Below are 288,358 nucleotides of genomic sequence, written 5' to 3'. Positions count from 1 at the left end.
TTTAAAATAAATTCTTTTTGGGTGAGAATCCTCATAAATGATGTTTTAGCCTTTAATATGCCTCATTTATCTAAATCAGCATTTTCTGCTCTGTTTCATCATCGCCCTCTGATTGCTTCCTATGATTTACCTTTCACTCTTCATACCTCTAATCTTAATCCACAATAACTCTACTCTGTTGGCCAAAGAGAATATATCATTGCCAAATTCAAAAGCAAAAAGAGCTCTCCCTTCCATTAAAAGACATAAACAGCTGTCATATAATGTATACGTCTATTCTCAAAGACATGTTGGACATTTTGCATATCTGGGAATTGTTTGAGGTTCCACTGGGGTGAATGAATTAAACCCTATAAATTTGCAACACATTAAATCAATCAGTCCCTAAAGATAAAGTTCTGGTCTAAGCTTTGCCTACTCTAATTGGAGCACACCCTTTCTCTCCCCTCTAATCAGCGTAGTCCTGTCTGAATCAACCTATCTGAATCAAACCGAGGTATTTTAGGACCAGATGTTGGTGAAATGATTTTGCAAAGGTATGATCTCATCAGGGATTCCATGTTCTAAGAGGCTCACACGAGCAGGAGATTATGACCAATGTATTTGTTACTCTTTGCGACCCAAATTCTAATTGGAATCATACAAATCTTGTCAAAATTCTGTTGCTGGTTTACTTCTCCATTGGGGAAAAAACAATCATTTTTCTTTACAAAACAAACCCTGCAAACCTTTAGATAATTAAAAAACTCCTCATAAGCCTGGTGTTTTCCTTCTTTTAATATCTAATCTAATCTTTTAATATCTAATCTGAGTATAGAGTTTTAGTATATTATATATTGTTTAAGATATTATTTACATGAGGGACATTGCTGTAATATATTGAGCTGAGAAAATACTTGGTATGATACATTTTGCAACCAGAGAGAGAAGGAATCTTTTAAGATTTTCCATAAATGTGATCAAAATTTCTTCATTGACTGGCCTCATGCAATCATTTTTAAAGAACTGAGAGAATATAATCTTTAATGATACCTATCCAGAAAGAACTAAAAAATGCATTACTTTCACTTGGGAAACTTGCTTATGTGATCTGAGGTGCTTTTTTTTTTAAAGGTTTTATACTGAAGAAGTCCCAGGAATTTTCTTTGGAACTTGGGAATTTATTCACAAATTAATGACTTTGACTACAAATTTCTATTCTCTCCCCTTCATTTTGAATCAAATAATATGCCAAAGATGTTTTAATAAAATTTGTTTTGTGGATCACACAGTTTTAAATTATAATAATCAACATAGAATGATGTGGTAAACATTCCTGAATTTTAGTCTTTAACTCACCATATAGTTGTTACGTGAAAATTGGCAGTTACCATTTTAAAAAGCTCTAGTATTCTCATTTGTAAAACCTATTGTGTGAGAACGAATGATAATGTATGTAAAATACCTTGAAAAGTGCCTAACAAAATAGAAGCTACTTAAGAGAAAAGAACCCTTTTAAAACAAAACATGTTTATTCATGAGAGACTTGTTATTTAGCCAATTACCCCTACCATTAAGGATTCCATCAAGTTTTATCTTCTCCAGAAGGATAGTCCCCCAAATTTGGCAACACCTAGATCTCACCACTTCTTCTTCATACTTAAGGTCTCTTCATACTTTGCTATCTGATTATATTTCATTTATCATTATAAAAATATTTTTCTCTATTTAATATTCTCATAGAATCATGTTATTTAACATTAGAGGAATGTTATAAAATGGTCTATTTCTATAGAGAAAGCTGTACTGTATGTGCATTTGTGCACATTTTGTTATATATTTTATTTATTCAAATATAACGGCTTTATTGACATATCATTGAAATATTATCTAGTTCACCCATTTAAAGCATACAATCCAATAATTTTTAGTATATTCAAAGAATTATGAACCCAGCACTGCAATAAATTTTGCAACATTTTCATTATCCTAAAAGGAAACCCAATAGGCATTACCTGTCTTACTCCCCATTTTACCCCAACTTTACCACCCCAGGTAATTATTAATCTAATTTCTGTTTCAGTAGTTTTGCCTATTCTAGACATTTCATATAAATGGGATCATATATCATATGAGACAAAGATACACACATATCACATTTTGTTTAGGGTTCATTAGATGATGGTTATTTGGGCTGTTTCTACTTTGGGGTTATTATGAATAAATGCTATGGATATTTGCGTAGAAGTTTCTGTGAGGACATATGTTTTCATTTCTCTTAGGTGTTTTCCTAGGAGTGGAATTTCTGGGTGATATGGTAACTCTATGTTTAACCTTTTGAAGAACTACCAGATGGTTTTCCATTATTTTACATTCCCACTAGCAATGGATGAGTGTTCTAACTTCTCCATATCCTCAACATCATATATTATTTTCTGACTTTTTAACTAAATCTATCCTAGTGGGTATGAAGTGGTATCTCATTGAGATTTTGACTGTATCCTGCATTTTCCTGATGAAGAATGATGTTGAATATCTTTTTATGTGCTTATTGGCTATTTGCATTTTTTCTTTGGAGAAATGTCTGTTGAATTCCTTTGTGAATTTTTGACTGGGTTGTATTTTATCATTTAGTTGAGAGAGTTCTTTATGTATTCTAAATACAAATTACCTCTCAATGCAATATTTTCTTGCATCATGTGGGTTGTCTTTTCATATACTTGTTGGTATTCAAAAAACAAAAGATTTCAATTTTGATGAAGTTCAATTTATTTAATTTTTTCCTTTTGTTGCATATACTTTTGGTGTTATATCTAAGAAGGCTTTGCCTAACCCAAATGCCAAAAATTTACTCATATTTAATTCCTTTAATGATATTTTCACAATTTTTTTAGTTATTTCTCAGTGGTTGCTTTAGGACTTGGTATATATACTTAAACTTATCAGAATCTACTTCAGGTTTTTACTAACTTTATTTAAATTAGATATAGAATTTATTACTCCTATATGACTTTTCCCTCTTCCCCTTTTTGTGCTATTATTCCCATATATCTTACATCTACATATGTTGCAAACCAGCAGCACATTTTTTTTTAATTTATTTATTTGGTTGCGTTGTGCATGCATTGCAGCATGCAGGATCTTTCATTGCAGTGTGTGGGCTTTTCATTGCAGTGCACTGGTTTCTCTCTAGTTGTGGAGCACAGGCTCCAGAGCGCATGGGCTCAGTAGTTGCAGCACATGGGCTCTCTAGTTGTGGTGCATGGGCTCTAGAGCACACGGGCTTACTTGCCCCACACCATGTTGGATCTTAGTTACCTGGCCAGGTATTGAACCCATGTCCCCTGCATTGGAAGGTGGATTCTTAACCACTGAACCACCAGGGAAGTCCCCAGTGATACATTTTTATATTTATTGTCTAATGTTATTTTCTGTACTCTAAAGAAACTGAGAGAAGAAAGAAGAGCTAGTATATATATTCATATAGTTTATTATAGTAATTTTCTTATTTAATATTTCTTGATCTCTTCCTTTCTTTCTTTGGATTCTAGTTACCATCTGGTGTTAGTTCCTTACTCTAATATAGCTTTGTTCCTACCCAATTTCTTGGTGCTGTTATTGTCAAATATATTACATTTACATATATTGTAGGCCAGTAACATAATTTTATACATTTTGTTTTATGTGATTGCTTTTTAGATTAGTTAAAAGAAGAAAGGAGACAATACATAATTTTTACTGTCTTTTATAATTATCTACATAATTACCTTTACTTATTTATTTATTTATTTACTTATGGCTGCATTGGGTCTTTGTTGCTGTGCGCAGGCTTTCTCTAGTTGTGGCGAGCATGGGCTATTCTTCACTGCGGTGTGTGGGCTTCTCATTGCAGTGGCTTCTCTTGTGGAGCATGGGCTCTAGGTACACGGGCTTCAGTAGTTGCAGCACGTGGGCTCAGTAGTTGTGGCTCACGGGCTCTAGAGTACAGGCTCAGTAGTTGTGGCGCACAGACCCAGCTGCTCCACGGCATGTGGGATCTTCCTGGACCAGGGCTCGAACCCGTGTCCCCTGTGGCAGGAGGATTCTTAACCACTGAGCCACCAGGGAAGTCCCCATAATTACCTTTATTGGAACTCTATTTTTTTTTCCTTCAGGTGGATTACTTACTGTCTGGCATCACTTACTTTTAGCTTGAAGAACTTCCTTTAGTATTTCTTGCAAGGAAGGTCTGTTAGCAATAATTTTTCTAAGTTTTGCTTGTCTTGGAATGTCTTTACTTTGCCCTCACCTTTTAAAGATAGTTTTGCTGAATATAAGATACTTACAGGCTTTTTTTCTTTCAGCAATTTTAATATCATCCTTCTTCTTCGGGCCTCCATTGTTTTTAATGAGAAGTCGTCTGTTAATATTATTGTTTTCTTGTTTATGATGAGTTGTTTTTATTTTAGCTTTCAAGATTTTATCTTTGGCTTTTACTGTTTTCTCTATGATATGTCTGTGTGTGGATCTCTTTCTGTTTATCTTATTAGGAATTCTTTAGATGTGTAGATAAAGTTTTTTTTATCATATTTGGGTAATTTTTTTTGACTATTTTTTCTAACCTTTCTCTTTTTCCTCTTCTTTTGACACTCCTGCTACATGTATGTTGGCAAGTTTAGTGATGTATCACATTTCTCTGAGGCTGTGTTCGTTTTTTCTTCGTCATTGTTTTTCCTCTGTTCTTCAGATTGCATAATCTCTATCCATTTATCATCAAGCTTACTGGTTCTTTCTTCTGCCAGTTCAGATCTACTATGAGCCCCTTATGAATTTTTCAGTTCAGCTGTTACACTTTTCAACTCCAAAACTTCCATTCATTTTTTAAAGAATTTTTATCTCTTTATTGATATGTTCTATTTCATGAGACATTGTCATATTTTTTCTTTACTTCTTTAATCATGGTTTACTCTAGTTCTTGAACATGTTTATAGTAGCTGTTTTGAAATTTGTTTCTGGTAAGTTTGGCATGCAGGCCTTCTTACATTACCTTCTATTTTTTTGTTTTTTTCCCTGTGTGCGAGAAATGCTTTTCTGTTTCTTTGCATGTTTCATAGTTTTTGTTGAAAACTGGCCATTTTAGAGCATATATTTTAATGGTTCTGGATATGACAACCACCGCATGTCTACCTCTTCCCCTGGGCTTATTATTGTTGTTTGCTTATTTGTTTAGTGGTCTGGCCGGACTCTTTTATGGAGTCTATATCCCTCGCAGTATGAAGTCTCTGATGTTGTTCCTCAGAGGGCATGGCCTTGGGCATGTGCACAGTCCCCCGCTATGACAGTAGATGTAGCCAGGTCTCTCTTTGACTGCTTTTTTCCCATGATCTGTGTTAAACTAGCTGCCTTTTTTTGGTATCACACGCCGTTGTTAGCTTCCAATCATTGCTGTTTTCTGTATTGTTTTCAATAATTCTCTGGATCAGAAACTACTCCACAGCATGATCCATTTAAATTCAGATGTCTTTGAAGAGGTACTTTTTGAAGCCAGGCTTTGAGGTTTGTTCTGGACACCAAGCGTATTCTTAGTTATCTCTTTTTCTGGTTCTCCCTGGTAACTAGCTGGCCTAGGATTTAGTTTGTTGCTCTTATGGAGCTACCAGCCCCCTCTTTATTTCTTATCACTAAAATCTTCATGGTTTTAAAGAGTGCCATTGGACTTAAAACTTCCCCGTGGTCTGTTCTGAACAAAGTTAATTCCATGGGAAAAACATTGGGACTCTTTGTTATTATGTCCTACCTCCCACCCTTGGTCAAAATCTTTGAGATCTGCCTCCAGAACTGGAGTTACAGTTCTGCTTTATGAGCAGATCATTCAGCAGTGGCAGTAGCATCTAGTCTTCTCAACTAGTCAACACTCTCAGAGTAGAAACTCTGCCAGAAAAGTGAGCTGGGGTGAGGTGGATTAGGGCCCCAGTTCCTGGGCTGCCACACCTAGAGTAGAGCCTCCACCCTATAAGAAGGAACTGGGTGGAGGAAGCCCCCCTGCCCCCAACTTCTTAGCCTTGCTCACCTAAAACATGACCTCTGCAACAGAAAGCTGAGGGGGATGAGAAGCACTAGTATCGTGCACAACTTGGGGAGATACCATAGCCTTCACTGAGAGCTGGGGGGTAGAAAGGGGGGAGCAGGAATCTTGTGTTCTTGGTTATATTGACCCAGAGTAGAGCTTCCATCATGCTGAGCTGGGGGCAGAGGGGGCAGAGAGTAGGTCATGCTCAAGCACCACAGTTTGCCACTGTTCTTACTGAGACTTAAGAGATGTTCTTGAATAAATGTTTGTGTTTTTTAAAAAAATTATTATTAGCTGTATGTCCCTAGGAAAACTTGCAGAGATTTTAAATGGTTGTTCTTTATAATTTTCATTAGTTATGGTTGTTTTGCTGGGGAGCAGGTCTACAGAGCTTCTCACACCATCAGTCTGGAGGTGGATCACCTATTCAACACATTTTCAACTATACAAGGGGAAGGCATGTTCTTCATCCTACCACAAGCAACTATTGCTAACATTTTGCTCTGTTTTCCTCCAGGACATTTTTTTTTTTTTTTTTTTTTTTGGTGGTACGCGGGCCTCTCACTGTTGTGGCCTCTCCTGTTGCAGAGCACAGGCTCCGGACGCGCAGGCTCAGCGGCCATGGCTCACGGGCCCAGCCGCTCCGTGGCATGTGGGATCTTCCCGGACCGGGGCATGAACCCGTGTTCCCTGCATCGGCAGGCGGACTCTCAACCACTGTTGAGAAGGGCCACCAGGGAAGCCCCAGGACATTTTTATAGACTTAATTTCATTCATTTGTCATTCTTTCTATCCATCCTTCCTTCCTTCCTTCCTTCCTGTTTTCTTCCTTCTTTCCTTTCTATTTAAATATTGAAAATTCCTGCTCCCCCTATCCCCACCCCGCAGTTCTCAGTTGAAGGCTGTGGTATTCTCCCCAAGTTGGGCAGGACACTAGCTCTTCTCATCACTTTCAGCTTTCTTGTTGCAGAGGCTGTATTCTAGGTGAGTGAAGCTAAGAAGTTGGCAGGGGGGCTTCCTCCACCCAGTCTCCTCTCATGGGGTGGAGGCTCTCCTCCAGGTGTGTCAGGCTAGGAATTGGGGCCCTAATCCACATTAGCATAGCTCACTTTTTTGGCAGTTTCTACTCCGAGAGAGTTGACTACTCTGTGCAGTTTTATATATTTAATATTCTAAGATAATAATTTTATACATTAATATTTTAATATTCTAGATATATATTAGTAATATTTCTGTCATTTATTGAGCATACATTGCTAAGCATTTTATGTATACCATCTCAACATTCATACTTATATGAGATGGAGGTTCTTACTGCCATCTTATCATGTTTTACAGATAATGAAACTAAAATTCACTCAGAGAGAATAGCCATCAAAGCCATAGAACTAGTTAGGGATGGAGCCAGGGCAATCACAGTTCTGTCAGGTTCTAATTAACATGGTTGTGCATAATTTTTTCTGCCTTTATTATTATTTCTTTTTAAAGGTAGATTGCTAGAAGTAAAACTACTAGGCCAAAGGAAATGAATATTTAAATTTTCTTGATAAGAATTGATGAATTGATTCCTAGAAAATTATTTTTTATTAATTATTTTTCTGTGCTGAAGTTAATGGGGACTAGAATATTCCTTTCAGTTTTTCACTAAAAATAGCATTACATTATCATTTTCTTTTATATTCTGTTATTACTGATATTGAAAATGTTTCAATTCTCTTAGTATAAATTATTTATTTATACATTGAGATTCTTGGGGCTTTTCTTAGTATTTTTATGAGCCCTTTATATAAAATAATATAGATAATAGCTATCAATATTTGCTGCAAGTGCTTTTGCTTAACTTTGTTTTCACTGTTTTATTTTGGCTAAATACATTTTTTATTATCTAAACAATTTATATGTAGTCATATTTCTGGGAAACTCCCTCTCAAGGAGCTATGCTCAAGATTCCAATTCCAGCAGACTGGGCAATAGATCAACTCTCTGCATTTTTTTAAACCCAGACACTTTGGGAGTTGTGATATTTTATATTATAGACTTCAGTTTTCCTTCATCTGGGAGGCACATCTTTCAACTTAGTTGTTGCATTAGCTGGGAGATGCTATCCAGGTAATGTAAGCAGAAACACATTTCTCAATTCTAATTCTCTCCCTCATTTACCTGTTTGAATGAGAACACCTCAGTTCATCTTGAGTAAGTTTATGGTAACTAATCTCCTGAATATTCCTTGGTAAGAGGGTAGCTCCATAGGCCTTCTAAAACACGTACTTCACTATCAATTAAGAATCTGAGGGTCTTCCCTGGTGGCGCAGCGGTTGAGAGTCCGCCTGCTGATGTAGGGGACACAGGTTCGTGCCCCGGTCTGGGAAGATCCCACATGCCGCGGAGCGGCTGGGCCCGTGAGCCATGGCCGCTGAGCCTGCGAGTCCGGAGCCTGTGCTCCACAATGGGAGAGGCCACAACAGTGAGAGGGCTGCGTACCGCAAAAAAAAAAAAAAAAAAAGAAAAAAAAGAATCTTAGTTGTTAAGTCTTTCTCAAACAGCATTCCGCAAGTCAGATGCCTCTTGTACATGTCTCCATCTCTTTCCTTCAAGGGGGCAGCCAGATTTAGTTAGTCCCTAGTGGTCATCTGTTTATACAGCTGAACCTAGGTGTTCTAATGACTGTATGCTCTTGGTAAGCTGTGTAGACAGATAACCATTAATGATTACCACTGCCCCCTCCACCCCAAATTCCAACTAACAAGTACATATTCTGCAACTTACCTGCTTTTTATCATTAATTTGAGGTAAGACTAGTGACAAACATGATTTTATTCTTTCCTTAAACTATCTGGCTGGTTGTGGTACTGATAGAAAATATTGATCAAAATAACTAACAGTCCAGTTCATTTGGGAGAAGAATCAACTTCTATGAGAGAATAGTTTTACTTTTGTGGTATGAAATACTATATAATCATATTAATTTAGTCCAGAAATATGTTGAAATTACGTGTTTTACCACCATTTTCCCTAAATACACATCATGGGCTATAATAACTTGCAGTTTTCCTCTGCCATGAAAGCAAAACTTTCTAACTGAAAACTTTAGAATCATATAACCTATATTTTATTGGCAGGGGCAAGGGGTGTCTTAAATAAGAAAATTCCCAACTGGCATTGTCTCAAGAATGCAAAGAAGGCTCCCTTTTAAGATGTGAAATCATCCTGAACTTCTCTGAAATAGCACAGTCAACTGTGCTGTGAATGTATTTGACCTTATCAGTTTACTGAAATTTAAAGCCATATCTGTATATCTGTATAGATATATATATCTATATATACAGATATATGTCAAGTTTTATTGGGGAAATGATAGTCCAAATCTTCAGATATTTAAAACCTCTTCATATGAAAACAGGAGTAATTGTTATTACTAATTGAAAATGCTCTACCTGTTATTATCAGTTCCTCTCTGGGTCTTCCCTTCATAAGCAAAAAGATTGAAGACTAAAAGATAAAAACCATAATAACTAATGTTAAAGTCCCTAGAGGATCAACCTTCAAGATGGCAGAGGAGTGAGACGTGGAGATCACCTTCCTCCCCACAAATACATCAAACATACATCTACATGTGGAACAACTCCTACAGAACACCTGTTGAATGCTGGCAGAAGACCTCAGAAGACCTCAGACTTCCCAAAAGGCAAGAAACCCCACCACGTACCTGGTTGTGTGGCTGACAGGGTCTTGGTGCTCCAGCCGGTTGTCAAGCCTGAGCCTCTGAAGTGGGAGAGCTGAGTTCAGGACACTGGACCAACAGAGACCTCCCGGCCCAATGTAATATCAATCAGCGAGAGCTCCCCCAGAGATCTCCGCCTCAACGCTAAGACCCAGCTCCATTCAACGACCAGCAAGCTCCAGTGCTGGACACCCCATGCCAAACAACTAGCAAGACAGGAACACAACCGCAGCCATTAGCAGAGAGGCTGCCTAAAGTCATAATAAGTTCACAGACACCCTAAAACACGCCACCAGATGTGGTGCTGCATGCCAAAAAGAAAACATTCCAGCCTCATCCACCAGAACACAGGCACCAGTCCCCTCCACCACAAAGCTTACACAACCCACTGAACCAACCTTATGCACTGGGGGCAGACACCAAAAACAACAGGAACTACGAACCTGCAGCCTGCGAAAAGGAGACCCCAAACACAGTAAGATAAGCAAAATGAGAAAACAGAGAAATATGCGGCAGATGAAGGAGCAAAGTAAAAACCCACCAGACCAAACAAATGAAGAGGCAGTCTGCTGAAAAATAATTCAGAGTAATGATAGTAAAGATGATCCAAAATCTTGGACATAGAATGGAGAAAATACAAGAAAGTTTTAACAAGGACCTAGAACTAAAGAGCAAACAAACAATGATGAACAACACAATAAATGAAATTAAAAGTTCTCGAGGAGGAATCAATGGCCGAAGAACAGATAAGTGACCTGGAAGACAAAATAGTGGAAATAACTACTACAGAGCAGAATAAAGAAAAAAGAATGAGAAGAATTGAGGAGTCTCAGAGACCTCTAGAACAATATGAAATACACCAACATTCAAATTATAGGGGCCCCAGAAGAAGAAGATAAAGAAAAAGGACTCAGAAAATATTTGAAGAGATAATAGTTGAAAACTTCCCTAATATGGGAAAAGAAATAGTCAATTAAGTCCAGGAAGTACAGAGAGTCCCATACAGGATAAAACCAAGGAGAAACACACCAAGACACATATGAATCAAACTGTCAAAAATTAAATACAAAGAAAAAATATTAAAAGCAACAAAGGAAAAACAACAAATAAAATACAATGGAATCCCCATAAGGTTAACAGCTGACCTTTCAGCAGAAACTCTGCAAGCCAGAATGGAGTGGCAGGACATATTTATGATGAAAGGGAAAAACCTACAACCAAAATTACTCTACCCAGCAAAGATCTCATTCAGATGCAGCAGAGAAATTAAAACCTATTCAGACAAGCAAAAGCTAAGAGAATTCAGCACCACCAAACCAGCTTTACAACAAATGCTAAAGGAACTTCTCTAGGCAAGAAACACAAGAGAAGGAAAAGACCTACAAAAACAAACCAAAAATAATTAAGAAAATGGTAATAGGAACATACATATCAATAATTACCTTAAATGTAAATGGATTGAATGCTCCAACTAAAAGACACAGACTGGCTGAATGGATACAAAAACAAGACCCATATATATGCTGTCTACAACAGACCCACTTCAGACCTAGGGACTCATACAGACTGAAAGTGAGGGGATGGAAAAAGATATTCCATGCAAATGGAAATCAAAAGAAAGCTGGAGTAGCAATTCTCATATCAGACAAAATAGACTTTAAAATAAAGACTATTACAAGAGACAAAGAAGGACACTACATAATGATCAAAGGGATCAATCCAAGAAGAAGATAGAACAATTGTAAATATTTATGCACCCAACAAAGGAGCACCTCAATACATAGGGCAAATGCCAATAGCCGTAAAAGGGGAAATCAACAGTAATGCAATCATAGTAGGGGAATTTAACACCGCACTTTCACCAATGGACAGATCATCCTAAACAAAAATAAATAAGGAAACACAAGCTTTAAATGATACATTAAACAAGACGGACTTAATTGATATTTATAGGACATTCCATCCAAAAACAACAGAATACACTTTCTTCTCAAGTGCTCATGGAATATTCTCCAGGATAGAGCATATCTTGGGTCACAAATCAAGCCATGGTAAATTTAAGAAAATTGAAATCATATCAAGTATCTTTTCTGACCATAATGCTATGAGACTAGATATCAATTACAGGGGAAAAAAATGTAAAATATACAAACACATAGAGGCTAAACAATACACTACTAAATAACTAAGAGATCACAAGGAAATCAAAAAATACCTAGAAACAAATGACAGTGAAAACACAATGACCCAAAACCTATGGATGCAGCAAAAGCAGTTCTAAGAGGGAAGTTTATAGCAATACAATCCTACGTCAAGAAGCAAGAAAAATCTCAAATAAACAACCTAACCTTACACCTCAAGCAATTAGAGAAAGAAGAACAAAAAAACCCCAAAGTTAGCAGAAGGAAAGAAATCATAAAGATCAGATCAGAAATAAATGAAAAAGAAATGAAGGAAACGATAGCAAAGATCAATAAAACTAAAAGGTTGTTCTTTGAGAAAATAAACAAAATTGATAAACCATTAGCCAGACTCATCAAGAAAAAAAGGGAGAAGACTCAAATCTATAGAATTAGAAATGAAAAAGGAGAAGTAACAACTGACACTGCAGAAATACAAAAGATCATGAGAGATTACTACAAGCAACTCTATGCCAATAAAATGGACAACCTGGAAGAAATGGAAAAATTCTTAGAAATGCACAACTTGCCAAGACTGAATCAGGAAGAAATAGAAAATATGAACAGACCAATCACAAGCACTGAAATTGAAACTGTGATTCAAAATCTTCCAACAAACAAAAGCCCAGGACCAGATGGCTTCACAGGCGAATTATCAAACATTTAGAGAAGAGCTAACACCTATCCTTCTCAAACTCTTCCAAAATATAGCAGGGGGAGGAACACTCCCAAACTCATTCTACGAGGCCACCATCACCTTGATACCAAAACCAGACAAGGTTGTCACAAAGAAAGAAAACTACAGGCCAATATCACTGATGAACATAGATGCAAAAATCCTCAACAAACTACTAGCAAACAGAATCCAACAGCACATTAAAAGGATCATACACCATGATCAAGTGGGGTTTATTCCAGGAATGTAAGGATTCTTCAATATACGCAAATCAATCAACGTGATACACCATATTAACAAATTGAAGGAGAAAAACCATATGATCATCTCAATAGATGCAGAGAAAGCTTTCGACAAAATTCAACACCCATTTATGATAAAAACACTCCAGAAAGTAGGCATACAGGGAACTTTCCTCAACATAATAAAGGCCATATATGACAAACCCACAGCCAACATCGTCCTCAATGGTGAAAAACTGAAAGCATTTCCACTAAGATCAGGAACAAGACAAGTTTGCCCACTCTCACCACTCCTATTCAACATAGTTTTGGAAGTTTTAGCCACAGCAATCAGAGAAGAATAGGAAATAAAAGGAATCCAAATCAGAAAAGAAGAAGTAAAGCTGTCACTGTTTGCAGATGACATGATACTATACATAGAGAATCCTAAAGATGCTACCAGAAAACTACTAGAGCTAATCAATGAATTTGGTAAAGTAGCAGGATACAAAATTAATGCACAGAAATCTCTGGCATTCCTATACACTAAAGATGAAAAATCTGAAAGTGAAATCAAGAAAACACTCCCATTTACCATTGCAACAAAGAGAATAAAATATCTAGGAATTAACCTACCTAAGGAGACAAAAGACCTGCATGCAGAAAATTATAAGACACTGATGAAAGAAATTAAAGATGATACAAATAGATGGAGAGATATACCATGTTCTTGGATTGGAAGAATCAACATTGTGAAAATAACTCTACTACCCAAAGCAATCTACAGATTCAATGAAATCCCTATCAAACTACCACTGGCATTTTTCACAGAACTAGAACAAAAAATTTCACAATTTGTATGGAAACACAAAAGACCCCGAATAGCCAAAGCAATCTTGAGAACAAAAAACGGAGCTGGAGAAATCAGGCTCCCTGACTTCAGACTATACTACAAAGCTACAGTAATCAAAACAGTATGGTACTGGCACGAAAACAGAAAGATAAATCAATGGAACAGGATAGAAAGCCCAGAGATAAACCCACACACATATGGTCACCTTATCTTTGATAAAGGAGGCAGGAATGTACAGTGGAGAAAGGGCAGCCTCTTCAATAAGTGGTGCTGGGAAAACTGGACAGGTACATGTCAAAGCATGAGATTAGATCACTCCCTAACACCATACACAAAAATAAGCTCAAAATGGATTAAAGACCTAAATGTAAGGCCAGAAACTATAAAACTCTTAGAGGAAAACATAGGCAGAACACTCTATTACGTAAATCACAGCAAGATCCTATTTGACCCACCTCCTAGAGAAATGGAAATAAAAACAAAAATAAGCAAATGGGACCTAATGAAACTTAAAAGCTTTTGCACAGCAGGGAAAACCACAAACAAGACGAAAACACAGCCCTCAGAATGAGAGAAAATATTTGCAAAGGAAGCAACAGACAAAGGAATAATTTCCAAAATATACAAGCAGCTTCTGCAGCTCAATATCAAGAAAACAAACAACCCAATCCAAAAATGGGCAGAAAAACTAAATAGACATTTCTCCAAAGAAGATATACAGATTGCCAACAAACACATGAAAGGATGCTCAACATCACTAATCATTAGAGAAATGCAAATCAAAACTACAATTAGGTATCACCTCACACTAGTCAGAATGGCCATCATAAAAAATCTACAAACAATAAATGCTGGAGAGGGTGTGGAGAAAAGGGTACCCTCTTGCACTGTTGGTGGGAATGTAAATTGATACAGCCACTATGGAGAACAGTATGGAGGTTCCTTTAAAAACTAAAAATAGAACCACCATACGACCCAGCAATCCCACTACTGGGCATATACCCTAAGAAAACCATAATTCAAAAAGAGTCATGGGGCTTCCCTGGTGGCGCGGCGGTTGGGAGTCCACCTGCCAATGCAGGGGACACGGGTTCGTGCCCCGGTCCGGGAAGATCCCACATGCCGTGGAGTGCCTAGGCCTGTGAGCCATGGCCGCTGAGCCTGCGCATCCGGAGCCTGTGCTCCTCAACGGGAGAGGCCACAACAGTGAGAGGCCCACATACCGCAAAAAAAAAAAAAAAAAAGAGTCATGTACCACAATGTTCATTGCAGCACAATTTACAATAGACAGGACATGGAAGCAACCTAAGTGTCCATCAACAGATGAATGGATAAAGAAGATGTGACACATATATACAATGAAATATTACTCAGCCATAGAAAGGAACGAAATTGAGTTATTTGTAGTGAGGTGGATGGACCTAGAGTCTGTCATACAGAGTGAAGTAAGTCAGAAAGAAAAAAATACCATATGCTAACACATATATGTGAAATTAAAAAAAAGGTTCTGAAGAACCTAGGGGCAGGACAGGAATAAAGACGCAGGCGTAGAGAATGGAGTTGAGGACACAGGGAGGGGGAAGGGTAAACTGGGACAAAGTGAGTGAGAGTGGCATGGACATATATACACTACCTAATGTAAAATAGATAGCTAGTGAGAAGCAGCCACATAGCACAGGGAGATCAGCTTGGTGCTTTGTGACTACCTAGAGGGGTGGGATAGGGAGGGTGGGAGGGAGGTGCAAGAGGTAGGAGATATGGGGATATATGTATACATATAGCTGATTCACTTTGTTATACAGCAGAAACTAACGCACCATTGTAAAGCAATTATACTCCAATTAAGATGATAAAAAATAGATGAATAAATAAAGTCCCTAGAAGTATACTGTTACACTTTGAGTAAAGAGAAGGAGGTCACCTACCGATTTTGTTTTAGGTAATTGCTATGGCCGCAGTTACCAGGAAAACAAATTCTTCAAAAGCAAACTCGCAGTAAAGACATTTTTCCTTCAAGTGAATTGCACAGAATAGGTATTTGTCAAAGGCCTCACCCAGTAGCTCCACAACATGCCAGGCTCTGCCAACACATCCTTGCTAGAGCCATTCTCAGTGGCTCAGAGAAAAAAAAAAAAATTCTTCTGAGCAAGAATATGAACCAACAGGTCCAACTTAGTGAAGAATGTTTGGTGATACCAACCTTTAAAGGGTTTAATGTTTTTATGAAAGTGGTTTCATAAGCTTTAATATACATTTGTCATACATTTTGCTAGTGATATTTTAAAATAAATAGTCCACCGATTTAGTTTATAAATCCAACTTTTAATAAGACTGAGAAGAAATAAAACCCTTCAAAGGGAAAACATGTCCACCTTTTGTTTTGAATACTCCTAAAAGCATCCTATAGAGAATACCTTTAGCAAGCACACTTGGCCCAAACATCTGTGCTCTATTGTGTTTTCCTGAACAAATCAACCCATTCAGGGACTATAAAACAAGAATTCATATAAAAATGCATGTAAGAAAGACACGTTTCTCTTCTTGAAAGCTCATTCATCCATGCTGAAGCTATTAAAAGAAGGTTCAAGTTAACAATAAAGAACAAGGGGTAATTGTGTGAATATCTGTGGTGGGAAGGTCCAGACGAATGGTCATGGGGTTAGAATGACGGAGACCTGGCGACCAGAGAGACCACAAGGATGTCCTCTGGGGGCTTATTTGAGTATAAATAAAGAGAAGGAGATCTACACAGATGTGCCAAAGATTCATGGTAAACAGCTGGCAGACATTCCAGTTAGTGAGGAGAGCGTGGTGGTGGGGCGTGCGGGGGTTAGGAGAGAAGAGGCCAAGCAGAGCACAGGAGTGGCAGTGGCCAGAGACGAGCAGCACACAGAAGCTGAGGAAGAAGAGCAGTCAGAATCTGGAGTACAGCTACAGTGCGCACCAGGGGCGGTGTGTTCAGGAATAAATCTCTGACACTGAAAGGGCCTTGGTTCTAGAGAGAACGGGGTAATGCAGAGACTCACAAAGCAAGGAGTAAAGCACAGGTGACTCTGCTTCTGCAATCGAAGGACCTTAAAAGGATTGTCAGAAATAGAAGGGGGCACGTCTCCCTAGGCAATCCATGTCAGAGCCTGCATGGAGCAAGGGCAAGCCGTCTTCAAATTACACAGTTGTTCTACTCCCTCCACCCTCCACTCTATCATAAGAAGCCACTGTCACCGATAGGAAAATTTCTTATTGCACACGTGTGTTGGGACAAATAAAAAAGGTGGAATGCTGAAAATCACTGAAATATGGGCTTGGTCATAAAAAAAAAAAAATCAAGCAAGGAGCTCAGTATGGTTCCAGCGTGCAATATTGGAAATACCGTTGCATTTAGGTCAATCTTGAGGCTGAGCTGGGAGCACCAGGCAGCTGGATATAACAGGAAGCTCATGCACCTTGGATTCAAGTTGGCCAGGGTTCAGTTCCCAATCTGCAACAGACCCTGGGCACTTTTTTTTTTTTTTCTTTTTGCCGTACGCGGGCCTCTCCCGTTGTGGAGCACGGGCTCCGGACGTGCAGGCTCAGCGGCCATGGCTCACAGGCCCAGCCGCTCCGTGGCATGTGGGATCCTCCCGGAACGGGGCATGAACCCGTGTCCCCTGCATTGGCAGGTGGACTCTCAACCACTGCGCCACCAGGGCAGCCCCCTGGGCACGTTTCTAAGCTCACTGACTCTTATATTTTACTACTACTTTAGATTCCCACTACCATGTATTTAGAGAAAAGTATATGTCTAGTGGTCTGACATGGAACTCCAGAAGCTCATTTTCAATACTTTAGCTTTTAAGTGGTTTATAACATGGCCCCTCCATAATCTGTCCCTTCTCAGCCAGCTGGAAATGTCCCTCCACTCGAATTCTCTGAGGGCGAGGCTCAGGCAGAGGATGCTACAGAGAGAGCAAAAGAAATTGATGAAGAATAAGCTGGGAGCTGGGTGGGAAAGTAATGATCATAAACCTGGGCTCTCGGCAAGTAGGGGAGCAAAGGGCTAGAGGATCTGGGGCCCATGTGGTGTAAACCCCAAAGTGCAGCTGTTCTGAAATGGTCAAATCACTTCCTTTGTGTTCTTCTCAGGTTCCTGCCACCACTTGCCATCTGTGACAAGGGTCTCTTTATCCCTCTCCTCCTTGGCTCTCTGAAGAATGAACTCTTGTTTCAGACATTTAAAAATCAGTATATAATTACAAATCAAGATAAGTGCTAAGTAAGGAAAGAAGAGGTTACAATGAGAGAGTATAATGGGGATCTGATTTAAGTTTGAGGGTTGGAGCTGAGAAGTCGGGGAGCAGAATCAGTAGAAGTTAAATGTGTAAAGAGTAGGAGGAAAGGGGTTTCTAGGCTGAGGGAACAGCAAGATTCTATGTTACCATCACTCGGATAATAACTCTGAGAAGCAGTGTCCGTGTCTGTCTGTTATCCAGGAACACGATGGGCTTTAGAGCCAATTGACCTGTGAACGACTTGCTGCTTACAAATTAAAAAAAAAAAATAGAACTGCCACATTTAAATTCTTAAAGAATGAGACTAAATCAGCAATACTATTTAAATAGTAATTGCATGGATGTAGTCATTTCCATTGTGATGCAACATGTTTCTATCACTTTTCCCAGGTCCCAACATAAGGAGAGAGAAAAAGGTAAAATGTTCCAAATTGTCTTCCCCCAAGTTCTCCAACCTGCCATTGGTGTTTAAGGAACGTAGGGCCCTCTTAATTCTTCCAGAACAGTGTCATCAATCCCGTGCAGACTGTCTTACACGTGCTCCATGGATGAGGACTCTCAGCCTCTTCCATCTTCTTCTTCGTTTTCTTCTCCTGGCCGATGAAGCCTGAAGCAGCAGCTCTCCTGTGTGCGCACCTTCATGCCTGCTGGGGTTGCCAAAGGCTGATGGGCGCCAGAGGAAGGCTGTGCCTGCCTGTGATATCTGTCTGGAGGCCATTATTTCTTATACTGAGGGCTCTACTGACTGCTCCTGAGTGCTTTCTGTCACTACAGAAGCTTCTGGCACTGTTTCTCATCATTGCAAGAAGCTGTTGAAAGTTACTGGTCTCACTGTTTCAGGGAGGTTACACTGACAAATAAACTGGGTTTTCCTCACTCATTTCCATAGAGCTCCTCACACGAGGGTAAACTCACAAGTCCTTTGGCTCTCTGGCAGTAAGACAAGCCCAAATGATCAGCCTTAAGTATTATCAATATGCTCTTCCTTTCACCTTTCTGAATATAAGATTCTTCACCCCCTGTTTCCCCAAAGCATCTGTTAGCCTCAGGGGACATTTGTATATTGTGAAGAAAAAGCAAGTTAATACTTGGCCTCTGAAATCAAAATAGACAGACTATGGTTATGAGACTAGAATTTTCAGGTCCCATTGAGCTGTTGCTGTCCTTTTAGGTTATGAAAATACACTCAGGGGACTCACTGTGCTGTGGAGGGTGTTCTCCATCTGGGTCAAGTGAGTGTGAAGCCAGGGCCAAACTCTTCAGGCCTAGGAACATTGTGGGAAGGAGAAGAGAACAGTGAGAGAGGATGACAGATAGGTATCTTCTGATGCCCTCTCTGTGGCGAAGAGGAGAGAACATTCCCGAGAGGTGAGGGAAACACTGAAGGCAGAGAAGGGATCTGCCCGCTCCACACTGTGGGCTCTAGAAAGAGGTCACCTCTGAAACATCACCACGCTGGGAGGCAGCCACAGCAACTTGGCAATGTGAGGTGGTCAGGCAAGGGAAGACCTCAAAGGTTCACTCTGTGGGGTCACCCGCTGTTTTGAAGCAACTGAGACTCTAGCTGGGGAGCTTATCACACTGGTTAGATCACATGGGTTACTGAGCAGCCTGCAAGGCTCAAGGCCGACTGAGTTAGACCCTGCAAGGTCTATACACAAGCAGCAGCCAATGTCAGGCTCTGTTGCCAGGGAGGCCTGCTCAGCCCTGACCAGGCTGGCAAAGACCAGCTGGTGAATCTGGCCAGCTGCACACTTCAGCTGCAAATGACAAGAGGACCAGCAGACCAGCTGGATGAGGGACATTGTCCTAGAGCCCATGTGACAGACAGCATGGAGCCCGAGGGCCCGGCCCTTCCCATTACCTTAAGGCTATGTGCTTGGCACCCCTTTCTCCATATGCTCAGACACTAACTTAGGGAGAGAAAGAGTGACAAGAGATGGTATTTGAATGACTACTTTATAACACTTAGATGGACTGTTTAGATTAGACTAATATTGATACCATGTGGTTTATTTAGTCTTATTGTTTTTGGAAGATTTTTTTTGAAAGATGGTAAATAGTGTGAGCACCTTAATGTCAAAGGTCATGCTTTTTTCATCTTTGCATCTCTTCTAGTACCTGACCATGATTCTGCAAGTAAAGGAAGCTCAAAAAAAAAAAAAAAATCCCTTATAAATGAGTAATGACTAAATAGATATTTTTAAATTTTAATGGTTCACAAAATCCTAGAAAGTAGCTTGCAGTATCTTCAAGTGTATCCCTGTTTCCACACTTCCCTAACTCAGTGCTCCAGAGAGGTAAATCACCTTGAGTGAGAAAAAACCACATCTATAAGACTGGACTTACTTTAAGAATTTTTCTGTTTCCCAGTCATTTTTGCATTAGAAGGAGGCAGTCACATCTAGTTTGTGAAACCCTGGCTACAAGAGACTTTCAGTCAACACACAAGGGTCCACAGAGGCTGTTCCTTCTAAGAATGATCTCCCAAGGCCCCATTCAGCAATGCATATTGCCCAGCTCCCCTGTGCGGAAGCCAGCGTAAGGCCGCAGACACTAAGGAAACTGCCTCTGCCTCCAGTCAGCTGATTCGGCAGGCCAGGAGCCAGCGCACAGAGAAGGTCTGCTTCTGTTTGCTTTCCTCATACCTTTCCTCCTCCCCCAGCAGTAAGCCATGGAAAGTTATGGAAAAGCCTGGGAAGGCTCTCTTTTTCCGCAGACCCACTACTCATGAAGAGCCAAAGTTTCTGCTTAAACTGTCTGGGCAATCGTGATTGCGGCCACTGCACATACTGCAAACATGGACTTCTGTAACCCTCACTCTAAACAGAGTCTGAGGAGAGAGGCCTCAGGGTCTTTACTCACTTTGTTTCAGTTTTGGGCTCCTTCTCACAGCAAAATTAAAATAAAGACAACAGCCATTTTATCATGCATTGCCCTTGTCACCCAGTAGAATCCTAAGGGACATTCTCCTTCTAGTGTCATAGAAAGAGCACCAAAATAACACGTTTGTTATCTTAAAAGGACAGACTTAGCTTGTGATTCCAGTATGAATAAAGTCACTGGATTTCCTGCATGACCCGGGCCAAGTCCCTTTACTTCTCTGGGTCTGAATTTCTATTCTGAAAAAAAAAGGAGACTTTGTAATAATGTTTGAAATTCTGTCATACAGGATAGTTTTTAAATTGTTAACAGGATGTAAATCTTGACACTTTGGCCTGAATTACACTTTTTTTTTTTCAAGAACATTTTAGGTGATTTTCTAAATTCCATTTCTTGAGTTGATTAGCTTGTATTATTCTATAAATAAAAACTTTCCTTCATAAGCTATTTGGATACCTTAAGATAAAATGTATACAGGAAATACAGGATAAATCTTTCTTTCCCATCATAGTACATTGTCTTATCAAAGCCAAGAGAGCTGATTTATGCCTGGAGTCATTCATTTGTGAGTTCCTCTTTGGCGGTCTGAGTAGCTGCCTCTTCTAGGTAACTGTGTTTTTATGCTAAAGGAAACTGGATGTACTTTGTTGGTGGTATTAGCTGAAATCAGGTATTTCCTGGAAGCTGACCTGGTCCATTTACTAATTTCTGAATTAAAAAAAAAAAGTACTAATAGCTTTATTAATCAAAGGCTCTCATACTGAATAATCTTCATTCCTGGCCTTAAAAATATATTTAAATAACCTAGGTAATTTCAATAAGAGAAATGACATATTTGTTAAAGAAGACATAACAATATCTTCTTTGTTGAGAAGTGAGATATTGAGATGCCAGCTCAAAAATAGTGACTTTGGTGGTAAGAAATGCCATGCAAAAGAGCTTTGCCATACACGTTCAGAAGTATATGTATAAAGTGATCAAACAAAATTGTACCACAATTTGCACTGAGTGCACAAAATGTATGTCAATTTTTTTGAAAACTGTATAAGTAATAGAGGTAGGACATATTTTTAGATATTTTAACAAAAGCATGCTATTTATATTTTTGGAAATACTATCTTCTATATACTCTAGACATACTGCTCTATTAGCAATAACCACTTGGTTTTATTAAGTTCTCAAGAATATATATTGGCAACATTCTACACCTACACTCAGGTTAAACAAGTGCAAATATCTTAACAGATCAATAAAGAACATGGCCTGGGCTTCCCTGGTGGCGCAGTGGTTGAGAGTCCGCCTGCCGATGCAGGGGACACGGGTTCGTGCCCCGGTCCGGCAAGATCCCACGTGCCGCGGAGCAGGTGGGCCCGTGAGCCATGGCCGCTGAGCCTGTGCATCCGGAGCCTGTGCTCCGCAACGGGAGAGGCCACAACAGTGAGAGGCCCGCGTACAGCAAAAAAAAAAACCAAAATAAAAAAGAACATGACCTGTAGAACTATTACTTTTCCAGTTACAGGTGATTATGTTCAGAAAAGAATGCAATAATTCCTTTAATGTTAACTCTACCTAAATGTCCATTTTCCACCTTTGTCCCTTGCCAGAAGCACAAGAATTATTCCAGACCTGAGCTATGCAATAAACGTCTGGGAATAGTTTACTTGCTTGAGCTGTTTCATACTAAGACGTAGAACATGTGGTATTCTGCCATCTGGGGTCTTTATATGTAACTTATCCTAGTTCTCCACCAGAGTTAGTCACATGTTCGGAAATACAATAATGCAAATAATGTCATTTCACCTTTGGCTCAACCTATTATTCAGAGTCTAAGAAAGTCAACTAAACTGTTCATTTGAAGCAGAATTGAAAAAATGGTATGTTGGAAAATAATGCAGAGAGTGCATTTGTATTTTAAGTTTCTAAAACTATTACCAAAATGTTAGGAGTTTACAGCTCGATGGTAATCCTCTGACAAAAACCAAATAGAAAAGGGGAATTTAGGAGTCAAATGATCACATTTTAACATGTAACCAGGGAGGGTGATGAAAGCATATTAAGAATAAAAAAAAAGCCAAATACTAACAGATGTGGAATATTGTACAAAGAACTAACCCAATAGGCATTCACATAGAAAGGAATCATGGGAATGGAAAGCTAAAAGGAGTTGGCATTTAGAGGTTGTTTTAGTCTGTTTTCAAGTAGACTGAGCTCAGCCAAACTCTCTGAGCAGTTTGCATTGGTGTGCCCAACTTAGATGCCTGGTAAATAAGTCCTGATGGGAGATAAGTGGTCGGCCCAGTGGGTGGAAGTAGGGACTGGAAATAACAGGGGAGACATTCCAAGTACTGGAATATACATCACTGTGTCCATTATATTACACAGTGGACTCTTGAAAATGAGAAGGCTGGTTCTTCTGGATACTTCTCTGTGGGTAGCAGTCCTGAGAATGGACTTTGTTGAGTTTCTCTCCCGACACTCACCCCAGGTCCCTGCTGAACATGTCTATACATAATCTAACAAGCACATGATTTCCTTGGACTTATAACCTGGTTTTACTGGTCAGTCACCAGAGCTCTCACAAGTTCATCCTCACAAAGAGCCTACCACTGTTCCTCTAGAGTTTGCTATGACCCACAGGGCTCTCAGGTGACCTGGCCCCAGCCTCACTCACCAAGCTCAATCACGGGCGCTCTGTGTCATCCTCCAGCTACACTGGATTTCTGCCAGTCTCTAAAATATAACAAGCTCTTTCCTGCTCCCTGCTTTTCCCTCTGCCTGCAATGTTTCTTCCCGGGTTCTTTGCACGTTTGAGTTGATCTCATTCTTCAGATCTCAGCTTAAATGTAACTCTTCAGAGAAGGTTCTCCTGAACACTAGGTGGGGTGTTTCTACTTTAAGTAGAAAGGAACTGTCTCTGTTAGTATCTATAAAGCAGCCCATTACTCTCCTGATGGTGAATTGGTTTACTTGTTGGCTGTTGGTTTTCCTCACTGAAATGCAAATTGGGCAGGGAAACATTCTGTCTTGTTCATTGCAACATCCCTAATGACTAGTCTAGCTTCTCAAACTCGGCATAATGTTGTTAAATAAGTGAATAAAGAGAAGAATGAATGGTTTTGTAGTGAAATGGAAAGATAAGAGGAGGTGAGAAACACATGCACACAGTGAAGGAGAGGAGAGAGAATACGGAGAAGAGGTGGTGTATTTCCTGTGGGTCATTTAAAACTCCTTCATTTCCCCACAAACCTAACTGACAAGATGAAGGTGTATGTTGTCATATCCTGGGATTCTTTGGGGATATAACTATGGGATTTGACCTTAGAAAGGAAGGGAAAATCAGAGGGGAATATCCAAATTGCCACAAAAACAAAAGTCTTTGAATATTCTATAGGAACTAACTGAGCCTCTAGACTCACTCATAGACTGGTTACCTTAACCATCTACCCTGTTTATAAATTAGGAAATTCAGCTTGAAGATTAAAACTTAAACATCTTAAGGGTATTAACTCAAATGATTAATGAAAATGACAGGCAACAATTGGAACATGGTTTGTTAGAAAAAAAGAAAAAAGACAGTAAAAAGAATGCTTACTGTAGCCATGTTCTTAAGCCTTTGGGAACAGGATAAAATTAGAGATGTACATGTGAGAAGATGAGTAAAAGTTAGAGCCAGGGCCAAATGTGGCTGAGGATAACCCTGTGGTGATGTGTACTCAGATCCCCTCAGTTACAGAACACCCACTGCCACCCTGTCGGTTGGTTCAAGAGTTCAGTGACCTTCAGTTGAGCTGTGTTAGTGCAAAGTACCAGTGAGAATGGATGTTTCCACTGCCACTGCTGACAGAGCAGGTTTTTCCTGATGTCTATTAAGTGGAACTTGAACTGTAAAACAATAGCCACAAGAAGAGAGTAGACAACTTAAGCATTTTCCCATAAGTACAAGGCTTTCATTTGCACTGGCCGAGGGCTCTATGTCAGTCTGCATCGAGCAGCTTGCTGAAAACCACCGAGCTGACAGCTGCTGCTGGCCTAGAGCCCACTGTGGACCTGAGGATAATATTGTTCCCCTGCTTCATGTGGAGCTTAAAATAAAGCTGAATCACCACTTTGGAGATACAGAATGTGTCAGCCTGGGGAGGGCTGAGGTCACTGCTTGCGATCTTCTTGGGTTGGACGATAATAGAGGCCTTCAGAAGATATGTGAGGGCTTCCCTGGTGGTTCAGTGGTTAAGAATCCACCTGCCAATGCAGGGGACATGGGTTCGAGCCCTGGTCCGGGAAGATCCCACATGTCGCGGAGCAACTAAGCCTGTGCGCCACAACTACAGAGCCTGTGCTCTAAAGCCCGTGAGGCACAACTACTGAACCTGCGTGCTGCAACTACTGAAGCCCGTGCGCCTAGAGTCTGTGCCCCACAACAAGAGAAGCCACCGCAATGAGAAGCCTGCGCACTGCAACAAAGAGTAGCCCCCGCTCACCTCAACGAGAGAAAGCCTGTGCGCAGCAATGGAGACCCAACGCAGCCAAAAATAAATAAATAAATAAATAAATTTATTTAAAAAAAGAAGATATGTGAACGGAGCCATATACTGTATTACTTCAGTTTACCAATTTGAATTATTTTCCTGTTTTCTATGCAGAAGATGGATAGATGGATTTTCCAAAGTCAGTTTTTCTTCTCCACTGATTTCAGAAAGTTAAGGATGACTTTCCAGACCTTGAAAAGTATTTCTAAAATAATGCTTTCTGAAAAGAGCCTAGAGATCTCCTAGACCAGCATATTTGTGGTCCTGAATATCTCGGGGCACACAGGCCTCGAGGATAATTAGCAGGAACCCCTCCATTTCCTTCCCCTATGCCCCAAGGTGGTGGCAGAATTTCAAGAAATAGATTCAACACTTATTTTCACAAATGAATTTTGTCAACCAGAGAAAGATGAGGCCATAGCTTTGTAGAATACCCAAATAACGTAATTACAAAGATTTTCTGGGATGTAACGCCCAGAGATTCATCTTCCTTTTTGACAAAGTATTCTTTTTTTTAATGTATGTATGTATGTATGTATTTATTTATAGCTGTGTTGGGTCTTCGTTTCTGGGCGAGGGCTTTCTCTAGTTGTGGCAAGCGGGGGCCACTCTTCATCGCGGTGCGCAGGCCTCTCACTATCGCGGCCTCTGTTGTTGCGGAGCACAGGCTGCAGATGAGCAGGCTCAGTAATTGTGGCTCACGGGCCCAGTTGCTCCGCAGCATGTGGGATCTTCCCAGACCAGGGCTCGAACCCGTGTCCCCTGCATTGGCAGGCAGATTCTGAACCACTGCGCCACCAGGGAAGCCCGACAAAGGATTCTTAAGCACATATAATAATTCACTATATATAAAAACTGTGTGTTATCAGAAACAATTTATGAAGCAGTAGGAGGTTGTATATTGTAGTATATTAAACACTTCTCAAATACATAAACAGCAGGTTGTTTTTTTTTCCACATGCAAGTAATTTAAGCTTTTTGTTAGTCATCGCATAAAATTTAGAGGAAAATGGATACCATAGAAGAGACTTGGGAGCACTGGAAGATAATAAAACACCTTATGGATACATCTGAGAGACTGGATGATATTTTAATGATGTCTATTTTGTTATAGACTGGTTATTTGAAAATTGACAAGGCTACTTCTGTTTTTAACAGAGGGTTATAGATGGACCAGAGTGTTCCGACCTCTTTCTATTTTTTTAATCATTCATTTATTAAATATTTGTTGACATCTACTCTACACCAGGCAGTGTGCTAGGCACTAGATGTATAAAAGTCAAGAAGGGACAGACAAAATCCATGCCCTCATGCAACTGGTTATCAGAGGAAGCAGATTAATTTGCATATTTAATTATGTAATTATGGCTGTGAAAGTCCCCCCAAAAAGAAATGAGTGGCACTAAAAGAACTTGTTACATGATATCCTGAGGGTTCTCTGATGAGGTAATATTAATCTGAGTTATGAAGGATGAATAGTATTAGATAAAGAAGGAGAGGAAGAACATTTCAGGCAAAGCAACAGCATGTGCCAAAGACTTGGGGTGGAAGGAAGCTTAGCAAATTTAATAACTGAAAGAGATCCAAACGGGCTGGAACATCAAAAGCCAGAAGGAGAGTTATGGGGGATGAAGGTATTAATGTAAGCAGTCTCTTGATGATTTTTTTCATGTTAAATATTTGGGATTTTATCTTAAAAGTCAATGAGAAGCTTTTGAAGTATTTGATACACTGGAATGCTATGATTAGAAATGCATTTTTAAAAATCCATTCTGTTGCTATTTTTAAAAATGAATTGAAAAGGAAGCAAGGATGTATGTAGAGAGATGCATTCAGCAGCTATTGCAGAAATTCAGGAGAGAGAGAATACTTGCATGAACTTGAGTGGTAGTAGCAGCAGAAGTGAAAAAAGTACATGGCTCTTTTAAAATGAAGAATATTTGACTTACCTGACACATAGTGGGCTTCAATAATATTTGTTGAAAAACTGACTGATTAGTTTTACATTTAGGAAGAGAAAAGAATCAAGGATACTACTTACATTGGTTTAATTGAGAACTTACTATACATAAAGCTGTTCTCTATTCAAAGTGTTGTCCGCAGAACCAGCAGCCTGAGCAACACCTGAGAGCTTGTGAGAAATACAGACTCTCCGGCCCACCCAGATCTACCAAGAACGGGGCTGCTAATGAGATCCCCAGGGGATCTGTATGCACACTGAAGTTTGAAGTTGGAGAAGAAGTGCTCCAAAGTAGGGCAACATTGGGGCTGAGACATACATGATCTTAAGAGAACAGGTTAGATTCAAAACTGAAAGAAGGAAATGCAGGGACATAATTAAATTATCAATAATAAGAACCTATTCAAGATGGGCTTGATTATATAATTAGGTGAACTTCTTATGGAAACTCATCACCAAATAAGCAAATTAAATTTTCAAATTCCAAAATGTGATAACACAATGATGACTAACAATAAAAATGATAAGTATAATAGAAATAGTACTTATGACAATGACTAAGACTTGTACAGTTACTCAGTTCTTGATTTTATATACTTTTTCTATTAGAGAAATTCAAGTTAAAGGGAAAACCCTTAAGAGTATGGGGGGAAATGGCATTGTATTTTACGGTGTGTGCAAGAAAATACTGAAATTCTTCTCTACTCCCATGTATTTTGACAGAGGTTAATTTAAAAAAAAAACAAAACTGAGATCAATACTAAAGCTCTGCATAATAACCTCATAAAATCTGTATGTCCTGTGTACAAGAAAAGTCGTATTGCGTTATTTCTATAGGGTAAACATAGAAATACTGGGACATAGAAAAGAACCCGGATTGCTATATCATTATGAATCTTGATAGAAACAAAATGCCAAAAATTGTTCTGAGCCACATTCTAACTTGAAGTACCATGCAACCAACTTTACTATGCTGCTTACCATTATGCGCTAGATCAGTTCCCTATACCCCAAAAGCACAGTGGGCAGGGGAGGGAAGCCACAGTATTTCATGTAGCCTTAATATATTGCCAAAACCAGACAAGGTTTAATTGTGCTCAGTGGCTCCTGAGATTACAGAACATCGTTCTTTTCTTAAGTTGCAGCTGGCAGTGACTTTCCTATCCTCTCATCTGCTCCCTTGTGTTTATTTTATATTCATGCTCATGACAGCAGAGTTACCGAATCAGCCTGTGCAATCTTGCAACTGTTTTCAGAAAAATGCACATCACAATTATTAGATCAACAATTGAATAATTCAAAGCAGTCACTTAATATTAATGTCATGTGTGCATAACTTGATGAGGGTACAGGGACGGGCAGCAAGAATGTTGCAAGGCCGAAAAATTTGACCTTCAGGAAAGAATGAAAAAGGTGGCTTGTTTGACCTTGGAAACAGGAGGCTGGGGGAGAAATTAGAAGCCTAAGAATACATGAGACCGGCTGTAAAGGGAGAGGGTCTATGACTTGTCAAGAGGGCAGCAGAGGAACGCGGTGGAAATGAACTCTAATGATCATAACAGAAGCTAAGGACAAATCTTCAAGGGATTAGAGGGCCCTAGCAAAGCAGTTGATAACACATGGCTTTGGACTCCAATATTCCTGGACTTAAGTCCTGCCACTGCCAGGTTAGAATAAATCTGACCAGAAAACTGTGTTTGGAAGGAGACTGTGGACTACTGTTTTTGTAATGGTTTAGAGAGCGTTAGAGCATAAAAGATGGGGATTAGATTATTTGACTGCTCTTGCAGTGGAAGGTTGGAACACATAATTTTAATCTCTGTTCTTTGTTTTATATTGATTGAATTTCTTGGTAAATTCATTTTTTCTGATTTAGTGTCTTTCTTTTTTTTTAGAACACTGTCTCTGAAGTCACACTGTCTGGGTTTGAGTACTGTGTTTGAATATTTACTCATTATTGATTCTCTTGAAGTCTCTGGTCTCACACTTATAAAAATAGAAATAATAATAGTATCTACCCTGCATGGTTTTTGAAGGATTAAATTACACCTTTCAGACTGATTGGCACATAGTAAACTCTCAATAAATGTAAGCGATCTTTATGATTATTCCTGACTGGTGTCCAGCACTACTTCAGACCCGTGAAGGATTCAAAGATGAATCAGATAATGGACCTGATGTGTAAGAACTCTTGAAATCAAGTAGGGTAAATAAGACAGGGATTCAAATGAACATAATAAAGAGGAATAAATCTGCCTCAAGAAAGATACAGGTAATAATAGGGGCATTTAAAGAAGAGAACTGACTTTAAAGGAGGGAGGTGGATATGGGGGGAGTTTGTGGAGAAGGTGGTATTAGAACTGAATTTAGAAACATATAAAGAGTATGACCCTCTGGAGATGGGGGCACCTGGAATTGTGGGAGAATAGTGAGGTATTGCATTCCTAGCTAAGAGGACAGAACACGCCTTCATTTTGCAAGGTTTTCAGATTCTAGTGCTGACTTTGAAGATTTGTTTCAACAGATTTACCCTCTTAAGATATTCTAACGGTCTGCTAAATTTTCAGCAGTCAGTCACACACCAGCCTCAAAAGCAGTGATACATGATTTGTTAAGAAGCAACAACCATTTCAATGAAATATCTCGCATAGCATCAGTACAACCCTCATGAGTTTCCATTGTTATTCCATCATTGAATTTACTTCCACGTTTTATCGTTTAATCATCCACATTGTGCAAGAACAGTAGTTTATTCATGATTGTTAAGAGGAAGAAAAACCTCAAATATTCAAAACACCCTTTTTAGATTCTAACTGGGTACAAAGCTCAAAGTGCGTCTTTTTGGAACTGATGTCCCATTTCACACTTTGATTCTAATTAAAATGTAGACAATCATGAACAGCAGCAAATTAAAGATGTTAGAAAAGAATGGATTCATTTTCTGAAACATACAGAATTTATTGGTATTAAAATACTAGAGGGAAACATTCTTGACAAAAATATATTCTTGATTTTCCTTCAGGCAGTTAGTTTGGGAACTTTTGCATAACTAGAAGGGACTGACTCCCAGACATAATTTTTTTCTCCCCTGTTGCTTCTACATACAATTTAAATATATATAATTTATATAAATATGAATCTGTTACATTTGTGCATTCTAGCAAAAATCCTATTTGTGTAGCATGGGAATGTAAATTCCTAACTCAACCAAGGGGGCTGTAGTTTCTGAAACTTTGCTGATTTTTAGCCAGTCAGAATTAGGTACAGGGAAGGAAGGATGGCATCACTTCACCAACCTGACCTAATCAATTCAGATAGGCTGAGAGAGAAAGAGAAGTAGGTACAGATTGAAGTAGCCCACCTGGGGAACATTCACATGCTCAGCTGAGGTGTCCTAATGAATCAGATATGCTTCCCTGATCAGCAAACAATTGTACTAAGTTTCTCAGTGAAACTTTGACTTTTGGCCATAAGCAGTGGTGTTCCCCCTTCTTTGGAATGGATTGAAGTTTCTTCTGATTTATGGTATCATAAATTACTCAAAATTAAATCTAATGCATAATCACATTTGCTATGACAAAAATCAAATTTACATTCCATATATATACGTTAGCATACGGTATTTGTTGTTCTCTTTCTGACTTACGTCACTCTGTATGACAGACTCTAGGTCATCCACCTCACTACAAATAACTTAATTTCATTTCTTTATATGGCTGAGTAATATTCCATTGTATATATGTGCCACGTCTTCTTTATCCATTCATCTGTCGATGGACATTTAGGTTGGTCCCGTGTCCTGGCTATTGTAAATAGTACTGCAATAAACATTGTGGTACATGTCTCTTTTTGAATTATGATTTTCTCAGGGTATATGCCCAGTAGCGGGATTGCTGGGTCATATGATAGTTCTATTTTTGTTTTTTTAAGGAACCTCCATACTGTTTTCCATAGTGGTTGTATCAATTTACATTCCCACCAACAGTGCAGGAGGGTTCCCTTTTCACCACACTCTGAAGTTGGGGTGAAGTGAGAGTAGCATCAACATATATACACTACCGAGTGTAAAATAGTTAGCTAGTGGGAAGCAGCAGCATAGAACAGGGAGATCAGCTCCGTGCTTTGTGATGACCTAGAGGGGTGAGGTAGGGAGGGTGGGAGAGAGGCTCAAGAGGGAGGGGATATGGGGACATATGTATGCATATGGTTGATTCACTTTGGTGTACAACAGAAACTAACACAGTATTGTGAAGCAGTTATACTCCAATAAAGATCTATTAAAAAAATCAAATTTGCAATTTCATCAAAATTGATATGAACTGAATCTAATTTAATGCAGAAGAATCCCCTGATTGGGTTATATTTCAATTGATGATATTGTAACACCCTCTTTCCTTCCTATTTGAGACACAATCTCATTTTTCTTTTTTTTTAGTAAGAGAAACGGTTCAGAGAATTTCTTAAATTTTCTTTCTTAAAAAGATAATGTGCAGAGTTTTGATGAATATAATGTCTTGGGAAACACATTTTGTTGTAAATATGAAAAAAAAAACTTACATGAGGCTGGACTGTGTATTGTGGGAAGTGGAGGGTCCTGCCTCATGTGTCTGCCATATGAAGTGATAGTGGACGGCTGTGGTCTCCATACGCACTTATCCACACATTAAAAGTGATAGCTATACTCTGCACTCACATTTTCTAAAGAAAACCACATTGAGAATCATCAGATTGTAGCAGCATTCTGAGGTTTATCTAACTTGGGTGAGGACAAAACTCTTCACTGGGGACTTCATTTTATGAAAATATCAATGAATTCTAATTTCTAGGTCATGAGAAATGCCAAGTACTGAGAAAGGAATGCTTCGCTTGTGTGTGTCAAACAGAAGACACCACAGTATTTTTTTTTTTCATTGTTACAGGAAGACAGCACAGTGGAGAGAATGTGAACCTCAGAAACCACTGGGTTTGAACCCCAGCTCTGCTACTTACAAGAATCCTGATCTTGAGTAAGTTATCTGAGTTCCAGTTTTTTAAACATCTAAGGTAGAAATAATTATGCATATCTTGAACGCTAATTATGGATTATAGATAAGATTATCTGTGTATCCAAAGTCGTTCTTGACTTTCCAAAGCCATAAGCACTGGGGAGTCTCGTTAATCATAACAATGAAGATTTCAGTGTCTCCTGCCCAGTCCTAGATACGGAGGACTTAAGTTTAGTTTATCCAAGTCTCACCTGGTTACTTCTTGGCATTTCCAGAGAGATCTCCCCAACAATATTTAACACCCAAGTGCTTTCCTCATCAATATCCTCTGAACCTGAAGCCTTTCCCGTGTCTATGCTCTTTATGCCCTTCATGAAAAGGCCAGCACATGTGCTAAGAATGTTGGCTTGCGGTGCTGCCCAAATGCACCCCTCTATGGTATTTGAGCCACTGCCTTCCCGTGAATCCTCACTGCACTGAAGCCAGGGTGAAATCCACTCAGAAGTGAGAAGAGTCTCTCTGTTACTCTGCCTCATTTCACCTGAGCCCCCAAAGCTGCTTGTGCCACCTTGGGTTTCATTGTCACTCACAAAACCAGTTTCTTCACCTTTTGCCTGCAGCGTCTCTCTCCATGAGGCTCAGAGGGATGCACCCAGGTGATAGAGGCCGGCTGTGTGATCTTGCGCAAGTTACTTAACCTCTCTGTACCTCAATATCTTGCTGTACTAAATAGGTCTTATAATAAGATCTACTTATAGGTTGTTGTCACAACCAAATGCATTAATGTACAGAAAATGCACATTGTAAGTACTACATACGTGCCAACAGTTATTAGAACTTTTACTGTTCTCAGAATTGTTCGACAGTGTAAGCTCTGGGAATATGAAGAAATTACTGAAAGAGGTTAAATGATGACTCAAGCTATTTAATTGAAATATTAAAAGAAGATGTGATTTATACTGTACCCCAAACTGGTACAGTTATCTCTAATCAGAAGATACAGCTTCAAGAAATAAAGTATTATGGGAACATAGGAGGAAAATTAATTTGTTCTGAAGATGCTTGAAGGAGAAGGGAGGGGATTCATGTTGTAGTTAGTATTTCCAAAAGACTTAGAAAAAATTAGTGTGATTAGAGAGGAGAGATGAGATGGTAAAGTCAGACTGACAACAAGTCATAAGTATAGAAAAGGCATGAAAACCAAGCACTGGAGAACGGTGAGTGGTACATGGGGAGATGCAAGTAAAAGAATAGTGAGAGCCCTAGCTTGAAAAGTCAGCAGGGATTGCAGGTGATATCGAATGACATGCTTGAAAGTTTAGATTTATTTTTAAAGAAATGAGGAAACACCCAAAGTTTTTGTAAATAGAGCCCTTGGCCATTTTAATATTTTCAAACAATGCTCACTTTCAGCCATTATGTTTGAAAGCCCTACAATTGCCTTTTAGGTTCTAAATTTACATGGTTATACCCCATTCTGTCAATTATCTTTTTGGTGGTAGTACTTGCCTTATAATTTATAAAGATGTCAGCATCTTAGCATAGAAATTTTTTAAAGAGTATGTTTTGTTGCATTTTACCCTTATTAGTTTACAAACATGATTACCCCCCCAAAAGTGCTGACATTAGTGATAGCAAGCAAAGATCTCATAAACTTAATAAACTTGAGCAAAAGATGAGAATCATTAGGCTAAACAGAGAGACTCATTGGACATAAACCTGTTCACTACATGAGTAATTAGGAAAGAAAAGAACAAAGTAAAAGAACATGTATGACATATTAGTTATAAATTTTTAAAGTCTGTGTCTAAAAGGTGAACTGCAATTAGGAATTTGGGATCAATTTTTAGTCTTCCAGAAAGAGAGTTTTTCTTATAATGCATAATTCCATTAGTGGCTTGCATATATTTGCCTTTGATAAGTTTTCAGGAATATTATTCTGTAAGAAAACAGGGGACTATCTGAGACTGATAATTTGGATAGCTACATGGGTAGGGGAGGAATCAATTTGGGTACAGGAGGAGACTTTGTTATAGCCCAAATTAAAGATAATGGAGATCTAAGGCAAAGGCAAAGAAAATGAAAAGAGATTCTATAGTAGCTGCTCAAAGAAAAAGAAAAGGCCAGAAAGAAAAGGAGTTGGGATGATAGATGTGGTCTAACTCTTTCCAAGATTTTTCATGATGTTTGCATAAGCTTGAAACTAATACCAGGTAAGGACAAACAGAAAAGCTCAAACTTGTGTGTATTATGCATATACACAAAAATCCTAAGAAAACATTGGCAAAATCAAAGATAACAGGGCATTAAAAATCATTACCATGTTGGATTTCTCCCAGGAGTGAAAGAATGGCTTTGTATTTTTGAAAAATTAATGTGTATCATCATATTATCAACTTTTTAAAAAGAGAGACATCATTATCTCAATTTGTGCGTAAAAGGCCTTTGATTACATTCAGTGCCCATTCAGAATGTTTATAATAAGAATTTTAGCAAAATAAGTATAGAAGAAAACATACTTACCCTGGCAAATCAATCAGGGTCCAATCAGGAGACAGAAACAACACAGGAATTTGAACAGGGAAAGCTTAAAGAATTTTAACTGTAACAAGCTATTGGAATAAGTGAGGGATTGGTTAGTGAAAAGTAAAGAGAACGCTAAGGAATATGGTAACAATAAGAGGCAGCACTACCCGTAGAGTTGAGATACAGTGCCCAAGGATGACCCTTCCACTTGTTCCCCTAGCTAAGGTCCTGACTTCCTTAGAGAAAAGGAGGGCAGAGAAGTTACTGTAGTGTCATACCAGTGGAATTTGCTGGAAATATACCCTCTAGAAGTTGCCAAAAACTTTAGAATTTTGGGGAAAGTCATTCATGGGAAGGTACCCTGTTGGAGGAACTGTGCAATGAAACAATACAAGGGGATGCCAGTGGAAGCTGCTAGCCACTAGGTGCTACTGACCTCCATGCACTGTAGGAGGCTAGTGCTGCAGGAGTAGCTTGTGCTGCAGGAGCTGCACATTGGGGAAGCTGCATGTACCACAGGAGCCTGATGTTGGAGAAGCTGCCTGTTCTCTAGATGCCTGGGCTTGGAGAAGCTGTGGTGCTTCAAGAGCCAGATGCTGGAAGAGCTGCCTGTACCTTAGGAGATAGGCACTGGAGAATCCCTGTGAGCTGCAGGAGCGTGTCCAGTGAGCACACAGCAATGCAACCAGGAAGGAGAACGCTTTCCTTCTGCAGCATCTCCCTACTGCCTCTACTGCCTAAGTTTAACGTCATGCCAGCTGTCAAAGGAATAATATTTAAAGGGCCCATCTCCATTTTCAAAGAGCAGGCAATAAAGTATATACTTGGAGCCAAGAGGAAATAGGTTGATAACTGGAATAATTACTAATGGAAATCTAACAAGAATATACAACTATTGTAATTTATTTTAAAGCATTCACTTTACGGTCAAGACTAGAATAGGGATTCTAGCTATTACTGCTTCTATTCAACATTCAAATGGAAGATCTAGCCAGTAAAAAGGATAGAAAATGAAACAAAATATATTAACATTGTAATCAAGAGAACGAAAATGCTAATATTGGCATGAGAAATATAAAGAGAATATAGTAAGTAATTAGAAAATTAGAATTTATAGGGATTTTAACCTAGGCTGCCAGACTAAGAGCTCATATTTTTAATCACTTTCATATGTTGTCCTTTTAAATAATTTTTAAAGGCAATTGGGGCTTTAAGTATTTGTCTATGGCATGTTTTCAAACTCCATGCTGCTGAGGCTGGAGAAGATACCCTGTGTTCCCCCAAAGACATGGAAATTTGTTAAATCTCCATTAGTATACAAACACGCACACAGGCACATATATACAAATACCCGCACACGTACAGATGAATTCAAAAAGGAAAGAACTGGGAAAGCAGATTACATCATCCATGGGGCCGGATTTTCATTTCATCTGGGTATCTGGTGCAGAGCTTATTTTTATGGCTGAAATTCAATATGCAATGTCAACATTCAGTGAGTATTCACTGAGCACACGCCATGGGTCAGTCAACCTTTTAAGATGCTCTGAAAACAGCAGTAAAAAGATAGGTGAAATCCTTGCTCTCTTCAACTCACATTCAAATTGGAGAAGTGCTGTGAACTAAGTACAACAGAAGATACACTACAAGAGTGTCTTGGTGAGCTTAGGAAAAGTACTTCTTCTGACAAATCAACTCAATACATTTTGGACTGCTATCATCAGTCTCATAAGTTTAAGTACTGGTTACAAAGCTAAATATGATAAAGCATCCCTTGCCCAGATGCTCCAGCCCATCACTTTCAGGATATAATGCCTCATGGGCTCTTGAATAAGCATACCTCGATTTGAAGTATGGCTTACTACTGATTAGCTGTTCGTAAGACCTGTAAAATGGGGATGATAATAGAAATGACAGTACATACCTCAACACATAACAATGTATAATCTCATAAGGTGGTTATCAGTATTGAATGAAACACTGCATTTAAAGTGCTGAGCATTGTTCCTGAAAGATAGTCAGCATTCAATAATTATTGAAGATAATAATGGTGATTGTTTTTAATTTTTATTAAAAGCCATACAACTTGAATCACAAGAAACCATACAACTTGAATGCTATCAAAAACTTGCAGCCAGTCCAATGATACACCTATCTAAGAGTTACATCCAACTGGGTGAATGAATTTGTTGGTCTTTCTTGGTAGAAGGATTTTTTTCCATTGTTAATCTTTAGAAAGAGGTCACTGTAATATTCCCCAATAGCACCTTAGTGATATCTAGGCAATATTTTATTTTGGTTTTTTTTTTTTTTGCGGTATGCGGGCCTCTCACTGTTGTGGCCTCTCCCGTTGCGGAGCACAGGCTCCGGACGCACAGGCTCAGCGGCCATGGCTCAATGGGCCCAGCCGTTCTGTGGCATGTGGGATCTTCCTAGACCGGGGCACAAACCCGTGTCCCCTGCATCGGCAGGCGGACTCTCAACCACTGCGCCACCAGGGAAGCCCTAGGCAATATTTTATATGAAATATAGAATCATAGAATTGGGGCAGTGGATCTAGTCATTTTTCCTGTCCAGGAGTTCTTCACCTTCCTAATCCTATCTTGATTTCTGTAAAGGGAGTTGTCCTTTCCCCATTGTGTGCAGTCTTGGTGGGAAGTAACTTCTGTTTCCTATTACAGCGTCATGGGGACCAGATAACCCCTCTCCATGGCCCATTGCATGCAGTGGGTGTAATGTGATCTTGGCCAATGAGATGCTCTCTTCCTGGACCTGAGTAAATGATGCAAGGACGTAGTCATGGTCAGAGGTTATTCTTTACCACTGTAGTGGTGACAGGCTTCCTAAATTCCTGCTGTATGTCATTCCAACTGTGAGCCCCAGATGTGATCCAAGTAAACCCCTCTTGCTTAAAATAGCCACAGTATATATTTGTTGCTTACAATCAAAAACTGAATTTTACAATTGCGCATTGGAAGAGCTCTTGGAAGTTCTATCTTGGGAAAAGATATAAACAAGGTGAGAGTGGTAACCTGGAAAACAAGATTTAGAAAACCTAACCATGTTAATGTACATCCCCCTCACTCTCCCAGAAAGACTGACAATGGATCTGGAGCACATAATTTTATCAACAGAGGGGAGTTCAGATATCAGCTAATGTGGACTGGACTCATACTAGAGAAGGGAAGTCACACTGAACAGAGAAAAGAAAAGTCAATTCTCAAAAAAAAAAAAAAGCGGCTTTTTAAATGCTAAGCAAAGGATATAGGATGTAATAAAGGATTTTTGAGTTTCCAAAGCCTGGCTTTTGATTACCAAAATTAAAATCATTGTGTGTAACCAATAGAGTTGAAAAGAATGCATATAACATAAGAGCCAGTTTTTCTACTCTATGTTGTTTTAAAAATTCAGGCTGAGGCAGGAGAAGAAGAGCCTGAGAAGGGGGCAGTAGGGACTGGGATTTGGTAGTTCCTGAAGGAGTGAGTCATGTCATCTTCTCCTGATCATCCCCATTCCAAAAGAGGTGTAGTAGGATCAGAGAGCAGATTTTATGTGCCCAGCCTCTGAGCAAGCCTAAGGAGGCAGGAAACCTTCTTGTGATCCTCACACCCAAGGAGGATCCTCACACAGAGGAAATGTAAACACAGGGAAGAGGGGCTGGATGTGCCTACCTCCTCAAGTTTTGATGGTATTGGAGAGAGTCAGAAAGTTTCTCTGGTCCTCAGAAGGATGCAGAAGTGCCCCAGAGAGGGTTTTCTAGGATCCAAGAGGATGCAGTGTGTGTGGACCAGTGCCTCCATGTCAGATGGGAACTTGCCTTCTCCACAGATACCAGTGGAGACAGATGCCAAAACACAAAGAAGGATGGAATTGAAATACATTTCAGTGGGCAGAGTAGACACATGAGGAACTTGGACCACAATCCTGGTGGTCCTCCAAACCCAACCTCATAAAGACATGATGTTATATAAGCCCACTGGCATGAGGATCATTTCAGCTGAAAAGAGAGGAATGAGGTGAACAGGGAAATTGCTAATTTGATTGAGTTTACTTGGCATTGAGAAGATTACATTTTCTGACACCAGGGAGAATAGCAGCTCAAGAGATAATTTATTTTAAATTGTAAAAAAATAAGAAAAATTGTTTTTGGATGGTCAAATTACAGATCAAAAATATTGTACCTAATAAATGTAACTAAGAGTATATCATTTACTTGGTTAAAACCCTTCAAATATCTGATAGAAATACTTTGTGCTTACCTGTCCAGAATCCATCACTTTTTGTTCTGCTAGGAGCACTTAAATTTTCATTTTGGAAAGCCCTCCAAGCCCATTCTCTCCATACTGCTCCTGTGAAGCTGACCCCACCCTCTGACACTAGATTATCCTCCCTCATCCTTCTGGCTCTCATCTCTGGGCCTCACATGGCTGGAACCTTCTCATCAAATACGAAATTTTAAAGAGAGCTTTTCTGACCAGTACCTGTTCCCCATCTCCACACCTCAAATCTTCTAATTTCATCATTTATTTTGAAGTTTATTTTCTTCACAGAAATTTTCAGCGTCTACCATAATCTTTTCTATTTGTTACTTTTTCATTGTCTCCCTTCTCCAACTAGAACGTAAGCTCCATGAGGGCAGGTACCTTATCAATCTTGAGCAACTCATGGCACCTGAGCTTTGGCAGGCACATAATAAATACTGCTGGAACAGATCAGTGAATTTCATTTTCCTACTCAGCAATTACATAGTGCTTACTACAGTGTCAGGCACTGTCCTGAAGGTTTTCTAATTACTAACGTTTTTAATTCTCATAACAGTCCTGTGAGGTTAGAATCAGCATTATCTCCATTTGACTGATTATGACTGAGTTACACAGTGGTTAAGCCGTATGCCCAAGTGGGAGAGCTAGATAAGATTCACACCTGGCCGCTGGCTCCTGACTCTTTTCTCTCATCCTCTGTGCCATGTTTCCTAAATGACTTATTGAATGATGTGATGAACAAGTTGGCTACTAAGAAACTGTTTATCTCTAGTGGGCTGAGAATGCCCACTTCTGATTTTAAAGAGCAGGGACTGACCATGAAATCTGTGGTTCAGCCCAGATATTAGTGCTTAGATGTACAACCAATGGCTGCAGGAGCTTCCCTCTCACTTATTTCTACTGCACCACGCATGCTTGGAAGAGCTGTTAATTGGCAGTGGTGGGTTATGTGTGCTCATAAAATATTTAACAGCTATTTAATATTGTTATGTAACTTTGGTCAGTGGAAAAATATACCAGTTCGTTCACTCATGGGGAAAGATTGCTAGGGGTCTCCATGAGGAAAGACCTCAGAGGCATATTTTTGCCATTCTTTATAAAGCAGCCATGTCATTTTACAAAGTTTGATCAACCGTTTTATAGTTACTGCTGTTGAATTTTTGTAGTGTACTCCAAATCCTACTCCCCCATTTTCTTTAGTAATTTTACAATCTTTATGGTCTGACACTACTAATCATCTGGAAATAAGATGAATCACAATAGAAAGGATGTTCTTCATTTAATCTTCAAAGCCATTTTTATGTTAGCCAACATTAAAAAGCTGTGGGTATATTCATTTCTTTCCATTGAGAACATTAATCTTCCCTTGTTACAGACAACTTTTTTTTTGTCCTTCTTTGGGTAAAACTTAATCTTACTGAACAAGTTGCAGCTGTTTGTACAAATTCATATTTTTTTATACTGATAGGAAGCAGTCAGACATTTCAACTATTCCGTTTTGTTTAAAAGTAAGTTAACAGTTCAGTTCACTCTTAAGAAGGCACCGATGAAGGAATTGTACAGGAATGTGTTTGTGGCCAACCGAATGTTTGTGATTAAAAATACTTGTGAAAGCAACCCTGCTAGACTTGAGAAGAGTTATATAGTCCTGCAGCCTGGGAGAAATTCATTGAGGGAGAATCCACTAATGCTTGAAGTGGTAGCTTTTGACCTCTGGCACTGGTAAATACCAGCCAAATGATACACAGACTTCGCTTCTAAATGACTAGCTCTTACATAATTTCCTTTCCCTTCACAATTCCATGAGTCTCCAGTTTTTAGAATTACAGAGATCTGACATAACAAGATACGTTTTGATAACAGGCTCCCTAATCACCCACCAGTCTCTCCTCTTATCTCTATTCCTACCCCAGAATTATATTGATTTTCTGGAAAATTGAAAAGTATTAGGAAAATCAGTATTTTGTACACTTTCTCTGTATCAGATTTCCCACTAGCAAATCATCTAACCTAACCTTATGAATTAGTGGCTAAAACCATATGCCTGAGGTTAAATGGATTAGTTAGCTAAGGGAAGTCTATTAGAAAGTGGCCTCACCACTAAATAGCTGTCTGATTCAGGATGAGTAACAAAAACAAACATCAGTCAGTTTATTCATCTGTACAAAGGGGATAATATTGGCCACTTCATAAAATGTAGGGGCATTAAAGAAAACAATCTATTTTTAATACTGAATATCTAATAATTCAACAAAAAAGCCCAGTAGTTACAGTAAATAGTAAAAGCTTAGCTTATGATCAAACGCGTGTTTGACTCCAGCTACCACCAGCTGGTAAGAGTTCGAATGAATTCAAATTAACTTAAGGAAAGAAATGATTGACTAATAATAATTTAAAATTATACTGGGGAGTCTTATAGAACCCCAGGACAGGAATGCCACTGGGTCTCAAGAAGAATTAGAAGAGGAATTTCACAACCAGCAGGGATTTTTCTCTCAACTATTCACATTTCTGAATATCCACTTGATCCTTCTCTCTTCCTTTCTGGTTTCTTGTTATCTTGACCATATGGTGGAAGTCATGACCATTAACATATTCCAAGGCTTATAAGGTCAGCCATGCAAAAGGGAAAAGTTGCTTATGCCATATTCAGATTTCTGAGGAAAGGCTTCACTAGTCCCCTTTGGCTCATGAGCCCACTACTGCTCTAGTAACTGAGGCCAGGTTGCTCCTTGCTACAATCGTGTTGCTGGATGGGGTTAGTTCTAGGAACAATTTAGTTTCTAGGAAAGGAGTTTCACGTGTGGCCATATCAATCGCCAGCCTTCTCCAGCTGTCCAACTCTCTTCTTATGTTGGACCATGTGCACTTGAGAGGGAGAGCTTACCTTCTCCCTGAGTCATTTTTTTTTCCTTCCAGTTTTATTGAAATATAATTGACACACAGCACCATATGAGTTTAAGGGGTACAGTATAATGGTTTGATTTACATATATCATGAAGTGATTATCACAATAAGTTTAGTGAACATCCATCATCTCATATAGGTACAAAATTAAAGAAAAACTTTTTTTTCCTTGTGATAAAAATTCTTGGGATTTACTCTCTTAATTTTCAAATACAACATAAAGCAGGGTTAATTATCATGTTGTACCTTACATCCCTAGTACTTATTTATCTTATAGCTGGAAGTTAGTATTGCTATCTTTTGACTGCCTTCATCCAATCCCCATTCCCCCATCCCTGCCTCTGGTAACCACTAATCTAATCTCTTTCTAATTGTTTGCTTACTTGTTTTTGATGTATAACTGACCTACAACCTATCTTAGTTCCTGTTGCACATCATAGTGATTCGATATTTCTATACATTTCAAAATGATCACCACAATAAGTCTAGTTACACTCTGTCACCATACAAAGATATTACATAATTACTGACTATATTCCTCACACTACATTTCATACCCATGATTCATTTATCTGACAATTGGAAGTTTGTACCTTTTAATCTCCCTCACTTATTCTTTTTTATCCCCACATCCCCCTCTCTTCTGGCAACTACCTGTTTGCTATCTGTATCTAAAACTCTATTTCTATTTCTTTATGTTTGTTCATTTGTTTTGTTTTTTAGATTCATATAAATGAAATCATACAGTATTTGACTTTCTCTGTCTCACTTATTTCGCTTAGCGTAATACCCTTTAGGTCCAACCATGTTGTTGCAAATAGCAATATTTCATTCTTTCTTGTGGCTGATATTCCATTGTTTGTATATACCACATCTTCTTTATCTGTGCATCTATTGATGAACACTTAGGTTGTTTCTGTACCTTGGCTGTTGTAAATAAATAATGGTGCAATGAACATAGAGGTGCATAAATCTTTTCTAATTAGTGTTTCAATTCTCTTTGGTTAAATACCCAGAGTAGAATTGCTGGATCAGATGGTAGTTCTATTTTTAATTTTTGAGGGATCTCCATACTGCTGTCCATAGTTGCTGTACCAATTTACATTTCCAGTAATAGTGCAGTAGGGTTCCCTTTACTCCACATCCTTTCCAATACTTGCCATTTCTTGTCTTTTTGATATGGTGGATTCTGATATGTGTGAGGTTTCTCATTATGGTTTTGATTTGCATTTCCCTAATGATTAGCGTCATTGAGCACCTTTTCATGCTCCTGTTGGCCATCTGTATATCTTCTACGGAAAAATGTCTATTCAGATCCTCTTCCCGTTTGTAATCAGGTTGTTTGTTGTTTTGATTTTGAGTTTTATGAGTTCTTTGTATATTTTGGATACTAATGCCTTGTCAGATATATCATTTGCAAATAACTTCTCCCGATCAATAGGTGGCCTTTTCATTTTGTTGATAGTTTAATTCACTATGCAAAAGTTTTTTAGTTTTTTGTAGTCCCATTTATTTATTTTTACTTTTGTTTCCTTTGCCTGAGGAGATATATCCAAAAAATAATTTACTAAGACCAATGCCAAAGAGCTTACTGCCTATGTTTCCTTCTAGAAGTTTTATGGATCCAGGTCTTATATTTAAGTCTTTAATTTATTTTTAATTTATTTTTTTTGCATGGTGTGAGAGAGTAATCCAGTTTGATTCTTTTGCATGTAGCTATCCCATTTTCGCAACACCATTTATTAAAGAGGCTGTATTTTCCCCATTGTATATTCTTGCCTCCTTGTTGTAGATTAATTGCCCATATAAGTGTGGGTTCATTTCTGGGCTCACTATTCTTTTCCATTGATCTGTGTGTTTGTTCTTGTGCCAGTACCATACTGTTTTGACTACTGTAGCTTTGTAGGATAGTTTCAAATCAGAGCATGTGATACCCTCAGCTTTGATCTTCACTCACAAGATTGTTTTGTCTATTCAGAGTCTTTTGTGTTTCCATACAAAGTTTAAATTATTTGTTCTAGTTCCATAAAAAATGCAATTGGTATTTTGATAGAAATTGCATTGAATTTGTAGATTACCTTTGGTAGTATGGTCATTTGAACAGTATTTATTCTTTCAGTCCATGAACATGGTATATTTTTCCATCTGTTTGTGTCATCTTCAATTTCTTTCATCAGTATCTTATAGTTTTCCAAGTACAGGTCTTTTACCTCATTAGTTAGGTTAACTCCTAGGTATTTTTAAATTTTTCATGTATTTATAAATGGGATTGTTTTCTTAACTTTGCTTTCTGATAGTTTGTTGTTAGTGTATAGGAATGCAACAGATCTCTATATTAATTTTGTATCCTGCAACTTTACAAATTTCATTGTTGAGTTCAGAGGGCTCAGAGGGCCTTAAGGCAGCTGGACTGCTGGTGGGTTGAGCCTGGTCCCTGAACTAATAAGCTAGAAGGGCAATTCCAAAGTGGCACTCACCAGCACCAGTGTCCTCATGGTAGAACAAGACTGCCAAAATGGCGACTGCCAGTGTCTATGTCCCCAGGATGAGCTCCAGTTGCCTCCTGCCTCTCTATGAGGTTCTCTAAGATCAGCAGGTGGTTCTGACCCAAGCTTCTTTCAAATTACTGCTTCTGCCGTGCGTCCTGGAATGTGTGAGATTTTGTGTGCCCCCTGTAGGAGTGGAGTCTCTATTTACCCCCTCGTGTGGGGCTCAGATCCCTTGCCCCTTGGTGAAAAACTTTGCAGTTGTAATTATCCTCCCATTTGTGGGTCACCCACTTAGGGGTATGGGTCTTGACTATACCTTGTCTCTACCCCCTCCTACCCATGTTGTTGTGGTTACTTCTTTACACCTTTAGATATAGAAGATCTTTTCTGCTAGTCTTCTGGTCTTTTATCATCAATATTTGCTCTACAAATAGTTGTAATTTTGGTGTGCCTGTGGGAGGAGGTGGGCTCAGGGCACTCTCCCCTCCCTGCATCATTTCTTGGTGATCCTGGCTGCCAGTGTTGTTGATGTCATTCTACTCCCAGGCATGGAACCCTTCTGCAGTATTTATTTTAGCAATACAGCAACTGCCATAATGCAATTGTACAGGTTCTCAAAATACTTTTCTTATCCATGTGTCTTTATCTCTCCTCATCCCACTGGATTATAGAATCTCAGTACTTGGAAGTGAACTTAGAAAACAGAAATCATATGCACACATGCACATGCAAACATTTTAAGGATGAGAAAACTGAAGCCCACAAAGGTAAAGTCCTTAAGCAATATCACATAGCAAATTAATAAATCAGGACCAGAAGCCAGGTCTCTGTATATGTAGACCAGTTGTTTTTCCTAAACAATGTTGGATATTTCTTGGTCACCAGTCATTATACATGATCCAATTATTTCTCCACAAGGTGCAGTTGTTTCTTGGTCTGGAGCACTTTTCTCAACATTAAGCATAGCTGCCTTTCTCAACCTACTCTAATTACAACTTTGCTGATTTTATCCATCTTCAGGAAAAGCAGCTTCTGCACAGGATTGTGAACTTTAATTGCTTTTGCCTATGGCCAACAAAGTACGCCTGAAAGAGATTTAAATTATAGATTGTAATACTCATTTTTGTTATCCATTTTTCTTTCATACATTTCTTGTTATTAGTACATATATTAAGAAGTTAAGTATTCCATTAATGACAGTTTTGAAAGATATTTACAGGTAAGGACAGAAAAAAATGTATAATAATGAAGAGTTTGGACATCATCCTGAGACTTTTTATGAATATGCCTGTTCCTTTGAGGTAATCTGCCTTTTTTGCCCATATCTAGAGGGAAAGGGATCACTGGTTCCTGAAAAAAATAATTGAATACTTCTTAGACAGGGCCTGATGGAAAATTCTTTCATCTACTTTTTGGTGACTCTCCAAATAACCCTAAATATTATGTATTTGAAAAAAATAAGGATTACTCTGTAATTACTGCCTAATGTCAAATATTTCTAAGACTATGTCATGATATACTGAGCTCCATGATTATTTGTGTATATTTTATATATTCTATTGATATAATATCTGTATGCTTTTCTTCCTCTCATATATAGTTTATTTCTACTGGTTTTGGTTTCTCTGAATAGTATTCTAATCTTTTAAAAGTCACCCCTTCTCCACTCTAGTCCATATGGTTCTATAGATGATGTCTCCACCCTTAGATGCAAGAGGTGGCATATAACAAAGATATGGCCCATTAGATCACTGAGGTCACCTGGTCATGGTGGTGAGCTCAGGAATAAGCATGTGTCCCAACCAGAGGCTATGAGACTCCATTTTAAGACATTTATTGGAATCATTGGGTAGAATCTTGAGAAGGTAAATTGTAAGTTGAAGTTGGTGGCAACCATGAGGAAAAGAAAATATTTGAGACTTGAGCCAACACAGAAAGAAGCAAAACTGAAAGATGGATAGAGTAAGTTGGAGTTCAGTTAATATTGTTTGAGCCTCTGGATAGCCATGCATAAAGTTTTATTTTTTTAACTTAAAACAGTTTCAATTATTTTTATCTGTCACTTGCAGTGGGAAGAATCCTGACCAATTCTGTGTAAAAACTTCTTTTATAAATCTATATCTCATATAAGCACTCTCTGCTGTATCCATCCTACTTTCAGAAAAGTGGAACTCATTGAAAAGTGTAATTGGAAACAGTGCGAGATACCAAAGTGGAGAATGTCATGTTTTCCAAAATGAAGAGAAAACACTGATAATTAATAATAATGGGTTGGTACCAGAATTTGAATTTTTTTAAAAGTAAACTACAGTGATCAAGATGGGATTTAAGCACACCTTAATTAATGAAGGTGGAGAGAAAGAAATGCAGTGTAGATGTGGGAGAGGAAAACCATCAGCACTTGGTAATAATAGACATTTACCCTCAGGTTTTTGTGCTTTTGGTGATAGGTAGATGATTCAGTGTGTTGGGAGACTAGGGAGTGGGGGCCATTATGAAAGAAAAGTTCACTGTTCTATCTCTGCTGAGTTTCCTTGACGTGGCCCCAAGACAGCTAGTTTGAGAACTCTGGGAACTGGATCATAGGTAGATGAGTCCACGTGCATGTCCTGTGTGTAAAGAAGGTGGCTTAATGAGTGTAGGAGGAATTGGTTACATCACAGCTTATAGAGATAAAACACAAGGTCCAGGCTGGGGTGGTGGGAGCTCACAGAAATTGTGAGAACTGAATAGAACCTGCCATGGAAAATCTTAAAAGGTAAGAGAGGTAACTGAAGAAGGATGTATATTTTTCTGTTTTACCCATATGATGAGGCTAAGGAAGCTTAGCTAAAAGTAATGTTCCAACTCACAGCCTGTGTTTTTTAAGAGGCTCCTTACATTATTATATAAATTGAGAGAAAGAAATCAGAATTCTTGAATTTTACTTTAATGTGAATTTAGCCATCGTATCAGTCAACTTTTTTCATAATTCCCTCCTAGTTTGGTTTGTTTGTATTAAAAAATAACGTGGCACTTGCAACAACATGGATGGACCTTGAGGGCATTATGCTAAGTGAAATAAGTCAGATGGAGAGAGACACATACTATATGGTCTCACTTATGTGTGGAATCTAAAAGAAAATAAACAAAAAATATAATGTGGCAGATTAAAATCCTCAGATATGTGTTCAGTGCAAAATATGATACCAAATAAAACATGGCTGTTGTTTTTTTCTTATAAGATACCACATGGTGACTATAGTTAACAATACCATATTGTATTCTTGGCGTTTCTAAGAGGGTAGATCTTACATGTTGAAAGGAAGGAAGGAAGGAAAGAAGGAAGGAAGAAGGAAGGAAGGGAGGGAGCAAGGGAGGGAGGGAGGAAGGAAGGAAGGAAGGAAGAAAGAAAGAAGGAGGGAGGGAGGGAGGGAGGGAAGAAGAAAAGTGGTAAAGATGTGAGGTGATGGTTATGTTAATTAGCTTGATTGTGGTGATAATTTCACAAAGCATACATATATCAAAACATCAAGTTGTACACCTTAAATTAATACCATTCTTATTTGTTCATTATACCTCAATAAAGCTTAAAAACTGCCATTTCTAAACAACTAGATTCATGGTGAAAAAAATCCTCCTTAAAACAATTAATGTTAATGTTAGTTTAATAATAACTGACAAAACTTTAATATGCTAGTGTCTATTTTTAAATACTTTTACTCTATAATAACTCTGTGCACATTTTACAAAATTGACAAAAGGCCCATAACAAAAAACAGAAATTTCTGATTTTCCAGTCCAAAAACCATTCCCCACAGGAAACAGCAATTAATTTTTCAAATTATTTCCTTGAGTATTTACTCTAATTTTTAAAAATATTATACTGTGCTATGTTTCCTTAATTTATTGATTTTATAAATTATCTGTTGATATTTTATGATGCTACATGAGCATTTAGCCTTTCCAGAGTTATCACCCTTTTTTAGTCAAATTGATAAATAGTATTTACATTATTATGATGATTATGTGAATATTGTTCAGTGCCATGTAGTGGCCTACTCTTTATTTTACATTTTCTTATTTTCCTTCAGTTATGATTTTTTTGATTTTTTTTGTTTGTTTGTTTGCTTTTTTGTTTCACTTATATGGCTGATGGTTACAGTGATAGTCCCAATGAAGCATGCCTCTCCTTTCCATGCCCTTTGCAATGTGACTTGGTTATCTATCTCATTAAAAAGCAGAGTTGGGCTCCCTGGTGGCGCAGTGGTTGAGAGTCCGCCTGCCGATGCAGGGGACACGGGTTCGTGCCCCGGTCCGGGAAGATCCCACATGCCGCGGAGCGGCTGGGCCCGTGAGCCATGGCCGCTGAGCCTGCGCATCCGGAGCCTGTGCTCCGCAGCGGGAGAGGCCACAACAGTGAGAGGCCCCCGTACCGCAAAAAAAAACCCCAGATAAACAAAAAAAAAAACCTCTTTAGTGATGCCCAACCACTGATATCATTTTAAAGCTCCCCAGACTATTCTAATGTGATAGATGATCATGGTTAATAACCATTGATCTGGTATAGTAAGGTTATTTTCTAAATTATATTGTATGTATTTATTAACTTACTGTTTTTCTGGACTTCTCCTGGAATCTTCTACCTCCAATCTGCTCTCACCGTGTAGATTTACAGCCCATACTGGGATTTCATGTTGCTACTCTCTTCAGTCACACTGTTTCTTGTATGTCAGCATTTTACCTTAATTGGTTTACCAACTTTTGTGAAGTACATTATTCAATATCTTAGTAATAAAGTATGCATGAGAGATTAAAAAATATGTTTAATGCATCACCTTAGCATAATTTAATTAACTAAACATATACAAATATTAATATTCTTACATAGAGTGCAAGAATCTGTCATTTAAAACAAAGAATAAACATGGCATAACATTTAAAAGCAACCAGGACATCATGCATGGGATTTTGTATGATTCAGGAAATAATTGCAGCAGTTATATTAATAAGATAACTCTAATAACATTTCCAATGATGCCCTCTTTACTTCACAGAGCCATGTGACAATTGGTTGTTTACTAATCCCTTTTCTTACAAAATCTAAAGGTACAGATATTTAAGAATAAACATCTGTAAATTTTACATGATAGGAATAAGCTCTTGTAAATCTGGACTTTTACAAGAGCACATCAACCAATAAGATGACACAGGACAACTGATGGATATGTTATAAACTAAGTGTTCTAATACTCAACGATTGCTAAGTAAAAAAGTACATTTATGTAATATTTATGCTTAAACCATTGGCTTTAAAACTTCTGTACCTACGTACCTAATTCAGAAGGACCAAAAAAGAAAAAAAAAAAAAAAAGAGAGAGAAAGAAAAAGTACATACTTGCCTTTCTCTTCACTTCTAAAGGCAAACCTAGTTCTGTTCTTTCTCTAGGATGAGAGAGAAATATACAGGGACACAAATATCCAGAATGAAATCAGAAAATGTAATCTAGCCTTGGCTGTCTACCAGTCTGGAAATCCTTAAGAAATTTGCAACAGGACCAGTCTTGTGACTTGAAGCAAATAGGACCTGTTTTTGAGGTGGGAAGAGTAAAACTGCATTTGCCAAACTATTTCCCCCTCTGTTTGACATCCTATTAGGATTCTCTACCATGCACTTCCAACAGCTCCCTTTAAAAGAATTCCCTGAGGTCTCATTTTATCCACAAATTCCGCCCTAACAATTCCTGCCCGTCTGCCCCAACTATTTTTAGACAACAGTCATAAAATGAGGAACAAAGTATAAATGACCAGAAGTGTTAAGCACCCTCTCTAAGACTAAAAATATGTTGCTAGTTGACGTTGTAAGGGTCATAGCTTCTCCTTGACCTGTAGCTTTTATGCAGGCTCCACAGTTTACCTAAGTCTATTTTGATCACTCAGACCATATAATCTTCTCATAGAAGAGCATTTTTCCCTTTTATACTTCTAAACTTTATTTTACGTGCTCAGTAGTTTGACTCACTGCCTCTAATAAATTCCAATATTTATTACTATCTTAAAAGTACTCTAGAGAACATTCTGATTAAAGAATCCAACTGTAAAATCATCTTTTATGATCCTGAAGATTTATATTTTGGTAAAGGCATGTATGTTATATATACACACATATATGCATACATATTATATTTGTGTGTGTGTGCATGTGTGTGTGTATGGAAGGGTTACTAACATAATTTCAGTGACATCATTTTAGTGATTCACTAGTCTAGGTAGACCAATTTCCATGCAGATGGAAAAGACCAAAAAAACAAAAAAGTCATGAATGGAAGTGAATTGTCAGTGGTAGTAATAACAGAAGTGTCCTATTTCACTGTTCCATAATTTTTCTACTTTCTATAACCACCCAGAAGCAACGAAAGCACATTCGTTTGTACTATTTTAGAAACTTTATTGCTTTTCCCTCTTATACTTTTAACAAGAAATACAACATGATTACTTCAAACATATCCACATAATTTAAAACACTAAAATTTAAAAAAATCTGTACTGTAATTTTGATCTCTGCCTCTCCAACCTTGTTCCTTCTTGTAGTATTCATCCTAGATTTATGTTTGAGAATCCAAATAGTCAAGGCTATAGGTTACCTAGGCCTAAACCCATCCACATATCCTGTTACTTTGGTTACTTCCATGATTGGTTTCCAGATGGACACCTCAATGAGAGGTGGCACGAGGCAATGGAATTTTTCTGCAAATGTTATGAAAGAGACTTCTCTTTCCCACTGACATGCAATCTGGGAGCATGTGAGGAGATGATTCATTCCCCTTGCCCCCGCAATGGGAAAATCCTATAGCTTCTGTGGTCATGTTAATGAGCCTCAGAATAAAACAAAAACAGGGACAGGAAGACTGATAGATGAAGAGAAACTGAGTCCTAATAACATTTGAACACCAAATCCATCCATGTTGGCAGCCACCCTTCTCAATGTTTCTGATACTGATACATGAATTTGAACTGGTAAAGTCTCTTTTACTGTTTTCTGTTGCTTACAGTCTGAGGACATAATCCTTGGTTAGAGTAGGCAGTATGTTTTCTGAAGATACTGCTCCCAGGAAATTTCTCAGCAAAATGTTTCCATGGTCAAATACAGTTGGGCAATGCTAAATGTAATACTGTATTTTTCTTCAGGAAAATGGTATTTTAACACCAGTCCCCTCATTAAAACCTGATTCACCTAAAATAAGAATCTTTCATATAGCCTAGAAGATTCTGCATGAATTTACCCTTCACTATTTCTTCTGCTTCTCCATGGGCCTCTTGTCTACTGTATCCTAGCCCCACTGGTCTTTTCTTCCTCCAGTATAGCAGACTCTCTCCTGCCTCAAGGCTTTGCTTTGCTGTTCGTTCCGCCTGGAATGCCCCTTTTTATCTGGCTCATTTCTACCTCTTTTTGCTTCAGCTTAAATCTCACTTCTTCCCAGAGTCTTTTCCTAAATCCTTCCTCCAATTAATTAGTACCTCTTGTTCATTCTTACAGCATCCTATTTCTTCTCTTTATAGCACCATACAATTTAAATATTTATGCAACCTAAATATTTACGTCATTATTTGTTTAATCTCTCCCTTCCCATTACTTCGTAAACCCTGTGAGGATAGAAACCATATCTGATTTGTTGACATTTGTTTGAGCAAAATATGATACTGTTCCTGGCACACAGTAGGGACTGGATAAATATTTATTGCCTGAATGCTGTCTAGAGCCATGAGGCATCTTAACATATCACACAGAATTTCAATAAAGAATCCTGCTTAAATTTGTTTAAACCAGAATTTCCCAAATTTATTTAAAAACTAAACTTTCTGTGAGTGATTAACATGAATGAATATTCCTGGATACTCTTCTATAGCTCACATGTTAAGAAACACATTTTACATTGTTTAGGTCCTTTATCATTTAAGTACTCAAGACTAATAAAAGCCTAAGCACATAGTTTTATGAGCATTGGATGGTTCTAAGCTTCAGAGGTTCAGATGAGACATAACAACAAGGATATTTGAGGACATTAACCCCGATCATTTTAGGGAGCATTCTATAACATGCATATGTTACCTTTTTCTATGCTGTTTTTCATGGGGGCCGGATTTTACAGTATTTATCTTAGAAAGCATCAGCATGGAGATCTGTATGATATTAGACTGTAAAGAATTAGTGTATCCTCCCTTAGATAAAGAACACCATCATTGTGCATTGAATTATATTGTTCTAGCTTTTCTTTTTTAGGCATCCCTTAAGTTAGGTAATGACAGTCAAATACATTGTTATAAGGATTAAATACTACCCCAGGGTGTGTTCTAAAGTTCATATGAAAATAGGTTCAAATCTCAATAAGCGGTGATGACTTTAACAATGTCCCTATTTACATTTGAAATGTATATTTTACCAATACGGAAAATTCCATACAAATGTCTTTTTTAAAAAAATCTCTCAAGAACGTTTAAAGCTGGCACTTGCATTGCTTTCCCTACAGAATTTTGAGCTTAACTTTGTACCTGCACTCTGCCAAAAACAGATGAGACAAGTCCAGGAGTATCTCAAATGACCACACGCATCAGCGATCAAATCTTCAAGCTCAGGTCCCTCACTCCAGAGTAGGGGTTAGGAAAGCACTGAAAATGTCCCTTATGCTGAGCAGGTGTAGAGTGAACTATATTATTTGCTCAACCAGCTGGAATCCTGCTCCAAATGCAGATACCTTTCGAAGGCCACCAGCTCCTCACTAAGCACACGCATGTGTGACTTGCTCAAGGAAGGGTTGAGAACATGTCATGGGCTGAACCTGACGCTCTCTTCTGCCCGTCTAGATCTACTTTCCCAACTTCACTGTAAGCCAATAGATTTCAAACCAAGACTTACCAAGAAATGTTACAGTTTTCCACTTATGTTTTGCCCAACACCATCTGTGATGGCTTTTTCAATGCGTTCAAATCCATTTTCAACAGATGTGAAATGTGAGAGGTTTTCTCTCCTTCTTGCACCCACTGGAACACAAAACACATCCATCACCCTTCTGGAACATGCACTTAGAAAATCTGGATGGCAAAAGAGAGCCCCTTTTCACTGCACAGGGGAGCAAGATAGTAGACAGAGGGTCTCTTCGATAAAACAGTGCACAGGTATCCCGCAAGAGACAGACCTTGGCTATGCCAAGATTTGTTTATCTTGTAGAGATATGGCACTGAGATCAGACCAGTGCAAGTTTTTCTAATTGGCTTCTTTCAATTTCCCCAAACCTCCCTGGATTTGAAGCCTTTCTTGTTTCATCCAGAAGAAAAGAAAAATAGTGGGGACTGCATGGCAGGTATCCCCAGTCAAAGGAGAAAGAGAAGGAATAAGACTGTAGGAAGAGGGAGGAGGTGGTGTGTGAAGGTGGACCTAGAAGGCCAGTGGTGAAGCGGTGGGAGAGAGGAACCCTTAAAAGTAATGGGCTCCCAGGGAGCAGGAGAGGGAAAGACTGTGCACAGGGGAGCATGAAATGGGTAGGAAATCTCCTCCATATTGGCTGCCAGGTGAGACACTCCTGGGAACAGACTGTTCTGTGACAAGGATTGTTCAGTACATTTCTATAGATGACTTGTGTGTGATCGACGAGCCAGCACTAATGCATTTTCAGTGATGATTGTACCATCCCTCTTGTCCAATGTTAAGGTCAGAGTAAGGAGGTTTTTGAAAAGGTTAAAAACAAACACCTCATGCAAACTGGCATACGCAGAAATAAATGTATTCAATTGTTGTTTGTAGAATATGCATATGTTTAAGATAAAATTCTAAATCACTTTACACAATATCAAACTTACATATACCAAGGTATATATAGAATTCCAGAAACATATAAGAAGCTCAATGCATGACAGAATTAAATAAAAAGTGGCTGAGATTCCATACACACACACACACATCGTTCCCTTTAATAGTGCTGATTTCACTGATTAAGCTTATTAGTATTTTATATTTGTTCTGATGGTGTTTTGAGTTCCTAAGATAAATGTGATCATTGAAGACAGAGAGTTTTACTATTGGACTCCGATATTAAAGTGAGAACAAAGAATAAAACATTTATATTTCTGGAAGTTCAAGCCAAGTTTTTTAATATATATTAAAGATTCCACTTCTTTGCTTTTCTCTAGGGTCAGTGATGGTCTCACTGGTTGTGGCCAACATGTCTTGAGACATGAGTTGAATATCATTTTACGAGGCTTTAGCTGCAATACAATGAACATGGTCGTTATGTTCATTTGAGAATACAGAACAGATTAAATAATATTTATAAAGCTTCACATTAAGTAAAAGTTGAAATAAAAATATGTCTAGAATAAGGCAGACTGAATTTCTTCTACAAAATCTTTATTCAGTTAATTTTAAAGTATATCAAAAGGGCCAAGGAGTAAATCACCAGAGAATGTCTTAACAACATTGGGAAAAGGATAAGAAATACAAATAAGCACAAAACATTCTCAGATGATGAAAACAAAGGAAAAAAGAAGACACAGACATCAAGAAATTCAACTTTCAAGACCTGAAAATACAATCAGCTAAAAAAAATACAAATAGAAAACAGGAAATTTAAAAAATGATAAAATAGTTTTTTAAATGTAGAAGAAACCACCAACAAATGGAAGAGGAGCTTAATTATATTTAAAGTATAGGAATGAAGGTTGAAGCCAGCTAAATAAATGATAAATGCTTCAATAGAGAAATTTTCAAAGAATAATACAAATCTTTGTATTTAAATGTAAAGCAAATTAAGAGAGATGCAGTAAAGAATGAGATAGAAAGTTATGGTAAAATAAGGGTATAAATATACTTATAAAACATCCAATTTATGCTGTTGGGCAGGCTCCAGCGTTAATTTATACACAGATCTTCAGCCTGGGATTCAGGTATGCTTGGGTATGAAGGGAGGGCTTACAGGATGGGTCCACCAGGAGGCTATTTGTCTGATGGAAGAAAGAGGAACCTGGGAAAGATCTCATTCTAAAGAAGAAAAAGACAGGCATTTGAGATTATCGTGTTAACAACACATCAGTCATCTGAGGACCAGGTCTCTCTGAAAAGAGCACGGTGTCTCTTACTTCACATCTGCCATATACGGAGTTCTCCCACCAACCCCCTGCAACTGAAGTGCATCCTGCATTCACCTCCCTGCCCTCTGCCCCTTCCTCTCCATGTGACACAGCCTGCCAAGAAGAAGCAACACCAGGGGCCTGGAGATGAGGGAACCCTGGCATGGCATGAACATCAGAACTGTGTGGTGGGAATATTCAGCAAAGGTACATCCTCTCATGTGGCTTCATAGATGGGTGAGGCCTGGAGGAGGCAGAGAACCTGGCAGAGAAAGTGATACCTGCTACCCATAGAGGAAGTGACTTGTTTGTGGGGAACTCCCAGGGACAGTATAGAGACTTTGAAGGAGAAGCTGGATTTCCATGAAGTTTGTTGGTGGGACTAGAGTCAAAGAAAAAAATGTATGTCACAGAAATGTGTGTCACCAAATTGTAATTCCACCTTGGTCTGAAACTAAAATGGTCTATAGAACTGGGGCCATGCTTCAGATTATAAAAGGCATAGAATGTGCAAATAACACAATCAAAGTGCAGAGAAAAAGAAGTAATGGCATTTAGAATATATGCCAGTTAGTATAGCCAATAAACCCATCTTTTAAGAAAAAGGTCAAAATAAAGGCAACTTCAGGTAAGCAAAACTGAGAGATTTATTACACAAATATCTTCATGAAAGTAACTTCTAAAGGATGTCCTTAAAGACAGAGATCTGAGACATGAGATGAATGGTGAGCTACGAAAATTTTAAGTATATGTTAATATACTTAAACAATACAATATACTTAAACAATACAATACATGTTCATTGTATTGCAGCTAAAGCCTCGTAAAATGATATTAAAAAATATAATTTAATAGAAATGTATGAAATTTTAACAGTAATGAATCCCATTGTGGGATTAAAAATTCAAGATTGAACTGAATGAAGCATTATCACTACCTTGATTGGATGACTGGAGTTAAGCGACTTTAAGATGCTTGTATTATTCAGAAGAATAAAGGTATGTATTTGCTTTAGAATTTAATAGGTTACTTTAGTATTTTTAAATGTGTAGTGTTAAAACTTTAAAAATAATTTATATTAAAACTATAAACTGTAGAAAACTATAGAGAAATAGTTTATACGTCCCAAACTATCAGAGAAAATATTCAATGGTGGAAGGAAAAAATATCAATCTAAAAGGGCAAGAAAGAAAAGAAATTAAAGAAGTGGGCAAATAGAAAGTAGAATATAAGGTGTTAGAGGTTAATCCAAATGTATCAGTAATTATAATATATGTAAAAAAATGATTTCTTCTTGAAAATCAATGACTGTTAGAATGAATAATAAAATTTAATTTTGTATTATTTACAGGAAACAAAAGTTTCAATTTAAAAATGAAGAAACATGCTATGTAAATATAATTCAAAACAAGTCTAGTTTAGCTATATTAATAACACAGAAAATGTATTTTAAGGCAAAAAGCAATATTAGTGATAAAGAGGATCATCACATGATAAATTTTTAATTCATAAGGATGATATAGCAATTCTAAACTTTAATGCACTTATGGTGAGACTTTCAAAATATAAAGAGAAAGTATTGGTATATCTACATAAGAAATTGACAAATCAACTGTGAATATTGAACATTGTAATACTTCTCTCAGTATTGATTTACAAGCAGATAAAAGATACCAATAAGACTATGCAAATAACACAACATGACTGAACACAATTAACAAGATTGATTTTATGGACATTTGCAGAACACTGGACCCCATCATTGCAAATACATATTCTTTGCCAGCATAAAGTATGTGTGTGTGTGTGTGTGTATATATATATATAAATTCATAGGGTATAAGCCCATATAGCATCTCAAAACAAATTTCAAACAGCTTTATATACAGACCTTTATCTATCCAAGTTCAGTTTTAGAAATTAAAACAAAGAAAATACACCTTTTAAAAAATCAATATTAATGTGTCAAAGAAGGCATAGTACCCCAAATTTTTAAATACTCAAAACTGGTTATTAGTTCATAATAATAAAGGTGGCATGATTAGAGATGAAACAAAGACATAAAAGATAAGATAATATTACAAACAACTTTTAGGAAAAATATTGAATATTTAGCGGAAATAAATAAATTCCTAGATTTAAAAGACCAAAATTGTACCTGAGTAATCCTACAACAGTGTAATAATTTTGTTTAGTGGTTTAAATTTTTCTTCCAAATACCATTTTATAGCCTTGATATTTTGGTTCACATTACTACCAAACAAACTCCAGAAACATGTCTTTTTATTAACAGAGAGGGATCATCTCTTAGACACACAAAAATATTTTTTAAAAAGTATAATAATTAGAAAGGAATAAATAATACTATTATTTTTTGCAGATTCTATGATTATATGCACACACAGAAAACCAAAATTATAAGTGAACAAACTATTATTAGAATTCACTAGAGATTTTAGCAAGGTTTGTATATAATTGATACACAAGAGTCCATTGTATTTCTGTATACTGGAGAGAAAATGTTAGACAAGAAATTAAAAAATAATAATTTGCAATAGCAACTGAAAATATAAAGCACCTAAGAATAAATCTAGTAAATGATGTACAAGACTATCTTGGAGAAATTTATCAAACCGTTAAAATAAATATTTTAAGGAAGGTCTATATAATGGAAAGATACAGCATGATCGTGGAATAGAACACAATAGCTTAAAGACATCAATCTGAATTCTATTTAAATATATCTATAAATTGATGTAAAATCCAATTAGAATTCAGTAGGATTTTTTTTATGTTAAATTTATATGAAAGATCAAAGGACCAAGAAGAGATAAACCATTCCTGAAGAGTTAGCTAGAGGGAGCTGACTTACTAGATACCAAAAAAATTTTAAAGCTATAGCGAACAAGAATGTGATAGTGGAAGGGCACTGGACAAAATTTTCCAATGAAATCAAATACAGGGCTTGGAAATAACACAAAATCCATGGAAACAGAAGCAGGGCAGAGATGTATTGGAGATAAGTAGGGAAAGGAAGGACTACTACTCAGTAAATGGTATTGAAAAAAATATCTGTGTGGGGAAAAATGGAACCTCACAATATACACAAAAACAATTCCTAAGTGATTAAGGACTTAAATCTCAGAGACAAAACTTTTAGAAAAATATGTAGGAGAAATTTGATAAGCCTATAGTTAGGAAAGAATTTCGTAAACAAGACTCTAAATATGTAAATTACAAAGTACTTCTCCAAGTCTATAAGAAAAAGACAACTCAAAAGAAAAACAAGCAAGGACATAAAGAGACATTTCACTGGAAACATAAGTGACCAATAAAAATGTGAAAAAATACTCAACTTTGCTAATAATGAAATAACATTTCAAACTAAACTGACGTGCAAAAATGTTAAATGTTAGACCAAGTGTTGATACGATTATACACCAAAAGGAATTCTCATTCATTATAGGTGAACATATATAGGGTCAACTTCTTTGGAAGACAACTGAACCTCACCTAGTAATGCTGAGCTGACTCTACAATAGCTATTTCACTCTTAAGGCATATACCTTAGAGAAACACTTACACATATTTACACAGAATTAAACAGAACATTGAATGTTCACAAGAGAACCATTCAGATTATTAAAAACACTACTGACAACCCAAAAGTCCATCAAGAGATGAAACAATTTTTAAAGTGGCAATCCAACAATAAAATGTTATACAGACAAGGAAAATGAATTCACCTCACAACAGTGTGAATGAATCACAAAAATAAATGATGAACACCTGTTAGAAAGGCCAGAATCCAGAACGCTGACAACACTGAATGCCAGCAAGGATACAGGGTGACAGGAATTCTCACTCCTGTGGGAATGCAAATGGGATAGCTACACTGGAAGACAGTTTGGCAGGTTTTTACAAAACTAAACGTATTCTTATCATATGATCCAGCAGTCACAGTCCTTGGTATTAATAGTTACCCAAAGGAGTTGAAAACTTATGTTCACATAAAAGCGCGCACACAGATATTTATGTCCTTCAGGATGTGAGTGGATAAACTGTGGTATATCCTGAAAATAGAATATTATTCAGCACTGAAAGGAAATGAATTATCAAGCCATGAAAAGATATGGAAGAACCTTAAATCCATATTACTAAGTGAACGAAGCCAATCAGAAAAGTCTCCATAGTGTACGATACCAGCTACATGACATTCTGGAAAAGGCAAAACTGTGGAGACAGAGAAAAGATCAGTGGTTGCCAGAGGTGGGGGGAGGGAATCTAATCAGTGAACATTTAGAACAAACAAGGATACAAACATGATTACCACAAAACTGAAAACGATGAACCCCTTAGCTACTCCTACATACATGGGAAAAACCAAACACTGCTTATACTGGAAGAAAATGTTTTAGACCACTCAGGTTTCGTTGATATTGCTGGAAAGGGGATATCATTGGAAACCATTATTTTGTTTATGATCTGGTGCACTACAGGCTGCAGTGGCGTAAAGAAATGTAAGATAAATGTGTAAATGTAATTCAGTGAAGATAAATATTTTCCACATTGAGTTACATAACTATTCCAAGTTTTCTTAATCACTAGGTTCTTCATCTTTTAAAGAAAACCACACAAGACAACCTGTATTTGCAAAAATGAAAGTCTATATTGGTCGCTTTGAATTCAGCTGTTCTTGTACAGAGCTAAAATTAACCATGAGCTGAAATTATTAACACATTCTCCAAGAAGCTAACCTTCTTCTAGGAAGACTCTTAATCTCAGAAGAGTAAACCCGTCCTGTTTCTGCTACAACAGCTGTAAACTGTAGCTAGTATTTCCTGTCTTTCTCAAGAAAAGGGTGGTAATTAATTGCTGAGATACTTAAAAAATATATGGTTCTGTGGATTAAAGGACAAGCAAAGTATTGTTATATTTGGGCAGTTTTTCCTCTAATGAACTCTTCAGAATTTTTTGGTTGGTATCATTCCAAAAATTATAAATTAGGAAGAAATGTGTGCTCTCTCCCAAAGGGCAGTTGAACTTTGTTCAGAATGCTTAAGAAAACATCCGATGGGATGTTTGCTGATGGAGCTATGTCAACTCATCTTCAAGATTCCCCTTCTAGAATAGTACAGCCGTTATGAGTCCAAATGCCATGAATATTTTAGCATCACTGAAATCTCATATCCTAGTAGCCACGGTACAGTCCTAACCAGCTACTGCTGGAGGCCTGGACATGGTGTCTATTCAAGAGGAAACTGAAGGTTAAAGGATAATGTAAAATTGTAAGAGTTATGGTTAGGCACAGGAACTAAACAAGAGAGACATCAGCAAATGAGAAGTGTGTGTGTGTGTGTGTGTGTGTGTGTGTGTGTGTGTGTGCGCGCGCGCGCGCGCACGCGCGCACATGCTCAGTTCTCTTCTATTAAGAATCATTTAAACATTGAACAGTTAATAAATAAAACTGTCTAAGAAGATCTTTCCAGACAAGACCTGAGCCATAGCATATTATGGTATTCGCCGGAAGAGATGAGGTTATTATTTGGCCCAGAGGTTCTGTCCCTTCTTTCTTGTGTCTCATCATCCCCCTCCAGGGTTGAAGCAGCAGGCATTTTTCTGACAGAGGGATTCAGAGACAGGAACAAAGGTCATGAATGTGTGACTCTACAAAGAGAGGAATTCAAAAGGAGATTACTTGGATATTTCTTCTGTGCTTTTGATCTCTTAATCAAATTATATGTAAAAAGTTACATGGCTCAGGCATTCTAAAAACAGCCTTGATTTATTTTTCTTCATTTAATTCCTTTCAGCAAATACAGTTGAGAGCCCATTTTGAGAGTCTTCAACTGCAGACCAACCACAATCACAGAATATCACCAGGTTTAAATATAAATCTGAAAAATTAAATATAAATCAGAAAAAATAAGGTTCATTTATTTGTAAACCGTTATTGATCACCTACTACGTGCTCAGCACTGGGGGATATCGTCGTTACACACATAGAACTTACAATCTATACCCTCATCTAGCATCACACAAATACGTATTTAGTAACTGTAAGTGCTATGCAAGAGAACTGTGGTAAAGTGTATGTAGCAGATAGATCTTGATCCAGACTGGGCATCAGGGAAGACTTTCAAAGGAAGTGATGCTTGAGCTTACATCAAGCATGAATAGATGTTATTTTGGCAAAGGATTGAAAATAAGGGATGCATAAAGATAGCTCTGGGCATTTTCAAATTTTTCAAACTTCAAAAGCAGTGCAGACTTTATGTTTCTTAGGAGTTTTAAAATATGCTCACCAGAGTCATTTATCCTTACAAACCAAATTAAATGTGCTCTAGGCTGAGAAATACTGAGGGCAGAACCCCTCAGCAATGACTGCTTCTGGTCTTAACATACCCCTGGGCAGGGTCAGCTGCCAGCTACATGGAGTGTTTGTGGAACTTTGTAAGACCCAGGTGCCCTTAAATAGCCTGACATCTTGTTGTCGTCCCATTCCACATTTCTAATAAAATTCCTGACATTAATTTCATTCCTTTGGATTACACAATGTCAATACAAGTAGGGCACTGTCTCTATAAAGACACATAGACTCGCCATGACTTCTCAAGACCCTGCGTGATCTGGCCCCTTGTCTCCCCCCACTGACTCCCAGCTCACGCTCTTGTTTCCTCTCTCCCGTGCTCAGTACGGCCCAGTCAGACTAGCCTCTTACATAATCTAAATCACCACGGTCCCGCCCACCTCAGAAAGTTCAAAGATTCTCTTCCCTCTCCCTGCTGTGCTCTTCATTTTCTTCTTTTGTAGGTCAATTACTACTTTTCATTTGAATCTCAATAAATATCTCAATCACATTTTCTCAAGAAAGCCTTCCCTGACTTTCTAGGCCAGGCTACTGCTTCACCATACACTGTGTTAACAACCTATGCTTCTGCTTCTTAATATTGATCACAGTTGAAGTTAATTAATAAACTGAATAATTAACTGGTCCTTTGATGCCTATCTTCCTTGATAGTAGACTAAGCTTCAGAGGTACAAGGTTATATATGTTTTCTTCCTGACTCTATCTGCATTAAGTAGAACATAGTAGATATACCATAACAATTCTTTTTTTTTTTTTTTTTGTGGTACGCGGGCCTCTCACTGTTGTGGCCTCTCCCATTGTGGAGCACAGGCTCGGGACATGCAGGCTCAGCGGCCATGGCTCATGGACCCAGCTGCTCCACGCATGTGGGATCTTCCTGGACTGGGGCATGAACCCATGTCCCCTGCATCAGCAGGCGGACTCTCAACCACTGCGCCTCCAGGGAAGCCCAACAATTCTTTTTTTAATTGGGGTATACTTGCTTTACAATGTTGTGTTAGTTTCTGCTGTACAACAAAGTGAATCAGCTATATGTATACATATATCCCCTCCCTCTTGGACCTCCCTCTCACTGCCCCGCATCCCACCCAGCTAGGTCACCACAGAGCACCGAGCTGAGCTCCCTGTGCTATAGAGCTGTTTCCCACTAGGTATCTATTTTACACATAGTAGTGTATATATGTCAATCCCAATCTCCCAATTCATCCCACCCCCCCTCCTCCACCAGTATCTACACATCCATTCTCTATGTCTGCATCTCTATTCCTGCCCTGTAAATAGGTTCATCTGTACCATTTTTCTAGATTCCACATATATGCATTAATATATGATATTTGTTTTTCTCTTTCTGACTTACTTCACTCTGTATGGCAGACTCTAGGTCCAACCATGTCGCTACAAATGACCCAATTTCGTTCCTTTTTATGGCTGAGTAATATTCCATTATATATATGTACCACATCTTCTTTATCCATTCATCTGTCAATGGACATTTAGGTTGCTTCCATGTCCTGGCTATTGTAAATTGTGCTGCAATGAACACTGGGGTGCATGTGCCTTTTTGAATTATGGTTTTCTCAGGGTATATGCCCAACAGTGGGATTGCTGGGTCATATGGTAGTTCTAATTTTAGTTTTTTAAGGAACCTCCATACTGTTCTCCATACAGTACAAGAGGGTTCCCTTTTCTCCACACCCTCCCCAGAATTTATTATTCATAGATGTTTTTGATGATGTTCATTCTGACCGGTGTAAGGTGATACCTCACTGTAGTTTTGATCTGCATTTCTCTAATAATTGGTGATGTTGAGCATCTTTTCATGTGCCTCTTGGCCATCAGTATGTCTTATATGCAGAAATGTCTATTTAGGTCTTCTGCACATTTGTGGATTGGGTTGTTTGTTTTTCTTTGATATTGAGCTGTGTGAGTTGTTTGTATATTTTGGAGATTAATCCCTTGTCAGTTGCTTCATTTGTAAATATTGAATATTTTCTCCCATTCTGAGGGTTGTCTTTCCATCTTGTTTATGGTTTTCTTTGCTGTGCAAAAGCTTTTAAGTTTAATTAGGTCCCACTTATTTATTTTTATTTTCATTACTCTAGGAGGTGGGTCAAAAAAGATCTTGCTGTGATTTATGTAAAAGAGTGTTCTTCCTATGTTTTCCTCTAAGAGTTTTATAGTGTCTGGCCTTACATTTAGGTCTTTAATCCATTTTGAATTTATTTTTGTGTATGGTGTTAGGGAGTGTTCTAATTTCATTATTTTACATGTAGCTGTCCAGTTTTCCCAGCACCACTTTTGGAAGAGCCTGTCTTTTCTCCATTGTATATTCTTGCCTTCTTTGTCATAGGTTAGGTGACCATACATGTGTGGGTTTATCTCTGGGCTTTCTATCCTGTTGCATTGATCTATATTTCTGTTTTTGTGCCAGTACCATACTTCCTTGATTACTGTAGCTTTGTAGGATAGTCTGAGTCAGGGAGCCTGATTCCTCCAGCTCCACTTTTCTTTCTCAAGATTGCTTTGGCTATGCGGGGTCTTTTGTGTTTCCATACAAATTGTAAAAATTTTTGTTCTAATTCTATGAAAAATGCCATTGGTAGTTTGATAGGGATTGCATTGAATCTGTAGATTGCTTTGGGTAGTAAAGTCATTTTCACAATATTGATTCTTCCAATCCAAGAACATGGTATATCTCTCCATCTGTGTCATCTTTAATTTCTTTCATCAGTGTCTTACAGTTTTCTGAGTACAGGTCTTTTGCCTCCTTAGGTAGGTTTATTCCTAGGTATTTTATTCTTTTTGATGCAATAGTAAATGAGATTGTTTCCTTAATTCCTCTTTCTGATATTTCATTGTTAGTGTATAGGAATGCAAGAGATTTCTGAGCATTAATTTTGTATCCTGCAACTAAGGAAGAAAAGAAGGGAAGGATGGAGATAGGGAGAGAGAGAATAATACACATGTGGCCCATGAGGTTTGTCTCCCATCATCTTTCCTTTACCATTCCAAGTGGCTTGGGTAGGAGTGGTTCCACTCCAGGGCATGTGGTCCAAGCCTCTCCAAACCCCTGGTTACCATGATTCATTCAGCGATGGGCATGTGGCTCAAAGAGATGGATCAATTAATGTTCTTTCCAATATTTCTTCTCCAATAACATGTAGAAGAGATGCTCTTATTTCTTTTTAAATCACAAGATGAAAGGAAAATGCACATGAAGAGATTTGAAGTCACTTTCACTTGCCAAGTGGAAGAAATTAGCAGCGGGAAAAAATCAGGCCAGAAATCAAAATTTAGCAAATTGAAATGTGGAGACAGAGAATGTGTGAAAACATCATAAGAGCCAGTGAGGTAGACTTTATAACATCTTTAGGCTTCTCATCCAGCCACACGTGAAGACTTGGCTTCCTACTCACAGAGTTTTCAGTTAAACAAATAAATCCACTTGATTTAAATTTAATTTAATTTAAGTTGGATTTCTGTTACTTTGGGGAAAAACCCCTGACAAATACAGGAGTGACGGGTCTGTTTAAAAACAGTCTAACACTTCTCTCAATATAAATTAATACTTTTTTCTCACATCTTAAGTGCCTAAAGCGGTGCCCAGCATTTGACAGCAGCCCAATAAATACTGTGACTGGCTGATGAAATAATGAATGACCTAATAGTAACTATGAATATTTTCAAAGGCACAGGCAGAAGAAAGAAGCTGAGGGAGTATAATTTCAACATGAGATACAGAGCTATTGCATGGCAAGTTTGATGTTTAACCTAAGCATTCACAACAGGTGGACTAGGAACCAGTTGTGGGCAAGTACTGGATTGAGATGTAGAAGACCTGGGCTTATATCTCAGCTCTACTGTTTAGCCCCTACTGGACCTGGGGCAAGTTAATTAATTCTCAAATCCTCAGCTTCCTTATTTGCAAACTGCTTATCATAATTTATCATTAGGAGGACTGTAGAATTGTTGCTGAAAGGAAAACATAAAAATCAATAAAATCAATGAGACTGTTAAAAAAAAAAAAACCTTTGTAAATCCAACCAAGCAGTCCTTAGACACACACACACACACACACACACACACACACACACACACACACACACACACACACACACACACACACACACACACACACACACACACACACACACACAGAGTAGAGTAGGTTATAATTTCAGAAGTAGGTTGCAATTTCAGTTGAACACAAGGCCCCATGGACAGTACTAAAATAAATGACCTACCATTCCCACTGTGATTCCAGAAGGGTCATCTGGAAGCTTTTTACTCCCAGGCCCCATGTTCTAGGTTCTGATTTCTGATTGAGAAGTAACTATGTTGTGGTCCTGAGTTTGTGGATTGTCTGAGATGGTAACTCTCCTTTATTTGGGTCTTTTAAACTCTAGGAACACTTAGAATTGAAAATCAAACTTAATCCTTAGTATTAAAAGGTGATGTTACATTCCAGTCTGCGTTTGCTATTTAAGGTATTTGTATGTTTGAGAGAATCTGACATATCAGTTTTGTAATTATTAATGAAGGTTATTAGGGAATTTGAGTTAGTCAAGAGTATTGGCATGACTAAGAGAATTTTATTTTACTGTTAAGTTTACTGTATCAAACTAATAAGAGCTTTGGCACTTATTATCTGTGTGACTTCTAGCAAGTTACTCAAGACTTCAATACCTCAGTTTCCTGAACTGTAAACTGGAAATCAGAATAGTTAGCTCCCTCATGGGACTGATGTGAGGATTAATTGAATGAATATCTGTAAAAAGCTTAGAACATTATCTGGCACAGAGTAAACACTATATAAATGTTAGCTGTAAGGACTTAGAAAGTTTTTGCAAGTTAAGCTCATAAGTGTATGCTGTCATATATTTTAGCCACTTAAAATCAAATGATTAAACGTAGAAATGCAGATAAAATATTTAGAGGAATTTAAATTTTACATGTAGTTGGTGGTTTAAGGTGATTTGGTGTGTTCAAATTGAGTTAATTGATTGGCATTTTGATTCAGGTGAAAGTGATTTTATTCTCATAGTATTAATCATAGATGTACAGAGAGAAGATCAAGAGCTATAGGTTGAATTGAAAAGCTAAAAGAAAGCTAAGTTTTTAAAATTTTTCAAACTTAACAAATTGAGTATTCACTTAGATCCCAAGTAACTACAAAGAGGCCTTTTTTTTTTTTTTTTTGCTCACCAAGAGTTGCTATTTCTGCCCCTAACCCCAAAAGAAAATTAACAAATAACAGTTTCTATTAGTCAGTGTGAAGGTAAAATAGAATGCTGCCTTTTAACATTTCTCAAACCATCTCCCAATATGTTAGGAAACTATACTGTATGCTCCTCTTAAAGAATCAAGTGCTTGTTAGCATATTGGTAAACATACTTAAATTTATTCATCCTAGTTTCTCAACCTTACTTTCCCATGAAACATTTTATTTGGGCACATCTACTATCCATTTAAGACAGCATTTTGTGAACCTTAAGCCCTAGACCAACAGAAAGTTTATAAATCAACAATGTCAGTGGGTCGAGATGGTAACTCTTCTCTCATCCAGAAGTGAAGAGGGCAGGTTCCTGAGAGCTGAAGGACAGATCTAGGGGGTAGAGAGACAGATCTAGGTGAGTAGAGAGATCTGCAGTTGAAGGAGAAAACCAAGGGGAGGGAAGAGCACTGAGGCACATTTTGTTTATGGACCCCATCTCCGGCTATGTCCCCCCGAATTTTCCTGTAAACACTCCCATGGACAAGATAACAGATTCATCCCTCTCCAGCCCTTCACCCCAATTTCTGTTGCTCCTGGGGAAAATATCTAAAATATTTTATTCATAGTTTTTTTTTAATTAATGGTTTTAATAATGTATCATTTCAGTGGTTGGTGTATGAAACTGGTAAAATCTTTTCTCCCGGTGTGTGTGAGTCCGGCTATGATGGTGGAATCTGAGGAAGTCTTTCTTGGGCGTCCTCCATGCTTTTCCGATATTCATTCTTTAGTCCCCAGGACCTTCATCTTTCGGAGTTCATTGGCTCCGTCTGCACTTTGTTGAGGCCCCTCATGTGCATGCTGTTATACTGGGAAGGAATCTAAAGCTCTTTGCTCCTCGGATCCTAAATATGTCCAGGGAAGAGGGGGCATCTTCCCATTCACTTGAAGTCCTCAACCCATCTCCTTTCCAAATGTCTTCCACTTTAACTTTGCCAAACCTGGAAGGTGTCTCTTTCATCTTCCTGTGGCGGCTCCCCGCTTCGCCCAGTCAACCTTTACTATCTTTCGTAAGGAGCCTCCATGATGCATAGCTGTGGGTATGCTATTTTTTGAAGCATTATACTTTACAGAACAATTTTGGCCATAGTCTGTGTTTGCCAAATAAAATTATGCCTCTTTTTTAGTTTGTGAGTATGTGTGTGTTCTTTGAAATTGCACTAACTGATGCTGATTTTGTATAGTTGAGGTTACCCAGGGGAAATTATGGCCAAAAAAAGGAGGACTGTCCATTTGAAGGATTTTTGATCTATGTCTATCTTTTAAATGATTACTCATGATACTGTGAAAACAAAAATGAGGTATTGTTAGAAAATCGGAGAAATAAGAGGCAGTCAAAATATTCATTGGAGAACTACACTTCAGAAATTGAGAATGATGTCATAAAGAATCTGAACAAGACTTCTTGCTTTGAATGTTTATTTGGGGTCACATTAAAGGATTTGAGAGCAGTCAATGTATGTCTTTCAATGTATAGGCTTGAGGCATGTAAACAACAAAATAAAATATAAGCCTCCTTAAAAATAATGTTGGGCTGCAAGCAATCTAAGAGACAGATTTTTGTGCTAACATCTTCACCTAAGTCACACATAGGCAAGGGGGGCAATATGAGCCCCGATGGGGCAAAAGTTGGCTCTTGCAGGGTAAAAGAAAATCTTAGTTGTTACAGTGGTCTGTAGTTGTGTATAAACAGATAAAGTATATCTGTGGTATTGAAATTTCATGGGAAGAAGAGGCAATTAGGAAAAAAAGTCTAAAAAGGCTCTTTGGCAGGGTAGTGGTAATGAAAATAAGGTAGAGAAACACTAATCTAAATTGAGCTTTGTGATGAATTGGTGAAATTATTGAAAGTTCATTTCTCCAACATTTATCAGTTCTTGTTCTGAAGTTTATGCTTCATAAACAGAATCCACTGCCTGTGTGCGTCTTATTTCTTTGATATTGAAGACTTGTATCATTTCCCACAGCTGTGAAACTTTTGGTGTTTCTTAGATGGCATGTGGGGAGAGGACTAAATATGTAAAATTCAAAATGACATTTTCCAATGGTTCAGTTCACTGAACCAAATTTGACCTTTGTGTTGGCCTAAGAAAACCCTAAATGATGGACTACATTGCCACATGTCACCACTCATAATTTGCAAGAACTCATAATTTTCATGCCTACTCAATCTTCAAGGTCCAAATCAAGCATCACCCTGGTTTTGAAAGCTAAATAGAGCTTCAAGGTCCAGAGAGTAATTTTTCCTTCTTCTGAGTTGGCAGTATGGAGTACATATGTCAATTATTATGCTAACTATATTGCATTATAATATTTGTTTCTCACTTTCTACATCGAGAGCTCCCGTGGGTGGACAGCAGTGCCTTATCCATCTCTATGTCCCTACACCCTGCATGCTAACCCGTAGATGCCCCGGTGATGGGCTGTGGTGTTGCAGCTCACTTGGAGTGTAACACGCAGAGATACCTGCAGTCCAGTGGAAGTGGCAAGAAGCCATGATCAAGAATTCCCTTTGGGGTTTTTTGCAGAACTTTTACAGGAAAGACCTCTCAATTAAACTGTTTCAGTGTCCAAACTGCAACAATCACAGCACGGTAACATTTACTGGCAAGTGGCACTGCTATTTTTTTCATGCTGTAAATGTTTAGATTCCAATTTGTTTTCTTCCTTATCCATCTCTGCCCCTCTTTCTTCCCCCTTATTTAGGATAATGGCACCACGATTAGCCCAGTTGCTCAAACCAGAAACCTGAAAGTCAAACTTGCCTCGTCCCAATCCCCACATACATTAATCTCTTTTCTACCTACTTAATATTTCTTTAATCCTTCCTCAACTTTCACTGTGACAGAAATAGCTTCATAAAACTATGCCCCGGGCTTCCCTGGTGGCGCAGTGGTTGAGAGTCCGCCTGCCGATGCAGGGGACAGGGGTTCGTGCCCCGGTCCGGGAAGATCCCACATGCCGCGGAGCGGCTGGGCCTGTGAGCCATGTCCGCTGAGCCTGTGCGTCCGGAGCCTGTGCTCCGCAACGGGAGAGGCCACAGCAGTGAGAGGCCCGCGTACCGCAAAAAAAAAAAAAAAAAAAAGTATGCCCCTTCACTGGTTGAAGTATTAAGTTTGCTGTGCATGCAGGGACATTGTTTATTTCAAGCTATGCAGCAGGAAGGGGTGGTGGCCATTGTAGTGTTGCTGTGCAGTAACGTTTGGAAAGGAGTGGACCATGATTTCGGAATCAAACTGCAGCCATTTTCAGTGCACACAGGAAGGGAGAAGGCAGGATAAGAGCGCATATTAGCTACGCTGCTTTTGTAGTAATAAAGGATTTTGTTTTTTTAATTGAAGACCCAGTCATTGCTTGTCTAGTCCTAAGACTTCTCCATAAAACACTGCTGCCCTTCGTAATTCCATATGAGGAGGGAAAATAGAACAACTATTGTTTACTTAATTATAATACCACTAATACATGGTGATTATTAGTTTTTTATGAAAATACCAAAAAGTACAAAAAAGAAAATTAAAAAATCCAGAGTTAATGATGATAAAAATGTATGATGATGATAATGTATAACATTATATACACACATTATGTAATATGACAATGCTCATTATTATATAGTTACCTCTGTTTTTTTACATAATGTAGTTTCAAAGTGATCATACTTTCCAAAACTACTTTTTCCATTTTTAAACAATTATAAACATTTCCTAATATCCATATCTGTCACACTAGTTTTTAGTGACTGCATGGTATCCTCAGCTATGAAATTTATTTAATTTTATTTTTCCTTTTTTATTTTTATTAAGGTATAGTTGATTTACAATACTATGGAATCTATATGAACAATTTTTCATTGTGCAGCATAAAACTTTTCAATTTTTACATTATACCTAACACTTTGAAGAACTATATGCATAAATCTTAACACACTGTTTTTTCTTCTTCTTATAAATTCCAGGAAGCCAAACTGCTGAGTCATGAATTGTAGGCATTTTTAAGCCTTTGAATGGATACTGCCGAATTTCGCTTCAGAAGAGTTGCATCAATTCACAGGCAAAATATATTAAAGGCAGTGTTTTAAAACCACAGTGTGACCTACCTTCACAATATGGCACAGATGTGGGCTTCTAGGGCAAACCACAGCAGATTGAATGGCTTGGTATGTGACAATGAGGAAGGTTCTCTTCATGGAAATGTTTGAGGCAAAGTTACAGAGTAGCTAAGAGCAACACCTTGGATTTAGAGTGCAAACCACAAGTATTCACTCCTACCTTGTGTGCTGGTTCCAGTTACATGCTCTTTTTGAAAAATTTTCCCAGCCAGGTTAGCACTGTCACTTTCAGGATCACATGTCAATCCTACAGGCCAAATTAGCAGAGCAGAGAAAGAAATACATAAAAATATACATAGAAAATATCCAATGAGTCTCTCAAATAAGATTCTGAAAGGTAACTTTGCAAAGTATTCCTGTCTGTGTAGATGTTCTCTGCACCTGCATGTCACAAAAATTGTAGTCTGGCACTGTGGAGAGATCTGGGATCTCATATTAGTCTTGGCAGTCATTCTTCCCCCTCAGAAATGATGAACTAAGAAAGTATAAGCCTTGGACACTATAAAGCCATTTCTTCCCAGTGCTCAGAGCATTTCTGCTAAGTAACAAGCACAATCATTTGTTAATGTTAACTAGGGCCTTCATCTCCATGTAACAGTTTTATCCTGATAGAAACATGTTTTCCAATTGTTGACAATGAGAGACTATCCAAATGGGGAAAATGTCCAAAAGCAGAGACCTGACTTACTGGAGAGTTAAGGTCACCATCAACTTACGGCCCATGGGTCCTTGTGCCAAAGAGGGTATTCTGGTAGAAGATGGGTAATTTGACACCACTGGACCTCAGTCTGTAGGATCCATCAGCCCAGTCATCCTGCACAACTCAATTTATAGACAAAACCCATAAAATTTTGCAGTCAGGAAAGAAAGCTTCAAAGAGTTTCATGTCTTCAAAGGATCAATTTTCACAATTAAGCCCCCAATTTAAGGCAGCAGAATATATTTAGTGGGAATGTGGCCTGGTGATTATCTGTACGAAATCAGCAGCTCTCAACACAAAAAGGAACTGTCACGTGCACACTGCTGTTTGTATAAGCAGCCTTCTGTTTTGCACTTGAGGCCATATACTGTGCAGACACAGCTCCTTAACGCTTTCTGGACCCACTGCGATTGAGCGGGTTGGTATTCACCTCATGTCAGCAGTTACAGTCCAACTGCTGACCTAGGGGCAAATTCAAGTTCTTTACTGTCTTAGAGCTAAATATGTGTATCTTAAAAAACAGAGTAATTGAAAAATGGATAGGTTTACAGTTACTCAAAAAATCCAGCCTCTGGAATAATAAGTTTTCCTGATTTGATTCTTTTCAAGTCCACAAGTGACATCCAATCCTCAAATGACCTAAATCTATAAACAATTGTCCCTTTACACCCTGCTTCTGAAATACTAAGCTAAGAGTCCCGCTGTGAACACCTAGACAATGCTTAAAGAAAATTCGTTGGTTCAAAACCGTAATAAGAGAATAAACTGTAAAGAGCAGAAATCACCAAGGGTGGATAATTTCAAAGACAACCATTGAGCAGAAGCGGCCTCCTTCGTGTATGCTGAACAGAGCCTTCCTAAGGCTACCCGGGCCACTGGATTTGTTTTCTCCCTTTATTTTGTCACATCGCTTTGCTTGTCAAAAATCAGGAATCTATTCTGTAAAGCATCTTCATAGTGCAGATAGCCCTGAGAATTTTCTTTCTTTAAAAACCTCCACAGTTCTTCTAGAACCACATAAGATAAAATCCATAAAAATGCATTTTAACCCTTGAGGCCCTTTATAAATAACCTCTACTATTGCCTAGCAAACCTAACTTGTTCATTAGCTTCTTTCTCATCATGTGAGAAGTCTGTGGTTTACACACAAAACTTTTTTTTAAGTTATCCAGATTTAAACAACTTTATTTCCCTGCTGGAAACTTGGCAACATATATGCCAAGTTTGCATACATAGGATGTATTCTTTAAAAAAATAATCTATGGAAATAATGACTGATTTAAAAGAAGTAATATATCCGTTGAAGCTTAGCTTAACAACACTGAAGCAGTGGTGGGTTAAGGGCGGGAGGATGGTGCAGGAATATTGTAAATCTTTTTTAAACAAAATGACTCTACAATAACGGAGACAGTATATTTTCTTAGAAAACAGTTTTATTAAATAGTTTCTTGAAATTCTAGTGACAGATCTGACTGTTCACAAAGTAGATTAAAAAGTGATAAATGAGAAAAAGCAAAGATAATAGCTAACAGAACAGGGCCCTAAAATTTATCATCAGCAATAAGTACAGCTCATGAATCAAGATGTTAATACTCTGTATCATAGAGAAAAAAATAGTGTGACTTATCTGTTAATTTCTACACAAAGCAAGATCATTTCATGCATCTTCCCGAGTATATTTCTAATATACTTTTCTTCTAAGTAGCTAGAACAAATCATTTGATGAATGGTGGGAGCAATGGGGATTTTTTTTTTCCCCTGGAGTAAAATAAGGGTCCAAGGGGTAACATGAGAATACCAAGAAAGGAAATAAACTTGTTCTTTATTAATTCAGAAGACAGAAAAGGGCAGAAAGTATAGAAAGACAGATTTCAGATCAACATAATCTAAGAAAGAATACTAAACAGCTAGAGTTGGCTAACAATGAAATTGACTGCTTATGAAGCTGTATGTTTTCTGTCACAGGTGATATTCTATGGAGTTCTAGCAGAGTCTAGATGACCATTTGGCAAGAAAGTTGTATGAAAGCATCTTGTATTTAACTTTCTGCGTATTTATTGATTGCCTACTAAATACCAAGCATGCTGAATTGTTAGTACCATGTGCTACTAGAAAGGCAAATCCATTCTGCATCACCACTTGTCACTGGTAAATACCACATCCTACAGTACTGGGGAAAGTGGTCAAGCTCAGGCTTGACCTCCAATAACCCTAAAACTCTTGCCAATGCTGGGAGTGTTGAGCTACCAATTCGATACAGAGCAGGTCAAGCCCTGCCTTTGGAGCCACAATATGTTATATGTCAAGCAATTGGCAATTTAATAGGCTAACAGTCAATAATCCTCTCAAGACCATGTCCTGTGTCTGGACAGAGCTCTTGGCACCACTGGTGTTGTCTACCACTTCTTTCCCATTCATCCTTGGTGTCACCTGGTTAGAAACCTAAGACCACAGTGACCATATATTTTGCTTGGAACAGTTCTGAGTTATGCCTGTCGTCCCAATGTGATAATTAATAGAGCCCACTTTCACTTTCAAACCCATCCCAGTTTGAATAACAAATTCTCACGTACCTGTGACCCGCTGTGTCCTGGAGTAACTACAGGTAGTCATCACTTTGCCTGGTATGATGTTAATGGAAACTCACGCACGTCAGAACTGTTTGCTGGCTTCGTACAGTGGAACCATACAAAACAATGAGCCCATTTTGGAAAGCGCAGGTGTCATTCAGCACAATGCCATGCAAAGTGAGGGCTGCCTGGACTTACTGTGCTTTCTGACAGACTACTTCTAAAGGAATCATATCTGGCCAATTGAGATTACAAGTCTACTCTATCCCTTACTTTAGATGTTGCCCAAATATATGCCTACCAAGGAGACTTTTCTCAGAAGCTAAATATTAGGTCTCACACAACTGTTATTTTGCAATTGACCTAATATCAACAACAACAACAAAAACCCCAGGAGCCTCTGGCCCTGGTCTTCTCTGGATTCTGTGTAGTTAACAATACAGTTTGGTTTACCTGTATTAGAGAATCCTGTGTCTACAAAAAACTGTCCTTCTAGGGTATACTCAAACTCCTCTGGGTAGGCACCTAAGCCAATTCAAACGTCTTGATGCCCATAGGCCATTGTAATGCTGTGTCCCATTAGTCAATGAAGGGTTTACTCCATGAATTCCTGCCCTGGGAAGGATTAGAGTTAGTATGTAATATATTTGGATGCTATTCTAATATACTGTTCAGACTTTGTTGCAGAAATTCTCAATCTACATACAGCTCAGACATCATCAATTTTAAGCTAACCCTAGGCAATATTTCCATCCAAGCAGTAGAGTTCCAGAGCATAGCGTGTCTTAGTCATTCATCAACATCTGCATCTACCCTCTTAGAACAGCAGACTGCTTAGGCTAATATATCTGAAGTTTCTATGGTTTCAGCAAAACACCATATGTTCCAAGTTCCATTTCTCCACCTTTTATGTTCCATTAATGAACTCATTTAATAGGGACCCCCAATAGAAACTTGGGTCTCTTACGATGACCCAAGTACCAACTACATTACAAGAAGTTGGTCCCAAATATGGTAATGCAAGTTCTCAGAGGGTCATTAATTTAATTCATCATGCTACATTCACAATTCAGTCATCCAGTGATGGAGGTTTGGAGCAGATCTGACTAATCCAGAAAATCTTTCTCTTATGGTGTGACATGGCAATCTTTTTGGATCAAGTAGATCTGGGTTTATGTACTTCAGTTTACTTTGTCTAAAGCCCCTTTGCCTAGAAGCAGTTTAATGAGAAATGTACCCAATGACCAAATCTCCTAAAACCCATTGTTTTTCTGAGTGCTTCATCATCTTCTTAGATGTCTTAATTTCTTCTGTCATTCTCACACAGGCTTTTCAAGATTTTTGAAAACTAACTTGCTTACATTTATATCCAACCTAATTTTTTATAAATATTTATATTTTTTACAGGATTTCAAAAATGAAAGCATTGTTTTGTCCCCTTGTAGGCATCCTTTCTTTTTTTTAACCTTTGGGAACTTAATAATACATTACCTAAACTAAGAAAGAGGATTTGCTCAATTTTTAAATACTTTATTTTACTTATCTTTTTATTGCTTTAATAAATCCTTAAATAATCACCAGAGACTTGTGGAGTTTCCGCCATCCACAGAAATCTACCCCCGAAACTTCCCCACAACAGATTAGCTGAACTTGGAATCACATAGTCTTTATCGGAACACAGTGGTATATCTATTCCAGTTGTGTATAACTGATTCATTTCCAAATTGAGCCAGTATCTGGTCTGATTAGTTGATACTTGTGTTATATTAAACTTCACTATACTTCTCTACTGAGCATATATCATTCTTAAAAATCTTAGCTTCCATGGCCACTGATTCATCCACAACACTATACACCATCACAAAATTGGATGTGAACTGGAAAAATGGCATGCCATGTAGGAAGATTAGAACACACAATCCAATGTACCAACAAGGTAATATAATCAACACAAACCATAGGTAGGTGGACAGGCATGGAATATCAGGAGAGACAGCGATTTTTGGAAACTTCATGTTATAGAGCTAACAGCAAGAACTCAATTTATATGATACTTTTCATTTGTTACATGAATATCTTTGGAAATGATATAATAATCCTGTGAGGTAGATACTTCTATTATCCCAGTTTTACTAATGAAGAAACTGAGATTCAGAGAAGTTAAGGCGTTTGCCTATAGATCTGTTTACTGATGTAACTTTTCTCAGCTTTACTCAACCCGCATGACTTCTAGTAATCACCATCACAGCATCTGCCATCCACTGCTTCTGCCACCCAACACACATTGCTCGAGCAGCTGCTTCCTTTTGCTTTTTAAAATGATTTTTCTAAACATCTCTGACTTAGCATCAGTAAGGTTTAGCTCTGACCACATGCTGATCCTTTCTTCTGGAAAGTAGGATAATCTCTTAGCCCATCTTATATCTTTCACTCAGCTCTTAAGAATTTCTCTAACTCTTCACTGAAGTCTGACTCCTTCCATCTTGATTCCTGGCTTTTCTGAAAGGTTTAAAGGTCCAAGAACAAGACGGTTGAATAATTAAGGCTTTACTTTAATGAAATGAGCAAAGTGTATTTCAATATCTTAAGGGTACAAACAGAAACTGACCTCATGTTCTCTAATGAAGTGTGTTGGTATATGTGTGTATAAATATACACTTATATTTGTATGTGTGTCTATACAAATATAAATATATCTATTTTTAGATAAGAAAACATTTTCAGAAAAATAAAATTTAAGGATCCATTGCTTTCCCATGTGTGGCTTGGGCCTCTGGGGAGAATAGCCATCTCTTTCATTGTTATCCTGGTTTATAGACCGCCTTGGTTAAAGACACTTCTTTCTTTTGGAATTTATTAGTTCATGTGTGTAATCAAATGTCCCAGGGCACATTATAGAATACTATTTTTTCTTAAGAAAAAACTAGAAGCAACTAAAGTAGCACAGTGATGACAATAAAACTCAATCTAGAGTGATCCCCAGTCAATTTAAATAAAACTTCCTGTCCAACAAACTTTCCTCAGGCAAAGGCTTGTCTAAACAGAAGATTTGACCTTTCCTTCTTCCTGTCGACTTTCCACTCACTATGATAGAGTTTAAGACAATTAGACTGACATTATAAATTATGTCCTCTAAGTTGCAGATAAAGCAAAAAAAAAAAAAAAAAAAAAGCAAAACACATGTACCCGTAAGAGTTCTTTCTGAAGAGAATTGATGGGATATCTCTCTACCCCAATCTAGTGATAACAGTAGGTAAGGCCAGATTAAAGTGTACATAAAATGTGCAACGTAATTGCCTCTATTTTATGGGTCAATGTGATTGAGCCTCAGCCACTCCCCTGTGGAAATGGTGAAAGTCAAGGTGAGACTCCTGTGGACATCTCTATGCCTGCATCTCGGGTGAGGTCTAGACAGCCAGTAGAAAATAAGAATCACTCAGTTTTCAGTCAGTTGTGTTTTCAGCACTACATAAAACTGATTTAACTGATTCTTGCTCAGAGAGTTGGCCAGGACATTTAGCTGATTTACCATGGGCTTTTGATTCTAAAGTGAAGTTTGAAAATCATTATTTAAACATATTAGGAAAAAAGAGAAACAAATGTTTATATAGTTTATTCTTGCTTGGGTAGTGGAGTAGGAATCACTGGCTGACCACGTGCACCCAGCTGAATGTTCGTAGGTACCAGAGAAGAAAAGTGGTATAAAAAAATGACAAAAATGTACCAAGAATGTTGAACACTAAGCATTTCACTTCATCAAAGTCTTTGAAAGCAAAAATATATTCTTGCTTTCTCAATCCTTTAAAAGAATTACAGATTTAAATAAATTAGGTACATTATTCACCAATAGTAATGTAATGACATCTATCAAGAGTAATGATTAACACCTTGTGAAGTATTTCCCAAGCATTCTGAAGAGTAGTCAGTCCTGGCATATAAATATTTTGAAAACATGTTAGGAAAAATTTAGTATTTTTTAAAGGAAAGAGAAATGACACTTTGACATAAGCTCCCGGGCAATTCACATCCTTTTCCTTCTTTTTTTCTTTTTTCAAGTGGTGGATTATATTCTGTGACATGAAATCTCTGTGGCCAAACCAGATTTTTTAATATTACTTATATGTGTCCATACAGAATTCTCACATCCTTTTAATCATTTGCTGGACAAATTAAGTATCGAGTACAAATTGATTTACATGAGCGTCATTACAAATTAATAACTTAAACGTTCCTTAGGTTACACACCCTTACCACATATATTTTCCTGAACATGTTACATTTATTATAGTACTTTCACATGTATAATTGTGATTTTAAAGATCAATGCAAGTCCTCAAATTTTCTCTATAACTTTCTATATTAATAATTATTATTATCACGTCCATGCAGCTTTTGTTGTTGTTGTTAACAATCTAATGTGACTTGGGCTCCTCATTGTTTGGGACTGGACAGGTCTAAATATCTGAATATGAATTCTTCCATCTTCAGTGCTCTTACCTTCCAAAGCTCTCACCTACGGTTCCCTGTTGGAAGTTTTCTCCTTGTATGTTAAATACAATGCTTCTCTGACTTTTCTGCATAGCCAATCTCATGTAGAATTATAGGAGCTCTCGGGTTGGATTCATGCCGTCATCTGTCTCCTGCATGTGACTACCTCAACAGAGCTGACTCTGAGACAGCTTTGCTAGCATCCTGATGACTGGCTTGTTCCAGAATTTTGTTTTTGGTAACCTCATCCTATTTATGTGAAATTGAGCTGAGAATATAGCTGATGCTGGTAAAATGCTTCAGGGATACTATCCACAAAGAATTTTCCACAGAGAGCCATGTAGCTCTCAAATCTTTTGGACTTTTGTTTTTTTTTTTAACATCTTTATTGGAGTATAATTGCTTTACAATGGTGTGTTAGTTTCTGCTTTATAACAAAGTGAATCAGTTATACATATATCCCCATATCTCTTCCCTCTTGGACTTGGATTTTGATACATCCTTAAGTTACTAATTAAAGGAAGAGTCAAGCAGATATGTGAATGCCTCTTCAATGCATTTGATAAATAATTACTGAGTAAGGATATTGCGCATGGTACAAGGGGGGAAGAACACTTATTGGGTACTAAGTGCTTTACCTGAGTATGACTATTGTCACTACAATCCTGTAAATTAGTTGTTTTATTCATTCTTAGAGATGGGCGAACTGAGCCTGGAAAGGTTATATAATGGCCCCGGCACAGCTAGTAACAGTGGTGTCAAGATTCAATCTTAGAATTGTCTATTTTAAAATCAATGCCTTTTCTGTGCTTAGTATTCTGAAGGTTAAAATACACAATGTCAGCCCTAACGGACTCTGAAAACATAGATAGTTAAATAACAGTCCAAAAACTAAACTATAGCACATTAAAAAGGCATAAGATATGCCAAAAAGTATCGTGAGATTAAGTGTAAGAGATTGATATAATGTGATAATTGCTTGGGATTAGAGGTTAGCGTAGTTTGAAATTATCAGAAAGGAGGTGGGAGTTGAATGGGACCTGGAAACAAAGGTGATTGGAAGGGTAACTGGAATGCAAGGTAATACGAATTGAGAAGAGGGACACAAGTTCTAATAAAGGTGTAATTGAGAAAAATGTTATAAAATCAACAATAAGTGTTTCTCCTTTAAGAGACAGCAAACAAGACACACTAGCTGAAGAAATACGTAAAAAAATAGTAATGTCAGATTCAGTTTCAAAGGTCATGATTTGTTTGGATATGTAAAGCTTTTAAGAGCTAATAATAGTTTGGACACTACTCCTTTAAAAATAAAGTGGTGGTGGGGAACCATTGAAGATCTATGAGTAAGAAAATGCTGAGAACAAAATTGAAATTAGTCTGGACTGTGTGTAAGATATGACCGAAGGAAAAGAAAACTGGAAGAAGTAAGGGAAATTAGAAAGCTGGGTGATGCTATATATGGTTGTTATGGGTCTGGATATAATGGTAGTAGCAGGTAGTAAAAACAAAAGGCTTAGGGAGCCCATGAAATGCTTTAGACAAGCACTCACTTTGGTTAAGATACATGGCCCATTCTGAAGGGTGAAGTTAAAATAAGCATTTTTATTAGTATATGTTTTACTTTTTAATTGACTGTTTCACATATATTAACTGTGTATTTCATTAACACACAATGCCATAATCCATTGTGTTAACCATGAGCTAATTACAAACTGAAATGTATTTTTAAGGCTTTATTACCCTTTTTTATGTAGTTTTAGCTGTCCTTGAAAAGGGTACTTTTTTTTTAACTGATTTTTTTTTTTGGAAGGAGGACACTAGAATTAAATGACATGTATCAATATTAAATTTGATGAAAAAATACATAGTATCATCAGACTTTAAAAATAAAACTTAATGCACATATTATTCTTATTTTTCCATTGTCACAGATATTTAATTTTCTAAAATATGATTCTATTTTTAAACTTCTAAAATGCCAACTAAATAATGTTGTAACAGAATTTGGGGGATGGAATAATAAGGGGTTCTTTGACTAGCAATGTTAAACTGTGGGTTCCCATTTACTTTACTACCACAAGACAAAGAATATTGATTTTTGAATGTAGTAATGATTTTTATTATCAAGAGAACCTTTCCATATGTAACTCACTTTGTAAAGATATGTTCCTGAGTCTGTTTTGTAAAATGTATTTCACGCTCTTATTTATGAGTTTCTTATCAGAGTGGCACTCACATCTTAAATAAGATTTGTAATTTAAACTTCTCTAATCTAAATGTGACTATGCAGACTTGAGGCTACATGATCAGAAACAGGCAAATGTTTGCTTCCTTAACATTTCATCTAACAGTAATAAGATGTGTGTCAGTTATGAAACTTAGCCAAATTTCTGGGTAATGTTAAGTTTCAATTTATGTAGAGCTACTTCATTAGATAAGCAGACTTCTTAGAAGCCAGACCTCCCAAACCAGCATTTCTAATAAAGAAAAAAGAGCTGTTAATAGTAATTCTCTCGCTGTTAGCGGTAGAATTTTCTGTTTATCTTAGTTTTGGTTTTTCTATTTTGAGGGGATCTTTTTCATGACCACCAGGGCTAGAAAATATTTCTTATATTGCAATGGAGATTAAAAAGGATTTTAAAAGTTAAGAAATAAGGAAGATCTTCTAATTTCCCTTCTCCAAAAGGTCTATCATCTTATATATAAGGCTGGGAGTTAAAAAAATATCCTTTCATTTATGAAATAAATATCATTTCATTTATTTTCTTGCCCATTATTATTCTGGATAAGAATGGCCAGTAATAATGTGATGGTGATGATGACGATCATGACGATGATGATGATGGTCTAATAACTAAACTTAAGAATTTATGTAAATGTTTATATATGTGTATGTTTATATATATATATGTGTGTGTGTGTGTGTGTGTGTGTATTCGCATATATATAAATTAAAAAGTAGGTATTGTCAGGGAGGTGAGGAGATGAATAATAGTGAAATAATCCACCAATAATAACACTTGAAGTGTTACATTTTGACTGAGGAGTGTGAGGGAGATTAAATCTGTATGTAAAGCAAGAGAAAAACCACTCACCAAGACATAATTTTATGTAAGTGATTTTAGTCCCTCCCATCAATAACTTCTAGAAAGCAGTTTCCTCCTATCATTTTTTTTATTAATCTTACCTACAGTTTCTGCAATTCTGATGCTTATCTTTACGCTGCTCTGTTCTAAAATACAATCATTTTTGGCCCAGATGTTACAGTTGATAAAATTAATTATACCATATTATATTATACTCTAATATATACTGTTAGATGTGAGGGAAGTGCATTCTCAGAGATCCTGGTAAGGAAACTCCCATACATTCTTCCTTCTCCACAAGCTTGATTCCATCAAACATACCCATGGATGTAGAGACAGCTGCCTGAACCTTTTTTTTAAAAGCTGGTTCTGCTGAGGTTCCTACATCTCAACAGACATCTTACTCTCACGCTAAAGAAGGGCTTGTGATTCTCCGTTCAAAGTCAAATGCTCCTGGAAATACAGAACACTGACTATTGGAATATCAAGATACCAAAACATAGAGACCAAAAAAAGCCTGGTGATCTGATAATAAAATTATATTTGACATTGAAAAATATTCTTTTTCCAAATATTGCCTGAAGGAACACTACATATTTGGTATTCTCAAATTTAAATTTGCCATGTTGAGTATTCCTGAATGACCCCACAGGTACGTGGTATCTGTGTCTGTGTATCTTGGCTGACCCTGAACCTATTACAAAGGATGTATGGTTGCTGTGCAGAGTGAGCGAGTGAGCCTAGCAACTATAAGCACACACACCTTCATGAAGCTTTGTGTTTGCACACTGAAGTGAGTTATTCCTGAATCTGGACACTGGAGAAAATTCCTATGGAATAATAATCGTCCATTCTACATGCAGTGATGGATAAGGCCAAGTTAGAGTGAGGAAATACACTGCAGAATCTTAACAGTCCTCCTTTGAAACACTTTGATCTTGACTCAATATTTACCAACAATATTCTTAAATCAAGAAGTCATTCAGGGCTTCCCTGGTGGTGCAGTTGTTGAGAGTCCGCCTGCTGATGCAGGGGACGCAGGTTCGTGCCCCGATCCGGGAAGATCCCACATGCCGCGGAGCGGCTGGGCCCGTGGGCCATGGCCAATGAGCCTGCGCATCCGGAGCCTGTGCTCCGCAACGGGAGAGACCACAGCAGTGAGAGGCCCACGTACCGCAAAAAAAAAAAACAACAAAAAAAGAAGGGATCCCTTAAATGCAGTATATCAGAATATATTGAAGTTAGAAATCTGATTCACAACAATTTTAAATTAGGGTGCCAGGTGACAAGAAAAAATGATTATGACATTCAACATAGTCTGCCTTCTTATAATAGACAGATGAATTAGCCTAAACTGTATCTCATAACCATTTCAGTTTTCAATGTAAACCACAATTAAAACCCCTAAAGCTTAATCACAACAACAAAAAGCAAATAGTAAAGTCTCTAATTAGGAGCATCCCTTACATCTATTTCATGAAATGTAAATTTACCTGTATATAATATTGTGCTCTGAATTAATTGCTTCAAAGTTTTTCATTTATCTCACTTGCAGATATTACAATTCTTCAGTGGAGGAATTATGTCTTCATTTATTCAACAAACACGTGCATTTCTAATTTTCCCCGTGCCAAAACGAACTTCAAATGAAATGAAGTTCAGTAAGTAATGATTAGCTAGGTTTTCCTACGTGACATTTTACTAGGCTCAGACAAAACTGTCAAGAATTGACAGGTGTCTTCAAGGCATGGTATCCCACTTAAAGAAATGCATGATTACTCTTAATAATACATTAACAAACCCAAGATAATGTATGTTTTCATTATTCTTCCATGCTAGGGCTATTGCTTCCACTCACCAAATGCAGCTAATTTTTGTAAATATATGTGTGAGTCATTCTCAGAGTTAGTGAGGACAACTTCTTTTCTTCAGGTTTCTTTCTAAGCCTCACACATTTCATACAAAGTTGCCTCTCACAGAAGGAAATTCCACTATGTCGTACAGAGAAAAAAATAACAGTGCCAACTCTCAGTGGCAAACAGTAGAGCATTCAACCAAAAATGAATTGGCCAAAGCTTAAACAATTTGAACAACATAAAAAACAATAAGATTGTTTTATAGCCCAAAGAATAAAATACATATGCATGAGTCCATACTGATACAAATATATGATGAAACAAACAAACAAACAAATGAACTGGGGAGCAGGGAGAGCTCTTTCTCACAGAGGAACTCTAATTAATAAATGTTGAATGAATGAGGGAAGCAGGAGATCACTACTAGATCACAGTAAGAAGACCACAGTAATAACTTCTACAAGCAAGATTCAGGGATGAAGGCTAAATTAAACAGAAACAGGAAATCTGCATAGCCTCAAAGTACCTCCCTCAACATGATTATTGATTACGGTGGTAGTTTTAACATACGGCCACAAATTCTTTTTTTTTTTAATAAATTTATTTATTTATTTTTGGCTGTGTTGGGTCTTCGTTGCTGCACGCGGGCTTTCTCTAGTTGCGGTGAGAGGGGGCTACTCTTCGTTGCGGTGCACGGGCTTGTCATTGCGGTGGCTTCTCTTGTTGTGGAGCACAGGCTCTAGGAGCACGGGCCTCAGTAGTAGTGGCACGTGGGCTCAGTAGTTGTGGCTCGTGGGTTCTAGAGCGCAGGCTCAGTAGTTGTGGCGCACAGGCTTAATTGCTCCGCGACGTTTGGGATCTTCCCAGCTCAGGGCTTGAACCTGTGTCCCCTGCATTGGCAGGCAGATTCTTAACCACTGCGCCACCAGGGAAGGCCCGGCCACAAATTCTTTGATGCTCCTCTCTAGGAGGTGAAACTAATTCCCCTTTCCCTTGAGTGTGGTTTGGACTTAGTGATTGGATTTTAAAGAATAGAGTTTGTGAAGGGAAAATTAGTTACAGTAGCAAATCCTTGACCACCTTGACCAAGTGATCAAGGTTAATATCACTCATAATAAAACATTGATAACATGAACCTTCCCAGATGATGATGAGAACACATCTCTATGTTTTCTTCCCCCAAATCCATAACTACAGTCTAATCATGAGAAAACATGGACAGACCCAAACTTAGGGATATATTACAAAACATGTGACCAAAACTCTTCAAAAGTATCAAGGTCATGAAAGAGAAGCCAAGACGGAGGGACTGTCACAGATGGGAGGAGACTAAGGAGATGTGACAACTGACTGCAATGTGATATCCAGGCTTAGACATGGAACAGCAAGAAGACGTTAGGGGAAAATGGGGAAATACGAATAAAATCTATAGTTTGGTAATTAGTATTGTACCAACGTTAATATCCTAGGTTTGGTTGTCTTACCAGGCAAGATGTAAGATGTTAACCTTAAGGGAATAAGAACTCTCTGGACCATCTTTGCAACTCTTATTAAGACTAAAATTGTTTCAAAATAAAAAGGTTTTAAAAGCTGGAAGAAATCTTCAGTGAAAAATTGATTCAACCTCCTGCCTTCATTTATCTATTCATTCAATCAATTATTGATTCTTAGAATGCAAGAAATTTATGTGTTGTGTTCACCACCGTAACCCCAACATCCCAGTATAATGTGTGACGAGAGGATTTTTTTTTTTTGATAATCGAACTAAAAGAAGATTTAATGATTTGGACTTATCTTTATATCTTAAAAGTAAAATAATGACCATAACAACAATAAAAACATGCCCTGGATATCGAGTGTTCTCATACTCTTCTTTTGAAAGCTATTAAATTCTCATAAGCCACTTCATATCTTCCTAGTTTGGGGGAGGTGAGGTGAGTTTGCTGACAAGGAATCACACTGTGCCTTGTTTCAAGATTCTTTAATCATGAAGCTAGATATCTCCTTCAGAAGATTTAAGGAAAAGCTACAGTGGCCTGAGCGATAGACGATCAGTCCTATGGAAGGTGATCTGGAAATCATTCCGGATCACCAGGAACTAGTTACATGATGTATTCTGTGACCTGGAGGTTTTTGAGTTAACACCCTGCAGGAAGTTGACAGGGCACAGGTTACACTCTGCTTTATCTTCAAACAGGTTTTAGGAGGAAGGAAAAATTGCAGGGAGATTACAAACACCTCTGGTGAGAATTCTTTCAATGTGAGAGAGTTTCACCCTGCTGTCAGAAAGCTTCATTCCTGACACTTTTCTCTATCTAAACAGAATCATCTTTGGAGTGTAAAAATGACAGGATATGGCTTTTCAGTCACAGAAACGGTAACTATTGGTGAAGCAATTCAACCCCTGTAATCTGACACAACAAGAAAAAAAAAAATTCTGATCCACATTCGAAATGTGCTACTTTTGAACCAGTACATAAATAATAAATCTGCTTAGCAACTGAATTGGCCAAAATAAATAATATTTTCTTTTCTGCTTCTTACCTCTCCATATATATAACTCTTGCTGAAAACCAAAGAGAACATACCATATGGATTTTTTGTGGGCTAATCTCATAAAATTACAAATAAAACTTTCACAGAATTGTAACATCTGCTTCAGCATTACCCTGGGGAAAAGTCGTCTTCGCAGCATCACATGAGGACGGAGAGTTTAATGTCCAAGTTGCTTTCCACATTTGGCATTCACGTCTTTGAGAGGGCTTGCGGAACATCAGCGATACATGCCAGATGAGCAAAACAAGCCTCTGGAGAGAAAAAGGCTTTTGCTTTATGTTACTGATAGTATGATCGAAATTGAAGTACAGTGTTATTAATTTGTTCAGAAGAACCTATGTAAGATTTTTAAATACACGTTTTCTTAAGAAACAAATGGCACGACTGAATGTAGAATGGAATGTCCGAAGAGTTTGACCTTTGCTTTCAAACTGGAACTACTTAAAGGGTGTCATGTTAGAAGTCCACTGATGCATTGGAAATGAGCCTGGTGCCTGCTATGCCTTTCTCTTACCTCCGTATCTACTTCCCCAAGGACAGACCATACCTAAATGTTTCTCAAAGGTAACCACGTATTTCCATTCCTACTCCTACCAGCCTGGTCCAGGCCATCACGCTTCCTCTTGTCTCCAGCCTTGCTTAGGTCTATCCAGTGGAGTGCTGGTAAACTAGCTTTCCAAAAAGAACAACAAAACCCAAAACCCTCACTTGTGGTGTTTGCCAATTTCCAACATGTAAATTTTCCCACCATGTTCTACGTCAAACGACCCACAGTTTAACCACCAGTTAACAAAATTCCTGAATATTTAACAACTGGCATTCTTGTGCCCACGTGAGCAGGCTCAAGCCCACCACGGCCTCCATGCATTTTTCCATGCAGCCAGTCATCTGTGGTCTCCTTGCTTACAACCCTCAGTAGCTCCCATTTCCCTGAGCACTAGGGGGCAAACACCTCACTGAATTGACAAGGCCATCCATTGTCTGGCCCATGCCCATCTCTCCAATCTCATTGGATGCCCCTCTTTAATCATACACCAGCCATATTGATTTTTTTTTTTTTTTAGTTCCTTTAACTTATCTGTCATGATATCTCTGGTCATTGGGCCATCAAATATGGGTTCCTTGCTCTCTTCATCTTGATAATTCCTACTTATCCAGGTATCAGTTTAAACATTTATTGTGCAGGAAAACTAACCAGGTAGGCATTTCTAACATATTCTCCTACAGCTTTTTCCTCACGTTGGAAAACTCCTGCAAGTCCATCAAGGTTAATTGTTTCATTATCTTTCTACTCTCAAAACCATAAGCTTTCTGAAGGCAGGAGCCATAGCTCTGAGACCATCCCTTTATTCCCAAGGCCTAGAAAAAGCACCTAGTACCTAGTAGGTCCTCAAATACTTGTTAAACAATAAGTAAATGGGGATTTTCATCTCACATAATCTGGCCTTAGGTATAGGTGCATATTTATAAATAAAAGAAATTCATAGTTGTATCCAGAGTTATAACTATTGCCATTTAGAGTCAAGTAATTCCAAAGAAGGAAAGTTCTCTGAATTCTTAAAAGAAAAATATGATTTAAAAAGTAATATATTCTGAAAGCTGAGGTCTTATGAAATCAAACGGCATGTAGCTTACGGTGATGACTGAGAAATGCCACCCTTGAAGGAGCGTTCTGAGTATAAAACAGAAACACATTCTTTCCTACTCCAGGGCACACACTTCTGAATCTTGATTCAGAGCCTGGAACTCAAAGACAAATTTTTATAAACTTGTCAGAGGTGATATACACTAGATTCTTGCATTAAGAAAGAAGTCAGACTAGGTGATCTTCAAGTCTGCTCCCAATTCAAGGTTTCTAAAATTCCATAAAAATATGAGGGGGTGGGTAGTGGTAGAATTATATAGGTTTCTTCTGTGTCAACTTAGGGTTTTTTGTCCTGGTGCCCTGGCAGTGACCTTGGAAGTTATGAGAAAATATTGTTGCAGATAGGGATACATGTGCACTGAGCAGTGCCCAGAAAAAGGCATAGGGTAGCACTGGGAGAATAATTTCGCTATGCAAGGCATCGACCTCTTGTCTAATGTTGGTGTTGGAAAAAATTATATTCAGAGATTCGATGGATTAAAGGTGTATGTACAAACAAAACATAAAATGCTTAAGATATTGTGTCTGTGTATTATTAACCCATATAGATTCCTAAATGTGGTTTTCCACATATGTCAACCAAAAACATTAGAGCAGTTTATGAAAAATGCCTTGTAAACATTAAAATGTATTTTTGAAAACTTAATTAAAATTGAAACCCCAGGAATAACAAACAGCCCTTCATTCTTTCAGGATATCAGCACTGAATACGTTCTATTAGGAGCCTAAAATTAGCTCTGCAGGTGGTGATGGGGGTGCCCATCTGCACATGACAGTCTGTGTCCTCAGAATACTCACAGTATAGTAGAAGAAACAGACATAGTGTAAATACTGGTAATTCTGAGTAATGAGTATTGTCATAAAGCTATGTATGAACTACTATTCAGGAGCACTGGGTAGATGGCATGTGTTCTCTTTTAATTAGTTCCTTAAAAGGCCACAAAATGTTTCCAAATAGATGTTGGGTTGTATTACACATTCATTCCCCGCCCCTCAAATTTTAACATACCTAAAACACTGTTACATTACATGTGCATATTGATTTTAAGTTGTAATCACATTTTCAAAAACGTTTAAAAGAGGAAAATACATTTGCATAGAAATAACGAGGTAATAAATTGAAGAAAACTGACAAATGACAGCCAAATCCCTCTTAGGTAGATAATTAAGTTAATGGGGAAACATAACTGCAGGTACATTTGATGAGTGATATGGATAGGAAGGTACACCCTCCACCAGTGATTGGGTTCTGGCTGGGCAAAATTTGGGGTGGGATGTGGGAATGGGGAGAGCACTGTACAATTTAAGGAAATACTGAAAAGATTTGGAAGTTTCCAAGGCAAACCCAAGAGTGAGGGAAGCAAAAATGAAAGAAGGAGAGAATAGAGCAAAGCAGGGAAAAACTGTTTGGGAAATACTGTGAATCTCACCCTTTACATGAGAGTCCAGGAAGTTTCATCTTGAATTCTGAAAGAAGGAGGGCACCTTAATGAAATGTAGGATATAAACAGGACTGGGCTCACGGGTATGCAACCTGTGACGTCACCCCATGCTTCGTTTAGTGCTCTGCTGTTGCTGCCTTGCCATTCTCAACCTTTGCGAGTGTATTTTTGAAGTGAAATCCAATGGGACGATGGAACGTGTGTGAGCAGAGGAGACGTGCAATATGCATGTTGCCATTTCTTGCTGCCTCATTTGCATATAGGGAGGGATCTCAATGTCCTGTGAGCATAGAAATCCAGTGGGTCTGCCACGTGTAGGACTTCGGCATGTCCTGTCTACTGCTGAGTAAGTAGGGACACTAACAGCCCCTAGAAGACTCGCTTTCAATTCAAACACAATTTTCAGAAAGTAGGCATTGGCACTCTAAGAAACAGAAATGTCCAAGAAATCCTATCACATACCTTATTTGTGTTGCTTCTCTGTATTAGCTGACCACTTTTTTTCTTTTCCAATATGATTTATTACAGGATATTGAATATAGTGCCCTGTATTATACAGTAGGAACTTGTTATTTATCCATTTTATATGTAATAGTTTGCATCTGCTAATCCCAAACTCCCAGTCCATCCCTCCCCCACCTTTTCCCTCCCCCTTGGCAACCACGTGTCTGTTCTCTATGTCTCTGAGTCTGTTTCTGTTTTTTAGGTAAGTTCATTTGTGTCATATTTTAGATTCCATATATAAGTGATATCATATGGTATTTGTCTTTCTCTTTCTGACTTACTTCACTTAGTATCATAATCTCTAGGTCCATCGATGCTGCTGCAAATGGCATTATTTCATTCTTTTTTATGGCTGAGTAATATTCCATTGCATATATGTATACGTCTTCTGTATCTGTTCATCTGTCAGTGGAAACATTTAGATTGTTTCCATGTGTTGGCTATTGTGAATAGTGCTGCTATGAACATAGGGGTGCATGTATCTTTTTGAATTACAGTTTTGTCCAAATATATGCCCAGGAGTGGAATTGCTGGGCAACTCTATTTTTAGTTTTTAAAGGAACCTTCATACTGTTTTCCATAGTGGCTGCACCAATTTACATTCTCACCAATAGTGCAGGAGGGTTCCCTTTTCTCCACACTGTCTCCAGCATCTGGTTTTTGTAGACTTTTTAATGATGGTGATTCTGACCAGTGTGAGGTGGTACCTCATTGTAGTTTTGATTTGCATTTGTACAATGCTGTATCTCCATGATTTAGGCCAGTAACAAGCACTTCATGGGAACTCATTATCTGTTGAAGAGAGGATTAAACGAACACTGGACAATTTATTAACATGCTGTAGGTGCTGGTGAGTCTCCAAGAAGACTGAGTTCTTGTGTTTTGTGACTTTGGGGAAACAAATTTTTAATCTTCTATACCACTGTAACCAGTCATTTTTCTCTATTATTTTTGTTGTTGTTAATTTTACTTTTTTTCCCCACCTCAGTTGTACTAAATCCCTTGTCACTGGAGAGTGGTGAGGTGTAGAGCACCACACTGCAGATACTTCAGGGATTCTAGAGGAGCTGTCAGGGGCATGTATCCAGCAGCTTAGTCAAGCACTTGCCCTGATTAACACCTTTGGGTATTCTCAGCATGTCTATGGTTTTGTTTTTGGTGATAATGTTGACTTTTCTTGGGGTTCTTAATCCAAGTGGCCTCTTCTGCTTCTGAGGTGCATTTGCATATGAGAATTAGTCACTTAGCTTCAATATTAATACTCTTCCTTTAATGCAAGAAAGTCTGATCTCACTCTATAAACTTTAGTCTAGCTATTAATACTAAGGACCTAAAAATTGGAAAATATCAAATATTTTTGTATATATCTTTTCCAACATAAAATTGTCTTTAGAAAATTATAAATGTGTAAAAGGGCTGATTGATATTTTTAATCTATTTAGTCAAAGTAACTTCTTCTGGAAGCCAAACTGTGTATTTTCAGAATTCTTCTAATTGCAAAACAACAGAAACCCATCTCAAACAGTGTAAGAATACAGTGAAGAAACATAAAGATGGCTTCCAGGATATCTGTTTTCAGGGATTCAACTAATACTATAAGATTCTCTCTCTCTCTTTCCTCTTTTTCCTTCTTCAGTCAGTTCTTCTTATGGTACACGAGATAGTTCAAGACAAACCCTGATTCATATCGTGTCAATTTATTGAGACCAGTGGAAAGAGATAGCCTCACTATTATTTATGGTGAAAAGCTAGGGAAGAATTGTCCTGACTGAGATCCCATGCCCATTTCTTAACCAATCTCTTTGGCTAAAGGAAGAAATACTTTGATTGGGGTTTATGACCACCAGGACCACCCCTGTGATAGATGAATGGAGTGACTAGGGTTATCTCAACCACAGAACCATGGGAAAGAGTGCTTCTTATACTGGAAATGTCTGCCATACCACTCAATGTAAGCAATCATAAAGAATTCATTGGACTATTATTTTCAATAACTATTTTAGGAAAGTTTTATGGTTTAGATCTCTAGAAAGAGAGTGGCTTCCAGAAGCCAGGAGGCATAATTTGGCAGCAGAATGGGTACCCAGGGTGTGTTGATGACTGCTGTTTACAACAGGCAATGCTCACTATGCTACGTGACCACGCCTGCCTTCTCTTTAACCTTCAAAACAATCCTTTGAGATATATGTTATTATTCCTCATTTGATGATTAAAAGAGTAAACTGACCTAGGTCACAAGCTTGGTCACCCAAGAATCAAAGCCTGGTTTTGAACCCAGATCTACTTCTGAAAACCATATGCTTTTCAACATATGGTAATGTTCTTACTTGGAGAATGTTGGTGCTTTGACAAAGCAAGCAGAGGTTTTCATTTTGTTTTGCTTTCCCTCTTCCTTTCCTCCAAGAAAAAAAGACATGTCACCTTTTAGATAGGAACTTTGAGAAAGTGATCCGTTATCAGAATCTAGGAACTGGAGGTCATTAGCATTGAAAGCAGTAAGAAGCAGTAAGAAGGCCTTCGGTGAGGCACTTATGATGGAAACTTTTCTTTTCCACTTATATCATAGCATTAAAAGAATGGAGATTTGATGAGATTTTCTACTTCTATATGTAATCAGCAAGTTTATTATTTGTCATGAATTTTATATTAATTAGTTGGTATGGAAAGTCAGACTGTATTATTCATTAATATAACAACCATTTACTGAATTTTTACTATAAGGTAACATTAAAAAAAGAAACCTAAGGGCATAAAATATCTAATAAAACAGTCAAGATATAAACCAGTTTTAAAGCTAAAGTACAAAAGGAAAGACCAAAATTCAAGATCAACATTCAAAATTCAGCTAAATCAACAAAATCTCACAGGCCACCTCATGTGCTTTGATGGTTCTCATCCTCCTAAATCTAGAGAAAGAATGTGTTACGGCCAAGTTTAGCTCTTGTTCTTCCTCCTACAAAATTACAGTAGACTATGAACTTGTGGTTTTTGTCCAAGTGAAAACTTCCCACGATTATGTTCCTGACGTTTTACTATATATAAAAAAAATCTAATTTTTCTGCAGAAAAACAGGATTTCAAAAGTAAACCTGGGAGAGTGAATAGTACAAAATACACAATCTCTCAGTTATTTGCGGTGACCTTTAACGACACTTAGTTGGAGCCACCAAAGAGCAAAGTTCTTCATTTTTCGTTTTTTATTTAAAAAAGGATCTATGTATAAAGATTCAAAAGCCCCAAAGGGAGCTTGACAGAGTTGTTCAATCCAGAATAGAAATCATCAGGATCCACAAATACTTATGCAGAGAAGCCTGCATAGTTACTCAATTTCTACAGGAGTAAGTCCCAAATCTTAGGATGGCACACTGCGTTTCTTCTTTTATTTTTTCAGTTTTTTTTTTTTAATTTTTATTGGAGTATAGTTGCTTTACAATGTTGTGTTTCTGCTGTAGAGACTGTCATACAGAGTGAAGTAAGTCAGAAAGAGAAAAACAAATATTGTATAATATTGCTTATATGTGGAATGTAGAAAAATGATACAGATGAACTTATCTGCAGAGCAGAAATAGAGACACAGACGTATAGAACAAACATATGGATACCAAGAGGGGAAGGGAGGGTGGGATGAACTGGGAGATTGGGATTGACATGTAGGCTCACTGAGTTTCCATATTCAGGTTCCTACTTACCTTTACATCTTATGCAAGTAATAATTTCTCACTTTTTCAGAACCTAAAGGCCTTGTTATTTCTGAATGTCATGCTGCTTTTTGCCTTTACTTACACTTATCCTTTTGGGCAAAAGTCTTTTTTACACTTTTAGAACAAGCAAACTCTAATACATTCTTCAAAATTTAATTCAAACAAAATTCAGGGTACTGTTACCAATGGAAAAAACTTAACCCAAGTGCCTGTTTTGCCAAAGTGTTTTTAAAAATTTGTTTGCATACCTCTATTACAGCTCTTTTATTACATTAATGTATACCAAATTAAATTAAATTAAGTATATTTAACTATATTTTACTTAGGGTCATTAGATTGCAAGTTTCTCAAGAGCCCTGTTTTATTCATATTTATTCTCTCAAACCCTAAGAATGCCTTTTTATCACAGCAGGTGCCCAATTAATAGGTAGTTAATTAATTAATTACTTTCTTGAATATCTTAATCTAATATCACATACAAAACACTATTGTAGTCACTCAAGATAAAAAGAGACATAAATAATGCCTCTGACTTCAGGAAATTTGCAATCTGCTTGCAAATGCAAGGTGCAGAAAATAATATTAATAATGACAAAATAATAGAAAGTATTTATATAACACATACTATATGCCAGAGGGTATTCTAAGTGTTTTATGTGTATTAATTCATTTAATCCTCATGATAGCCTCTCAGGTACGGTTAAACCTGTAGAAACTGTTACATCTTAACCACTATAGCTCTGCTTTTATTTCTTTTCTGTATTGAGGCTCCATGTAGAATTTTGTCCACTAGTAAAGTAAAGGTACTTTGAAAAACACTTATATGTGTAAGTAGATCAGATAAAAACAGAAAATAAAGTGGAATGTGCCTTCTGAGATCACATACCTCCCTCTTTCTCCTGTTCCCCATGTTAACACAGACATCCCCACAGCCACTGTCAAGCTCTGGTGTAGTTGAGCTAACCCTTCCCTGGACTAGTTAGGAGATGTTCCCAAACTGTGCCTTTATTGACTGTCTCTGTTCTGGACCTCTCATTTCGTCTCCCTGCCCTAGTCAACAGGATGCTCAAATTTGTACTTGATCGCTTCTATTTCTTTTCTACTAACCCTCATTTAACCTTGGATTTGACACTAAGCACATGTTTCCTAAATCAGTTCAGATAAAACTCCTGCTTTGGCCTTGGACATCACACTGGGGCCAGTCCAGATCACCAGTATTCAGCAGAGAATCAGACATCTGCAGGGCCTTGAGTGGACCTATGGCGTTAGCTTTTCATAGAGGTCCCAGCTTCTCTTTTATAAAGATTCTTGTAAGTTTTTAAAATGAACTGGTGGAAGTTTAAAATGCTGCTGGATGTTTGGGCTCCCGAGGCTTATCTGCCAGCACCATTGAAACTGAATTTTCTGACATGTCATCTCTTCCAAACTCATGAAAGAAACAAATACATTGTCACACACCTCTTCTATTTCATTATTCTTTTCCATTTTAGTATCTTAAATATAAGGCTCTATTTGTACATTGTATTGGTCTCAACTCCAGAAACCATGAAGCATGGGCTTTAAAATAGAGCCACATAAGTTAAAATACAGCCAGGAAGTAGAAAATCTAATCAACAAGATCTCGAGACCCTTAAATAAGGTTAAAAGACACAGTGTCATAATAACATGCCTATGCAGTTATCATAAGTAGCATCATATGTAGATTTTTTAATAACCCTTAACAATCTTAAGGTAGACTTAAGAATGCAGATATTCTAGTATTACTGAAATCAGGCTTGTGTCTTGTAGAAACACATTTCCACTAGGCTTGAAAACTGAGCAAGAGACCCAAGTACCGCTAGATGGTAGAGGAGATGGGCTGAACACAAAATGTGTAGAAAGGAGAAAGCTGGGAAAGAGACAAGAGAAAAATCGAGTCAACTTAGCATAAGCATCACATTCTGTGCAGTCAAACCCAGTTGGCAGTCTGTTGTACTCTAAGGATAGTGAAAACCTTTTTGAGACAAGAATCGTGTGGTCTCTAAGGCCACAGGTAAGGTGTAAAAACCTCTGTAAGTAATCCCAACATAGGATATCTCTGATATGCATTGGAGAAAGAACTATCAATCACATATGTAGCTTTAAAAAAAAAAGGTAAATTAGAGGAAATAATCTCAGAAAGATTATATCTTCCCATACAGAGAACACAAAGAACAACATGCCTAGTACCGATTCAATTCTTTTTAGGAAAAATTTGGGAGACTCTTAGTAGGGCTTGAACTCAGGTATCTAACCATATGTATCGTCTTACAGTTCTTTAAATATGCTTGTTTACTTTCTCCCTTTCTTCCTTCATCCCTTCATCCCTCTCTTTCACCCTCCCTCCTCTTCTACCTCCTTCAACAAATACTTATTAAATTCACATTCTGGGTTAGGAACTTTGATTGGCAGTTTATGTCTTTATGCACTATTTCCCCAAAAGTAACAGCCCAGCCCACACTCCTTGGTATATATGCTTATACTCAGTTGGTTTTGAAGTCATATAGCCTTGAGTTGAACTGAGTTGAATTGAATTGAATTGTGGAATTGAATTCAGCTGTGAATCCAACTTGGGAAAATTACTTAATCATTCACCTGCTATACCCTTCTCTGTAACCTGAGAATGATAGTTACATATCCATCTCCCAGGTGTGGGATAAATTTTAAATGAGAGAATCCATATAAAAAATTTAATATTATACATGACATATAGGAATTGCTCAATAAGTCTTAGCTATTATTATCATTATTGTTTTTAAGATTCATCATGGCCTCATTTTAAACCTCTATGAACTAGCCCCCAAGACTGAACTAACCTTCTTCCAGGGCCCCACAGCATCCTGTGTGTGGTCAACACAGAGATGTACCACTTAGATCTCCCCACAAAAAGGATTTGCTTCCCAGCTTACAGGGAGTGTGGCCATCAGACAGCCTTCAGCTGACAGCTTCAGGGTCTGCGTCATCCACAGAGAGCGACCTTCCCCAAGGTCATGCCCTTCCTAGGGCACCCCTACATCTGGCCACTGAGCAAAGTAAGAGATTTAAAGACCCAACCTGGCATGGAACAGTTCTGATGGGCTATTAATACTCGTTCCAGAATGTTTTGCTGTGCTGGCCAACACTTTGGCAGACTGACATCAGTTTGGTTTTCCCCCCTGCCCAATTCTGTTTCCTCCCCCATCCTTTCACAGGTGTTCACCCCTAATAACCATCTTGCACCCCAAAGTCCATCTCAGCACCTGCTTTTACAGAGCCTAACCTGAGACCACATAGTAGCTATGTTCTATTAGTTTACTTCTCTAACTCCCTGATGGACTGTATGATCCTTGAGGACAGAGAAAGTCTTATTTAGTTTTGTATCCCCAGCACCTAGCTAGTGGTGATTATATAGGAAACACTCAATTAGGAGTTGTACATTGAATGAATGAAAAAATAACCATGGAGTCAGCTTGAAAGGAAAACTATTCTAATTGTGTTCAGGAAAATTGAATCATCATAAAAATAATTATTCTGTTTCATGTTAATTTAAAATGCTTCCCATGAATGAGGTAGACATTCTTAATAAACTGCATGTACAAAGGTAAAGGAAGCAAATTTTATCTGTGAACTCAACACTGCTCTGGATAGAATCCTCTTACCCTTTTAACAACTGCAGAAACATTTTTTTTCTTTCCAGTGCTTACTACATATACTTGGAGGAATCAAATAACGAACAATGTATGGACGACATCTGGTGGCTCCCAGATAATGTTACATCTACCTTGCCTGGAGTCTGAGCCACAGGGCTTGATGATCATATTAGCCTGAACCTTTTCTTACATTGAAATCCTCCCCAAGATTAACATGGTCTGCCAGTGCTGGGAGGATGGGAATTATTAAATTTACCAAAGATGCCAATTGTGATGACCATTAACAGCCCCATTCTTTAAATCTTTTGATTTATATTGTCTTCAGAATTAATAATCATTCATCCAATTAAATGTTCTTGGTCTGGGCCTCTTGCCAATTTTATGTCATAGGAGGTGATAAGACCCATTAGCTATAAGCCTTAAATTAACCAGCATCAGACCCAAGGGAAGTGTGTTGCCCAAATGACCCACCTCCCTTCTAATTCCAAACCTTCATGACTGATGCTGGAAAATATCTTTATTACATTCCTGTTTCTCTGGTCAACAAGACAGACTTAAATGCTACAATGAATAAAGCTTAAGATCTCATGATACTATTTCAACTTTTGTAAAGTTAGATTTTGAAAATGTACATTTTAAAAATCAAATGTTATATAAACTTATACAAACAGAAAACATCTAGAGGTAGGAAGAGTAGAATAAAAATCATAGAATATGTGCTGTTGATGATACTGTTACAATAACACATTCTGGTGACCAACACATTGACCTGACTAAAAACTACTCTGAGAAAAGGAAGAGCAAATTTTTATGATTTATTAACAGGTAGCAGGACTAAAGGTGAGATTATGTTGATTTGCGTTATTTGGATAATTGACTTTATTTTTATCCTTGATTTTGCATGTATTCTTATAGCTTTTGTTGAAAAAATTTAAATAGCTTATGGACATGTGGCTCATACATCAGGGAAACTAAGAGAAGAATCAAATCAAAATTTCGGAAACATTTGCTAAATAGCTGCAGATTCTTTAGGAAACAAGAGAGACCCAGTAAAGCTAGAGTGATGTTTGGTGCAGTTCACATGGATTTGAGCATATGCTACTTTGTAATGGGCTAAACTGTGGACTTTTCTTTGAACTACAAATCTTCAAAAATAAGAACTGTTGAAAAGGGTCAGCAAAGTTAAATCACTATGGAAATCCAGGCAGTTTTACACTCTTCACTTTCAAAGTTGACAAGTGTCATTGGGTTGAGGTCAACATTGGTATTCCAATAAGAATGTAATCTGCATTCCTTATAAATAAAGCTTAACAAACATTTTTAGAATATTTTATTAATGAAAATTTCAACATAACCTCAATCTTTTGAATTTCCTTCTACTACCAATAAACATGAAGTCTTTTTCTCCAAAAATGATACTGCAAAAGATATCTTTATTGGTTTTCATCTTGGCACATGAATTGGCTAAATTAAAATTACCAGAATCGGGCTTCTCTGGTGGCGCAGTGGTTGAGAGTCCGCCTGCCGACGCAGGGGACACGGGTACATGCCCCGGTCCGGGAAGATCCCACATGCCGCGGAGAGGCTGGGTCCGTGAGCCATGGCCACTGAGCCTGCACGTCCGGAGCCTGTGCTCCGCAATGGGAGAGGCCACAACAGTGAGAGCCCCGCGTACCACAAAAAAAATAAAAATAAAATAAAATAAAATTACCAGAATTGCTTGAGCGTGGATCTAGAGAAAAGCCAGGAGATTTTCTGGATCAGGTTACCTCAAAGCCTATTTTATTCTACTTGATTTACAGTGACTTGTGTATAATCTCATGACTACAGAGGTGACTATTAAGAGTCTGATTAGTCAAGAGGCGATGGAACAGTTTTTGTGCTTATTGCCTACTTGAACCCATGCTAGAAGTTCAGGGACTAGTAAACTTGTCCAGATATGGGCATACATGTGTTGGTTTTTAATTCCCTTTTTATTTATCATGCTTATTTATCATGCTTAACATTATTAATGTTGAACTTTGAATTTTAAATCTTTTTCAGAAATTACCCTCATTGCTTCCCATTGTAAACATCTGCAGAACTGAAGTAGAATGAATTTGTATTTCATTCTTACATGCCAGAATTTTATCTCATTTAGAAAAATTTTAATAAATGCATGAAAGTGCAGTTTTAAACGTAGCTAATTGATGACCTCATGAAAAATCAAACCCTAATTCTAATTTTACCATCAAAATTATGCAAAATCAGAACTGAAAAAGAAAATATATGGACGATTATTTTTAAAAATAATACATACAAAAAAATCCCCACCTTGTTTCTATTTTTAATATATTGTCATTTTATAAAGTAGGTAAAAGAGATCCAGCACAGAAAATTAGCTAGGGAGAGTCTTGCTCTAAAGAGGAGGAACAAGGGCCTAGGCAGAGCAATCTGGGAGAGTCAAGTGCCAAATGAGAAATGTACCATCGTCTGGGAAACTGTGACAGTATCCACAGGGGATGGAATCCCCCTGTCAGCTGGGTCTCCCTTAAGGGTCTTTCTCTTCCACCTGTGAAACCACGTGATCTCAGACAAGTTCTTAAATATTTCTGTGCCTTTGTTTTCTGCTCTGTAAAATGGAGGTAAAAAGTCCCAGTGTCTTAGATTATTATATATGGCAGTTCTCATAAGGCATTTAACACTTTGGCCTGTAATTGGCACATGAGACCTGGTAGCTATTATCATTGCGAAAAGGGTTTTGGCAGGTCAAATACTGAACAAAGTAAAAAATAAATAAATAATCAGAAAAGACCTTCAGATAATAATTATGAGGTTGAATGAAATGAAATTTAAAGGAAGAGAGAGAGCTTTTACTTTGAAATTAGGGGGAAAATAATTTGTTCTTTTGCAGATTAAATGAACATATATATATCCTTACCCTAATGCTTGGCAAACAACATATAAACTAATGCTGTCTATCTTAATAGTGTTATTATTATAGAAGAACAGAAAACTAATAAAGATAAATGGAAAATAGGATGAAGGAAAGGTGTGGGGAGAGAAAAATAAGTACAGAATTAAATCACCTCAGATATCCTAAATTTGGTGCAGATTATATTGGTTTTGGAACTGGCTGAGTTTTCCAGACACTGCCTGGGTTGATCTCAGGGAAATAGTGTAGGCCCAGGAAGGCAGTTAGGAATTGCACCAAATGCACATGAGTGGTTAGCAGCAGACACAATGCCGTATGTTCCCTAAACCCCCATCTTTCTTTCCTCCTGACCACACAGCTAGATCCAATTTCCACCATGTCTGACAGTTAGGTGGGGCAAGGTGACTGAATTATGCCGAATGGGGTGTGGAAGTTTTATTGTCCATCATGTACATTGTTTCAGCACTATCTCCTTTGAAAAGAGCAAACTATGCACCCTTTTCTTCTCTTTTCTCTTTCCTCATCTGCTAGCTGTACACAGAGGATTCAGGGGAGGACTCTGGGGCTCAAGGGGATGACAGAATCATCATTTGGAAAGGACTTGGGTCATACAATGACTGTGTGGATCCCAGTCATCCCATATTAAAACCTTCATTTCACTGTGTTATGAGCAAAAAAATAAGCTTTCATTGTGCCAAGAGATTGAGGTTTCATGAATAGCAGTAAGCAACCCCTGATGAGAACAATGAATTAATCCCTGGGTTTGGCAGGCTGCAGGTAATTGATAACTTTGAAATAAGTTTCTAAAGAATAGTGAGAATGAAAGCATGATTGCAATACATCCAAGAGCAAATATAGAGACACAATTGCTTGGGGAGTTTTACTGTGAAAGCAGAAAAATTATATATTTATATAATATATACACACACATATAGACATACATATGTGTACAAAAATCAGTAGCCAATTGATACATATATGAAGGGCACAGTAGGTACAATAATAATTCCCCAAAGAAGTCTACATTCCGATCTCCAGAACCTGTGAATATAAGTAACATGGCAAGGGGGAATTAAGGTTGCAGGTGGAACAAGCTTGCTAATCCGCTGACCTTCAAGTAGGAGATTGCTCAGGTGGGCCCAATGGAAACACACGCACTTTAAATAGGAGAAGAAGGAAGCAGAAGAATCAGAAGCAGATGGCAGGCGTTGAGAGGAGGGCTCAGTTGGCAGTTGCTGGCTTTGGAGGTGGAAGGGGGCCAGTAGCCAAGGAATGGGTCGGCCTGCAGGAGCTGGAAAGGCAAGGCGATAGATCCTCCCCGTGAACCTCCAGAAGGAACACATCCCTGCTGACATCTTGATTTTAGCCCACTGAGATGCCTTTTGGACTCTGACCCCCAAAATGGTAAGATAATAAATTTGTGTTGTTTTAAGTTTGTAGTAATTAGTTACAGTGGCACTAGAAATCTAATACAAGGGGGAAGCTCATTATAACAAGTCAACCAAAAATAACATGTTTAGGAATATACCTTATAAGGAATATGCTGCTCCTATATGAAGAAACTTACAAAATTTTACTGCAGATTACAAGAGAAAATCCAAACAATTGGAGAAACATAAAATGCTTCCAAATAGGAAGGCTAAATACTGTAAAGGTATTCAATGTTCTCAGACTAAAATATAGTTTTAATGCAATTGCACTCATACCCTTCAAGGCCCTAGGTATTGCTCAGGACTGATAAATCCAGCTTGAACTAGATTTTTTTAAAGTGTTTTGGAAGAGTAAGTAAACTAGAAAACATTGAAAATATGGTTGCTCTCTGCCTCTCTGCTCTTTTCAGGTTAATTTCATTACTTCCTACAGCTGACTGGTTTCTTGCTACTCTTGGAAGGGGGAGGGGCATGGCTTCCCTGAAACATAGTCATTAAGTTGATTGGTCTAGCCTGAGTCACAGAACTGTCCCTGAATGGTCTGTGTGGTAGGAGGAATGGGCATCATAATCATCCTAGTCTAGGACACTTGCCAGTCCTGTAGCCGGAGAAGGTGGGTCTCTTACCAGAAGGAGAGACACAGACAAGAAGAATAGGTACTCAGCACAGTAACTCTACTTCTAGGAATCTACCATAGAAAAATAGAGATGCAGAAAAAATACTCATGGAAAATGTTTTTCATCATTGTTTCAATAACTTTTATAAATAATACAATCTAAATCTCCAACAGTAATGTGGTAAATTAAATTATGGTCTATCCACATGATGAAATGCTTTGCAGTCATTAAAACTATTTTCTATGAGTTTTAGGACTGATAGAATTCAAAATTCATAGGGAAAAACTCATAAAATATTAAGTTAACAAAAATGGAATAAAAAGTATGTACATTATGGCCCAATATTGCAAAAAAAAGCTATATTTATATAATTCACCAAATACTAACAATATGTATGCCTAGATGGTGAGATTACATTTTTCTTTAGCCTTTTCTGTGTTTTCTAATAAATAGCCTAAAGTAAGTAATTTATACAGCTTATAAGTTGACCTATAAAACTGCTTTTGTAAACTGTACAAATATGCAACTAGGGTAGGCAGACACATCTCTTGCTACTAGTACCCAAGGCCCTAGTCCAGTGGTTCTCAAATTTGACCAGGCATCAGAAGCACCTGGACAGCTTATTAGAACACAGATTGCTGGGCTCCATCCCCAGAATCTCTGATTCACTAGATCTGTGGTGTGAACTTAGAATTTGCATCCCTAACAAATTCCTGTGTGATGTTGATGTTAATGGTCTGGGGAATCACAGTTTGAGAACCACTGCTCTCATCATGCCTGACTACATGAAGTTCCTTGAACATCCTGTTTATAGGCACTTATGAGCCTTTGTCTAGCTTTTCCTTGTTCAAACACCAACCCCACCACCACACCTTCTTGCCTGTCTAAATCCTCCCTATTCGAGAATCAGCTTCTGAGAGGTTAATTCCTTAACTTCTTAATCAGGATCAGGTGCTTTCTCATCTGCTCTCAAAGCAAATCTAGAGCTGACTTCTCTCAGCCTCCCCAAGGATCTGCAACTCCCCAGTTGTAACCCCTAACATAGCATTGAGTGAATGAATGAACCTGTTTTTTGATCTACAGTTATGTAAGGTCCTTGTTGCTGTTATTCAATCAGATTGTACAAATCAGTAAAACTGAGGCTCACAGAGATTAGTTTACCTTTTCAAGGTCAACAAGATGGTTAATGGCAGGGTCAAGTCTCAGCTCCAGGTTTCCTTGTTGCAAGTCCCATATTTTCTGTATTCTTCCTTGCTGTTCCCCAATCATAGATGATGTAAGCTATGCTTCTAGAACTTTTATTTTTCCACTATCCATTGCTATGAGATCAACTTGGTTTAAAAAGAATGGGTCTGAAGCCTGCATCTTCACAAAGAGCCACCAGTAGCAGGAAAGGAAGAGACAAAAGGGAAGTTATTCTTTTTTTTAAAAAAAAATACTTCTTTGCCTCTGTTAGCTAAATTAGGTGGGTTTTTTTTTTTTCCTGGTAACAGGTTTATTGAGAGATAATTTACCTATCACACAATTCGCCCATTTAAGGTGTACAACTCAATGATTTTTCAGTAATTTGGAGTAATTTGTGCAACGTTCATCACAATTTTAGAACATTTTCATTATCCCCCAAAGAAACCCACTGCCTTTAGCTGTCACCCTCCAACCCCATCTCTCTAGCTCTAGGCAACCACTAGTAACTCTCTAGAGATTTGCCTGTTCTGGACACTTCAGGTAAACAGAGTCATGGAATATGTGGTGTTTTGTGACAGGCTTCTTTCACTTGGCATAAGGTGTTCAAGGTGCATCCGTGTTGTAGCATGTATCAGTAATTCATCCCTTTTCATTGTATAAGATACCATATTTCATCTGTTCATCAGGTGATGAACATTTGGGTTGTGTCCACATTTTGACTCTTATGAAAAATGCTGCTATGAATGTCTGTATAAATTTTTGTGTGGGCATATATTTTCATTTCTCTTGGGTATATAACTAAAGAGTACATTTGCTGGGTCATATGGTGACTCTAATCTTTTGAGGAACTGCAAGGCTGTTTCTCAAGGTGGTTTCATCATTTAAATTAGTGTTATTTATTTATTTCTGGCTGTGCTGGGTCCTTGTTTCTTTGCGAGGGCCTTCTCTAGTTGTGGCAAGCGGGGGCCACTCTTCATCGCGGTGCGTGGGCCTCTCACTGCCGCGGCCTCTCTTGTTGCGGAGCACAGGCTCCAGACACGCAGGCTCAGTAGTTGTGGCACACGGGCCCAGTTGCTCCGTGGCATGTGGGATCTTCCCAGACCAGGGCTCGAACCCGTGTCCCCTGCATTGGCAGGCAGATTCTCAACCACTGCGCCACAAGAGAAGCCCTAAATTAGTTTTTTTTTTTTAAGTGAACTTGTTCAAACATTTAATAAGTTTTATTTGGACTGTGCGAAACCAAAATTAACCAGATACTCACTTTTTGTTCAGTTGTGCATTGTCAAATTAATACAACTGTCAGTCTCCTGGGTCTCTCTAGGGTAGGACTTCTAAATCATTCCTGCCTCCCTTCTTCTTCATCCTATTTCCTGTGGTCCATCCATCACCTATGGCTGATTTATCATTTCACTCAATGCCTGTCACTAGCCTGACCATTTCTTAAAGCCTGGAATAAGGCCTAATTGAGCAGGTATAATAGTTCATATAAGAAATTGAAACTGCTTTTATATGAGTAATTTCATACAAGAAATTGAAAAAGCCTTAGTGAAAATATGTGAGTTTACTCAACCAGCAGACAATGTTTGACCCTAATTTTTCACTGGTAATCATGTGTAACCTCCTGACGCATTTCTGCTGAATTTATGGAAAGTATCACGCCATTAGAATGTGATTCCCACTGAAAAAAATATTTATGTGTTATCACATAAAGGTTGTTCTTTTATTCATGTTTCAATTAGGCTTTTAGGTCTCTTCTGAAAGAACAGAACTCTGGGATCTTGTATCCTACAGGAGTAACTCATCATTTCTTACCAGAACTGCTGGCCTTGGGTATCATCTGCTGGTTTTATTTGGTTTGGCCAAGAATCTTGCCAAGGTTTCAATCTAGGCCTCTTGTTCTTTGTGAATTCTTGGGAATACTCATGTTCAGTGGGAAGAATGAATTCTCAAGTGGTGTTTTTTTAGACATGGTATGATTCTTTCACAACAAGGGCTTCAGTTTTAAAGATGTGTTTCTTTAGGGCTTCCCTGGTGGCGCAGTGCTTGAGAGTCTGCCTGCCAATGCTGGGGACACGGGTTCATGCCCCGGTTCGGGAAGATCCCACATGCCGCAGAGCGGCTGGGCCCGTGAGCCATGGCCGCTGGACCTGCGTGTCCGGAGCTTGTGCTCCGCAGCGGGAAAGGCCACAACAGTGAGAGGCCCGCGTACCGCAAAAAAAAAAAAAGAAAAAAAAAAAAAAAAAGATGTGTTTCTTTAAAAGAAGCCTTGATAAACGAGTGGGAGTGAGGAGGAGGCTAACTGGACTTTGAAACTGGTGGCTCTGTGTTCTGGAGTAGGGGAGGGAAGGAGAAACATGGAAGTTTTCTGAACTATTCCAAGTTGTGCCCTTTGCCCTTTATCAGTATTCTTAATTTCTCTCCTTCCCTCCTCCCCCAAGACTTCCCACTAACATATCTTATCAGTTGTGAGTATATAGACAAAGCAATTTCCCCAATAAATGTATATTTATGAATGAATGAATAGAAAATCTAATTTGCAAAATGCTTCAGGTTAGGAAAAAAGTGGGGAGAGCAGCTTATGAACGTATTACACTGAGATTTAAGTTTAGAGTAAATCTAAAATAAGCCATTGAAATTATGATATTCAACTCGTGAGAAGTTGGTAATACTATTTAGGATTTTAATACTTCTCAAAGAAAATAAACATCCTGTGTTTTAGATCACAGGCTTTAGATTCAGATACTTTGGTCTGAGTCCTGATTCTGCAGCCTCCTAGCTATGTGATTATGTAATTATATCTCCTTTATCTAGTTCCCTTGTAAAATTGGCAAAATCGAAATAGCAATAAAACTTATATCTCCAAATAGGATTTTTGCAAGAATCAAACCTGGCTATATAGCCAAAGCTCTTTGCCTGGTACTTAGAAGATAGTACGTACTCAAATGATGCTAATTATAATCTTTATTATTTTATTATTGATTGATTGATTGATTGATTGCGGTATGCGGGTCTCTCACTGTTGTGGCCTCTCCCACTGTGGAGCACAGGCTCCGGACGCACAGGCTCAGCAGCCATGGCTCACGGGCCCAGCCGCTCCGCGGCACGTGGGATCTTCCCGAACCAGGGCACGAACCCGTGTCCCCAGCATCGGCAGGCGGACTCTCAACCACTGTGCCACCAGGGAAGCCCCTATTGTATTTTTTATACATCTTTATTGGAGTATAATTGCTTCACACTGCTGTGTTAGTTTCTGTTGTACAACAAAGTGAATCAGCCATATGCATACATATGTCCCCATATCCCCTCCCTCTTGAGCCTCCCTCCCACCCTCCCTATCCCACCCTTCTAGGTGGACACAAAGCACCGAGCTGATCTCCCTGTGCTATGCTGCTGCTTCCCACTAACTATCTATTTTACATCTGGTAGTATAAACATGTCAATGCTACTCTGACTTCGCCCCACTTCCCCCTCTCCCCACCCCGTGTCCTCGAGTCCATTCTCTGTCTGCATCTTTATTCCTGCCCTGCCACTAGGTTCATCAGTACCACTTTTTTTTTTTAATTCCATATATATGTGTTAGCATACAGTATTTGTTTTTCTCTTTCTGACTTACTTCACTCTGTATGACAGACTCTAGGTCCATCCACCATACTAAAAATAACTCAATTTCGTTTCTTTTTATGGCTGAGTAATATTCCATTGTATATATGTGCCACATCTTCTTTATTCATATGTCGATATACATTTAGGTTGCTTCCATGTCCTGGCTATTGTAAATAGAGCTGCAATGAACATTGTGGTACATGTCTTTTTTGAATTATGGTTTTCTCAGGGTTTATGCCCAGTAGTGGGATTGCTGAGTCATATGGTAGTTCTATTTTTGATTTTTTAAGGAACCTCCAGACTGTTCTCCATAGTGGCTGTATCAATTTACATTCCTACCAACAATGCAGGAGGGTTCCCTTTTCTCCACACCCTCTCCAGCATTTGTTTTTTCTAGATTTTTTGATAATGGCCATTCTGACAGGTGTGAGGTGATATCTCATTGTAGTTTTTATCTGCATTTCTCTAATAACTAGTGATGTTGAGCATCTTTTCATTATTATTACCATTAAGAAGCTGATAAAATCTTCTCTGAAAGAAATGGCTTCTTTTGAAAGAGTTGTATCAAATACGAACTAATGAACTCTGAAATGTTCTCAATTGAAATAAAAGTTCATCAAGGAAAAATTTCAACGGATTTTTGCCTTCAAAACTCTTTTGGTTAAAATAGTTTTCAGAGCAAGTTTTTGTACAGTCCTCCTTCAAAATATTCATCTGCTTTTAAGCAGTAACTACTCCTGGGCTTTGTAGCTAAACTTTTACAGCTGGTGTCCTTCTTTCCAAGTCTCCTTCCTTCACTAACATATCAATCTTCAGATGGTTTCCTACAAATGGTCCCTTCCCTTTAAACTGTTTCTCTTTCCTTCCTGTCAGAGACAAACATTCTTCCAAGAGCATCAATGGTGGCTAACTCTGACCAACACTACAATCCAATGCTGTCTTTCTTGCTTTTCACACCAATTTTTCTCTTTCACCAGTTCATTTTTTTCTATATCTACCTCTTTTTTTCCTTTTTTATTTTGAAAATTTCAAACTTGCAGAAAAAGTTGCAGGAATACTATACAGTAATGAATACTCACATACTTTTCATTTAGATTCACCAATTGTTAATAATTTGCCACATTTTCCTAATTTCACTCTTTCTACACCCCTCCTCCATACACATACACATTTATGGTGTATGTATATTTTTTCAGAATCATTTGAGGGTTAAATGCAAATATTTTGACATTTTACTCTGACTACTTTGGCATGTATCTCCTGAGAACAATTACACTTGAGAAATTTAACATTGTGTAATTTTATTATCTAATACATAATCCATATTTCAACTTGCCCAATTGCCCAGTAATGTCCTTTGTAGCTCCCCACCTTGCTCTGTGTAGGATCTATCAAGGATCACACGTTGCATTTAGCTGTTATGTCCATTTATCTCTTAAGTGTGTTCACCAAGGATTCCTTTTTTCTTATTTTATACTCTCCCAATAACCTACTAAATTGATATACCCAGCCCTAATCTCCAGGAGTGGGTTATAGAAGTTGTCTATTGAATGCTTCTTTTATTCCCTAAGTGAATGGAATATCTATCTATCTAGAGGAGAATATCTTTATCTATCTATGATTAGGTTAGAAAGATGGGGGTTAATTTCATTCATCTACTCTCCCTTGATCTCCACATCCAAGTATACACAAATCCTTAAATCTAGAATCCATCTACTTCAATGATTCAATAGCAACATTTTGCAAACTTTGCAAAAGATATCTTTTTTCCATCATAAATCCCATGTTTTGAAACATTTTGATTCCCTAAATGCATTAATTAATAGTGCCTTTTAAATAAAATCTCAGCACAAAGCTAAATGTTTTTATCTTGTGCAAATATCTATAGGATTTTGGAAGTATTGCCAATAGTATTTAGACTTCTTCCAAGGTCACTGGAAAGGATACATGAACCCCCAAATTGATAACTATTATCTTACTAAATTACTTAACCTGCCACATAAATCCCTTGACTCTCTGTCCCTTCGTACTTCTGGCCTAGTTATCTACTGCACCCCCTTACACGATACTCCAGCCGCTTTTACTGTTCCTCAAATTTTTCACACCTCTAGTCTTCTACCATTTTCCTGTCCTGTTCCCAAAGGTCAGAATCCTCTTGTGTTCGTTTTTACCTATCAAGATATAGGTCAATGTCATGTTCTCTGTGAGATCTCCACTCTTCAGCACGATCAACTCTGGTCTTGAATAGTTTCTCAGTATTTTGAAGATACCTCTATCATAGATTTTATCACATTCTGTAATAATTACTCTTCTGTCTCCTTTAAGAGCCTGTAAGCTATTAAAGTACAGAGTCTGTACTTAATCATTATTTTCCCCAGTGGTCTGCCATGTTCAATAAATATATGGTGGAGGTACACAGGCAATTGAATGGACGGTGCCTTGGTAATAAAGTGTGGTTGACTTGTTCTCAAGCATTTTGGGGTCTTGAGCTTTGTTGAGGGTTATATCAAAGCTCAGAACCCACTCCCCACAAAGATGGTCACAAGTATAGCCACGTAAAATTCCTTACAGTGTTAGGTCAACAGGCTGGGTCTCAGATAATAACTTCTGCTGTGGTCTATGATTTTTCTGTCAATAAAACTTAGCTGATCACAGGTTATGCCTATATGAGTAGCAAACCCATCTATTTGCAGAATCTACTATTTGTCTAGAAAATAACTTTCAATCTAGCAAAGCAATATCAAATTAAGAACAAAAAAGGGGCAAATAATCAAATGATTACTATAGAATGTTAACCTTAAAACACCACTGGGGCCAACTAAATCTACTAGTTCCATCCTAATTTGCATGATCAAACCAAATACAGTAGAAAAATTATTCCTTTTTTGTATCAGTGGTCAGGCTTTCAAAGCAGTTAATGCCTGCTTCTTTGTCTTCAGAAAAGATTTAAATGTAAGCCTTTCCAACATGGAGGTAATCAGCCACCGATAAATCAGTTTCTCTAAATTACATTATTCTATATCTATAATCAAAATCAATCACCAGTTTCCAGCTTCCAGTATAGTATGTTTTAAGAGTGCATCCAAAATATGTGGTCAAGAATAGTTTATAAAGTCAGTGGTGTAACATATTATCTTTTAAACTTGGTGGAATAAAGACATAAAGAGAAAATAGATTGTTTAAATCTACAGACTTTCCAGACATCCACGATGCAAAGGACTTTAAAATAGGAATTTAAAGCAGATGAACGCAACACCATTTTAGATGTAGTGAACATGTTTACATAGTAATAAAAACGTTTCTACTGAATTTTGTCCTTAGTGATTTTTCAAAATTTAAAGGGGATTTGCCAGGTAAAAACATTTCTTGTCCATTGAAATGTTAGCAGTTAACCAATGAGTACTTATATGGCTAAAATATATGGATATTTAAAAATCATACTTGTGTAGTTATGCTCCTTTAAGAATTTAAAGTGTAAGACAGCTTTATTACATTCAACCTTATAACTTACCCACAAATTAGATAAACAATGGAGCTGCCCTTGACGTTTTTGGAGGAAAAAGATAAAGAGAAGGTGAAGGAAAACATTCAGACTAATATTTGTGGTCTTAATCCCACAAAAATTAATATAATTTTTGTTTGCAATTAAATGATACAAATGTGATAAGAAGTGCTATGTAGAAGGAACCAAGCTAAAGGATGGGGAGAGAGCTGGTGGGGAAGGAGAAACCAGACCTTCACCAACACTGTTGTTTTGATGATTTTTATGAAAAATAGTGACATTGTAAGCCCCTAGAATGGGTTCTAACTTTTCTTCTCTTGGCACAGATTTCCAACGGGCATGTTATAAATGAGTCTGAACAATGCCTTTAATAACTATCAACTGAGTGTGTCATTGCAACAAAGAAAGGCAATGTTCTGGTTGGTTGGAATTCAATTGAGACTAAATTATGTAAAAGATAATAAAATATCTGCAGAATTTTTAACTGAATCAAATTATATCTGGCAAAATGAATAGATGAGGAAGCAGAAACAGGATTGATAGTAGTAATGTTTGAGTGTACTAGCAAATATAATTCTTACAGTGTTATTGAGTTGCTTCCATGAAATTATGGACATTTCCAATTTGGAGCTAATTTAAGTATTGCAATTCTTTTAAAAACAAATTTTAGAAGCCTCTTTGTATATTTGAATCTATTTGGTGATTGTAATAGTACATTCTTCAAATGTTATTGCATTAACAAAATAACTTGAAACAACAGCTGCCCACAGATGGTTCAAACATGTGGAGCTGTGATCAAGTAAACTGTTTTTTGCTCGATTTTGATAGCAACTGCCTCTACTAGATTGTAAAATTGCCTCTTCATATACCTTCTCTGAAATGGCTTTTTCTTTTATATTTATGTTAACTCTCATGGAGGTTAAATATATTTAAAGATATGCTGTTTTCTATTAAATAACATATACAACTTTCCACTAATCTGTCTCAATTCGCTAAAAAGGAAAAATAAAGAAGTTAAAATAAAAATATGAAAGGCCTATTCCTAACAGAATATAATACACCCTTCACTTATTTATTTGTAGTGGAAAATACTGAAAAGACAGGGAACATAAATTAGATGTAGGAGATAGATATATGGATTGGGAGAATTTGTTCATTCAGCTACCACTATTAATAGGAAAAATGTGTAATTGATTATCCAGGCTGAGATACTTTTGAGAGTGAAATGGAAATGCTATTAGTAATTATGTTGGGACTATAGGTATATGTTGGGCTTTTCCAAAGCAAACTGGGTCATATGCTTACCCTAATTATTAAGCATCTGGTAACATGCCAAGCATAGGGATATTTTTTAAGTAAAAGAAGAAGAATAATTGCTACCTTTGAGAATCTCGGAGTCTAGCATGTGAAAGGAATAAATCAGTCCTGCAAAACTGATGCCTAGAATGCAGGAACGCACTGCCTTGCCACCCAGTTGCCTTCAGTGATACCTTTTTCACTATCCCTTGTTCACGCTGAGATTAGCTTGGGGTCTGGGCATCCATTACCTCTATTTGGATATTTTTATGGTTTGACTCAGGTCCGAGTTAGAGCTCTCTTAATGGCTCTCTTTGGTGCCCCGTCTCCACGTGGTGGCCCAGGTTCTGTACACTCAAGTAGGACTACATGAACGCCTTCGTTATCAGAACTGCACATGCCCCAGAAATGCTTGTCTCACCTTTGTTTGCTTACTCCCTGAGGATTTATGATGTAAGCGGCATTGATTTTGATTTTCTACATTGGCACTTCCAAGTAGACAGTAATTTTTTAATTGTTTATAATATGCTGAGCACTGTTTTTATATATCAGTTTCCTTATATATATATATATATATATATATATGGACCCATGCAACCTTCAAAACAACCCTATGACATTGATTCTATCCTTACCTTTAATCTATAGATGAGGAAGCTGAGTTTCAGAGAGGTTAATTAACTTGTCCCAGGTACCCAGTTGATAAGCATGGGACAAGAATTCAAATCCAGAAATCTGCTTCTAAATTTCATGCTCATAACCACTTCATTTTACTGGATTTGACAGAATACCAGGCTCAACTTGGAACTGGCATGCATGAATTAATCCTTACCATCAACTCAACTGAAATATAAGAAGGTTAAGTATTGTTAATCTCTTACACAGCTAAATTTGCTTCCTTTATACATGTCTATCTTCTCAAAAAGTATGTACGCTTAAAGATGAAGGAATCTGAAACTGCTTAGAGGGTACATTGTCCTTTCACAAGATAAATATATACTAATGTTATTGGACAAAGGCAGGGGTCTATATTTTAAGGGTTGGAGAAAAGTTCACTATTTAAGCTCCAAAACCCACAGGAAATCTACAACCCTTTATCCAACAGTGCAATCAGTTGTGTGGTCCAAGTATCCATCATTCCAAATATACCTCCCCAAAGAGCAAATGCAAATGATTGGTTCAATCAAAATCTCCAATCTGGAATATTCTTTAACATGCTGGTCATATAAAGATGCCTGGCTTGTTACTATATTTTGAGTATATTAAACTATGCTCCAATTCCTCAACTCTAAATAGATGCAATTACTAGAATAGTATTAGATATCACAGAGACATGAAAAGCGTTCTCATGGCCTGCTATCTATATGAAGTTGAATTGCATGCCATCAGAATATGCCAAGTACTCTGCGTAACTGTGTTTGTTGCTATTGCACCTTTGCTAACAATTAGAGTCCTTTTGCTTTTGACATGAATTGTTGAAAAGCATTCTAAATTATTTGTTCATTCCTCTTGTCATAAATATAAACAAGAGATCTTAAGGTGACTCCACTAGTTTCTTAAGGATGGCATATAAGGCAGTAAACTTAAAATAAGAACTGAGTTCAATAGCTGTCTGTTCCTGTAACTTAATAGACATTGTTGAGCAAAACACTTAATCACTTATGTCCTGGTTTCCTAAACTGTAAAATGGGTGATGATTTCAGACTCATTTAAAATATTAGTTCAAAATTAAGATGGCACAATGTGTATAAATATACTTTATAACTTATAAAGCTCTATGTAAATATATACTCATATTAATATGAAATATGTGTAACTAGGTAGTGTGAACATACCCCCAGGTAAGACCTGAAAGTTGAATTTTCCATCTCTAATATTAGTATCTTTTTTTGTTACTGCATTTGAGTTCTTATAATTGAACATATTTGAATTCTGAGGCTGTGCTACACATTACTCTATCTGAACTAACCTGCAGTTCGTTAGGCTGTATGAGAAGCTGGTTGCTATCCATATTTACATACTGTTAAATAATAAAAATAGTTACACCCCTTAGTTTGAGCTGTTGGTGTGCATTCTTTGGATACTAGAATCCTGTATTATAAAGAGTTATACTAGTAACTTGGTTGTGTACCCAGGTGATGTTCCTTTGTTTAGATTACATCAAAATTCTTAGAATCACAGCAGTATTATATGAAATTACATGCGTTTTACTGGGACTATGTAGGGAATGTGATTTTTGTCACGATCATGTGATCCATGAGAAAATTAGTACTCTTATAGTTGTCACAGTAAAATGAAGCTTAGTCACATGTCAGAGAGAGAGAGAGGAAAATTGTTAAAATATCTAACTGAAAAAATAAGAGCAAAGAATAAAACTTTATTGAAACATTACTCCCTTTATAACTTTTTAAATTTTGAAATAAGTGAAAAAGAAAATCTGGAAGAATAATGAAAGGAACCCCTATACCCAGACTTACCAAATTTTAACATTGGTTAATGTTAAATCCTGACACTTGATTATTCTGTCTCTCTGTATCTACATGCACACACAGACTATTTATATTTTCTGAACCATTTGAAAGCATGCTGCATATATTAGACTATTTTAATCCTTAATGCTCAGTGTGAATTTCCTAAAAACAAGGACATTCTCTTAGATAAATTTTCTGAATTTGATTGTGGTGGTTAATATTAATAAGGTACTCTTACCTAACCTATAATCCACATTCCAACTTTGTGAATGGTATTATGTCCTTTATAATGTTTTTCCCTCCTTTCAATACAGGTTCTGGTCTGGAATCACATATTGTACTTAGCTGCCATATCTCTAAGTCTCTTTTTATCTAAAACATATTCCTTAGCTTTTAGCTTTCATGACATTAATTTTTTAATACAGAGCAGTCATTTTATACAGATGATATCCAGTTTGACTTTGTCTGATACTTCCTTGTGATTATAGTCTGTTTCCCCCTTGTGCCTAATCTTGCTCTTGTCTTGTGGGGAGACACTTTAAAAACAATGTAAACATCTTATTCCTCATCAGACAATCCACTACCCCTAAGATTTATCATCTGTTCATAATTATTAAGTTACTGCCTCAACCTAACTACTATGGCATTTGGTGGTTTTCAATCTCCACCACTCCCTAATTATGTATTTTTGTATGTACATAGGTATGTATATATCTTTTGGATTTTCAAACTTGAAAACATTTTTAACAGCAAAGTTCATCCAGTTTACACTTATTGATTGCACTGCTGTATATTTGCTCTCAACTGTATCATAATTTTATATAGTAATTACTATATTACATTTTATTTGCCATTTTTCTTTCTCTATTGGACATGCCTTCTTTAATTTTATAAAATTTTCTCGGAATTTGCGAAGATTTGTATTTTTGTTTTAGTGCTTACCTTTGTATTTATAGTTTTATAAAGCCCCTAATATTTTTCTTTCTTACCTTCTTATGCAGTCTTTTTAAATTGCATCCTTTGATTCCCACCTATCATGTTTTCAACAACAGCAGCCTATTCCACTTTTCCCTTTCTCTTTCTTATTTTTAGTTGCAGTCTTCTTACTCTATAAATGTCACATAACACAAATGTTCTTCCTTCTATCTTCCCACTTGTGTTTTTGTCTTGGCTTTATAATTAGATATATTGTTTGCTCACCATTTATAAATGTTTTATGCTCACCATCGGGTTATGTTGCTAAAGTTTCCCTAGTTATTACTAGGTTGGATGACACTTATTTACTAGTAAATTTCTCAAGAGGGATATTTCTGAACAATATTCCCTGATTACTTACATGTTTAGAACTATTTTTCTATAGTTCTGATAATTGAAGGACAGTTTGAACACAACATTCTTGGTTCACAAATCTTGGTTTCCTTGATTTCTTAAAAATACTGGTCTACTGTAACCTTGTATTTTCATTTGCTTGAGAAGTCTGATATCAAGTTAATTTTTAAAAATCTTATAAGTTAATCATCTGCATAGAAGCCCTGATAATATTTTTAATAGATATACAGTGGAAACTTTTGATTTATAGAATTTGTGTTTTCTCTTATATCCAGAAAGTTTTATTGGATTAGGAGTTTAAATATTCTGTTCCATAGATTTTTTTCCCCTAGAGACTCCAGTGATGTGTATATTAAACCCTCTTTGCTTGACTTCCTTTCAGCCACTTTCTCTTTGACCCTTTTTATTTCTTCCTTTATTTCATTCTCAGTTTCTTGGAAGTTATCATGCCTTTCTTCAGTATTCTTAAATTTTTACTTGAATCTCTTCTCTCTTGTGCATCTTATAATTTATTATTTACTTTGAAACGACATGAGTTTTCCTTCTATTCTGAAATTGATCAACTCTGGTTGCGCTTACTCCCTTTTTTCATTTTTAAGCTTTGCTTGACATATATTTGAGAAAAAATGGTAACATATTTAAAGTATATATCATGATTTGATATTCATATACATTGTGAAAGGATTTCTGTCATCTAGTCATACATAACCTCACATATTTACATTTTTTCTTCTCTTCACCAAACTTTTATTATACAATAGTGTTGTTAACTACAGGCACCATGTAATACATTAGATTCTCAGATCTTGTCATCTTACGGCTAAAAGCTTATACCCTTGTACCACCTCTCCCTCCTTCCCCCACCACCCAAACTCTGGCAACTACTTTTCAACTCAGTTTCTATGAGTTTGATTTTTCTTTTTGGATTCCATGTATAAGTGATACCATGCAGTATGTGTCTTTCTCTGTCGGGCTTATCTCACTCAGCATAACACCCCTCCAGGTCCATAATGTTGTGGCAGATGGCAGGATTTCCTTTTGTCTCATGGCTGCACAATTTATTATTTGTATGTACCACATCTTCTTTATTCATTGATCTGTTGACAGATGCTTAGGTTTTTTTCAATCATGGCAATTGTGAATAATGCTGCAATAAATATGGGAGTGAAGATATCTCTTCAATATATTGTTTTCATTTCCTTTGGATATATTCCCAGAGTGGATCATATGGTAGTTCTGCTTTTAATTTCATGAGGAAACTCTATACTGCTTTCCATAGTGGTTGAACCAATTTACATTCCTACCAACAATGCACAAGGGTTCCATTCACTCCACATCCTCACCAACATTTGTTATATCTAGTATTTTTGATGATAGTAATCCTAACAGGTGTGAGGTGACATCTCATTGTAGTTTTGATGGGCATTTCCCTAGTAATTAGTGATGTTGAGCATCTTTTCATGTACCTGTGGGTCATTTGGATGTCTCCTTTGGGAAAACGTCTATTCAGTTCCTCTGCCAATTTTTTATTCATATTTTTTTCTATTTGTTTTTATTGACTTGTATGAGTTCTTTACATATTTTGGATATTAACACTTTTTCTGATATGGTTTGCAAATACTTTCAATTTGTAGGTTGTCTTTAGCTTTGATCTGCTTTCTCAAGATTGCTTTGGCTATTTGGGGTCTTTTGTGATTACACACAAATTTTAAGATTGTTCTATTTCTGTGCAAAATGCCACGAAATTTTGATAAGTATTACACTGAACCTGTAGATTGTTTTGGGTAGTATGGACATTTTCACAATATTATTATTATTTTGTTTTTGGTACGCAGGCCTCTCACTGCTGTGGCCTCTCCCATTGCGGAGCACAGGCTCTGGACGCGCAGGCCCAGTGGCCATGGCTCACGAGCCCAGCCGCTCTGCGGCACGTGGGATCTTCCCGGACCGGGGCACGAACCCACGTCCCCTGCATTGGCAGGCGGACTCCCAACCACTGCGCCACAAGGGAAGCCCCACAATATTATTTTTAATCCATGAGCATGGAATATCTTCCCATTTGTTTATGTCACCTTCCATTTCTTTTATCAATGTCTCATGATTTTCAGTGTACAGGACTTTTACCTTCTTGGTTAAATTCATTCCTAGGTATTTTAATCTTTTTAATGTAATTACAAATGGAAATGTTTCCTTAATTTCTCTTAGAAATTGTTAAAGTATGAAAATACAACTAATTTTGGTACATTGATTTTTTTTTTTTTTTTTTTTTTTTTTTTTTCTGTACGCAGGCCTCTCACTGTTGCGGCCTCTCCCGTTGCAGAGCACAGGCTCCAGACGCGCAGGCTCAGCAGCCATGGCTCACGGGCCCAGCCGCTCCGCGGCATGTGGGATCTTCCCGGACCAGGGCACGAACCCGCGTCCCCTGCATCGGCAGGCGGACTCCCAACCACTGCGCCACCAGGGAAGCCCCAGGTACATTGATTTTTGTATCTTGCAAATCTACCAAATTGATTTATCTAACAATTTTTTGGTGGAATCTTTATGGTTTTCTATATATTATATCATTTCATCTGTAAATGGATGGTTTTAGTTCTTTTTTACTGGTATGGATATCTTTTCTTTCTTGTTTAATTGCAGTGGCTAGGACTTCTAGGACTATGTTGAATAAAAGTTTAGAGTGGGTACCCTTGCCTTGTTCTTGATCTTAGAGAAAAAGCTTTCAGCTTTTCACCATTGAGCATGACGTTAGCTGTAGGTTTGTCCTATATTGCCTTTATTATGTTGAGGAAGTTTTCCTCTCTACCCAGTTTTTTTGTTGAGAGTTTTTATTATGGATGGTGGTTGAATTTTGTCAAATGCTTTTTCTGTTGAGATGATCACATGATTTTTATCTTTCATTATGTTAATGTGATGCATCACATTGATTGATTTGTGACTGTTGAATCATCCTTGCATCCCTGGAAAAAATCCCACTTGATCATGGTGTATAACCCTTTCAGTGTATTGTTGAATTTGTTTGATATTTTGTTGAATAATTCTGCATCTGTGTTTATCAGAGGTATTGACCTGTAATTTTTTTTTTCTTTAGTGTCCTTGTCTGGTTTTAGTAACAGGGTAATGCTGGCCTCATAAATTGAGTTTAGAATTTTTCTTTCTCTTCACTTTTTTGAAGAGATTGAGAGGTAGTGTTATTAATCATTTTTTAAATGTTTGGTAGAATTCACCTGTGAAGCCATCTGGTCCTCGATTTTTGTTTGAGATATTTTTGATTACTGATTCAATTTCCTTGCTAGTAATTGGTCTATTCAGATGTTCTATTTCTTCCTGAATCAGTCCTGGGAGGTTGTGTGTTTCTAAGAATTTTATTCATTTCTTCTACTTTGTCTAATTTGTGGCATGCAATTGTTCATACCAGGCTTTTATGATACTTTGTTTGGTATCAGTTGTAATGTCTCCTCTTTCATTCAAATTTTACTTCAGTCCTCTCTTTATTCTTTCTTTCTCAGTAAGTCTAGCTAAAGGTTTTTCTGTTTTATTTATATTTTCAAAAAACAGCTTTTCATTTCATTTCTCTTTTCTATTGTGTTTTTAGTCTTTATTTCCTTCTTTCACTCTGATCTTTATTTTCATTCTTCTAACTTTGGGCTTAATTCCTTCTTTTCTAGTTCCTTAAAGTGTAAAGATGGGTTGTTTATTTGTGATATTTCTTCTTTTCCTAATGGAGGCATTTATTGCTATAATCTTCCCTCCCAGAATTCTTTAGTTGCATCCCATAAGTTTTATGTTCATTTTACTCAAGATAGTTTTTTATCTCTTTTGATTTCTTCTTTGACAAATTGGTTGTTCAGTAGCATGTTGTTTAATCTCCACATGTTTGTGCATTTTTCAATGTTCAGAAAAGATGCTTGATTATGACTTCAATCTTAAGATTTGTTTTGTGGCCTAACATATGATCTATTTAGAGAACTTTCCATGTGCACTTGAGAAGAATATATATTCTGCTGTGGTTGGATAGAATGTTCTGTAAATTTTTCAGTCCATGTGCCCTAATATGTTAAGTCCAATATTTCTGATTTTCTAACTGATTTTCTAATGATTTTCTAACTGATTTTCTAATGGATCAGATATTGATCCATTGTTGAAAGGAGGATATTGAGGTCCCCTACTATTCTTGTATTGCTGTCATTTTCTCCCTTCAGTTCTGTTAATATTTGCTTTTTATATTTAAGTGCACCTATGCTGGTGCATAAATATTTACAGTTGTTATATCCTCTTGTTGGATTGACCCCTTTCATTATGTAATGATTTTCTCTGTCTCTTATGACAAACTTTGGCTTAAAGTCTATTTTGTCTGATAAGTATAGCTACCCCAGATTTCTTTTGCTTTCCATTTGCATGGAATTATCTTTGTCTATCCCTTCATTTGCAGTCTATGTGTGTCCTTAAAGCTGAAGTGAGTCTTGATAGGCATCATATAGTTTTGTCTTATTTATTTTAATCCATTCAGCCACTCTTTTAATTGGAGAATTTAGTCCATTTACATTTAAAGTAATTATTGATAGTATTGACTTGCTATTGCCATTCTGTTCATTGTTTTCTGGCTCTTTTGTAATTCCTCTGTGCCTTTATTATGCTCTTTACTCTTTAATGATATTCTGTAGTAGTATACTTATATTCCTTTCTCTTTATTATTTTTGTATCTACTCTAGGGTTTTTTGTATGTGGTTACTACAAGGCTATGTAAAACATCTTATATTTATAATAGTCTATTATAGATTATATAACAACTTAAGATCGAAGGCATGCTAATGCTCTACATTTTTACTCTCCCCCTCCTTCAATTTATGCTTTAATGTCATAATTTACATCTTTTAGCATGTATATCCATTAAAAAATTATTGTAGGTATTGTTATTTTAACCTTCATACTAGAATTATAAGTGATATCCCTACCACCATGACAAAACATTGAATTTCAGTATATATTTACCTTTATCTGTGAGATTTATAATTTCAAACTTTTTTTTTGTTACTAATTGGCATCCTTTTATTTCAGTTTGAAGGGGCACCTTAAAATTTCTTGTAAGGTTGGTCTAATGGTAGTGAACTTCTTCAGCTTTTGCTTTTCTGGAAAACTCTTCCTCTCCTTCAATTCTGAAGGACAAACTTTACTGGCTATTGTATTTTTGGTTGGCAGCTTTTTTTTTTTTCTTTCACTTTAGCTCTTGGAATATATCATGCCACTCCCTTCTGGCCTGGAAAGTTTCTATTGAAAAATCTGTTGATAGTTTTATGGTGGTTCCCTTGTATGTAACAGGTTGCTTTTCCCTTGCTGCATTTAAGACTCTCTCCTTGTCTCTAACTTTTTACAGTTTAATTATAAGGTTTCTTGATGTCAGTCCCTTTAATTTCATCTTACTTGGAACTCTCTGGACTTCCAGGATTTAGATATCTGCTGTTCCTCAGGTTAGGATAGTTTTCAGCCATTATTTCTTTGAATAAGATTTTCCTCCCTTTTTCTCTCTCTTCTCCTTCTGGGACCCTATAATGTAGATACTCGTTCATTTTGTGTTGTTCCATAAATCCTTTAAGCTCTCTTCACTCTTCTTTATTCTTTTTCTTTTTTTCCTCTGATTAGATGAATTCTCTTGCCTTGTCTTTGAGTTTGCTGATTCTTTCTTTCTTCTACTCAATCTAGTCAACTCTTGAAGCACTGTATTGAATTTTTTTAGTTCTGTTACTATATTCTTCAACTCTGTGATTTCCATTTGGTACTTTAGGTACTTTTAAAAATATTTTCTCTTTGTTGAAATTCTCACTTTCTTCCTCCATTGTTCTTTCTGAGAAGGAAGGAAAGAGACAAGAAAAGGCAGAAACACAAAAGGTGAGAAGGGAACAATGAAGAAGAAAATACCAATATTGAGAGTGACCTAGGGATATGTATATAAACAGTAGAAATACAATTTTTTAACATGTTTACTGGAGTATAATCACTTTACAGTGTTGTGTTAGTTTCTCCTGTATAACAAAGTGAATCAGTTATATGCATACGTATATCCCCATATCCCCTCCCTCTTGCGTCTTTTCTCTTTCTGACGTACTTCACTCTGTATGACAGACTCTAGATCCATCCACCTCACTACAAATAACTCAATTTTGTTTCTTTTTATGGCTGAGTAATATTCCATTGTATATATGTGCCACATCTTCTTTATCTATTCATATGTCGATGGACACAGGTTGCTTCCCTGTCCTGGCTATTGTAAATAGTGCTGCAATGAACATTGTGGTACATGAAACTTTTTGAATTATGGTTTTGTCAGGGTATATGCCCAGTAGTTGGACTGCCACGTCATATGGTACTTCTATTTTTAATTTTTTAAGGAACTTCCATACTGTTCTCCATAGTGGCTGTACAAATTTACATTCCCACCAACAGTGCAAGAGGGTTCCCTTTTCTCCACACCCTCGCCAGCATTTATTGTTTGTAGATTTTTTGATGATGGCCATTCTGTCTGGTGTGAAGTGATACCTCATTGTAGTTTTGATTTGCATTTCTCTAATGATTAGTGATGTTGAGCATCCTTTCATGTGTTGTTTAGCAATCTGTATATCTTCTTTGGAGAAATGTCTATTTAGATCTTCTGCCCACTTTTGGATTGGGTTGTTTGTTTTTCTGATATTGAGCTGCTGAGCTGCTTGTATATTTTGGAGATTAATCCTTTGTCAGTTGCTTTGTTTGCAAATATTTTCTCCATTCTGAGGGTTGTCTTTTCATCTTCTTTATGGTTTCCTTTGCTGTGCAAAAGCTTTTAAGTTTCACTAGGTCCCATTTGTTTTTTTTGTTTTTATTTCCATTTCTCTAGGAGGTGGGTCAAAAAGGGTCTTGCTGTGATTTATGCCATAGAGTGTTCTGCCTAGGTTTTCCTCTAAGAGTTTTATAGTGTATGGCCTTACATTTAGGTCTTTAATCCATTTTGAGTTTATTTTTGTGTATGGTGTTAGGAAGTGTTCTAATTTCGTTCTTTTACATATAGCTTTCCAGTTATCCCAGCACCACTTATTGAAGAAGGTGTCTTTTCTCCATTGTCTACTCTGGCCTCCTTTATCAAAGATAAGGTGACCATATGTGCATGGTTTTATCTCTCAGCTTTCTATCCTGTTCCATTGATTTATATTTCTGTTTTTGTGCCAGTCCCATATTGTCTTGATTACTGTAGCTTTGTAGTATAGTCTGAAGTCAGGGAGCCTGATTCCTCAGCTCTGTTTTTCTTTCTCAAGATTGTTTTGGCTATTCAGGGTCTTTTGTTTTTCCCTACAAATTGTGAATTTTTTTGTTCTAGTTCTGTGAAAATTGCCATTGGTAGTTGATAGGGATTGCATTGAATCTGTAGATTGCTTTGGGTAGTAGAGTCATTTTCACAATGTTGATTCTTCCAATCCAAGAACACAGTATATCTCTCCATCTGTTTGTATTATCTTTAATTTCTCTCATCAGTGTCTTATAGTTTTCTGCATATAGGTCTTTTGTCTCCTTAGGTTGGTTTATTCCTAGGTATTTTATTCTTTTTGTTGCAATGGTAAATGAGAGTGTTTCCTTAATTTCTCTTTCAGATTTTTCATCATTGGTGTATAGGAATGCCAGAGATTTCTGTGCATTAATTTCATGTCCTGCTACTCTACAAAATTCATTGATTAGCTGTAGTAGTTTTCTGGTAGCATCTTTGGGATTCTCTTTGTATAGTATCACGTCATCTGAAAACAGTGACAGCTTTACTTCTTCTTTCCGATTTGGATTCCTTTTATTTCTTTTTCTTCGATGATTGCTGTGGCTCTAACTTCCAAAACTATGTTGAATAATAGTGGTGAGAGTGGGCAGCCTTGTCTTGTTCCTGATCTTAGTGGAAATGCTTTCAATTTTTCACCATTGAGAATGATATTGGCTGTGGGTTTGTCATAGATGGCCTTTATTATGTTGAGGTAGGTTCCCTCTATGCCTACTTTCTGGAGGGTTTTTATCATAAATGGGTGTTGAATTTTGTTGAAAGATTTTTCTGCATCTATTAAGATTATCATATGTTTTTTCTCCTTCAATTTCTTAATATGGTGTATCACATTGATTGATTTGCATATATTGAAGAATCCTTGCATTCTTGGAATAAATCACACTTGATCATGGTGTATGATCCTTTTAATGTGCTGTTGGATTCTGTTTGCTAGTATTTTGTTGAGGATTTTTGCATCTATGTTCATCAGTGATATTGGCCTTTAGTATTCTTTTTTTGTGACATCTTTCTCTGGTGTTGGTATCAGGATGATGGTGGCCTTGAAGAATGAATTTGGGGGTGTTCCTCCTTCTGCTGTATTTTGGAAGAGTTTGAGAAGGATAGGTGTAAACTCTTCTCTAAATGTTTGATAATTCGCCTGTGAAGCCATCTGGTCCTGGGCTGTTGTTTTTTGGAAGATTTTTGATCACAGTTTCAGTTTCAGTGCTTGTGATTGGTTTGTTTATATTTTCTATTTCTTCCTGGTTCAGTCTCAGATGGTTGTGCTTTTCTAAGAATTTGTCCATTTCTTCCAGGTTGTCCATTTTTTTGGCATAGAGTTGCTTACAGTAATCTCTCTTTGTATCTCTGCAGTGTCAGTTGTTACTTCTACTTTTTCATTTCTAATTCTGTTGATTTGAGTCTTCTTGCTTCTTTTCTTGATGAGTCTGGCTAATGGTTTATCAATTTTGTTTATCTTCTCGAAGAACCAGCTTTTAGTTTAATTGATCTTTGCTATTGTTTCCTTCATTTCTTTTTCATTTATTTCTGATCTGATCTTTATGATTTCTGTCCTTCTGGTAACTTTGCGTTTTTTTTTGTTGTTGTTCTTCTTCTTTCTCTAATTGCTTGAGGTGTAAGGTTAAGTTGTTTGAGATTTTTCTTGTTTCTTGATGTAGGATTGTATTGCTGTATACTTCCCTCTTAGAACTGTTTTGCTGTATCCCATAGGTTTTGGGTCGTGTGTTTTTGTTGTCATTTGTTTCTAGGTATTTTTTGATTTCCTCTTTGATTTCTTCAGTGATTGCTTGTTTATTTATTAGCATATTGTTTAGGCTCCATGTGTTTGTATTTTTTACATTTTTATTTCTGTAATTGATATCTAGTCTCATAGCATTGTGGGTGGAAAGGATACTTGATACAATTTCAATTTTCTTAAATTTACCAAGGCTTGATTTGTGACCCAAGATATGGTCTATCCTGGAGAATGTTCCATGAGCACTTGAGAAGAAAGTGTATTCTGTTGTTTTTGGATGGAATATTCTATAAATATCAATTAAGTCCATCTTGTTTAATGTATCACTTAAAGCTTGTGTTTCCTTATTTATTTTCATTTTGGATGATCTGTCCATTGGTGAAAGTGGGGTGCTAAAGTCCCCTGCTATAATTGTGTTACTGTTGATTTCCCCTTTAATGGCTGTTAGCATTTGCCTTAAGTACTGAGGTGCCCCTATGTTGGGTGCATAAATATTGACAGTTGTTATATCTTCTTCTTGGATTGATCCCCTGATAATATTATTATTATTATCCTTCTTGTCTGTTGTAATAGCCTTTATTTTGGAGTCTATTTTGATTGATATGAGTATTGCTACTCCAGCTTTCTTTTGATTTCCATTTGCTTGGAATATCTTTTTCCATCCTCTCACTTTCAGTCTGTATGTTCCCTAGGTCTGACGTGGGTCTCTTGTAGACAGCATATATTCAGGTCTTTTTTTGGTTTCTAGTCAGCCAGTCTATGTCTTTTGGCTGGAGCATTTAATCCATTTACATTCAAGGTAGTTATCAATATGTGTGTTCCTATTACCATTTTCTTAATCGTTTTGGGTTTGTTATTGTAGGTCTTTTCCTTCTCTTGTGTTTTCTGTCTAGAGAAGTTCCTAAAGGATTATTGTAAAGCTGGTTTGGTGGTGCTGAATTCTCTCAACTTTTGCTTGTCTGTAAAGGTTTTAATTTCTCCGTTGAATCTGAATGAGATCCTTGCTGGGTAGAATAATCTTGGTTGTAGGTTTTTCCCTTTCATCACTTTAAATATGTCCTGCCACTCCCTTCTGGCTTGCAGGGTTTCTGCTGAAAGATCAGCTGTTAACCTTATGGAGATTCCCCTGTATATTATTTGTTGCTTTTCCCTTGCTGCTTTTAATATTTTTTCCGTGTATTTAATTTTTGATAGTTTGATTAATATGTGTCTCAGCATGTTTCTCTTTGGGTTTATCCTGTATGGTACTCTCTGTGCTTCCTGGACTTGACTATTTCCTTTCCCATGTTAGGGAATTTTTGACTATAATCTCTTTAAATATTTTCTCAGACCCTTTCTTTTTCTCTTTTTCTTCTGGGACCCCTATAATTCGAATGTTGGTACATTTAATGTTGTCCCAGAGGCCTCTGAGACTGTCTTCAATTCTTTTCATTCTTTTTTCTTTTTTCTCTTCCCTGGCAGTTATTTCCACTATTTTATCCTCCAGCTCACTTATCGATTCTTCTGTCTCAGTTATTCTGTTATTGATTCCTTCTAGAGTATTCTTAATTTCAGTAATTGTGTTGTTCATCACTGTTTGTTTGCTCTTTCGTTCTTCTAGATCCTTGTTAAATGCTTCTTCTATTTTCTCCAGTCTGTTTCCAAGATTTTGGGTCATCTTTACTATCATTACTCTGAATTATTTTTCAGGTAGGTTGCCTATTTCGTCTTCATTTATTTGGTCTTGTAGGTTTTTACCTTGCTCCTTTGTCTGTAACAAATCTTTTTTTCATTTCATTTTTTTGCTTTTTGATGGGTGGTGCTGTATTCCTGTCTTACTGGTTGTTTGGCCTGAGATGTCAAGCACTGGAGTTTGCATACAGTTGGATAGAGCTGGGTCTTGGTGCTGAGATGTGGACCTCTGGGAAGATTTACTCCAATTGATACTCCCTGGTGTCTGAGGTTCTCTGTTAGTCCAGCTGTTTGGACTCGGAGCTCCCACCACAGTAGCTCGGACCCAACCTCTGGCCTGGGAACCAAGATCCCACAAGCTTCATGGCACAGTTATTAAAAAAAAAAAAAAAAAAGGAAAGAAAGAAAAAAAACGAGCAGTACAATATCAAAGAATAAAATTAGAAAGATAAAAAATATATTAGAAAAAATAAAATTATAATGAAATAGCAGCAACAAGGTAAAATAAAACCACAACAGAAAAAAAGAAGGGGGGGTGGGGTGGGGGAGTAGGCCAAAAGTAGTGATCACTAACATAGTATAAAACTAAAATAAAATTAGAAAAGTAAAAGACTTATTAGGAAAAATAAAAATATAAAAAAATCACCAACAATGAATCAACAAGTTAATACAGAATGCCAATATAAAAGAGGAAAAAAGAAAAGAAAAAAAAGCCTTGGCTACGGGGGCGGAGTTTCGGCAGGGGTGGAACTTAGGCAGGGGCAGGGTTTTGGGTATGGTGGGACCTAGGCAGGTGGGGGCAGTGACGTTTGAGCATGGGGCGTGACCTCTTCTTAGGACCTGTGCAGAAGAGGGGGACGCAGCATGTGGAAAGGAGGGCCTCTGGAGTGTGGAGTTCCCGAGTTGGAGGTAGGGCCCTGGGTGAGGGTGTGTGGGTGGTGTTTAGGCCCATCTCGTTGGAGAGGGTCTTGGAGTGTAGAGGTGGCGCCCTGGGTGTGGGTGTAGGGGCGGGGCTTGGGCTGTGAGCTTTAGGAGGGAGGCTCTGAAGGCAGAGGACCCAACAGGCTTCCTGGTGCGTAAGTGGACAGGGAAAGCACTGGCCTCGTTCCCTTCCATCCCTTCACGCCCCTCCTCCATAGTCTCCCCCATCACCGCTGGACTCCTAACTGTGAGTGGTCCCTCTGGGTATAGGAACTCCTTCCCTCCCCCAGCCACCCCTCAGGGTGCTGGTCCCATTGGTCTGGCCTTTACTTTTGCTCCCCCTTCCCTCCCTCCCACTCTTAGGACCCATGTGGCTGGAAGGGACCCTGGTGGGCAGAGGATCAGGCCCGAGATCTCAGCAGGTTCCTGGGGGTCCAAGTGAGCAGGGGAAACCTGGCCACACTCCTTTTTGATCCTCTGCCCTCCCAATGATTCTCCAATTTCCTGCTTCAGGCGTGGGATCCCTTCCCCTCCCCCAGCCACCCCTCAGGGGAGCCAGTCCTGTCCCGCCTCCACTTCTCTTCCTCCTTCACTCTCCCCACCCACCCCCCACGTCCTACTTGGTCACTGGGGGTTCCTCCCGTCCCTTTAGATGTCCGTGGTCCCCCACCGGTGCCTGGTAGGTGCCCTACTTGTCTAGAAATACGTCCTTTTTAAAAGCACAAAAGGCAGCTGAACTTGAGAAAAATTACACCAAATTCTCTCCTTAACCTTTTTGTTCTTGGTAAAATGTTTTTCCCTTTATAGCATTCTGTTTATTTTTCTCACTATTCCATATTTATTTTGGTCTTTTTACAAGGTGCACATATTTTTAAAGGGCCTTAACATAGGCTTATAAAAGGTTAGAGTTAAAAAGTACTTAGAGATAAGCTTGTCTTCTCTTCTTTTATGAACTGTGTAGTACTACTATGTGTAAATCTCTGTTCTAGGCCAAAAGATTAAGAAAATGTGTAAGATATAGCCCTAGCCCTAAATGAGCTATGATATGTACCCCATTGCTTAAGTAAAGTATTTTACACCAGGGACTATTGTCTTATCCATGTAGTGCCTAAGCTCTGAATCTATATTATGTTAATTTGGATTCCCTGTTGTAAATAAATAGCCTGATGCATTATCCCCATTACTTCTGTGAAACTGCTTAAGGTTACTAGACACCAACTTTTGCAAAAGCCAGCGTTCTTAGCAGCATTTGACTGTGTTTGCTGCTTCTGTCTTCACGAAATGCTGTTTATGCTAGGATTCCATGACCACACACTTGCCTCCTTTGCTCTTCCCTGAGTACTCTTCCCATCACTTTTTAAGATTCTTTTCCTCTGCAAGACCTTTAATTGTTGAAGTACCCTACAACTCTGTCCTCAGTAGCCCCTCTTCTTTATAGGAACAGTCTCCTTACAAAATGTCCCTGGTCCCATGATCCCATATCTATATCATCTGTATGCCAATGTCTCTTAAGTTTTATATCTCCAAACTGAACCAAATAGGCAATTAAACATATAAACTTGACATTCAAGAGGAGACGGCAATTTTAGGTCTAAGAGTAGAGCCATTGAATACAGTCTTGTTGTACATTGCACAACACTAGGGGGGATATCATTCAAATAGATTATATTATGAATGTCTTATATAACTCATTTAAATTATCTAATCAACTATTTTTTATATAGTAGTGTGTATATGTTAATCCCAAACTCCTAATTTGTCCCTCCCCCCAGCAACATTTCCCCTTTGGTAACCATAAATTTGTTTTCAAAGTCTGTGAGTCTGTTTCTGTTTTATAAATAAGTTCATTGGTATCTTGTTCTTAGATTCCACATGTAAGTGATATATGGTATTTGTCTTTCTCTTACTTCACTTAGTATGAGAATCTCTAGGTCCGTTCATGTTGCTACAGATGGCATTATTTCATTCTTTTCTATGGCTGAGGAATATTCCATTGTATATATGTACCACATCTTCTTTATCCATTCTTCTGTCGATGGACACATAGGTTGCTTCCATGCTTGGCTATTGTAAATAGTGCTTCAGTGAACATTGGGGTGCATGCATCTTTTCGAATTATGGTTTTCTCCAGATAATATATACACACTACTATATATAGGATAGATAATTAACAAGGACCTACTGTATAGCACAGGAAACGCTACTCAGTATTCTGTAATAATCTATATGGAAAAAGAATGGATATATGTATATGCATAACTGAATCACTTTGCTGTACACCTGAAACTAACACGACATTGTAAATCAACTATACTCCAATATAAAATAAAAAATTTGTTTTTACATGTTTTTATTTTTCATTTATCTCATTAATACAAACTCTGAAAAAAGCAGGTTTAATTAAATAAATTCTAAGGTTTCTCCTTATACTAAGCTTTTGGTAGCTTTCTGTTACACATTTATGGTAACATTTATGGTCTTTCTGTTACACATTTATGGTCTCCTGTTCATTTTAAGCAAAACTGAAGTTAGTTTCTTTAATACTCAAGCTATAAATGAGTCATATGTTTTAGAACTTGCTTATGTAACCTATTGTAAAAGTTTTAAAGATGCTTATGGAATTATTTCCTAATGAAGATAGTAAGGAAAATTTGGAAAACCATTCCTCAGTCACTCCTAAAAATCAAACATATACTGGGATCATGTTAATACATTTAAAACTACATTTTGCTAACTGGAAGTGTAAGGAGTCAGTGAGCAACTTGAAGGCATATGGCAGATATGAAAAAGATGCTCCCACTAAAGAGTAACTGTCATGAAACTAAAATGGTCTCAGATTCCCTGAAGCTGGTCTTGTAGGCAGCACATAGTTAATTGCACCTTATTTTTTTATCCATCCGGTGGCTGGATGGAAGCACGCCGTGCCTTTTGATGGTGATTTCAATTCATTTACACTTAGAGTAATTATTGATATGTAAGGGTTTATTAATGTCATCTTACTAGGCACTTTCTGGCTGCTTTATAGTTCCATTATTCCTTTTTTTCTCTTTCTGCCTATCTTTGTGAACTGGTGACTTTTTGTGGTGGTATGCTCTGATTTCCTTCTTTCTATCATTTGTGAATCTACTATCAGTTTAGCTTTGTGGTTACCATGAGGCTTACATAAAACATCTTTTAGATAAAACAGTCCATTATAAGCTGATAGCTATTTAACAGAACTATATATAAAAGCTCTACCCTTTTATTCCTCCCCTTCAATGTTTTTGATGTCACAGTTTACCTCTTTTATATATTTGTTAACAACCTATAGTAGCTATAGTTATTTTTAATATTCCTTTTCTTTAACCTTTATACTAAAATTAAGTCATTAACACACCATCATATTACAGAATTAGAGTTTTCTAATCTGACTGTATATTCACCCTTACCAGTGTTTTGTATATTTTCATATGCTTTCTTGTTACTAATTAGCATCTTTCATTTCAGCTTGAACTCCTTTCAGCATTTCTTCTAAGAAGTCTATTGGTGATGAATTCCCTCAGCTTCTGTTTGTCTGAAAAAGTATTTATTTTTCCTTCACTTCTGAATCATAACTTTGCTAGATAGTTATCTTGCTGGCAACTTTTTTCTTTCAACACTTTGAATATATCATTCCACTCTCTCCTGGTCTATAAAGTTTCTGCTATGTAACTTGCTAATAGCCTAATTGGGGTTCCTTTGTAGGTTACAATCTTTTTTTTTTTCTCTTGCTACTTTTCAGATTCTCTCTTTTTCTTTGATTTTTGACAGGTTAATATATCTTGGAGAAGTTTGTTTTGAATTGAGAAAATGGGGTGCACTGTTAGCTTTGTAAACTTGGATATCCAAGTCTTTCCCCAGGTTTGAGATGTTCTCAGTTATTATATCTTTAAAATTTCTATCCCCTTCTCCCTCTTTTCTCCTTCCGGATCTCCAATAATTGTGATATTTGATTTTTTAAATGGTGTCTCATAGATCATGTAGGCTTTCTTTACATTCTTTTTTCTTTGTTCTCCTCTGAGTTATTTCAAAGTTTCACTAACTCACTAATTCTATCTTCTGCTTGGTCTGTTCTGCTGGAGATGCTCTCTATTGAAAGTTTTTTTCCCCATTTCATCCATTGAATTCTTCTGCTCCAGAGTTTCTGTTTGGTTTTTATATGATTTCTACCTTTTTTGTTAAATTTTTCATTTTACCCATATATCCTTTGCCTGATTTTGTTGAATTGTCTTTGTTGTTTTATACCTCATTGAGTTTCCTCAAAACAGCTATTTTGAAATCTTTATTAGGTAAATTGCAGAATTCTGTGTCTTTGGGTTCAGTTACTAGATGATTATTGTGATCTTTTGATTATGTCATGTTTCCTTCATTCTTGATGTTTCTTTGAGTTTTCCATTGCTGTTTTTTGTATTTGAAGTAGCAAATACATCCTCTAATTTCTACTAATTGCCATCAGGGAGGAGATACTTTTCATTGATCTTGCTTATATCTGGAGCTTTCTCCAACCTTGTATGGGTACACCTGCTCCATGCTTCTTGCTGCCTCTTCTGGCAGAATTCTTTTTTTAAAAAATAAGGGCTTTTAAAATCTACTGACTTAACAACTTCCAAATATGCAATACAATATTAACTATAGTCACCATGCTGTACATTATATTCCATGACATTTATTTTTATAGCTGAAAGTTTGGTGTTTTGTTTTTCAGATTCCACACATAAGTGATACCATACAGTGTATGTCTTTCTCTGTCTGACTTATTTCACTTAGCATAATGACTGCAAGGTCCATCCATGTTGTCCCAAATGGCAGGATTTCCAGGATTTCCTTCTTTCTCATGGCTGAATAATATTCCTCTTTGTGTGTGGATGTATGTATTTATGTGTGTGTATATATGTATATATTATATATATGTGTATATATTATATGTACGTGTATATATTATATGTATATGTGTGTGTATATATGTATGTATATGTGTGTGTGTGTGTGTGTGTGTATATATATATATATATATATATCACATCTTCTTCATTCATCTGCTGATGGACAGTTAGGTTGTTTCCATCTTGGCTATGGTAAATAATGCTGCAGTAAACATGGGAGTGCATATGTCTTTTGAATTAGTGTTTTCATTTTCTTCAAATAAATACCCAGATGTAGAATTACTAGATCATATGGTAGTTCTACTTTTAATTTTTTGAGGAACCTCCATATTTTCCATATTGGCTATATCAATTTACATTCCCAACAACAGTGCACAAGGGTTCCCTTTCTCCATGTCCTTGCCAGCACCTGTTATCTCTTGTCTTTTTGATGATAGCTGTTCTGACAGGTGTGAAGTGATATTTCATTGTGGTTTTGATTTGCATTTCCCCAATTATTGATGTTGAGTATCTTTTCAAGTGCCAATTGGTCATGTGTATATCTTTGGGAAAATGTTTATTCTGACTCTCTGCCCATTTTTTAATAGGATACTTCTTTTTTGCTACTGAGTTGCATGAGTTCTTTATATATTTTTGATATTAACCCTTTGTTGGATATATCATTTGCAAATATCTTGTCCCATTCAGTAGATGGCCTTTTCATTTTGTTGATGATTTCCTTTGCTGTGCAGAAGCTTTTTAGTTTGATGAGGTTACACTTACTTGTTTTTGCTTTTGTTGCCTTTGCTTTTGGAGTCAGATCCACAAAATCGTTGCCAAGACCAATGCCCAGGAGCTTACTGCCTATGTTTTCTTCTAGGAGTTTTATGGTTTCAGGTCTTAAATTTAAGTCTTTAACCCATTTTGAATTAAATTTTATGTATGATGTAAGATAGTGGTCCACTTTCCTGTGCATGTGGCTGTTCGGTTTTCCCAACACCATTTTTTGAAAAGTCTTTTCTTTCCTCCCATTATATACTCTTATTTACTTTTTCATAAATTAATTGACTCTTTATATGTGGGTTTATTTCTGGGCTTTCTATTCTATTCCATTGATCTATGGCTTTATTTTTATGCCAATACCTTGCTGTTTTGGTAACTATAGCTTTGTAATATAATTTGAAATCAGAAAGCGTGATGCCTCCAGCTTTGTTATTTGTTCTCAATATTGCTTTGACTATTCGGAGTCTTTTATGGTTTCATGAAAATTTTAGAATTATGTGCTCTATTTCTGTTTAAAATGTATCAGAATTTTGATAGGGATTGCATTGAAGCTGTAGACTGGTTTGGGTAGTATGGATATTTTAACAATATTCTTCCAATCCATGAGCACAAAATCTTTCCATTTATTTGTGTCTTCAATTCCTTTCATCAGTGTTTTAGAATTTTTGGTGTATGTGTCTGTCACCTCCTTGGTCAAATTTATTCCTAGATATTTTATTGTTTTAGATGCAATTGCAAATGGAATTGTTTTCTTAATTTCCATGTCTGATAGTTTGCTGGTTAGTGCATAGAAATGCAACTGATTTTTGTGTATTGATTTTTGTATCCTGCAACTTTAATGAATTTATTAGTTCTAACTTTTTTTGGTAGAGTCTTTTAGGATTTTCTGTATATAGTATCATGTTATCTGAAAATAGTGACAGTTTTACTTCTTTTCTAATTTGGATGCCTTTTATTTCTTTTTATTGCCTAATTGCTCTGGCTAAGACTTCCAGTAATATTTTGAATAAAAGTGTTGAGAGTGGGCAAGCTTTTCTTGTTCCCGATCTTACTGGCAAAGCTTTCAGCTTTTTACCATTGAGTATCATGCTATCTGTGGGCTTGTCCTGCATGGCCTTTGGTATATTGAGGCATGTTACCTCTATACCTACTTTGTTGAGAGTTTTCAGCGTAAATGGGTATTGACTGTGGCAGAATTCTTAAGCTTGTATGTCTTCTCTCAATCTTACAACTCATCAAGCCAGATGATGGAAATCTCTTGTTCCCAAAGGTGGTGCTACAGCTCAAATCTGTGGTTTCTCTCTTGCCTATAGATTCTGAACTGCTTTCCATGCTCATTCCCTGTCTACCAGAGCTTGCTCTCGCTGCTGCCCCTGGAGCCTCACAGGGAGCCAGAGCTCACATAAGGAGATAGCCTCAGAGTGGAGAGGATGTGGGTTTGGCACCTGGAGCTTTGGGAGTATCCATGGGCCAGGTGGGGTGATTCTCAGGTGAGGTTTTTCCAGCAGCTCATAGGCAGGCTTCCCGTCTGAAGTTTAGAATGTGGTCGGCAGGAACCACTTCCCTTTTATGCTCTCTGATATATTATCTGCCTTTTCCCTAGTCTCCTCCCTCCTCCAGTCATGAAGGTTATACCTCAATACTCTGAGGTTTCACAGGGGACAAATGGGTTTCTTCCATGGTGTCAGCACAGTTGGAATAGCCAGGCACTAGCTCACTGCTCTCCTTTTCCCCACAGGAAAGGTTGCCACCAGCTTCTTTAGCCTATGCCATGCTACTTAGGAGGAGGCACAGCACTGGCAAAGTTCTTTTTACCTTTTCTAAAACATCCAAACTTGTGTTTTTTTCTCCAGTGGAGTGCTGGCATTTCTACTCTGGAAACATGGAGTTCTACAAAGGGTCTCTCATGTGTGGGTGTCTTCCCTAGTCATCACTCTCCAGGTGTACCCCAAACACAGCCAAGAGAGGCTGAGGCCAGTTCATAGGCTCCTGTTGGTTCCATAGCCTATACCAAGTTCTATCTGCCTATTACTCAGTGCCCAGATGGGCAAGACTTTTCCCAGGTCCTTTGGTGTGTGGTGATAGATCCCACAACTCTAACAGAGGCACATTTGTTCGTGTATAAATGTTGAGTTTTAATTGTTAAAATGGGGCACAAAAACGAGGGACATCTTATGCCACCATGACACTAATGTCACTCTTTCAATCCAGCCAGACATCTTAAAAGACAAATTCTCATGTCTGCTTTTATTCCTTTATAGTTCATCCCCTCTAAATATTAGAGAACTTGGTTTCCAACATTATTTCTGCCAAACTGCTTGACTGATAGTCACTGATGACTTCATAATCATCTATTTGTAGGCATTCTCTCATCCCTTATCCTATTTTATATCTGCTTATTTGATATTTCCAGATATTCTCTTCTTTGTTTCTTCTTCCACACTATGCAGATATTCTCCAAAGATATATCTTTGACTTTTACTGCACTTGTTCCTTGGAAAATCATATTCAATAAATATAATAATCATTTCTAAATAAATAGCTCTTAAATCTGCATGTCCAACCTGACTTCTTTATAAAGCTGTAATACTTAATATTTAACTACTTACTAGCTTTCTTTACCTGTTTGGTCTGAAGGCAAATCCAACTCATCATGTTCAAAATTTAAACCTCCTCAGCCTCTGTTTTGTCACTTTTCTCCTAATGACCCAAGTTTTAAATCTAAATGACATCTCTCTACCATTCTTTGATCCTCACACCTCATCAAACACTGAGTTGTTAATTGAGCTTCCCTATTTCTCTCAAATCAAGATTTCCCTCCTCTTCTCACATTCAACAGCTCCTTCTTCAATCTAGTTTACAGGTGGCAGATTAATCTTCAAGCATAGCTCTAAGCATTCACTTCCTATTCTAAAACCTAACATGGCTGTATACTACTCATAGAATAATGTTTGGACTCCAAGTTTGTTATTCATCAATGGTCTGGCTTCAAAAAATTTTATAATGCTATTTTCCATAATTGTTCTGTAACACAGAACTATTTGCTCCAAGTACCTATCCTGCACTTCCTCTCTCAGTGTATTGCAAAATGTTGTTCACTCTGCCTAGAATTCCCTATGCCTGCCAACTCCTCCATCCAAGCAGGTCTAGATTCTATTCATTCTTCAAGAGATTAGCTTAAATTCCATCTTTACTGTGAAATATTTCTTAGTCCTCCAGCTGGAAGTGAACTCTCTCTTTTATGAAGTCTTAGATTATTTTTACCTTTTTTCATCTATGGCATCAGTCACTTTTGGCTTTGTACTAGTATAATTTTAATGCAATTTAACAAATACTTATGAAACACATGTACAGGGCACATTGGTAGACACTATGGATGCAAAATTGTATTAAACAGTGTTCAAATTCTCAAGCAGTCTCCATCTGGTAGGTTTATGAATATTTCTTGTCTTCCTTGCCAAATGAAAACAAAAAAGGCATTTTGGACAGAACAGTTACTTCCCAGAAGATGTTTAAAAAATCAGCTGAGGAAAAAATAATAGGAACAAGAACATTATGATCAGGAGAAACCAAAAAATGTTCTTACCTTCAAGTCATTATCACATAAAAATTCTCAGAATATTCTGTTACTTTATATGTCAATCTATACAAAATTTTACCAGTTGAACTTTTTTTCCTCTTCTTCCCTAGTGGCTAAAGTAATTCTTTAATAAATGAAAAGGAAAATTGCTATAATGAATGGCTTTGAAAGTTTCCATGTAAGAGTAAATTGGGGTATACTGCTAAATACAGACTTAGTAATAAAGAAGTGTTTTGTAAAAGATTGGTCACAACTGACTTGTCTAATGAGACATGATATTGATGTCAGTATTCTCCATAACAGTGGTTCTCAAATGTTATCATGCTTTAGAAACACCTGAAGACTTTATTACAGCACAGATCAGTGGGCACCACTCCCAGAATTTCTGATTCCAAACATCTGGAATGGGGCCCTAAGTTTGCATTTTGATCAAGTTCTCAGATGATGCTAATGCATTTGTTCCAAGAACCACACTCTGAGAATCACTGCTCTACAGAATTACTCTGCTCCATGAATATTTTGAAAATCTTCCTAAGAGCATCCAATTACTTTTCATTCCTCATGGGATTTTAGAGAAGAAAAAATTGCTCTATATCATGATCATCTCCTGGCTACTTTGAGAGAAGGAGCCAGGAGATGATCATGAAATAGGTCTCTGCGCAGTTAGTTACTACTAATACTGATCAAATTAATAAGCGATAGTTTTTGAAGGCTTATGTTATCACACCATTATGTAATAGCTAATCTCATTAATATAATAAATTTGAACAAATATGTAATATTATCCCCACCTTACAGATATGTAAAAATGTCACACAACATTTAGAGCCAAGAGTCACACAGAGGCCTCCTGACACCAGATTATGAGGCTATACTCCCTCCTTACTGTTTCCTTTGAGATAATAACTTTTATTCTGGTATGTATCACACAATTTAATTGAACAGAGATCATCAATTAATACATTTCTTGGAGATAATCTTCACTGCAATTTTTCAGAGACAAAATTATTTTGCCACTATGACTCCTTTCTTTAATAGTCTCCCTCCTGTTTTGCCAGTGCTCTATTTCACCATTAATAGATAGTGAACTCTTGAAGGGGGCATGTGTTAGTCATTTTCATATTCTCAATGGTAAGCAAGCACATTTTCTGCTACACTGTAGGCACCTAAGAATCATTGATTGAGCTGAACTAAACTTGAGTTATCTCACATTTTATTTTCTAAATGCCAAGTCTTACCATGTAATATCAGCAATGATTAGGTTTAAACACTCTTAGCAAAATGTAAGCAATTTTCTGGAAAAGACTGAAAAAATACATGACTTTATAGGGCATGTATGTTTCTAATCACTTCTTAGATCTCAATCAATAACACCATTTCCTGAAATAATATAACAAAATAAAAACAGATACTAGAGTAAATAAGGGTCTAACCCTCTTACAACAGTGCTTACTTTATGCCCTGACTCTGAGGAAAATTTATTAGTAAGCATTAAATAAAACACTTCATATAAAAGTGTGATTTCCTCCCCCCATACCTGAAGAGCAATCACCATCTTATTCTAAGGGGCCAAAATGTCTATATTATTCATATATTGTCTATATTATTCAATATACTATAGTAATTATATTTCTATTAATGAGGAATTAAAAAATTCCCTTCATGTCTCCTTTTCAAAGGGATGCCCAGAGAAAGTAGTAAATTTACTATCGGAAGTCACTGGGAAAACAAAGTTAAAATCTTGATTAAAACCCAGATGTTAAAATCTATGGACAAACTCCAAGGCAAAAAAAAAATTGTATATACATATATAAAAATTTCAGGGGCATGGCTGCCAAAGGAATTCAATTTAAAAACTGGTGTTGACAGGAGACCAGCAGTGAAAGATCATAGGAGGCAAGAAAGCATATAATTAGATACTTGATCTGTGACATATTAAAGTTAAGATGATGTGAACAAAGTTATGGCACAGTTTGAAAGACCTACCATGAAACCGAGGGTAAAAACAAAAGGATCACACAGCCAAAGATCCAAAGCAGCTAATAAACTAAGACATACTCTTGGAGCAGAAATCTCCACTGGTGAGGGACTTGGGGTGTGGGGTCATCATGTCAAGAACAACCACATCTGAACACAAATAACCTTTGCCAATTTACCTGTACACACATACATATGTACATTATGAAAAATGTGGGTTTTTTCCTTTTTACCTCTTATTTAACATACCCAGAAGTCTGAAAAATTGTAAATCCACCAAACGAAAGCTGCCCTGTACTTGGAACCTGAAGACTTCTGTAGTCATAATGCCTGTATTCACCAGGCGTACTAAATATCAAACTCCAGGCTGGAGGCAAAAGTCAATAACCTGAGCCGACACTCATCAAAGCACAGAAAAAATCATGGTGCTCTGTGTGTCTACAAGACAGAGCCGGAGCTCAGGTGAATGACAAACAAGTCTGAAGCCAATATTTACACCAGTTCTTTGTCCCACAATATATAATTCAAGGACGAATTTTAAAAAAACATTTAAAAAAAAAAAAAACATTTTAAGAACATTCAGTTTTCAGCAAATCATTGAGTGGAATGTTGTCGTTCACGTAACTATTGATAGAACTACTGGGGTTTTAAAATGCTGTGCCTGAATATTACTCAGCCATAAAAAGAAACAAAATTGAGTTATTTGTAGTGAAGTGGATGGACCTAGAGACTGTCATACAGAGTGAAGTAAGTCAGAAAGAGAAAAACAAATACCATATGCTAACACATATATATGGAATCTAAAAAAAAAAAAAAAAAATGGTTCTGAAGAACCTAGGGGCAGGACAGGAATAAAGACGCAGACATAGAGAATGAACTTGAGGACATGGGGAGGGGGAAGGGTAAGCTGGGAACATATATACACTACCAAATGTAAAATAAATAGCTAGTGGGAAGCAGCCGCATAGCACAGGGAGATCAGCTCCGTGCTTTGTGTCTACCTAGAGGGGTGGGATAGGGAGGGTGGGAGGGAGACGCAAGAGGGAGGAGATACGGGGATATATGTGTATGTATAGCTGATTCACTTTGTTATACAGCAGAAACTAACACACCATTGTAAAGCAATTATACTCCAATAAAGATGTTAAAAATAAATAAAATGCTGTGCCTAACCTGATTTTTACCCAGAACCTACTCCAAAACATAATTGTTCCCAGAATCCAGGTACAAGTCTAGTGTTTGTCAAAGAATTGGCTTTTAAAACGTATATCTATGGTCTAGATTTAATTTATATGTAAAATAAATTGTAAGGATGGGTGAAGAAGGAAGGAAATATTTCTGCCTCTTCATGTTTAACTGCAACTTATACGACATTAAGTAATGTTTTAAATTATGTAATAAAATTTTTTAAAAGTATTATAAAAAGGAAATGAGGGATTTGGAACAAATCAGACTTGAATTATTAGATTTTTTTTCTCAGTTATTAGCTGTGTGACCTTAGGCAAGTTTCTTACCTTCTCTAAGCTCCCCCTTCCTAACTTCTAAATAGGATGATAATATGAAATATAACAGATGAGATAATAAAGTGTGTAATTCAATATCTAGCATGTAGTAAATGCCCAATAAATTGTGCTCAGAGTGGGATTTACCGTGCATCTTATAAAGTATGTTTCTGGTCACTTCATTTGTTTGGGATATCTTCTAAGACTCTGGAGGAAGCCCTAGCAATGTGTAGCTTTGTGTGTATGTCAACTTTTAATATATAAAAACAATTTTTAAAATTATCTCATTGTAAGCAAATTTAACTTTATTAACTAACTTTGTCTTTGTAATATTGTATATATCTTTTTTTCTTAGAAAGCTTCCTAAATTAAAATTTAAGTCCCACAAAATCCTCTATCTGCCTGTAATTGTGCCTGTAGCTATTACAGTCATTACTAATAATGAGAATCAGTAACACTAAAATTCAGTATAATTTGATTACCTTTCCTAGCTCAAAATAATAATTGAGAAATATGAGCTCGCAATTAAGGATGTATAACTAGTTCTGTTTTTAAAGTGTTTACCATCAACAATAGATTCGTATTTAAGACACTGACTCAGTGCCCATGGGAAGGTAGAAGCCAGGTATTCTTCAAGTCTGTTGTTACAAGTAGGCACTTGTTTTATTGAATTGTCAAGTGTAGTTTTGAAAACGTCAGCACACTGTCAAAAACTGTGTATCTGGTGAAGAAAGGAGCCCATATTATTTTAACCTTTTGAAATGGAGAACAGACACAACACTGGGAGGGAAGAGGCTGAGTTTAAATGATATTGGATCCAGCCCAAAATTATCAAGCCAGGTAGGATGTTTACAGAGGCCACCTGCCCAGAGCCATAACTTGAACATCAAAACTTCAAGAATTAACATAAGAATCCAGTTGCCTGTGTACACTTTATTCAAATATACAAGAGTGAGGTGAGGGAGAAAGAGAGGGAGAGTGTAAGTCAAAGCCCATGTGTGGGAGAGAGAATTAATGTGGGGAAAGGTGCAGTTAATGTGGTGCAAGGTGCCTGCCTTTTGCTAGATGAGCCAATGCCTCAGAATGGCAGGTGGGAGGAGTGAATCTGTCCTCCCTTGATGTTCAACCCCATGACCCTCTCATATTGAGGGCATCTTCTGCCCTAGTGTCTGGAAATCTAAAGCATACAACTTAATCCAGTGTCACATGAAGAAACAGCTATACTCCAGTCCTAAAGGAAAACCTGCCTGTGTGGGATTTATTGAATGAGAGCATGCCTGTGTACTGTCTTTTATGCTTGACTTAAGGGATTTTGAGTGATTTTCATTATAAACAATTTTGCTTTACACTCTTGTTTAAGAAACAAATCTTTAAGAAGTGATTCTACTGTACCCCGAGATAGGATCACTTCCAATCAGTATTCTACAACAGAAATAGGAGGAAGTCAAGTATATGTAGCAAGTATAAATTATCAGGTCATAACAACCAAATATGCAAAAATAGCATGCCTCCATAGTTTTCTATAAATCAACTCAAACCCCCATCCTACCTGATTTTAGTTAATTCTGATTAAAATTAGTTCATTCCAAATTTAAGTTAGCCACCCAAGGGGTTCCTCTTCCTGTCCTCCTTTCCCAGGTTCCTGGATTCTTATATAACTTTGCGGGGATTGGTGAGTGGTGGTGGTAGGGATGGGGGAAGGTTGATTATTGTCATCATCTGGTCACTCATGGACAATTTCACCCTCCCTGGTCCCTGGCATCTCATCCTCCCAGGCTGGCATCCACGGAGATGCACTATCCCATTGGCCATAGTCATTGTTCTGCAAAGTTTATGTTCCTCTCTCCATATAGAGAAGACTTTTCTAATCTTTTATCCTGCTTTCATCCACTTCTCTTCCACTCTTGAGGCCATGGGATATGTTAATACTTCCCCTGAACCTTTCTGGGGCCACAGGAAAATATCTTGGAGAGCTGTCTCAAGTCTGATCTGCCTATTCACATCATACCACCACTTCTACTTCACTGCTATTGCACCAAGTTGATGTGATATAAGGGCAATCTCAAATTTTTCTGGCTTCTTGAATTCCACCTTAGAAGCAAGCATAGTTCCTTCTTCCCACTCAGTAACAAACTTAAGTGGAAGGTATAAAATGTTCTGTCATCTGCCTCCACTTGAAACTAACCAGAGGGATAATAGCATAACCCACTTGTATCTCAGACACTTGCATCCAAGCTTCACTACGTGTACTTTTTTTCTTGACTATTAACTCCCTAAGTCCAACTCAAAGGATCTTTGTCAAGATTGAGAAAAATGTCCCAATTTTTTTATCATGAACTTTATGCTCTGAACTCTTCAGTTTCTGCTTCTGAAAAAGATAAAAGCCCACCCCCTGCAATTCAAAAGTCATTATTACTATTACCTTTGTCTTGAAGTTCAAAAGTCTATTTCAAAATGCAAAAGCTAAGCATCCTTCATTTCTTTTACTCTGCACTTCTGCAGTAACATCTCTACCATGAGGGTAATAAGCCCAGGATGACTTAGCGGATGACCTAGCTGCTAAGACAGGGAAGATATTTGATGTTGTTCTGAGTGAGGAAACATACTGCTAATGTAATACAATATCACCTCAACAACAGTTCATCAAGAAAAATGCTACTTGAAAGAGAATGTCTTCTCAGATACATGCTGAGAGGGAATTCTGCCTAATGGAAGACATTTTTATAAGTTGCTTAATTGCACTTCTCCAGCAACCCTAGAGGAGATAGAACTTAGAACTATGATCATAGCAGAGACCTCTGATGTGGCAAGGAAAACTGAATGAACCTCACTGGATGTTTTTTCTTAAAGTTGCTCAAATGTCAAAGTAATTGGAAGTCAGGGAATTCTTTACAGAATGATGTAAATTTTTTTATGGAATTCAACTATTAAAAATATCTTGTTTTGAACCTATCTGTGTAAATTAAGATCATGTTTATGAGCAGGATCTCTCTCTTTCCCACCCTCCCTCCCCTCAAGTCTCTCAGTCTCTCCACAAATGTATAAAATACAAGTAGGCATAGATACACAAGTGCATAAGAATGCAAATGACTAAAATAGATATGATCAGTTTTATCCCATTCATGTTGATTTGAAATTTCTTCATTCATTGTATCTCTATTTTGTAGTCCTGTATTCCATAACAGTAGCAAACACCACAGATTTAAAAAAACAACAAATGCAAGTAACTTGAAATTGGGAAAATTATGTCTGTGGATTCTTTCCTAGAATCTGGAAAAGGCTGCTGTTAATTGTTTCTTGTTTTCTTGGTTTTCTTTTGGAATCTATTCAGCTAAGAAACACCAGTGGTTTACAGGATTACAGTTTGAGAACTACCATGAAACCATCTGATAATACTATATTAACTTCTTCCATCTTTCAAAGATTTGGAAACAACTGTTTTCTACATGTGTTGCAAACAGCTAAAAGTCACAAGTGATTGTGAGACCCCAATATAGTTCATATGTTATTATAAGCAAAATTCTATGGGCTTTTGCAGATACAGTGCCACGGGGAAGTTTTTTGTGTGCATGTGTGTGCTTTTAAATGCATGTTTATTTTGTTTGTTTGTATTGGTTTTAAGTGAAAGACTGCCAACAACTATGAAGGAAATAGGATTTAGAAAGGATTTCCATCATAAAAGAATGTCTCCCAGCAGCTCTTCGTACAGGCAATATATTTCTTGCCAAAACTCATTCAAAAAGTATTTCAGTCATTCTTGTTACTTGAGAGTATTTGAAAGGAGTTTCAAAGGAGAACTGTACTTCCTGCAACACCCTTTCTTTTTATCAATTTGAGCAATAGTAGATAGAAACAGAAGAGACAGTAAAATTACACTTGAGAGGATCCATGGAGTTCAGAAAGAAAGCATCTGTCCCTTACAAGCTGAGCTTTGAACAGTTGCAGGCAAACATTTGCTGCTCTCAACGAGCCCCAGATGTAGGATATAGGAGCAAACAATATGAGTCACAGGCAGAAAGAGAACTAAGAAAAAAGAAGATGTAGAACAGACCAAGAATCAGATAGATACATGATTCTAAATAAGCCCAGTTAGGGGCTTCACCAGTAACAAGAAAAGGGTTGATAATCAGTGGCTGTCCATAGGTAGAAGAGCCATACAGAGTGGCACTTGTGCCATGGATTTGCAATCTGAAGCTTGGAAAAATGCAGGCAATCTGCAAGCAATAATTGTCTTAAACCTCTGTCAACTGTAAATTGAATATTTTAAAGAGTAGATTTTAAGTTTCAAATAATTCTTTTGTTGATCTTACAAAATATCAGGTAAAATAACCTGTTCAGACATTATTAAGGAAGGGCACGTAAATGAGAAGGATCCACATAAGACTGCAGTTACTATTGTGGATCACTGATAGATCTACAGAAATGGAACTGTAACGGGGAACACTTCTGTTGGAACAAGTCAACAAGCAGTCTCTTTAAATTGTGTCTGAACAGAGCCTAAATGTATAAAAGCCAACAAGTACCTGCCAAAAAGTTTACAAAATTATATCTTTGAATCTAAGGTATACAATTACTTTTTTTGTGTGTGGTACGCGGGCCTCTCACCGCTGTGGCCTCCCCCGCTGCGGAGCACAGGCTTCGGACCCGCAGGCCCAGCGGCCATGGCTCACAGGCCCAGCCGCTCCGCGGAGTGTGGGATCCTCCCGGACTGGGGCACGAACCTGCGTCCCCTGCATCGGCAGGCGGACTCCTAACCACTGCGCCAACAGGGAAGCCCTACAATTACTATTTCTAAAATCAATAATGTTAGAACCTTCATGTAGTAGTGGGTTTTTTTTTCCTGAACTACTGTAATTAGACTACATTAACTAAATGATGGCATCTTAAAACTGGGAAAACATGACAGTAGTTTGATAATATCATCAAAAATAGCCTTAAATTTCTCAAAGGACCTTCCCCCCCATTTTATTAAGATATAATTAATATAGAGAACAGTATAAATGTGAGGTGTAGAGCATAATGATTTGACTTACATATATTGTGAAGTGATTAATTACCACAATAAGTTTATTTAACATACATCATCTCATACAGGTAATTAAAGAAGAAAAAATTTGTTCTTGTGGTAAGAACCCTGTAGGATTTACTTTCAACAACTTTTGAATATACCATACAACTGTGTTAACTGAAGTTGTCATGTTGTACATTACACCTCTAGTATTTATTTATCTTACAAATGGAAGTTTGTACCTTTTGACCACCTTCATCCAACTCCCTCCCCCCACCCCCAGCTCTGGAAACTGCAAATCTGATCTCTTTTTCTATGAGTTGTTTTTTTGGTTTTTCTGTTTTTGTTTTTGATTTGATTCCACATATAAGTGAGATCGTATAGTATTTGTCTTTCTCTCTCTGACTTTATGTCACTTAGCATAATGCCTTCAGTGTCTCTCCATGTTGTTGCAAATGGCAAAATTTTTTTCTCTTTTACTGCTGTATAATATTCTGTTGTATATATGTATCACATCTTCTTTATCCATTCATCCATTGATGGACACTTAGATTGTTTCGAAGTCTTAGCTATTGTAAATAATGCTGCAGTAAACATGGAGGTGCAGATATCTTTTTGAGTAAGTGTATTCATTTCCTTTGGATAAATACCCAGAAGTGTAATTGCTGGATCATATGGTAGTTTTAACATTTTGAGGAACCTCCATACTGTTCCCAACAGTGGCTGCACCAATTTACATTCCCATCAACAGTGCACAGGGGTTCCCTTTTCTCTACATCCTCCAGAACAGTTGTTATTTCTTGTCTTTTTGATAATATCCATTCTAACAGGTGTGAGGTGGTATCTCATTGTGGTTTTGATGTGTATTTCTCTGATTAGTGATGTTGATTACCCTTTATTTACCTGTTGACCATTCATATGCCTTCTTTGGAAGAATATTCCAGGTATTCTGTTCAGGTCCTTTGCCCATTTTTAAATTCTATATATATGTAATTTTGTTGTTGCTGTTACTGAGTTGTATGAATTCTTTACATATTTTGGATATTAACACCTTATCAGATACATAGTTTGCAAATGTTTTTTCCCATTCACTACTTTGTCTTTTCATTTTGTTGATCTTTCTTTGTGTGTGAAGAAGCTTTTTAGTTTGATGTAGTTTCACTTTTTTTTTAGTTTGTTGCTTGTGCTTTAGGTGTCAAGTCCAAAAATTCATTGCCAAGACTCATGTCAAGGAGTTTTTTTCTGTGTTTTCTTTTAGGATTTTTAAGGTTTCTAGTTTTATATCTAAGTCTTTCATCCATTTTGAGTTAAAGATAGGGGTCTAGTTTTATTCTTTTATATATAAATATCCAATTTTCCCAGCACAACTTATTGAAAAGATTCATTTCTCCATTGAGTATTGTAGGCTCCTTTCATCAAATATTAGTTGACTGTCTATGAATGGGTTTTTTTTCTGGATTCTCAATTCTGTTCTATTGGTAAATATGTCTGTTTTATGTCAGTAACATACTACTTGGGTTACTATAGCTTTATAATATAGCTTGAAATCAGAAAGTATGATACTTCCTGCTTTGTGCTTCTTAAGATTTCTTTGACTATGGGGGTCTTTTGTGATTCCATAAAAATTTTATAATTGCTTTTTCTACTTCTGTAAAACATCTCTTTAAAATACCGATAGAGATTGCATTGTATCTATAGATGGTTTTTGGTAGTACTGATATATTAATTCTAACCCATGAACACAAATACCTTTCCATTTATTTGTGTCTTCTTCAGTTTTTTTCATGAATGTCTTATAGTTTTCAGTATACGGATATTTCACCTTTTGGTCAAATTTATTCCTAAGTATTATTTTTGTTTTTATGCCATTGTGAATGGAATCTTTTTTAAAATTTCTTTTCAGAATGTTTATTAGTGTATAAAAACACCACTGAGTTTTCTGTGCTCATTTTGTATTCTGCAACTTTACTGAATTCCTTGATTAGACTGATATTTTTTTTGGCAAAGTCCTTATGATTTTCTACATATAAAATCATGTCATCTGCCAGCAGAGACCATTTTACTTCTTCCTTTTCAATTCTGATGAGTTTTATTTCTTTTTCTTGACTGATTGCTCTGGCAAGGATTTCAGTACTATGTTGAATAAGAGTGGTAAGAGTGGGCACCCTTGTCTTGTTCCTGATCCTGGAAGAAAAACTTTCAACCTTTCATTATTGAGTATGATGTTAGCTGTGGCTTGTCATATATGGCCTTTATTATTTTGAGGTATGTTCATTCTGTGCCTAATTTGTTTAGAGGGTTTATCATGAACAGAGTTGAAATTTATCTAACGCTTTTTTGTGTGTCTATTGATGATCATATGATATTTTCTCTTCTATTAATGTGTGTATCACTTTTATTGATTGGAATATGATAACTATCCTTGTATACCAAGGGTAAATCCCACTTGATCATGGTGAATGATATTTTTAATGTGCTGCTGAATTCATTTTGCTAGTATTTTATTTTTTTGTATCTATCTTCAGTATGGATATTGGCCTGTAATTTTCTTTTCTTCTAGTGTCCTTTTCTGGCTTTCATACAAGGGTAGCTCTGGCTGCCTAAAATGAGTTTGGGTCATGGGCTTTTCCTCACTGGGAGATTTTTTATTACTGATTCAATCTCCTTGCTAGTAATTAGTCAGCTCAGATTTTTTATTTCCTCCTGATTCAGTCTTGGTAGGTTGTTTGTTTCAAAGAATCTTCCAAAAAAAAACCAAAGAATCTTCCATTTCTTCTAGGTTGTTTAGTTTGTGGATGTAAGTTGTTCACAGTACCTTGTTATGCTCCTGTATATTTCTGTGGTGTCAGGTTGTAATGTCTCCTCTTTCATTTACAGTTTTTTTAACTTGAGTCCTCTGTTTTTCCTTTGTTAGTCTTGCTAAAAGTTTATTAATTTGTTAATCTGTTTAAAGAACCAACTCATTTTTGTTTTTATTTTCTATCATTTTCCTGTTCTCTAGTTCATTTGTTTCTGCTCTAATCTGTATTATTTCCTTCCTTCTGCTCACTTTGGGCTCTGTTTGTTCTTTGTTTTCCAGTTCCTTGAAGTGTAGGGTTAGATTGTTTGAAATCTTTGTTTCTTAATGTAGGTGTTTATTGCTGTGATTTCCATCTTAGAACTGCTTTTGCTTCATCCCATAGGTTTTTCCATACTGTTTTCCCATTTTCATTTGTCTCAAGATATTTTTTAATTTTCTCTTTAATTTTTTCTTTGATCCATTGATTGTTTAATTTTCATGTATTTGTGACTTTTCTGATTTTCCTCCTGTTACTGATTTCCAGTTTCAAATGATTGTGGTCAGAGAAGATATTTGGTAGGATTTCAGTCTTCTTGAATTTGCTAAGAGTTGTTTTGTGGCCTAATATATGGTCTCTCCTAAAAAATGTTCTATGTGCACTTGAGAAGAAAAGTGTATTCTGATGTTGTCATATAGAAGGTTCTGTATATGTCTGTTAGGTCCATTTGTATAGTGTTGTTCAAATCTGATGTTTCCTTACTGATCCTCTGTCTCAGTGATCTGTTGTTGAGAGTGGCATATTGACGTCCCCAACTATTATTGTATTGCTGTTTATTTCTCAGTTTAGCTCTTTTATTGTTTGCTTTATATATTTATGTACTCCAATGTTGCATGTGGAAATATTTACAATTGTTATATTTTCTTAATGAATTGACCCCTTTATCACTATGAAGAGAGGGAAGATTGCTTGTTTTAGTGCTTTTAAAGTCTACTTTGTATGATAAGTATAGCTACCTCTGCAATTTATTGTTGTTTTTTGGTTACCATTTGCTTGAAATATCTTTTTCTTTTTTTATTTTATTTATTTATTTATTTATTTTATTTATTTTAACCTCTTTATTGGAGTATAATTGCTTTACAATGGTGTATTAGTTTCTGCTTTATAACAAAGTGAATCAATTATACATATACATATGTTCCTATATCTCTTCCCTCTTGAGTCTCCCTCCCTCCCACCCTCCCTATCCCACTCCTCTAGGTGGTCGCAAATCACCTAGCTGATCTCCCTGTGCTATGCGGCTGCTTCCCACTAGCTATCTATTTTACGTTTGGTAGTGTATATATGTCCATGCCACTCTCTCACTTTGTCACAGCTTACCCTTTCCCCTCCCCATATCCTCAAGTCCATGCTCTAGTAGGTCTGTGTCTTTATTCCCATCTTATCCCTAGGTTCTTCATGACATTTTTTTTCTTAGATTCCATATATATGTATTAGCATATGGTATTAGTTTTTCTCCTCCTGACTTACTTCACTCTGTATGACAGACTCTGTGTCTATCCACCTCACTACAAATAACTCAATTTCGTTTCTTTTTATGGCTGAGTAATATTCCATTGTATATATGTGTCACATCTTCTTTATCCATTCATCTGTTGATGGACACTTAGGTTGCTTCCATGTCCTGGCTATTGTAAATAGAACTGCAATGAACATTTTGGTACATGACTCTTTTTGAATTATGGTTTTCTCAGGGTATATGCCCAGTAGTGGGATTGCTGGGTTGTATGGTAGTTCTATTTGTAGTTTTTTTTTTTTTTTTTTTTTGTAGTTTTTTAAGGAACCTCCATACTTTTCTCCATAGTGGCTGTACCAATTTACATTCCCACCAACAATGCAAGGGTGTTCCCTTTTCTCCACACCCTCTCCAGCATTTATTGCTTGTAGATTTTTTGAGGATGGCCATTCTGACTGGTGTGAGATGATATCTCATTGTAGTTTTGATTTGCATTTCTCCAGTGATTAATGATGTTGAGCATTCTTTCATGTGTTTGTTGGCAATCTGTATATCTTCTTTGGAAAAATGTCTATTTAGGTCTTCTGCCCATTTGGGGATTGGGTTGTTTGTTTTTCTGTTATTGAGCTGCATGAGCTGCTTATAAGTTTTGGAGATTAAGCCTTTGTCAGTTGCTTCATTTGCAAATATTTTCTCCCATTTTGAGGGTTGTCTTTTGGTCTTGTTTATGGTTTCCTTTGCTGTGCGAAAGCTTTTACGTTTCATTACGTCCCATTTGTTTATTTTTTGTTTTTATTTCCATTTCTCTAGGAGGTGGGTCAAAAAGGATCTTGTTGTGACATATATCATAGAGCATTCTGCCTATGTTTTCCTCTAAGAGTTTGATAGTGTCTGACCTTACATTTAGGTCTTTAATCCATTTTGAGTTTATTTTTGTATATGGTGTTAGGGAGTGTTCTAATTTCATACTTTTACATGTACCTGTCCAGTTTTCCCAGCACCACTTATTGAAGAGGCTATCCTTTCTCCACTGTACATTCCTGCCTCCTTTATCAAAGATAAGGTGACCATATGTGTATGGGTTTATCTCTGGGCTTTCTATCCTGTTCCATTGATCTATATTGAAATATCTTTTTCCATCGCTTCACTCTGTCTTTGTGTGTCTAAGGCTAAAGTGAGTTTTGTATTCAGCATATCACTGGATCTTTTTTTTTTAATTCATTTAGCCATTCTATGTCTTTTGATTGGAGAATTTAATCCATTCACATTTAAAATAATTATTACTAGGTAACAGGACTTCTCTGGTGGTCCGGGGTTAAGACTTTGCCTTCCAATGCAGGGGGTGCAGGTTCAATCCCTTAGCTCTCAGGGAGCTAAGATCCCACATGCCTCGGGGCCAAAAAAATCAAACAGAAGCAATTTTGTAACAAATTCAATAAAGACTTAAAAAATAATAAGATAATTATTGATAGGTAAGGACTTACTATTGCCACTTCATAAATTTCTGGCTATATCCATCGTTCCTTGCTTCTTATCCTGCTGTCTTTTTTGTGTGTTTTGATGTCTTTCGGTATCAGTTTGCTTTTACTTATTTATTATGTTCTTTTGTGTAATTACTACAGGTTTTTCCCTTGTGGTTACTATGAGGATTGCATAAAAATATTTTAAAATTATAACCCCCCCAAAAAAAAATTATAACCCCCTATATTAACTTTGATATCATTCCTAAACTTTTCACTTTCACTTCTCTTCCCTCTCACTTTTTAGGTTATTGATTACCAGTTTTTTATTGTGTATCCAATAAGAGATTATTGTAGTTATGGTTATTTTTACTAGTTCCTTTAATTTTGAAACTAGCATTGTAAGTGAATTACATGCCACCATTACCATATTACTAACTTTGACTATATATTTACCATTACCATTGAGTTTTAAGCTACCTTCTTATGTTTTTATGATGTTAATTAGTATCCTTTCACTTACACCTAAAGAACTCCCTTTAGCATGTCTTGTAAGACAGGCCTAGTGGTGATGAACTCACACAGCTTTTGTTTTTCTGGAAAGTATTTCTCTGTCCTTTATTTCTGAAGAACAGTTTTGCCAGGTATAGAATTCTGGTTGATAGGTTTATTTTCTTTCAATACTTTGAATAGATCATTCCATTCTCTCCTGGCCTGAACTGTTTCTGTTGAGAAATCCACTGATAGTCTTATGGGGGTTCCCTTGTAGTAACTTATCTCTTCTTTCTTGATGCTTTTAAAATTCTTTTTTTTTTTTGTCTTTGACTTTTAACAATTTAATATATCTTCTACACGCCTATTTGGGCTCAACCTATTTGGGGTCCTTTGGGCCTCGTTGATCTGGGTGTTTATTTCTCTCCCCAGGTTTGGGAAGTTTTCAGCCATTATTGCTTTAAATATACTTTCTGTCCCTTTCTCTTTTCTCCTTCTGGAATTTTCATAATGTGACTTGTTTTGTTTTGTTGTGTCCTATGAGTCCCATTGGCTTTGTTCACTCTTTTTCATTCTTTTTTTCTTTTTGCTCCTCTGATTGAATAATTTCAAATGTTCTATCTCAAGGTCACTGATTCTTGCTTATAAGTGGTTGAGTCTGATTTCCAAGCTTTGTATTAAGTTTCTCAGTTCATTCAATATATTTTTCAGCTCTAGGATTTTTTACTGATGGTTTCTACTTTGAACATTTTTTGTTCATGCATTGCTTTTCTAATTTTAGTTGTCCATCTGTGTGTTCTTGTAGTTCTCTAAACATCAAGATTATTCTGAATTCTCTGACAGTTCTTAGATTTCCATTTCTTTAGGGTCGGTTACTGGAACTTTATTAGTTTTCTTTAGTGTTGTGTTTACTTAATTTTTCATGATTCTTAATTCCTTTTGTTGGTACTTGTACATTTGAGCAAGCAGTCTCCTCTTCCATACTTTATAGGTTCACTTTCGCAGAGATAACTCCTCAGCAGTCAATTCAGTTTGGGTTTCTGCTAATGCCCTTATGCAGGTGGGGCTTGCTATCAGGGTCTATTTTGGGGCAAGTTCCCTATCAAGCTCTGAGGTGAGGAGGGGGATTTGTGCTGCTGGTGGAGAATAGTTGGATAGGACTGATAGCTTGGTTTCCTGCCCAAGCAAGACTGTAGGATGGATTTTGCAGTTCCCTGGGTCATCAGTTTAGGTTTTCTAAATATTGAGACTAGACACTATTCTCAGCAGTAGGCAAGGCTACAGATTAGTTTTCCTGTCCTGGCAGGGCAGAAAAATGGGCCCCAGGGCTCACACAGCTCATAGTTTGGAGACCCAAATCAGGAAAGATCATGTGCTGAATTCTCTGGCCTCAGATGAGGCCACTGATTTCGCTTGGCAGATGGAGGGAGCAATGACTTATGCTCGCTGTTCAAGTTCCACTGTACAGAGGGCTGCTGGATGGGCTATGCAGCTTTCTGTGTACTCTAAATAGGTTCAGTGGTTGGGTAGGCTGAAGGCTGTGTTTAGCAATGGGCAGGACTACAAACTAGTTTCCCTGTCTGGGAAAAGCTGGAGAACTGGCTTCAAAGCCAAAAAGTCTCTTTGTGGTCCTGACCAAATTCTAAGGCTGGCAATACTCTTTAAGACCTGAAGCAGACAAACCTTTACCCTGCCAAGTTTCCTGGTCATCCTGCTCCACTGTTTTGGCTCCACTGATGAGCGAAGATGTCGAGTTTGACACTTACTTGGGCACTGCAGGTAGGAACTCAGTCTACAGAGATGTGAGTGCTGATTGTTGCAAGCCCCTACCCACTTCTCCATCACAGTCAGATTTCCAGGGGTGAAGCCTCACAGATTGCCCTGCAATCCCATGAAATAAAACCAGAGTGGGAGTTTCCCTGGAGTGACCCACAATGCTGGGGAGGCAGGATGTCTACCCTGGGCTCTCATGTCCCTCTGGAGGAACCATAGGCTTAGGGGAGACTTCTTAGTGTGGTGCTATACCAGCCTGGAGAAGGGGCAATGTCATTAGTGTGGAGTTACTCCTTTTACACTTCTAATACAGTGTCTTGGTTGCTGTGGTACAAGGGGCGCTTCAGCCTCACCCCTGTGTTCTAGAATTTTCTCAGGTTATCTTGTCTGTGAACAGTTGTTAGTTACTGTCCTTGTGAGAAGGAAGCAAAGTCAGGAATGAGTTGTGTTGCCATATTGGTAATGTCACTCCTCTCTCAGGATCGTTGGACATGAGGCTTAGTCACCTAGCATTAAGTCACATTTACAAGCTGATGCCTCATAAAGAAGAGTGATTGACGTCCTATTGTGGAAAAAAGTCCATGAATGAGAGGTCAGACAACCTGGGGCTTATTTAGGGCTCTGTATTATTTGAATTTATTTGGCTCCAGTCTTCTAGCAAGTTTTTATTAGATTAAGTTTATAGGTGTTCCAACTCTAATATTCTTGGGTTTTTCTTAGTAAACATCAAAATGTCCACAATACAAGAGCAGTTGATATTTTCATGCAAATCTTTTATAATTCGAAAAATAAATGTACAAATTATCAGATTAAATTTTATTCAGCATGATCTTAATTCTACGTATGTATTATTTTCATATTTAACTTTTAAAATTGGCCATCTACTTATATAGAAGTTTTTCTTAAATATAATTTGTTATTGACTAGCTCTTTATTCAACCTGGTTTATTTTTTGGATATTACAGACTTGACCTGAGCATGAGCTACCACAAATACTTCATGAAAATTGGTGAAATTTACATTTATTTCTCGGTAAAAATAAAGTAGACAAATAGTATCACCATAGATTCATCACGACGTTGTCCAAGTCACTTTATATTCCAATCAGGAGTCTGTCCAAGAATAAACAGGGATCAGTATTAGAGTATATTCATTCTACCTAAGGAAATACACAATATTTCCAGAGCACTTAGAAAATTTAATCCCCAAAGCTTGAAATTTACAAATATATCCTGATGTGCTTATCATAGATTGCACCATTAATCTAGCTTTAATCCCTGAAAAATATTAAACACTTAAACACCACTTAGTGGAAAAAAATCATTAAAATGGAATTGAAGTTCACATTGTTATTTGGAGAGTCTTGTATTTATCATGTCCTAAAAAAGTTTCAAGAAGACTATAACAAAAATACAAATATTGGCATGGGGCACACCACTTCTTTGCCTGCTTTTAAACAGATGTCTGTGACGAAGTTAATTGACATGAAAGAGAACATTAATAATACCAAATTCTCAAAGAGCATAAAACATAGATCTCTAGTGAAGTGATTTATCAGTTGACGAGCTTTCTCGCTTACCAGTGACCACTCCAGGGAAGACAGCAACACTGGCACATCACTGACTGCACCGCCTCCATAATACGTTTTCATTCCAAACACGAACAGTTGTATCTGGGAAATATTCATAACATGCCCAAGAAGTCTTTTTTTTAAACAGATATTACAAATTTATGGGTCAGTTCCATAGCAGGGAAATGCTTAAAAGAATTATGAATAGATATTATATTTATAAAGAATTTAATAACATGGGGGGAGAGTTCCCTGGTGGCCTAGTGGTTAGGATTTGGTGCTTTCACTGCCATGGCCCAGGTTTAATCCCTGCTCGGGGAACTGACATCCCACAAGCCACGTGACGTAGCAAAAAAAAAAAAAAAGGGAAAATGTCATGATATCATGTCAGTGAAAAAGCATAATACAAAGCTGTATATATAGTGTAATGTCCACCATATATAACATCTATAAATATGAATACTAAAAGTACTAAAGGGAAGTTTATTAAAAGGAAATGTACTAAAAGATCATTCACAGTTACATCTTAGTGTGACCTTTATTAGGTTCTTAATACTTCGCTATACTTTTCAAAGTATCTTTAATATTCATAGAAAGGAAAGGTGGGTAAGTATACAATACCAAATTTAAAAGTCTTTATCATGCTGAAAATTTCTAGCCATGATGATTAAAAGTAAAAGCAAAACCATTTAAAGGAGGAAAAAGAGTACTTCCATGCTCAATTTAGATAAATGAGACAGAATCAAATTCAAGTTAGAAAAATAATTTTTTTTAATTCAACCTTTAGCTAACCAGAGAAAAGTCTCTTTACTCAAAATGCTTTTCTTCACTAATAATAATCAACAAAAGACAAGAGTCATTGTCTATGCTCAGAATTGGAGTTTCAGTTTTTTCCTTTTTCTGTACCTCATGTTTCTTCCTACAGATTCCTACAACTCAGTGTTTTTCATGTTATTGAAGCTTGTGTCATCCTGCTGAGAAGCATTTGAGGCTATGTTGTAACCAGGTTTATTATGAGACACCAAAACATTGTTGTTAGGTAGAGTCAGGCACCTATGTTCACATCCTCCATTCAGCACTGAGTGCTACCCAGTTTCTTAACTTTTCCTATCTCAGTTTCCTCACCTATGGAATGGGCATTATAACCTCAGAGGGTTTTAAGATGACTAAAGTGATAATTCTCATAAAGCTGCTAATACCCCTCGCATTTCCCCAAACCTTAGTCTTCCCCATCTTATCTCATGCCAGTTCAGTCCTTTCATTGGCTTGGCCCAAGTCCTTGAAGTCATCCTAATCCCTCCTTTCTCCACACCCCACATTCAATCTGTCAGCAAATTCTGCTGTCTCTACCTTCAGAATAAATTCAGGCTCTGACCACTTCTCACCATCTGCACTACCACCAGCTTGGTGCCAGCCGTCATCTCGCTCCTGCACCAATGCAATGGTCTCCTAACTTTCACCCTTGCTCCCCACAATCTGTTCTATGGAAATCACGCTGTAAGCCGCACCATGTCACGCCTTTCCCAAAACCCTTCACTGGCTGTTCATCTTGCTCAGAGGAAAAAGTAAATTCTCAACCAAGACCTGGAAGGTCTAACAAAAGCTGGTCCTTAACCCCTACTGCTCTCCCCTGTGCCACTCATCTCCAGAACAAAAGGCAAGGCTTGCTTTAGGACATCTGCACCTGCCGTTCCTTCTGCATGGCTCATTCCTCCCCTAGGCATTTATATTGTTTGCTCCCATACCCTCTTCAAACCTTCATTCACATATAATCTTTTCAACAAGGCTTTTCATATTCAAAATTGTAAATCCTCCCTTAGGACTCCCCATCCCATTTCCTGACTCTTTCTCTCTTCAACTTGTATCATTTTCTCATTTACTGTATAAATTGTTGCTTATGCTATTTAGAATATCACTCTATGAAGGCAAGAATTTGATATATAAATGGGCCTTTAACAATGCCTCATACCTAGTAGTTAAACTTTTATGAATGAATGAATACGTGGATGAATGAATGAGTACATGCCCTTAGGACAATGCCTAGAGATAGCAAGTACTCTATACATTTTAACTATTCTCATGTTCTGTGAGAATATCTTAGAATTGTGAAATCATAAAGTTAGAAAGAACTTAAACCATTTATTTAATCTACATTTTTGAAAGGTGATCATTTGATCTTTAAGTAATCTCTTTCTCAATAAGCCATTTGCTACCAAAGAGCACCCAGTTTCTTTTTTTCTATTTGTTAGCCAGTGACAGGCTGTAATGTGTCTCCTGGTTATATTCTGGTTATATTTATCTGGTTATCTGGTTATATATACTCTGGTTATATTCTGCAGCTACTCTAAGCGTGCCCATCTTCTACATGAGGGAGCATTCTGAATATCTGAAAGTAGTTAGAATGTCCCATTTAAGTCTTTTTCTCATAAATATTGTAAGCTCGTACACATCTTCCATTACACCCAGAAGTGAGCACAGAGGTGGCTACACCAGTATATTTCCATTATTGCAAACCAACCATTAATATTTTATCCAGTGTCATCACACCATTAGCTTATGTTGAACTGGTTGTGGTTTAAGATGGCCAGATGATGTTTATAATTTGTGTATTTTTCCCGACATTAGCTCCGTTTAAAGTTCTCTTCCATTCCATTCTATACATTTCCCACAAATACAGAACAATCTTCATTGAGATCCTGTCCTCTTAAGTTTAGAAATTAAATAGCGTAGTATTACAGTGGTAATGCTATAAACTCTCAGGCTATGAAAGAAAAATAATAAATTTTACCATCTATAATCAGAAACACTTGTTATATATTTAAAACATCACACAGGTAACTTCCATAAATTATCTTTTTCCACCACACTGTCTTCTGCTAAAATTTTCAGAATTTGTGGTAAAAAGGATCCCATCTTCCGTGAAACATCTTCCCACACCCTCTCAGGAACTCTACACTCTAAACACACCTCATCGGTCTCACTGTGGTAAACCTGTCCTTCTGTCTACCACCAAAGCAGGATCTCAAGAACACATACAACTACAAAAAGACTCCTCACAAAGATTGTGTGATTAAATGATTCTCATGATGTGAACTGAAAATGTTGAGTAGAAACCTTGATTTCATAAATTGCTTTCTTGTGCTATGATTTCTGTAACCTCATTGTTCAACTCCTTTGTTTATCATTAAAAGCATGCTCATAGCATGATATCTAATAATACCAACAGTGGAATTAGATAACTTTAGTAGGATGCATTTTGAACTCCTTACAAGACACATTATAAATGTATTTATGAGTTGAAGAATAAATAGATAAATTCAAGCAGTTAAAAAGTGTTTAATAGCAGAACAAACAGCTTATTCCCTGTACTAAAATGCTTTTCATTTTATCATAACCCTCCCAAAGTCAGCTCTCAACATAGCTAAGGAGAAACAGACTTTATTCTACTCTGAAGATTCAATACACATGTTTAGGTACAAGACAAATTAGTAGCCAGGAAGATGACAAAGCTTACACACCCAGAAGCAGAACCATGTATGTTGCCATCAAAAGAGATTTGCTGAATAGATTTTACGCCTCTCACAGAGTTTACACCTAATTATCCAAACCGGATATGAGAGACATGCATACATGCATATGGCCCAGCAGATAATGAAATGTTAATCAAAATATTTTTCATTTTCATTTAAAGGATTTTGGCTAAGAGAAGTTCCCTAGATTTAGCAAGTAAATATAGGATGACCAGTTAAATATGAATTTCAGATAAACAATGAATAATTTTTTAGTTTACATGTCTCCAATAGTGCATAAGACATACACACACCAAAAAATTATTCATTATTTATCTGAAATTCAAATTTAAATGTGTGTCCTCTATTTTATCTGTCAGCCTTAGGCTAAGATCAAAGTAACATGACTGTGATTGGAGTCACATCAATGTAAAGGTGTGTAAATAAAGTTTCGGTCCAGGCAACAAAATACAAAATGGGCTGCATGCCAAAGCTAGGGGCCAGACAGAGGGCAGAACTCACAAATTAAAAAATCACAAAAACTGGTTCCACTCTTCTTGGGCCATTCAGTGAGATCAAGAATATAAAAAGGGGGCTTCCCTGGTAGCGCAGTGGTTGAGAATCCGCCTGCCGATGCAGGGGACACGGGTTCGTGCCCCGGTCCGGGAAGATCCCACATGCCGCGGAGCGGCTGGGCCCGTGAGCCATGGCCGCTGAGCCTGCGCGTCCGGAGCCTGTGCGTCCGGAGCCTGTGCTCCGCAACGGGAGAGGCCACAACAGTGAGAGGCCCGTGTACCGCAAAAAAAAAAAAAAAAGAATATAAAAAGGGGTCACAGCGTTCAGAGAAAGAGATATTGTGGGGGACTTTTCTATGGAAAAAGTTGGGCTTGAGCCCTACCTCCACTTCCCCAGGGGAAAGGAGAGGAGTTTGTAGCCCCTCATCTCAGTGCAAGTAAGGGGTTCAGCCAGAGCCCTTGGAGGGCCTAATTCTCTCCATAGTTGGGGGATTCCATGGACTAATAAAGTGGCCTATTTCAGGACAATAAAGAGAGGACATGGCTAGGTTGGCAAAGGAATTATACTTCTACTAGCAAAAGTCAAGGAATGTTTGATTCCCATGGACCAAATTGTGGGCCTGTGGGGAAAGAGGTGCTCTGGAGCACAAGAGAACTTGGGTGCAGCACCAAGTTGGAAGATCACTGAACACTAGGGCTGAGGGCAGAAGGAAGACATTATTCACGCCATGACAGCTGCCACTACAAAGGGCTACTCAGTGGTCTTTAAAGCACCCACAGGAGAAAGTATCAGCTACAACCACCTGCCAAATTAGAGAAGCCAGCGTATGAAGATCTCAGTCCCCAGCCAGGAAAGAACTTCCCTTTTCTATTTCCCTTTCTTCCCTACTCCCTTTTCAACCACGGCATGGTCAAAAACTATAGTTTGATGAGTCCGAGTTCAGGAAAGTTACCGATAAGTTTCTCTTTCTTCTCTCCAAATGCCCAGCCTACCATCTACAGGTCTCAGCCTCTTACTCTGGATTAAAAATCAAAATGCTAATTAATATCTTGGATATTGATTATCCAAGATATTAATGGATTATTTGAAAACTTCTGCACCGTGACTGTGTCATATCTCTTAAAGTAATTGCATACTGTAATAATGGGCATAAACACTTTGAGGTCTGCTAAGTTTTAATCTGATAGAGAAAAGTTTTCTCCAACTAAGTAAATTATAAAGGAGCAGTGGGAGACAAAACTAAAACTGCTTAGATTATATCCAGTGATTCAGGTGGTTCATATGGTAATATTGGGACAGAGATGAAAATGCCCTTTCTATGAGAACCAGGTCGGCTGAAACAGCTTTCAGGATAACTCCATCTGTGTCTACCTGTCCACCACGTTGAGTCACCAAGAAAAACACTACCAGCTACTGTACTGGCGGCTTTTGCCAGGCTGCCCTTCTTTTGCTGGCCAAACATAGAGCTGGCGTCAATTTCAGAAGCACCATTTTATGCATTTAAAAGCATATCAATGAACACTTATTTTTACTCCTGATACTCAGCAACAATGTGAAGAGACTGTACATAAGAATATTTCTAAATTTGTCTGAGATTTTTCAGAACTAAAGGTTTGCCTTTGAGTCACTTTTCTCTCCAAAGACTTCATTTAGGTTTTTCCCCCCTACTTTTTTATGCCAGTTTCACCCAACTCTTGAGGATTCCTAGATTCCTTTCTTCAAGAAAAGGAACAAATGTTCGACAGATTAACCTCCAAACACTGAGAACAAGAAAGACATATAAACGTATCTGGAATCAGTAACAAAATCTATTGCAATCATGTATAACACACGAAAGTCCTGACACAGCCAAAACACGATGCTAGCCAAACACCGCACAATGCTGAAGGCAGCAGTCGAGTTTGAAAATAAAAATAGTAGGTACTATCAGCATAGACAGAATACACAAATTCCTGTAATATAATTATCTTACTGGGAATGCAAGAAAAAGCCAAAAGTAGTGACCTGATCTATTACATGCATCTATCTTCTACAATTTGCAAATGTCCAAAATGGATAGAAGCAGCTATTCTGTTGTATTTTCTTTGTTATTTTCTTTTATAATAAAAAGAATAATGTCACATTTGGGGGAAAAAAGGGCAAGAGGTACTTTTTAACAAAAGTAAAATTATATATAATATCTTGTGAGTCCCTCAGTGTAATTCAGATTGATATATCTAGAAGTATTACTTTGGTTTTTCTAATTTTTCATCTTTTACTGAGATATAATTGACATACAACATTGTACTAGTTTTAGGTGTACAACAATGTTTTTTTGTTTGTTTTGTTGTTGTTGTTGTTGGGGGTAGGAGTTTATTAATTAATTTATTTTTGCTGTGTTGGATCTTCGTTTCTGTGCCTTGTTCCAACAACCCAGTAACCCATAAGAACAATGATCGGGCCAATCGTCCTTGCTTAGCTCTGCTCGTGGAGCTGATTTTTATCATCTTCAACAGTCCAGATGCATTCAGTTAGTTGAATTACTGCTGCCTTCTCTCAAGAAAACCTTGTAGGTATTGGTCCTCTCCATCGCTTACCTTTGTTCTTCCAGAGTGAAGTACTCAAATAGCACACATCACAATGAGAAAATGCCAGAGGCTGGGGCGGGATGGGAATTCTGACCTCTATTATTCTCTGGTGTGACCTTACTGTCACTTTCTGATGTAACTCTGGGCAAGGTCCCTAATCTCCCTGTGGTTGAATTTTCTTGCGTGAAAAATGGGAATAATAATAGTATCTACCTCACAGGGCTATTGTAATGATTAAATGAGCTGCTATGTATGTGTAACACTTAGAATATGAGTGTCTCCCACATAAAGCACCATATATTTGCAAGCTATAACTACAATTTCATTCCATTTAATTCCTGCCCCCTGAAATGATTCCTAGTTTATAGTTTCTTGCTGTATATGTTTTGTATAACTTAACTCTATATTACCTTCAAGGGTGGCATAGAACCTGGTTATTAAATTTCCTTCTAATGTAACACAGCGGTAAAAGAAGTTTTTTCTCATTGAGCCTGGTAGAGTGGTAAGGGTTTCGTGTGGTGGTCAGCTATTGCAGTCTAAGTACATGGGCTCTGAGACCATATAGATATGAGCTCAACTCCCAGTTCCAAGTTACTAGCCCACTGACTTTGACCCAGTCACTAGATCTCTCTGATTCTAGTTATTTTCATCCTTTCTCAGAGGTTACTCTAAGAGTTGAATAAAACAAAGAAGATAATATAACTGAAGTGATTCTAACATATATTACTTGTTAAATAGATGTTAGGTGTCTCTTTTCCATTTCCCTTCATCTTTAAAACATCACTCTTGAATCTTCACATTTATTTGTTTGAAATATATATAAAATGTATTAAATGATAGCCATTAATCCAGGCACTGAGATAGAAGTTCTCACAGTCTGATAAGAGATTAAACAACTAATTATAGTGTAGTGTAAAATGTGCCTTAGAGTTCAACTAATTCTTAGTGAAAAAATGAACAAATGGTTAAGTGAAAAGCTTAACCTATATTGTGTAACTCTTTCTGGAGATTTCAACTTAAAGTTATCACTTATCCTATATTGGCAAAGACTAAAAATTCTAGTTCATATATATGTTAGCACAATATGCCTAATGTATGTCTGTGGCTAGAATAGAGAAGAGTAAGATCTGGGAGATAGAAAATGGAGTATGTAGACCTTGAAGAGTAGAATGACATCATGGTTTTTGTGCCTCAAAAAAAAAGTGTTTCAAAGTAGAAAAATCTTCAGTAATTTGTTTTTATAAACACCCAGTTCCACATTGGCAGTGTATTCAAACAGTTCCATGAGAAAATGCCATTAGCACAAAATATAAGACTTCTAAATATCCTTTGACTGTTTCCTTTTCCAAGTTTCCAATAAGAACTTAATTGTGAGATAAGGCAAAAGCACAAAATTTTTCCAATTTCAGAAAAATAAATAGACATCATTGAAGTTAAATCTAAAAATATATTCACCTATCATCATCCATCTTTACTTAGAAAACAATAGTTGCCTATCCAAACAGAGAACTTGATTGATCCTAGGTTCTCAAAACACACATGAATGGTTTTGGACAGATGTTTCATCAATGACAAATTGGCCGTGAGGGAAATACGACCACCTTGGAAAAAAGCCACATATCCAAATTCTTTTAGTTTCAGCAGCACTCGTTTCAAACTATTTTCTAATCTTAAATTTCTAAGTAAACTTCTGTAAAAATAAATATTAAAGAACTCTTTTAAAATCAGATTTAAATAAATCCTATAAAGGCTAAGATTACGGTTTTAAGTGACCCACTAATCAACTCTCCAATTTTTATGGCAATAATATTATTGGCAAGAGTTTGCAAAGTGGTTGATGGCATCAACCACAGAGCTCTGTTTATAAATACATATTATCACATTAGGGGCACACTGTTTTGATTTTTAGAGCATTCCATTTACGTTCCAACCTTGAACTGATCTGATTAATACTTTTTCTTCTAATCTGATCTACAATACTTAATGATTGTATTTCATTTATGACAACATTCAGTGGGAACAGAGAAAGTATTTCATTTAAAATTAAAGACTAAATATCTAAGATTAGCACTGTTAACACCAAAAGCTGTGAAATTATCTCTTAGACATTCTCCAGAAGTACTGTGGAGGAAAGATCTGTAGTAGCTTTATATAGTGTTTTCAAGAGGCAGCAAGACGAATCCAGGAATTTCATAGCGAGGTAAATCAATAATTACTGAGATGTTTCTCCTGAATTAATGTTAAATGTGTTCTCGTATCATGGTATTAGACCCTCACAAATACATTCACATGCAAACACCACCACCACATATAATGAGGGCTCATTACACTATGAACTTGTTCTCAATCTACCATCATCTTTTTTGGTGTTGCTTTATTATTTCTTTTTATTGTATATTTTACAGCTCCATTATTATTATCTTGAGATCTGTTTTAATGGCATGTTCAAGAAATCACTGGACCAAAGCTTAAATGCAAAGGGCAAATGCAGAAACAACAAAATATGTGTAAGATTCTCTTGACCTCATAAAAGTGGATCTATGGATGTGTTTTCACATACAGACATAAACGCACATATGCACACACACACACACACATTGTTTTCTTGGGTCAACAGTTCATAATTCAAATACTAAGGAAGATCTAGCAATTCCTGGAGAGTCAGCCATTGTTTGACTTTAAAATTTGTATATTTAATACTTCTTATAGAATATTCTTATGGGGGAGAGGGGATGAGTTGTGATAATCAGGTTTCAGCCTCCCTACTACCATCACTGTTTCAGCAACCTCAGAGCACTGCAGAAATGACTCCCCTTACTAAATTCTGGCCCAGGCCACCCAAGCTCTCTCTCCACCTGCTGCAGGAGATCAGAATGCCTAAGACCTTATATCTAAGAACACTAAAAGAGTCAAAGCTAGCAAGATCCATAGACATAATCAAGTCCAACGCTTCTCACTATTTTCTAGAAAGTGACCCTGAGCTTCCCTCCTCTTCACCAGGCTAACACCTGCTCATCCTTCACATCTTTCTCTGGCGTCTCCTCCTCCAGAAATCCTTCCCTGATTGGCAAGTACTTTTCCTGTGAGATCACTTTGAATTCTTGGTACATCTCTGTCCCTTCCTCAGGGAAATAATATTGAGTAGTCCAGATTTCAACTGCTCCCTCATCCCCATAGTTGAATCACATTTCATCAAAAAAAAAAAAAAATCACTGTGCAAATTGGTTTATATCACACACTCCACCATTAACAACTTAAAAATTGTGCTTGGGCATCTATCTTCTTCAAAGTCACCTTTTTTTTTTTTTTTTTTTACCAGTCTCCTGGTAGCACCCTTGCCTCCAGGATTCTTTAGTATCCCTTATGCAGAACAATTGCACTGTCAAGCATACCAGAAGCATTTCAGTGTTGAAGAAAACAAGACCATGGAAATAACAGTATCTGCCTCCTCCAGAGGCAGTTTATCCAGTCTGGTGTTTCCCGATTTTGCTCTTTGAAATCTTTCCCTATCTGACGAAATAAAAGTAACATCAGGATGTTTCAGTTCTTTGCTCTGGAGCTCTACCAATGTGATTTAGCTACCCTTTATGTTTCTACTTTGTCTTCCATCCTGCGTTTCTCCAGCAAATGGTTTCTTCACCGATACTGTCTATATGACTTGTCTCTGCCTCATGCTTGCTTGCTTATTTGTAGTTTCTTCTGCCCTCATAACTTCAGCCTCTACGTTAGATAATCATGACCTCTCTGACTTTTCAATTTATGCTCCCAATACTGCCTACTTCAAATATTTAAACTAAAAAAGCTGGTCTCCCAGGTCATCTTTTAAATCTGGTCCTATCGTAGCTCATTGGACAATGGATTGTCCATTATGGATTGGACAGATGGATTGATTGCCTCATATGGATTGACTGCCCTTTGTTCAAGGCCTAGCCCTGGTTGTCCAATCATGTGTCGCTTTGATTATCCCATGGTACAAAGATGATCATCCAGACTCACTCCTTCTGCAGCCATTGCTGCTAGCTTAGTTGTCCTTAAATTGGGCCAGAGGGAAGCAACTATTATGACTGTTGTGAATTATGCCAATTGCAGTTCCTTCTTTCCTATTGCAATAGGTAGGTGGTGCCCAACCCATATCCCCCTTTATGATCCAGTGCACCCACCTCCCTGGTCCCATGAGTGTGGCTGTTAAAGGCTTACAGCAGCCTCTGCCTTTTCCAAGAAACTGTCCTCAGCTGACGGGAGCTGCCTCACCCCACAGATTACTGCCTTTTCCCCGCTTGTTCACCTTTCTTATCCTGCTTTACTTTACTTCCACTCTTACAGATTTTTTCTGAAGAGCACTCCCTGAAAAAAATCTGCATTTGAATTCTTGTCTCAGGCTCTGCGTCTAAGGAACGTAACCTCAAACCTGTTACATAAATTAAGATCCCTTTGTATTGGAAATAAATAATTCTGCCCACAACTTATGATAGTAATAACTTTGCATTTATGCCTTGAAATCCAGGATTCAGATTCTACTTTGATTTCAGACATGCTGTCATTTAAATGGAGATATAAAGCTGCATAATAAACCTGCTAAAATGATGTGCATGAGGTTGTGGTGAAATAAAATAAAATGAACTATGACAGGCTTCAGTTGTATTTGTATGGATCATACTTTTTTTAAGAATCAGATTTCAAGGACTCAAATTCCTTTTTATTCCGATATAATTGATATATAACATTATATTAGTTTCAGGTATACAACATAATGATTCTATAGTTGTGTATATTGTGATATGATCACCACAATAAGTCTAGTTAACATTCCTCATCACACAGTTACAAATTTTTTTCTTGTGATGAGAACTAAAGATTTATTCTCTTATCAACTTTCAAATATATAATATAATTTTATTAACTATAGTCACCATGCTGTACATTACATCCACAAATTAATTTTTATTATAAATGGAAGTTTGTACCTTTTGACTGTCTTCATCTATTTCACCCACCACCCAAACCCCCCACCTCTGGCAACCAGCAACAATCTGTTCTCTGTATCTGAGGTTTATTGTTTTGTTTTTTTTTTGACTCCACAAATAAGTGAGAACATATGGTATTTGTCTTTCTCTGACTTATTTCACCTGGCAGAATGCACTCAAGCTTCATCCGTGATGTTGTAAATAGCAAGATTTCCTTCTTTTAATGGGTAAATAACATTCCACTCAATTCCACATTTCCTTCATTTATTCATCCATTGATGGACACTTATATTGCATCCATGTCTTGGCTATTGTAAATAATGTTGCAGTGAATATGGGTGTGCACATATCTTTTTGAGTTAGTAGTATTTTTGATTCCTGTAGATAAATACCCAGAAGTTAATTGTTGGATGACATGGTAGTTTAATTTTTAATTTTTTGAGGAACCACTATACTGTTTTACATAGTGGCTACACCAAATTAACCTTCCCACCAAAAGTACACACCACCTCCTTGGCAACGCTTGTTATTTCTTGTCTTTTTCATAATCTTCAAACAGGTATAAGGTGATGCCCATTGTGGTTTTGATTTGCATTTCCCTGTTTATAAGTAACGTTGAGCACTGTTTCATGTACCTGTTGGCCATTTGTATGTCTTCTTTGGAAAAATGTCTAGTCAGATCCTCTGCCCATTTTTTAATTGGATTGTTATTTTGCCATTGAGTTGTGTATGTTTTTATATATTTTGAACATTAATCCATTATCAGATATATGGTTTGCAAGTATTTTCTCGCATTCAGTTGGTTGCCTTTCCATTTTGTTGATGGTTTCCATTGCTGTGCAGAGGTTTTTAGTTGGATGTAGTCCCACTTGTTTTTGTTTTTATTTCTTTGCATTTGATGTCAAATCCATAAATCATTGCTAAGACCTATGTCAGGGAGCTTACCATCTATGTTTTCTTCTAGAAGTTTTATGGTTTCAGGTATAACATTCAAATATTTAATCCATTTTGAGTTAAATTTTGTGTGTGGTATAAGATAGTGGTCCACTGTCATTCTTTTGCATGTGTTCCAGATTCCCCAACACCAGTTACTGAAAACTGTCATTTGTCCATTGTATAGTCTTGGCTCCTTTAAAGAAATTAATTGACCATATATACATCGGTTTATTTCTGGGCTCTCTTCTGTTCCATTAATCTATCTCTCTGTTTTTATGCCAATACCATACTGTTTTCATGATTATAGCTCTTGTAATATAGTTTGAAATTAGGTACTTTGTTGCCTCCAATTTGTTCTTCTTTCTCAAGATTGCTTTCAATTTGTCTTCCGTGGTTCCATACAAATTTTAGGATTGTTTGTTCTATTTCTGTGAAAAATTCCATTGGAATTTTGATAGAGATTGCATTGAATCTGTAGATTATTTTGGGTAGTATGCACATTTAATAATATTAATTCTTCCAATCCATGAATAAGGAATATATTTCAATTTATTTGTGTCTTCTTCAGTTCCTTTCAGTAAGGTCATATAGTTTTCAGTATACAGGTCTTTCACCTCCTTGGTTAAATTTATTTTTGTTTCAATTATAAATGAGATTGTTTTCTTAATTTCTGATAATTTATTATTGGTGTATAGAAACACAACAGTTTTTATATTGATTTTGTATCCTGAAACTTTACTAAATTTATTAATTCCAACAGTTTTTTTTGGTGGAGTCTTTTGGATTTTTGATATATATATAATAATATGTCATCTGCAACTAGTGAGTTTTATTTCTTCCTTTCCAATTTGGATTCCTTTTATACCTTTTCTTGCCTAATTGCTCTAAGACCTCCAATACTATGTTGAATAAAAATGGTGAGAGTGGGCATTCTTGTCTTGTCCCTGACCCTAAAGCTTTTAGCTTTATACCACTGAGTATGATGTTAGATGTGGGCTTGTCCCGTATGGCCTTTATTATGTTGAGGTATGTTCCCTCTATATCTACTTTGTTAGGAGTTATTATTATAAATCGATGTTGAATTTTGTCAAGTGCTTTTTCTGCATCTATTGAGATGATCATATGGTTTTAATCCTTCGTTTTGTTAATGTAATATATCACATTGACTTATTTGCAGATGTTGAACCATCCTTGTTTCCCTGGATAAAACCCATTTGATCATGATGTATGAGTCTTTTAATGTATTGTTGAATTTGGTTTGCTAATATTTTCTTGAAGATTTCTGCATCTATGTTCATCAGGGATATTGGACTGTACTTTTCTTTTCTGGTAGTGTCCTTGTCTAATTTTGGCATCAGGGTAATGCCAGCCTCATAAAATGAGTTTTGAAGTACTCCCTCTTATATTTTTTGGAATAGTTGGAGAGGATTGGTATTAATTTTTCTTTAAATGTTTTATAGAATTGACTAGTGAAGCCATCTGGTCTTGGACTTTTTGTTTGTTAGAGGTTTTGATTACTGATTGAATCTCCTTACTAGTAATCAGTCTGTTCTTTTTTTTTTTTTTCCCATGATTCAGTCTTGGTAGATTGTATGTTTCTAGGAATTTATCCACTTCTTCTTGGTTGTCCAACTTGTTGATGTGTAATTGTTCACAGTAGTCTCTTGTGATCCTTTGTATTTATCTGGTGTAGTAAGGTCTCCTCTTTCATTTCTAATTTTACATATTTGAGTCCTCTCTCTTATTCTTGGTGAGTCTAGCTAAAGGTTTGTCAATTTTGCTTACTTTTTCAAAATACCAGCTCAGTTTCATCTTTTCTTTTGTCTTTTTAGTCTCTTTCATTTATTTCTGCTCAGATCTTTATTTCCTTCCTTCTAATAATTTTGTAATTTGTTGTTCTTTTTCTAATTCCTTGAAGTGTAAAGTTAGGTTGTTTCATTTTTCTTAATCTTGATGTAGACATTAATCACTATAAATTTTCTGCTTAGAACTGCTTTTGCTGCATCCCATAAGCTTTGGTATGTTATTTTTTAAATTTCTCTTTTGATATTTTTTCATTGACCCATTTTACAGCATAACATATGATCTATCCTGTAGAATTCTTCATATGCACTTGAGAAGAATGTGTATGCTTTTGGATGAAATGTTCTGTGTATGTCTGTTAAGTCCATCCAGTCTTAAACATGTTAAGGCCAATCTTTACTTATTGATTCTCTCTCTGGATGATCTATTCATTGATGAAAGTGAGGTATTAAAGTCCCCTACTATTATCATATTGCCATCTATTTCTCCCTTTAGGCTGTTAATAGTTGGTTTATATATTTAGGTGCTTTTATATTGGATGCACAAATATTTACAAATGTTGTATCTTCTTGTTGGATTGACCTCTTTATCACTATATAATGACCTTCTTTGTTTCTTATTACAGTCTTTGTCTTAAAGTCTATTGCTTGATATAAGTACAGGCATACCTCATTTTATTGCACTTCACAGGTACTGTGGTGGGTTTTGTTGTTGTTGTTGTTGTTGTTTAACAAATTGAAGGTTTTTGTCAACCCTGCATCAAGCAAGTCTATCTGTGCCATTTTTCCAACAGCATTTTCTCACTTCATGTCTCTGTCACATTTTGGTAATTCTCAAAATATTTCAAACTATTATTATTATTATATTTGTTATGGTGATCTGTGATCAGTGGTCTTTGATGTTACTGTTGCAAAAAGATTATGACTTGCTGAAGGTTCAGATGATTAGAATTTTTATCAATAAAGTATTTTAAAATTAAGGTATGTACATTATTTAAATATAAGGAGATATATATATATATATATATAGCAAATTTAATAGACTATGGTATAGTGGGAACATAACCTTTAATATGCACTGGGAAACAAAAAAAATTGTGACTCACTTTATTGAGATAGTCATTTTACTGTAGTAGTCTGGAATCAAACCCACAGTATCTCCAAGGTATGCTTATATAGCTACTTCAGATTTTTAAAATTTCCATTTGCATGGAATATCTTTTTCATCCCTTCACTTTCAGTCTGTGTGTGGTGTGTCCTTTGATCTGAAACAAGTCTCTAGTAGGCAGCATATAGATGGGTCTTGTTGTTTTATCCATTTAGCCACTCTGTATCTTATAATTGAAGGATTTATTCCATTTACATTTAAAGTAATTATTGATAAGTATGTACTTATTGCCATTTTGTTAATTGATTTCTGGTTATTTTGTAATTTCTTTGCTCCTTTCTCCTTCTTTTGCTTGTTTTGTTTGTGATTTGATGTTCTATAGTGGTATGCTTAGATTTTTTTTTTCTCTTGTGTATATACTATAGGTTTTTGCATCGTGGTTACCATGAAGTTTACATAGAACAACTTATATCTATAACAATCTATTTTAAGTTGACAACAAATTTAATTTGAACATTTTTTAAAGCTCTGCATATTCTTCCCCCATAATTTATTTTTGATGTCACAATTTCCATTTTTAGCTTGTATATATATTAACAAATTATTGTGGTTTATGCTTATTTTTACTACTTTTGCCTTTTAACCTTCATACTAGCTTTATAAATAATTAACCCATCACCTTACAATATTAGACTATTCTGAATTACTACATATTTACCTTTACCAGTGAGATTAATACTTCCATATGTTTTCCTATTACCATCAGTGCCCTTTTACTTCAGCTTAAAGAATTTCCTTTAACATTTCTTGTAAAGGACAGTCTAGTGGTGATGAACTCCTTTAGCTTTTGTTTGTCTGGAAAACTTTCCTTCAATTCAGAAGGAAAAGTTTGCTGGATAAAGTATTCTTGGTTAGCAGCTTTTTTTTCTTTCAGTAGGTTGAATATATCATGCCAGTCCCTTCTAGCCTACAAAGTTCCTGATGAAAATTTTGCTGCTAGTCCTATAAAGCTTCCCTTATATGTGGCAAGTTGTTTTTCTCTTGTTGCTTTTATGATTCTCTTTGTCTTTAACTTTTTCCACTTTAATTATAATGTGTCTTGGTGTGGGTCTCTTTGGATTCATCTTTTTTTGGAACCTTTTTTCCTTCCCCAGTTTAGGATAGTTTTCAGCTATTGTTTCCTCAAAAATATTTTCTGTCCCTTTCTTCTCTCTCTTATACTTTGGGATCCCTATAATATGAATGTTGGTCCACTTGATGTTGTCCCATAAGTCCCTTAAGCAATTTTCCCTTTTTTAATCCATTTTTGTTGCTCTGATTATGTGATTTCCACTGCAGTATCTTTGAGTTCATTGATCCTTTCTTCTGCATCATCTACTTTGTTATTGAGCCCCTCTATTATATTTTCAGTTCAATCATTGTATTCTTCAGCTCTGTGACTTGACTTCTATTTAATATTTTCTTTTATTTTCTATCTCTCTGTAAAATTTATTTTATTTATTCAGTCTTCTGAGCTCAGTGAGTATCTTTATGACCATTATTTTGAACTCTGTCAGGTAAATCTCTTATCTCCATTTTATTAAGTTCTTTTACTGAGGTTCCATCTTTTTTTATTTGAACCATATTCCTCTGTTTCTTTATTTTCCTTGACCCTGTATGGGTTATGCATTTCTATGCATTAGATAAAATTGCCACCTCCCCCTGTCTTGAAGGAGTGGTCTCCTGTAGGAGATGAATATTATCATTCAACTCTGCCCTAGCTCTTAGGTCTCTCAAATCTTTGTGATTGTCCAAGCAGCCTATTTTATTTTTAGTGGATCCCAGTATTTGAGGTATGCCCAAATCCTGTCAGTGTCCAAAGGGCAGCATCTTAGTCAGCACCTAGATTCAGGCTGATTAGAAGCCAGGTCCTCAGGCAGCAACTTTTAAAATACAAAAATATACACCTTTCAAGGGAAGACTGGGATATGGACATTTCTGTCTCCTCTCTCTGTGCTGAGACCTGGGGTGATAGCCAGTTAAGAATTCCTTCTTACTTTGCCACCATAAACATTGAACCCATAAACATAAGCACGGCTGGCTACTAATGTCAGGCTTTCAAGGGATTATCCTCTGGGTGGCAGACACAAAAGCTGGGACACCAGACTTATACACAAGTTCCTTTCTTAAAGACACCAATGACCTGGGGTGGAGCAGAAGGGGAGTGCTAATATGGTGCCTGCCATCCTCCTCACTCTCTGAGGGGGTTATAATCAGACCCTAGATGTGTGTCTACTTAGAAGCCTACCCTTCAGGCCACAGCTATAAAGATAAGCTAGTAGGCCTCTTTCACAGAAAGACTGGACACCTTACTATATTGCTTCTCTGCTGTGCCCTGTGGGTGGTAGCTGGTTAAGATCTCTTTCTCCATTTGTTAGAGTCCTGTGGGACCCATAAGCCTAACCCCTACTAGTCACCAGAGCCAGATGATCTAGAGGTGTCCCCTGGGTGGCAGATGTTAAAATTCGGATGACAGATGAGTGTACAAGCTGCTTTCCAGGAGATAACAGCAACCTGACATAGGGCAGAAGGAGACCACAAAGATGGCATCTCTTGGCCTCTATTTTAGGAGAGTATTTAAGTAGGTCACTAGATGTTCGTTAAATTGGATGCTTGGTCCTCAGGCTGATGCTTTGAGATAAGCAAATAAGCCTTATTCACAGAAAGTCTGGGTGCTTTTCAGTTGGCTATCATCTCTGTGCTGGGCCTTGGGATGGATGAATCTATGCACGGGAGCCCTTTACGAACCGTTTCTCAGTTCTCTATAGCCTTGTGGTTCTCTTGGACCCATGACCCATTGGTTTTCAAAGCTAGAAGTTTTGGGGCTCATCTCTCAGGTGCAGATCTTAAAAGTTAGGGTGCCTGATGTGGGGTTCAAAACCTTTGTTCATCAGGGAGAAGCTCAGGGTTTTGAGTATCCTCCTGATTGTGGATCACTGTACCAGGGATGTGGTTTATGGTAAGATTGTGGCTCAGCCTGTCCTACCCACTTCAATATGGATTTGTTGGGGTTTTTTTCTCACTTCTTCAATTTATAGGAGTCACTCAGTTAGCTTTGGGGTTTTTAAAAAAATTTTATTTTATTTTGGACCACAGTTGATTTACAATGTTGTGTTAATTTCAGGTGTACAGCAAAGTAATTCAGTTATACACATATATATATATATATATATATATATATATATTCTTTTTCAAATTCTTTTCCATTTTAGGTTATTACACAATTTGAGCAGAGTTCCCTGTGCTATACAGTAGGTCCTTGTTTGTTATCTATTTTTTTCCAGGGGTGTGTATATTTTTATTAAATTGCCAATATCATTTTGAATATTTCTCAAAGAAATTCTCATTACTGTTTTACATCATTATTATTTGTGAATTTCCTCCCCTTTCCCATCAATTCTTTCCTTTTTATTTAAAAAATTTTTTTATTTTATATTGGAGTATAGTTGATTAACAATGTTGTGTTCGTTTCAGGCATACAGCAAAGTGATTCAGTTATACATATCCATGTATCTATTTTTTATCAAATTCTTTTCTCATTTAGGTTATTACAGAGTATTGAGCAGAGTTCCCTGTGCTATACAGTAGGTCCCTGTTGATAATCTATTTTAAATATAGCAGTGTGTACATGTCAATCCCAAACTCCCAATCTATCCCTCCCCGCCATCCTTGCCCTGGTAACCATAAGTTTGTTTTCTAAGTCTGTGAGTCTGTTTCTGTTTTGTAAATAAGTTCGTTTGTATCGTTTTTTAAAGATTATGCATGTAAGCAATATCATATAATATTTTTCTTTCTCTGTCTGGCTTACTACACTTAGTATGATCATCTTCAGGTCCATCCATGTTGCTGCAAATAGCATTATTGCATTCTTTTTTATGGCTGAGTAATATTCCATTGTATATATGTACTTTATCTGTTCATCAGTCAATGGACATTTAGATTGCTTCTGTGTCTTGACTATTGTAAACAGCACTGCAATGAACATTGGGGTGGATGTATCCTTTTGAACCATGTTATTCTCTGAATATATGCCCAGTAGTGGGATTGCTGGATCATATGGTAGCTCTATTTTTAGTTCTTTCAGGAACCTCCATACTGTTCTCTAACTTACATTCCCACCAACATTGTGGGAGGGTTCCCTTTACTCCACAGCCTCTCCAGCATTTATTGTTTGTAGGCTTTTTGATGATCGCCATTGTGACTGGTGTGAGGTGATATATCATTGTAGCTTTGACTTGCATTTCTCTAATAATTAGTGATGTTGAGCTTCTTTTCATGTGCCTCTTGGCCACCTGTATGTCTTCTTTGGAGGAATGTCTTTTTAGGTCTTCTGCCCATTTTTTGATTCGATTGTTTGGTTTTGTTTTTGTGTTTGTAATATTGATCTTCATGAGCTGTTTATAAATTTTGGAGATGAATCCCTTGTCAGTTGCATTGTTGCAAATATTTTCTCCCATTCTGTGGGTTGTCTTTTTACTTTGTTTATGTTTTCCTTTCCTGTGCAAAAGCTTTTGAGTTTAGTTAGGTCCCATTTGTTTGCTTTTATTTCCATTACTCTAGGAGATGGAGTGAAAAAGATATTGCTGCTATTTATGTCAAAGTGTGCTCTGCCTATGTTTTCCTCTAGGTGTTTTATAGTATCCAGTCTTACATTTAGGTCTTTAAACAATTTTAAGTTGGGTAGTTTGCTTTGAATTGGTTAAAGATTCCCTGTAATACTGAATTTCTTTTAGCTTAATCTGAAATATAAGAGGTCTAGCTTTTCCCAAGAAGATACCTTCCATTCTCTTCCAGTCTTTCTATACCCTAAGGATTATAGAGCTTACATTCTACATTTTGAGTCTCTCTACCTGGAGTCAGTCTTTAAGACAGATCTCCTCCACTTAAGAGATCACTTATGCATTTTATAAAGGAAAACCCTTTGTCAAATATTGTCATCAATGAAGTATAAATACACATCCAGTAAGGCAACACACCAGTCATCCAGATAAATGAGATACTCACATGGTGTGCTCTGATGTTGTTTACCTTATTATAGCTATTTGCCAAAAATTCTCCATCTCATTTCAATACAAAACAAAGAAAACTGTTTACCAAATACTCCTCTGTTGAATAAGAATAATTGGTTTACTGGCTCTCTATTCCATCTGCTTTCTAAAACGTTTCTGTGTGGCAGAGACTGAAAAACTAAAAATTGCTTTTCAAACTCCCTTGCAGTGAGGGTTCTAGACACCAGGCAGGGTTTACAAATGAGATCCACTCATGATGGAAGTGAAGTAGAGGCCGGTGATTTGCTGTAGTGCTGTCTTCTGTGGGCAACCACAGCCAAAGACTTTGGGTCTTTCTAAATTGGCACTCTAGTGCCTGGTTGCTGCCATAGAGATGCCCAGCAGCAGTTGTAAAGGTGTTGTGGTAGCCTTGTGATTCCTACCCCTTGATTGGGGTAGAAGGAACGGCTCCTCTGATTGGCAAGTTCCTCATTGTTACTGTGAGGGTCATTCCTGGAGGACCTGCCTAGAGTCTACTCCTTCCTTGTTTTGAATCCTTTTCTGATTCAAATAGCTAAAGTTTTGTTTCTTATAACTGTATTGTGACTGACAGTGTCTCAGAAAGAACAGTTTAGAAAAGTGTAGCTGAGGTGTATTTAAGTCAGAAAATTCCAATTATATGTTTGAAAGCATTTCCAAGAAACTCAGCCATTGAAGTTTAAATTTTGTTGTAGCTTCCAGCACTTGGTGGATGGGTGATAACTGATCAATCATGCTTGATAGGAAGTGTAGCAAGATGCAAAGAGCAGAGCCTTTGAAGTCAGACAGGAGTGCACAGTCTAATGAGTTTCCAGTTAGAGCTATAGTTTCTAGACAGGCCGGCAAAAGAAATGTCACAAAATTAAAGAAGAAACCTAATCCTTTGATAAAGATAAAAGTTCTATGGTCATCAATGACAGTTTAGTATTCCATGCCTGGGAAGGTAACCCATGCTAAGCTAGACCAAGTGAATAGACTCTGAGGATAGGAAAGAGAGTGCAACCTCTGGAAGGCAACAGTCCTGAGGTCTTCCATTAGTTTTGTTACTTATCAGCCGCATGATCAAGATTTCCCTTAGTCTCTAAGCTTTACTTTCCACAGCTGTAAAATGTGAATATGAACCTTGCTTATAGGGTTGTTTTATTAGAAATAAGGTATGCAGAGCACCTATAGCACCTGGCATGCAACAGGTATTCACAAGTGGTAATGAACTATTATTCCTTCAGCTTTTAATTTAGCCGCGAGTCTAGTCTTATTCACAGAGAAGCAAAAATAATAAAATACGAAAATCGAAACAGAAGAAAGCCAAGAAGATAAATAGCAAGATATAGAGCCAGAAGGGCTAATGATGGCTCATAGGCCCTGAGACACAGGGAAAAGGAAACATTCTCCTACAGTGAGAAGAAAGGAAATAAAGGAGTCTGGAGCCACAAAGAGTCTAGGACAGAGCCCTCCTGCTGCGTTAGCGCTGGGTGACTATAAAAACATGAGGTCTGCTCTCAGTAGTAGAGGTATGCATAGTGGATTCTATTATAATTCTGTTTTCACTGAAAACTTGCCCCAAATTTTCTTTTGAGGTGAAACTCTCCAGTATTTTCTATAGCTCAAATTGATTATTTGAAGTAGCATCAAAAGAAAGTAAAGATACTTGTTACTGCAAGGCAAGGAGATGGGAGAAGAGACACGAAATTATAAGATGCCTCTTGTATAAAGTGAACCATGTTAATTGAAATTCAGCATGAGCGATTCTGTGCTCCTTTAAAGCACAGAATATGGACAATACTGACTAAAACACGTATAAGGTGAACTCCGTATTCTCTGCTTCTTTGTGCCAGCATGGCTTCATGCCTACAGCCTACATGCATGGCTTCATGTCTACAGCCTACATGCATGGCTTCATGTCTACAGCCTACATGCATGGCTTCATGCCTACAGCCTACATGCATGGCTTCATGCCTACAGCCTACATGCATGGCTTCATGTCTACAGCCTACATGCATGGCTTCATGTCTACAGCCTACATGCATGGCTTCATGTCTACAGCCTACATGCATGGCTTCATGTCTACAGCCTACATGCATGGCTTCATGTCTACAGCCTACATGCATGGCTTCATGTCTACAGCCTACATGCATGGCTTCATGTCTACAGCCTACATGCATGGCTTCATGTCTACAGCCTACATGCATGGCTTCATGTCTACAGCCTACATGCATGGCTTCATGTCTACAGCCTACATGCATGGCTTCTACAGTCGGCTCAGCACAAAAAATAACTGGCTCATTCAGTTAAATCAATCAAACTGTTGGTCAGTTTAGTTAAACAAAAGCATGACCATTGTTTTTTTTTTTTTTTTTTTTTTTAATGACCATTGTTTTACCATGCAAATCAAACTCCTGTGTAGAGACAGATCTACAATCTTTTGGGTAATTTAATTTTCATTATTTTAAAAATCATGTTGAACTAGCATAGTGTATGCATAATTATTATAAACTCTGAGTGTGGATTCAGCTATACTTTTAGAAATGACTAACCATGTTTCATGTAGTTCAATCTCCACCTGGCATCATTTTTCTCAAGTTCAGTCTTCATCTGGTACCATTTTTCTGTAGGAAAGTTTCCCTTGGTCAGTCAGAAGCAGGCAGGAAAAGAACAACTGTCTTGAGTTTGGCTCAGAAATATGACGTTCCCTGGGGAGGCCATGAGCTCCAGACACTTCAGGAGACATCAGCAAGTTATACAGGTGATACGGATACAACTTGGAGGTCCAGCTTCATTCAGAATGTGGTCCCATGCAGGTGTTTGAACAGATTAGGAATCTGGGAATGAGGCACTAATGCAGAACCATAATGGCATTAAGTACCTACCTGGTTACTGGCACTCTTGAGATCAGCAATCTCACTGAGACAACAGGGAGGGGCTATGACATCTTTACTCTTGGAGACCAACCTCATGCAGAACCATGTGTTGCTTACTGACATCAAGTTCAAGTCCTCAGAAGGATTTCCTGCCATTGATTTCAACTTTTCCCAGGTAGAAACATGAGTCCTCTCCCTTTCACAAGCTAAGGTTTCTTTCCAGCATGTTGGCAGCTCCAGTCCATGGTTTTCCCCAAGCTACTCCCTGATTCATAGACCCCTGTGCTATGGAGCACATTAGTAAGACTCTCACAGAATCTGGTGTAGCCATTTTATGCAAGAATCTCTACCATTTTATTCCCAGGGCTTCTACCCTGGCCTCTTCCCAGGGTACTTGTGGCCAACAAATCTTATGTGCAATTCACACTATCCCCTCAATCAATCTGCACAATAAGATGGTTGGCCTACAGACTATCCTGGTTGTAGTACAATCATATGCTGTCTGTGGTATAGACTCCATGCCTGCAGATAGGTCTGCTGCAGCCATTGCTTTCCCAATTCATTAGGGGAAGATGGCAAAACGCTAGCATGATGATGTTCCTTTTCTGGTCCTTCCCTCCCTCCACCTATTCTCTTTTCAGTGTCCTTAGCACTTTTATCTTTTAACTCTCCAATCCATCTTAAAACCCATTTTATATCTTAATATTCTATTAGCACTTTAAAATCAGTTGCTTTCATCTGATTCTACCCTGCTTGACATTTTTTACTTAAACTTTAGTTCTATTAAACATTAAATAGTTTGTGGAGTACATATATTATACCATTGAAGTTGTAATTTGATTTGAGACTAAAGAGAGTAATAACCATCACAGCAATATTACATATTTGGTCCTTACTGCATCTGGATGCTGTTAAGTACTTTACATGTACAATGATGGTACAGAATAATTTAAAAGCAGCAATATAATATCAGCCAACAGAGATTTAAATCCTCATTTGGCACTTTACTGGCATTGCAATCTAGTCAAATCAGTGTTTCAAAGGCCTTCAATTTTTTCATGTATAAAATGGAAATCCTGCTGGTACCTACTCCAGGGCTATTCTGAGAATGAACTGAGATATTGCATGTAAAACTCTTAGTGATTGTTTGGTACTTAGCATATTAGCTGTTACTGATACTAGCATTTTTTTTCCATTTAATGAGATTGATCACTATAACCCCATTATATAGATAAGGGAAATTAAGGTCCAGAGAAGCTAGGTAATTTGCCCAAGATCATGCAACTGGCAATTGCCTGAAAAGGTACTTATGCCCAGATCTGACTGCGGAACCTGGGCTCTGACACAGCACACTGGTAGTTCTTGCCTCATGTTCTTTAAAACTACAGATGTCCCCAGGTATGCCCATGGGGCTGCAGCTGCTCATAGGTGGCTTTTTATTATTTCCAGTTTCACAGATAACTTTAATAACAGCTAAACAACGTACACTGCTTCCCACATACGAATGAGTCTCAAAGCCTTTCTCATGGCGCTGTGATCAGGATAAAATGAGGAGTATATGAAACTCACTTATAAGATTATAACAACTGTCATGTGTCAAGAGCTATTATTTCCCTAATTGATAAAAGAAAGGATAAATGATTCTTAAGGGTAGAATTTCAAAGGAAATTCTTGGTTGTTGGGCAAAAAACCTTGCACCTGACAAAAGGAAAGCTCATAGAAGACCCCTGAGTGGGTAAAGCAGTTTTTTGTGAGTTATGTTCTAACTCTGAGAGAAAATTTGGAAATTTTTTAGGCAAAAATATTAAAGAAAGAAAAAGAAACACACACACAAAACAAGAACAACAACAACCCAAAAGCTCTTGTTCCTTGGGGCAGAACAAGAATTTGAATCTCTGGGGTGAGTCATGCTATGATGTCAACTGATCTTTTCATCAGAAACTGGCAGTTTCTTTGACTCTGCTCTCTCCTCACATCCAGCATCATCAGTCACTGTACCTCTTTCAATCCAGTTCATCTTTCTTCTGTCCTTTTCCACTGCTTCTACTCTAAATCTCATTAACTTCTTTCCTAGAATATTTAAATATGCTCCTGATCCCATCATTTCTACATGCAGACCACAGCCCAGCTTAAAATTGTTTTTCTAGCTGAAGTCAAGTTTCCTTACTTTGCCAGTCAAGGATATCCATAATCTGTCTCTAGCACTAATTTTCCAGGTCTTTCTTCCCCCCAGTCATGTATTATTCTCCCTGCTGTGTCTTTGTATTATTACATTCAGTTGATCTTCTCTGCTACCTTTCCACATGTTCAAGCTTTGTCCTACTTTCAATGTGAACTTCCAAGACCATTTTCTCCATAATTGTCCTGGTTCCTTCAAGTAAATGTGATCTTGCCATCCCATGAACTCATGTCACATGTTATTTATACATTTCTACAAATTGTGGCATTGTGGGGAGGAAAAAAATTTTCCTCTACCCAACTTAGATTCTCCAGCATGGGACCTGGTAAATTAGACTGGCCAGAGACAGATTAACAGGAGAAAAACAAACATGTTTATTAATATTTGTATCATGAGTGTACACATGGGAGCACCTAACGAGTAACTCAGAGGGGTGATTAGAACTTTGGTTTATCTCAAGCTAAACGGAGGTAAAGGAGTTTGCAGCTTCTGAGCAAGGGAGGCAGTTAAGGGAATGTGACCAGGGAAAGCATGGTAAACAAGAATTGCTTATTAAGGTTTGTTATGCGTATTTAAGAAGTGCTTTCTCCATTGATAATGATGTCAAAAACTTGGCTTCTGTGCACTGGTGCCGAATTGAATCTTGGAGACAGAGTTCTGGGTGAAGTAGGAAAGAATAGCTTTATTGCTTTGCCAGACAAAGGGGGACACAGTGGGCTCATGCTCCTCAAAACTATGTGTCCCAACCTGGGAGGATTTCATGGGGAGCTTTATAGCAATGCCTCAAGAGCAGGGTTGCTGATAAGATTAGGGTGTGTGCAGGGCCAGCACTCCTTTAATCTGGTAATCTCTTGGTGAGTTTCTCTGGTTCCTTTAATCTGGCCTCAGGTGGTCTTCTCTGGAATAAAGAATGCTGACATCTTCCTCTGGAATAAAGAACGCTGACATCTTCCATTTGTTGGGGGTTTTAGTTCTGTAAATAGCTCAAAGATATTGTTATCCCTTAAGATGGAACCAAAACCCTGCCCCAAGGCTGCACTATTGTTTCTTGGTGCTCCTCCCTTGTCTCTGCATCCCCTCCTGATTAGCAGCTGTTCAAATCGGCTCTTTGGAACTCAGGGAAGGTCATGGAGGCTAGAGTCTATTCCCTACAAACAAGAAACAGGAGACACAGACAGGCTTCTGTGCCCAGGAGACAACAGGGTCCTGCTCAGTTTCACTCTCCCTTTTTCTTTGATACTCCTCAATCTTGAGGAGAACAGATGTTGGACAAGAAAATGAATAATCATTTTGGATAGAGATGTTAATCATAAACTTGGCAGAGGAACTCTGTTTTAGGGAGACTTGGTTTTAATCCCCACTTAGATTTTATCTTTCCCCAAATCTTTCAGGGACAGGGCAATGATTGCTCTGGCTACTTCCTGCTGAAATAGGGTGTAGTCTGCCTAAATTTGGGGGAATGGATACTGAATTAGAAATATTTGAGGTCCAAGTCCTAGATCTGAGTTTTGTATGATTAAGATCTCAATTTCTTTGTCTGCCATTTTTGGCACAACAGACCCAGTTAGAGGTAGGAGAAGTGACAATTGGAACTTTAGTAGACAAAAATATGTCTCATTCTCTTAGGAATTCAGGAAAATAAGTCTGAAACCCAGTCTGGAACTGGTTTGGGGAGACTTGTTGCCAGTTATTTCCACACCATTCCCTGTAAGGGGGCAAACCCACCAAGGCAATCCTGAAGACCCAGAAATAGGAAGCTGACCACATATCCAGCAGTTAGAATTACTGAAAGAATCAGCATATGAATCTATAGTTTTGTGGGGAAAGGTAAAAGGTATGAGAAAGGATAAGAAAACAGAACTTTCATTTCACTTGCCAGAACAAATACTTAAGGTTTCCCAAAAGGTGAGATGTCCACTTCTTGGGAATCTGCTCACTGGCTATAGGCAGGCCTGGCTGGTCAGTCTCTGATAATCTTTTTACTCTAGTGTGATGTACCCATGGTTTTATTCCATACAATTTGAGAGGCATGAGTAGTAAGAAGAATGTCATAGGGTCCCTTCCATTTCTCTTCAAGCTGCTGCTCAGGTCCTTGCTCTTTCCACATTTCCAGCGGCACCCAGTATTCTGCTTTGAAGGGATGCAAGGGAACTTCCAGGTGAGGGGGAGACCTCTGGGACACAAACTCATGAGTAGCAGTTAACAGTTGGTCAATCTGTTGTACATACTGTTTAATTTTTACCTCCTGCATGAGAAACGTTTCTCTTTCTTTACTCTTAGAAGCTAAGAATTGTCTCCCATATATAATTTTGTAAGGGCTCAATCCTAGCCTGCTTCTAGGGGCCAACTGTATATGGAGGAGAGCAATTGGCAAGACCTTGTCCCATTTTAGATGAGTTTCCTCCATAGCTTGGTGAGAGTTTTCTTCAGGGTGTGATTCATCTTCTCGGCCTTTCCTGTAGATTGGGGTCTCCATGATGAATGAAGTTTCCATTTTATACCTAAAGCTTTATTTACTGTTTGTGTTATTTCTGTGACAAAAGCAGATCCATTGTCACTCTGAATAGTAGAGGGAAGGCCGTACCTAGGAATAATGTCCTTAAGAAGGGCTGTTGTCACTTCTGATGCTTTTTCCATTCTGGCTGGGAAGGCCTCTACTCAACCTTGATCCACGTATAATCCTCATAAATCTTTAGCCAAAGTCTCGTTGAAGAGGGTGAGGGAATTTTTAAATCCTTGTGGCAGCACCATCCAGCAGTATTGACTTCTTGTTTTGGAATTGGAGTCTTGCCATTCAAAGGCAAATAGCAACCGAAATTTCTTTTCTACTGGAATACAGAAAAAGACATCTTTCAAATCTAATACAGCGAAGCAATCATAATCTCCAGGTATGGTTCTTAAGTAAGGTATATGGGTTTGGAACTGTAGGATGAATGTCCTAAATTATTTCATTTATGGCTCACAGATCCTGAACGAGTAAGTATTCATTGGTATGAGGTTTCTTGACCAGAAGAATAGGAGTATTACAAGGAGACCTGCAGGGTCTACTTAGTCCATACTTTAGAAATCCGTTTAAAACCAGCTGGATTCCTTGTATGGCCTCTTTCTTAAGAGGGTATTGCTTTTTTCCTTGGATATGAGGCTCCCATTTTTACAGTGATAGAGACTGGGGAGGCAAATCTGGCCTGTCTGCATGCCCCATCAGCACAGATAGCCTTACTCACTTTTTCTGTGATCTTCTCCAGAATCAGAAGAAGATTGGTGTGACTGGGTGGCCCCACTGTCCTTGGAAAGAAAACAGAACAAAGCCTTTTATGTTTCTTAGTTTAAACTAAGAGCAGCCCCAGGATTGGGAGAGTTAGCCGATGCTCATCCCGATCGTGACCCACCCTCTGAAGCTACTGAAGAGCAGCAGAATATGCCACTCCAAAACATACCTCTTTAGCATAAGGATTAGTTTTAGCCCATTATATTTGAGGAAGAGCAGACACAGGGGAATCTCTGAAAACAGAATAGAAATTGCGCTTTGGTAAGGGACATTTACATTTATAAAGGCAATCTCCATTTGTAAGGGTGTCTGCCTCTCTGTCCCAGGAAGAGGAGGGGGACTTTCAATCTCCAGAAATTCTTATCAGTGGAGAAGGCAACAACTTAAATCTGCATAGCAACCCTTACTCTTGTTACCAAGCTTTTCCTGGTAACCTCCCATAACTGGCCTCCCCTTCAAAATGTCTTTCTTTTGTCTTTTGCTGGAGATGGTATTTAAGATGGCAGCTTTGGCCATTTCTGGTAGTTTTACTCAGTTTTTTTGGGTAACTCCCATGTATACAGGAGGTATACATGTTGACGAAATAAAATTCCTATTTTATGGCAGGATGAAAACATTTTAAATATAACTTATTTCTTTGCCAATTTGGGCCTCATGTGCATCTGCATTAACCAGACCTGCTTAGGAGATAACATTCCTTGCTTCTTAATCACATCAAGGGTTACAACTCCTTAGGAGATAACCTTCCTTCTTAATCTTTTAATGGGCCAGGATGACACATGACCCACTATGTGCTTCTTTGTACATGTAGATCTGGATTGTGTAAAGTGTCAATACATCATTTGAAATATAACCCTTTGTCTCAAAAATGTATACAACTGCTTTGACCTCTAATGGGCAAAACAGTCCTCAGAGCTTTCTGAAATACTGTTTTCCAGGTTATAATCCTCAGGTTGTCTCATATAAAATTTTCCATTTCTTTCTTGATTAACTATTAATTTTTCCATCAAGAATGTTACTAAACTTCTGTTGGTTTTTCTCCAGTTAATCTGTCTTTTATTATGGGGGCAGGGTCTCAGTCAGGAACCTAGAAGGGTGGAAGAAAAATTATGTTTCTTCCCTTACCCTGTCCTGTGGCCTGTGAAGTACAAGAATGGTTTTAAAGAGGCATCATCCCAGTGCACCTGCCAGTGCCCTTAACAGAGCACCCTGCTTAGCCCCTGGGCTCACACGTCCCTGGTGACCCTGCCCAGGAGCTTCAGGAGAGAATGGATCTTAGCATACCTGGGGATCTTAGGGTCTGCACGTTAGATTGCTGATCTAAGGCACTTACTCATTCATTAGGGCAGCACTGGGAGTCTGGTTCTGAGTGTTTAACCCCATAGGACCTCCGGGAAGGGAGTTATTTTGGATTTGCTGCTACTCCTAATAGGTAAGGAGAACATTGTCAAACCCATTTTCCCATGATGGATTGGAACCCAACAGTAACAACCCTGAAATGTTGAGGCAAGGGCCACCCCAGTTACAATAATAAAACCGCTTGAGTAGATGGTTTCTGTCTTGTTCAGAGAGGCCAATAGCACCTTGTACACCAGGTGTTAATACTTACTGAACAAAAGTTATACAGTTAGATTTTGGTAATTGATGTTTTACTGTCTTTGATATGCAATTCATCTTGAATTTTTTTTCTAATATAGAGTATAGATGACAACCTTTATATAATAAGACATCAAGTTCTTTGGATGACTCTAAAACATTATTTATATACATTTAATAAAAAATGAACATATATATATATATATAAAGAAGTATGCTAGATATAGAATAAGAGTGATGAAAAGCCACAGCCCCTGTGCCTAAGAAACTGAAAAAGTATATTTACAGCTTTACCAAATTCATGTATGTAACTTCTATTCATTCAGAAAAAAAAAAAAAAAGCATCTTGCTGTCTAGTCAACACCTGGCTAAATACTGGATAACACAGTCCAGCCCTTGACGTAGCCATTGAACAAGAAAAAATTTACTATATAACTATAAATTCTGATGAGCACCATGAAGAAAACAAGTAAGGTAGAAATTAACCCACTCAGTTAGATTGGTGAGGGAAGATCTTCATGAAAAAGTGAGGTTTCAGCTGAGACCTGAAGGTCACGATGTAATCATTTATGAGAAAGTTGGTCCAGACAGAGGGACCAGTGTGTTGAAGCCTCTAAGGTAACACATACCTTTTAGATAGATCAGGCAAGGTATTATTAGAGCATGAAATATTACAGTGATAGTAGTAGCAGGACAGATGAGGAGAAGTCAATTGATTTGAAATATGTTTTGAGATATAGCTTGCATAATTCAGTGGTGGGATAATTAGAAGGAACTGGAAAGAGGATAATCAAAATGACCAACACTTACCACTTGAGCAGCTGAGTGGTACCATTTACTGAATGAGTAGCTTAAGTAAGAACAAATTGAGATTGGGGTGAGGACCAAAGAGCTCCTTTGTGACATAACTTCATCACATTAAATGCTCAATCTTTTTCAATATTAAAGCAAAAAAATTAAATATTACATTCAAAGATTTTGAATGTTTTCTTTTCAGCAGGTATCTACTGCATGAATGCAGTGAGCTGAAAATACAACGATGGATATAAATACAAAAAGTTCCTGCTCTCCTGGAACTTACAATCAGGTGAGAAAGACAGACACTCAGCATGCAAACAGATGTGATGAAGATCATGTGATATGGTTATGTGGGCATATGCGGTGGTGAATGGATCTTAGCAAGCCTAGAACGACTGGGGAAGTCCTTTCTGGGGAACTGATATTTAAAACCAGGTTGTGAAAGATAAGTAGGCATTTGCTGGGTGAAGAGCTGAAAGCTCAGGAGACTGTCCAAGAAGAGGGAACAGCCCAGGTCTATTGATATAGGTTCTCTGGTATATTTGTCAAAGTGGACAATATTTGTTAATTCAGAGGAAGAATGTACAGGAGTAAATGGGGAGTTCAGGTTTGATGGGTGATAGAGAAAGAGGTACTGAGACACTGAATACAGAAAAAAAGCAAGAAATTGCTAGTCATAGCTGGGTAAGGAAAGGAGTTGAAGTACATTTGAGCCTGATGGGACATTAATCTTTACTGAAAACGTTTGTGTAAGAATTAGGTAGCCTTTTTTATTCCTGTCATCAGGCTAATATTTTATACTTAATCCCTCTCTACCTCTGAAAGCATAACAATGCATTTTAATTCTTTACAAAATTGCTGTCAATAGGGCATTTGGGTTATTCTTCTCAGGGTACACATTTTGTTTCTTTTCACCCAGAGTTGATATTTCCTTGGGGGGAAAAATGGAGCAGGTTTTATGAGAACTCAAGTATGTCACAAAACAACTACTACACCTTTCCCCAAAAAAACTTCTAAAGAAATTTTGAAATCAGAACATTTCTGATTTTCTTTTTCTGTCCATAACACTGGGCATGCATTAGAGTAAGAAAAAGATTGCAAAAGGCAAAGGCATTCTTTCACTTAAAAGCACAATTTGTGGGAAAGAAAGATTAAAATATTTATTGTTTTTCTAAAAGCTTTACCAAATGATGGGAAGTCAACATGATTAATCATCATGATTTTACCACTGTGACACTGGATTATCAAAATAGTTGTCCAATTTCAGAAATCGCTGCTTTTAATGTATTTTTATGACACATAAATGGCCCCATGATCTAATGGAACATACAAATATATGGAAGCTGAATTATATTAGCACAGCTAAATGCAGCTGATAGAGGTAATGCATAGAAATCTTGAGCCCAGTGCTTCCTTCTCTTTGAAACTATCCTATCTTCCTTGGAAGACCTGCTTACTTTCTGAACTCAGTCCTTCAATACAGCAATTGTAATTGATTCTAATTACTGCTCACATGCCTGACTCCTTCACTAAACTGAGTGACTCAAAGGCAGGGAATGTTTATTATTTATCTTTCTAACCACAGGACTTTAGATGCTCAAAAATATATTTCTGCAGGAATAAATATGAGTGAAGCTATTATGACATACTATTGAGGTTATCAAAGATCGGGCCTTTGTCTTAATAACATGCATAAAACTTTAAAGGGGATGTTCATTTAGAAAGACCCCCCCCCACCCCGGCAATGAAGCCAACACCCAAAAACCCCTCTTGGCCACTTTGACACCTAGTTCTTATAAATGTTTCCCTTCCTTCCATGTATTCACTGTCATAATCTAGTGAGTGTAAGAAACACAGCCATGTTTAAACATCTGGGATTCATCAGGCTGGTTCTCTTAATCAAAGTTAGGAAATCAGCTCCAGATGTTGCCTAACTAAAGTTACATAAGCATTGTTCATATTTTTAAGTACAATCAGAGTTAAGTTCCCATTATTTGTATAGGTAGGAGTTAGACTCTGCTCTATTTTTTAAAAATTAACTCTCAACTTAAATACAGAGATAAGGCTGATAGATCTCTCTAGAAGTGAATGAGTATCAATGAGAATTCAAGATATATATTTTGAAATCATACATTTAACCATATTAGCTCAAAGATGCCATGAGAAGGAAAGACAAAATAATACTGTCCAAGTGCCCACTATGTGTAGGGGAGGGAAAAGAATTTTCCCTCTGCCCTTCTAGGTCTTTGGCTGAGACACCCCTGTAATGAAAGACAGATTAATAGGAGAAAACTAGAAGTTTAATAACATGTATACCTGGGAGAGACCCATGGAAATCTGAGTATACATGGAAGATATACCTAGGAAATACCCAGAAACACTGAGTAACTCCCCCAAATGGCCTAAGTCACCACCTTAAATACCATCTCCAGTTAAAGACAAAAGAAGATGTTGGGAGTAGGGCAAAGAAGCCAGTTATGTGGTTACCAGGCAAAGCACAGTAAACAAGGGTATGGTTATCATGTGAATTTAAGTTGTTACCGTCTCCATTGATCAGAATTTCTAGAGATTTAGTCATTCTTCCTGGTACAGAGGAAGAGACTTCCCTTATAAAAGAAGGCTTACCTTATTAATGTGAATGTCTCTTACAAAAGCATAACTTCTACTGGTTTTCAGAGCTTCTCCTGTGTCTGCTGTTTCTTAAAAGTAACCAGCTCAAGAAAATCCATATGCCAAAGAGGCATATTTCAGGGTGGCGTATTCTGTTCACCTCCAGCCCAGCTGTTGAAATTTCTTCAAGGAATTTCATAGTACAGAAGTTGAGTTGAAAGACTTCTCCTCCATATCTATCTCATTGAACCAGTATTAGTCTTGAAGTAGGTCAGTTCAGTTAAACAGTTGTGTCTCATTTCAGGAGGCAGTCTTGCAGGTGGGCTCCCAAAGTTAGACCTATATGGTACAAGCAATTAGGTATTTAATAAAGATATCCTGAGGTTCCTGCACCTGCAGGTTTACCCAACTGGTAAGAAAATTTTGTCCTTTTAGCAGATGAAAGAAAATTAAGTTTTACATAAGTATAATATTGATATTAAAGCTTATTTTAAAAATCCTTATAACAATTCAATTTTATCCAGCTTAACAACACAAGATTCTCTCTTCAGAACTTTTAATATCCATTTAGATTGTTATTTATTCTCATCTTTTCCATTCTGAAGTAGCTGGCTGTTCTTGAAGACAAAATTCTTTCATTTCCCTTAACAAAAATGCATCTCCATATCTCATACTTTGTTACCCAATAACATACCCTACTTTCCTTGCATACAAAGATGGAATAGTTTCTCTTACTATTGCTAGTAGTTTTAATTACATTAGAACTCTTAACCTGCAGAAACCTTAATTTCTAGTGAAAACTCAGAAGTAAGCAATTGTGAATGACTTGTTACAACAGTGTTCTTTAGATTGGTAAATTTATGAAGACATTTCATAATTTCTAGAAGTATATGCCTTTTTTATAGTACAGTTTTTCAATGTGGCATGAGACATGTTTACTAATAGACCCAAACATTTTTGGTTTATCTACTTTTTTTATTACAGAGGTACTAATGTTAAATTTTCTTATTTAGAAATGATGTAGATTTCAATGAATTTATATCCTTTAATTTAGCAAAATTTTAAGTTTCAAGTTACTAAAAAGATTTTGGAAGCTTTAAAAGATTTTAAAGGAGACATATCTTATAAAACCTCATCATTGTTGAAAAGTTTATTTATAAACTTCTAGTCTACCTTCAACTATTTCATTTGTTATTAATAATCATATTTTGATTCTTTATGAAAGTTTCATAATTTTCTCTTGCTGACAATTTTTGTAACAGATATAACATGAGCTTAGCTGAGTAGTAAACCCAGGTAGAATAAAAGTTGCACCTCTGCATTGTATTTAATGCTAATAATACTGAAGACATTTCTGTTTTAATTAAACCAACACACTTCAACTAGCTTTCATTTACCAAATATTATTCCAGATCACATATACTTGAAAAACATTAGTTTCTGTATTTCTGTGAGTTTTGGAATACCCAATCCATACAGCGTTTTCCTTCAAGCCAACCCAATAGAGTTTTTACAAATTTTGACAGTACCATCTAGAGATAGCAAAATAACACATCTACAACATACATATGTAGACACACATGATCATATAGAGAGATACAAAGAGAAATAGTATAGCTTTTATTCTAAAATTTTAGCCATCAGTCAGGTACAAAACTAATTTATTTTAAAACAAAAACAAAAAACAATTGGATTCAAATTGTGTTTCTGGCAGATGGAATAAGTTTACCTGCTCAGATGGCTGAAGCTTTTTTACTAATATTTGTGGAGAAGACACTTAAGATTTCTTATCTGCCCAATTTCTAAATAGCTTTTTTTTTTTTTCCTCTAGATGAGAATAATTTACCTACAGTTTGCATTTCAAAGAAATGGCTGTCAGCTCCTACAGAAGACAAGGTAGGCACAGAGAAAGTGTACAAGTTTTCTCCAAGACGAAGTTTTTGGGATACTATTAGAGGTCTAGGGAAATTACTACTTAAAAATGTTTCCTTTTTCTCAAGTGCAGGACAAGTCTGCTTCCAGTGTCCTAATCTTTTACAATATCTGCAGGCATCTGGAGATCAATAGGGAAGATTTGGGGATTGGTAAGGATAGGTGGACTTTGAATTGCTTCTAGAGCTACATTTCTGGTTTCGTAAAGATTTTAAAGACAAAGACAGTTGTTTTTAATTCCTCAAGGAATTGGATTGTGGTCTGAATTATATCAAGGTCTGCCCATCCAAATACATTATCTTCAATTTCCTTCTTTTATATCAACAAGATTTCCAACCAAGATGGAAATCAAAAGAATCCTATGTTTTGGAACTTCAGGGTTTAATGTGGTATGCTTTTGTAAAGTCTGTATAAATGCTTACCTTTTTTTCTGCATGTTCAATTCAACCTCAACCAGTTCACCTTAGGATGAAAAGCTCTGCTATTGCTTCTGTCAGCTTCTTAACATCAACCTCCAGCTGAGCCATTTCCTGATCATGTGTAAGAGGGCCTGGGAGAAATTCTGTTCATCTGTTACCTCTGTAAGAGGTGTTTTCCCCAGGCGGCCATCTGGCTTTTCTGTTAACTACAGTAATATAATGAAAGAACACCCCTTAGCAGCCAATCAAGGTCCCCTGTAAGTAGAAATGTGAATGTCCACTGATCTTTTCAACTCTTCTATAAATTTGGTAGGATCTTTTGAAACTGGAAGTAAGAAAAAGGGGGGTTTATATAATTTTGTCTTGTTAAGGAAACCCCTAAGGCTAGATGCCATACTCTTTTTGTGTCTTCTTTTCAATGTTATCTTTCCATAGGTATGAATAAGACAGTTGTTTACAACTTTTTTCAAATATAGAAGTTTTTCCAATTCAAAAGATCCCTCATCTGGCCATTGACAAGTAGAATCCTCAATATATTTATCTCAGTAGTGACTCAAACCAATAAGCCTTTAATTGACTTAACTATGGACACAAAAGGCATTGCAAAAGATAGTGCAGAAGATAAAGCCCCCATAATCCAAAATGTTCACTCCCAGAGTTGGCCTAAGAAAGCAAAGAGACCTTCACTGTCTCAGGTGCTAAGAAAGGCGGGAGGGAAAACGGCATCTTTGGTCTCCCAGAACATGAAATGCCTCTACTTATAGTCCTGCTAATCTGTGACACTGGGCATGTACAATTGGAATGGGACTTTTCAGCACTAACGAGACAATAAAGGCTGAGATGACAAAGGCCCTTTATGGACCAGGACCCCTTAAGACAAATCCCCTGTGAGCCAGCTCTAGTGGACAAAGAGAATGCGGCTTGTCAGTTCATGTCATGGACCCTCAGACTGTTTTAGCTGGCAGAGAGAATATCCTCATTTGCCACAAAGCCAAGCTCTCAAAACGTTAAATAAGACAAAAGGAAAATTTCATCTTGCCCATGGTTCTCCTCCTTATAACAAAGGACACAAAAGACAGAGACAAAACAATGACCAATTCTGGGAGGAAAGAGAAAACAAGAGCAATAACAAAAATCTTTACCAGTTGCTATATGCAAGAAACTAGTTCACACAAATATTTTTTCCTGCTAATCTAAATTTAGAAAGGAAGGGACAAGAAATTTTTACCTTCTCCTTTAAACTGGGCATAGAGAGAGAGATTTGGGAGAGCTGACTTTGGTAAGAATTTTTACTTTTTGCCAGCTTCTACCAGTCTTCCAGGATCCCATCTGCAGGCTCTGGAGTGAGTATGGTGTCTCAGCAGGTCCCATCATGGGTCACCAAACTGGTGGGGAGGAAAAATAATTTTCCCTCTACACTTCTAGGTTCTTGGTTGAGACCCCCTGTACTAAAAGACAGATTAACAGGAGAAAAACAGAAGTCTAATAACGTGGAAAACTGATCCCCAAAATGGTCCAAACCACACCTTTACATACCAGCTCAAGACAAAGGAAGATGTTGGGAAAGGAAGGAATAAGCCAGTTATGGAAGGGTATCAAGCAAAGCGAAATAAACAGGGGTATAGTTGCCTTTTCCATTGAATAAGAGTGTCTGTCTAGAGATTTAGTGATCCTTCTCCGCCTGGTATAGAAAGGGAGACACACTTATAAATGGACATTTCCCTTATAAATGTGCATGTTGCTTATAAAACGGACAATTTCTACTCAATTTTCAGAGCTTCTCCTGTGTCTTAAAAATAACCAGGTCAAGATAATTTTTATGTCAAAGAGAAATATTTGGGGGTGGCATATTCTGCTCTCCTCACTGGAAATTGTCATATGTAATTCCACATGTACTATTTTGTTGGCCTTAATTCTTATAATAACTGTGTGAAATAGAAATTATCTCCATTTTACAAATGAGGAAATACAGGTACATAGAAGTTAATTACATCATTGAAAATCATATGCATAGTGTCTAACCTGAGATTACAGTGAGATTACTCTGACCCCAAATTTAGTACTCTTTCCATGTGTTGTCTTTCTCTGTAATCTTAGACAACATGGGCCAGAAGGATAACATTGAAAAATATTTTAAAAGTATATCTACAACCTTCTTGGAAACTGTTTTCCCAAGGAAGACCGTAAGTGTGAAACCTATGTCTGCTTTTCATATATAATTTAGTATTTTGTTCATATTTTAGTAAAATAATCAGTTTAATGATTTGATAACATAATTGGATTTTTATGAAGCTCAAAAAAGTCTGGAATAGAGGGAAAATAAAGTGAATCAATTTAATCCCACTGCTAGGAGCTCTATAATAAGCACTCTCTAATCCAGAAATGCTGTAGGGCTCTAGAAGAAGCCTATTTGCTATCAAATAAAGGCCATGCACTGACTTTTGATGTTAGCAGAAGGATAGGATAGATGTTCCAAATGGTCCTCCTATGGCAATGCAAGTTGATCCTGCATAAGTGGTTGTAGGTATACATACCTTTGGCTCAGTGAAGCAAATCTTCTGTGGAAGAAAGCCACCCTACATTAGACCTTCAGAATTCTCAAAAGTTGTGTAATTAAAATAAAACTTACAGTTTTTTAAAAAAATCACTTAACAATAAATAGAATAGGCTGCATGAGTGAGTCATGAGAAACAACAAAGAATAAAACTGTCAAAACCTGGAGATATTAAAATTGGCTGATAGAAAATATAAAATGATGTTATAAAAGTCTAAAAAATTTAAGAAACACAGTAAAAATTAGTAAGAAACAAGTTATTAAAAATGACCAAGCAGACTGTAATTAAGAATCAAATAGAAGCTTTCTAAATAAAAAATATTTATTGAAATTAAAAGCTCAACTGCTATATTAAATCACATGTTAGACACAGCTAAAGAGACAATGAACTAGAAGCAAGAACTAAAGAATTTGCAGTTGAGAGATGAGGGTATGAAAATATAAAAGAAAGGTTAAGAATCACTGAAGACAGAATAAACACAAGAAGGTCAAACTGCATTTAATTGTAGTCCTTGAGAAAATAATAGAGAGAGGCAATAGTGGAATAATTGAAAATCGGGCTGAGAATTGCTGAGTCTTATGAACATGAGAGCCTTATGAGAATTATGATAGACAGAACCATAATAATCACAGGAAAATCTATATGTAAAACTTCAGAACACCCACAATAAAGGAAGTATTTGAAAGTCACCCAGAGGAAAAAAACAGAACTATAATAAAGAAAATTTAGTCTAACAAACAGTATACTTCTGAACAGCTTCAATGGAAGTCAAAAGTCCTTAGAGCAATATCTTCAAAATATTGGGAGACATAATTATGAACTAATTGTGTTACAAAAATTCTTTTTCAAGGTCATTATTTTAATAAAGACATTTACAAAAAGAAAAACTGAGTTTACCACCAACAAACATTTACTAATGTACATTCTAAAGGATGTACTTAAATAAGGAAAGGAAGATTATAGATATAAGTTATGAAATGGAAGAAGAAATTTTGATCAAAGAAATTGTTAAACATGTAAATTAATCTAAAAAATGTAAAAATAATAAACGGTTAACTTCTTTGTTAAATGATGAACAACTTTTTGTTAAAAAAAGACAATAAAAATACTACTGATAGACCACACAGTCCAATACAGTATCTATTAGCCACAAATTACTATTTAAACTTAATAAAATTAAGTTAAAAATTCAGTTGCTCACTCATACTACCTACATTTCTGGTGCTTAGTAGCCATATGTACTGGAGGTCCTATATAGTTTGTAAGACAAGAGTTACAACAAATATGGAAAAAAACTAAAATGTCACTATTAACAAATGATATGATTGTCTACATGGAAACCCAAAGAATATACCAACAAAATATTAGAATGCTTATCAAAGTGCCTGAATATAATATTTAAAAATTCATGTGTTAATATACACCAGCTACAAATTTAAAGCATAACTTAAAATATATATTATTAATAATATAAAAAATACAATGAAATAGATATTTTAAAAGATGATTTGCAAAAAGCTAAGGAACAAAGACTTAATTTTATTGAAAGCTATTTTTAGAACACAGAAATATAAAAAGAAATATACCATGTTCATAGATGGGAGGAGGGGATAACTCAATATAATAAAAAAAGTTCTTAAATTTCACCACATATTTAATCAAAATTTAATTTAATTTTGAGGAAATGAGTTAATTCTAAAACTTACTTGAAAAAGCAAAGTCCCAATAACAGGTAAAGCATAACTGAAGAAGAATAAGGTGGGAAAAATTGTGCTGCCAGATACCAAGCTTTATTATAAAGCTATGCCAATGAATAAAATGTGATATTTATTCAGGGAGAGACCAACTGGCCACTGGTATAGAATATGCAATAGATTAGAAAGCCCCAAAACAGCTTAATAGTACTTGGTAATGGCAAAGGTGATATCACTGGAGAAAGGAGCTATGTTAAAAAATAAAATTAATTTTTTGTTTATATAGTACATATATATAAATTACAGGTTGACTAAAAAGTTTCCCTTTGGAATTATTTAAACTTTCAGAAGAAAATTTAGAAGATAATTTTTATGATCACAGAATAGGGTAAATGTCAACCTTAAATGAAAAAATATTGCTGAACTCAATTATATTAATAGAATATTAATAGAAAAACTTGTTTATCAAAAGCCACCATAAAGAAAAGAGTCCAAACCACAAATTATTTGCAGCATATAGATTCAACAAAGGATCAGTATACGTTAAGTATAGTTATGCTTATGAAGCAACATGAAAAAGAACTACCCTTTCTCCCATAAGCAAAACAAAACACACACACACACACACAAACCAACAACCTCATAAATGACCAAACAGGCATTTCAAATGAGAGAAAATACTAATGATTCAGCCTCATTAGTAATCAGAGAAGTGCAAATTAGTGTCACAATGAAATACATTTTATTTCTATTAAAAAAATTGAATTCTGATATCAATTGCTGGCAAGGAAGCAGAGTGATAAAAAAATATAAACAGCTTTAGGGGACATATAATTGAAACATCTAATTTGAAAAACAATCATTTTGTAAATCTAAACATGAACGTATCTATAACTGAGGAATTTTACTCCCAGAAACAAAAACCTAGAGAATTGCACGTGAGTCCCAGAAGATAAGATTAAGAATTGTATAAATGACAATAATAATTAAAACAATAAAAAAATCAGGTAACGGAAGCATTGACCAAAAAGAAACTGTATACATTGATTATGGCATACTCACTTATAATAGAATGTTATATAGCTGTGAAAATGAGTGAACTATACCTATTGGAACACAATAGATGAATCGTAGAAACAATGTTGAGTGCAAAAAACCAAGTTGACGAAAATTACACGTTATGAAATTATATAAAGCATATACATGCATAATTATATAATTACCTAAGTTATATGCTATAAATTTTACAATAAGCTTCTGATTTTACTTAGGGATTGCTACATATGCGAAGATTTTATTTAAGAGGGAAAGGGACGCGGGTTGGAGACAAGATGGGGAAGTAGAAGGACTTGAGCTCAACTCCTCTCACGAGAACACCAAAATCACAACTATCTGCTGAACAACCATCAACAAAAAAGACTGGAACCTACCAAAAAAGATATTCTACATCCAAAGACAAAAAAGCACCCACAACAAGATGATAGGAGGGGTGCATCTGTGATAAAATAAAATCCCATACATGCCAGGTGGATGACCCACAAACTGAAGAATAATTATATTGCAGAGGTTCCTCACAGGAGTGAGAGTTCTGAGCCCCACGTCAGAATCCCCAACCTGGGGGTCTGATATCAGGAGGAGGAGCCCGCGGAGCATGTGGCTTTTGAAGGCCAGTGGTGCTTGATCGCAAGAACTCCAAGGACTGGGGAAAGTAGAAACACCACTCTTGGAGGGTGCACACAAGGCCTCATGTGCAGCAGGTCCCAGGGAAAAAGCAGTGACTTCATAGGAGTCTGGGCCAGACCTAACTACTGGTCTTGGAGGGTCAACTGGGAAGGTGGGGGGTGGCTGTGGTTATTATCTCTTTGAACATAAAAGCTGGTAGCGAACATATCTGGAAATACTCATCTGAAGGCTGACATCTTGCTTGGGACATTAGCACCAAGACCTGGACCCACCTAACAGCTTATAGGCTCCAGTGCTGGGATGCCTCAGGCCAAACAATCAACAGGGCAGGAACACAGCCCACCTATCAGCAGACAGGCTTCCTAAAATCGTCCTTAGCCCACAACCTGCCTCTAAGCACACCTGCTGACAAGGCCCTGCCCACCAGAGGGACAAGACCCAGCTCCACCCACCAGTGGGCAGGCACCAGTCCCTCCCACCAGGAGGCCTGCACAAGTCTCTAGACCAGCTTCATCCACCAAGGGGTAGACATCAGAAGCATGAGGAACCACACCATTGCACCCTATGAAATGGAAACTGTAATCACAGAAAGTTAGACAAAATGAGATGGCAAAAAAATATAATCCAGATGAAGGAACAAGATAAAACCTCAAAGAACAACTAAGTGAAGTGGAGAGAGGCAATCTACGCAAAACAAAATTCAGAGTAATGACAGTAAAGATGATCCAAGATCTCAGAAAGACAAGGCACAGATTGAGAAGATACAAGAAATGTTTACCAAAGACCTAGAAAAAATAAAAAACATACAAAGAGAGATGCACAATACAATAACTGAAATGAAAAATACACCAGAAGCAATCAAGAGCAGCATAAATGAGGCAGAAGAATGGGTAAGTGAGCTAGAAGACAGAATGGTAAAAATCACTGCCACGGAATAGAATACAGAAATAAGAATGAAAAGAATGGGGGACAGTTTAAGAGACCTCTGGGACAACATTAAATGCGCCAACATTTGCATTATAAGGGTCCCAGAAGCAGAGAGCAAGAAAGGACCTGAGAAAAGATTTGAAGAGAGAATAGCTGAAAACTTCCCTAACATGGGAAAGGAAACAGTCACCCAAGTCCAGGAAGTGCAGAAAGTCCCAGACAGAATAACCCCAAGGAGGAACATGCTGAGACACATAATAATCAAATTGACAAAAATTAAAGACCAAAAAATATTAAAAGCAACAAGGGAAAAGCAACAAATAACATACAAGGGAACTCCCATAAGGTGGTCAGCTGACTCCTAGGCAGAAACTCTACAGGCCAGAAGGGAATAGCATGATATATTTAAAGTGATGAAAGGGAAGAACCAAGAATACTCTATCCAGGAAGGCTCTCATTCATATCTGACAGAAAAATCAAAAGCTTTACAGGCAAGTGAAAGCTAAGAGGATTCAGCACCACAAGATGAGCTTTGCAACAAATGGTAAAGGAACTTCTCTAGGCAGAAAAGAAAAGGCCACAACTAGAAACAATAAAGTTACAAATGGAAAAGCTCATCAGTAAAGGCAAACATACAGTAAAGGTAGGAAATCATCCACATACAAATATGATATCAAAACCAGCAACTGTGAGGAGAGAACAAATGCAGGATATTGGATATGAATTTAAAAGACCAACAACTTAAAATAATCTTGTCTGTATACAGGCTGCTATATCAACACCTCATGGTAACTGCAAACTGAAAATCTACAATAGATACACAAAAAAGGAAAAAGAATCAAAATACAACACCAAAGATAGTCATAAAATCACAAGAGAACAAAAGAAGATGGGAATAAAAAAGACCTACAAAAACAAATCCAAAACAATTAACAAAATGGCAATAAGAACATACATATTGATAATTACCTTAAATGCAAATGGATAAAATGCTCCAACCAAAAGACACAGACTGGCTGAATGGATACAAAAACAAGACCTGTATATATGCTGCCTACAAGAGACCCACTTCAGATCTAGGGACACATAGAGACTGAAAGTGAGGGGATAGAAAAAGGTATTCCACACAAATGGAAAAAAGCTGGAATAGCAATACTCATATCAGACAAAATAAACTTTAAAGACTGTTATAAGAGACAAAGAAGGATACTACATAATGATCAAGGGAATCAATCCAAGAAGAAGATATAACAATTGTAAATATATATACACCTCAATATATAAGGCAACTACTAACAGCCATAAAAGGAGAAATCGACAGGAACATAATAATAGTGGGGAACTTTAACATCCCACTTTCTCCATACAGAAAATCAAGAAGAAAACACAGGCCTTAAATGACAAAATAGACCAGATGGATATAATTTGTATTTATAGAGCATTCCATCCAAAAGCAGCAGAATACACAGCTTTCTCAAGTGCATATGGAACATTCTCCAGGATTGATCACATGCTGGGCCACAAAAGTGAGCCTTGGTAAATTTAAGAAAATCAAATCATAGCAAGCATCTTTTCTGACCACAACACCACAGGATTAGAAATCAATTACAGGAAAAAATACTGTAAAAAACACAAACATGTGGAGGCTAAACAATATGCTACTAAACAACCAATGGATCACTGAAGAAATCAAAGAGGAAATCAAAAAATACCTAGAGAGAAATGAAAAAAAAATGAAAGCACAATGATCCAAAACCTATGGGACGCAGCAAAAGCAGTTCCAAGATGGAAGTTTATAGCAATACAGTATTACCTCAGGAAACAAGAAAAATCTCAAACAACCTAGCCTTACCCGTAAAGCAACTAGAGAAAGAAGAACAAACAAAACCCAAAGTTAGTAGAAGGAAAGTAATCATAAGGTTCAGAGCAGAAATAAATGAAATAGAGATGAAGCTAGAAAAGATCAATGAAACTAAAAGCTGGTTCTTTGAAAATATAAATAAAATTGGGAAAGCTTTAGCCAGACTCATCAAGAACAAAAGAGGGCTCAAGTCAATAAATTAGAAAGAAAAAAAGCTGTTACAACTTACACCATAGAAATATGTGTTTCTATGCCTATAAAATGGACAACCTAGAAGAAATGGACAAATTCTTAGGAAGGTACAATCTCCCAAGACTGAACCAGGAAGAAACAGAAAAAATAAACAGACCAATCGGAAGCACTGAAACTGAAACTGTGATTTAAAAATTCCCAGCAAACAAAAGTTCAGGACCAGATGGCTTCACAGGCAAATTCTATCAAACATTAGAGAAGGGTTAACACCTATAACATTTCTGAAACTATTCCAAAAAATTGCAGAGGAAGGAACACTCCCAAACTCATTCTATGAGGTCACCATCACCCTGATACCAAAATCAGACATAGATACCACAAAAAAAGAAAATTACAGGCCAGTTATCACTGATGAACACACAAAAATCCTCAACAAAATACATACAGCATGATCAATTATCCCAGGGATAATTATCACCATTATCCCAGGGATGTAAGAAGTTTTCAATATCCACAAATCAATCAGTGTGATACACCACATCAACAAATTGAAAAATAAAAACCATATGTTCATCTCAATAGATGCAGAAAAAGCTTTTGACAAAATTCAACAATTTATGCTAAAAACTCTCCAGAAAGTGGGCATAGAGGGAACATACTACAACATAATAAAGGCCATATACCACAAACCTACACCTAACATTATACTCAACAGTGAAAAGCTGAAAGCATTTCCTCCAAGATCAGGAGCAAGATAAGGATGTCCACTCTCTCCACTTTTATTCAACATAGTTTTGGAAGTCCTAGCCACAGCAATCAGAGAAGAAAAAAATAAAGGGAATCCAAACTGGAAAAGAAGTAAAACTGTCATTGTTTACAGATGATATACTTATACATAGAAAATCCTAAAGATGCTACCAGAAAACTACTAGAGCTCATCAATGAATTCAGTAAAGTTGTAGGATACAAAATTAATACACAGAAATCTGCATTTCTATACACTAACAATTAAAGATCAGAAAGAGAAATTAAAGAAACAATCCAATTCACCATCACATCAAAAAGAATAAAATACCTAGGAATAAACCTACCTAAGGGGGCAAAAGACATGTACTCTGAAACTATAAGATGCTGTTGAAAGCAACTGAAGATGACACAAACAAATGGAAAGATATACCATGTTCCTGGATTTGAAGAATCAATACTGTCAAAATGACTATACTACCCAAGGCAATCTACAGATTCAATGCAATCCCTATCAAATTACCAATTACATTTTTCACAGAACTAGAACAAAAAAATCTTAAAATTTGAATAGAGACACAAAAGACCCTGAATAGCAAAAGCAATCTTGAGAAAGAAAAAGGGAGCTGGAGGAATCAGGCTCCCTGACTTCAGACTACTACAAAGCCACCGTCATCAAAACAGTATGGTATTGGCACAAAAACAGAAATATAGATCAATGGAAAAGGATGAAAAGCCCAGAAGTAAACCCATGCACTTATAGCCAATTAATCTATGACAAAGGAGGCAAGACTGTACAATGGAGGAAAGACAGTCTCTTCAATAAATGGTGCTGGGAAAACTGGACAGCTAAATGTAAAAAATGAAATTAGAACATTCTTTAACACTATATGCAAACTCAAAATGGATTAAAGACCTACATGTAAGACTGGATACTATAAAACTCCTAGAGGAAAGCATAGGCAGAACACTCTTAGACATAAATTGCAGCAATATCTTTTCTGAACTGTCTCCTAGAGTAATGGAAATAAAAACAAAAATAAATGGACCTAATTAGACTCAAAACCTTCTGTACAGCAAAGGAAACCATAAACAAAATGAAAAGACAACCCAAAGAATGGGAGAAAATATTTGCAAATGATGCAACAAGGGATTAATCTCCAAAATTTACAAAGAGCACATGCAGCTCAATATCAAAAAAAACAAACAACCCAATAAAAAAAATGGCCAGAAGACCTAAACAGACATTTCTCCAAAGAAGACATACAGATGACCAAAAAGCACATGAAAAGATTGTCAACATCACTAAGTATTAGAGAAATGCAAATCAAAACTATAATGAGGTATCACCTCATACCAGTCAGAATGGTTATCATCAAAATTCTCCAAACAGTAAATGTTGGAGAGGGTGTGGAGAAAAGGGAACCCTCCTACACTGTTGATGGGAATGTAAATTGCTACAGCTACTATGGAGAACAGTATGGAAGTTCCTTAAAAAACTAAAACTAAAAATAGAGCTACTGTATGATCCCACAATCCCACTCCTGGGCATATATCCAGAGAAAACCATAATTAGAAAAGATACATGCACCCCAATGTTCATTGCAGCACTATTTACCATAGCCAAGACATGGAAGCAACCTAAATGTCCATCAGCAGATGAATGGATAAAGAAGATATGGTACACATATTATAATGGAATATTACTCAGCCATAAAAAAGAATGAAATAATGCCATTTACAGCAACATGGTTGGAACTAGAGATTATCATACTAAATGAAGTAAGTTAGAGAAAGACAAATATCATATGATATCACTTATATGTGGAACCTAAAAAGAAAGAAGATACAAATGAACTTATTCACAAAATAGAAACAGACTCACAGACTTCAAAAACAAACTTATGGTTACCAAAGGTGAAAGGTGGTGGGGGGGGGGAAGGGATGAATTAGGAGGTTGGGTAACATATACACACTACTATACATAAAATACATAACCAGCAAGGACCTACTATATAGCACAAGGAACTCTACTCAATATTTTGTAATAATCTAAATGGGGAAAGAATCTGAAAAAGCGTGTGTGTGTGTGTGTGTGTGTGTGTGTGTGTGTGTGTGTGTGTGTGTGTGTGTGTGTGTGTGTGTGTGTGTGTGTGTGTGTGTGTGTGTGTGTGTGTGTGTGTGTGTGTGTGTGTGTGTGTATAACTGAATCACTTTGCTGTAGACCTGAAACACAACATTGTAAATCAACTATACTCCGGTATAAAATTTAAAAAAAAATTTTTTAATAAAAAAAAAACCCCAGAACTTGAAATAATAATTACCACTATATAGGTTGTAGGTCACAATTCTAATAAAATGATCATATTTACAAAATAAAAAATGCATAGGGAATAATATATTAGTTATCTGGAATGGTGGTAGAAGAATGGAATTTTGGAGGAATACACACATAACTCACTGATGTCAATAACATTCTAGTTTTTAATCTAAACAGTGAGTTCACCATGTTGGTAGTATTACACTTCATAAAGTCACATCAATTATTTATATGTATTGAATATTACATGACATTTTAATCAGAGCTTTTGTGTACTGTTTGATGTACTGCATAATTGGCTTGCTAAAAATGGTAAGAAGGGTACATTAATTGAATTACCTTATGCATGAGTGAACGTAAAATGCGTGAATTTGGAGCCAGACAGATCTGGATTGGAATTTTTGTTTTGATGATTGCTAGATTGAGCTGTATAATCTTGAGTGAGATACTTAAGATCTCTGAATATCGGTCTCTTTCAACAATATTTATCGCGGGACTGATATGTGCTAAGTACCGTTCAGGACACTAGAGGTATAGTGGTAAACAAAACAGGCAGCACGTCCAGGTGCTACAGAAGTATATGTAGAAGAGGTTACACAGAAGCCTGGAATGGCTTACCACCAATAAGGTGAAATTCTTGGTGTAAGATCCATGTCAGTGCCCTCTGAGATGAATTTCTGTGGAAATTATTTCATAGACCTTTTCTAAATTGGCTGTTCTTCCAACACTCCTGGGAATATATGAAATGTAGACCAGGATATTTTGTATACTAATATGAACATAAGTAGTTTGTATAAGAAGCTGGCAATCTGCCTTTTTGTCAGTCTATCAGATTCCTCATGGTGTGAGGCCAGGTCAACTAGGGTACAAGGGACTGATTCTGTAGAGAAGGCTTTATTATAACTTTATCATATGCTAATAATCCCTGACTCCCTTGCTGTGTGCTCTTCCCATTTATACTCTCACTCCCTAGTTGTCACCAGAAAGAGAATTCATTTCTCCCATCTTGCTTTTGCAGACATCAGAACCAGAGTTCACCCCCTTCCTATCTGCCTATCTCACTTTCTCTGTGGGTCTCATTTTCCTATTATTGTCATGCTCCCACTGAGCTCTTAGATATTCAAGCAGTCCCGGGGCTACCATCATTGATGCTGGTTTATCAATAACCATCAATCCTGAAGTAACACTTGCTCCAAAGGGCCACATGGCCAGTTTGAGAGCAGAAAAGCTTTCTATCCTCATGTAAGAAGAACCTTAGAGAAAAATAAAGTGAAAATCTGATAACAGTATGGTTACTATAAAAATAGGAATTGCATGTATGATATTTATAAGAATGTAATAAAAAACCCTCATATTTAGCAGAAAGGTAGCTTATGGGTCACACAAAGAACCGTCCTGAAACCAACAGTAAATTCTCACATTCATTTGAAATACAGATATAAAAGGACTGGGAGTTTGGCGTTAGCAGATGTAAACTAGCATATATAGGATGGATAAACAACAAGGTCCTACTTTATAGCACAGGGAACTATATTTAATATCCTGTCATAAACCATCATGGAAAAGAATACAAAAAAAAGGAATGTCTACATGTGTATAACTGAGTCACTGCTATACAGCAGAGATTGGCACATTGTAAATCAACTATACTTTAATAAAAAATTTAAAAAACAAACAAAGACAATGATCATTAAATTCTCAGCATCTGAAAAGCAGGGGAAAAAAGAGTAATAAAAAATAAGTCAAAGACATTTGTACAAGTCATAACTGGGAAATTTCCTACAACTGTGAGCAAAACAACAAAATGAGACTTGAATATGTATTCAGATAGTTACTGATGGAAAAGTGTGGGCAAAAAACAAGAGATGAGATCACAATCATTTAATTTCCTAAGAAAAGGACATAAGAGAATACACCGTAGAGCTCTTTCAACCCAAAACTCTGGTGGTGACATTGACCTTCCTGAAAGGGCATTCCTCACTCTCAGACACCCTAAAGGGAAATGAACCACAGGGAATGAATCTGTAATCAGGCCACAGGGGAGATTTTAAATATTAAAATTTGCTTTTCATTGTTTGTTTGTTTTTGCCTCTGGCAATATCTGTATCTAACAAGAAGTCTTGCCCCATTCACTATCAAAACAAAATACAAAAGCAAAAAACCCCCACCACTCTGAGTCTATCTCATTCCATTTTTCCTAAGTAGTTAATGATTTCCAATGCATGGGATTAGGAGATCTTAGAACTATTGGGCTACTAGCTCTACCTTCTTTGAGATAGCTCTACCTTCTTTGAGATACCTCTACAAAGCAGATCACTGAACATTCATCTACCTTAACTGGTGCCTTAGATTTCTTTCTCCGATTGGAATAAATGGGGTTCTGAGCACAAGCAAGAGTCGAAATTCTGGAAAGCAGAGGCTCCAGACACCATACACAGCTCTATCAAGAAACTGAGATGATTTTGAAACTGAGATGGATTGTAGCCTATATGAAATTTATTTTATGAACTACTTATTCTAGCACTAAATAATATCTTCATGCAAATTATGCTTTGCTCTAACCTCTGCATTCTTTATTCTCTGCATAATGAAAACAAATCCCTGAAAATATTCGTTTAATTGGTATAGTACTTCATTCCTTTCGCTGTTTTCACATGTCCCAATGGTGCCTTGTATAGACACACTAAAACTTTATCTGCAAAGTATAATTTTCCATCGCGATGAATGAGAGACTATTTACATCTGGGTAGTATGTGGTTGCAATAGCACTGGAAAACAAAAGTCAGATCACAAATCCCTTTCTCAAAGGCAAATACAGATCAGTTTCTACTTTTGATCCAGGCAGAAAGCCAAACCTAGAATAAGAGAAGCCATATGTATGTCTGAGAGAAAGTTGCCTACATAAGTAGGGATTTCCCCCAAATAATGAAGTTAACTTTATGATGGCTTTTGGAGGATGATGAAAATGTAATGGTCAGACTACAAGACTTTAAAAATGTTTTCCAAGTACTTGGAGGTAATTTTTTAAAAAGAAGAAACAGCGTGATAAAAGGGCCACAGCCTTCGTCAAGACTGATTAATACAAAAAGGGCAGCTATGGTATTTAAAGGTTCACCAGTTTCCCTACACTCAAATGCAGATGAAACTTGTTCCCAGATATTTATATCCATGTCCAAAAGAAGAAATATCTCTGACTAAATAGGAGAGAGTCTGTAAAACTGCCCACCCTCATGCCCTTTCTGATTTTCATTTATGCTTAAAGATCATAAAAACAAGTGAGTAATTCTAGAATTACTATCAGAAACCCTCTTTTAGATACATCAGGTCAGTTCAAGAAGATTGATCCTAACGTCCCCAGTCTGGGAAGAGTCTAAAGGTCTTCTAAACAAGTGGTTCTCAACTGAGAGCAATTTGGTCCCTAAGGAACATCTGGCATGTCTGGAGACATTTTTGATGGTCACAGTTGGAGTGGGGGGGGAAGTGCTACTGGCATCTAATAAGTAGAGGCCTGGAATGCTGCAAAACATCATACATTGCACAGGACAGTCCTTGACAAGAAAGAATTAGGGCCCAAAATATTAAGTGCAGAGAATAAGAAACACTGTTTTTAGATCAGTGTCCCCTGGATCAGTCCAATCTGTGAGGAAGAACGATCTTACTGATTTCTGACCTTGGAAGTCCTCGTTGTAAGCAGACATTTAGAGCCATGTTCCCCCTGGTTTTGGATGTATTCAACTGGTGGCGTTTCTGTCCCTATTTCTAAGCTGTGTGGTCTTTCTTGTAAGCAACTATTTGGAGACTATTACCCTACTCCTTCCTTGTAGCAGACCTGTCAGATCCTGACCTGTTGTGGCCTAAAAAGAAAGGCACAAAAGGGAGGCTAGAACTATATTAGCTGATTTATTTGGCTTTTCTCAGCCCACGTAGAATATTCTAAATTAAGAGAAATAACACTTGGAATTTACTTCCACCTCGAGGCCAAGCAGTATGTTTGACCATGACTATAAACAAAAATAAATTTGAAGAATAGTTTGGGTATTTAAATTCCACTTCATAGTATGCAATTATATGTATGAATTCCCAAACTGATTTATTTAATCAACGAAATGATTACATAGCATATAACAAAACCCAAAAATATGTCTATATTTTCCTCTATTTGAAAACATTTAAATATGTATTTTTTTAAAATAGTGCAAAGTGGCCAATGTTTTTTTCTTGAGAAGAAAACAAAATATTCTGGGAGAATGTACTGCATTAATTTTGGTGTTAAAGTAATGGTGAAAATAACATCTGTGTATACTTTTTGTCTGTCTGTAACTATCTTGCTTAACAAAATAGTAGATTGGAAACTTTTTGTTGGTTCGCCAATTATTCATTTGAAGTTTGGTCCATGAAACTCCAAATTCTGGAATCACTGTTCTAGTCCAGCCAGCAACAAACACTTCACAACCAAATAATCAGAGTCTTTGCTTAAGCAATTCTAATGGTGAGGAATGTCATATTTGGCCAGTCCTACTGGAAAGTTCTTTATGGTGAGGTGAAACATAATGTTTGTAATCATCTCCTTGCAATTTCTTGGCTATTGTTCTACCCTTCAGGCCCCAGAAAACTATATCCAAATCCTACTTCTATAAGACAGCAATAGGCAATGATGAGGAAGAGTTCATGCCCATCTTGAACTCTGTCTTCTCTGAGCCAGGCACATGACACAACTCAAGAGTTCCTCTCATCATTCTGGTCCTTGTCCTCTAAACAGCTTCCAGTTTCTATAAAATTGACCAGCATAAGCTTTGACTGAAGCAAAGTTGAATAGTACTACCATTGTTCTGTTTCTGACATTTCACTCATACCATTCAGCTTTAGGACAAATTAGGTTTGTTGGCAAGTTTTAGTAGTATTGATACACGAAATTATAGTCAAATCAAATCAGAGATTTAAATAAATTCTTCTTTTAACCCACATGCCCCCTACTGTGTATATATCCAATTATTGTGGTTTCTATTTGATTTAAGGTTAGGATTTTTAAAAATTTACCTCTCCTATTTTTATCTTGTCATTGTCAGCACATTATTCCACCCTGCTGAGATTTTAAAAAATATTTTTACTATAAACTATTTCAAACATATGAAAAATTAGACTAGTGTAATGAAAACCCATGTGCCCAAACTCAGATATAATAAATATTAACATTATTCCATATTTTCTTTTGGTTATTATATTTTTTAGAAAACCAAACATTAAATATAGTTATAGCCCATCTGATGGCTCTGAAAATCCCATCCCCTTCCCTCTCTCCTCAGTAAAACCACTATCCTGAAGGTGCTCTGTATCCTTCTCAACACAGATTTATATACCTAATCCTATAGAGAGAGATAGCTATAGACCATATGTATAGATAAATTTTAAATATATGTTATCATAGAATATAAATCACTCTCTAACTTGGTTTTTTAAATTCAACTCTTGCTTCTGGTACTTATCGTTGTTGAAACATGAAGTACCAGCTCTTTCGTTTTCAATTGTCCATTTATCCAGTCTCTTATTTTTTCTATTTCAAACAATGCTAGTGTGAGCATCCCTAAACACATCACCTTCTGTCTCTGTATAACAGTTGCTCTAGGACAGACATCCAGAAGTAAAATTTCTGAGTTGCAGTTATGTATCATCACTGTTAATAGATATTTTCAAATTGCTTTTTAAATCAATAGTACTAATTTATGTTTCCACTAATAGTGACTGAGAATTTGTGTTACTCCACATCCTTGGCAATACTTGATATTATGGATTCAACTGTGTCCTCCTCCAAAATTCATTTAAAAAATCATGTTGAAAATTTATGTTACAGTCTTAACCACCAGTGCCTCAAATGTGACCTTATTTGGAAATAGGCTCATTGCAGATGAATCTAATTAAGATAAGATCATATTAGAGTAGGCTAGGCTCCTAATCCAATGACTGATGTCCTTATAAAAAGAGGAAAGTTGGATACAGAGACATACATACAGGGAGAAAGCCATGTAAAGATAAAGGCAGACAGAGATTGGGGTGATGTAACAGATACCGAGGAACACCAAAGATTGCTAGAGAACCACCAGAAGCTAGGAGAAATCATAGAACCAATTCTCCCTCATAGCTCCCTGAAAGAGCCAAACCTACCAACTTGATCTGAGACTTCTAGGCTGCAGAACTATGAACAATAAATTTCTATTGTCCAAACCATGCAGTTGTGATACTTTGTTACACCAGCTCTAGCAAACCAATACACTTGCTATCGCATGACTTTTTAAATGTAATAGATATAAAAGAGAATCTTATTTTAATTTTCTTTCACTAATGATACTGAGCATATATATATTGCTAATTTGGATTCCCTTTTCAGAAAATTATCTTTTTAATCTCCTTTGTCTACTTTTTAACTGACTTTCAATTTTGATGATATTTTTACACAAATATTTTAAATTATTCAACAATACTTTTACGAAACAGGTTCTTGGTGTCATAGTTAAAAATGTTTCCTATTCTGAGGCTTTAATATCTTCTATAATTTCTTCTAACAATTTAAAGTTTTGATTTTTACAATTTGTTCTTTAATCTACCTGAACTTGGATTTTATATATGAAATAAGGTAGCAATTTATTGTTTTTTACATTTAGATCATCAATTTCCCAAGAACCATTTATAATTCTCAGTTCTTTTTCATTAATTTGTATTAACACTTTTGTCATAGTACGTATTCTTACGTATATATGACCTTGTTTCTGGGCTCTCTATTCTATTTGTCTGTTCATCTAATTCTATTCTAATACTGTGCTATCTTAACTATTATAGCCATGTAGAAAGTTTTCACTGATGTTAAAGAAAAATTATACTATCATTTTCTTCTCAATTTCTAATTTCATTGCATTGTCATTAGAAAACATAACTAGCATCATATTGAATATACAGTAGAATATTAAAATGGGTCTCTTTCTATCTATTTTAAAAGAGTCCCCGAGGCCAAGAACAAAATGAAGTACCTATTCTGAAGTGAAGGAGTAAATACCTTTGAAACAGTTGTGAAGTAGCTGGTAACACTCAGCCCAAAACCACATCAGGGACAATTATCTTCAGGTTAAAAAGGTAAGGAGAGAAAACTTTCATGGTAAAAATTTTAGAATAGCAATTTTTTCCTCTCCCCAAATAGGTTAAAAAAAAAAAGAGATGTCCCTTTATGCCTAATGAGGAATTTTAAGGAGCACTGGAGAGCTTGATGCCAGTCTTCTGGAGCTCGAAGAGCAATGCTGCAGAAGGAAGGGAACATTGACCACTAGAGGCAGAAGCTAAGTGTGGAGGGAAGAGGTAATAAGCAGCCAGCCAACGAGTCACTGCCTATACCAGAGAGTCATAGCCAAGTGAGGAACCCCTTGGAACTATTCTCAAGAGAAACGTTCAACTTTGAGCATCCACTGACCATCAATATGGATGTGGAAAATAGGCATAGGAGGCTTTGAAAAGTTCGCACCTATTCCTGGGTATCTAGAAGGCTGCACATATGTTGAGGGTTGTGCGCATGCTCAGGGCTGTCTACGTGCTCCAGAAAGACCTGAGAAAGCCCTCTGCAGTTACCTCTGGCTGACCTTGACTTCAGGAAATAAAGGGTAAGGCAGAGTTGTAAAGTGCCTGGCTGACTGTGGAAAGCTTGTATGAACATGCACACACAGACCCTTGGCAAAGACTGGGAGACTTATTGGTTCCAGGCATTTAAGGAAATCATTGTCCAATCATAATCTGAGCTTCAACTGAGTAGAGACTTCAGTGATTCCACACAACAAAGATCACAGAATTTACAGAAATAGTTCAGGAACGTCACTAAGCAAACAAACACCAACAATGACAAAAAATAGTAACAACAAAGTCTGAGGAAGCAGAAGATTAGATTTTCAAAGTTGCCACATTATGCAAAATGTCCAGTTTTCAACAAAAAATAACTATGGGACATGGAACAAACAAGGAAGTGTTGGTCCATACACAGAAAAATCATCAGTCAATAGAAACTGTTCCTGAAGAAACACAGTTGTTGTACTTAATAGACAAGATTTAATCAACTATTTTAAATATGTTTAAAATACATATGTTTAAAATAAGAACTAAAGGAATTCATGCCTCAAGAACTAAAGGAAAGTATGAGAACAACTTCTCACCAGGTAGAGATTATCAATAGAGACAGAATAAAGAGAAATTCTGGGGTTGAAAAGTACAATATTTGAAATGAAAATTTCACCATAGGGACTCAAAAGGAGATTTGAGCTGGAAGAAAAAAGAATCAATGAACTTGAAGATAGCTCAAGAATAGAACTGAGGAACAGAGGGAAGAAAATGAATACAGCCTCAGAGACCTGTGGGATGCATTCAAGTGTTCCAACATACAAATAATAAAAGGAAAGAGAGAGAAGGGCAAAAGAATATTTGAAGAAATAATGGCTGAACACCCCCTGATTTATGAGAAACATAAATTTACACATCCAAGAAGCTCAACAAACTTCAGGTAGGAGAAACTCAAATACATTCACACCTAGACACATCATGATCAAACTGCTGAAAACCAAAGATAAAGAAGGATTCTTGACATTGAGTAATTATTGAGAAAACTGACACTTTTGCTTTAAATTTTTTCCAAAAGTACTAAACATTGAAAATTCAAATATTCTACAAAAGGCATTATATACAAATGTCAAATTATTATGAATGTATTAATAATAGGAAACATTCTGTGTCTCACCCAGTCTGACTTTGGACACCCTACAAATACTGATTGAATCTACCTCACTTGACCTTGATAATAAATAGAATCATCTGGAATAGAATCATGTTGATTGCAGAATCTTTTTATCCTCTGTGACAAACGATTCCTACCCAGACCGGTCTTAGTCACAGTGCCAATACTCAGTCATAGATGTCTTCAGAGTATGCATATCCTAGAGTACAAACAAGTCCCAGTCTTACAAACAACCCTCCGCCCTACTGCCAGTGATACAATGAACTTTAAAGGGCCCATAGCAAAAAGGACACAGAGGAGGAGCCAGATACACTGAGAAAAAAATTACAACATAATTTTACAGTTGGTTCTACCCACTAGAAACAGCCACAGAAAAAGTGATAAATTATAAAGAAGGGAAAATCAGCCCATCCATAAGCCCCGCCCCCACCAAAAAAACCCTCCTGTCATATATTTAGTTAAAAATTAAGCAAAAATTATTCTGTGTATTACTTCCTTTATAGGTCCCTTTATAGGTCTTCAATGTCATGTTTCCTTTGTTTTTCTGAACAAATACCATGGATCCCCCTCTATTCAAATATATATTTGACTTTCTTGCGAATATATTGTATTAGAACTCTCTTTTCAAATAGCATCTTTATCTTTTGTTAACTTTTCATAAGGACTACCTTCCCCACCCTTGATGAGCATCAGGACATTTTATCTTTATCTATCTGAGTGTCAAGAGACTCTCCACCCTTGCTCCAAAGGCAAAGCTTGCAGAGAGTTTGGGGTATAGTCAGATATAGTAGCAAGCCTGTAATTCTGAATTGTTAAGAAGGATTTGGGGGTTATTATCTCTCATTATTCTATTGGCTAGCATATATCAGCTGGGTGTTTTTTCTGTTCCACTTGGCATTGTCTGGGATCACTTATTTGGGGCTAGAGTTTCCAAGTTGACCTTATTCGCATGTTTGGTATCTTATGCAAGCTGGGCCTCTCTATCTGGAAGGTCAGACTCTTTTAGCTGGTGCCTTAGGCTGTAAGAGAGTGAGTGCAGAAGCTTCCAAGACTCTTAAGGGCTAAGCCTAAATTGGTATAACATTTCTTCTGTTATATGCTATTAATCAAAGGAAGTTATAGTTCAGTTCATTCCAGGAATATAAGGTTGGCTCAGTATATGAACATTAATCAATATAATACACCATATTAACAGAATAAAGGATTAAAAACCCATTATCATCTCAATAGATGTAGAAAAAGCATTTGACAAAACCCAACACCCTTTATTATAAAAACACTCAATAAACTAGGAATAGAAGGGAACTTCCTCAACCAGGTAAAGGACATCTATGAAAAATTCACTGCTAACTTCATACTTAGAGATACCAAAAGTCTTTCTCCTAAAATTTTCTCCTAAAATTAGGAAAAAGACAAGGATGTCTGCTCTTGCTACACCTATTCAACATTGTGCTGGAGGCTATAGCAAGAGCAATTAGACAAGAAGAAAAAATAAAAGGCATCCAGATTGGCAGAAATTCTTGAAATTCAACAACAAAAGGACAAATAACCCAATGAAAATATGGGCAAAGAAATATTTCTCCAAAGAAGATATACAAAAAACTATTAGGGAAAAGCAAGTCAAAACCACAATGAGATACCACTTCCCACCTACTAGGACGACCGTTATAAAAAAGACGAACAAATAAGTGAAGGTGAAGATGTGCAAACTCTCATGTATTGCTGATGAGAATGAAAACAATGCAGCTGCTTTCAAAAACAGTTTGACAATTCTTCAAGAAGTTCAACATAGTTAACTTATAACTCTGCAATTCTACTCCTAGGTATATAGCTAAGAAAGATGAAAGCATATATCCTTACAAAAACTTGTATCCAGATGTTTATAGTAGCCAAATATTTCATTAAAGCCAAAAATGTAGAAACAACCCAAATGTTCAACTGATGAATAAACAAAATATGGTATATCCATACAATGGAATATTATTCAGCTCTAAAAAGAATGAAGTACTGATACATGTTACAACACGGAAGAACCTGGAAGATACTATGCTACGTGAAAGAAGCCAGACATGAAAAACAACATATTGTATGATTTCATTTATATGAAATGTTTAGAATGGGCAAACCCATAGAGGTGGAGAAAGCAGCTTGGTGGTTGCCAGGGGCTGGGGGTACAGGGCAATGAGTAACTGCTTAATGGGTACAGAGTTTCCTTTGGGGGTGATTAAGATGTTTTAGAACTAGATTGAAGTAGTAGTTTCACAGATATATAGATATACTAAAAAACACCCAACTGTACACTTTAAAAGTGATTTTTATGAAATGTGAATAATATCTCATAAAAAAATGACAGTGTAAGTTGCCACAAAAAAAGGCGGGAGTAATGTGATTGCCTCAATAAAGACAAAAATTTTTTGAAAAACTTCCAAATTAGAAAAAAAAATCACAAACTAGGATGGAAGGAGACCACCTTAACTTGTTAAAGTTTATATTCACACCCACACACAGAAAACCCAACTATGATAAACAGAACATTTACAGGAAAACTTAAAAGTTACTCCATTTTAAAGAACAAGGATGTCCACCGACAACAGTGTCATTTAACATAGTACCAGAACTCCTGGCCAATACTATAAAGTATTATAATAATAGCAGCAACAACAATGATGAGGAGGAGGAACTAAAGTGTAAGGCAAGATATAAAAATGTTGTTTGCAGATAATCTCATCATCTACCTAGACAAACCAACTAAATTAAAAAACAGGAAGAGTAAGAGAGTTCAGCAAGGTTGACAGAGACAAACTCAATATACAAAAACCAATGGCATTCTCTATAACAGCAAAAACAAACTATAAAATACAGTACGTATATATCTTTCCAATAGCAACAAAAACTTAAGGTACCTAGGCATTTTCTTTATCAAGAATACACAAGGGCTTCCCTGGTGGCACAGTGGTTGAGAGTCCGCCTGCCGATGCATGGGACACGGGTTCGTGCCCCAGTCTGGGAAGATCCCACATGCCGCGGAGCGGCTGGGCCCGTGAGCCATGGCCGCTGAGCCTGCGCTCCACAACGGGAGAGGCCACAACAGTGAGAGGCCCGCGTACCGGAAGGAAAAAAAAAAAAAAGAAGACACAAAACTTCACTGAAGTATGTAGATAATTACCTGAATAAATGGAGTATATTCTGTTCTATGGATAAGTCCACTTAGCATTATAAAAATATCAGTTCTCCACAATTTCATCTATAAACTCAACTGAATCCAAAAAAAATCCATGTGGAATATTTAAAGAAAAAGCCAAAAATATTCTAAAATTTACATGAACAAATACAAGTTTGCAAATAACTAAGTTGACCTACATTAAAAAAAGCAAAGATGAACACTTGCTTTTCCAGTTATTATATAATAACCAGAAAATAGACAAATGGACAGATGGATCAAAAGAGAAAGCTTGGAGACAGACCCATGAACATATAGGAACTTAACACATGATAAAGATGGCATCATACATTAATGTACTAAACGGAAGGAACAGATAATTTATTAGATGCTTTGGGGAAAGTTGGTTCACTATACAGAGAAAAATTCAAATAAGTTCATTTGTTAATATAATTTGCAAAGATGGAATCATGGTTTATAAAATACCTATATGTAAAAGTTAAATTATAAAACTAATTATCGATGATGTGAGAAACTATCTTTGTGACAGTGGAGTGGAAATGAACTTTTTAAACAATCTTTTTTTTTTTTTTTTTCGGTACACGGGCCTCTCACTGTTGTGGCCTCTCCCGCTGTGGAGCACAGGCTCCGGACGCGCAGGCTCAGCGGCCATGGCTCACGGGCCCAGCCACTCCGCGGCATGTGGGATCTTCCCGGACCGGGGCACGAACCCGTGTCCCCTGCATCGGCAGGCAGACTCTCAACCACTGCGCCACCAGGGAAGCCCCTAAACAATCTCAAAGCATGGAATATCAGACAAAAATTTTTTAATTGCTTAACCTGATTATATCAAAATAATGGCTATTGATTAGGGAACATGATGGCAAAATTAACAATGTCTGAAATCAATCAGAGACTCTTTCAGATGAGAAGTCAGTGAACTTTTTCCATAAAGGGATAGCTAGTAAATATTTTAGGCTTTGTGAGTCATATAATCTCTGTTGGAACTAAACTCTAAACTCCCGTCATTGTAGCATAAAGCCAGCAACATACAATACGTTAATGAATGAGCATGGCTACGTTCAATACAACTTTATTTATGGACACTAAAATTTGATTTTATATAATTTTCATGGGTCACAAAGTATTATTATTCTCTTCATTTTTTACCCTATCATTTAAAAATGTAAACTTCATTCTTAGCCTGTTGGCTGTATGAAAAGAGATAGCAAGTCAGTTTTGGGCCAGAGACCAAGATTTGCTGACCCTTGGTCTAGACTGTAAATGAAGCTTTGCAAATGAACAAGACAAAAGAAGAATAGCAATTCCAAAAAGGCAAAAGGTAAAAGCAAGCAAAATATAAAAAGTGAAATTTAAAAGGCCTCAACCTTTAAATATACACTCAGACTAACTAATAATCAGAAAAATAAAATGAGATATCATTTTATACCCTTCAGACTGTCAAAAATTAGAAAGCTGGATAAGGCCAAATGTTGGCTGGAATTAGAGACATAGGGATCTTCATGCCTTGCTGGTGGAAGTGCAGACTGTGTAATGCTTCTGAGAAATCTGTTAAGTATATTGATATCCTTCCATCTGGGTATCCTTCTCTTGCCTCTATAAGAAGTAAGTCTGTAAGGTCTGTAAGGGGAAATATATAAGGAAATTTATGCAGATTTGTTGCAGGGAGTTGAACATGATCTGGGTGCCCATTGTTGATAGAATAAATGGATAAACATGGTAGATACATACATACTACTAATGAGAACCAAGCCAATTTTGAACAACAAAATTGATAGTCATATAAGCACAGTATTTTGTGAAAAAGTGAGAAACAGGTGAAGATGTAATTTATGTTACCATTTATGAAAATTAAAAAATAACAATGTACATAAAACAATTCATGTTTCACAGGCATATATACAAACCAAAGGACACCTGCCAAACTAGTTAGAATTGAGCTTGGGATGTGGGAGGGGAACAGGTGGAATAGAAAATGAGGATTAAAAGGAATAAATATATAAATCAAACAAAGAGAGTAGGGCCTTACAGGACCATCAGTGATCCTGCACTGTGTATTGAGGTGTGTGATTCACTCAGTCCTTTGCCTCTGAGGTTGATAGACATACACAAACAAATAAAAAGCACAAATTACTGAAAACATTATAGTGGGGGATATAACAGATAACTTTCAATCTTTAACAGATGAAGCACACAAACAAGAAGAGGAAGAAATAAAAGGTTTTTGCGTAAATAAATAAAGTTAAATAAAACGATATAACTAACTTCCTATCCTACAAAGGAAAGAAAGACTTTCATATTTTGTCAAGGGACATTTGCTAAAATCAATCATCTCTTCAACCTTAAATAAAACCTTAAAATCTATAATTCTCCATAATGTAAAAAAGTTAAACATTAAAACACAATAAAATAAAGCAAATCCCAACCATGGGAACTAAAACTTAATTTTCTAACCATAAGAACAAAGAGAAAATCTAAAACAACAGCAGTGACAATTTATACAATAATAAAAATGATACTACCATATCAAAAGGTATAGAATGACAAAGGTATAGTAAAAGTAACTTTATATCCCAAATTAACTACTAAAAAGAAATGAAACAAAAAAAGACTTACACCTAACTACCTATAAAAAGAATAAAATTTGTCATTAATAATTGAAGGAGAGTTTTCCAGACAAGCAAAAGCTAAAGGAGTTCATCACCACTAGACCAGCCTTACAAAGCATGTTAAAGGGACTTTTTAAAGCTGAAATGAAAGGTGCTTGGTAAAGAGTAACAGGAAAATATATGAAAATACAAATCTCACTGGTAAAGGTAAATATATAGTAAAATTCAGAATAATCTAATGTTGTAAAGTAGTACATTAATCATTTATAAGTCTAGTATGAAGGTTAAAAGACAAAAGTAGTATATATAACTATAACTACAATGATTAGTTAATGATATACTATATAAAATGATGTAAATTAAGACATTAAAAACATAAAATGTGTGTGGGGGTACATATATAGAGCTTTGGGATGCATTCCAACTTAAGTTGTTATTAACTTAAAATAGACTCTTATAAGTTGTTTTACATGAGCCCCATGTTAACCACAAGGCAAAAATCTATAGTAGATACACAAAGAAAGGAAGCTAAGCATAGCACTACAGAACATCACCATCAAAAGGAATACAGCAAGAGGAGAAAGGACAGAGAAACTACAAAACAGCCAGAAAGCAATTAACAAAATGGCAATAAGTATATACCTATCAATAATTACTAAATGTGAATGAACTGAATTTTCAAATCAAAGGACATAGAGTAGCTACATGGATAAAAATCAAGACCCATCTTTATGTCGCCTACAGAAGACATATTTCAGATATAGGGACACACAGACTGAAAATAAAGGTATGAAAAAAGATATTCCATGCAAATGGAAACCAACAGAAATCTGGGGCAGCATACTGGTATTAGACAAAATAGACTTTAAGACAAAGACTTTAAAAAGATACAAGGAAGGTCATTACATGATAATAAAGGGCTCAATTCAAGAAGAGGATATAACATTTATAAATATCTATGCACCCAACATAAGAGCATCTAAGTATATAAAGCAAATATTAACAGACCTAAATGGAAAAATAGATAGTACAATAATAGTAAGGGACTTTAATACCCCACTTTCACCAATGGATAGATGATCCTGTTAGAAAATCAATGAGGAAACATTGGCCTTAAACAACATGTTAGATCTAATGGACTTAACAGATATTTTCAGAACATTCCATACAAAAGCAACAGAATACACATTTTTCTCAAGGGCACATGGAACTTTCTCCAGGAGAGATCATAAGTTAGGCCACAATACAAGTCTTAATAAATTTAAGAAGACTGAAATCCTATCAAGCATCTTTTCTGACCTCATTGGTATGAAAGTAGAAGTCAATTACAAGAATAAAAGTGGTACCAAATGTCAAATAGATAGCTAGTGGGAAGCAGCTGCATAGCACAGGGAGATCAGCTCAGTGCTTTGTGACCACCTAGAGGGGTGGGATAGGGAGGGTGGGAGGGAGATGCAAGAGGGAGGAGATATAGGGATATAGGTATATGTATAGCTGATTCACTTCGTTATACAGCAGAAACTAACACACCATTGTAAAGCAATTATACTCCAATAAAGATGTTAAAAAATTTTTTTAAAATAAAAGTGGAGTATTTACAAATATGTAGAAATTAAACAACATGCTGCTGAGTAGAAGGTCAAAGAAGAAATCAAAAGAGAAATTTTTTAAATCTTGAGACAAATGAAAATATAAAAGCAACATACCAAAACTTATGGGATGCAGCAGAGCCATTCTAAGATGAAAGTTCCTAGTGATAAATGCCTAGACCAAGAAATAAGAAAAATCTCAAATAAACAACTTAACTTTATACTTCAAGGAACTAGAAAAAGAACAATTGAAGCCCAAAGGTAGTACAGGCACAGCTCATTTTATTGAGCTTCACTTTATTGAACTTCATGGATATTGCATTTTTTACAAATTAAAGGTTTGTGGCAATGTTGCACTAAACAAATCTATCTGTGCCATTTTTCCAAAAGCATTTGTTCACTTTGTGTCTCTGTGTCAGATTTTGGTAATTCTCACAATATTTTAAATCCCCACCAGCAAAAGATTATAACCTGCTGAAGGCTCAGATGATGTTTAGCATTTTTTAGCAATAAAGTATATTTTAATTAAGATATATACTTTGTTTTTTAAGACACAATTCTATTGTACACTTAATAGACTAAGATAGAGTGTAAACATAACTTCCATATGCCCTGGGAAACCCCAAAGTCCATGTGACTCACTTTATTGTGATATTCTCTTTATTGCAGTGATCTGGAACCAAAGTCACAAAATCTCCTGAGGTATGCCTGTAGAAGAAAGGAAATAACAAAGTTCAGAAAGGAAATATATGAAATAATAGAGACTAGAAAAAAAAGCAGTGCTATTAGCTGATTTTTTGAAAAGTTAAACAAAATTGAAAAAACTTCAGCTAAACTCCCCAAGGAAAAAAGAAAGGACTGAAATAAATAAAATCAGAAATGAAATAGGAGATGTTGCAACTGATACAAAGGATCATAAAAGACTACTATGAACAACTGTATACCAACAAATTGGACAAAGTAGAAGAAATGGATAAATTCCTAGAAACACACAATCCACTGACTGAAGCATGTAGAAATAGAAAATCTGAACACATTTATTACTACTAAGGAGACTGAATCAGTAATAAAAAGCACCCAACAAACAAAAGTCCAGGAGCAGATGGCTTTACTGGTGAATTCTACCAAACATTTAAAGAAGAATTATTACCAGCCTTTCTCAACAGAACAGGAGGGAACCCTTTGAAACTCATTTTACAAAGCCAATGTTACCCTGATACCAAAACCAGACAAGGATGCCACAAGAAAATTACAGACCAATATCCCTGATGAACATAGATGCAAAACTCCTCAACAAAGTATTAACAAACTGAATTGAACAACATGTTAAAAGCATCCTACGCCATGATCAAGTGGGATTTATTCAAAGGATACAAGGATGGTTCAACATCTGCAAATCAGTTAATGCGATATACCACTTTAACAAATGAAGGATAAAAATCATATGCTTGTCTAATAGATGCAGAAAAAGTATTTGACAAAATTCAACATCCATTTATAATAATAGCTCTCAACTAAGTGGGTATAGAGGTAGCACACCTCAACATAATAAAGCCGTATAAAACAAGCCCACAGCTAACATACTCCATGGTGAAAAGCTGAAAGCTTTTCCTCTAAGATCAGGAATGAGACAGGGATGCCCACTCTTGCCACTTATTCAACATAGTATTGGGGACTTCCCTGGTGGTGCAGTGGTTAAGAATCCATCTGCCAAAGCAGGGGACACAGGTTTGAGCCCTGACCTGGGAAGATCCCACATGCCATGGAGCAACTAAGCCCGTGCACCACAGCTGAGCACTGAGCCTGTGCTCTAGAGCCCACAAGCCACAACTGCTGAGCCTGCGTGCCACAACTACTGAAGCCCATGCACCTAGAGCCCGTGCTCTGCAACAAGAGAAGCCACCGCAATGAGAAGCCCATGCACCACAAAGAGTAGTCCCCACTTGCTGCAACTAGAGAAAGCCCACGCAAAACAACAAAGACCCCAAACGGCCAAATATAAATAAATTTATTAAAAAAAAAAACAAAAAAATAGTACTGGAAGTCCTAGACAGAGCAATTAGATAAATAAATAAGTGAAATAAAAGGTATCCCAATTGAAAAGGAAGAAGTAAAACTGTCGCTATTTGCAGATGATATATAAAAATCCTAAAGACTCTACCAACAACACTATATTAGAATAAATGAATTCAGTAAAGTTGCTGGATACAAAATCTTTATACAAAAACCTGTTGTACTTCTCTATACTAATAACAAACTATGAAAAAGAGAAATTAAGAAAACAATCCCATTTACAATTGCATCCAAAGAACCCCCAAAATACCTAGGAAGAAATGTAACCAAGATGGTGACAGACCTGTACACAGAAAACTTTAAGGCCTTGATGAAAGAAATTGAAGAAGAGAAACAAAAAGATATTTCATGCTAATGGATTAGAAGAACTAATACTGTTAAAACCTTCATATTGCTCAACTAATCTACAGATTCAATGCAATTCCCATCAAAACTCCAATGACATTTTCACAAAAATAGAACAAACCAACCTAAAATTTATATGGAACCACAAAGACCCTGATTAGCAAAAACAATCTTGAGAAAGAAGAACAAAGCTGGGGGCATCACACGTCCTGATTTCAAACTATATTACAGAGCTATAGTAATCAAAACAGTATGGTATTGCCTTTATACAGACACATAGATCAATGGAACTGAATAGAGAGCCCAGAAATAAACTCACATATATATAATGAATTAATTTATGACAAAATAACCAAGAATATACAATGGTAAAATGACAGTCTCTTCAATAAATGTTGTTGGGAAACTGGACAGTCACACACAAAAGAATGAAACTAGACCATTATCTTACACCACACATAAAAACTAGCTCAAAATGGATTAAAGACTTGAACAAAGACCTGAAACCATAAAACTAGAAGAAAACATAGGTGATGAGCTATTTGACTTTGGTTTTGGCAACAACTTTTTGCATTTGACACCAAAAGCAAAGGCAACAAAAGCAAACAACAACAACAGGTGGGGCTACATCAAATTAAAAAGCTTCTACACAGCAAAAGAAACCATGAACTAAGTGAAAAGGCAACCTACTGAAAGGGAGAAAAATATTTGCAAATCATATATTTGATAACAGGTTAATATCCAAAATGTATTTTTAAAAACTCAATAGTAAAACAAAACAAAACAACACTAGAAAATGATTTAAAAATGGGTAGAGGATATAATTAAGACATTTCTCCAAAGAAGATATACAGAAGGCCAACAGGTACATGAAAAGGTATTCAACATTGTTAATCATTAGAGAAATGCAAATCAAAACCACAATGAGTTAGTATCTTGTACCTGTTAGAATGGCTATTATTGAAAAGATGAGAAATAACAAGTGTTGGCAAGGATGCAGAGAAAGGGGAACACTTGTGTACTGTTGGTGGGAATGTAAATTGGTGTAGCTACTATGGAAAACAGTATGGACTTTCCTCAAAAATTGAAAATAGAATTACCATATGATCCACTTCTGAGTACTTAACTGAAAGGAACAGAAATACTAACTGGAAGAGATATCTGTTCCTCCATGTTCATTGCAGCATTATTTGCAATAGCCAATCATGGAAGTAACCTAAGTGTCCAATGATAGATGAATGGATAAGGAGGTTGTGTATGTATATACAATGGAATATTATTCAGCTATAGAAAAGAAGGAAATCTTGCCATTTGTGACAACATGGATGGACTTTGAGGGCATTGTGTTAAGTGAAATAAGTGAGAAAAAATACAAATACCATATGATCTCACTTATATGTGGAATCTAAAAAACAAATAAAATTGGAACTCACAGATACAGAGAAAAGATTGGTGTGTCAGAGGTTGGGAGGGTGGCCAAAGCATACAAACTTCAGTTATAAAGTAAATAAGTCATGAGTATGTAATGTACAGTATGATGACTATAGTTAATAATAATGTATATATGAAAGTTGCTAAGAGTAGATCTTAAAAGTTTTCATCACAAGGAAAAAATTATAACTATGATGATGCATGTTATCTGGACTTATTGTGTTCATCATTTTGCGATATATACAAATATAGATCATTTTGTTGTACTGAAATTAATACATTGTTACATGTGAATTATATCTCAATGAAAAAAGTCTTAAAATAAATAATAATGAAGAATGCATAGAATTCAGAAAGAAAAAAGTATAAGGATAAAAACAGAAATCTATTAAGTAACAGAAATAGTAAATATATATAAATATTTATTTATAGAATTTTAGATATATAGAAACATATCTAGAAACAAATTTCTATTCAATTAAGGAGAAAGAAAACATGATTAAAATTAGAAATTATAGCGAGAATAGAAAAACTGATTTGCTAATATAAATTACCAAAATTGACCCAAATGTGAAAGCCAAAAGAACTTGAAAGAAAAATGACTTCATAGTCATCTCATGAAACACTGAAAAAGACGATTGATAAAAATCTCACACTTACTGGTGCTTAATACAACAGTTAAAATAAATTTCCATTCAAATAGGAATTAGTAAGGATTCCTATTCTGATCCTTATTTCCTTTTTTTATGTTCTAGTGAATTACAATAAGAAATCAGAAAACATAGATGTAACAAAATATAAAAGTGAGAAAAGCCACTTTTATTTCAACAGTTCTCTACTTAGAAACTCAAGGGAATTGGCTGAAAGTTTACTAGAATTGAAATATTACTTGAGTTAAGAATCTGAATAAAAATGTAATATTCACAAGTGAATAATCATTCTTCTAATTTAATGGGAGGAAAATAAGAAAATAAAGGTAACTATAAATGACCTCAATAAGAAACATATTAGGCGTATACAAAATTACAAAATTTTGCTAAAGAATAAAAATTCACATTACATGATAATGCTAATTACTATAAAGATGATATTTTTCTGAAATAAATTTTTAGGTTATACTCAGAGATAAAAATATATTGAAATTTATCTGGAGTAACAAACATCTAGTTAATATGTGTTTTACAAACAAACAAAAATATTAAAGGGATGTGCCTTGTATAAAATTCAAATTTATTATGGAGTTACAATAATTAAAGTAATATAAACTTAACCCCAAAATCAATCAACAGAAGAATCACTGCACAATAAAATAGAATTGGGTCATTCTATTTGAGTGGAGCTGGAAAAACTTGACTTGTAGACAATTAGATCACACTGCACCCCCAAAGAAATTTCATATTAAAGGCTAAGTATTAAAGTGAACTAGGATAAACATAGGAGAACATTTTTGCATTGGTTTTGCTACCTGGGCAGAGCCAGGATAAGCAGAATAAAGAAGAAACTTTCCTAGGGCCTCTGGGGTAATATCCAGAAATGGAGCTTGGTTTAGATATGGAGAACTTTCCCACTCATTTCACCATAAATGTGGACTTCTTACCACCTGCACCTGTATATATCAGTTTCCACATGAATATCTCATGTCTTCTTCCAATAACTCATTTCACAAACTTTCCCAGAATACATTGGCCCTGGATATCTACTATGGTGATAGAAAGAATCTCTAGCTAGCCCTTTGGGATTAAGCAAAGGATCTTGCAACAGGACATCAGGGAGAAAACACACCTAATTTTATGAGAAGTTTACTGTTTATGAAATTTTCATAAACAATCTGGCATTTGAGAAACAGGACCTTAAAAGGTAAAATTTGAGTATATTGATATGAGAGAAGGATAGCCCATGATGAATAGCAACGAAAAAAAGCAAAGAATTGGGAAAGTTTGGGAACATAGGAGAGGACATGAAGTAATAGAATGGGCGACAAGATTAGTAAATATTAAGTTTACTAGGTCTGCCATAGTAAAGCACTACTTACTGAGTAACAGAAATTTATTCTCACTGTTTTGGAGGCTAGAAATCTGTGATCAAGTAGATCAAGCAGGGCCATGCTCCCTTTCCAGGCACTAAGGAAAAATCTGTTTCAGGCCTTTCTCCTAGCCTCTGGAGATTTTTTTTTTTTTTTTTTTTTTTTTTTTTTTTTTGCCTCTGGAGATTTGATTGCCTATGTAAAGACCCTATCTCCAAATAAGGTCACATTCTGAGACATTGGGAGTTAAGATTCCAGTATGCCTTTTTTGAGCGGTAGCAGAGGAGACACAATCAACACATTACAATAAGCAACAGATCAGGAAGGACTTTATTTAATGGGCTAATGGAGTAAAGTACTGCTTAACAATACCTTAGGTAACAACCAAAGTTAAATGATTTTAGTCCAAGGAAGAAGCAAAAATGAGAGGAAGGGAAATGAATCTAGTTATCAAAAGCAAAAAAGTTAAATGTAGTTAATAATGTCAGAATAATTTAAGATATGACAATTTACATATGCTTTGTTATTTCTTCTAGAAATTAGTAATTTGTAATTCAGGTCATGGAAGAACTATACCCAAACACAGATTTTAGCAAAAAGAATACTGGAGCTACCAAGAAAAGTTGAACCAACAGCCTACAAAAATGGACAATAACAAAGAAATCTGCTGGAGGATATATAATCCCAGGAACTTTGCATGCCCCAACAATGAACAGCAGATGGTACTAAGTCCAAAGAATATTGGTAAATAAAATCGCCAACGGTTTCAATCAGATGAAAAACTGGAATGTTAACTCCAAATCCTATGTAAACCAGTTTCCAGAGAGAAATTTTTTTCTTTTTAAGTGAAAACATATTTGCATTTTGATTGCACATTTCTTCCAAGGCTTTCAAAGCATTTCTATGCATAAGTTTTTCTGCTTTATGAGTAATCCAGGGCAATTCACTTTTAAGCTTGTATTGTGTTATTGTTTTCATTATAAATGTTGAATGCATATTTCAGGTACATTGCAGTTTCTGGGGTTGGGGGAGCAGTAACTACCACTGAAAACAGTGTCTCTATATGCACATGAATATAAAATATGAATACATTCTAAGCTATATAAATATGAACAAACTAGGAAATAATAGACATACAAGCATATCACCATAAAAAAAATATCCAGTTCTATACTACTTAATCTTTTTTTTTTTTTTTTTTTTTTTTGCGGTACGTGGGCTTCTCACTGTTGTGGCCTCTCTCGTTGCGGAGCACAGGCTCCAGACGCTCAGGCTCAGTGGCCATGGCTCACGGGCCCAGCCGCTCCGCGGCATGTGGGATTTTCCCAGACCAGGGCACAAACCCGCATCCCCTGCATCAGCAGGCGGACTCTCAACCACTGCGCCACCAGGGAAGCCCTACTTAAATCTTTTTGCAGTATGTAAAGGGTTGGTACAAACCTATGAATTATAGTAATTATGCAAAAATATAACTCATAGAAAACCATTTATATTAACACCACAGTAAAATCATCTCTAACATGGGTTGTTTTAAAATAAGTGCATAAAGAGAAAACTGCATGTTGTAAAAATTATGCTTAATAGCCCATTAAATAACCATAAACTACACTATGTGATTTTGTGCATTCTGTCTCTACAACATGGGATTGAATTGGTTTTGTTTTTGGCTTTTGGTTTTTTGGTGGGCACCAAATAAAGTAACTAACATATAAAGTTCATTCTGTAATAGGTGATTATAGATGATTTTCTTATACTGAGCACATGTAGTTGAATTTGGATAAGTAAAATGTGAATATGACAGTTCCACTTTCATGATTGGAATTTACTGCATTTTTACTCAAATCAATAAACTATCTTTAGACTCCAAAGTAAAAGCAACAAAAGCCAAAAATAAACAAGTGGGACTACACCAAACTAAAAAGCTTCTGCACAGCAAAGGAAATCATCAACAAAATGGAAAGATAAGTTATCAAATGGGAGAAAATACTTGCAAATCATGTATCTGATAAGGGTTTAATACCCAAAATATATAAAGAACTCATACAACTCAACAGAAAAACAAACAACCCAATTTAAAAATGAGCAGAGGAACTGAATAGACATATAAGAGGACATATAGATGGCTAACAGATACATGAAAAGGTATTCAACATCACTGTTTATCAGGGAAATGCCAATCAAAACCACAATGAAATACCATCTCATGATCGTTAGAATGACTACTATCAAAATGACAAGAAATAACAAGTGTTGATGAGGATATAGAGAAAATAGAACCCTTGTTCACTGTTGGTGGGAATGTAAACTGGTGCAATCATTATGGAAAACAGTAATTTTTTCATTACTAAAAAAATTAAAACTAGAATTACCCTTGATCCAGCAATTCTACTTCTGTGTACTTATCTCAAAAAAATGAAAACACTAACTTGAAAAGATATCTATACCCCCATGTTCATTGCAGCATTATTTACAATAGCCACCACACAGAAGCAGCCAATGGATAAATGGATAAAGAAGTTGTGGTGTGTGTGGGGGGGTGTGTGGAATGGAATACACACAATAGAATATTACACAGCCATAAAAAAAGAAGGAAATCTTGCAATTTGCAACACCATGGATGCACCTTCAGGGCATTTTGCTAAGTGAAGTAGGATGGAAAAAGACAAACACCACAAGATTTCACTTATATATGGAATCTAAAAATCAAACCAAAAAACAAACAAAAAAAATGGAGCTCATAGATACGGAGAACACAGATTGGTTGTTGTCAGAGGTGGGAGGTGGGTGAAATGGGAGAAGGTGTTCAAAAGCCACAGACTTCCAGTTATAAAATAAGTCCTGGGGATGTAATGTCCAACATGGTAATTATAATTAATAGTGCTGTATTGTACATTTGAAAGTTGCTAAGAGCATAGATCTTAAAAGTTCTCATCACAAGGAAAAGAAAAATATCTGTATGTGTGGTGATGGATGTTAACTATACTTAACTGTGGTGATCATTTCACAATATATACAAATATTGAATCATGTTGTATACCTGAAACTAATACATTGTTGTATGTCAGTTACTTCTCAATGAAAAAAATTGTAATAAAAGAAAACTCTTTAAACCCTGACTGACCTATCCCTTCTCTCTCATTTGCTCTGCCACTAATTTTCATTGTCTCTTGGTCTCTCATTAATTCCAACTCTTTGTTTTTCTATCTCTTGGATGCCACAGGTCCTATAAGGCTAATAATTCCTATGGGCCATAATGAGAAGAAAGCAGTATTGGAAGCTGTCTCAGGCTTACCCAGACTCTACCAGTTATTAGTTATGAGGTCTTAGGTCACTAGACCTCCCTGATCAATACCATAAAGTCAGAGTCAGTGCCTAATTCATATGGTTTGGGAAGACTAAAGATATAGACCTTATAAACAGACAAACAAGTAAGTATTATAAATGTATAACATAAATGGTGAAACTGAGGCTTAGAGAAATTGAGCCCAACATTATAATGATACGAAATTGTGATTGACTTTTATGACTTCAAAGCCAGAGTTCTTCATTGTTCTATATCTATAATAAAAAAAGCCATAAATACAACAGTATCTTCCTCAAGCTTTTACTACTATATTCAGAACTAAACACATTTATCTAACAACTGAGAGATCCAAGCTGTTTTCTTTTCTGCTTCCTGCCATGTATTTGTGAAGATTCTATGCCTACATTATCACATTCTACAAATTCCCCCAGTTACTTCAATGGGATGTGGGTCATAGAAAATATGTATGAGAAAGCTAAAATATACCATATGGTGAATGGAGATAAAAATTCAACTTAAATGCAGCAAATAGAAGAAATGAGCCATTTGCTCCACATATATCTCATAAAACTGTTAAGACAATGTTTATAAATCACCTTAGTGTCCCTTCTAAAGGGGCTTCATATTAATTATTATGTGCTATCTTAAATATTCTATTGGTTTCATAAAATATAGTAAAATAAAGCCCCCAAAATCAGAACAAACCTTAAGCACTGTTCTAACATTACATACAGATAAAATAAAATAAATGCATGCCAAAATTATCTTAGATAGAAAAACAACAAAAGTTCTGAATTAAGTAAAAAGGAATAAAAGTTTAAGTGTGCCGTTTCCTTTTCATTCCAACTAGCTTACTTTTGCTTATAATAATATGTTAGGATATATACAGAATTTTCCTAGATGCTTTCTGAATTTAGCAATTTCACTCTTTGGCCCTGGTAAATACATAGCAAGGAAGCATGCCATTATGAAAAATATTGAGATTCTAGATGACTGAATTAGTAACAATGGATGTCCCGTTTGTTAACAGCCTTCAGGATTTGTCCTTATTCCAGATAGCACAAATTCCAAACATTAAGGATAATCACTAAAATACATATTCATGGATTTTTTTTCTAATCAAAAAATGAATATGAATGTTCTTTAGGAAAAATTTCATGTTAAAAAATATAACAAGAGTAGTAAAATCCTCCATAACCTCCCCTGAGTAACCTCTATTTCATCTTAAACAATGAAAAGTACTATGATAAAAAACAGCTAAGCAAAAAACTGACTTAATTTGTTTTTAAGTAGCTCACAACTCTCAAATCTTAGAAACATCTGCTTTGGAAAATATTTGTTTAGATTATCAGTTAAAATGGCGGTACACATTCTTTACCATTCAACAAATGGTGAGTCTTCATTTAACTACTATCCATTCAAAATATACAGATTGAAGACCTACTAAATTTAAGGCACTCTTCTAGGTCATGGGAATGAACCAAACAAATGTAAATTTGTGTCCTCATAGAAATTACATTCTAGTTAAGACTAGAATGGGGGGCAAATAATAAACAGCAACAAAAATTTTTTTTCATATGGTACTATTTTAAAAGGTGATAATTGCTTTGAAGGAAAAATAGAGCAGAGAAGGGAACAAGAGACTGCCGAGGAGTAAACAGTGTTGTGATTTTAAAGAGGCTGGTCAGAGAAGGCTCCACTGATAGTATTTGAGCAGAGCTGCAGGAGATGAAGAATAGAGCCATGCCTATGTCTGGGAAATCGGGTTTCAGACATTTCTCACATGTTCTTAGTCCCTGTCCCATCAAAGAAAAAAATCAAAAGACATTTTAGCAATAATTATTGATTTTCACTGTTGCAGTTTAGAGTTAAAATCACTGCTTTACTGTTTTTTGGTCAATGAGTACCTCATTGCCCTGTTAAAGTATAAACAATAAGGCTTAACTTCACCTGTTCATTCTCTGCCCATACTGAATCAATTCTTTACCAATCATTTTATTCCTTATGGAAATTCAACAGAACATGGGATGCAATCATAAACATTTCAGCTTTATTGAAATTACAGCTAAAATGTTAGATTCTCATACTTTTAGACTATGAGAAGAATCTCAGGGTGTGTGTGTGGTGATATATGGCAATTGGCACTCAGTACCATGCCCAAGGGACAAGAGAAAATAGGGGGGACTAGATTGAGCTGAAGAGGACATGTTCCATCAAGTGTTGGAAACCACTCAGGATTTTTTAAAGAAAAAATACACACACAAATAGACACTTTAACTTATGTATGAGCTATTCTCATTTTTGAATAATGGCAAATTTAAATTTAAAAAATTAATCATCAAAAAATCTACAAACAATAAATGCTGGAGAGGGTGTGGAGAAAAGGGAACCCTCGTACACTGTTGGTGGGAATGTAAACTGATACAGCCACTGTGGAGAACAGTATGGAGGTTCCTTAAAAAACTCAAAATAGGGCTTCCCTGGTGGCGCAGTGGTTGAGTCTGCCTGCCGATGCAGAGGACACGGGTTCGTGCCCCGGTCCGGGAAGATCCCACATGCCGTGGAGCGGCTGGGCCCATGAACCATGGCCGCTGAGCCTGAGTGTCCGGAGCCTGTGCCCCACAACGGGAGAGGCCACAACAGTGAGAGGCCCGCGTATCGCAAAAAAAAAACAACAACAAAACTCAAAATAGAATTACCATATGATCCAGCAATCTCACTGCTGGGCATATACCCAGAGAAAACCATAATTCAAAAAGCTCCGTGAATCCTAATGTTCATTGCAGCACTATTTACAATAGCCAGGACATGGAAGCAACTTAAATGTCCATCAACAAGGGAATGGATAAAGAAGATGTGGTACAATAAATATATACAGTGGAATATTAGCCATAAAAAGCCATATTAGCCATAAAAAAAAAGTGGAATATTAGCCATCTCTGCAAATGACACAACAATATTGTGTCATTTGCAGAGATGTGGATGGACCTAGAGACTGTCATACAGAGTGAAGTAAGTCAGAAAGAGAAAAACAAATATCGTATAATAATGCATATATGTGGAATCTAGAAAAATGGTACAGATGATCTTAGTTGCAAAGCAGAAATAGGGACACAGATGTGGAGAACAAATGTATGGTTACCAAGGGGGACGGGGGGGTGGAATGAATTGGGAGATTGGGATTGACATATATACACTACTATGTATAAAATAGATAACTAATGAGAACCTACTGTATAGCACAGGGAACTGTACTCGGTGCTCTGTGGTGACTTAAATGGGAAGTAAATCAAAAAGAGAGGGGATATATATACGTATGGCTGATTCACTTTGCTGTACAGCACAGCAATGTAAAGCAACTATACTCCAATTAAAAAAAATAACTAAAAAGAAAAATTAATCACCATATGTTGGTCATAATAGGCCAGACTTAGCGCTCATGTTTCCACTTGAGAAACTCTAGTATGGATTTGGAACATGTGTCATGAGTAAAAACACATCATCCTTGAAACGTGTCATGAGTAAAAACACATCTTCCTTGACTCCCAGTGCCTTGACCTCCACCTAGCCAGACCATATAATGACTCTTTGTATTTTATGGAGATAGATCTGGGTAAAGATGAGCTCAATGTGGAGAATTTCAAAGAACCCCAGACAAACTTGTGGGATCAGAAACTAAAAATGGTATATTTCTCACATTCTAGATAGAGAATGATATCAAGACCATCATTCACCAAACAAGGGGTGAGGGCAAACGCTATAAAATCTTAAAGTCATAGGACTAAGCCTGTATTATCCCACTGTCCCCACTCATGGAGAGGTGTGCTAGAATCAGTCATGAATAGACACATTGTGGACAGACACATTCCCTCCTGGAAAGGGACCTAGATTCCAGCCACCTCATGCGTTTATAAAGGAGTTAGACAAGAGCTGAGATCACCATTTTATCTGGTCTTACTGGCAAGCGAAACATTCTATTCTCTGACACCAATGGCCTGCAGAGGTTGCGTATGAGAGACCTGTTGAGGAACCGCTGCTAGCTTGTGAGTAAGATTATCTGGAAGACATGCGGGTTTGTCTCAGGTGACACCCCGTTTCCAGAGGCTTATTAAATTTACATCCTCCCATCAAGGGCATGTACAATATTTTTGTCAACTTTTTTTGACAAGTTTTCACTCTGGGCTACTTCCTGGGACAGTTCTAAGAAGCAGTATGGGGCTATCTATCCATATATACATTGCAGAGGGAGAAGAAGTTACACATCCTTTAACTCCTCACCCTTCCTGGGGTCATCAGGCCTTCAGCCTTGAGGACGAGCCAGATTGTTTGTCTTTTTTTTTTTGGCCACGCCATGCGGCGTGAGGAACCTTAGTTCCCCGACCAGGGATTGAACTCACACCCCCTGCAGTGGAAGTGCGGAGCCTTAACCGCTGGACTGCCAGGGAAGTCCCAATTGTTTGTCTTTTTTTCTGGAGCACTGAACTCTCCAGGAATTGGGTCATTATCATTTCACACCAAAAGTAACCCCAGAAGCAGAGAAGCATGTCTTCAAAGCAAAGATGAGGTTAGAGCTGCTCTTGTAATCAGTGACTATCAGGTACCATCTAATGGAAAAGAGCATCCAAATTTATGTCCATCTAATTGCATTCAATCAAGGTCTAGGTAATGCCAATTTGTTTCCATAGGGGATCTCCTTATGAGTATGCCCTTATAATCTGATCTTAATGACCCCCTACCTGACCATACAACTTAGTCATCATCAATGGCTCATGAGTATGCAAAAACAACACAGTTTAGCTTTCAGCCCATTGGGAAAGAACAGGAAATAGTGGGAGCTCAGGAATATTTGGTCAGCTGAATAGGATGCAAGTACTCTAGGTCGGTAGCAGGGAAACAGAGCAGCATCTACCAGTGCCCACCATGAGTACTTTTAAGTTTTATTCAACTTAAATTGTCCTTTCCCCTCTTAGCTTTTTCCCACTCTTCTACTTCATTTCTTTTTTTCACCTCTTCATTTATCTTTCTTTCTTTTTTTTTTTTTCTCCTGCTGATACCTAAGACTTACCATCCTTGAACTGGGTATCAGAGAACCTAGACTCTTAGGTTCTAGCTCTGTCAAAAATTGGATGGCCTTGGGAAAGTCTCTTGAGCTCCCCATACCTTGATGTTTTTATCTGTATGGTTGTAGGGTGGATAAAGTGGGGAGGAGGGCAATTAGTGGGGGGTTTGAAATGTATTTTAGGGTATAATTGAACTACACGGGTTTAAATCCAAATGCCTCTACCTACAACTGGTGTGATTCTGGAAGACTCACATAATCTGGCTAACTGTCAGTCTCCCAGTTACAAGGGGGAATAATGATAATACCTAAGCTGTCAGGATAATTATTATGATTGTATACATAGGGCATTTAATGCAACACCTGTCACGTACTAAGTTTCCAATAAATGATAGCCAGTATTTTCATTTTTTACTAGCCATATAAATATATATTATTAATTTGTCTGACCCTCCTGATTTTATTCATAACTAAAATTATTAATTATATTGTTGTTGGTTCCTTAATTGACTAGCTTTGGGAAAAATCACATAATGCCAGAGTATCATTTTTCTTTCACTTTCAAGTTACCACTTTTCCTCGTCACCATACAACCAGTGTCTCCTTCCTTTCCCAATAAGAATGTTCCCTTTAAAATTAGCTTTCTCTTATTATCTCTTTATCTCATTAGCTTTCTGCTCCTTTAGAAGTCTCAGCAACTTGCAAGAATATACACTCTCAAGATCTATTTGATATGTAATTTTCACCTACAAGTCCATCTAATAAATACTTAGTAAGCTCCTGTAGTATCAGTAGAGTGGCAGAGTAGACTAAATAAAGCAATAGAAAATCATTTTTTGTCTGTGTAGGCTGCAGGTGACCAACTAAAGAAAAGTAGCCATGAAGAGAGGAAGGAGAAAGAAGAAACATTAAGCACAGGGTCAAGTACAACATATACAGAGAAGTCAGGAAAAATGTAGACAAATGAAAGTTGTGGTAGGCAGAATAATGGTTCCACAAAGATATCTGCATTCCAGTTCTCTGAATCTGTGATTCTGTTTGTTACCTTACATAAAAAAAAAAAAAAAAAAGCTTTGCAGATGTGATTAAGTTAAGGATCTTGAGATGGGGTGATTATTCTGTGTGTTGCAGGTGGATCCAATGTAATCACAAAGGTCCTTATAAGTGAAAGAGGGAGGCAAGACAGTGAGTGTCAAAGTGATGCAGACTGAAAGGGACTCAACAAGCTATTTCTGTCTTTGAAGATGAAAGGGGGCAATGAACTAAGGAATGTGGGCAGCCTCTAAACATCGGAAATGGCAAGGAAACTGATTCTCCCCTAGAACCTCCAGAAGGAATACATCCATGCAAATACCTTGATTTTAGTCCAGTGAGTCCCATTTCAGACTTCTGACCTACAGAACTGCAAGGTAATAAATTTTTGTTGTTTTAAGCAACGAGGTTTGTTGTAATTTGTTACAGCCGCCATGGAAACTAATATTGAAAAGGTATTCAGTAATTACAGTGACAGTTAGATGGCAGCCAATTCAACAAGAAAAATCATCATAGATGTTACAGTGGCCAGCTTTAGTGTATTTGCTGTTCACCAACCCCAGTCCAGAATGTTGGGCTCCTGGTAGCAACTATGTTTCTATTATTTTACTACTATCCCTCTTTATGGGAACAAGAAATGAACACTTGACCAAAGATGGGCCAATCAGGATCCATTTTCTAGAAATAAGAGATATCTTTCTTTGCAACTAGGATTATCGCATATGAACTTGAGCACCATTATTTCTTCCCACTATGTTGCTGATAACAAAGCCAGCCAGCCTGTCTGCAGAGAAAGAGAGAAAAAATTCATATACACACACACACATATGGGGGTGTGTGTGTGTGTGTGTGTGTGTGTGTGTGTGTGTATAAATAGAATAGAATGAGACTATTCCCTAGGCTCTCTATTACCTTCTTCCTGGCTCAAGCTACCCTAAGGCCAAGCTGCCTTCATGCCTTTCACCTCCATGGAAGAGCTGTCATCATAAAGTGTTGCATAAGCCAACTTTAGGTGTTTTTTTTTAGTTAGAAAGCAAAGCGTCCTAAATAATGCAGGTAAATGAAAACAGGATGAGATGAATTGAGACTTGTATCTAAAAACTACAAGCTAGTGAACTATAATCAACTCACTGTGTAAGAAAGGATTGGTGACCTGAATGAAAAAAGTATGTGACGATGTGTTATTTTTACATTTTTAAATAGATTACAAAGATAAAAATAAAATTTACAAAGGTGAAATGCCAGATAAAAATACAGAACTTACAAAACCGGAGTCAAAACCTTGTCCATGACTCTTTGAACACCATGGCCAGATGAAGAACATCAAGGAGGCCAGAGTAGAAAGGAGATATGATGTGAGGAGATCATCATGTGAAGAGGAGTTTTGGAGACCGCCACATAGCGCTGCAAGACCTGTTCCCTAAGGTGGAGGACTTGCAGAGGTGGCCCCTCACCTCAAGCTCTGGTGGGGAGGGATTCCTTTTAGGCTCTGCAGAGAGCTTAATCTGTGACCCCTGAAGTTGGAAGCATAGTGAACCAGGGTGCTGGTGGGGATAGAAGATGGAGGAATGTTTGGCAGTAGGCTGGAGAATGTTCTATTTGGAGAGAAAACTAGAAGATGCAAGAAGTTAGAGATGGAAGCAAGTTCCTAGAGACTGTAGAAAGAGACTCAAGTCACTACTCAGAGTAGACAATCAGTCTGCTGGGTCAGAGGAAACAGCAGGTAAGTGGTCTCCCACTTGGGATTCTCAAAAGAGCCAAAGAAAGGAACCACAGAGAAAGAGGAGGCTTTAACCATGCCAAGTTCAGAGGACACAAAGCCATCCAGACAACATCTGGGTCCTGTTAGCTCTCCTCTCTTCCCATGCCTTGTCACTGATGGGGTAAAGAACATCCTGTGGAGGATAGAATAAGAAAGACTGTAGATATCATTACACCCTGGGTCTTAGCTGGGAGAAGGTGAGAAGATATGTCTTTGAATAAAGACTCAAGTGTTAATAGCTTGGGCAACATGCTTTTAGCTTTTAAAATGTGATTGTTTTCTGACATAAATTGACTCCAGGACGCTCTATTACTTCAATAGCTCTGTTGAGTAGCTGAGGAAAGTTTTCCCTCTACTGAATAAAGTCAAAAGGGGCATTGAGAGACAAAGCTTTGATCCCGTCCCATGAGTAATGCATTCAATTTATCAGTAACACATACCGATTATAGATAGGTAATCTTCATTATAAATGTTGTGGTTTTGACATTTTAAGACATCTGCAAACACTTGGACATGCTTAATTCAAATGCTAGAGTAAATTTAATCATAACCATACATTTAGCATGTAATGAGTTCTCAAAAAGAAATAGATGGTTCTAAGTCTTCATAGAGACAGTGTAACAGGTACAAGTGATGCATCAGCCCATAACCCCTGGACTCAACTCTAAGCTCACCTCCAGGTGGAGTGGAGGAGTTCCGTGCAGGCTGACGGCTTCCTTCCTCACAATGATACTGTACTATCTAGTGATATAGAAATAATGATCAGAAAAATGTAAACAGAATTATATAAAAAGATAAAAATGTTTCCCTCTGGGGAACAGGACAGTGGGTAGGGAAAAGAAAGGCCAGTAACTACCACTTTACTTATGGAGTCTTGTCTCCTTTTTAAAAAATTCTTTAAAGTGTGTAAGTACACATACTTCCCCCAAAGAACCGTGTGCATGATATGTTATTAAGTTACAACTACAAGGTGCAGAAAAATATTATGTATGTATCCAATTACAATAGAACTAAATGCACACATACACATGGAATTTTACATTCCATAAAATTTTTGGAACTTCTCTTAAAATAAGCCAGTCTCTTTATTTTTTAACAGTTTGATCAACCATTACGGCCCAGAGAAGGTGACAGGACAGATGTCATCTTGGGAAAGAGAAAGAAGTTTCTTCCAAGCCTAGAAGATTACGGAAAGAGGAAAAGATTTAGAGGTAAGGAGGGGTCAAGACCTCCTCCCCACTTTAAGCCAAAATCTTAGGTTGGGGCTGGAGGCATATTTGATAGGTTGAGGGGAAAACTGTAAGTGGAAGGGCTTTTGCCTTGTTTCCCATCTTGGCCTGTGGAAGCCGACCCGCAGGGAGCGGCCACCCGACAGTATATACAATGGAATGGTGCAATGGAGGAGAACCAGAGCCTGGGTTTAATCCAGCCACGGGCTTTAGAAGCAGAGCCAGCAGGTTAAGCAGCGATCTCATGGACAACAGTTACCATGAAGCAGAGCCCAACAAGGACCTGAAAATAACTCTGGGACTTTGATGATGATCTGAAACCTTCCCTCATCCCCACCACCTCGGACCACCCCAAGGGCTAAGTAGTCAATTTGGGAAGGAGAAGGGTGAAGGACAGAATCTGAAAAACTATTTACTCAAGAAGGGCTCTGGTACATAAAAAAGAGACATAACAACCATCGGAATTTCACAAAATACACCCTGCGAAGCTAAAAAAAAAAAAAAAACCCAAAAAGAACAGATCATATATTGTAACTGTCAGAAATGAGCTCAGACATGAACCTGATACATCATGAAATCACCACGGGGGCTGCGAAACACAAATTTTTCCTCTGAGACTGTAAAATGTACTCAGGTTTTTGTTTGCATTTAATTGGGAACAAAGAGAACGCAGTGCCACCTCACGGCAAGACCTCCCACCCGCTCCTTCCTCAGACCCGCCAGCCCTCCTCCCTCCACCAGTCTAGGTCATCCCATTTCCGTGTCAGCATTAGATCATGCATGCATATCAGGGCCCACCAGTGTGAAGCCCATTAATCAAAAGTACATGAGGTTTACATTGGGCTAATTAACTTCAAAACAAACATAAATCTTGAGAGCGTGTTCTACATAACAGCAGGAGTGTGTGGAACGAGCCAATGTTACCGCCGTCCACTTCAAACAGCCTTGCCCTCTCTGACAGAAGATGACCAGGTTTTACTTTAAAAGTGCTATTTTATACTTAATAGCAAAACAAAGACCTGAAAACTAAAATATGCAATAAGTCAACTTAGCCACTTCCACAATGCAGAGCTTTATTTGTACAGTCATATTTTGTACTGTTTTTCCTACTAAATTGAATGAATTGAAGATTGTTTCAGCACCACAGACAAAACCCAGGTTAAGACGATAAAGCCTATTCCTGCCCTCTTTAGAGGTGCCATTGCAGAAGGGCATATAAGCTATAATAAGCCTTGAGTGATTTTCCAGCAGGTTGGAAAATTGGACACAGAAGCAGCTTTTCTGGCAAGAGAAGCCACCTCTGCAGCATGACATATTAACAAGAGCATGGGCTTTGCAGACAAACAGATCTTAGTCATATTTTTAGATTTTGTCTCTTCCTTGGTAAAATAAGATTAATAATGTTAAATGACTTAGATTCTTAGATGCAAGCAACAGACACTGACTCTAGCTGATTTTAGCCAAAAACAGAAACAAAACCCATAAGACTTTAGTTAAAGGCTATTATAATGTGGTTCACAGGATCTCAGGGAAGACCAGAGAACCATGCTCAGAGGCTGACCACCTCCACAGTAGCCACCACTGGCAGACACCTCAGCTTACCTCTAGGATGCCATGCCACATCAGGAAAATGGATTTCCCCTTCTATCCCCGCTGCTTCCACCAGTCACAAGTACAGATTTTTTTCTTATGGGCTCTGCTTCTTCAGGACCTGCTCTTCCCATTCAAAGCCTGGGGTCAAAGTGCCCACGTCTTAGCTATGAGGAGGCTGAGAAAATGAAGTGGAGGATAGCCCTGCCCATCAGTCAACTACAGATACTTCTTTTGAAGACTTGTAATAAGGCTGAAATTAGGGACTTCCCTGGTGGCTCAGTGGTTAAGAATCCTGCCAATGCAGGGGACACGGGTCCGAGCCCTGGTCCGGGAAGATCCCATATGCCGCAGAGCAACTAAGCCTGTGCACCGCAACTACTGAGCCTGCGCTCTAGAGCTCACGAGCCACAACTACTGAGCCTGCATGCCACAACTACTGAAGCCCACGCACCTAGAGCTCATGCTCTGCAACAAGAGAAGCCACTGCAATGAGAAGCCCGTGCACCACAACGAAGAGTAGCCCCCACTCGCCGCAACTAGAGAAAGCCCGCGTACAGCAACGAAGACCCAACGCAGCCAAAAATAAAATAAAATAATTATTTTAAAAAGGCTGAAATTATATAAACAGGTATAAATTTCATCAAAGAAGATACTTTGACCCCCAACTCAAGGCTGGAACGTAATAGCTGTTCAATAAGAGTTATTAGAGGAATGAATTTTTAAAAGCAATGGATAGACGAACAATATGGGTGAAGACTCAGGCCGTGTAGCACAGCCAAGTAATAGCCAAGTAATGCATGTCCTTTCTTCTCCCAGTCTTACAACACTCACCTCTCCGGAAACTATATTATACAAATTCTTTATATTTGGCAATTGGAGAATACGTTTTCTGATTTATGGATTAGTATGTTTAAATGGTAAATATACATTATGTACATTATCAATTTTAAAATAATTAGAATGTAATACGTGTAATTATTGCCAACAGTTTTGAATTCAATGAACCCTCTTTTTTTTCAGGTTTAGAAGGCTCTACAGTATTACCCACTGACACTGTTATATATTTAACTAATATTCTGATAAAGTAAAACCACATAATAAAGACTTCTTGATTTTAGATGGTCTACTAAAACAACTTTTAAACATATTCTTTTTTTTTCAGTACTTACGATGAAGCATTAACAAATGTTTATTGATCTTTTATGTTTTAACATACTAATTCATTTTCAAGAGAAAGCAATGCTCTTTTCAAACATGCAGTCTGGATAGTTTTTAGGACAGTTTTTAATTATCCTCATTTGTTAGCCTTCATTCGTGCTATGAAATGTTCATGTCCTTTACAGATTATGCTCTTTACTAACAAGTAGTATCATGGACCAAATTTTCACTCTACTCAATCATCAGAATTCAATAACTTTATTATAAAGATGTTACCATTTCTAGGCAAGGCACTGAAAAGTGGAGGGGAAAGTAATTTACCATAGTAATTCTGAATAATCTTATCTTTCTACCTCTGAAGTTTGGTGGGTTTACAAAATAAATACAAAAGTAATTCAAGATGTTCTGAACCATGGTAAATCAGAATTAAGCAGACCATGTAGCAAAGCTATTTACACAACATAGCATTTTTGGCCACCTGGATCATCTTTAAACTAGACAAACAAAATGGTGAAACACACAGGCAGAAGGACCCAATCCACATGCAGCAAAGCCAACTCTCACCTCAACTCTACCTGTGGCCTCATGGCTCGAAATGACATTAAACCAAAGTTTTCAAGAAAAAACCGCTTGTCCCACACCCTCCCCAAAAATCCCTTATTTAAAAAAAGTATTACACACTTTTTTTTTTTTGCAGTACGCGGGCCTCTCACTGCTGTGGCCTCTCCCGTTGCGGAGCACAGGCTCCGGACGCGCAGGCTCAGCAGCCGTGGCTCACGGGCCCAGCCGCTCCGCGGCACGCGGGATCCTCCCGGACCGGGGCACGAACCCGCGTCCCCTGCATCGGCAGGCGGACTCTCAACCACTGCACCACCAGGGAAGCCCCACACTTTTTTTTAATATTCCTTTAATATAAATTAAAGGAAAAGGCAAATAAAATCAGAATGAAAACCATTGTAATCCTACATAAGTAAATACTGTTAACATTTCGGTGTATTTACCTCTAATTATATGTGTGTGTATATGTGTGTATGCATGTTTAGATGTATGTTTGGATATACACTAAAATAGAATCATACAGCATAACTTAATTTCCTCACCTAACAATATTTCTAGCCTCACAATATTCCATTGCATGGATCTACAAATTATTTACCCAACGCTCTTCTTGAGTATTCAGGTTAGACCTAATTCTTTCAATAGAAACAGAACTATGTTGTACGTATTATAATAAAGAGTCTGACTTTATTCTTGCTGTTGGCCGCTGACTGCTTTCAAATCCCATCCCCCCTCTCCTCCCTCTCGCCCCGTATCTGGGCAAAGCCCGTAAGAAAACCTCTGGCACAAGCGGGGGAATTCAAACCACACAAACCCCTCATCCCAGCCCCAACCCCCAACCACAGTAAAAACCAAAGCCACTTGTCCCTCTTTGGTTTAAGCCATTCTGAATGATCCCACCATCTGAGTAATAACGCTTATCTTATCCTCTTGGTGCATGTATGACAACACCCTTCTCAACATGTGAACCACATTTGAGTGAGGTTGATCCCGCCTGCCACGAGGCCACCACAATACAACTGGTGCTGTAAAGATGACCCTCTAGGGATTAGATGACCGCCACCTGGCGGTCTTTGTTCTCTTGCATTTGGTTTGCTTACTGGATCATCTGCCTGTGGTAAACATGCACTCTGAGCAGCTGCCTGCCAACTAGCACGAGCTTTGAGTTCTGCTGCTGCCCCCTGGCAAGCTGGCATTTTGAGCTGTCCTGCACGCTGTTGCATTTGTAGAGTCCTACCAAGCCTGATATAGATATAACCTACCTAAGTCACAAGTTTCAATAACTGACATTAGGGGCAAGAATATGGGAATGAGGGCTTCCCTGGTGGCGCAGTGGTTGAGAGTCCGCCTGCCGATTCAGGGACACGGGTTCGTGCCCCGGTCTGGGAAGATCCCACATGCCGCGGAGCGGCTGGGCCCGTGAGCCATGGCCGCTGAGCCTGAGCGTCCAGAGCCTGTGCTCCGCAACGGGAGAGGCCACAGCAGTGAGAGGCCCACGTACCGCAAAAAAAAAAAAAAAAATTCTTGTTAAGAATATGGGAATGGGGCTCCCCTTAAAGTGGGCCTGGGTTGTGTGTCTTGGCCAAGACTATCTGAGTGACTCAGATTGAATCAGATGTCTCAATTCCAGCATAACCTGTAACTGATGGTAGGCTTATTCATGCTGTTACCTACAAATTGTTTCATTCTAAATGCTGTCCTCCAACAAAAAAGACGCTAGAATCTATGCAAATTGCTATATGACAGGCACTCTCACTGGCGTCCACAGAGACTTTGCCACTTTTGAGACTTTGGCAACCTCCTCTCATGCTGCCTAGAGTTTCTAGGTTATCCAAGATGGCCACAGTTGCCCATATGCTTCTGGTACAAGAAACTGCCCTCCTCAGCCCCATACTACACTCCATTACAGCAGCAAATGCTGTCCACATACTGAACCCTTCTGGAGAGGGAGGCTCTCACAAGCCCTGAGCCTGTGACTCCCCATGCCCAACTGACTGTTCTGCCTTGGGTCATGGGGGCAGAATGCTGAAGGCTCGGTATAGCCAGAGAATTCCTTATTCAAATGGAAACAGTACTTACAGATAGAGCCAAACCCGGACCATCTCTTACATTCCACCTATAGGAGGAAGTGGCTTCCCCACTGTCATTCCCTTGGCAGGAGCAACGGCACCACAGATGGTCACCCCTCTTCAGACCCACTAGCCACTTGGGAAGCCCACAGGAATCAAGTGAGTGATCAAGAAGGGAAGTTCATCCACCTTATGGATGGCACAGGTGATGGGGCTCCCTGCAGAGCTGCTACTATCTATCCCCTAACTTGGACATCCCTGATCAAAGATGGCGCCAAGGGTCAGCATGACTGACCTATTTGAGGCAGTTGTCTTAGTAGTGGAGGATGACCTAGACAATAATCAGCCCGCTCTGAACATTTTTTACAGGCTCTTGCGTCACTGACAGTATCCGACTGTATGTTCTAATCAATGGCAATAGCAATTCCTTATTCATGGTTGCTCCCATTGGGACAAAAACTCTGGGAATTTCTTGCCTCACAGACACCCAAAACATAGGTCAAGGTCACACATGTCTCAACACATACTAAAGCCATAAAACAAGACCTCACCAAGACACTCCTTATTCCCTTCAGAGCTCCCTACATTCAGCTCCAAGAGAACAGAGATTTTTGTCTTTGTTTTGTTCACATTAGGTGTTATTTTTTATTTTTTCCACTGCTGAATGCCCAGTACCTAGAACACTGCCTGGTCCATAGAGGTAGTCAGAAAATTGTTGAATGAATAAATGAATGGAGAGGGGGAAGATGGCGGAAGAGTAAGACGCGGAGATCACCTTCCTCCCCACAGATACATCAGAAATACATCTACACGTGGAACAACTCCTACAGAACACCTACTGAATGCTGGCAGAAGAACTCAGACCTCGCAAAAGGCAAGAAACCCCCCCACGTACCTGGGTAGGGCAAAAGTAAAAAGAATAAACAGAGACAAAAGGATAGGGACGGGACCTGCACCAGTGGGAGGGAGCTGTGAAGGGGGAAAGGTTTCCACACACTATGAAGCCCCTTCGTGGGCAGAGACTGCAGGTGGCGGAGGGGGAAGCTTCGGAGCCACGGAGGAGAGCACAGCAACAGGGGTGCGGAGGGCAAAGCAGAGAGATTCCCGCACAGAGGATTGGTGCTGACCGGCACTCACCGGCCCAAGAAGCTTGCCTGCTCACCTGCCGGGGCGGGCGGGGCTGGGAGCTGAGGCTCGGGCTTCGATCGGAGCGCAGGGAGAGGACTGGGGTTGGCGGCCTGAACACAGCCTGCAGGGGTTAGTGCACCACAGCTAGCCGGGAGGGAGTCCAGGGAAAAGCCTGGACCTGCCGAAAAGGCAAGAGACTTTCTCTTCCCTCTTTGTTTCCTGGTGCGCGAGGAGAGGGGATTAAGAGCGCTGCTTAAAGGAGCTCCAGAGACAGGCATGAGCCGCATTTAACAGCGCGGACCCCAGTGACAGGCATGGGACGCTACGGCTGCTGCTGCCACCACCAAGAAGCCGGTGTGCAAGCACAGGTCACTCTCCACACCTCCCTTCCGGGGAGCCTGTGCAGCCCACCATGCCAGGGTCCCGGGATCCAGGGACAACTTCCCCGGGAAAACGCAAGGCGCGCCTCACGCTGGTGCAACGTCACGCCGGCCTCTGCAGCCGCAGGCTCGCCCCACAATCTGTACCCCTCCCTCCCGCCGGCCTGTGTGAGCCAGAGTCCCCGAATCAGCGGCTCCTTTAACCCCGTCCTGTCTGAGCGAAGAACAGACGACCTCCGCCGACCTACACGCAGAGGCGGGGTCAAATCCAAAGCTGAACCCCGGGAGCTGTGCGAACAAAGAGGAGAAAGGGAAATCTCTCCCAGCAGCCTCAGGAGCACCAGATTAAAGCTCCACAATCAACTTGATGTACCCTGCATCTGTGGAATACGTGAATAGACAACAAATCATCCCAAATTGAGAAGGTGGACTTTGAGAGCAAGATTTATTATTTTTTCCCCTTCTCCTCTTTTTGTGAGTGTGTATGTGTATGCTTCTGTGTGAGATTTTGTCTGTATAGTTTTGCTTTCACCATTTGTCCTAGGATTCTATCCATCCATTTTTTTTTGTTTTTACTTTAAAAAACTCTTTTCTTAATAATTATTTTTTTATTTTAATAATTTATTTTATTTTACCTTACTTTATTTTCTTTTCTTTTATCCTCTTTCTTTCTTTCTACTTTTTCTCCCTTTTATTCTGAGCTGTGTGGATGAAAGGCTGTTGGTGCTGCAGCCAGGAGTCAGTGCTGTGCCTCTGAGTTGGGAGAGCCAACTTCAGGACACTGGTCCACAAGAGACCTCCCAGCTCCACGTAATATCAAACGGCGAAAATCTCGCAGAGATCTCCATCTCAACGTCAGCACCCAGCTTCACTTAACGACGAGCAAGCTACAGTGCTGGACACCCTATGCCAAACAACTAGCAAGACAGGAACACAACCCCACCCATTAGCACAGAGGCTGCCTAAAATCATAATAAGGTTACAGGCACCACAAAACACACCACCAGACGTGGACCTGCCCACCAGAAAGACAAGATCCAGCCTCATCCACCAGAACACAGGCACTAGTCCCCTCCACCAGGAAGCCTACACAACCAGCTGAACCAACTTTAGCCACTGGGTACAGACACCAAAAACAATGGGAACGACGAACCTGCAGCCTGCAAAAAGGAGACCCCAAACTCAGTAAGATAAGCAAAATGAGAAGATAGAAAAACACACAGCAGATGAAGGAGCAAGATAAAAACCCACCAGATCTAACAAATGAAGAGGAAATATGCAGTCTACCTGAAAAAGAATTCAGAATGATAGTAAAGATGATCCAAAATATTAAAATGGAATAGAGAAAATGCAAGAAACATTTAACAAGGACCTAGAAGAACTAAAGATGAAACAAGCAATGATGAACAACACAATAAATGAAATTAAAAATACTCTAGAAGGGATCAATAGTAGAATAACTGAGGCAGAAGAACAGATAAGGGAACTGGAAGATAAAAGAGTGGAAATAACTACCACAGAGCAGAATAAAGAAAAAAGAATGAAAAGAATTGAGGACAGTCTCAGAGACCGCTGGGACAACATTAAACGCACCAACATTCGAATGATAGGGGTTCCAGAAGAAGAAGAGAAAAAGGGACTGAGAAAATATTTGAAGAGATTATAGATTATAAACTTCCCTAATATGGGAAAGGAAATAGTTAATCAAGTCCAGGAAGCACAGAGAGTCCCATACAGGATAAATCCAAGGAGAAATACGCCAAGACACATATTAATCAAACTGTCAAAAATTAAATACAAAGAAAACATATTAAAAGCAGCAAGGGAAAAACAACAAATAACACACAAGGGAATCCCCATAAGGTTAACAGCTGATCTTTCAGTAGAAACTCTGCAAGCCAGAAGGGAGTGGCAGGACATATTGAAAGTGATGAAGGAAAAAAACCTACAACCAAGATTACTCTACCCAGCAAGGATCTCATTCAGATTTGATGGAGAAATTAAAAGCTTTACAGACAAGAAAAAGCTGAGAGAATTCAGCACCACCAAACCAGCTTTACAACAAATGCTAAAGGACCTTCTCTAGGCAAGAAGCACAAGACAAGGAAAAGACCTATAATAACAAACCCAAAACAAATAAGAAAATGGGAATAGGAACATACATATCGATAATTACCTTAAATGTAAATGGACTAAATGCTCCCACCAAAAGACACAGACTGCCTGAATGGATACAGAAACAAAACCCATATATATGCTGTCTACAAGAGACCCACTTCAAACCTAGAGACACATACAGACTAAAAGTAAGGGGATGGAAAAAGATATTCCATGCAAATGGAAACCAAAAGAAAGCTGGAGTAGCAATTCTCATATCAGACAAAATAGACTTTAAAATAAAGACTATTAGAAGAGACAAAAAGGACACTACATAATGATCAAGGGATCCACCCAAGAAGAAGATATAACAATTGTAAATATTTATGCACCCAACATAGGAGCACCTCAATACATAAGGCAAATACTAACAGCCATAAAAGGGGAAATCGACTAACACATTCATAGTAGGGGACTTTAACACCCCACTTTCACCAATGGACAGATCATCCAAAATGAAAATAAATAAGGAAACACAAGCTTTACATGATACATTAAACAAGATGGACTTAATTGATATTTATAGGACATTCCATCCTAAAACAACAGAACACATATTTTTCTCAAATGCTCATGGAACATTCTCCAGGATAGATCATATCTTGGGTCACAAATCAAGCCTTGGTAAATTTAAGAAAATTGAAATTGTATCAAGTATCTTCTCTGACCACAAAGCTATGAGACTAGATATCAATTACAGGAAAAGATCTGTAAAATATAGAAACACACGGTGGCTAAACAATACACTACTTAATAACAAAGTGATCACTGAAGAAATCAAAGAGAGGAAATCAAAAAATACCTAGAAACAAATGACAATAGAGATACAATGACCCAAAACCTATGGGATGCAGCAAAAGCAATTCTAAGAGGGAAGTTTATAGCAATACAATCCTACGTCAAGAAACAAGGAAAATCTCAAATAAACAACCTAACCTTACACCTCAAGCAATTAGAGGAAGAAGAACAAAAAAAACCCCAAAGTTAGCAGAAGGAAAGAAACCATAAAGATCAGATCAGAAATAAATGAAAAAGAAATGAAGGAAATGATAGCAAAGATCAATAAAACTAAAAGCTGGTTCTTTGAGAAGATAAACAAAATTGATAAACCATTAGCCAGACTCATCAAGAAAAAAAGGGAGAAGACTCAATAGAATTAGAAATGAAAAAGGAGAAGAAACAACTGACACTGCAGAAATACAAAAGATCATGAGAGATTACTACAAGCAACTCTATGCCAATAAAATGGACAACCTGGAAGAAATGGACAAATTCTTAGAAAAGCACAATGTGCCAAGACTGAATCAGGAAGAAATAGAAAATATGAACAGACCAATCACAAGCACTTAATTTGAAACTGTGATTAAAAATCTTCCAACAAACAAAAGCCCAGGACCAGATGGCTTCACAGGCGAATTCTATCAAACATTTAGAGAACAACTAACACCTATCCTTCTCAAACTCTTCCAAAATATAGCAGAGGGAGGAACACGCCCAAACTCATTCTACAAGGCCACCATTGTCCTGATACCAAAATCAGACAAGGATATCACAAAGAAAGAAAACTACAGGCCAATATCACTGATGAACATAGATGCAAAAATCCTCAACAAACTACTAGCAAACAGAATCCAACAGCACATTAAAAGGATCATACACCATGATCAAGTGGAGTTTATTCCAGAAATGCAAGGATACTTCAATATATGCAAATCAATCAATGTGATACACCATATTAACAAACTGAAGGAGAAAAACAATATGGTCACCTCAATAGATGCAGAGAAAGCTTTTGACAAAATTCCGAACCCATTTATCATAAAAACCCTCCAGAAAGTAGGCATAGAGGGAACTTTCCTCAACATAATAAAGGCCATATATGGCAAACCCACAGCCAACATCATCCTCAATGGCGAAAAACTGAAAGCATTTCCTCTAAGATCAGGAACAAGCCAAGGTTGCCCACTTTCACCACTATTATTCAACATAGTTTTGGAAGTTTTAACCACAGCAATCAGAGAAGAAAAGGAAATAAAAGGAATCCAAATCGGAAAAGAAGAAGTAAAGCTGTCACCGTTTGCTGATGACATGATACTATACATAGAGAATCCTAAAGATGCTACCAGAAAACTACTAGAGCTAATCAATGAATTTGGTAAAGTAGCAGGATAAAAAATTAATGCACAGATATCTCAGGCATTCCTATACACTAATGATGAAAAATCTGAAAGTGAAATCAAGAAAACACTCCCATTTACCACTGCAACAAAAAGAATAAAATATCTAGGAATAAACCTACCTAAGGAGACAAAAGACCTGTATGCAGAAAATTATAAGACACTGAGGAAAGAAATTAAAGATGATACAAATAGATGGAGAGATATACCATGTTCTTGGTTGGAAGAATCAACATTGTGAAAATGACTCTACTACCCAAAGCTATCTACAGATTCAATGCAATCCCTATCAAACTACCACTGGCATTTTACACAGAACTAGAACAAAAAATTTCACAATTTGTATGGAAACACAAAAGACTCCGAATAGCCAAAGCAATCTTGAGAATGAAAAACGGAGCTGGAGGAATCAGGCTCCCTGACTTCAGACTATACTACAAAGCTACAGTAATCAAGACAGTATGGTACTGGCACAAAAACAGAAAGATAGATCAATGGAACAGGATAGAAAGCCCAGAGATAAACCCATGCACATATGGTCACCTTATCTTTGATAAAGGAGGCAGGAATGTACAGTGGAGAAAGGACAGCCTCTTCAATAAGTGGTGCTGGGAAAACTGGACAGGTACATGTAAAAGTAGATTAAATCACTCCCTAACACCATACACAAAAATAAGCTCAAAATGGATTAAAGACCTAAATGTAAGGCCAGAAACTATCAAACTCTTAGAGGAAAACATAGGCAGAACACTCTATGACACAAATCACAGCAAGATCCTTTTTGACCCACCTCCTAGAGAAATGGAAATAAAAACAAAAATAAACAAATGGGACCTAATGAAACTGCAAAGCTTTTGCACAGCAAAGGAAACCATAAACAAAACCAAAAGACAACCCTCAGAATGTGAGAAAATATTTGCAAACAAAGCAACTGACAAAGGATTAATCTCCAAAATTTATAAGCAGCTCATGCAGCTCAATAACAAAAAACCAAGCAACCCAATCCAAAAATGGGCAGAAGACCTAAATAGACATTTCTCAAAAGTAGACTGCCAACAAACACATGAAAGAATGCTCAACATCATTAATCATTAGAGAAATGCAAATCAAAACTACGATGAGATATCATCTCACACCAGTCAGAATGGCCATCATCAAAAAATCTAGAAACAATAAATGCTAGAGAGGGTGTGGAGAAAAGGGAACACTCTTGCACTGCTGGTGGGAATGTGAATTGGTACAGCTACTATGGAGAACAGTATGGAAGTTCCTTAAAAAACTAAAAATAGAACTACCATATGACCCAGCAATCCCACTACTGGGCATATACCATGAGAAAACCATAATTCAAAAAGAGTCATGTACCAAAATGTTCATTGCAGCTCTATTTACAATAGCCAGGAGATGGAAACAACCTAAGTGTCCATCATCGGATGAATGGATAAAGAAGATGTGGCACATATATACAATGGAATATTACTCAGCCATAAAAAGAAACGAAATTGAGCTATTTGTAATGAGGTGGATAGCCCTAGAGTCTGTCATACAGAGTGAAGTAAGTCAGAAAGAGAAAGACAAATACCATATGCTAACACATATATATGGAAGCCAAGAAAAAAAACATGCCATGAAGAACCTAGGGGTAAGACAGGAATAAAGACACAGACCTACTAGAGAATGGACTTGAGGATATGGGGAGGGGGAAGGGTAAGCTGTGACAAAGCAAGAGAGAGGCATGGACATACATACACTACCAAACGTAAGGTAGATAACTAGTGGGAAGCAGCCGCATAGCACAGGGAGATCAGCTCGGTGCTTTGTGACCGCCTGGAGGGGTAGGATAGGGAGGGTGGGAGGGAGGGAAACGAAAGAGGGAAGAGATATGGGAACATATGTATAACTGATTCACTTTGTTATAAAGCAGAAACGAACACACTATTGTAAAGCAATTATACTCCAATAAAGATGTAAAAATAAATGAATATCCAAAATCTTTGACATTGTATATTTTTTGTATCCCAGAGACTCTATGCCATCCCCAATACACAACTGAGTGCTCTTTCTTCAATGTTAGTTTCAGTGACAAGAGAGATTTAAGGAAATATTTGAATAATTTAATTAAAGATCCTCATTTGGCTTCAATTATTTGTCTATATCAGATAAAATCTTTTTTGGCTCATTTCTTCAGAAATTACAAATTTAGTCCTGGCTCTAGAGGACTAGAGTCAGGAAATTTGTAGAAAAAAGAAAAAAAAAAACAACCCAAATTGATGCCTTTCCTAAATCTTCCCTAAGAAAATTTGAGTTTTCTAGTCATTTCCTGAGAAGACAATTTCTTTTACACTTTCATAGATCTGAGGATAGAGTAATTGTTTTATTTTAGAGAAAGTCTAATAATTATACCACTTCAATCCTTGAGACTAAGTTTTTACTGCTCTATTCAACTTCTGAGATACTTACTTCAGTATTCTGCTAAATTTACCTTCTAAAAGAATTCAGTCCCTACAGACGTGAAAAAAGAGTGCTATGAAAGTATAAATTATTTGTATAATACTTCAAATCTGTACTTATATTCCTAGGTCTAAAGTAGAATACAATCTACATGAACAAATGAAGCAGGAGCTACAATCAACCAATACTCATACGCTGATCTGAATAAATTGAGTTCTCCCTGGGCCAAATCAATAGATGAATATTACAGACCACATGCAGCTCAGAGAGTTTATGTCTATCAAGGGTCTCCCTCCCTGTCAACCTGTCATAGAATGGATTGAATAGACCACTCCAGAATCTACTCATGTGGGAAATTTGAGAGTGAAAAAAAATATTCTCTAGACTTAAAAAAAGTTGATTGAAAGCAAAATGTGAATTTGAATCGCATTAACTTAATTCTCTGCCTTCACCAGCCAACAGATCAAATTAAGTATATTCCATGCCTCCTTCTCTGATTTTAGGTCACTGTTTTCTACACAGGTAGAAATTATACATGGCTCAGTAAATTGTATAGATTTGTTTTAAAAACAAGAAGGTTATTGTTTCATTTTGGCAGTAAGACTGAGTATCAGGTGAAATACTAATCTCAATCCCAAAGACCAAATGGATACATGTGAAGGGAATTTTACAGAATCAAACTGAGCCCTCAAAGATACTTGTCAAGTATGCTAAGTCCACAAAGTTGTTTGTGCCTTCCCCCAAATACAAACTTTTGTCCACATTCCACTAGTGCTATCTCATCGTTTTGCTTAATTGTTGGGGGTGGGTGGGGAGAGGAATGGACAAAACAGAAAAGAGCTGGGAAGCCAACCCTTCGTACCACAAAAAGGAAGGTTTCAGTTCAAGCCTGTGACCCAGAGAGAGCAACTTAGTGTCTTTTCCTGGAAGCAGGATTGATCAGTGGTGACCGGGAAGAGAGCTTCACTGGGAGAGTTCGGCTAAGGGTCCAGGCATCTTGACCATTTATTTACATATGCTCTAAGTTGTGGGGAGACTGTGGAGTCAGACAGACATGGGTTTGAACCCTGGTCCTGCCAGCTACTAGCTATTTTTTTAACCTTGCTGCATCATCTGTAAATGAGGATAATGTTCCCTACGTCAAAGTATCCTTGTGAACATTAAATTAAATAATATTCATAAAATGATTTACACCAAATAAGCACTCAAGAAATGATAGCCATTACTTTAGAATGATAAAGATACACACACACACACTTTTTTTCCAAAAAGGAAAATACGATGTTTTAAAAACTGCTTGTTTAACAGTAATATAAATTTATAAAAACAAAAGTAAAAAAAAAAAATTGGGGTAAGGGCAAACTATAGTAAGATAATAAGAGGAAGACAGGTATGACATAAGTTCTCAAAATATGTACAAAAGATTTTAATTTCACTAAATTTGGGCCAGAAATTTTACTTTAAATCTTGCCGGTAGGATGAAGAGGAAACCTGATCATTTTAAAGATTCTCAGGGCCCTAAACGTAAAAATTATTTGTTCAGATGAAGCAAAACTGTTTATTGTTTTTGTTTTTTACTTAGCATGATAAACATTCATCTCATCAACAAAACAATGAGCTTCACACAAGTTTGTTTCTTAAAATACCCTTCAAAATCATCCAGTGCCACCACGCTAATACATTTGTAGTATGGAGAGTGACATATACCAAAATATACATCACTCTTTTCAAGGAAAAAAATTACTCATATTCTAAAGAAGAATGTAGAGAGACAAATATAAACATGTCACTGTGGTGGTCTGAAATAAATCTTCACAAATTCTTTGCTTCTCTTCCCCTTCTTTGACTCCCTTCTCCTTGAGGGGAAGATGGACTTAGTGATTCATTTCTAATAAATGGAATACAATGAAAGCAGTGGTGTACAATTTCAGGGACTAGGTCATAAAAAGGCAGGCTTTTATCTCGTTTTTCTTTTTCTTGTATTACTCGTTCTGAAGGAAGCCAGCTAGCTTGTCTTGAGCTGCCCTATGTAGAGGTTCATGTGGCAGGAAACTGAGGTCTCCAACCAACAACCAGTGATAAACTGAAGCTTCCTATCGACACAGGATAGAGCTTAGGAGTAAATCCTCCAGCTCCATACAAGCTTTCAGATGACTGCAGCCCAGGCCGGCATCTTGACTGCAATGTCATGAGAGATGCTGACACAAAACCACTCCGCTGGGCTGTTGTTCTCAAATTCCTGACCCACAGAAACTGAGATAATGAATGTTTGTTGTTTTAAGCTGGTAAGTTTTGGGGTGATTTATTTTACCAAAATAGATAAGCATTGCAACTGCCTTGGGAGGGAAAGACTAGAAGATTGAAGCTATTAGTAATTAATAAAGAAATATACTAATACTGGTTTCCCAAAAATGAAAGAAATATTTTTATTTTGAGTCTCTTTCAGTAGGATAAGAACTGCCTGTCTACAAGATTTTGCAAGCTTCTGCTTGTGGAAAAATACAGATATGCACAATTTAATGAGTCTAATTCAAAACATTTTGAGTTTCTTTTCCAGGTCAAAGTGGTTTTTTATTTTCCATTTCCAGCTTTTTTTGAGAGCCCCTTACAATAACTACAAATATTAGAAGATGATTGGATTCAAAGTCTTGGTAGTAAATGTAATTATCTTTTAAATAATATACAACAGTCATATAAAGGGAATGATTTATGTGTAGCCATAAATCTGTTACAAAAGTAGAGACGTTAAGTGGTCAAAAAATATCATTCATTGGCTCATCCTCTTAATACAAAACATTTATTGACTGCTACTGTGTCTTAGGCACTGGGCTAGATACTCCTGGTACAGACATAAAGCCTGAAACTCAAGTCAGCTGATTTTTACAGAATTCTATGAAGGTCTAACTGAATAGCTCCCTTGACCATGAAGTCATCTCCAATTATCAAAGGAGATAATTTCCCTCTTGGACTCCTATAGCATTTTGTTTGCCTGACTGCACACCATGTGATACATATGACCTTCATTACATTATTATGGCATTTGCTTATTGCCCCCAACTGAATTATAGATTTCTTGAGCCCAGGGAGAATATTTCCTACATGCTTAAATCTTTCACACTGTCTTACTTAATGTTTAAGACAGAATAGGAGCTCAGTATTTGTAAAGTTTAATAACTAATGCTACATTAGCACTATATAGATCTAAATTTATAGTTAATAGAGATGCAAGACAGGACCTCCCTGGTGGTGCAGTGGTTAAGAATCTGCCTGCCAATGCAGGGAACACGGGTTCGATCTCTGGTCCGGGAAGACCCCACATGCCACGGAGCATCTAAACCTGTGCACCACAACTACTCAGCCTGCGCTCTACAGCCTGTGAGCCACAGCCACTGAGCCCGTGCACACCACAACTACTGAAGCCCATGCACCCTAGAGCCCACGTGCCGCAACTACTGAGCCTGTGTGCTGCAACTACTGAAGCCTGTGTGCCTAGAGCCCGTGCTCTGCAACAGAAGAAGCCACCGCAATGAGAAGCCTGTGCACCGCAACAGAGAGTAGCCTCCGCTCACCACAACTAGAGAAAGCTCTAAGACCCAAAGTAGCCAAAAAAAAAAAAAAAAACACACAAAAAAAACAGAGAGAGAGAGAGAGAGAGAGAGAGAGAGAGAGGAAGAGAGATGGAAGACAGAGAGAAGGAGAATGTGAGTATATTCTTGTGTCTTTTCATGTCTCTTCATCTCCCTTCTGAGTAACGTGGAGTTACAAGTGGAAAGGAATAAAGAAAACTACTTCAGAAAGGACTATTTTGATTTAGCACAGATGAACAAATTTTAGCCAAACTCAGAAGGTATAGAGTAGTTAACACCTCTGGATTTGCCTCACAGTTATACCTACTAATCTCCTTTGACTGAAGATTCCCTGAAACATGGAATCTTATCCTAAGGGTCTGATAGCATTAAGTTATTCTCTAACTTGAAAAAGTGGCATCCCAGGCTGATTCTCCTGACTTAAAACCTGTTCACTATTCTTTGGTGTCTCGTCATTTTATTCTGGGTTCCCAAGTCAACATCCAAAAAATCTGCCCAGATTCATATAATTGGACTTCTGACTTCAAGTTCCACTTGTAGAAATCTCACCTGGGATTCCAATTTCTTGGCCACACTCCCCAATCTCTGAGGTTGTCTTCGCATTTTCACAACATTCACTGACACTGAAGGTTTGGTTCTCTTCTTGAATGCTCTATGAAAAGCTGTGTTTTATTTGCCTGTGCTCAATCCTAGTCCTGCTGTGTCTATGACCCTGGTACTGCCCATAAGTGAACAGGAATGTCCACTGTTCCCTAAACTCACAGGTGAACAGGACATTTAAATATCCACCATTCCCTAAACAACTAACAGAGTTAACACAGCAAATGCCAGACTGAATAAATAAATTTTAGTTTATTACCCTCTTGCACACTTGACATAAGTTGGGAGTTTTGATAAAACTATTTCAGTGAAAATACAGATGAATCAGAAGTTACTTTTCAATTTTGCCTATGCAACTTTATCATGTACTATAGGCATACCTCAGAGATATTGCAGGTTCAGTTCCAGACCACCACAATAAAGCAAATACCATAATAAGGTGTTCCACATGAATCTTTTGTTTCCCAGTGCATATAAAAGTTATGTTTACAATATATAGTGGTCTATGAAGTGTGCAATAGCATTATGCCTGAGAAAAACAATGTACATACATTAATTAGAAGCACTTCATTGTTAGAAAATGTTAACCATCATCTGACAACGCAGGGTTGCAACAAACCTTCAGTTTGTAAAAAACACAGTAACTGCGAAGCATGATAAAACAAGGTATGATTATAAATGGTTCTACCACTCCTAAATTTAACATCTCTTCATAGGTTGTATCTTCTACACAAAAGACCTGTCCTACTTCAGTGTAACTGTCATTCTCTTTAAAATACTATCTTCCTAGTAGCCCTCTGACCACTCCCTGAAGTGTGGGGTTCTGGGTGGGGGGCAAAGAAATGGTTATGGCATGAGGCAGGGATTGTATAATAACAAGGAAAGGCTGGGCTAGGACCAGGAGTTTAGCTGCACACAGTGTTGACTAAAGTTATCTGAGCCAGATAACCAGAGACCAAGCTTGGAGAGGTCAGAGAGAGTCCCAACTCCCAAAGGGTGATTTTCCGTCCAATCCCTACACAGTCATCTATGGAGCTTTCTAAAATGCAGATGTCTAGTCCCTAATCTTAGCTATTCAGATTCTGTAACTCTGTAGAAGATGCTAGAAAAGGTTACAGGAGTCTGATCCAAAAATAATCTATTCCCAGTATTAACTATCATCATTATCACTGCACTATATGCTGTGTGTCCACTATAGGCCAGGAACTATGCTAAGTGTTTTACCTACATTTATTTCTTACTGAAACCATTTAATATACAAGAAAAATGAAAGCTCGCCCATGACAACCAAAGGTCAAAGTCGGGATTCAAGTCATGCGCCTCCAAACTCCAAAACCTTTCACAATCCCTACTCTATACGGCTTTTCAGGGTCCCTGCCTCTTGCTGTTGCCATAAATACAATCTACTCTTTCTGGCTTTTCTTAGTTCAGGCTTCTATAAAAGAGTACCATAAACTGGGGGACTTATAAAAAAAACCCTGAACTTTATTCCCCATAATTCTGGAGTCTGGGAAGCCTAAGACCAAGGTGTTGGCAGACTTACTGTCTGGTGAGAACCCACCTCCTGGTTCATAGACAGCCCTCTTTTTGCTGTGTCTTCACATGGGGAAAGGATGCAGGTGCTCTCTGGGGTCTCTTTTATATGAGCACTAATCCTATCATGAGGGTTCCACCTTCGTGACCTAATCACCTCCCAAAGGCTTCGCCTCCAAATGCAATCATATGGGGAATTAGGTTTCAAAATATGAATTTTGTGGTGGTGGTTGGGGGGGACACAAAACTCAATCTATAGGTGGGTCATTAGAGTCAAACAATTCACCAGAGGGCTCAACTCAACCATCTCTCCAAATGGAGTTGGCCTACACCTACTAAGACAGCACATAAAGGACATTACGCCAAAAGGCTCTGCAACTCTTTCCCAATGTCATTCTGCAGTAGGGAAACGGGTCCTGCATGAAAACTTACCCCAGTGCCCCCTTCCCGGTAGGTTGCTGACATTTCTTCACGTTCCTCATACTATCCTAACAGCAGTCACACAAAACAGCAGGACAAAAGGTTCTAAAGCTCAAAGTAGCTAGGTTTGTTGATGTTGTTGTTACCACATCTGTATGTTTATATATGTGTGATAAAGACTTGTGTCTTTTCCAACCTAAATTTATATTTATAAAATCACGACAAACCACAACAAAGAAAGGAAATTGGAAGTAGAATTTTCTATCATCTCCTTCAGAGTTCTGCAGCCTGGATTAGGATATGTGTTTGTTTAAATTAGAAATCTGTATCTAAGCAGTAGCTCGGAAAAGGGGCTGCTTCTAGTGTGGCCATTTTCAGATTTCAAGGACGCTTACATACGTGTAACAGCCTAAGCAGAAAAGAACGCATCACCAGCACTGCCCCAACCCACCGACGTACCTCATATGAATTGGAAGGTGATCGGGACTTTTTCTCCCACCACTAATGGGATAAATGCACGTGCTGAATTTCCAGGAGGGACGAAAGAATGCATAGCATGAGAAATGTCTGAACACTTCTGCCCCAGCTTTATGCTGTCCTGTATATTCATCTGCTTCTGAAATGAGTATGTCAAGACAAACAAGCCAATCTTTCTTGGAAACTGCAGCAGCAGCCCAAGCACCGTAAGTTCACAGTAGTCCAAGCTGTTCAACTTGACCATGACACAAGGCCCTGATCTCTGCCAGTCTCTCTTCCGTGGGTGATCAGATTTTCTTCATCTGTTAAATCAGAAAACTCTCCTCTGTAGGGACAGGATGATGGATTAATGATCTACCATCTGCCAAAGGAGCATCAGTTTCTCTGGGGGAAATATCCAAAACCTTTATGAATAGCAGAGGACAGAAACGTGCTCTCCTGCTGTTTTCTTTTTTGGCCAGTTGGCAACTACTGAAAGTTTAAGGGCATCAGAAAACACTGCCCCAAAGCCTCAGTATTCCAAAAATGTGCAATCATGGCACAATATTTCATTTGGTCTTCGGTGTGAATACAAATTCTCTCTCTTCTCTTATCCTCTTAGTAAATCTTGTGCAGGGTGAACCCTTGGTCTTTAGAAATTGGACACCCCTGAATGCTTCCAAGCCACAAACAGTAATTTAGGAAATGTTTTTAGAAACACACAAACAGGCCAATGCCCCCAATAGCAATGAAACTCTTTAATAGATTGAGGGTGTTTATTAAACTTCTCATTAGATTCCCACGGGCATAGAATGCTCCAGAAGAATAAGTTGAAGACAGGGGTATGTCCCATGACCACTGGATGACCTTCCCTGCTTTCCAGTTCTGATGCTCTGCTCTATTAGCAAGACACACAGTGTGAAAGGATCCTGGCATTTAAACAGAGGCTGTTTGAACACTCCTTACACGTGACCCCGGAGCTGGAGACTCTGTGAGACACACGTCCTCACTCAATTCACGTTTAAATCCGGGCCTCATTTCTTTTTCTTAAATAGACTGCTTTTTTAAAGCAGTTTCAGGTTCACAGAAAAATTGAGCAGAAAGTACAGGGATTTCCCACATACCTTCTGCCCCCACGTGGACACAGCCTCTTCCACTATCAACATCCTGCACCAACACGGTACCTGTGTTACAAGCAATAAACCTGCACTGGCCCATCATTACTACCCAAAGTCTATAGATTCATTACGGTTCAATCCTGGTGTTGCTCCGTCGATGGGTTTTGACAGATGCATAATGACATATATCTACCATTTACAGCATCACACAGAATGCTTTCACTGCCCTAAAACTCTTCTGTGTTCCATTTATTCACCCCTCTTCACCCCCAACCCTGATAACCACTAATCTTTTTACTGTCTGCATAGTTTTGCCTTTTGAAAAATGTCATACAGTTGGAATCATTCTATACGAGAGCTTTTATCAGATTGGCTTCTGGTGCTTAGTAATATGCACTTAAGGTTCTGCTATGTCTTTTCATGACTTGATAGCAAATCTCTTTAGGGTGGAGTAATACTCCATTGTCTGGATATACCACAGTTTATTTGTCCATTCACTTACCAAGGGAATCTTGGTCTGCTTCCAAGTTTCGGAAATTAGGTAGAAAGCTGCTATAAACATTTGTGGCAGGTTTTCGTGTGAATGTAAGTTTTCAACTTATTTAGGTAAATACAAAGGAATATAATTGCTAGATCACATGGTAAGAGTATGTTTTGCAAGAAACCTCTAAACTACCCAGAGGAAGATTGCGCTGGGGCTCCAAATTTCTCCTGTTCACAGCACCACCATCTTCACAGGATGCCTCTGAACAGAGCTAGCCTTCAGCCTGGGGAACCTGGGTCTCCTTTCTTACCTCTTGGATCTCTGGGCAGGGCTCCTGGAAAAAGATGCGGGCACTGAGCAGTACACACTAAGCAGGTGGTCAAAAATCCTATCCAGAAACCTTCTCACATCTGTTTCATGTGAGAAAGAAACTGCATCCCAATCACAGTTTAGTCTGTGTAATTTTATGCGCAGCAGTTTTTCCCAAACAAAAGCCAACCTTGAGGATTACAAAGGCTTTTCAGTGATTTGCATGTTGGGCTGTCAGGTTGCTCATCCTTAGTGGTTGGTCATCTTCCCTCATGCTTTTTAGGATGTTCTCAGTTTGAGAAATACCTCATTGTCATTAGCTAGGCTGAGGGGTCTGGAGCAGGAAAACGTCTCTAAAGATTCAAACTTCTACTTGTTCAAGAATTCTTAACTGAATGGATGAAGGGACAAACAGAGTCACTCACCACTGCCATCCACAGCACACTCCCCTCTTATGCACCCTGGGAGGCCCTGCTGAGACTGTCTGTCTCACAAACAACAACAAAATGATAAATCATTGTCACTCATACCTACTCAGGATTCTCTTAAAGACATCCTTGCCAGAAAATGTCAACATGTTAATTCCACAGTCCAAAGAAATACAGGCGTAAACCTGGGAACATACACAGTAATGAAACCCTAGATCATAACATCCACATCATAATTGTGTGTCCCCTGATTAGCAACTTATAAAACAGGATCTAACTATGAAAGTTGGGATTAGTAAATTTTAAATTCTTTGGTTGGCTTTGATGAAAGCCAATGAAAATGTAAGGTATGAAAATGTAAGGTATGAAAATGTAAGGTATGCTTATATTTGAGGAAAATGATCTTGAGGAGAACTATCTTGTTGATGTAAGTTAAAAAAAAAAAAGAAAAAGCCCTGTGTTGAACTGCACTTCTGAATAAGATGCAGAAGACAAGGTAAGAGTACACGGTAGTTGTCGGGGGCCTAACAGCAAACATTTGGCACAATCATACTAGGTATTGAGGAGGGTTCATTGATGCGTCCTATGCATAGCTCTGAGCAGAGGACAGCCAGTAGCCTAGGGAAATAGTGGGAGTCACGGCCACACCCAGATCAGAAGGGACAAGGGGAAAGGCAGTTACTGGAACCCAAAGACTTGTGTATAAAGGGGCTGCTGGACAGCCTTGACTTCCAGAGACAAACACAGTCAACTTGCAGCAATAGGACAGGGAGGGAGCTAGGGGAATAAGTATCCCAACCCACTCTCCCAACCTCCAGTAGCCTGCCTGTGCCTCTCCCTGGTAGAACCTAAAAGGGAGACAGAACAAGGGTAGCCTATGACGTAGAGATTAGCCAGAAGGAGGAACTATCTTGGTTAAGTTTAAACCTACACAAGCTCTGTTTCTTATTAGCATGATTAAAGCTCTTCTGTTTAATATCCAGCTATTTAACTAACTTTTTGGTTTAATCACAAAGGAATGTGATGCTTAACAATATAGTTTTTGATGACCACAAACTTTATGCAACATTTGTTATAGGAAATCATACTTATTCACTTAAATAAAAAATGTTTGGGCTTCCCTGGTGGCGCAGTGGTTGGGGGTCCGCCTGCCGATGCAGGGGACATGGGTTCGTGCCCCGGTCCGGGAAGATCCCACATGCCGTGGAGCGGCTGGGCCCGTGAGCCATGGCCACTGAGCCTGTGCGTCCGGAGCCTGTGCTCCGCAACGGGAGAGGCCACAACAGTGAGAGGCCCGCGCACCGCAAAAAAAAAAAAAAAAAAAAAAAGTTTGTTATCAGAAGATAAATTTACACACTTAAGTTATGAATGTGCTCACCAACATCAACCTTATAAGCCATCCAGCCCCTGTAAATGAACTCATCTTTCTTGTGTTCATGAACGCGTCATATGGATTTTCTTTCAAGCAGACAGCATGTTGGCTAGCTTCCTCTTGTAGCTATAGAAAGAAAAGTAATCTCACCTCTGACACATTCATCTAAATATATCATGAAGTTACTAAGCTTTTTTATACAAGATAATTCTTTTATGTTCTGTTTGGAGAACTTCTGTGTCCTTTGAGTTTTACATAAGTCATGGTTATACTTCTTGGACCTTGAAACATATAGAAAAATTCTGAATTATCAAGGTTTTATACAGTAAATTGCCTTTACTTAAAAATCACCCAAATAAAGATGACTCTAGACCTCTGCAGGATACCCAAAGCAATTACCTGGAATTAGGCAAATAACAAGACAACCTTTATGTATGCAAATATCTGTGTCTTCAACACTAATCTGCCTATAGGAAATGTCAGTGAAAGGGTGGGGTACAGATCCGAAGTGTTCAGTGTCCTCTTTTCTTCTTATGCTTAAGCCTAGTGGCATACATTAGCACTGTGATAGCAGGACTATGGAAAATTGACTTAGTAACACTCCTTCATATGTACTCACCTAGGACAATAATAACATATTCATGTTTATTTGCCTTGGACACTTAGTCACAACAAAGCAAACACATTTGTATTGGAATCAAACATCCTTTTTATGCTTTTATTTTTTTAAATGCAAACTGCAGATTTCTTTGTATACTTATGTACGACCAAATTAAAAAAAAAATTATTCTCTGCCTATGTAGTATGGCTCAGCAAGTAGTCGTGGGTCAGTTCTAGAACCTTTTCTCTAAGATCCCACTCTATGCTTATTGAGCCAATTTTCCAAGGTCTCCTTCTCAATTCAAGCCCTGTAGTCCTAAGATCTTGGAAGGCATCTTTCTGGTGGTGGTGGTGTTTTAACAACTCATTTGCTCAAAGTCAGATGTTACTGAATCCTTATTTTTCTTCCTCCAACCTCACCTGACCTGATCTTGTACAACCTGCCCCAACCCTTTCTAGGCAGCCAATGTTAAACCCTAGTATGCATCCTTCCACACCTTTCCTCGTGATCATAGAAGTACACATCCACACTCACAAACACAAGTATCTAGGTTTGAGGGACTAAATTACACAACTCATTTTCACATTATAGTCTCTACATCTACCATTTCACACTCACACATGGAAATCTCACCAAGAAAGTGAATAAAGATCTATGTATTTTTTGATTTCTTCTTTGATTTCTTCAGTGGTCTCTTGGTTATTTAGTAGCGCACTGTTTAGCCTCCACGTATTTGTGTTTTTTACATTTTTTTTCCTGTAACTGATTTCCAATCTCATAGCATTGTGGTCAGAAAAGATGTTTGATATGATTTCAATTCTCTTAAATTTTCTGAGGCTTGATTTGTAACTCAAGATGTGATCTATCTTAGAGAATGTTCCTGGGGCACTTGAGAAGAAAATGTATTCTGCCACTTTCGGGTGGAATGTTCTATAAGTATCAATTAAATCTATCTGGTCTATTGTATCATTTAAAGTCCCCTACTATTATTGTGTTACTGTCGATTTCTCCTTTCATGGTTGTTAGCATTTGACTTATGTATTGAGGTGCTCCTACGTTAGGTGCATAAACATTTATAATTGTTATATCTTCTTGGATTGATCCCTTGATCATTATGTAGTGTCCCTCCTTACCTCTTGTAACAGTCTTTATTTTAAAGTCTATTTTATCTGATATGAGTATTGCTTCTCCAGCTTTCTTTTGATTTCCATTTGCATGGAATATCTTTTTCTACCCCTTCACTTTCAGTCTGTATGTGTCCCTAGGTCTGAAGTGGGTCTCTTGTAGACAGCATATATATGGGTCTTGTTTTTGTATCCATTCAGCCAGTCTGTGTCTTTTGGTTGGGGCACTTAATCCATTTACATTCAAGGTTATGATCGATATGCATGTTCCTATTACCATTTTCTCAACTGTTTTGGGTTTGTTTTTGTGGGTCTTTTCCTTCTCTTGTGTTTCCTGCCTAGAGAAGTTTCTTTAGCATTTGTTGTAAAGCTGGTTTGGTGGTGCTGAATTCTCTTAGCTTTTGCTCGTCTGAAAAGCTTTTGATTTCTCCATGGAATCTGAATGAGATACTTGATGGGTAGAGTAATCTTGGTTGTTGGTTTTTCTCTTTCACCACTTTAAGTATATCCTGCCACTCCCTTCTGGCCTGCAGAGTTCCTGCTGAAAAATCAGCCGATAACCATATGGAGATTCCGTTGTATGTTATTTTTTGTTTTTGCCTTGCTGCTTTTAATATTTTTTCTTTGAATTTAATTTTTGTTAGTTTGATTAATATGTGTCTTGGTGTGTTTTTCCTAGGGTTTAGCCTGTATGGGACTCTCTGTGCTTCCTGGAATTGGGTGACTATTTCCTTTCCCATGTTAGGGAAGTTTTTGACTATAATCTCTTCAAATATTTTCTCAGACCGTTTCTTCTTCTCTTCTCCTTCTGGGGCCCCAATAATTCAAATGTTGGTGCATTTAGTGTTGTCCCAGGGGTCTCTGAGATTGTCTTCAATTTTTTTCATTCTTTTTTCTTTATTCAAAAACACAATGACCCAAAACCTATGGGTTGCAGCAAAAGCAGTGCTAAGAGGGAACTGTATAGTAATTCAATCTCACCTCAAGAAACAAGAAAAATCTCAAATAAACAATCTAACCCTACACTTAAAACAACTAGAGAAAGAAGAACAAAGGAAACCCAAAGTCAGTAGGAAGAAAGAAATCATAAAGATCAGAGCGGAAGTAAATGAAATAGAAATGAAGAAAACAACAGCAAAGATCAATAAAACTAAAAGCTGGTTCTTCGAGAAGATAAACAAAATTGATAAACCATTAGCCAGACTCATCAAGAAAGAGGGAGAGGACACAAATCAATAAAATTAGAAATGAAAAAGGAGAAATCACAACTGACACCACAGAAATACAAAGGACTATAAGAGACTACTACAAATAACTATATGCCAATAAAATGGACAACCATGAAGAAATGGACAAATTCTTGGAAATGTACAATTTTCCAAGACTGAACCAGGAAGAATTAGAAAATATAAACAGACCTATCACAAGTAATGAAATTGAAACCGTAATTAAAAATCTTCCAACAAACAAAAGTCCAGAACCAGATGGCTTCACAGGTGAATTCTATCAAACATTTAGAGAAGAGCTAACGATGATCCTTCTTAAACTGTTCCAAAAATTTTCAGAGGGAAAAACACTCCCAAATTCATTCTATGAAGCCACCATCACCCTGATACCAAAATCAGAAAAAGGTATCACAAAAAAAGAAAATTATAGACCAATATCACTGACGAACATAGACGCAAAAATCTTGAACAAAATACTAGCAAACAGAATCCAACAACACATTAAAAGGATCATAAACCACGATCAAGTGGGATTTATCTCAGGGATGCAAGGATTCTTCAATATACGCAAATAAATCAATGTGATACACCACATTAACAAATTAAGGGGAAAAAATATATGATCATCTATAGATGCAGAAAAAGCTTTTGACAAAATTCAACGCCCATTTATGATAAAAACTCACCAGAAAATAGGCATAGAGGGAACCTACCTCAACATAATAAAGGTCATATATGACAAACCCACAACAAACATCACACTCAATGGTGAAAAACTGAAAGCATTTCCACTGAGATCAGGAACAAGACAAGGATGTCCACTCTCGCCACTCTTATTCAACATAGTTTTGGAAGTTCTAGCCACAGGAATCAGAGAAGAAAAAGAAATAAAAGGAATAAAAATTGGAAAAGAAGAAGTAAAACTATCACTGTTTGTGGATGACATGATACTATACATAGAAAATCCTAAAGATGCCACCCGAAAACTAACAGACTATTCAATGAATTTGGTAAGGCTGCAGGATACAAAATTAATGCACAGAAATCTCTGGCATTCCTATACACCAACAATGAAAAGATCAGAAAGAGAAATTAAGGAAACAATCCCATTCACCACTGCAACAAGAAGAATAAAATACCTAGGAATAAACCTGCTTAAGGAGGTGAAAGACTTGTACTCACAAAACTATAAAGCACTGATGAAAGAAATCAAAGATGACATAAACAGATGGAGAAATATACCAAGTTCTTGGATTGGAAGAATCAATATTGTGAAAATGACTATACTAGCCAAAGCAATCTACAGATTCAATGCAATCCCTATCAAACTACCAGTGGCATTCTTCACAGAATCAGAACAAAAAATTTTACAATTCATATGGAAACACAAAAGATCCCGAATACCCAAAGCAATCTTGAAGAAGAAAAACGGAGCTGGAGGAATCAGGCTCCCTGACGTCAAACTATATCACAAAGCTACAGTAATCAAGACAGTATGGTACTGACACAAAAACAGAAATATAGATCAATGGTACAGGATAGAATGCCCAAAGATAAACCCACACACATATTGTCACCTAATTTACAACAAAGGAGGCAAGAACATACAATGGAGAAAAGAGAGCCTCTTCAATAAGTGATGCTGGGAAAACTGGACAGCTACATGTAAAAGAATGAAACTAGAACACTACCTAACACCATCCACAAAAATAAACCCCAAATGGATTAAAGACTTAAACGTAAGACCAGACACTATAAAACTCTTAGAAGCAGACATAAGAAAAACACTCTTTGACATAAACCACAGCAAGATCTTTTTTGACCCACCTCCTAGAGTAATGGAAATAAAAACAAACAAAAAAAAAACAAATGGGACTTAATTAAACTCAAAAGCTTTTGCACAGCAAAGGAAACCATAAACAAGACTAAAAGACAACCCTCAGAATGGAAGAAAATATTTACAAATGAGACATTGGACAAAGAATTAATCTCCAAAATATACAAACAGCTCATGGAGCTCAATATCAAAAACACAAACAATCCAATTAAAAAACGGGCAGGGGCTTCCATGGTGGTGCAGTGGTTGAGAGTCTGCCTGCCGATGAAGGGGACATGGGTTTGTGCCCCGGTCTAGGAAGATCCCACATGCCACGGAGCAGCTAGGCCCGTGAGCCATGGCTGCTAAGCCTGCGCGTCCGGAGCCTGTGTTCCACAACCAGAGAGGCCACAACATTGAGAGGCCCGTGTACCGCAAAAAAAAAAAAAAAAAAAAAGGGCGGAAGACCTAAATAGACATTTCACCAAGGAAGACATACAGGTGGCCAAGAGGCACATGAAAAGATGCTCAGCATGACTAATTATTAGAGAAATGCAAATCAAAACTACAATGAGGTATCACCTCAAGCCAGTCAGAATGGCCATTATAAAAAAATCTAGAAACAATAAATGCTGGAAAGGGTGTGGTGAAAAGGGAACCCTCCTACACTGTTGGTGGGAATGTAAATTGATACAGCCACTATGGAGAACACTATGGAGGTTCCTTAAAAAACTAAAAATAGAACTACCATATGACCCAGTAATCCCACTACTGGGCATATACCCTGAGAAAACCGTAATTCAAAAAAAGACATGTACCACAATGTTCATTGCAGCTCTATGTACAATAGCCAGGACATGGAAGCAACCTAAATATCCATCGACAGATGAATGGATAAAGAAGACGTGGCACATATATACAATGGAATATTACTCAGCCATAAAAAGAAATGAAATTGAGTTATGTGTAGTGAGGTGGATGGACCTAGAGTCTGTCATACAGAGTGAAGTCAGAAAGAGAAAAATACCATATGCTATTGCGTATATATGGAATCTAAAAAAAGAAAAATGGTACTGATGAACCTAGTTGCAGGGCAGGAATAAAGACGTAGATATAGAGAATGGACTTGAGGAAACTAACACAGCATTGTGAAGCAATTATACTCCAATGAAGATCTATTAAAAAAAAAAGATCTAACTCATTCTTTTGGTCACACATATATATTTGATGCTTTAATGTTAAATTCAACCTCATCTAATATCACCACTCTCATTTTTGTTGGCCTTTGGTCTCTCTTGTCCATCCTCTATTTCCAAACTTTACCATTTCAAGTGTGTTTCATTAAATTGAATGTATCTGTTTTCTTTTTTTAAAAATCCAATCTCTCAGTGTTTATCTTTTAATAAGAGAATTTGCCAAGTCATATTGAATGTGACAATTTACATACTTTACTCCTTACATCTTTGTTTGCTCATTTATTTTTACTTTGTTTTTGCTTACTTATTCTTTCTTCACGCTTTTGCTGTTTTGCTGGTTATTCCCTCTTTCCCCTGTATTTAATTTGAAAATCTGTACTTTTCCAGGCTGCCAGTATTTACCTTTTTTCCAACACTCATAATCAAACTCTTATTTATCTCTTTTTATACGAACCAAAATAATAACTATTTCTCCCAAATGAGATGAGCTTTTTCTCCACTGTTTTCTTTCCCTTCCCCAACAAGACCACTATAAAGGCTTTTCTTTCTCCACTGCTTGGTGGTGAGTTCTGTAGAATGCTTCCCCATTCTTTATTCCACTCCACCAACACCTAAATTCCAAGTTTTTAGGCAAATATTTGGTAAACTGCAGCTTCCCTTTCCATATGTCCCTTCTGCTTTAACAATTTGTATTTACCACTTAAATTTTACATTTCTTGTTACATTATCACTATTCATTTACATACATTTAATAAAATTTACATATATTTATGTCCACGTACACACATTTTAAAGTTTATTGCTTGCCATTCTTTCTTCTCTTTATATTCACCATGTTGAGAATTCCTCTGATTAAGGGTTTTTTACAAGTATCTTTCCCATTTGGGGTGTGTGCTTGACACGTTCTCTGAATCCTCACATATCCACAAATATTTCCTATGCCTTAGCGAATGAATTACATCAACATTCTCAGCCTGAAGCCCTTTCCTCCCAGTAGCCTATAGCAGTTAGTCCACCATCCTCTTGCTTCCAGAATTCCAGTATCATTTTTCTTCCATTGTAAATAGTCTATTTTTTTTTCAACCAGGAAACTTGCAAGATTTTCTCTTTGTATCTTCCACCTTATCAAACATTTTCTTGGACTATTCTTCACATTTTCTAGCCTTTTTCTATTGTCTTTTACATTTTCCTGAATTCTTCTAATGACTTAGTTAAAACCTTGCTAAACTAAAAAAATTTCAATTTTGAATTGTTTTACTTAACCCTACCCTCTTTCAGCTGTTACCACATTCTCTCTATTCTCTCCTCCCTACACTTCTTAAATGAGAGATATGCAATGAATTTTTGCACATTCATTCACTCTCCAGTATGTGTTTGGTGCATTCTGTGTGTCACGAGCATTGTTAGATGCTGGGAATATAATAATGCATTTTAAAAAGACAAAAATACTTGCCCTTATTGAACTTGTTTTCATTGTCTCATTTTTCATTCACTCTTCTACCCACAGAAATCTGCTTTCCCCCTTCTCCCCCATCCCCCTGTCCCCACTCTATCCAAGGCTGCTCTAGCAAAGATCAGGAATGAACTGTAATAGCCAGACCTATGTCTACCTCAGTAATCTGTGACATTTGACACTTTTCTCAATGTCTTCTTGATTGTGACAATGCGACTATATCTGTCAGGACGACTTTCATTGCAAATAAAGAAGAACTAAACTAAAATTGGCCTAAACAACAATTTACAAGGTAATAAAACCCAAATTTTCAGTTACAGCAGGTTTTAGAGCTGATTTGATTAGGCAGTTCATCAAGAACCTGGTTTCTTTCCTTGTATTCTGCTTCTCTGGTGTCAGTTTCATCCTATGCTGTAATAGTTCCAGTCTTCATATTAATAGGCCACACCTCTCAGAAGGAGGAGCTTACCTTTCAGGAGATCTTTTCCCCCCAAAATCTCCAGCAAATTTCCCATCATGTCTAATTAAATTTAATTGGGTCTCTGCCCCTTCCTAAAGTAATCCTTCTTACCCTAGAAATGTTCCGATTGTCTTAGGCTTGGGGTATTTGAACCCATCATTGTGGCAGTGGTATAGGATTACTCTGAATAGCTGTATAAACCAGGCCTCAACCCTGGAGCTGGGTTTGACTCAGCTTTTGAGGACACATATATATCAGCAGCATAATGGAAAAATGTGTGGATACCCGAACAAAAATCTGGTACTGTTAGGAAGGGGAAAGAGGCGGTATTATTGCTCAGCTGACCACAGACAAAGGCCAATCAGCTTCCCCCTGGACTGTGAATTAAATTTTGTGGCTTTCTAGAATTTCACGTACAGCAATTTTGGGTATTTTCATCTGCTACTTCATGGCTTTAACTACCAACTCTATGATAGGCACTCTCAAATTTATGTCTGAAGTCTCAGCTTCTTTCCTGGCATCTAAATTTGTATTTCTAGCTACAGGATAACTATCTTGGTTCATTAGTATTTCAAACTTAACCTGTCTGATACCTGCATAGACATCACAGTAATCCAAAATAGAAATCTCACAATAATCTTTCACAATCATCACTTTTGCTTGTTAATACTTTCTCCAAAATTGGGGAGCTTCTTGCTATCTGCACCAAATATTTGGATCTTCTTTACCAACGTGCACCTTGCTTAGGTGAATACTAGTCACTTAACACGCATGAGAGATTTGTCAAGGAGAAATTTAACGTTTCAACTTTGCTCCTGACTACATCTTTTGTCGGAAAACTCTATTCACTTTTATAATATCAAGTCAACGTGGTAATCCAGCTTAGTAGCATGGAAAGGTTAATGTCGTTACCCTTTGTTCTTAGGCCCTCCTTGGAGTCTTGACCGGAACTAAGTAATTGAAAATACCTTACTTTTTCATGTCTTTGTAGCACTGTCTGTTCTGCCTGCCTGGAATTTTCTTTTCTCCTTGGGCTCCTGCATGAAATCTTCTCTGACTCACCCCCAAAGCTCTGACAGAGTTACTGACTCTGTCTTTCCAAATCTCTTACACAGACTTAATCCTCTAGTATATAAATTATCTACTATTGTCAAAACAATTATTCAGTTTTATGAGTATCTCCACAGCAGATAGCAATGTCCTTGCTAGGTATGTAAAGATGCAATAAATGTGTGTAAGAATGGAATGAGGGAAGAAGGAATGTGCTGTAGTAATAAACAATAATCTATACAGTGACCTTAGAATATTTTCTTCAATTTTTAGTAGATAGATTTTATATGAACAGAAGAGAATAATTTGAGGATGAAAACAAGGATCTGAATTTAAATTCTTCCATTAATTACAATATGTACTAGAGCCCCTGGCCCAGCAAATTCTCTTTTCTCTCCAGGTCCAACATCAATAATTTACAAATGTGGATAATTCTAATCAGTCAAAATTTTTTGGCTGGCTTTGGAACATTATGGGATATGCAGTTCAGTGAAAATGTTATGACTCAAATGAAGCATGTTACATTGGAAATGTGTATAAGGTTTCACATGCTGCAGTACAGACCTACACAGGCACTAAATGAGAAGCAAAAATCAGAACAGCAGATATCTTTCCTGCCCTATTTAACAAACACGACTTTTTCTCGTTTCTTGGAGATGGAGCTCTTGTTTCACTTCTTTACTGCCTATCAATCAGCTGGAGAAGACATCTGCAATTGTAGTCCCTCCATAAAGACATAAGTCCTGGCAGCAACAGCCAACACTCATCTAAAAGCTCCATCCTAAATTACCTTTGTCAGACTGTACAGAAAGTAAAAGGCACACTTCAGTCTCATTTGATTAAATCAGAGAATGTACCAGCTAACCAAAGAATGGAAAGTCCTTTCCATTTACATGCTCCATTAACTGCACTTCACCGGGAAAATAAATCTCAGTGCAATTCTTTACTTCTGCTCCTCTAATTGCTACTTACAAATTCTTTTCTCGAAATCATGCTATCTCTCATAAATCAGGAAGCCAAAGCATTTGCAGCTGAGTCCCTGGCTCTAATTTAACATGATATGCCACTATTAATGCCAAAGGCAAATAATGTACTAAGTTACCATGGGAACCAGGGCATGAAAAGATGAAAGCCCTCCCAGACACAAGATGGGTGGGACTTCTGTGGAGACCTCTGCCCCACCAACACTAGGGGCCATGTCATTTTGGCAAAACTCCTCAGACCCAGCCCATTCCCACTCCCAGAGATGTGTGCATCTATCCTTCCTCCCTCGAAACTTAACGTGTAATTGGTCCATACCTCCAAAGAAGAAAAATTACAGGACAATCACTCACATTACAAACAGATTCTTCATTGTACACTCACTTTCAGAAGCATAAGACTAAATATTAAAAGACCAACTTGCAAAAGAGATCAACTGAAAGGTATTACTACCATTAAAATAGTATATTTCATTTTACATAAGCACTCACTCATCTCAAAGTTCTGTAAATTGTATAGTATCCTTTTATCTTCCAATTCTTATGTATACATAGAAGATAGATACTTTCAAGGTTGAATAAGGAGGGGACATTGTTAAAAAGCAATTAGAAATAAAAACCAAATATCTCTATAGCTATAAATCAATGGGAATAAATTATCCCATTTTCCAAAACATTAATTCACACAGTGCTTCAGTGATAAGACTTGTTTCTAGTGATGTAAAACTACTTCAGCACACGCATCCGTGTCTGTGCCCCCTACACACAAGAAAAGAGCTTCCATACAACATTTCTTTGTTAGCCTCCTCACTTGTAGCTTATTTGCTCTGCTTTAGCCTCATGCAAACAGAAATTTTCAATTATAAGGAAAGAAATCATTGAATTTCCACCATAAGGAAAACATTTCTCTAGAGAAAGAGACAATGAAAGTGCAAGGCATGGTACTAACATGATAATATATAATTTCACTGGAGAAAAGTCAACTCACTTGAATGATGGTATTGAATGATGTCATTCATTTATTTTCCTACAAAGTTTTCTCCATTTTATTCAGAAACTGATTTAAAGAACTGAGCTGAAGTAAGCAACCACATTCTCTTTTGTTCCAGTTCTATAAAACTTAAAGCTGAAATTGGTGCACAAATGCAATGCTGGTCACCAGAGTAGACAAATCTTTGCCACACATGTTCATTTCATTGGGATTCGAATTATTGCTAACAGCCTTAGGTTCATTAAATTCAAAACATATTTTATGGAATATTTTGGCCCTCCAAATTTTAAAGCCATGTGTGTTTTATTGAAAATTTTAATTCAGAAGAGTTTGATTCCATTTGAAATCATTAAGATTTAAGTGAACTTCTTGATGATGACCAGTAAGGTCAGATAAACCTACAGTATAATATTGAGTTTGATGATTGGCAGTTAATGAGAGGCCAGAGTTAGAATTAGTGTTCTGTTGCAGGAGTGGAAGCAGTTGTTGACATATATCAAGAAGCTAACCATGAAACTTTGGAGGGTCAGAGTGGATCAGAGGATACAGATGTATTGCAAAGAGTCTTCAAACAATTTGGCACACCTATCTTGCCTTTTTAGTAGGCTAAATACATAATGCCTCTCACATACAGCTTTTCTAGTTGTGTGTGTATACACACCATTATATTAATAAAATACAAATGTATTGAATAGGGTAGTTTTTTCAAATTCTTTTAAGTAAGTCACTTTTTTACACAACTGTTCAAGCATTAGGTGATCCATGAAAAGAGCAAATGATATTACATTAGAATTAATACTACTACTACTAATAAAATTTATTGAACACTTTCCATGTGCCAAACACCTTGCTAAAGATCACCCCAAAATCATCCCATTTGATCCTTAAAACAACTTTATGAGGTAAACATATGTCATACCTCATACCTTTGCCAAGGTCACATATACACTTTCTATTTATCCTTTGTAAAGCCTTTTAGAAAAGAATGTAAGAGAGTAGGCTTTACTAAGAGACTTTTGTCTCAGTTTCATCACCTCAAAGAGTAGTCATCCTAGACAATACAGGAAGAAGGAAATGCTATCTATTTGTGCCAGGGTCAAGATCAGATAGTCTGGAAGTGTGTATACTTGACAGATAGCCATATAGTTTAGGTTCTGTACACTATACCAAGCTCAATCTAGCTAAACAAAAAAATACAAGAGATAAGACTCTTGTTTGCAGCAACGTTATATATTGTATTACCATTCAAAACTGCTCCTCTGTGAGAGGATTATATATCCCCATTCTGTTGACAATAGATTTAGCCATGTGACTTGCTTTGCACAATGAAATGTGAACAGAATGTGACACATATCACTTCTTAGCAGAAGCTTTCAGATCCAGCACATGAATCATGTTTCTAGTTTTCCCTCTATTATGAGCCCAGCAATGACCCAATAGGAACTTCTCCATCAGCCTAGGTTCAAGATTGAAGACAACAGATGGCAAAGCCCCAGCCAGCCCATGGTGAACATGTACATGTGAATGAGAAATCTACTTTTATGGTTTAAAGCCCCTACGTTTGGGAGGTCATTTGTTACTGCACATTAACTTTGTCTACCCCTACAGATACAAACAATGTAAGACAGTGATTAAGAGGATGAGATCAGCAAACTGCCTGGCTCAAGTCACAATCCCATCACTATTATTCATGCTATTGAAATTCAGTTCCAAAAATCTGACCTTTGAATAAGCCAAAGTGAATGTATAACAAATTAAATTTGGTCCCTTGAATACTCTCACTGACTAATATGGAAAAAACAAGTGGGATAATTTACAATTGGTTTACATTAAGCAAAACAGATTACAAAGCTCATACATCTTAAAGGTTTTTTAAAAGTTTCTCCAATATATAACCATGTTTTAAATTTCAAACAATAAGTGACTTTGGTGCCCTAATTCCTTCCAATAACACTTATCTAGTATTTGTTCAATATTTGAATTGTATATCTATCTTTCTCCCTTTCCATTATTGAAATAATGTAACATTAAGACTTCTCTATTTCTCATCTTCTTTATACTTTGGAGCCCCATACTCAAACTAATGGTATGTGGTTTTCTAATGTCATTTTGGCATAGTTGATAATTCATTCCCTATCACTGTTTATCATACTTATAAGTTTTGGCAAGGAAAAAATAGAGCATTGGTTAAGGTAATTACACCTTACATGCTTTCAAAATGGTTTGGAGTTGCTTACAGAAATATAGATACTGAAGCAGGGCCAAAAAGGCAAATGAGGGCAAAGGAGAATAAAGGCAGGCCTGTTAGATGGATTTGATACATAAAATGGAATCCAACAGGAGCTTACATGCTTATTAAAAAGCTTTGCAAATTCAACTTTGAGATTCCTAGTGCCCAAAGAGAGAAACATAATCACTTAGATACATAATGACCCCAAAATCTTAAAAAGTAGTGGCTCAAGAGAAACACAACTTTTCATGTCATGGAAATCTGTCAGACATTTCCTCTGCAGGTCAACATTAAAAAGAAAATGTAAGAAAGCATCCTTAACAATGTCCTTATCAATCCCTACAAACAAACAGTGAAAATGTAAGAAATTTCCCACTCTGCATTCTATTAAGACTTGAATTTCATCCTTATGACTTAAGGAAATATCCAATCCAAGATGTTCTTCCAAGTTAAGTTATTTATTTACACTAAACATATGTAGCCATTTAGTCTATGTCAAGTTCTTTATGTATAATATTCTATGTGGCATTTTTGAACAAAGTTAAAGGCTGAAACATTGGTCATTGTTTTAGATACTCTGTGGGGTGTGCACAACAATCTACTTAGACCAAAATGTTGGAAAAACATTCTGGTTTATCTGCAAAAGAATTTTGAGCAAACAAGATTAAATTCTTTTCAATTCAAGATCTTATTCTTTTATTCAATTCAATTCAAGCTCATATTCCTCTAGTCAATCCAACAGTCTCTACATCCCTTGCCATCAACTTTTTCTCCATTGTCATCTCCAATTCCACAGTTATTTTTTTATTTTGATTTTCTGAAACCATTCTTATTCTTTCTATAGCTACCATCACTGGCTGGGTACCCCCCTTAAGGTGATGACCACATAAAACTATCCAATGACTATAATTCATTACAGATGTCCTCTATTTTTGTTCATATAGAAACTATACAATAATATTGCCATTGGCACTCCTTTAGAGTGTCTTGCTCTCTATGGAATTTTCTGACCTTGCTTATCTTCCTACATAGATGTCAATTATTTTCAGAGTAAAGTTATGCCTTGTGGAAGAACATCAACAAAGCAGTCTAGAAAAAGGGGGAAAGGACAATCAGCAAAATGAATGGATTTGAGTACCTCTTTGAAATCTCAGACCCAAATTTGGGAAAGGGGTTTTTAGAAGCCATCTAATGAACTGACATAAAAGATCTTCACTTAGATTTATAATTGGTTCTGCTCTTCATGTCTAAATATATAAGGATTTGTAAAATACTTCATTTTGGAAATTTAATATTGAGACATGTGGTTCATATTCTTAATGGTTTGTTTGTCCCAGAGAAAGTTAGTTAATCTCCTGTACATCCATTTCCTCATCTTTAAAATATAGATTATAATAAGGCCTATCTCATGGGGTTGTTGTGAGGGTTACATGGGTTAAAATTCCTGGAACACTCAGAGCCATGCTTGGCACATTGAACACTATAAAGTGGCTGCCATGATCATTATTCTTTTAAAAATTAATTTTAAAATGTTTTCAAAATGTTACTGTTCCCTCTATTTTTCCTCATTAACTATTCAATAGCATAAAATGATAGAAATGGGCACCATGAAAATTGAAACATATTTTAAATTTTTTAGATGAGTGCCAAATTCTACCTCATTAGGAAGAAATGAAGCTACAAGTTGTCCTTTCCTTGAACACACTGTTTTAATCAGCAGACACCATGACATTTCAATCAGTGATAATTCAAGAAAGATTTGTTTTTGCTAACATCTCTTCATGAATTAGTGCTTTTTGTTAAAGGCCTAAATAAAGCCAACTCCAGTTTTAGATTTGCTTTAATTCAAAGACCCTCACTCTCTATTCAGCTTGTCCCTAAAGGCCCTGTTCACCCATCCTTAGATTGGCAGCAGGTTACAATGAAGAGAGCACTGGTCTGGAAATCAAAAACTTATCCTCAACTGGCTGTGTCACTTGCTGGTTCTTTATATTTAAACAACACATTTAGCCTTATTTGAACTTAGTCTCCTACAGGAGCTGAATGGAGATGATCCCTTATAATTATAAAGTTCTATAATTCTCAGAAGCTTTTCATGTTATCTACATATGTTGGACAATGTGACATTAACTCCTCCAGAGTTATACATCTATACAGACTTGTACAGAAAATAAATTCTCCCCATCTAGATCATTCATATAGTACCCAGATTTTTGTGCTTCCTAGAAAGAACAGAAAATAGTTCATATTTAAAGCTATTTAATACTTAAATAATTAGAATATCCTTAACAGCATTGAAACTCTCACCTCTTTCTTTCCACAGAGATAACGCATAGATTTGACTGTTCTTTTTATGTTTGCAATGTTGTCCAGTTTCTGGCTGCTGCTTCTTGTTAGCTGGTCACAAATACAAGCAAGACAGTCATTGCCAACATTTGCTTCTCAAAATAGAACTTCCCAAATATAGCTTCTTTGCTCTCTTGTATACAAACATGTGACTGTCTTCTGGAATTCTCACTTGTAAAACCAAATGCCAAGAAGCCATTGGCTTGAGTTTACTCCCAAGAGCCCTAGTATCTAAGAGGTACGACCAATCATTGTATTCGCAACTAGAACCGTATACTGCACATTCTTGGACATACCACTGGTGTCACAAAAGGTAGGAGTCCTGTGGTCATCTCTCCTTTGCTGACTTGTCTGTTTTCTTTCCCCTCCCCCAGAAAGAAAACAGACAAGTCAGCAAAGGAGAGATGACCATAGGACTTCCAGGGGTAGGGACTGGGTGAGGCAGAAGACAAAGCAGAATCTCTGATGGATCTCATGAAATGTCCTGGAGCCAGGCCCACAGAGAAAGAGAGTCTAGGCTAAGGAGGTAGAGTTTGAGTAGTAGGCAGACAGAAGGACAGAGGGCTTAATCAACAGGCACCATTGAGAGGCAGAGACCCGAGGCAGCAATGTTGTAGGAACAGCACCAGGAGGGAAAGTAGAGTCTGAGATTCCTCGTGGGAACCATAACTGGGATTAGAGGTCGGAAGTATCAGGAATGTCCCACCCTCCCACCTACCTGCCCAACAGTAGAGGCAAAAGTAAACTCTCCTTGGAGAAAGTTTCCTGAAATAGGCCCACGGGTCTCGCACAGATGGAAAGCATGCATGAACTTACAAATAAAGTTCACCAAACACACAGAAAAACAAGCCACAATGTGTGAGAATCAGCAGACAAGAAACAAAGGTTTAAATGGAAAGAACTGTAGATATTGTAACTGTTTGACATAACAGAAAATAGCTATGTATGAAATTTATAAAATTTATAAAAGAAAAATGCAATTACAAAGATAAATATACAGTAAAACTATGAGAAATAAGCAGATAGAATTGAAGAGGTTATAATTTACAGGTATAAAAAATATAATTGAAATTATATATGTTAGATTAAAAAGCTCAATCAATGTCAATAAATAGATTAGGGAACGAATAATAGGTTAAAGGAAACACAGAAGCCAGGGAATGGGGCTGCAGGTTCCACCCTCTAATTATACTTTGGTCTTTCTGGTGACTAGCACCCACCCTGAAGCTATCCAAGGGCCACTGGACATCTTATTAACATACAAAAGACACTCATTAATCTGGAGACTAAGGGCTTTAGGAATTCTATGCCAGGAGCCAGGGACAAAGACCAAATAATTTATTTTTTAATTTTGTAACATTTTCTTTTAAGCTAATGTTGTCTTTTAGTGGATTTATATTTATGTGATTATGTTTCACACCTTGAAAGTAGGACCTTCAGTCTTTTGACACTTAACAACCAAGAGTATAATTTTTTCATGGCATTGACTGAATTAATAAAAATGAATCTTTTATTTGGTATTGATACACTTAATTTGTATATTGGGACCTACAAAATGGAGGCAGACCCAGTCACCCAGCCCACATCACAAATCTAAACTTAAGCCATCCTGCACTTATGGAAATGCCTCACTATCAAGGAAGGTGAACACCAGTCAGAATCTTCCAACTCAGCTTTAGCTAGCTTACCCCACTCCAGAAAATAGAACTACCTAGCCTTTAAGGAGATCACTCAAGCTCATTGCCAATCATGCCCTGTACCATACTGCTGCCCCTAACAGTCTCTACAATTTACTCTTGCCCAAAATCCCTTGGGAGGAGTGCTCTACTGCTTATGAGGCACTGCACTCCCCCAACCCACGGATTATTTTCCTCCTAATAAAGGATATCAAACTCGTTACTAAATTGTTTCGGGTTTGTCATTTCACAGTATACTTAGCATAAACTGGGATAGAGTTTGTTTTTCCAGAAAGTTTTTTTTTAAGATATTTGCTCCTTATTTATATGATGAAAAGAAGGGAAGCATTGTTCAAAGTACTCTTGAGAAGTTTCTCTCCAAAGAGATAAAGCCCTTTAATTCTCAATGTTTCTGATGTTTTAAATAATTTAGATAAAATATTTAAATATTTACTATTTTAAAGAATTTCCCTATACGTTTATAACCTACAGTAGGAGTTTTTAATGTTTTAAAAATTTTTAAAACATTCTAACTGCAATAATTGACATATAATATTGTATTCATTTTGGGTTTGCAACATAATGATTTGAGATATGTATATGTTGCAAAATGACTGCCACCATGTTTAGTTAACATCCATCACCACAAATTTGTAGTCACAAATTTTGAATATGTGTGTGTGATGCAAACTTTTAATTAAGATCTACTCTTTCAGCAACTTTTGAATATACAATACAATATTATTACCTATAGTCATCATGCTGTATATTATATCCCTAGAACTGATAGCTTGAAGTTTACACCTACTGATGACATTCACCCATCTTACCCACCCCCTGAAAGTTATTTTTTAATGCAATTAAACTTGAGTGAAAGAGTCACAAAATCTCATAAGCGACCTGTGGTACGAAGAAAATGGACTCCAAAATGTCTATCGCCTAATTCACAGAACTGGTGAATGTTACTTTACACAGCAAAAGGGGTTTTTCAGATATGATTAAAGTTATGGACTTTGAGATGAGGACATTACTCTGGATTATCAAGGTGGGCTTAATCTAATCACATAACTATTAAAAGTAAAAAATCTTGGGGCTTCCCTGATGGCACAGTGGTTGAGAGTCCGCCGGTTCATGCCCCGGTCCGGGAAGATCCCACATGCCGCGGAACGGCTGGACCTGTGAGCCATGGCCGCTGAGCCTGCGAGTCCGGAGCCTGTGCTCCGCAACGGGAGAGAGGCCACAACAGTGAGAGGCCCGTGTACCACAAAAAAAAAAAGTAAAAAATCTTTCCCAACTGTGGTCAGAGAGATGTGATGACAGATAAAGAAGCAGAAGAAAGAAGGCACAAAAAGACAGCCACCTGCCATTGCTAGCTTTGAAGACAAAAGGGCCTACATGTCAAGGAATGAGGCTGGCATCTAGAAACTCAGAATGACCACCAGTCAACATCCAACAAAGAAACGGGGACCTCAGTCCTTCAACTGCCAGGAAATAAATTGAGTTGAATGAGCAAGGAAACAAGATTCTTGACTAGAGTCTCCATAAATGAGTACAGCCTTGTCAACACTTTGATTTTAGCCCAATGATACCTGGATCAGATTTGTGACCTTCAGAAATAAAAGATAATAAATTTGTGTGTTTAAACCACTAAGTTTGTGGTAGTTTGTAATGGCAGTAAGAGAAAACTAATACTTCCTGCACTGTTGGTGGGAATGTAAATTGATACAGCCACTATGGAGAACACTATGGAGGTTCCTTAAAAAACTAAACACAGAACTACCATATGACCCAGCAATCCCACTACTGGGCATATACCCTGACAAAACCATAATTCAAAAAGAGACATGTACCACAATGTTCACTGCAGCATTATTTACAATAGCCAGGACATGGAAGCAACCTAAATGTCCATCAACAGATGAATGGATAAAGAAGATGTGGCACATATATACAATGGAGTATTACTCAGCCATAAAAAGGAACGAAATTGAGTTATTTGTAATGAGGTGGATGGACCTAGAGTCTGTCATATAGAGTGAAGTCAGAAAAAGAAAAACCAATACTGTATGCTAACACATATTTATGGAATCTAAAAAAATGGTACTGATGAACCTAGTGGCAGGGCTGGAATAAAGACGCAGACATAGAGAATGGACTTGAGGACATGGGGGGTGGGGGGAAGATCGGACAAAGTGAGAAAGTAGCATTGACATATATACACTACCAAAGGTAAAATAGATAGCTAGTGGGAAGCTGCTGCATAGCACAGGGAGATCAGCTCGGTGCTTTGTGGCGACCTAGAGGGGTGGGATAGGGAGGGTAGGAGGGAGGGTCAAGAGGTAGGGGATATGGGGATATATGTATACACATAGCTGATTCACTTTGTTGTACAGCAGAAACTAACATAACATTGTAAAGCAAGTATACCCCAATAAAGATGTAAAAAAAAAAAGAAAACTAATTCAGGACCACAATGAAAAGAGAAGTAACTTTCTCAAAGTCATAGAACTTTTAGGGATAACACTGGGGCTAGGACATTGTTTTCATATTTTGGCCGCACAGCAGTATATGGGATCTTAGTTCCCCAACCAGGGGTTGAACCCGCACCCCCTGCAGTGAAAGTGCAGACTCCTAACCACTGGACCACCAGAGAAGTCCCCTATTAATTTAATATTTTTAAAATTTAAATATACCTTTATTTTCCTGGTAATAAATTTGAACTGCTTCCTAGTGGACATTTAGCAAATTAACAGATGTTCTGAAAGATACAGATAATGATGGTTTTAAATTAATGTCAATTAGTTTTCAAGGAAAAGAATCATAAGAACTTTTATTTTGGCTTAGATGAAAAGAATTTCCATTTTTTTAAAGTTTTAAATCACACATATCACATAAGAAATTTTCATTTTATTGGCTACAGACAGATGTAGGCCTCAATCAAAAGGTTATTTGCTTTGCAACAAAAAGAATAAAATACCTAGCAATAAATTTAACCAAGAAGGTGAAAGTCCTGTACACTAAAAACTGTAAGACATTGTTGAAAGAAATTGAAGAGGACACAAAGAAAAGATATTTTATTCTCATGGATTGGAAGAAGAAACATTGTTTAAATGTCCATATTACCTACAAAAATCTACATATTTGATACAATTCCTATCAAAATCCCTATGATATTTTTCAAAATATAGAAGAAAAAAATCCTAAAATTTATATGGAACCACAAAAACCCCAAATAGCCAAAGTAATCCTAAAAATTACAAAGCCATAATAATAAAACATCATGATACTGGCAGAACAGACATACAGATCAATGCAACAGAATTAAGAGCCCAGAAATAAACCCATACATATATGGATAATTAATTTACAATAAGGAACAAAAAACATACATTGGAGAAAGGATAAACTCTTCAATAAAAGTCACACGCAAAAAGATAAAACTAGACCACCATCTCACAACATACACAAAAATCAAATCAAAATGGATTAAAGACTTGATTGTAAGACCTGAAACCATAAATTCCTAGAAGAAAACCTGGGCATCATTGACATTAACCTTAGCAATATCCTTCTGAATATGTTTCTTCAAGCAAGGAAAACAAAACAAAAATAGACAAATGGGACATCAAACTAAAAAGCTTCTGAACAGCAAGGGAAACCAGCAACAAAATGAAAAGACAACCTACAAAATGGGAGAAGAGATTTTCAAATCATATATCCAATGAGGGATTAATATCCAAAATATATAAAGAACTTAAAAAACTCAACAACAACCACCAAAAAAAACAAACCCCAAACAACCCAACTAAAAAATGCGCAGAGGACATGAACAGACTTGTTTACAAACAACACATACAGATGGCCAACGGGCACATGAAAAGATGTTCAACATCACTAATCATTAGGGAAATGCAAATCAAAACCACAATGAGGTGTCACGCCAATTAGAATGGCTATTTTTAAGTAGGCAAGAAATAACAAGTGTTGGAGAGGACATGTAGAAAAGGGAACACTCATACCCTGTTGATGGGAATGTAAATTCATGTAGCCACTAAGGAAAACAGTATAGAAATTCCTCAAAAAATTAAGAATAGATCCAGCTAGCCTACTTTTGGGTATTTATCCAAAATGAAAACACTAATGCAAGTAGATATATGCATCCCTATTTTCATTGCATTATTTGCAAGGTATGGAAACAGCCTAAGTACACATCAATAGATGGATGGATAAAGAAGATGTGGTGTGTATATGTGTATGTGTGAATATATATATATATATATATACACACACATACATGGATGGACGACCTTGAGGGCATTATACTAAGTGAAATAAGTCAGATCACGAAAGACAAATACTGTATAATTTCACTCATGTGGAAATAAATAAATAGCCAAAAAAACCCAAACAAACACATAGACACAGAGAATAGAGTAGTGGTTACCAGCAGGGAAGGAGGAGGGCGGCTGGAACAAGCAATATGGGCAAAGTGAGTCAACTCTAGGGTAACAGATAGAAACTAACCTTTTGGTGGTAAGCATGCTGTAGTGCATGCAGCAAAATCAAAATATGATGTTGTATACATGAAACTTATATGACATTATAATCCAGTGTTACCTAAATAATATTTTTGAAAAAGCTTTTTGCTGCAGTTAGTACTCTGAGAGCAGCAGGTCAGGTTCCCTTGAGAGTTCAGACTGAAACTCTACATAAAGTATTACTTTATTAGTTTAATAAAATAACATATTTTAAAATATTATAAATAGAAGTCAAGAAAATAAAGACAACTTTTTTAAAAACCAAGAGATTGTAGAATTTTAAAATAAGCCATATAGGACTTATTAAAAGTTGGAAAGCCAGCAACCTGGAAGCCAGGAAGTGAACTTGGACTTGGAAGTAAACTCCTCATTGTGTAACCTTGGGGAAAAATTCCTCTGAGACTCAATATTCTCATCAGTAAACTAGTAGGGGACCAAATATGTTCCTGTCTGCATGCCATATTATGTTAAGAACAAAATAATACAATAGAGATGAAAGTCATGTCTAAAGAGATTACAGAAAATATTCTGAACTAAAAGCCAGAAGATCTTAGTGTTACTTCCCAATCTGCCATGTGACATTGTCTAATATCATTCCTCAAAACTTTAGTTCTACCATCTGCAAAATAGAAATAGTATAACATTCTCTTCCACCATCACAGGATGCCATGGTTGAAAAGTATTTTCAAATAAGAAAGCTATATGTACCTGAGACTTTTTTGGTACATGAAAGGATAACCCACTCTCAAGAAGCCATGTCCAAAGAAATCAAAATACTTTGAGTAAATGATGTGATAATGTGTTGTGGATGGAATTGTTCTCTCAGGTATATAAATAATTTTGTGATTCCTAGATGACTATGTGAAGCCACAAGTTTGGATTAATTCACAAAGGAGCTTAAACATTAAAAGAAATAATACTCTTTGAAAGAGAACCATTAAGTATATGCATCAGACTAACAGAGGAGAGACCTAAAGTCAAGTCAAAAAGAAAGGCATAGCACAGAAACTTTCTGGAAGTCAAGAGGTAAACAGTAACAATGTTGAAACACTGAAGAGGCTTCATGAAGAGTGGACTCTGTGCCCTATGGGTTTTCAGATATACTTGAAAGGGTCATAAAATATCCTAGTAATAAGAACTATCACACAGCTGGCTCACTCATTGCTTTGGATGTAATTTGGGATTTATTACACTTCATTATATTCAGAAACATAAAAGTAGAAGACTTTTTTTTGGTATTTGCTATCTGATGGAAAAATTCTGCCTTACAAAGATAATTAGAAGACTAATATTTATGTTTACAATACAATTCCACCAAATTAACCATACATGCTTAGATAGGCCAGGTACCTCCTCCTTTTTGATAAAAAATTTAAAAGAATGGAGGGTGTATTCTGTTCAGCTGGTCAGAATCCAGAAATTCTCATAATTGCTTATTACTTGTACTTTCCACTATTGAGACCAAAAGTGTTGACCTGCTATTGAGAATTTTCCAGAAACCATCCTGGAGGCTATTATACTGTTTCTGGACAAACTGCTATTACTTATCCCTCTCTCCTTGCAGTTATTTACAAACATCAAGCTTTCCATTTGGATTAAATTTTTAATTTCCCAACTAGTAGAGCACCTCTTGGCAAATCCATCATATGAAATTCTTATGTCTTTGTAAAATATAGGGTTTTGAATACAATCACTAGATCACCAAATAGAAACAAAAGAGTAAAATATTATTTTAATTTTTAAAATACTAGTTAAGAAATAACACAACCATAATAATAATTGAATTGTAAAGATGAACAATAAAAATAAATTATTATAATATATTCATTCATACAATGAGTTGAAATGACTCCTTAAAATCCCTGCCATTCATTCCTTATCTTTGGAATTTCTGAGACCTGGATTTAAATCTGCTCTCTGATGCTTATTAATTATAGGAACTTAATCTACTTACCCTTCTCAATTTACAATGCACTTGGTTAGAATATCTACTTAATATGACTGTAGTGAAAATTAAAGATAATATATACAAAGCTCCTACCATAATTCTTGTTACCTAATAACGCATCAATAAAAGGAAGATTTTTGTTTGTTTGTTTTCTTGGTCCATAACCACAGGAAATAGAGGAAACTCATTCTACTTTCACAAATTAAAGATCTTGAGAGGTAGATTCTAGTGCTCACTTCAGCAAAGTCATGGTACTAATCAAAGCAACATTTTATAACTTTATAGAACTTTATCATTTATAACACTTTATAAATATCTCATCTGATACAAATCCATAGCAATAGCCAATTCATACCCTTTTTGAGATAAGACAATTGGGATTCAGAGAAATTAAGTGACTTTTTAATAATAACTGTTAGTGTAGTAGATATATTTTTGTTGCTGAGGATTTTTCTTCATCCTGGAAAATGTCTTGCCTTCCACTTCATTCATAAGCCTCCTGTGAGAACTTCCAAGTCTTAAGTCAATCCATACTCCTGACAACAGCCGATTGGTCCAAGAGTAGGGACAAGACTCAAGCGGAGTCAATAATAGCAGACGACATTCACAGTGGCCACAAGTGATTGGTCCAAGGAGGACCTCTGACGCAATCTGGGCCAAAGGGTCTCTTCTCAAGATTCTTTGGACTTAAGCCAAGAAAGTTTCTCTCTGATGACAGGGCTTTGATATGTTTAACTCCAGAGCTGCTGGCATCTGTGACTTCTGTAGAATGGGGAATGTTATTCTGAGCCAGAGAAAATGAGGTTTTCTTATACTAAATTCGGTGCTCTTTTCACCAGACGGACTACTAATAGTCACCACTGTTCTCTGAATACCCCCTTTTGCCAGTTTCATTCATTTGATTTTGGAGCCTCAGCAGGTAAAAGCTATAAAGGGTGGTGTACAAATTAATTCACACACTATTAAGTATATAAGGAAATGTATATACAGTATATATGAAGGAAATGACAAAACAAAGAGGGACAGACCCATGTCCTAAAATTGCTTCAATTCATCCAGTACACATTCTAGTACAGCTGGTGAATACTGAATTTACTAAACTTGCTCTGTTCCATATAACCCCAGCTCATTCCACATGGTTTTTTTGTTTGTTTGCTTTTTGCTTCTTAAAATGCCCAACCTCCAGTCCACAACCTTGACATCTCTTCATCTAGCTAACTGTTGTTACTCAGGTCTCAGTGTAGAGATAATTTATTCCAGGAAGGCTTCTCTAGTCTCCAGGTTTGGGCTCTATGCACCTCCTCCATGCTCCATGAGCACCTGTATTAAATCCACGGTAACTCCTATCCTATTACCTGATAAAAGTTCACCATACAATCCCAAGACAGCAATAACCATCCTGCTCAGTACTAGATCTTCAGTAGCTGGGATTGTGTTTAACATATAGCCAACACTCAAATTTTTATGATAATCTTTGTGAATAAACTTCTTTGGGGATTTTTATAAAATTCATATCATTCCCCACCTCCAAATATATCATTGATAAGGTATCTTACTTACTAATGAAAACATTTGAGTTACTCAGTTGTGTTGGGAAGGACATTAGATTGAAAACAACTCAGTTGTAAAATGCCTGAAGTCCTCTTCTGAAGTCACATAAAAAAAATATTAAAGGCAAATTTAGATGGGCAGTGAAATGAGAATTGCCTTCAAAGCATGTTCAGATAATTTTATTTATATGATAATAGAGAATGAGAATTAATATCTATAGTCCACCAAAGGACAATAAGAATGCCAAACACTATACCCTGGGAAAGCAATTTGCAACAGGTCAAAACTGAAAATTGTAAAATGGTTCTCATATAAATGGCTATTGACTCTTAAATTTTGGCAATAACATTGTAAACTATGTATCATCAAAACCAAAATGGTTTTCCTTTTGTGAGTGGACATAACTATGTAACCACATCTCTCTCAGAATATATTAGAAATGACAGTGATATAATAAAAAAAAACTCAGTTAAAAAAAAAACTCAGTTAAAGAAATATATATACTATTCAGATTTCACCAGCAATATAAATGGTATGAAGCAAATGAACCTCTCACTGGGTGACATCAATCTGACATAAACAATAGCACCAGAAGAGAAACATACCCAAATACACTTCAGTCACAAGGACTTAGGTTGAAGACAGGTAGAATGGAAGCCCAGTGTTTTAGTTTTTATCAACTGTTTGATTCAGTGTTTTCTTCCTATTGCTGATCTTGGCCCTTATGAATACTCTATGTTTTTCTTGGATTTTTAGAAATAGCACATTTCAAATCACAGGGCAATGTGCATTCTAGGCCAGGAAAATGGCAATGCCTAGTAATGTGGTATGCCTAAGATTTTACTTGGCACATATGTCTAATAAATACTTGTTGAATAAATGAATGAATAAACAAATCTGTTCATTGCTTCGCTATACACTTTGAACTTAATTCTTTATTTTTGAATATGCCTTTTCCTTTTTTAATTGATTGTTAACAACATCAAAAACAAAAAAACTTGGGCAATGTATGAGAGCAAAGCAGTACTACTCATAACCAGAATTGGCAACTTCTCAAAAGTCTTGAGTTTAACACCCACCCCTCCCAAAGTATGCTCAATATGTTTGTCATTAAAAAACTTTGGGTTTGTTTGCAGAAGAGCATTAGTCAAATCCAATGTTTTCTTTGGATCAAGTATTTGAATATGAATCTATTCATCACTCTTAGCATGAGAAGAGACCAATGGATACATTTCCCCAGAAAAGACCAATAAAAAATAAAAAAGGGACAAATAAATTATATAAGCACCAACTATGGAGCCATAAAGTCAGAAGAAGACATAATAATAATCATTTTATCATCAAACCAATGTGTTTAATAAACTAAATAAAATGGACAATTTCCTACAAATATGTACTTAGTGTAACTACCTCAAGAAGAAAAAGAAAACATAAACAGTCCTAAATCATTAAAGAAATTATATTGGTAGTTGAAAATCTACCCAGGTAATCAAAAGTATCTCAGACTGTATTACAGATGAATTCTACTGAACAATAAAGGAAAAGATTGTTACAAACTTCACAAGCTCTACCAAAGAAAAAAGAAATACCATGTTTTATCTTTTTTTAGGATAGTATAACCTTCTTACCAATATCACAGTATAAAAAGGAAACTTTAGCAAAACTCACTTATGAACAGAATTGAAACAAAAAGGGGTAATGCAAGTTGGATTTGTTCCATGAATGAAAGAATATTTTAACAATAGAAGATGTTATGCAACACATAAACAGATTAAACAACATTCAGATAACCATATAGGCAAGAAAAGGATTCAGTAAAATTCTATACCAGTTAATATAAAACTTTTATAAAAGCAGGAAGAGAATTTCATTACCCAATAAAGAGG

At 37.1% G+C, this 288,358-nt stretch overlaps 1 protein-coding gene and 1 long non-coding RNA gene across 4 annotated transcripts; one reads left to right on the top strand and one right to left on the bottom strand.

The window, feature by feature from the left end:
- Window positions 1-154,121: 154,121 nt before the first annotated feature.
- On the bottom strand, window positions 154,122-276,814 carry LOC132507863 (uncharacterized). Of its 3 annotated transcripts, none has more exons than XR_009536343.1 (5): window positions 276,721-276,814; window positions 219,693-219,758; window positions 219,168-219,225; window positions 188,602-188,925; window positions 154,122-154,351 (listed from the first exon to the last, which is right to left on the bottom strand). It is a non-coding gene; the product is annotated as an uncharacterized LOC132507863 (long non-coding RNA). The 3 variants fall into 3 exon arrangements; XR_009536344.1 differs by lacking the exon at window positions 154,122-154,351 and adding an exon at window positions 181,243-183,142; XR_009536345.1 differs by lacking the exon at window positions 154,122-154,351 and adding an exon at window positions 181,243-183,139.
- LOC132508403 (keratin-associated protein 9-3-like) lies at window positions 177,114-177,569 on the top strand. The gene has a single exon (XM_060128566.1). The coding sequence runs from the start codon at window positions 177,114-177,116 to the stop codon at window positions 177,567-177,569; it is 456 nt and encodes a 151-aa protein (XP_059984549.1).
- Window positions 276,815-288,358: the final 11,544 nt, after the last annotated feature.

Source organism: Lagenorhynchus albirostris, chromosome 17, assembly GCF_949774975.1.
Source record: "Lagenorhynchus albirostris chromosome 17, mLagAlb1.1, whole genome shotgun sequence".
Classification (NCBI taxonomy): Eukaryota; Metazoa; Chordata; class Mammalia; order Artiodactyla; family Delphinidae; genus Lagenorhynchus; species Lagenorhynchus albirostris.
The sequence above is the reverse complement of the archived record's forward strand: the minus strand, read 5'-3'. Positions and strand labels throughout refer to the sequence as shown.

Coding starts and splice junctions, on each gene's coding strand:
- LOC132508403 (XM_060128566.1), top strand. CDS start 177,114: ATGGCTTCATGCCTACAGCCTACATGCATGGCTTCATGTCTACAGCCT.